General features: G+C 39.9%; 4 protein-coding genes, 1 non-coding gene and 1 pseudogene across 6 annotated transcripts; 4 read left to right on the forward strand and 2 right to left on the reverse strand.

Annotated features, from left to right (window-relative positions):
- Positions 1-46,469: 46,469 nt before the first annotated feature.
- On the forward strand, positions 46,470-115,064 carry DARS1 (aspartyl-tRNA synthetase 1). Of its 2 annotated transcripts, none has more exons than XM_069473158.1 (16): positions 46,470-46,653; positions 48,615-48,672; positions 52,160-52,252; positions 63,528-63,630; positions 84,306-84,408; positions 87,789-87,869; positions 88,888-88,947; positions 95,924-96,035; positions 97,203-97,337; positions 99,221-99,368; positions 103,565-103,711; positions 104,965-105,007; positions 106,412-106,492; positions 107,576-107,687; positions 107,868-107,939; positions 114,270-115,064. In XM_069473158.1, the coding sequence occupies exons 1-16, from the start codon at positions 46,588-46,590 to the stop codon at positions 114,359-114,361; spliced, it is 1,506 nt and encodes a 501-aa protein (XP_069329259.1). In that variant the 5' UTR covers positions 46,470-46,587; the 3' UTR covers positions 114,362-115,064. The 2 variants fall into 2 exon arrangements, with proteins under 2 accessions (XP_069329259.1, XP_069329267.1); XM_069473166.1 differs by lacking the exon at positions 46,470-46,653 and adding an exon at positions 46,654-46,717.
- LOC138386623 (nucleophosmin-like) lies at positions 59,266-60,115 on the reverse strand (annotated as a pseudogene).
- Positions 115,065-131,589: 16,525 nt separating the features above from the next.
- Positions 131,590-160,284, forward strand: MCM6 (minichromosome maintenance complex component 6). Its single transcript, XM_069473177.1, has 17 exons — positions 131,590-131,736; positions 134,755-134,901; positions 136,585-136,695; positions 137,793-138,042; positions 139,492-139,657; positions 139,908-140,053; positions 140,805-140,955; positions 143,500-143,641; positions 145,494-145,635; positions 146,305-146,412; positions 147,413-147,568; positions 148,183-148,311; positions 149,876-150,037; positions 154,677-154,812; positions 155,530-155,685; positions 157,215-157,354; positions 159,871-160,284. The coding sequence occupies exons 1-17, from the start codon at positions 131,630-131,632 to the stop codon at positions 159,985-159,987; spliced, it is 2,466 nt and encodes an 821-aa protein (XP_069329278.1). The 5' UTR covers positions 131,590-131,629; the 3' UTR covers positions 159,988-160,284.
- A 4,796-nt stretch (positions 160,285-165,080) lies between these two features.
- LCT (lactase) lies at positions 165,081-209,999 on the forward strand. The gene is made up of 17 exons (XM_069473190.1): positions 165,081-165,723; positions 171,233-171,312; positions 176,649-176,732; positions 180,857-180,959; positions 183,202-183,280; positions 186,439-187,165; positions 190,442-191,087; positions 193,907-195,457; positions 196,153-196,421; positions 198,331-198,621; positions 199,297-199,495; positions 201,307-201,509; positions 203,424-203,533; positions 205,695-205,829; positions 207,609-207,832; positions 208,686-208,916; positions 209,782-209,999. Exons 1-17 carry the CDS (start codon positions 165,081-165,083, stop codon positions 209,997-209,999), a joined length of 5,793 nt encoding a protein of 1,930 aa, XP_069329291.1.
- Positions 186,165-186,226, forward strand: LOC138387976 (U7 small nuclear RNA). The gene has a single exon (XR_011234023.1). It is a non-coding gene; the product is annotated as a U7 small nuclear RNA (small nuclear RNA).
- A 3,028-nt stretch (positions 210,000-213,027) lies between the features above and the next one.
- UBXN4 (UBX domain protein 4) lies at positions 213,028-250,623 on the reverse strand. Its single transcript, XM_069473203.1, has 13 exons — positions 250,439-250,623; positions 243,104-243,206; positions 239,117-239,145; positions 238,476-238,594; positions 237,655-237,832; positions 232,027-232,120; positions 227,269-227,323; positions 226,330-226,494; positions 225,147-225,274; positions 221,287-221,389; positions 219,111-219,242; positions 217,937-218,139; positions 213,028-215,343 (listed from the first exon to the last, which is right to left on the reverse strand). Exons 1-13 carry the CDS (start codon positions 250,518-250,520, stop codon positions 215,205-215,207), a joined length of 1,530 nt encoding a protein of 509 aa, XP_069329304.1. The 5' UTR covers positions 250,521-250,623; the 3' UTR covers positions 213,028-215,204.
- Positions 250,624-265,762: the final 15,139 nt, after the last annotated feature.

The raw sequence follows: 265,762 nt of genomic DNA on the forward strand, positions 1-265,762 counted from the left end.
ATTATAAGTGATAAACTAACTCGTGCAGCTCATCTAATTCTGTTTTGTTCCATGAATTGTTCTTTTGGCAAATTTGTGTTTGGTTAGGAGGGTAACAGAGTGAGAGTACGTGGAGAGAAAAGAGCCTCAAAATAAATGAAGTAGGTCATTTAACGTTATCTTCTTATAAAAAAGACAGCACACTGTATTTCTACAAAAAATGTATTTTACATCTACACTTTTACTGAGCATCTCCTTGCAAATATCAGCTCCTAGAGATGGAAATCACATTATTTATGAGTGCTTCACAAGAGCAACTGGGGCTTAAACATACTATTTGATGAGAATGAGCATATTCCAACCAAATCTTAATCTTGCTCTAAAATTCTATTTAGTTATTTTGCAGCCACGAAAATAAGTGTGGCCTTTTAGGGCTCTAAAAAAAGCTCTAAAATGAGCAAATATAACCGGTTATTTTAGACACCATTTGAATCTCATGAGGTTCACTTTGTATAGCTATGTTTCAGATTCCAGGCATGTGGGCCTTTATTTATCTTCATGGCAGACTAGGTACTCTCCCCTCCGTAGGCTTTTCCTGGAGATCTGCTGATGACCATTTCAGTTATGGGTTTCTCAACCAAAGGGTATTTTACCTACAATTTAACTTGCTTCAGCCTGTCACCTCTAGATATCATTAACTTAATCATATTTTAAGCCTATTCCACTACATTGAAAGGAAGAGATGAAGATTAATATATTTTATAAACAGTAAGTTAGGTGAATATATTCAATAGAGCAATACTTCAAAAGGTTTCCACTTTTACAGGTAACGTGAAGAGCTTTTCTCCAATGAACCAGCTTCTTCATTTCCCTCTTCCATGAATTGGTTTTTCCTTCCTGACTCCTTTGAAATGACCACCCATTGAGAGGTACAATTGGAGGGTTGCAAACTCTATCTAGGACAGTAAATACTCCTCACTCTGAACATGGATTTAACATATCATCTGAACCTCTTCATTGTTACTTTTAAAACTCTTCTTCAGAGGCAAGATATGAAAGGGCAGAAGAATTTGAGAAGTTTACATCATCTTGAATCAACACATACAGGGCACTACCCTTGGTGCCTACTGCAGTACTAGACCTGTAGGAAATACAAGAATATGCCAAGTTACCACAGAAATCCAGTGAGATCAGATTGAAGATAATCCCCTGTGCAAGGCCAAGGAGTTTGGGCAGGATAGGGAGCCACGAAAGGTCTTTAAGCAGGGGAAGGACAAGATGAAAGACAGTTTTTAGGAAGATTCATCTGATGGAATATATAGGATGGATAAACTGAGGGCAAACTACAGGCAAAACGTAGAGTAGTTAAGGATTGAGATTGTTAAAATTAACACAGAGAAGGCAGTGGAAGCCATTCAGGGAGAAAGGAAGACAACAATGGGTAGAAGACTTGATACTGGAAGTACATCAATTAGATGAGTTCCTAGTATTTTTCTCCATTATTTTTATTCTTTACACTTTCTCTCTCTCTCTCTCTCTCTATATATATATACACACACACACATGTATACATGCACGCGCACACACACACACACACGCAGTTGTCCCTCAGTCTATGCAGAGGATTGGTTCCAGGACCCCCCTATATATACCAAAACCCCATATATTCAAATTCCAAAGTCAGCCCTGCAGAACTCACACATACAAAAACTCAACCCTCCTTATACACGAGTTTGGGCCTGTTAATACTAAATTTTCCATCTGCATTTGGTTGAAAAAAGTCTACATATAAGTGGACACAGCAGTTCAAACCCATGTTCAAGGGCCAACTGTGTGTGTGTGTGTGTGTGTGTGTGCATGTATGTGTATATATACATATGTATGTAAAGTCCCTCTTCCAAAATAGAATTTCAGGAAGTTTACAAAAATTCATACAGGATAAAATAAAATTTAAGATAAGTTGGTCACAAAATTGGAACAAAGGAATAATTATAGAAGAAAATAAGATGAAGCCTCACATGCGCTTTTTTTTTTTTTTTTTTTTTTTTTTTTTTTGAGACAGAGTCTCACTCTGTTGCCCAGGCTAGAGTGAGTGCCGTGGCGTCAGCCTAGCTCACAGCAACCTCAAACTCCTGAGCTCAAGCGATCCTCCTGTCTCAGCCTCCCGAGTAGCTGGGACTACAGGCATGAGCCACCATGCCCGGCTAATTTTTTCTATATATTTTTAGCTGTCCATATAATTTCTTTCTATTTTTAGTAGAGATGGGGTCTCGCTCTTGCTCAGGCTGGTCTCGAACTCCTGAGCTCAAACGATCCGCCCACCTCGGCCTCCCAGAGTGCTAGGATTACAGGCGTGAGCCACCGCGCCCGGCCCCTCACATGCGCTTGTTACACAAAATTCATGCTGTGAGGAGTATACGATCTGATATGTGAATCATTGCATAAATAAGGTAAAACTAAACCAATTTCTCAGGATAAGTCCAATAGTTTCCAGTATTAAGAACAGAGAGAAATTTCTTTCCAAGATCTTCAAGTGGAGGACATTGTGTTCTTTGATAAACAATAAGTGTCTTCAACAATATTCTTAGATTAAATACATCCAGTAATATAGGCAGTTGGTATAATACCAGGAAAAAAAGTCAAAATTAGAGAGGATAATGGAAATGAGAGGCTACAAAGCAACAAGATCAGTTTTTGGCTGGTCTGGCTTAATTTGGGGATGGATTTTTTAAAAATCTCTAGGTACCATATTTCTCAAAATGTGATCTATAGACTATTGATAGAAACTAGGGCACTTGATTTAAAACATGTAGGTTCCTGGGCCTCCCCTACAATGTAACAAATCATCCTCTTGGGGGGAGGGGCCTCAGGAATCCAGCCTTTAAAAAATTTCCCAAGTATTTCTGATGCACACTGATATGGGACTAGAGCTAAATTTTTCGGTTTATGGGGAGACCCATTATGGAATGTGAAATCAAATCTTTGAATCATCATGAGCATTTTTTAAATGATACACAAAAATAGACTAGAATATATCAAAATGCACCCCAGTTATGAAGATATGGAATCAGGGCAAATATTCTTTAGGGTAAATTTTGTGAATACGTGCATATTATTATATAAAATACATATAATTTAACATAAAGTATGTTTGCATGTGTGTGCACATATATAGCACATAGTGATTATGATATATGTGAGACATCAGGACATTATATATATATTTCTTATAGTCAGTGTGTATTCTTTTCCCATGAAAACCACTAGCTAGAGGAATTCTGCAGACGACCTTCCCTTTGGACTGCTTTCTCCACTCAGTTTTTATTAAGCTCCGAGCAACAGTGAGTCTGAAGTCATACGCATGAGAACTCTGTACCAAGGTAGGGGTCATAGATCCTAAACTGCCAGCCTAGCTGGGGCAGGAACGAGTCACATTTGTGAGGAGCTGCAGAGTCAGGCAAAAATCAGAAACTGAACATAAAGCCAGAGACCTCAACAAACTCCCTGAAGACTAGGCCAAAAGTCCCCTCAGGACAGAATTTGGGATCCACCTAACACAGAGGTGGAATGAGCAAGTCTGGGTTCACCTCTGAGGCTGAAAAGCTCCTCTCCTGTCTAACCACTCGCACGCTCTCTCTTCCTAAGTACTACCTCTCCTGCTCAGGAAAGATCTGATCTCTGTGAGGGCGGGGCCTGAGAGCTGTTGCATCTGTTCCCTGCCTTCTCCACCTGAGAAAGATCCATGTTTCAAGGCCATGCTTAATTTCCACCTCCTCAGTAAGACTTCCCGAACCACAGTCAAGGTTCTCTTCTCTGAATTTCTGCATTTTTTTCATTCATTATTATAGTTTATCTTCTATGCATTCATGTGTTTATGCATTCATTTGTTTATGCAAAACAAATATTTATTAAACATCTGTCACATGTCAGATACTGTGAGGGTAGGAAATTCTGATGGCTTTGAACTCCCCACACTATTGGAGCAAATGACTTACATTGTTTGACTCTATAAGCCAAACAGAAATTGTTAACTAATTAATTATTGATATATACTTTTGCATCCTACATGTTTTTCTTTTTTTCTATTTCTTTTTTTTTTGACTGGGAAATAATAGATGTAGTAAAAGAACATGAAAGTTCAGAGCAAATTGAGTGGCAGGCAGCTGTGCTCATTTTCTTGTAGCTTATAATACAAGGCCGTTCTTGTGTAGATGTGACCTTCTTAAGTCATATTTAATCAAATTAAAAACACTTATCAGGACTGAATCTGAATACATTTCAAGTATCATTTATCCTAAAAAAGCAAGTCCCTTGATTGCATAATAAACTTTTTCATTTGTTTCAATTTCATCAACCTGAGATGCTTAAATGAATACTTAATATACTCATATCTCCCCGGGAATATTCTAAACTAAAAGCTAAGAATGACTTGCTCCTTTCTTTGCTAAACAAGCTTTAAGAGTGAAAATATTGCCTTTATGCATTTTTAAACAATGAAATAAAAATAAATATGTTGATATTTTGAAAAAAGTGAGATAAAAAATTTACACTGGATGTCTGTGATTGAGTAGTTTGAAACAACTAGGAAGCTGGACTCACTAACCCTCTTAACAATAAAGCTTTTGAAATACACAGTAATATATATTAGTTGCAGAAAATTTTGAAAACAGATAAGCACAGAGAAAAAAATTTTTTAATCACCTGTAATTCTACCACCTATGAAATAACACTTGGAATATATCCTAGGTTTGACTTAAGAAGTCTCTAGTTTATTAATTATGTATGTGAAATCTTTGGATTTACTAAGGATAGGACTTTGTCATCCAGCCTTTAAAATAATGTCAAATCAGATAGAAGAAAATAATAGGGAACAGGCAGTCTGTTCAGAGAAAATTCATTAGGCACCTTTCTTAATGCAGCTATTCAAGTGGGGGAGAAAAACTGTTAACAAACGGTAACTTTATCACCAGGACAAGATATGCTATTATTTCCTTAATAACCAAATTACTCTGAGATATTACTTTCACTCAAGAATGTTATATGCTTAATAAGAAGTGCCAGTATGGGATGTGCTTGGCATTTTCATACTCATTTATTGCAATACCTTAGAGCATTATAGAACGTTCAGTTGAAATGTAATTTTCCAGCTAAGTTACAGCTCTACAAAGGGTTAGGGAAACTCAAACCTTACATTTTTGTCCTAGAGATTTTGAAGTTTAATGTTATGACTGTCTCACATGCCAAGGTAAATCCAACAGTATTAAGTTACACTCATGAGAATAGAGGGAAACTATTATACAATCACCAACTTACAACTGACTTACAACAAAAAAAAACCTCACAGCCTTAAACTGCTGCTTCAAAGGAAACATAACTAATGTCACTATTGGACAGATGAAAGAAACTTAATTCCCACATATTAATGTCAATATGTCAATGCCTATCTGACTATAATGACAATATAAAAATGGAAAGAGGTCAGGATATCTAAGCATGATGTTAAAGTCCAGACCAAATTAAATTTGATCGAAGACCAAAGAAATGGTAACTACCAATCTTAACTGCATTCTGTTAAGTTTAATTCAAAGTGTACCCATAATTTATTTCTGAGATCTCCAAGACATCCTGACTAACACTCTGGAATTTTTTACCTAACAGTTCAGAAATTGAGATAGTTTAAGACTCTAAGCCTACAATAGCATATTTATAGATAATTATACGCTGTGGGATGTAGAACATGATTCCCTGATCTTTTGATAATGCTAGGAGGCGTTGAATGAGAGCCCGAGTGAAAGCAATAATTCAAAATTTCCTTCCTTTGTGAGTTTTTGCTCTAAATCTCACCATTGCTTTTTCATTGTTTGGGCCTTATTGTATTAAAGGGCAGGGCAAGTCTGATAAGAGCAAAAGAAAGGCTTACCACAGTTTGGAGAAGGCAGTGTGGACTTCCTCCAAAATCAGCACAGAGACCCACCCTGGGGGCCTGGAACCATGGGAATTTCCTACTGAAGGATGTACCAGCCTGTAACTTAATTTTCACCATAAGATTAATGGACTTCCAGTATGGAACATTGTCTGACTCTGGGTAAAATCAAATACCACAAGTTAGAAGTTCAGGTGAATTTCTTTTATATGGATACTAGCATGTTGTCAAGGAGACCCCCAGACTCCAAGAAGGGAGAAAAAGAATTTCTCCCGAAACTGCTATGAACTGTGAAGAATTGAAATTCTATGCTTGAGAACAGCAACTACACAAAGCCTCAGAAGAAAAAAAAATTTAAAGCCACTTCTGAAAACCGATGAATGTCACACATTATGCTCACAGGATATCTTATCCAAAAGGATTTGCTTCTTTCCACTGTCAACTCCCAGCTGTGACTGTCACATTCTTTGGGTAAAACTATGCTCCATGTCCACTTAAGCCTGATCTGCCCATAAGAGCTACGAACCACAAATATGCAGCCATTGGAGCATCCTGGCCTCCCATCTCTACCAGAAACACTTTGGATATTGCTTGATTTATTAACATGGTAAGTGATTCTACTACAACGGGGGTTCTCAATATGGGGTGATTTTGCCCCCAGGGGACATTTGGCAATGCATGGAAACATTTTCGATTGTCACAACTGGGCCTGGGTGGTGGCTGCTACTGGCATCAGTGGGTAGAGGCCAGAGATGTTGCTAAATATCCTACAAGGCATAGAAGAGCCCCCCACAGCAAAGAACTCTCACGCCCAACATGTTAATAGTGCCAAGGTTGACATGACCGAACTAGAATGCTGTTCTTTTTATAACTGCCCCATGGAAATGGGCATATGTGTGGGTGTGTATGGATGGGATAGGAATGTATTTATTTGCTCCCATATTTTTCCGCCGCTCAATACCCTCCCCTCTACTTTTATATAACTGGTCACCATTCTGCTTTCACCTAAATCTATGGCTTCCTACTGAAAGACACAAAGGGGCACTTTTAGCACAAAACAAATGTTTCTCTCTTCCGGGAGCCAAATGGTAAGTGCTAACTTTTCAAGTGACTTCAACCATTTTGATGAATTGAGCTGCTTCTCTAGCTGGTGATGAAAAACGACCTAGATAATAGTCTCTGCAGCTGTTGGGAGGTTTGTGTGGTGTGTGTGTGTGTGTGTGTATTTGGTCTAGATTAGCTGCCCTGGCTACATCAATTCATGCACTTGACCAAGCAAAATGTCTCATGCCTAAAATAGGGTTGTCAAAGAAACCAGATCAAACTGGAAGGAAACATGAAACCATGGGAAAGAAGATAAGGCTGACCACATAATCATCTTGTTTTCAGAAGAATCAAAGTCTTCCAATGCCAAGGCCACCTGCTGAAGTCCAGGAAAAGAAACACTGGAAGAAGACAAAAAATGCCAATCAGGATACAATGATAGGCCACACTAGAAATAAAGGTTGGAGGACAGGGGAGGCCATATTCTTTTCCCATAACTACCTCATAACCATTCCCCAGAATACAGGCATTGCTTGCCTTCTTTTAAACATGTCAAAGGACATGTTTACCTTGGTTACCTATCACGGAGCTCGCAGCCCTATTCTGATCAAAGGTAGGTAGCTCTGTTTCCAGAGATGTCTGAGTCTGGAAGCGGAGTGGCCTAAATGACCCGATAAGCCCTTATCTGATATCATCCTTTGACACAGAGCACATTTTCATTCCACGTGTCTGGGTTGCAGAGAGTATAATGTGAAGGAAAAGGCCAAACCCTTACCAAAAACTATAGCCCCTTATTTGGGGAGAGGACTTGAATTTATAGCAAGACAGAGTGCCATAAAGGAGAGTCCCTTGCTCCAAAATAAGTTTTCCACTATCACATGCTTGAAAGTCCACCACCAGAGTTAGCGCCTCTTGCTCCTCACGCTCCAGCTACAGAAGGAAGTGTAGGTTTTCACACTTCAGGATTCTGTTTCCTGCTCCCATTTCCTTTGTCATGCTGTTCCCTGAGTGGAAAACACTGTCCCCACCCTCATCCCCATTCTTGTCTGCCTTTCACTACGATTAGGCTCAGGTGTCATTTGTAGGGAACTTCCCTTTGGACCCATCTCCACTCTGCTTCTCTGCCTCCACAGTAACCAGATTATAACATCCTCATTACACCTAAGGCATTTTCACACCCATTCACATTTCCAGTGGATCTCAAATGTTTAGTGAGCAGAATATTCACTTGAGGAATTTCCTCAAAATACAGAATTTGATTCGGTAATTGTAAGGTAGGCCCGGAAAACTGCATTTGTAAATAAAATCTTCCCTAATGATTCTCTTTTTAAATAATCTTTCAGCTTTATTGAGGTATAATTGACAAATTAAAAATTATGTATATTTAAGGTGTTCAATGTGGTGTTTTGATTTAAGTACACCTTGTATTATGATTCCCACAATCAAGCTTAGAAACATAATCATCACCTCACATAGTTACCTTTTTTGTGTGTGTAGTGAAAACACTTAAGATCTACTCCCTTAGCAAATTTCCAATATAACAATACATTATTATTAACCATAGCTACCATGTTGTACATTAGGTCTCCAGATCTCATTCATCTTATAACTGAAATTTTGTGCCCTTTGACCAACATCTCCCATTTCCCCCAGCCCCCTGGCCCTGGCAATTGCTATTCTGCTTTCTGTTTCTCTAAATTCAACTTTTTAGACTCTACATATCAGTAATACCACACAAAATTTGTCTTTCTGTGATTCTGATGCTGGTGTCCACCAACCAAATGGAAGAACTTGGCCTTGTTTACACTCCAAGCCCCCTGATGCCCAAGGCTAGAAGCCATCCTTAATTCATCTTCATGTCCCCTGCCCAGTCCAGGACTAGCACAGGGAAACTCCATGCTTAATAACAGTTGTTGAAGGAATGAGTCCTGAAACATCTGCAGTTGAAAATGCCAATTAAGATGTCAAAGTCTTAATGTGGAGCAGTTGAGAATGTGAGAGAAGAAAAAGAAATCAGAAGGCAGAGGTGATGGAAAAATCCTTGAAGTCAAATTTCCAGTTGCTCCACATTTTACCAAGGAACACTATGCCAGTGCCTCCTTCTCTTTCAGCATCGACCCCCGCTACTGAGCCTCCCTCTGCCCACCATGCCCGGGGTTACACCAGTGCTACCTGTGGGCTCTTATATCATCTTTTTACTGCAGCTCACACCCTTTTATTATTGCAGTCAGTCAGGAAGAAGGTGTGCTTTATGTTGAGTGCCCTCCTTTACTTTCTCATTATCCATTCTTTTTCTTATTTTAGCTTGATTGAAGTATAATTGATACACCAAAACATACACACATTCAATGTATATATCTCAATGAGTTTGGACATATGCATATACCCATGATACCATCACCACAACAAAGGTGCTAAATATATCCATCATATCTCTAAAAATTTCCTTATTTTTTTTTTTTTTTTTTTTGGTAAGAACACCTTAACATGAGACCTATCCTATTAACATATTTTAAAGTGCACAATATAGCATTGTTAGCTATAGGTATTACTACGTTGTATAGCAGATCTCTAGAACTTAGTCATCATCCATTCTTAATAATTAGTAGTGCCTAGCCTAAGATAGAATGTTTTAGAGTCCAATCTGAAAGAAGGCAAGGAGAGGATCTCTTAATATCATACTACTTTTGGACAAATATAAAGGAAAGTCTGAATTCACACAACTAGTAAAATCAGGAAAGGAGTACAGACCCTGGTTTGTAAAGCAAATCTTGTCTGTGCTCTGTTTGGTATTGTTGCTAGCCAGATTAGAAAAGAAAAAAAGAAGAGGGTATGTGTGTTTGTGTGTGTGTGTGTGTGCGCGCACGCGCGTGCACACACACATGTGTGGGTGTGTGGTTAAAAATGAGTAATTGAGCTAGCCAAGAATTTTCTAGTTTCCTGCTGGAGCAAAATGAGTTTGATTCTTTGTCCTGGTGTTTCCCATCCTGGTTCAGTGGGAGCTGAAAATATTGTTTGCCCAACCCTCAGGGTCAGAATTCTGTGTAATTGGAATGCTATTTTGTTTTCAGGCCGTTTGATGTTAATGGCTTGATTACCAATATAGTGGTGTTTCATTTTGGGAGGTCTTAGTACCAGATGTCAACAAACACTGAGAAAAACATTCCTTCATGTCTCCAACACACACATACACACACATACACACACACACACACACACCAAACTCTGATTTACTCCCCTTCCCACATCAGATCCCTTTCCAAACATTCCATCTAAAAAGATTTCCACTTAAAAACTTTTTTTAAATAAATTATTTTATTTTGGAACAATCTTAGATTTACAGAAAAGTTGCAAAGAGTGTACGGAGTTCTCATGTACCCTTCCTCAATCTCTCCTAACGTTAACATCTTACATAACTTTGGTGCATTTGTCCTAACTAGGGGGTGACAAACTGTAGCAGCCTGTAGGCCAAATCCAGCCTGCTGTCTGTTTATGGAGAGCCTGCAAGCAAAAGTCATTTATATTTTTAAATGGTTGGAAAAAATCAAAAGAAGACTAATATTTCATGACATGTGAAAATTATATGGCATTCAAATTTCAGTGTCCATAAATAAAGTTTTATTGAAACACAGCCATGCCCATTCCTTTACATACCATCTGGTTGCTTTAGCACTGCTATGGCAGAGTTGAATAGTTGAGGCAGAAATCATCTGGCTCACAAAACCCGAAATCTATAGTTTGCTGACTCCTGGTCTAAACTAAGAAATTAACATTATTACATTACTATTAGCTAAACTACAGGTGTTATAGCTCTAGTTTTTCCACTGTTTTGCGATGCAATCCCGGAACCGCACTGCCTTTAGCAAACACTTCTGCATGGTGAGCCTCGGTCTGTTTACCCACCAGGTGCACGGTAGGTCCTACTTTGGAAAATATTCCTGCCTAACAAATAAATTTCAGCTGGCCACTTGAACAGGGTTTGTTTTTGTTGTTTGTTTGGGGTTGTTTGCGTGCTTTACACAATAGGCGGACAATTGAATACAACATCTGGGCTAGGAAGGCTGTGAACTTGAAGATGGAGGAAGAGCTATATTTGTTCAAGCAGTTCACGCGCTGGGCCAAGTCAGGGCACTAACTCAGGCCCTTGAGAAAAGGGGGCTCCCCGTGTGCCCCCTCGTAGGGTGTGGGGCCTCTCCCTGGTCCCACACAGTCCCTGCCCCGGCTCCCAGGCCTTTGTCTCCTCCTCCCCAGCCGGGCCTGTGAAAGTCGCGGCTCTGCCATTCACCCAGCCCCGGCAGCTTTCAGCCGCGGGCGGGCGGCGTCCGGTTGCCGAGCAACGGCCTGACAGGCAGCTCGCGTCGCCGCCAGGGCCGAGACACATCCGCACCAGCCAGTCTGCGCCGCGAGCCTGTGGCCTGATTTCTCCCCCTCTTTTGTTGTAGCTAACACAAAAGGCTACAACTCCAGTGTGGTCACCGGGCCTGCGTTGAATTACACGCCAGGCCATTCTTTGGGCCGGAGCCTTTGGGGGCTGGGATGCGTCCCCTCCCAGGACCAGAACTCCGGGCCTCGCCAGTGTCTGAGACGTGTCTCCGTCCCTCCGCCACATCCACCCACCTACCGCTTTGTTCCTTTCAGCTGGCAGCCAGGCCCGCGCTTGCCTTTTGGCTGGTCTGAGATCACTCTGGCGGCGGTCGTGGGCATCCTCCCCGCCCCCTCCCTTCGCTCTCAGAGTGAGCGCTGCACGGAAAATCCCAGGCCTATTCAGTCATCTGTTCTTATCTCTTCCGCAGCCGTCCCTCTCCGTCCCTCTCTCTCCGGTTTCCAAGGCTGCCGTTGCCATGGAACGCACACAACTTGAGGACTGAAGGAAGGTTTTCTGTGGTGTCTGCCAAACTCTCAAAACTCAGAGGGTGAAGGCAGCTCAAAGTCCTTGGGATTCCCCCAGCGCTGAGGACAGTGACATTTAACTCACCACCCTCTACTCAGTGACCCAGTGTTCAACATCGTGTTCGGATTCTGGGAAATTCAGCGCTGAATTGGGAAGATAATTTAAGTCACCCTTAGGAGCAGTTGCCTGTAAAAACTGGAAGGGGTCCCCCTCCAAATGAAATACATCCCAAGGTATGAGTTTATTTTTCTTTAATATGGTGTAACATGGACGTCAGCTATTTAGTACCAATCCTTACTTAAAGAGGGGGAAGTGCATGGAGGTAACAATATGCTACCTGACTTTTTAAACACCGTTATCAATGTGAAATGCGTGTTCATTAGGGTTCCCAAGTGTGGTCCCACCCACAGCGCCTTCCTCAGGCCAGGGGTGGGAGCGCAGGCGCTTGCCCCGCGTCTCAGCACGCTGGCTGGCGGGAATCCAGGTGCACCTTGTACCTGCCGGTCCTGCCATCTCTTCGTGTTTCTCTCATTATTCCCACTACAGTCCGCATAATATTCTGTTAAAATTTAGGCACAATGAAGTAAGGTAGGCCATGAGAGGGAGTTAAAGTACATAGCTGTAACTTTGTTTTTGTTTTTTGAGATAGGGTCTTACTCTGCAGCCCAGGCTAGAGTGCAGTGGCATCATCACAACTCACTGCAACCTCAAACTCCTGGGCTCAAGGGATCCTCCTGCCTCAGCTTCCCGGTAGCTGGGATTACAGGCCCACACCACCACACCCTGCCAATTTTTCTGTGTTTTGTAGAGAGGTGGCCTTGCTCTTGTTCAGGCTGGTCTCCAACTCCTAGCCTGAAGCAAGCAATCCTCCCGACTCTGACTCCCAAAGTGCTCGGATTATAGGTGTGAGTCACCCTACCTGGACTGTAACCAATTTTATGGGGATGGCAGGGAGGCAGCAAAAGCCTGTATGACTTTCATGTATCTTAACTTTTTCAGTTGGTTCATGTTAAACTCCAGTTACCATACATCAGCCAAGTAGGGGGCATGTGCAAATATTTGTCAACCAATGTGGCACAAGCACTGACCCATCAGAACAGACACCCTGCTGATGGGCATGGACCCCGGCAAGTAGCCCGCATGAGGGTGAACTCACTGAACACTACTCCTGATGCCCCCTGGAGTCACAGCCCCATGCTAAGCAGTTGGTGGACTTTGAAGGGAGGCCCGAAAGGCAAAACATTGTCTTTTCCTCAAGATATTTACTATGTGGTTAAAAACAAATAAAACTAGCATACACAAAATGATACCAAGTATTAGCAGACAATAAAATTAACTATTCATAGCTTGGATTTTTTATTAATGATAACTAAACTTGTACAACAACCCTATGAAATTATTGATATTATTATTACCTTCATTTTACATATATGGAAACTGAAAGAATCACTAGAGACTTCTTCCTCCAGCTTTTGTCTACGTAGGATAAACAGAAAAAGAAGAGGGAGAACTTTATTAACTGCCTGCAATGTTTAAGGTGCAGTTCAGGCAAAATGGGTCATGTATACAAATGACCACACTTTAGAAACATGGATTTAGATTACAGGAGGAAACTAGAGGAATGGTATTAATACTAAACTAATTTCAGTTACTTAGCAAACCGAGAGGAGCAAAAACAATGTCAGTGTTACTGGGGATCCCTGGGAGGAAGAGCCCCAAGCCTCAACCACAGATCAGAGGTGGCAGTTGGGTAACAGGGCCTTCCTTCAAGACAAGCAGATGAAGAAAGGATAGAAGTGATGTAAGAGGCATTTAGGAAAGAATCTTAGCCACTGATTTATGTGGGGGATGAGACAGAAGAGTAAAAAGTGGTGGAGGTTTCAGTGTGGGAAAATTTATTATCATAAGTACTCAAGTGGGCTATAAGAATTCACTGAGCTCGCAACTCCTGATGCCCCCTGAAAAGTGCCTATCTCACCTCTGAGTAGTTTACTGTTAGAAAATCTGAACAAATAAATAATATTAAATTACTTTATGTTATGTAAAACAGAGCTAGGCACTTAGTAGAAGCTAATTGAGTATTTATTGATTGCTTAAGTAAATTGAGGAACAAAGATATGTGCAAATCCTAAACTTTTCTTCAAATCAATGTATTTTCAGCTTCTGCCCTGTGACTATCTGAAGGCATCCAAGGCATGGAGGTGCAATGAGAAGGAGCAGGAGACTTGGGTTTTTGTCCTGGTTCTGGCTCTAACTTTCAAGTGACACATTAAGAAGGTCATTTAATTCCTCTCTGTACTTGGGTATCCTTGCCTGTTAAATGCTGAGGTTGGACTAAATAAACTATGAAAATCCAAATTTTACAAATGTATGTCTACTCAAAGTACTTGAAGAAAACTAAATGAAGCATTTTGCACTCAGCAGAGTTTGACCATTTTTCTCTAAAGGTAATAGAAATGCATCTTGGTAAATGGCAAAGGAGGTGATCGTAGTATTTCTAGGCTCTTTTCCTATAAGAATCCTGGCAACATTCACAAGTTTGTGAGGGACTTTCCCATCAATTTTAAGTCCCATGATTTCACACTCATGGAAATTTCCTCAGAGAAGCGGTTTCTTTGGCAACTTCATGCTCATGATCGTCTTAGCATCAATTGGAATTACGCAGACATGTCAGCAGGAGAATAGGCCTCTTCTGGGCAGTGGGAAAAAGGAGCCGTCTGCTTTTATGACCAAAAAATAAATACAGAAGACACAAAAGATTTTTACCACACTTGTCACATATGGTGGAGTAAGCTGAAGATGAAACTAAAATTGCCTCCATAAAACAAAAGGCTTTGTGTGTGTTTCAAAGGCATTTTATGTTGCATAACATGGAATTAGCTCCAGCTCCAGCCCTTTGAGCATTACGTGTATAAATATATTGTAAAATGAAAGTATGTTGAATTCCTCCTTATGCTTCTCCTCCCGGGAAAATAGAACACTATTTAAAAAAAAAAAAAAAAAAAAAGGCTGAAAGGAAACATTGTTTAAGGAGAGCTTATCTATGAACAACGAAATGCCCTAAATAGTAAACAGTTCCAGCAAGTTGTCCCAGTGGTCAAACTCATTGTATACTTCAGCTTAGGATTTGCTGTATTTCTAAAATCTAGACTTAGTTTTATTATTGTCTGTTCAGTCCCATGCTCTTTCAAGTGTGGTCCATGGATCAGCAGCAACGGCATCACCTGGGAGTTTGGTAGAAATGCAGAATCTACAGTCCCATCCAGACCTGCTGCACCAGGATCTGCATTTTAACAAGATCCCCCAGGTGATTTTTATTACCACCAGCGAGGACTGCTCTAGTCTACGGCATGCATCCAGTAGAGATGATATTCAAAAGTGGTTTGTTTTGAAATGGCAGTTTTCCTTTCTGGGGAAAAAATTGTGGAAATTATTGACTACATAAGTCAAAAATGGTACTGGACCCTCCCTAGTGACAGAGAACGAAAAAATACAGCATACTATCATTAGTATAAGAGAATGCCAGCAGAGGCGTATGATCAATGAGGCTTGAGTTTGGGGTAATTTGGGGACTCCTCCATCCACATTCTCTTGACCCAGGCTTTATGTGACCAAACACTTACTTTTGCAAGATGGCTGAGGTTAAAAGTGCAATCTGGCCACAGAAAGGAGAAAAGCTCACTGACCCATGCTGACCTCTGACCTTGACCTCATTAGCTAACCAAATGAGCTAACCAGCCATGGACATCAGAGAGCATTATATGTTGATTAAGCCAGAACATGAGAAGAACCAGCAGAAGATCAGTTATACAGATGTTTTTACCTCGATCACACATATTTATTAACATAAATATGAGGAGCACATATACAAATTCCCTTCCATGTTCCAGTATCTTTTCCCCATTGTATTGCAGATCAAGGACTGGAAGGCAACAAAAGGTTCTTCTCTTTCATAGCTCTCTAGTCTTTCCCTTCTAAGTACTTAAGACACATTGTAATTATAGATTTATTTTTGTTTTTATTCTTTTACAATAGTCTCCACCACTAAACTCCCTAAAGGCAGAGATCTTCTTCCTCTGATTTGCCGTCTATACCCAGCACTTAGCAAGAACCTCTGTGCCCAGCAAGAGTTCAAGAAACATTTGTTGAGTGATGGACTAAATGAATAAGTATGTGAATAGTGAGTCAGAGCTCTAAAAGCAAACCTACTTAAACTATTCTGTAATATTCAATAAACATTGAATATCCTATTATGCTAAGGATTGGATATACAAATTTGCCTTGCCTTTTAGAATTTCACATTCTTGTAGCAAAGATATAATAGATATATAATAATATTAACAGCTAACATTTTAGTCACTGTTCTAGAATACTTACACATATTAACTCATTGATTCCAACAGGTGCTTTGGACATTATATTAATAGACATTATATTAATAATTATCTCCATTCTGCAGATGTGAAAACTGAGGCACAGAAAGGTTAAGTGACTTGCCCAAGGCCATACATCTAGTAGTAGGTGGAACTGTGCATAAACACAGGCAGTCCCACTCCAGAAGCTATGCTCTGAATAAGGCACTTTGGTAACTTGCCTTCCGTAAGCCATCAGGGACTCCATACCATGAGAAGTGATCAGGGAGGTATACACAGGATCTAAGGAGGCAGAGAAAGGACAACTGGTTCCAAACCCAGCCTGCCCTCTTCAAACAAATAAACAAAAGTGAGCACTTGCTGCCAGTGAAGAATCCCCTGGCAAAGTCCCTGTGGTGGGTGCAGAATGCAGCATGGTGTTCCCTGGGAGTAGGAGTCAGCCTGCCCAAGGGTCAGCCTCATCTTTCCTCAGCTTACTCTTCTCAGCCTTGGCAGCAACAGAAATCCCAGTCCAATAAAAACACGTATTAACCTGCACTGTGAGCTTGGTGCAGGAATCAAGCTCTGGCTTCAACGATTTAATAGATTCAGAGAAAGTTGGAACAGGATATCAATGACATCCAGATTCAGAATTTAGGACACAACACGATAATCACATACCCAGGCACAATGAATATAGCTGTTTTCCCTCTTGGGCCTCCTCTCTACCTGTATTCTCCCTTTCTCTCCTCTGACAGGGAGGGACCTGTCTCCTCCAGTCTTGACATACATTAGGGTCTTTCAAGTGGAATCACTTCCTTTAATTCCTCATAGGTTATGAGTGTGACCTCTGGTTCCGCTTCATGTGTTTCAAGCTGAGATACCATCAGAACTCACGTTTCCCTTCCAGGCTTCAAAAATTACTCTGGTGTGCAGATTACATAAAAATGTATTCTCAGTTCCTGGAAATATTTTAACAGAACTTGGAATTTGGGGGAAATTATACACTGGCACAGTTTTTAAATAAGTTAATTAGACCAGTTAAGTTTGAGAAAGGAAGATGTCGTTAAATTTAAGTCTTCTCAAAGGCAGCTATCTTTAATTAGCTCCTTGGTCAATGAATGGATAAAGCTGGGACCTTTTTCTAAGGAACAAGTTATAAAAAGTAAAATAAAAGAAATCTTCCACCAAATTAAAAGTTACTGGATATAGTCTTTGTCCATTTTGCCTCTTTCTACCTTCTGCCTCCCTTTTTGGATAACTTTACCTTTCAATATGCTTTCTTCTATTTCTTTTCTTATTCCTTTTATACTTAGAAGGTAGCTAGCTGCATTTTTTATTCAAAACAAAATCTCTTCTTGCAGTGATTCCATTTACCCCTTGGAGTCTGGTTGCACTCCTTCCTTCCCCACTGTTTTTCACCGGCCCCTCCAAAATTCTTTGCCCTCTCCAGTTCTCTTTGCTTGTTCTCCCATCGCCACAATTTATCTTGTTCCCCTCCCTCTTACATACCTGGATAGAACAAAAGGAGCAGTGTGAGATGAGGGTATTTTTCTACGTGCCATTACATTTATCTGTATTCTTTCCTGTCTGTGGATACGTTATCACAGAACTTGGTCATTCCTTGGAAAACACTACCAATCTCCACGATCCCCATTGTTTTAGAAATATACTAATTTGTAGCCATACCAAGTGGAACCGATGGCCAGTGTGAACGTGAGATAGTGGTGAGCGTTATCTCCTTCCCGTTCAGCACCCTTCCCTGCAGCGGCCTGGGTGAAGGGGACCACTGAAGTAAGGGCACACTGAGTGGCAATGGGGTAGGGTGCCGTGGTAGCAAGTGTTCTCGTTAGAAACCACTCTGTTGATCTCGTGGCCCCTGTATGGACTGATAGCAGAACCTGAGAGCTTTAAATTTGACATGAATAACTACCTGTGATTTTCTAGCCATGTCCACTTTCTGTGTAACTGAAATACCTTTCTGTTCCTGATTTCAGACATGCAGTACTTTCAGTGTGCCACTGCCTAAGGCACAAAAAAATGAATATGAAAACTCAATAAAATTTGGAAGAAATATAAATGCAGTCATACAGTGTTTTAGTATTAAACTTATGCAGCATGGTATGGTTCAAATGCTTTTTATACTTGGGTAACCACTTCCTATTAACTAATGCTTGCTCAGAAGAATAATCCTAAGCTAACTGAAGTTTTCATTACCTTTCTAACAGAGTTGTGACCATTCAGCCCACCAAAGGCATAAGCAAGAATAGCTAGCAATTTTACTTCCATTGTGAAATATCAATTTCATTTACATCCAAAGAAAGTATGGATTAAGTACAGTTGAATGCTTGGACTGAGGTGGTGTGTAGCACTGTGTAATATATCAAGTTTTCTGCTAATAGTATTTTTAAATCTATTACCTTATTAATATAAAATGTAATTAATGATTTGCTATGCATGCAAATAGAAATCAAGTTGGAAGCTTGTCTCTTCCATAGGTCTTCTGCACTGTCACTGTTCAAAACAAAGTCTCTTTCAACAAAATGCCCACATCCGACAAGTGATGTTGAAATGTTAAGTGATTTGTAATTCCTAATAATAACTTTCATTTTGTTAAGTCCTTTTTTTTCTGCCCAATAGCATCCTTCATAGCTTTAATGATCCATGTAATTAAATTACAATTCAGAATGAGAACTTGCTGGAAACAAATAATACTAGAAATATAGATTTTGTTTAAAATCAAAGCAATGTAATCTAAAGACAAATGGCTAGATGTGGTTGCAATTGGAGGAGGCTGGGCCTGAAACAAGTGCTTCTGATAAAGAAGTGAGTTGAAGATGTGTGAGAGGGCAGAGACCCACACCCCAGAGGCCAAGGTCAAGATTAATTCACTCTCTAACTAAGACAGATGAGAATCATTGCACAGGAGCCCACAGAGATGAGGGTCATGCATCAAGCCCTGATGCCTATGGATCTCAAATGCTGCAAATGGCCACTGAAAACTCATCAATTCCGTTTCAAAGGGGCAGTCTTAATGAACTAGGAACAGGGCTCATGCAATCACATAGTTCAGACTTGGGGGAGTTTCTGCCCATGGACTTTCATCATCATAGGAGAACATTTTGCTGTTTTGTCGCCTGAAAAGACATAACAGCACAACTTCACAGCTGGTGCCTTTGAATGAGGTCCTACTGTCTTCAGAGAAAAGGGAATGTCTTGACTGAAAAGCATGGCAAGATTCTCAATCTCGATTCCACTGTTTTCATGTTTTTAAAAAGGTGAAAAAAATGTTAAGGTATGAAGTGAGTGTGAGTGTATGTATGTGTGGGCATGCATGCACTCAACCTCACTGCTAAATATATTGTGAGATTTCTTTTTGCTAGACAAAGCAAATTAGCCATGCTGTTCCAGGTGGTCAGAGGACAAAGGAAAGAGCTCATCCTCCGCTCCCCCCACCCCACCCCTCATACGGTCTGGGAGAAAATGTCTTCCAGCTATTGTCGTGCACTTTAGAGGATGATTAGCCTGGTCAGGCCCAATTCTAGCATAGCATTTGAGTAGAGCACATCTGTTAGAATTTCTAGACTGATGCTTCCACGTCTGCTCCCGAGACACTTAATTTAACACATCTACCAGACAGAGATTAGAATCTCTTGATATCACATGTTATCTACAGATCAAAATAGTAGGCCACATAACAGCTTTAGCTCCATCTAGCAGTTTCCACAATAGCTCAGGTCTGACCCATTATCTACAATGCCCAGAACTCATTTCACCTTGGAACTGTAAAGAAATAGCCAAAATTCAGATTAGACAGAAACTTCCCTATAGGTTTCTCTTTCTACCCCTTGGGGACTTTTACAGTATATTTCTTACATCCTTTTAATCCACTTTTTGAAATTACAACAGTTCATAGTTTTATGATACTTTCAAAATACTAGAGAAGAGGTTTTCCTAAACTTAACCTTTGCCCAACATGGAGAATCCATATGGAGAGATAAGTAACAATTCAGAAATGCCAACTCAATTTTGTTTGGTTTATGCTACCTTTTATTATCTACATTTAAGCCAATGAGGTTATTTCTCTTTGACTCAAAGCCCAGTCTAAATTATATGGTGGTTTTTTTTTAAATGACAGTGCTGCTCCCAAACGGTCTCTCAAGATGGGTTATATATCGGACTATCTAAGAATTCCTGAAAGCCAGGACACTGAAATTCCAGACCTGTCTGTTGTCCAATCCTTTGGCATCCAAATCTTGTTAATGCCTTTCCCATACCTCCCAGCTAGTCTTCCCTCCCCTCGATAGGGAGACACTCAAAAAGAAGGGCTGGGGAACAACGCGGTGGGGAAGTAGAGGAAGCCCAATGGAATGTGCCCGAAGGAGCCTGAAAAGGAGAAAAAATCTTTTGGGGAGGCAGAATACCAGAGAACAGCTGTGTTCGGAATATGAACTAAATAGGGTGCTAAAGAGAAGGGTTTTTAAAATAATGTCTTTGTATTTAGGTAACCACCATGACACTTACAGTAGGGAAAAGTCAAGTGAAAGGCAAATATTCCATATGTTCCACATACTCCAATTAAAAATTCCCACTGTAATTTGTTTGTCCTATATTTTATACACAGGAATTTAGGACAATATAATGCCTTCCTTTAAAAACAAGCAGTTTTCCCTTCTGGCCACAGTGCCGTAATATAAGACAATTGTAATCCTGGTGGGCCTGGATGGGCCTGTCGAGCCTGCAGCCTCTCCTTCCTCGCAGCTCTGGGAGCTTCCTCCACACACCGTGCCTGCTCTTAGGGCCTGCTTGGACTGTGCCTGTTTATAGCACTGGGGGAGGAAGAAACAAAGCAATTGTGAAGCTTGTTAAGAGGCAGTTCAGACGATATTAAAGGTGACCTTGCCATTTCCAGTTCTATTTATTCCACTTCCTTCCAAACCGGGGCAAATCCTTCCTTTCAGGGTAAGAGCACCACTCTGTGGATACAGTCTGTGGGAACAGAGAAAAGTTCAAGACCTCAGAGGTTATTCATTGCCCAAGTCTGGAATTAGAGTATTTCCCATTTACTCCCATGTTGGGTCTGTAAATCACTGCTACTTGGCAGAAGTAGAACTTTGGTGAAAAGCAGTTTTTGTTGTTGTTTACGGCAAAAAAAAAAAAAAAAAAAAAAAAAACATTCACTTCAGTGAAGTTTAATTTTATCACACTAGGGAACTTTTTCAAAAAAAGTAATGATCCCTTCCTTCCCTGAAATTATGTATACATGCAAGGATTCATGAATACATACACTGAAGAATCTATACTATGTGGATTCTCCATGTATTTACATATATAAATGAATTTCTTTTTTGAACTGGGCCATAGGACAGCCTGCAAATATTAATCACTCAAATAACTAATGCTGTGAGAAAGGGAACCAGAGTTCACAGTTCGATCTCAGCTGGTTGTGGTGGTGGTTTGTGTTGTTTATTGCATTCCTCAGGAAGTAAAGGCATTTCCTGAGGCCCCTGCGAAAGGCAGCAGGTGTAATGCTAAGTGTAATAGCACATGTAGGTATGGGTCAGATTAGGTGGGACAGAAAATGCAAGATCAGGCTTGACTATTTTGAACAGTAGTTCAGCTGTTCAGCTTAATAACTTCCTCATGGACAGTGTCAAGGCATTTGCACCAGCAACATAAATGGAGATTTTGCTGTATATTGAATCTGGGAAGGTATAAATCAATGTATATCATTAAAACTCTTTCAAAATCCTTTTTTCTCCACTGAGAACATTCTATTTTTATTTTCCCCCTCAACTGTATGGATAGTCCTAATCTCTTCATTTTGTGGACAAATGTGCTGTTTTTTGGACAGATATTGTTGATATGGTAAAAAGAACGGGTAACTTACCAGAAGTGCTTACTTCTTTGCAAGGTCCTCACGCAGTTCCCCCTCTTGGTTAAAATTCCAATCTGCCCTCTTCCACTAAATGTTGGGGTGATGAGGGTTGAAAGTGGGAAAGACTGCAGTTTGGTTTACTATCCTGTTCTCCCCTCTCAGTCTTGGTCTTTCCTGTTCTCATCTCCATGGCTCATATGGAAGGTTTCAGCCTGAGTTCTCACGCCACATAAAAATCAAGAGCATCTTTAGCACTTTTCAAGTCCGTTCCACATCTGCAGAGGACATTAGCATCTGGCTCCTAGTACGCTCCCTCTGCGTTCATTTACTCGCTCATTCAGTCAGCCAACAACCATTTACCCAGCATGCTGCATCACTATAGGGGATAAAACTCTGAACAAGACTGGTCCCTGCCCTCAAGTTCTTAAAATCTAATAGGGGCAAAACATATATATATATGTGTGTGTGTGTCTGTGTGTATATATATATATTCCAATAATTCTAACATAGGACAGACAGTGAGAAAAATCACAGAAGATAAACAAAATGCTATGAGGGTATGGCTGTGTGTTGAAGGAGAACATCACTATCACATCATGTAAGGTGGTTTACAAAATTGACTCTTCTGGAGGTAAGACCTCAGAGATTGAGGAAGGACATTCAAATTAGGAAAAGCATAGGAAAAGGTGAGGAGGCAAAGAAGTATATAGGGTATATAGAAGTATATAGGGTCAATTCACAAATAGCAAGTGGTCCTATCTGGCAGAAGCACAGATTATCTGAAGAGGAGAAAATAGAAGGGAGAGCATTGACCTTGAATAGAATTACTAACTCACCTAAAACACTTAGGAAGGTTTTTTCCAGGCCACCAGGCATGCTTTCCAGGCATAGTGGATCACCACTGTTCCCTTCCTAGCATAATACCTTTTACATTTATTGGCCTATTATTGGGCATTTAGTTCTTTACTGTTTTTCCCAATAATAAGCAAAGCTCTGATGAATATTTTTGTTTTTTGTTTTTTTTTTTTTGTTTTTGTTTTTTTTTTTGAGACAGAGTCTCACTCTGTTGCCCGGGCTAGAGTGAGTGCCGTGGCTTCAGCCTAGCTCACAGCAACCTCAAACTCCTGGGCTCAAGCGATCCTCCTGCCTCAGCCTCCCGAGTAGCTGGGACTACAGGCATGCGCCACCATGCCCGGCTAATTTTTTGTATATATATATTTTAGTTGTCCATATAATTTCTTTCTATTTTTAGTAGAGACGGGGTCTCACTCTTGCTCAGGCTGGTCTCGAACTCCTGACCTCGAGTGATCCACCCGCCTCGGCCTCCCAGAGTGCTAGGATTACAGGCGTGAGCCACCGCGCCCGGCCCGATGAATATTTTTGTACATGAGTTTTTCCATATATGCATCCTATTCCCTTGGAGTATATTCCTAGAAGGAGACTTGAGGGGCTGTAGGACACGGATTGTCCCCAGCCATGGTGAACCAAGGAGTACTCCACAGGTAGAGGAAGCCTGTTCCTCCGAACCTCCTCAACACTTGGTGGTCATTTTAAATCTTTACCAACTTGATAGACCAAAAACAATGACTGAATTGTTATTTTAATTTTTATTTCTTTGATTACTAATGAGGCTAAACATTTTAATAAAATATTAGTAGCCATATGACCAACATATAAAATCCTTTAAATTGGATTTTATTAGTAAGAAATGAACTAAGAAGAATACCTCAGATTCATTTGCATTTTGCTTTCTGAAATGAGATTGTAAAACTATTGATCACGAAACTGCATCTCCAGGAAAATAGGGGAGGGTGGCCTGATTTTCCCATTGATTGCACCTTTTCTCATCTTCAGTCTTCATTTGACCGGGAACAGCTGGCCTTTGAAAATTGGCCACGCAGTAATGCATTGTACCAGAACCCCAGTCCTATGCCTTATCTTAGGCTCTTTGAACCTTGACCTCTTCTTCCAGCTCTTTGAAGCCTCATTAAAATTTATTCCTCTCTACAGGCATGTATCATATTTTGCTTCAAATAGGTACTTATATTCCCTTCTACTAAGTTATAAGTTTCTTTGAGAGCAACTTCATCATACTCATGTTATCTCCTGTAATGGCTAATGTGATGCCTCCAACATTTCTGAATGGAAATAAATGTCACAGTTCAAAAAGTATTTATTTCCTTTTCTTAAAAACAATTCTCTTTTGCTGTCATTGGGATCTCCTACTCTCGGAAAAACTTCCCCCAACATGAAAACAAAATCTCAAAAAAAGAGATATAACCAAATTAAATAACACGATGAATTAAGTAATGCCCTTAATGTATAAGTAACATCCAAAGAGGGTATTTACTCCTTTCTAGAAACTCTCCCCTCCATGGGCCAGCTGTCATTGAATCATTAAATTATCTTGTATTCTAGTGGATGCAAATAAGAACTTATTTTTAAGGCAAATTAAATATGGTTTGATATTTGAACCCAGTTGGTTTTTTCTTTTGATTCACAAATAATTTCAGGTATTTTTTTCATATTTAAGTAATGTTTATTTAAAAATTCCAGATTGAAGTATTTTCTAAATGTAATTCATGTTGTATTTCTCTGCTGAAAAGGTTCACCTCTACTGAGCGCAGGACTTCTGAAACAGAACCTTAATAGCATACTTAGCAAAGGACTAGTCGCCAGCTGACTAGCTATTGATTTAATGTTCCATCATTTCCATGGCTCAATCACACCTACCATGGTGAATCAGTTGGAGCATCCTCAATGAACCAATAAATGAGCAATTTCCCCCACCAAAGGGATATGTTTCATGTGTGGCAGAGGCATACATAACTTATCACAATGTGAGGATCAAGTGCAGCATTGATTTACCTTGGATCATCTAGCCTTCTGTTTTCAGTAATGGTTTATTCTTCTAATTGGCACTCACCACAGACCAGCTTTTTGTTTAAATATTTGGGCATGTGATCTATCTCTGCTTGAGGTCAGGAACCATTTCTTATATGCTTTATCATTTTCTAGGACGTATATTAGGTGGTCAATATACATTTGTCAAATGAGAATCCTATGTTAACACAGAATAGGGTCAGAGCTTGCTATTAATATATGCTTGTGGTTCTCAGCCCTGGATCCCCATTAGAATCACCTGGGGATCTTTTTAAAAACTACCCAGGTCCCATCTCCAGAGCTGTGGACTTAGCTGGGTCTAAGGTAGGGTCTGAGCATTCCACCCAGACTCTATGTTTTAAAAGCTTCACACGTAATTCTAACGGACAGCTAGGGCTGAGAAACACTGCTATATGGTGACATAAGAAGACAGGCAAGCAGAACAGCAAGTGGTCTAACAAGTACCCCCATTTTGCCTTCTTTTAGAAGAGTGGTCCTCCAAGTGTGTTCCCCAGACCAGCAGCATCAGCATCGTCCAGCCACTTGTTAGAAATGAAAATTTGGGGGCCCGTTCCCAGACCTAGAGAATCAGAAACTCTGTGGGTGAGGTCCAGAAATCTGTGTTCTGACAAGGCCTCCAGATGAATCTGGTGCCTGCTAAAGTTTGGGAACCACTGCAATAGAGAAATCTATGTTGAACTAAAAATGGTGAGGCTGGAAATGTCTTAGAGAAACTGATTTCAAAACTTAAAACTTAAAGCAGGTTATGCTTCATGAAACAACCCTCTGAACCAGAGTTTTTCATAGTATTAGCCTTTGGCAACTGACAGAAAGCAAATTTCAGTATGTATAAGAAATACTCTGCTAAGAGCAGACAGTGGAGATGACCACGGTCAGCCTTTCCTACACGGAGACACTCAGCCTAGAGGAGGGCACCAACTGCATGTCATCAAGTCCTGTCTCCATTGCTCTATGCTTTGTGGTGGCCCTTAACACTTGGGCAAGAGACCTATTACTCAACTTCACTTTCCACTCGTAAAATCAAAGGCAGCAGGAACTTTAAACCATGGACCCAACTTTCTAAGCAGGTTTGCAGGACTTCTTAAGAAGCCAGGGTCAGAAGTAGGTGTTCTTTTGCTCCCAGACATGGGATTGTGAGTGTAGAATGGGAACACCCTCATCCCATCTTTCTCAGGTGCTCAACACTGGATCTGACTGCCTTGGAGACTAAGGAGCAGAGGGGTAGTGGCAGTTGGTGGTGGCAAGGGGGAAGTGACAAAGGGAAACTTGGGGGTTGGTGGCAACAGCAGAAGTGGTGAGTGGCAGCAGACGATGTGGTAAGGGGATGCTACCATGACTGTCACACCCCACCGTGACTGGTGCCTGGTTTGCCACACCTTTATCCAGATCCATTCAAGGGACAGGCAGATGAGGGTTGCTGGTTTAAAGGCGATTAAAGGCCTAACCTAAAGTAAGGTTGGTGATGTGGACCAAAAAATTTCTCCAAGTTCAGCCCCTGTGCTACCTGTGTCAAAATCACCGGGGGTACTTGCTAAGGCTGCAGCCTCCTAGACCCCTGCCTCAAAACTACTGAATCAGCATTTCCGAGGGTGAGAGGTCTGGAAATACGCACACTAAACAAGCTCTTCAGTGGACTCGGGTACAGACGGTTCCTAAGATCTTGCAGAAAGCTGCCCAAACAATATTTTGTTGATTTGAAATTTGAAGTTACATGTTGCTCAATGTTGACTCCATGCAAAGACCTGTAACAGATACATAAGTCTTCAGATACAGTCCCCTACAAAGAGGAATTAGCCATAAGTATTAGTAGGAGGAGGAACAGTAGTAGTGATAAATAAACGCTAAACTGTAACAAGGTAGAAGGAGATAGGAAAAGTAGCAATGAAGACTTGTGGGCATTCAGATGACAAAGATTAAAACTCAGGGTTTGGGAAAGGCATTGGGAAGGAGGTGGCAGTTCATATTTTTAAATAACTTTTTTCCTTAAAACAAGAATACATGTATAACAGAGATTTATCTTCCCTGCAGACATCAGAGATCATTCTGGGAGGAATGGACAGGATTTCAACAAGTGGAGCAGGAAGGGGAAAAAGCAGGATTCCAGGTGGAGGGAACAACGTAAGCAGTGATGTCAATAGACTAGTATTTCTACCATCTCTGGAATTTGTTCTTAGTAAGAATCCTCAAGTGCCTTGGAGTTAGGGTCTGCGGAAGTCGGGTTCTCTGTTAGACTAGCTGATGCCAGTTTACGTTTATGGGGTCCAGTGACTTCTTGTAATTTTTCCTAATTCCATAATGTATATAAAACTGAGGTATTAAATAATATGATGATAAAAAAACTATGCTGCTTTAAGGGAAGGAGTACAGATGTCTGCAGTTCACCTTGAAATGCATCCAAGAAAAAAGGTAGAATGACAGAGGACGGATAGATAAGTGATAAACAAGTTTAATAAAATGTTGACTGTAGAATCCAGGAAATGGGTATAAGGTATTCTGTGTAAAAATCCTTTTAACTTTGCTGTGTGTTTAAATTTTTTCATAATAATATGGGGATGAGGGATTTTCTGCTTCTATACCTTACGTGAATTTGAGTGAGTCCCTACCTATCTCCTCTGGGCTTCCCTTTGCTCAGCCATTAAGGGGGTTGAACTGGTTAATCTCCAAAGTGCTGTTCAGTTCCCAAATTCCCACTCATTCCCTCTCCCTCTCAGAAGGAAACACAAGAGTTACTACCACAGAAAGGCAGTCATCTAACCTACCATGACTAGCTCTGCGAATAAAGATAGTTAATCTTCCTTAGAGCGTGGCAGGGATGACCTAACGTGGACCCAGACAGTGTTACGCTGCTGTCTGTGGTTCTAGAGCAGGTGCCGGGCGAGTCAGACCTTGAAATTTGTTTTGAAACTGACCACCTGTTACTGTGATTGTGTGGCTGTTTTCCTGGCTTATGGGATTTTACTTCAGCTGTTGTTCTCAGGCGAGAGTTTATTTCCTCTAGGAATCACTCAGGTCACTTGCCCTAAACTTAGCATTTGAGTGTAGGGACCTTCCGGAGACTGAGTCAACTATGCAAATCTGAATCTTCCATCAAAAATCCTGAAGTTACCCTACAGACTTGAGTAACAGATTTTAAGGGAAACATGAGAATCCTCTTTCAAGTCTTTTGTTACAGATAATCATCTCTTTGAATTTTGCTTCAGGAAGAAGGAGCTAAAGGATCGGATTTAAAGTTGCTCCTGACTCCTTTTTGTGTCCTGTTTAACAGACAGCATTGTGCTGAGTCAGAAGTTGCCTGGCATTCACTGCCTTGCTTAAAATTCTTGTGCCCATAAAATTTTACTGCAAGTTAAAACTTATCAGAGAAGAAGTCAATTTTCCCTGATAGTTTGAAGGCAATGATACAATTTTGAAACCAATGTGGACCTTAGTGATTAACTAGTCTACCCTTCATTTTAGAATTGAAGCAAGTGGAGTTCAATGACATTATTATAAAGAGACATGATCAAGATCATAAATCTTGTTAAGGGCTGAGAAAGAAATCTCCTTACATTGCAGACTATACTCACATAAAGGGGAAAACAATAAAAGACGCTTGAAAGGCTGTGCTTATGAATATCAGGTTATTTTCTTTAAAAAATAATCATATTCTAGTATCCTATTGCTTGTCTGACAAACCATCACAAAACAGAGTGGCTTCACACAACAATCTGTCCTGGTTCTGTGAGAGAGGATAATATGAGGCTCCTCTAGGCAGTTCTCACTTGGGGTGTCTTATGCAGTTGCAGTCAGATGGTGGCTGGGGCTGCACATTTAGATGGCTTCGTCACTCGCATAACTGGTACCTGAGCTGACATGGCTGGGATGGTGGGTCCCGGCCAGACATCTCTCCACGTGGCCAGCTTAGGCATCCCCACAACATGGAGGTTCTAGGGAGTCAGATATGTCACATGGCAGCTGGCCTCCTCCAGAGCAAGTCCTGGGTGGGCATTGAGAGGCTTCTTCTCACCCCACCATGGAAGCCCGGCAGCACTGCTTCTGCTATTCTACTGGCTACGCAGAACCGGCCTGCACAGAAGGGAGGAGGACCTATAGAAGGGCATAAATACCAGGAGGCTTATTGGGGACCATCTTTGGAGCCCACCAAAGTACACATGATATCACCACTACCTTTAGAGATGAAATATGTTAGCATTTTGCAAACAACGAGTGGGAAATCGTTCTAAAACATATGGCTTGTGCCAGACTAACAGACTAGAGGTCCGCATGGAATGAGCAGAAGAACGTGGAGTTTGGAGTTAGAATATGCTAGAAAACTCTAAGCACTATCATTAACTAACTATAAGACCTCAAGCGGGTAATGTGATTACCTTGAATCTGAGTTTCAACATGTATATAATTGGAATAACATCCATTTCCAAGTATTATCTGTAAAAAATAGATAAATAATGAGTGTTAAACTCTCCATACGTAATAGTTGCTCAATACTTTTTAGTTCCTCTTACCCTCAGCCATTTCTGGAATCCAGACCTCTAGACAGGTAATCACCGAACACATTTGAGTGTCTCTGATGGGCCAGGTTCTTTACCAGAGGGTGGCGATTCAAGCATTAAGATGACATGTTAATTAGAGCATGAGTCAGAAATTCATGTTCTGACAAGGAGAAGAAAATATAAACAAGGCCATGCAGCCTACAGAGCAAGGTACTATAATGAAGGCAGACTACATGCTAGTTTGGGAGCACAAAGGAGGGAACAGTCTACTCTATAGAGCAGTAGTCCCCAACCTTTTTGGCACAGGGAACCGGTTTCATGGAAGACAACTTTTCCACGGTCTGGGGTGGGGTGGGAGGGTGCTATTGAGGTGTCCTCAGACAGAAAATAATACCTGAGTGGAATCATGAAAAACAAGTAGGAGTTTGTCATCCATGGGAGATGGGAAAAGAAAAATCAACAGAGCAGATGTAGCATGTGCAAAGGCACAGGGGGATAAGACATCATTAAGAAGTGAAAGCAGCTTTAGACTGAGAGTGAGGGTACAGTGGCTCCTCCCTCAAAAAGAGCCCAAAATGGAGTTAGTCCTACCTGGGAAAGGAAAGCCATTGAATATTTTAAGGAAAAGCTGAAGGAAAATAATGTTTCTTAATGGGTACCATCTTTGAATGAACTTCCCCTTCATTATTTGAAGCCAGTTAGTTTTGTGAAATTTCATTGTATGATTCAGGATGTGTTTGAGCCTGAGTTTTACGTGAGAGTTTATAAACAGTTAACCAAAACACAAAAGCATGTATTCTTCATTTTGGAAAATACAGAGATGTAGCAGACTGTGGACCTCAACAAAAAGTTGATTTAAGCTCTCCCCAAACCACCATTTTGGAAAGACAAATTGTTCTGTTCCAGTGCCTGAGGAATCTGCATGGGTGAAAGAAGCTGATGTTAACACAAACCAAGCTGAAGTCAGTTTTTCAGCATCCTACACTCCCAGTCGCCCCAAGAGAAGTTATGAAGATGGTGAAGATATGGACCTACAGCCCAATAAACAGAAAGACCATATGCAGGTGCCAGACAACCAGGGAGTGTTGGTGGTCTTCAGTGGTGTGGAGAGCCAAAACCTTCAGAAACTGAAACTTCTTGTGGGTGATAACTGAACTCCCTGAAGCTCTCTTCTTTTGATTTTTCCGCTGCCAGGAGAGAAGTTTCCTGTGTGCCTTGTGAATGTAATAGAACCTTTCAAGACTTGACATTGACACAGATGTGTCATGTGTCTCAGAAATTAAAACGGAAAACTCTTTAAAAAAAAAAAAAAAAAGAAGTGAAAGCAGTTTGATGGCACCAAAGCATATGGTCGGAAGCATGGAAGAGGGGAAATGAAGTCAACTAGAAGCACAGATGAGGGGGCCACTTTGGAAGGCATCATGGCAGCCCAAGCAGGAGATGATGAGGGAGAGCTGAGCTGAGATGAAGAGCAGGGGAGGGATTAGAGACAGAGCTGAGAAGTAAAATGAAAGGCCTGGTTGACTATCCTGAGGGAGGAAGGAAGGAATCCAAAGACAATGCCTAGATTTCTGGCTAAGATGATGCAGTGGATGGGATGTATAATCATTAGCTTATAGAGTGTATCCAGGAGGAAGAATGGATGGGTGAGGGAAGAAGCTAATGAATTTGGTTTGGGACACAGGAAGATTCAGATGCCTGCAGGACATCTACAAGAGAGCTGTTCTATATGCAGTTGAATTTATGGGTCTGGAGTTTGGGGGGAGTTGGTCAGGCAGGAAAAAGATCTGGGAGTTACCTGCCAATGTGAAGCCTTTTTAATTAGCATTTTCCAGACTACTCAGGTAAATTAATGATGTCTGTGGTCATAATGATTGCTTAAACAACCATAGCTGTTGGATTTGAAGACTTTTTTTTCTTTTTCTAAAATTTTCTTCTTAATTAGAAGACGTTAGGAAAAGAAAGTAAGCACAGCCATTGGTAAATAACTGCAGGAGTGCCCCAAACAGGTCCAATACCTTCCAATGATTCTCACAGCAGAAAAGATAAACATTCCTGTATCACACACTAACCAACAAAACCTGCCAAACCTTAGTTGATTCCATAATAATCACAACTAAATTATATACAAAAACAGCCTATTGTCATAGAATTTCATTCTCCTTAGTGACAAGGGTAGCAAACCGGGTTAGGGTCTAATAAAGGTGAAAGAATTACTGAGAGTTTGGTTTAACTATTTTCACTAAGGGTACTAAAGATCAGTATCATTTGTACTTATCCTTCTCAAGATCCTCTAAGAGCATTAGGAATGAGGGGCTATGAGTTCTCATTCCTATTCTACTGTTTCCTGTTGTAATTGGTTCTCAAATTTTAGAAGCTTCACCCTAGGGAGATTTAAAAAAAAATCTAGATTTCAGAGCCCCAGCCCCAGTGATTCTGATTCAGTAGATCTGGGTTAGAGCTCAGGTATCTGCAATTTTAACAAGCATCCCAAGTGATTCTGATGAAACAGTATGACCATAGGCAAACCAAATCAGTTCTTAGGGCTCAATTTCTTCATCTATAAGATGGGAATAATGACACCTGCCTTGCCTATTCTCAGGGCTTTTTTGAAGTCCAGAACAACAGTGATATATGTAAAATGGCTGTGAACACTGTGGGTTCTCTACACAGGTAAGATATTGGTATTGTCTGGGGCAGTGCATCAGAATTACCTAGAAGTCTCATTAAAACACAGATTGCTGAACCCCATTGCCAAGGTTTCTGACTCAGTAGGTCTATGGTGAAGCTGGAGAATTTGCCTTTCTATCAAGTTCCCCAGTGATACGGCTGCAACCAGTCAGGGGACCAGGCTTTGAGCACTACTGCCCTGGGGACTGAAAAGCACTGGTCTTAGGTCAGTTAACTGAAAGCTGTTGGGCTGGCTCAGAAGGTGCCAGATCTTACCTTAGAATTGTCTGGGCCTGTGTTCTCACTGCTCATGATCCTCAAAACTTTATTCATTCATCCTATAAATATTTATTCAGCACCTTCGATGTGCCAGGTACTGCTCTTGGCACCGGAAATAACAACCCTGAACAAAACAGCCCCAAAAATGAATGAATAAAATAACCTCAGATGACAATCAGTGCCATAAAAAAAATATGAAACAGGGTAATGGGATAGAGAGACTGGGTTGGGAGTGGTTCTTCACAGAGTGGTCAGGGAAACGTCTTCTAAGGAAGTAACATTTAAGCTGAAACCACAATGAAATAAAAGCCAGCCATACTAAGATAGGGCAAGAGCATTCCAGGCAGAGGGAACAGCGAGTACAAAGGCTTGGAGGCTAGTGAGTGACAGGTAGAATGATATGGGATGAGACTGGGCAGGGCCAGAGAATGTAGGATCTTGCCAGCCTTGGGGAGTGTGGATTATGAGTCAGGTCTACAGATAAGATCTGTATAGATCAGCCCTTCCCAAACTTTGACGTGTATGCAAATCACCAAGGATCCTGCTAAAATGCTAATTCTGATTCAGTAGTCACAGGATGGGGCCCAAGATTCTGCATTCTCTGCTGCTGTTCCTGCTGCTGGGATCTGTACCACACCTCCAGTAGCGAGAGCCGTAGAAGAAAATGCTAGAAAGCAAATAGATTCTGTCTTCCTTCAATTAGGGAAACATGAGGATGTAAGTTAAAAGGAATGGGGAAAGACAGGGACTGAGGGAAAAATCATGGTGTTGGGGAATCGTGGACATCAAAAATTAATATTCAGGAGGATCTATGTTTCTTTCAGCATATAGCTCAATGGATTAAAAGATTGTCACCAAAATGAGGAATCTAAATAAAATAATAATTCTCTTGATAGTTTATTTAGAAGTGGCTAAGATAGACTTCCAAAGTGAGTTTGTCTGCTCACAGTTTAGAGCTGCTGCTTTATCCTTGCACCCCACCGAGCTGCTTGCAAAAGTAGTGACTAATTTCCACAACCTCTTTAACCCTCCATGGCTCCCTATGGCCATTGTCTCCCCCTCAAACATTCCCTCCAGCCCTGTTAACCAATGTGGCTGACCCTTCTTCCTCCATCTCCTAAATAAGGGCCTGGGACTTGCATGGGGTGAGGGGGGACCCAGAGACCTAAGGATAGCAGGGAGAAGAGGGCATTTCAGAGACTGCCTGTTGCCTCTACTGTACTGCCTGGAGTGCAGCCACGAAAATATAGCCAGAACTTGCTTCCCCTCCTCCGTGCTTCTCTGGGGGTGGGGTGGGAACTGAGCAGTTTTACGTTATAAGCCATATGGCTTTTTCTTTTAAGGAATGATCTTCCTAGAATGCATCCAGAAACCCAGCGCAGTCAAAAAAAAAAAAAAAAAAACCCTTAAAATCGGATGCCTCTTTGTGTAAACTTCTATACCACATGATAGATCCCTTGTTTGTTATCATAGTCATGTGTTTCCCCCAAATTTCCTGTTTTTTAGATGATTTGTGAATTGAAAATTTTGTCTGTGGAAGGAAAGCCACATTATTGAAGCCATAAACAATAGAATGACTACGGCTTTAATCCTTTGAATAAGGCTTTGTTTCCCATTGACCGAAAACTTCCTAAAGGAAGGAAAGCTAGGAACATTCAGGAAGGATTTGTATTTTATTTTATAACAGTTTTGTGAAGTGGGAAAATCATTTGAAAGCCTTAGACTCCCTTTCCTGGTTCATGGGCATCAGAACACGCAGCCGTGCTGGGCGCTAGCTGCAGATGGTGGCTCCCCACCCACCAAAGACTTCCCTCCCCAAAGCCAACTTTGCTTTGTTATTGTTATACTGACACCAACAGACGTTCATCCTGTGCTGGAGTTTCACATATTCCTGGGACATGACTAGGAACAGGTGCACCCACAGCTTATCCAATTTATTTGCATGGATCAAAAATGTTTCCCTAATATATTCCATTAGGCTTATATTGCATACTCCTTAATTTATGAATTTCCTGTTAATTAAAGAGATGTAACAATAACAATTGAAAAATAGTCAGCAACAACTGAACTCTTAAGTTACATTAAATTATACTCTGCCCCGACTGTATTTTCATTTAAATAATAATAATTTTCTTTTACAATAAAGTGAAATCAATGAGCTGCTTCATCATCCTTACAATTTGAGGAAGAGGGCCGGGCGCGGTGGCTCACGCCTGTAATCCTAGCACTCTGGGAGGCCGAGGCGGGTGGATCACTCGAGGTCAGGAGTTCGAGACCAGCCTGAGCAAGAGTGAGACCCCGTCTCTACTAAAAATAGAAAGAAATTATGGACAACTAAAATATATATATATACAAAAAAATTAGCCGGGCATGGTGGCTCATGCCTGTAGTCCCAGCTACTCGGGAGGCTGAGGCAGTAGGATCGCTTAAGCCCAGGAGTTTGAGGTTGCTGTGAGCTAGGCTGACGCCACGGCACTCACTCTAGCCCGGGCAACAGAGTGAGACTCTGTCTCAAAAAAAAAAAAAAAAAAAAAAAAAAAAAAAACAATTTGAGGAAGAGGATCTGTGGGTGAGCAAAGACAGCTTTAAATCCCAATGCTGATGTGGCCATTCCTGCTTTGCACAGATTCTGCGCCAGAGGCATAAATTATGGAGGTCAGTGCACGGGCTGTCAGGCCCCATTGCAGACGTCAAAAGGGCCTCTTGGACACCTGCCCCTTCCAAGATTCTCAGTGATACCATTCTCGTTTATTAATCCCCACTGAATAAAGAATACCACACGCACCCCCTTGTGGGCATCAGCCCTTAGGGTTTTGTCTCAGGTATGTGTCTAGGGACATAATTTATACATTCATCATCCTGAGAATTATGTTTCAGGTAGCAAATCCTAATTATAGGTCTACTCCTTAAGTGACCTCCCAGAGACAGAAGGTGCAGCTGACCTTAGGCTTGGGTCTTTGTTAGCTGTAATTAGAGAAGGCGATACCTCTTCATCCCCGTGGTCCTGTCTTTATGGCATTACCTGTGCCCGTGGGATACGCTAGAAAAAAGAGACCAGTCCTTGGCTAAGAAAAACAGGATCCATTTCCAGTGCTTCGCAAAGCAGCACTTGCTTTGTCTTAAGTCAAAGAAGGCCTTCAACTTACTTTCAATAGAAGATTTAAAAGAAAGTTCTTTATTAGGGCTCTCAGTTTTTTGTCCAAGCATGGACCTCTTTGGGAAATCTGTTGATGATCATAAATCATTTCCCCTCAAAATGCACATACACGTAAACACAAGCAATGTTGCATACAATTTCAAGAGATTCACGAACCACTGGAAACCCCTCAGCCTCAGATTAACAGCATTTGATCAAGACCCAAATACTTCTTAAACTTATAGAAGTCAGTTTCTTTTTCTTTTCTTTTCTTTTTTTATTTTTTGAGACAGAGTCTCACTCTCTTGCCGGGGCTAGAGTGCCGTGGCGTCAGCCTAGCTCACAGCAACCTCAAACTCCTGGGCTCAAGTGATCCTCCTACCTCAGCCTCTCAACTAGCTGGGACTACAGGCGTGTGCCACCACGCCCAGCTAATTTTTTCTATTTTTAGTAGAGACAGCATCTTGCTCTTGCTCAGGCTGGTCTTGAACTCCTAAGCTCAAGCCATCCTCCCGCCTAGGCCTCTCAGAGTGCTAGGAGAAGTCAGTTTCATACCACATATCTCCAAAGCATTTAGAGGACAAAAATAAAATAAGAAGTAAAAAGGGAAGAATATAAAAGATAGCACTTTTCTAAAACAGATTGTGGTGATTATCTTTTCCCTGAGCAAACATTGTATAGTAGAGCACGAAACACCTGCTCTACCCTTTGCAGCTCACACGCTAAGTCCACAGACCATGTACATAAGTAATAGCTACCCTGATGGTTGCTTGGTATACACGAGGCCAAGGGCTTTGACTACAGGGCTGACTTATTCCTCACAACAAGCGCATAAGATACAGATCACTAACCCATTCTACAGCTAAGGACATTGAGGCTCAGAGAAGAAAGCAACTTCCCCAAAGCCACAGAGTAATAAAGCAGCAGAGATGCAGCTCTGCCCCAGGGCTGTCTGTCTCCAAAGGCCTCCTTCTTAATACAGTAGAAGGAGGAGGGCCTACTGAATTTTATAATTAGCCTTTAAAAATTTCCTTCAGAGTCCCTAGGGCAGTTATCAGGTAAATGGGAAGCAGGAGGACTTCAAGGGCTGCTTAAAGCAAAATCACACCCTTTGCCCTGACAGCTCCAGCCGGGGCAGACCGGAAGGCAGGGGACTGTTGAGGCTGCAGTCGCATAAGCAGCACAGAGACTTTCCTCCACTTCACGTCTGACTGGCACGGTTTGGGCTGGTTTTGGCTGCCGTGGCCCTTGTCATTAGAAGCAGCTGTCTCCTTCTGCAGTTGGAGGATGGTGAGGGACTGCGGGCAGCGCTCTCGCCTGGTTCTCAAGGCGCAGGGGACGCGCAAAGAGCTCCCCCCCACCCCGCTCCGCCCCTGCACCGCCTGGGGCCTTCACCAGTTCCGCTTCTCCGTCCCCCTCTCGCCCCCTGGCTGCCTGTCACGCTGCTGCCCTCTGCGGTGGCCGCACAGGGATGCGGAACCTGGGAAAACTGGGCAAACGCTCTATCCTACCCTGAACTGTGAATGGAGGAATAGTCAACTAGTTTAGACTTTCCTACCACTAGACTTCTCCAAATGTAACTGGTAGCATGGGACATAGCCCAGAACCTAAAATCAATAAATGAGGCAATCAAAGCCTTAAAGGACTTTCTGAAATAAAGCAGGAGGACCAAGTAACACAGATTAAAGAAAAAAACACTCCACTCACCTAAGTCATTTTAGGATTAACCTGGTAAGCTTGAAGCATTATTTATGGGAGGCAAGACATCACTGTAGCTAAGCATGTGGCTCTGGGGTCTGATGGTTAGGGTTCTAATGGTGATTTCCACCACTTACTGGTTGACTTTGTACAAGCTTCTTTGCCTTTCTGTGCCTTAGTTTTTCCCATCTGTAAAATGGGTACAATAATAGAACTAGTTTAAAAAGTTGTTCTAAAAATTAAATATATGAATAAATATATTACACTTAAAGCAGTGCCTGGACCATCATAAGCACTGGAAAAGTGTTAATTAGTATTGTGATTATTATTTGGCCATTTTCATAATCACTGAAGGGTTAGCCTCTTTGTCCATAGAGCCAAAATGATAATGAAGACCCAGAAAGTAAGTTGTTTTTCTTTGCAGAGGTCTGAAGGTGATGAGGTGAACAGGTGAAATTGTCAGGTATTACTGCATTACGAACCACCTCAAAATGCAGTAGCTTAAAACAACAGCTATTTATTATTTCCCAAGATGCTATGGTTTGATCAGGCAGTTCTAGCTCATAGAGCGTTGGCTAGTGCTCTAAGTTGGCTGGAATGTTTAAAATGGCCTCATTTGAGCCCAGGAGTTTGAGGTTGCTGTGAGCTAGGCCTACACCACGGCACTCTAGCCTGGGCAAAAGAGTGAGACACTGTCTCAAAAATAAATAAATTAATTAATTAATTAAAATGACCTCATTGACATTCCAGCTGGGAGCTCAGTTGAGGTCGTTGGCCAAGGTCCTCGGTTATTCTCCATGTCTTTTCCTGTGGCTTCTTGAGCTTCCTCACAGCATGGCAGATGGTTCCAAGAAAGAACATTCTAAGACATTAAGGCCCAGCCTTAGAGAGGACATTCTATTAGTCAAAATAGGTCATAAGCCAGTCTAGATTCAAAGGCAGTGAAAATAGACTACTTGTTGATGAGAGAGTGCCACAGTCACATTGCAAAAGAACATATTGAATGAGAAATATTGTTGCAGCCATATTTGGAAACAGGATTTACCACAGCTAAGGGAATAGTGAGGAACTACATTTTCTTAACAATGTGACTCAGTTAGGAAGACCAATTTGAGTCTGGATCACAGAGTTACCTACTAAAATGAAGAAGTAAATGGAACTTGTTTATATATGACTCAAATAGGGGTTATTCTTCAGCATATGGAAATATGTCTAAAATCATGTTCAGAAACTTTTTTTTTTTTTTTTTTGAGACAGAGTCTCACTTTGTTGCCCGGGCTAGAGTGAGTGCCATGGCGTCAGCCTAGCTCACAGCAACCTCAAACTCCTGGGCTCAAGCGATCCTACTGCCTCAGCCTCCCGAGTAGCTGGGACTACAGGCTTGCACCACCATGCCCGGCTCATTTTTTTTTCTATATATATTTTAGTTGTCCATATAATTTCTTTCTATTTTTAGTAGAGACGGGGTCTCGCTCTTGCTCAGGCTGGTCTCGAACTCCTGACCTTGAGCGATCCTCCCGCCTCGGCCTCCCAGAGTGCTAGGATTACAGGCGTGAGCCACCGCGCCCGGCCAGAAACATTAATGAAAACAGAAAAAGGGCCGGGCGCGGTGGCTCACGCCTGTAATCCTAGCACTCTGGGAGGCCGAGGTGGGCGGATCGTTTGAGCTCAGGAGTTCGAGACCAGCCTGAGCAAGAGCGAGACCCCATCTCTACTAAAAATAGAAAGAAATTATATAGACAGCTAAAAAATATATATATATAGAAAAAATTAGCCGGGCATGGTGGCACATGCCTGTAGTCCCAGCTACTTGGGAGGCTGAGGCAGGAGGATCGCCTGAGCCCAGGAGTTTGAGGTTGCTGTGAGCTAGGCTGACGCCACGGCACTCACTCTAGCCTGGGCAACAGAGTGAGACTCTGTCTCAAAAAAAGAAAAAAAAAAAAAAGAAAACAGAAAAAAGACATTAGGTTAGAGAAAATAACTATGCATTTCTGAAAGTAAAAACTTTTCCTTAAAGAAAAGATAAAAAATAAAATCTCATACTCCTTGCTAGTGACAATGGTGAGCTTATAGTGAAAAACTGAAGGGTATTATGTTAAAGTGAGCAAAGCACAAAACAATAAAAGGGAATCTGAATAATGAATAGGAAGAGTCAGACAACAAGGCACCCATGAGAGTCTTGTACTTGCTAACAGCTGAGATTTTGATTTTTTCCCTACCTCCTCACCCAGGTACAATTTTTTTAAAATTTGATATACTTTACATCTGCCTTGTATTTTACATTACAATTTATTGGGGGGGAGGGTTAAAGGCCTTTATAGAATTTCTGGATATGGCTGTAGTCATATACAGATTTACAAAATAAGATTAGGGATAATCTCACCAAATAAATTATTTACCTTGAAACTTCCAGTTCCCCACAATTGTAGAAAGTCTGGTCTTTGAGATAAGTTAGAGATGGATAGTGTTAAAAAGGGAAAAGCAGAAAGACTTTGGTAGATTTTTGAATGTTAGAGAGAAGAGAAGGCAATAAGAAATGACACTAAGATTTGTGGCCCAGATGATAAATGAATGCTTATGTTTTGTAGAGTGATTAAGATGGTGAGTGGAAGGAAAAGAGAATTGCATATTGCAGGGGGAGGATTACAAAAACAACAAGTTTGGGACTAAAAGACTATTTTAAGGGAAAATAGCAGCCATCCAGCACTTTCGTAATATCTTGGTGCCCCTGGCTTACTTCTATTTGGGAGAGGGGCCCACTCATTCTCATTTTATGAGACTATAACTTTTTATTATTCATTTTACTGTTTGTCGTTTATTGAGTTGTTTCTACCCAGTGTGTTTACAACTCACATAAAATACTGAAGACAATCAAATATACAGAAACAAGGCTGGGAATTGCAACTTGCCAGTGAAAATGTCATTAGTATCTAGTGGCAGCTGTATACTGTAAAACAATTGGAATAGCCTCAGATAGAAGGCAGATGAAAAACAAGGGAAATGACTATCTAGATGCCTTGATGGAAAACTGTTTTTAATAGAAGATGGTTTTAAATGGGCTGTCAGGGAAAGGGGATAAGTTGTCCAAGTGAGAAACCAGACTATCCATCAAGAACAGAATGCAAAGAGGAGTAAAAGGTACAGTTCTCATGGGAACAGGATATAAAATTAATGACAATAGGCCTCCATAGAGGATGAAGAGCAACATAACAATGTGTGCTATGTATTATTTGCATAAACTCCAAAGAACTTGGCACGATTTGCATTTTCCTCAACACAATCATAAACCAGGAAATAAGAAAAAAATATAGTGAGTGTCAAGCAGTCAAAATAGGCACTGGAGTGTCCAGCTTTACTCAAGGGAGTTCTCAGGTCCTCACTTTACAAATAATTCCAGTAAACTTGGCTATCTGTTTTTTCAAACTCAACCATTTCAAATGAGATGCGGATTCAACATTTATATCTTATGTACCTTAACAGTAGCTCACACTTGCTGAGCATTAACTATGCACCAAGCACTGTTCTAAATTCTATCTAGACAGCCTTATCATCATAGCAACCTAAGAGGGAGGGACTAGAATTATTCCCATTTTACAGATGAGGAAACTGAAACACAGAGAGATTTTTAAAAGTACCCCAAATCACATAGCTAGTAAGTGGGAGAGTCAGGATGTGAACCCAGGCTAATCAGGTTCCTATATCCTTAACAACTGGGCTAGGCTAGGCCAGTGCATAAGAATCACTAAAAGGGCGTTTAAAACACAGATTGCTGGGTTTTATCCTCAGTCTCTGATTCAGTAGGTCTAGGATAGGGCAGAGACTCTACATTTCTAACAAGTAGTGTATCAGTGTGCTTGGGCTGCCATAACAAAGTACCACATAGTGGGTGGCTTAAATGAAGGAAATTTATTTTCTCACGGCTAGAAGTCTGCGATTAAGATGCTGACAAGGTGGTTTCTTCCAAAGCCTCTCTCCTTGGCTTGTAAATGGCTGTCTTCTCCCTGTGTCTTCACACGGTCTTCCCTCTACGTGTGTCTGTGTCCTAATTTCTTCTTCTAAGGACACCAGTTATATTGGATTAGGACCCACTCTAGTCACCTCGTTTTAACTTAATCTCCTCTTTTAAAAGCTTATCTCCAAATAGAATCACATTCTGAGGTAGGGGGGCTTAGGACTTCAACATGGGAATTGGGGATGGGTAGGGGGTATGTAATTCAGCCCGTAACGCCACACAATGCTGATGCTGATACTATTGGTCCAGGGCCCAGAGTTTGAGAACCACCGAACCAAGCAATAGAATGTGCCACGGACTATCCTGGGTGTTTTATACATGTGTCCTCATTTCGATTATTATGTCATGTAATCCTTACATGAGAAAAATACCATTATCCTTATTTTCTTGAGAAAACTAAGGAACAGAGATGTTAAATGGCTTTCCTCAAATCACACAGCTAATGTCGTGGACACCATTGGCTGGCTGTTCAGCATCCGTTCTCTCCTTTCTCCTTCCTAACGGACTCTGATTTTATTTAGGTGTCCACTGCTCTCTCATGTATCCATGTGCTCCAGTAGAGGCAACACTCCCAACCCACCCACAAAATCCTGGGGCCTGACTGGCCTATTGATCCCATTGCCCTACCAGTAACTGGTTCAAGCATAGACATGTGATCCAATTCTGGCCAATGAGATGTGAGGAATTTTGAAAAGAGCTTTCTATGTTTAAGACAGAAGTACAGGAAGGTACAAGTTCTGTCTCCTTCTCTGATGTTGTCATGACGGATATGATGCTGAATTAGCTGCAACCATCTTGCTGCCAACCTGAGGACGCAGCCTACAGAGCAAGGAAAGAACTGCTCGATCCTTGATGACATTGCTGGATGGCTGGATCAACCAAACCCAGACTCTCCCTTTTTCCACACTTCCTACTGTGTGAGCAATATACTTCTTCACTATTTAAAACAGTCTGAGTCAGGGTTTCTTTTCTTTGCTGCCAAAGGCATCCCATTGAATTCAGCTGGCATATAGGGATGCTAAGATTTGAATTACATGCAAAGAGAAGTAATAACTAAATCCAGCATGACAGCAAGGCTGGAACCCGAATGAATTTGCAATTCAAGAACTCAAAAAGCTTGGCAATTTGCAACAGGATATATACTACACGATTCCATTTATATGTGATATCTAGAGTAGTCAAAATCGTGAAAACACAAAGAATGGTGGTTTCCAGGGACTGGGGGAAGGGAGAAATGGAGAGCTGTTGTTCCATAGATATCAAATTTCAGTTTCTCAGAAAAAGTTCTTGAGATCTGTTACACAACAATGTGAATATAGTTAACATTACTGAACTGTATACTTGAAAAAGGTTAAAAGTGTAAATTTTATATTATGTGTTTTTTACTACAATTTCTTTAAAGAAAAGCTTGGCAAACTGGAGTCATTCAGGATAGACAAAGAACTCTACACACTTCAGAGCCCTTAAAGATGTTACTCTAGATATAGAACACTGGCTTCCTTTTTCCTCCCACCTTAAAGTCTTTGCACTGGCTGTTTTGCTGCCTGGAATGCTCTTCCCCTAGACATGTACACGGGCACATCTCTCACTGCCTTCAAATCTTCAAATGTCTCCTTCTCAATGAGGCCCTACCCTGACCACCATATTTAATATTGCAACCCACCCCACCTCCCTGCCCCCACAGTCTCATTTCCCTTACCTTGCTCTACTTTTCCTTTCTTTTTTATTATCACTTTCTAAAATGTTATGTAATTATTGTGTTTAATATTTATTATCTACCTCCATCCTCTAAAACATAAGATCCCCAAGAACACGGATCTCTATCTAGTTTGCTCTCTGATGTATCCCAAATGTCTACACCTGGCACATAGTCAGCTCTCAATAAATACTTGTTGAAAGAATGTATGAGGTTGGTATTCATTCTGGTAACTACAGTCATCAGCTATAGACCTTGTATACAGTGACGTTATAAAATAAAACATGAAAAGCGACTTCCGTGCTAAGATGGCAGCTCTAATCTTGCTCCTTCCCCTAATCCTACCAAAACTACAATCAAGAGGATGGGAGAACAGGAGAAGAGACAATAGCTCCAAAATGTGGGAAGCTAGAAAGTAGTAATCTACTTAGCAGATATAAAAAAGTTGAATCCTAAAGTACCAGTCAGGAAAGCTGAGAAACAACATATTTTATACCATAGAAACCTCAAAAGACTCAGGAAAAGCAGCACCAAGTACCTCTAGAAATGAAGGTGGGGAGTGGGAGTTATAATAGGGACTATTTTGGGGAAAGCTACATGAGAAGCGTGATCCCCGAATCCCTCCCTACTCTGTTGGCAAGAGTCCTCTCCTACCCTGTGGGTACTTTGACTTCCGGAACTGGGTACTATACCCAAACTAGGGATACAGCACCAAAAGTAGGGGAATTTGGTGACCAAATACATACTGGATAAAAAAATATTCCTAACACTAGCAAACCTTTGGTCTTACAGCAGGAGATTATAAGAAGTTTTTTTTTTTTTTTTCCTGAACAATCTGACCAGCCAAAGGGAAAGATCTAAAGATCCTGACACCCATCAAATGGCCCAACAAGATCATCATATAATAAAACTAAAAATTGACAACCGCCCCCATGCAAATGCTGAGAGCTTCTAATTAGCTTTTTAGTCCCACCTTTGACATAAGCAAGCAATCAAGGATTCACCAGACAGCTGAGGTAAGTCTGTAACATGGAAGATAGAGACCAAAGACAAACAAAAAAGCAACTTGTAAGAAATGGGCTATGTAAAGAGAACATTTTAAAAATTTTACTCAAAAAATCACTTTATTAATATGCTCAGTAAGATGAGAAGATTTTACATACATGTTAAAAGATTAGGATTCTATTCCTTTAAAGGACCACTCAACAAAAAATGTGCTTTAGGAAGCTGTGAACATGATGACAAAAATGAGAAAGCTTCAATTGAAAGATTAGAAGATAAAATTAAAGAAATATCTTAAAAGCAGATCAAAAGGGTAATAAGATGGAAAATGGAGAGAAATGATAAGAAAATTAGAAGATCAGAAAGGCCAATGTGTGAATAATATTAAAGAAAGAAAGACAAGAGGAAATGGAAGGAAAAGAATCATCAAAGAAAATTTTCAAGAAAATGTCCCAGAACTAAACGAGTTTCCAGATCGAAAAGCCCACTGAATCACCAGCACAATCATTAATTTAGACCCACAAGCTATTATACATTATGACATTCCAGAGCATTAGGAACAAAGAGAAGGGCCTTGTGAGCTTCTGTTTTTCCAGGGGTAAAAGAATCATATACAAAGGATCAAGAATCACAATGGTGCTTCAGACCTCTTAACAGCAACACCCAGAATGGGTCCTGTGGGTCCATAGGCCTACCCATAAGTCATTTTCCCAATACCTAAATGTATCATTTGGGATAGATGTATTGGTAGTTGGCAAAGCCCCACATTGATTCCTGTCAATACAGGAAAACACAAGACAACCAAGGCTAAGGTCAAGGCCTGAATGATTCCATCAGTAAAGCTATAACACTCCCCTTTTAGATTTAGACAGTTTATTACTTAGATAGACAGTGAAAGGAAAAGTCAAAAGTTCCAGCTCTCTATGATCCTTGTCCCACACACCAAAAAGGACAATACTGAAACAAAAGGGACCAGATATCTGCAACTTGAGTTGTGGGACACCTTGTTGCTAAAGAGCTACTTCTCAACTCCAGCTAAGCAGTTTTATATTCTGCAGCTCCACTGAGGGAGGAGGACAAGAAGTCCCATACTTCATCAGAACCTGAGAGGTGATGAGAAACTATCCCATGACAGCCTCCGAGGGAAACAGGGAAGTGAATGTGAAATGGCCTCCCTTCCTCTCATATTCCAGGAAGATCACAGAGTGTTCTCCCAATATTCAGATTAGCTGCAGTTCAAGCCCTTGCCTATGTGGCTTATTTAGATATCTGCAAGGTGGCTAGGGTGACACAACAGAGCTGCTCCCCTACAGTTTCTTGGCCTGTGGAATAAGGCTACCATACCACAGAAGCCTAAGAGGAAAACCCTAAAATCGCTTCCCCAGCACCCAACTAAGATAGTAAATCACAAACATCACATCCCCAGGGGAATGGCAGAATTTAGTGCAACCCGTAAAGACCTGATGGTTGGTAGTCTCCGTCATATTCCTTTTGTCACCAGTACGGTTCCTGCAAAAATCAGACAGATTCAGGAGGTTGACATTAGACTACTGCAAATTCAACCAAGTCATAATAGCATCAGTTAACTGCAGCTGTGGTATCTTTACTAGAGCAGATTTATGAGACTTCAGGCATATGATACGCAGACATTGATCTGGCAAACACTTCTTTTCTATCTTTATCAAGAAGGAGGGCCAGAACCAAGAGTATACATTTACAGTCTCACTATAGGGCTATGATCTAAATAAGAATAATCTATCAAGGAAAGGGAGCCGAAGGAAGAAGTGCATGGAGAGACCTCATGGACAGATGGAAAGACAGGATCCCCACCCTAGCAAAGGAGTAACAGATGGGATTTACATTCAGATTTTACAAAAGCCTAATTTGGGGAGATTCATCCACTGAACAACCAACACTATGCACTGCCTCTAACAAGGCAACAGATCCAGGCAATCAGTGCAATTGTGTGGGGTTTGTTGTCGTTGCTGCCATTGTGTTTATACCTCTCTTATCATTTAGATACCTAGCGGTACCCGATCCTGCCTTAGCAAGCCAATTTCACCCCTGTGTCCCAACACGCAGTGCAATGGTTTGCAGAGAGGCCTCCTCTGACCCTAAGCAGCTACATCGCTGTTGGGAAGAGTGAGCTGGGAAAGTTCAAGAGAGGAAAACCGAGGCCTGAGCTGGGGTGGGTATTTTAGTGAATAGTCATTGGTTAAAGCCGGGAGGAGTTGAAAGCGCTGGAAGGAGATGGAACAGAAGTTGAACAGCCATGAGTTGCACCACCCCACGGCGTGGCAACCGGCACCCTAGGGCCCCGCCCCTCAGAGTCAATCTGCGAAACTTTAACAAACTCTCCGGAATTCCCTCCAACTCCGGGAAAACTTCCGTAGGGGGCGTGGCAGGAGGGGGAGGAGACTCGGCAAGCGGCCGCCGGCGCTCCGGGATCTCGAGATAGCCGGGGCTCTCGCGATCTTTCCGAAGCAGCCCCCTCCACGCGGAGTCCGAGCGCGTGTGCTGAGGTCCGGAGGGCCGGGAGGGCGGAGACTGTGCGGGAGGGAGAAAGCCCCTTTGGCCTGCCCTACGGAAGCCTGCGAGGGAGGGTGGTGTTCACTGCCCAGTTCCGTGTCCTGATGCCCAGCGCCAACGCCAGCCGCAAGATTCAGGAGAAGCCGCGGGAGATCATGGACGCGGCGGAAGTGGGTTTCCTCTTTTCCCGGGCTTGGGAGGACAGACCCCTGGGCCGGCCAACGCTGAGGGAGGGTGAGCTGGGGGCTCTGCCTTTGGGATCCTTGTCGGCACTTTCCCTGCGGGCCGCGGGCCTGGCGTCCGGGCGCCCAGAGCCCCCACGGGGCCTCCAGGGCTGTTGCCCTAGCAGCGGGGCCAGACCCACTCCGGACCGCATTTCTCACAGGGTCACCTGGGAGTTCTGGCCCACAATCAGCGTGTCCCAGGGTAGGGTGGACGTGAAGCACCTACTGCCCCGGAAGTAGGAGCCACGGGACCACCCTTTAGCTTCCCTGGGTTCGGCACGTTCTGCACGTAATGCACCGCCCCCCCAGGAAAATCGAATAACCGCTAGTAATTGATACGTCCTCAGCCCTCGTGTTCCCAGTGTTTTGGCAAGTAAAGACACTACTTAGCAAAACCGTCTGCCAATATGTTTAATGATCGTTTTCTATGTGACAGCTTTAGAGAGTACATGTCAATTTTCTTTTCTCCCTCTGAGTGACCCAGTGATGTGGGTAGTGATGGTTGCAGAGAAGGCATTTGAGGTGAAGTGACCCAAAATCACGTGGGATTGGTCCTAACAGCACGCGTTCCTTCAGTGCTTTTCAGAAATCAAAGTTCCAAACCACTCTAAATGTTGTGTGTGCTGTAATACTAAACCTCAATTCCTGCCTGGCTCCTGATTTTTCTGTTGAGGAATTCTTAATTTGTGGTAAACTACTTAAGAAATAGTTCGTCTTGAAATATCAAATGGAATAAGGGTTGCTGAAATAAGAATAGTACTAATTAGAATGGATGACACTTTTTTTTTTTTTTTGTCTTCACACTATTTAACCTGTTTATGCTGCCCTCAGGCTTCATTGTGTGACTGTATCTCTCTGGCTGGGGTTATCTTTGTCCCAATGTGTATTTATTTTATATATTTGGAAGAAAAAAATTGTTCAGTAAGCACCTTAACATATTTGGTTTATCTTGGTATACTAACAAAATCCAGTATCCTCCAGATCTAAAAGAGGGGATTTCAACAGGTAGCTGTAGAGTGACAGAAACTCATTGTTTCATACGGATTTAAGTTACCTTGAAAAAAATCTAAGAATAAACTAGCAGTGCACTCCTGCGATAGCAGAGTAAGGTAAACAGTATGGCAGAGTTAGGTCATTTTATAGCTAAAGAGATATGAAGAGATCATTTTAGAGGTAAAGTAAGATTAAAATAAAAGGCCACATATCTATTTTATAAATATAGTTTGTTAATAGTCTTTACTTTAGGTCTCCTGTTTCCTGTTCCTAACTCTAAATCTGTAACAAGAAATTTGATATAATTATACTGTCAGTGTTGAACCCTTATAACCTGGGATCCTAAAGCTAGTTTTTAGAGACAGGAAGCTGGTGGAGTTTTTGATGATGTTTTACAAAAGGAAAGTTGTAGCTAGCTTTTACCCAGCATCTCCAATTTCTAAAAACTGTGGACATCTGGTGCTCAGAAAGCTTACCCAGAACTTTGGTTCTCTTTGAACATCTCTTCCTGTAATAGGAAGTTAATAAAACTGCGGTACTTCATCCTCCTCCCTTCATAGAGGAAATATATATTTCTGCTTTGAAGTAGTTTCATCCCCATTTTGAAGAAGGCAGTTAAGATGTGTTGTACATGTGTGTAAATTTTATCTGAGAGTGCTGTTAAGTGTGGTATATCCATCTAGGAGTGGTGAGCTTAAAAACAAACTAACCAGAAACTGGGTGCTTTTCTTTTTTCTATAGAGTACATATGTAAATGAACGATAGATTTCCACATTATAAAACTACTGACTTCTCTGGATTAATAAAATGATCCTGAAAATTAAATTCATTTTTGTATCATTATTTGTATTTATGTGTTTACTATGCTATTAGTCTTTACATAAAAAGTCATGATGCAAAACCTTTTTTTATAGGATTATGCTAAAGAGAGATATGGAATATCTTCAATGATACAATCACAAGAAAAACCAGGTTAGTGGCTATATGATAATAAATAAAGCTTTTTTTCTTTCTACTCCAGGAAAGTTCTTCATAAAGTTTTAACGGTTGGCGTAACTAAAGACATAACTCTGAGGGCATAATTCTGGAAAGCTTAAATGACTTTAGTAACCCCAAGTAGATGCTATAACCCTGTGTAAACATTGTCAGTTTAGGGTTCCTAATCTAGAAAAGAAAGAAAATACTTTAAATGAGTATTATAGGTTAAATGGCATATTTTAAATGGTAAATTACATATTAAAAATGTTCCTAAACACTTAGGTAAGATTTAACTGTGGTGTAGGGGATAAAAGAAGAGTAGCTAATAACTGCCTTCATCACATGCAGCCTTTTTGCATGCTCTAATGAAACTACCTCCTTTACTCGACCCCCACCCCCACACCAACTTTTCTGACTGTTTTGGCTATTACTTACTAAACAACTATTCTGCTTGACTCTCCAAACATTTATTTTCTCATTTAATCCCTAAAACATCCTTAAAAACTCAAAGGAACCAAAGTTGAAAGATAAGAAATTTGCCTCACATAGCCGGAATCTGCCAGATACGGGATTAGAACTAAGGCCATCTGACCCTAGAGCCCATGGGTTTTTCCACCCTTTTGTTCCCTTGGCAGTACTGTCATTGGAGTTTTAAAGGCCCTCCTCCACCACCACCCCATTTTGTTTACTCTTAGACGGAGTGGGAATGAAACTAACTATTCTTAGACCCCAGTCTGTCACAGCTTCCTTTTTTGTTAATGTATGTTGACATCTTTATATTTTTTTTTTTTTTTGAAATTGACTTGTCTCATGTTGTTTCTCTCAGACCTGTAGATTTTCTCTTTGTAAATGTTTGCCTTTTTTTTCTATTTTATATGTGTAATTTCAACAGACTTAGTCGGCTATTTAACAGTCCTTTTTCTTTTGGTTGGACACTTCAAATGCTACAGTGAGCATTTCCTTTGAGTGTCATGTCAGTGCTCAAAAAGCTGTGGACTTTGGAGCATTTCAGATTTTTGGATTATGATGTTCGACCTATATAAAATGGACTACGATGCTGTGATTAGGGGATGACATTCCCCTGCTAAGGCAAGCAGTAGGAGACACTGGGACTTTCTTTTCAGCTTGGGTATTACTCACCTGGATTTCCTTGAGATGTAGCACAGAGAAGTTCACTGGAGTTTGAAACTTTTACATAGGCCCCAAGCAGCTGTTGACATAATTGCTGTTCCTATTTGGCCAACAAATCCACAGACTGCCATGTTCTTCCACTTACAAGTTCCCCCCACCAGAGGGAAAGATAACCCATGTATGTAATATGATTATAGTAACATAAGAATAAAATTCTACCTTTGGTTTGTACATCTGTAAAAATCCTAATACTTTGCTCAGCATGGTTTCCTTTCTCATCTGCTTCCATTTCTCCAAATTCCTTCACTCTAGTGCCAGTGACTCTTAAAGGTATGGGATAGGCACTAGTTTTTCAAACTGAAACCCTACTGCCGCTGATCATTGACTCAGCCAGTCATACTGGTGGAAGTATAACATGTGCCTCAAGTATGTTGGGATATAGTAAAGGTTGAGGACCCCTATGCTAATTAATTGGGATGCCACAAGAAAAGAAAGATTGTTACCCTTTTTCTTTTCCAAATTACTATTAAAATTACCCTAATCTTCATGTAAGTTTCTAAGTCCACTCTTTTAGATTTATGCTATCAATTTTGTATGGTTTTGAGTTTTGGTTGCCCAGTTAGTAAACCATTACTTTTTCAGACTTGGCATTTTCAAATATACCTTTTAAACTCTTGTGCTGATTTATTTGTCTTTTGTCTTTTATGCTTTCTTTTGCCTGAGTTTACAGGGCAGACTTGGAAGTTGGCTTAACTCATAAAATCTGTTGGCAGTGTTTTGCAGAAATCGTGCTGCAATGCCAGTGGCTTTAACATTCCCCTTTCATTCTCTTTTCTTTTGGCCATGAGAATCATGGTATTCTATAAAGCAGTTTCTCTATACAACTTCGTCTTCAGGAGACAAATTATAAATACATTTAGTCAAAGCAGGTAAAATATACAGTACTTATTATTTGACTTAATTATAATATCCCAAAAGGCTTTTTTTTTTTTTGAGACAGTCTCACTCTGTTGCCTGGGCTAGAGTGCCGTGGCGTCAGCCTAGCTCACAGCAACTTCAAACTCCTGGGCTCAAGCAATCCTTCTGCCTCAGCCTCCCAAGTAGCTGGGACTACAGGCATGCGCCACCATGCCCGGCTAATTTTTTCTACATATTTTTAGTTGTCCAGATCATTTCTTTCTATTTTTTTAGTAGAGACAGGGTCTCGCTCTTGCTCAGGCTGGTCTCGAACTCCTGAGCTCAAACGATCCTCCTGCCTCAGCCTCTCAGTGTGCTGGGATTACAGGCGTGAGCCACCGCGCCAGGCCTAAAAGGCATTATTCTTAATATTGTAATGCCATGTCTATTGCTATGTTTTTAGCTAATACTTAATTTTTTTCTCTGATAAAATTATCGCATATTTAGAACAATAACAAAATGATTCCTGAATGTTGTATCATATAGCTGACTTTACATAATAGTTGTTTTGTTACTGTTTCTTGTTTGGGGGACTCCAAATGGTTGTAATATTTTGTCTAGTATTCAGAGACATGATAGTTGGGGTTCACATACAGCCAAAAGGCTCATATAACTATAGGAAACAAACTATGAGATGACACCAAGCATGATTGAAGTAGCATCTTCAGGGCTTTCTCCGCCTTTTAGCTCTGCTTCCTAATTAGGATATTGGCCTCATTCTCTCGTGCTGGAAACTCATGGAGTGGGAAAGGTGGTGGGTGCAATCCTGGGTCTATACCGTCTCAGCTCAGTTACCCCAGGAGGAGAGCTTCATCCAGCATCTGTATATTAAGTCCCAGAGAAGGACTTTGATTAGCTCAGTTTGAGTAAAGTGCCCTTCCCTGGATCAGTTACTGTGTCCTGGGGAATGGAGTACTACAACTGTCCTTCCCTGTGGCTTACTGACTTATATACTATGACAGACAAGCAAAAGTGCTCCATGTCTACTTAGGAATAGGGAGGTGAGGACAGGCTGTGGATGGCCTTAAAAGTCACTGAAGTGTTCTATTTACATTTTGAAACTCTTTGACTGCAATGTAGACTAAATTAGAAGGGGACCAGAGGATTGTCAGTTAGGAGGCTATTACTATAGTTTAGGTAGGAGATAATAATAGTTTGGCTTAGTGTTGTGGCAATGAAGATGGTAGAGATTTGGATGGATTTTTGAGATACATGTAGAAAGTACAATTCACAAAACTTGAGGCAAATTGCTTATGGAAGGTGATAAGACATTGTTGTCGAAGATTGAGAATTTAAGATGATGCCAAGTACTTATGCTAGCTGTCAGACAGAAATAATTGTGATCTCTCTTTGTACATTCTGAATTTAAAAATTGTTTCACTATTTTTTGCAGATCGAGTTTTGATTCGGGTTAGAGACTTGACAGCGCAAAGAGCTGATGAAGTTGTTTGGATGCGTGCAAGAGTTCATACGAGCAGAGCTAAAGGTAAGATTGATTTAATGGTTAAAGTCATTTTGGTAAGGACTCTGAATTTTTGGTCTTGTAAATTCTTCACAAAGTAAATCTTTAAAGACAAAACAAAACATATAATTGTTTTCTTTCTTAAATCACTGTAAAGTATTAGCCCATGGTTAATCAGTTTTAGGTTCCTGTAAGACATCATTAAAAATAATTTGTCACTGAAGACTTTGATGAAACCTATGACTTCAAGCTACATTTCTAGCATCTCTCAAAAGTTTAATTATTTAAGGGAGGAGTGTTTTTGAGAAGCTTCTCATGTTTTAATATTCTTACATTTTTAATTACATAGTTGAAGAGAGAGGTGGAATGGAGATAAGGATAAGACTGGGCTATTCAATACAGTATAACCACTGGCCACATGGAGCTATTTAAATTACCTCAGTCACACTGGCTGTATTTCAAGAGTTTGATGGCCACATGTGGCTAGTGGCTCCCATACTGGACAGACAGCACAAATACAGAATATTTTCATTACTGTTGAAAGTTCTTTTGAACAGTGCTGAACTAACAATTTAGCATTAACAACAGACAAGAAAGATTAGAATAATTTAAATAAACCTTGGTTCTTTAGGGAATACTGGCCTATAAGGATAACTGAGGTGAACTGAAACACATCAGATATGTTTAAATTCATAAATTTATAATAATGTTATGGTAAGCAAAAAACCTAGTTGATCACCAGTGGAACCAGTTCGTTTTGAAAACTGGTAAATAAAGGGAAAATATCATTTTTGTATGGATTGTACATCATTGGCTAACCAAATGGTAGATGTGGGGAAGTATCTGTTTAGAGAACTATTCCAGCTAATAAAATGAAAAAGGAATGTTAGAACGTCACCATTTTGCCCCTAGTACATAATCTAGACATTGATCATCAGTGATTGCTAACATCACAAAAGAGAAATAATCAGAAATATTTTAGATATACTCATGGAAGAACACCAGCATCACCTATGAAGTAGTCTTAAACCAAAAATTGTACCTAAATTTCATTAAGTCTTTAGATACAATTATTAATTTACAGGAACACCACAGGACAAAGGAGTATGTTAAATGATAATGGGATGCAATCAGTGAAACTCAAACTATAAGAAACTACTGGGCAAGAACAACCTGTTCTCTTTTAAAAGTAGATTAAAAATGGTTTTGTTCTAGGCCAGGTTTTTTGCTTATCAGAAATAGATGTTGAATTTTACCATACTTTTTTTCCAGCATTTCTTCCGCTCAAAATATAATTGTGTTGTGTGATGTATATATAGAGAGGTTTATTATGCTAGTCACTCTGCTTTTGTGTTTGTTTGAAATTTTTCATATAATAAAAAATTTAAAAATACAGTTGATGGATTTCATGTTCACAAATTCACCTACTGTCTAAAATGTATTGGTAACCCCTAAATCAATTCTTGCAGGGTTTTCTTGTCATTCTCAGTCATGCCAGACATGCACATTTGCAGAGTGACAAAAAATTTGCCTCACCCAGTACACACATTCCAAATTAAAGTCAAACACAATGATACTCTTCCTTCTTGTTTCAGCTCTTGTACTGTAAATAAATGTCCTTTTCACAGGCTATTTAAGGCCACATTTTTGCCTTTTTTTTTTTTTTTTTTTTTTTTTTTTTTTTTGAGACCAGGTCTTGCCTGTGTTGCTTAGGATAAGGTGAAGTGGCTTAATTCACAGGCACTGTGATAACACACTGCAGCCTGGAACTCCTGGCCTCATGGGATCCTCACACCTCAGCCTCCCAAGTAGCTGGGACTACAGGGCACACCACTGCTCCCAGCTTGATTTTTGCCTTTTAAAATGGCCCCCAAGTATCCTCCTAAAGTGTATTCTGATGTTCGTAAACACAAGAATGCTGTGCTGTGCCGTGCCTTTGGAGAAAATACATGTGTTAGATAAGCTTTGTTCAGGCATGAGTTACAGTGCCCTTGGCTGTGAGTTAAATGTTAATGAATCAACAATATCTATTAAATAAGGTATCTTTAAACAGAAACATACACAAAACAAGATTATGTATTGATCAGTTGACAAAACTATTGTGTCTGTAGGCTTGAAGGAACTTAACCTCGTGTTTCCCCTATGAGCAATGATTGAATATTCCCTAATTCAGTGTTGTGGCAACTTTATAGAACATAACTGCCACAAATAACAAGAATCAACTATGTGTAATTGTAGTGATTTACAATAATGGATTTCTTAATGTTGAAACATTTTTGGATTCTTGGCATAAACTCAATTTGGCAAAAGTGTAAATGGTATTTTTTTAGTACAGTGTTATTTAACTTTCAGTTATATGTTTTTATCCATAATATGGTTTTTATCGCTTTTAACTGGAAAATCCTATTTTGTTTTTAAGTTACACTTATGTAAGTTACCCAAGTAATAAATTAATACTATCATATGAATTTTTCAAAGAAAACAGAAATAGTGATATTTCCTTTTCTCTTCTCTATTACCTATCCTCTGCACTAGCCTTTTCCATTCACTCTTACTAATCTGTTCAGTGCCTTTATAAATCTTTGTTTTTAATGTGTATATGCACACACACAGTGTTTTGTTTTGGGTATGTTTTTAGTGTATCTTATTGTACTTTACATATTACTTTTCAACTTTTAAAAATCAATTAACAATGTTTCTTGGAAATGCTTACATGATACTGGTTATAGGTCTACATGGGGCAGTATTTCTCCAAGATAGATATATAAAAGTGAGATTGGTGGGTTAAAGGGTATGTATATGCATATTTAAAATTTCTAATAACAGATTATCCTCCCAAAAGGCTTTAATCAGTTATATTCCCACAAGTATGTGACAGTACCGCTTTCTCTATATCCCTGCTGCTATGGTTTTCATATTTGTCCCCTCTGAAACTAATGTTGAAACATAATCTCCACTGTGGCAGTATTGAAAGGTGGGGCCTTTAAGAGATGGTTGGATCATGGATTAATGGTTATCACGGTCGCAGCATTAGTGGCTTTCTAAGATGAGGAGAGACCTGAGCTAGCATGCTCAGCCCTCTCACCGCCTTAGGACTTTATAGAGAGTCCCCACCAGCAAGAAGGCCCTCACCACATGTGACTTCTCAACCTTAGACTTCCCAGCCTCTAGAACTATAAAAAGTAAATTCTGTTTTCTTATAAATTATCCAGTTTCAGGTATTCTGATATATAAGCAACAGAAAATGTACTGAGAAAATTGGTACCAGGAATAGGGTGTTGCTGGTAACAAATACCTAAAAACGTGGATGCAGCTTTGGAACTGGGTTATGGGCAGAGGCTGGAAGAATTTAGAATAACAAGCTAGAAAAAGCCTAAATTCTGGTGAGGGCTTGGAAGACAAGAAGACTAGGGAAAGTTTAGAACTCCTTAGAGATTGGTTAAGTGGTCACGATGAGAATACTCATAGAAATATGGCCAACAAAAGCCTTTCTGACGAGGTTTCAGATGGAACAGGAACACGGTACTGGACACTGAAGTAAAGGCCATCCTTGTTATAAATTGGCAAAGAACTTGGCTGAACTGTCCATGCCTGAGGGCTTTGTGGAAGGCTGAACTCAAGAGTGATGAACTAAGGTATCTGGTGGAAAAAATAATCCAAGCAGCGAAGCATTCAGGCTGCTGTATGGCTACTTTTAACTGCTTATATTAAGCTGCATGAGGAAAGAAATGACTTGAAGATGGAATTTATAATCAAAAGAGAAGCAAAGCAGAAAATTTGGAAAACTCTCAACCTGGCCAGATAAAAAGTGAAAAGTGTGTTCAGAAGGGGAAACCAAGGGTGTAGCCCAGCAACCATTTCCCAAAGAGATTAGCACAGATAGAAGGGAGTCACTGGACTTCCGGACTTTTGAGTTAGTGCTGTAACAAGTTAAGACTTTGGGGGTATGGGGATGGAATAAATACATTTGTTTGTAAGTTGAGGATGGGGGCAGGGGTGGAATACTATGGTTTGAATGTTTGTCCCCTCAGAAACTCATGTTGAAACTTAATCCCCAATGTGGCAGTATCGAAAGGTAGGGTCTGTAAGAGGTGATTAGGTCCTGAGGGTTCTGCCTTCATGAATGGATTAATACATTAATGGATTATCTTGGAAGTGCCATTAGTGGCTTCATAAGAGGGAAGACCTAAGGTAGCATACTCAGCCCCCTTGCCGTATGATGCTCTACACTACTTCAGGATTCTCCAGAGAGTTCACACCAACAGAAGGCCCTTACCAGTTGCAGCCCCTCCACTTGGGACTTCCCAGCCTCCAGAAATGTAAGAAATAATTTTCTTTCATATAAATTACCCAATTTTAGGTATTCTGTTATAAGCAACAGAAAACGAACTGAGACACTTGCCAGTAGTGATTGTCAATGTTTTTGATTTCTACCAATGTAGATTATCTTTAAAAATAATTAAAATCTTATGTTCTGAATTTACAGAAATCCTGATTGTAACAACTTGTATATCTTACATAAGAAAAATTATATAAATAAATATGACTTACTTAGACTCATTCCTGTGCTTTAACTCCAGAAGTAGTAACATACGAAAAGCTGGACTTGGAGATACAATGTATGCTGGCAATTTGATGTAGAGCAAAACTTTGAGAAACCATGAATAAGGAAATGGCAGTATCAAAGTTACAGTGTCAAAAGTATGACAATTAGAATCCTGTTATGTAAAATAAGTCTATTTATATAACAAAAGTCTGTATGTTTTTTCCTTAAGGACAGTTTTCAACATTTTAAAAATTAAAATCAGATTTCTTACAGTAGCATTATGTATAACCTCCCTAACGTGAAGTGTTCTAGATAGGAGCAAGGAAAAACTTTTAATGATATGCTTTAAATTGATTTCTTTCAAGCATGAAAGTATCTGAGCCTAAGACTGTATATTGAAAGAGTAATTGGAAAGTCTGTGGTTCCTTCTGAATTTTGTACATACCTTGTGGAAGTCATTGACACAAAATAATTCTTTCAATACTATTCTTTCTAAAAACTTATTTATATTTTCAAAATAACTAGGGTTTTTTTGGTAGTCATTTAATACCATGGATGAGAGCTTCAGCTTATATCCATGCAAGAACATTTTAGAGGAAATAATAAATGGAAAATATTTTAAACTGTTTAGGTCTTTGTTGTTTTAGTCCCTGGTTGATTAATATAAATGAAAGAAAATATTAATGTTGAATATTAGGAACTTAAGGTACATTATCTAAATAATGAATTCAAGAGCTTAGCAAGTTAAAAGACAGCAAAAAGAGATGAAAACATAGAATTCGCTCCACGTCTTTGATAACCCAGCTCTCGAAAATGAAGGCCCACTTCACTGCTGAGTCATCACCATAATGGAACTGAGAGTAAGCCCTTTGCCCTCAGTACCTACCGTGTTTGTTCTTCAGCTCAAAAATAAAGACTGCACTATAAAGGAAGATTTCCAACTTTATATTTTTCTAGAACGGTACTCCTGTGCACTGCCTCTTCTAAAAACTTAAACTGCGGCATAAATTTTAAAGCGTTAAATACTTTAAAATATCTAAAAATAGTGAACTTATTCAGCAGTTTTGAACATTGACTTTCTTTTATTTTCTGTAAGCTGTCTTCTGTGTTGGAAAGTTCCAAGAAGAAAGATGAATAATGTGTAACAGTTGATTAATCTGTCCTTTAAAGTTCCTATACTAACTTATGCAGTGAGAACTTTTTACTAAACTGAGAAATTGTATGTTTGCTTCTTAGAATAAAAAATAATATATAGGTATGGTAAAAATCAAAATTCACAGTTGTATCTCCTCCATCCCACCAGTCTCTTCCCCACAAAATAACCAGTTGTTTCTTGTATATCCTTCTAGGAAAAAAAAATACACATTTACAAGCATAATCATATCCTTGTTTTTTTTTTTTTTTTTTTTGAGACAGAGTCTCACTCTGTTGCCCAGGCTAGAGTGAGTGCCATGGCGTCAGCCTAGCTCACAGCAACCTCAAACTCCTGGGCTCAAGCGATCCTCCTGTCTCAGCCTCCCGAGTAGCTGGGACTACAGGCATGCACCACCATGCCTGGCTAATTTTTTCTATATATATTTTTAGCTGTCCATATAATTTCTTTCTATTTTTAGAGGTGGGGTCTCGCTCTTGCTCAGGCTGGTCTCGAACTCCTGAGCTCAAACGATCCGCCCACCTCGGCCTCCCAGAGAGCTAGGATTACAGGCGTGAGCCAACGCGCCCGGCCTGTTTTTTAAATTTATACAAAAAGGATCGTGTACACACTGTACCTCCTTATGTCTCAGTATATTTAAAGTAGTGTCTTGTAAAACATTGAACTAATCTAAATAGTACTGTGTGTCACCAGCCAAAGCCAGAAAAAGAACAATTTTGGTTACTAAACCATGGCAAGAACTTGGTCTCATTGATAGAGGTAGTCTGAGTGGACAGTTCTATTTACCAGTAAACCAGTACTGATTTTTGTTCTGAGCCTTTCAGAAATCTTCTTAAGTGGACCATCAAGTTCTAGTATTTGGAAGTACTTTGAACACAGAAAGCTTGGGGACCATAGCATTAGTCATATGTAGATCTGTTCCAATAATGAAGACTGTATAAATATGAAATAAATGATAATAGAACTTTCATTCTTTTATATAAATAATAATATGAATGTCTTCCATACTTAATTTACTTAACCTATATTCTAAGACGTGCTTACTGAGTCAAAGATAACATTTTTAGGCCTTTTAATGCTTATTGCCAGATTGTTCTCTAGAAGCATGGTGCAAATTTGCCTTGCCATCAGAGAAAGTTTTTTTTTTTTAATTAAAGTACTGAGTTTATTTCACACATATATTTTTGTCTCCCCACCATTTCCATGTCTCACCATGGCTACTATAGTGTCCTATCATAACATTCCATACATACTTAAAACCAAGCAAAGGGTGGAGTTCCATCTTTTTAGAAACTAAACAGGCATTTTGTACATTAACAAACTGTTTAAACTGTTTTCTTAAAGAAACTTCTTCCACTGCCAGAGGTCTTGAATAGCCTCCTGGTCAGTCATCCGGAAGCAATTCTTCACATAATTGATGAATTTGGCTTCCGCTTTGGAAAGAGAACCACCTTTTTCTATACTTGCTTGCATTTTTCCCTTGATGTCTTCTACAGAACTAGATCCTTTTGGTGTTTAGGAGTTTTTTCCTGTTTTTTGAAGGATTTTGATCTTGGTGTTGATGGTTTTTAGTCTTTTCCATTCTGGTTTGATTTTTGTGCATTTTTGGCTGGAGTATCTCATACAGATTTCTTCACTGGAGCTTTTTCTTCAGTTTCCTCGTCATCAAAATCATCATCATCTTCATCGTCATCTTTATCATCTTCATCAGCAGCAGATTTTACTTTCTTCTGTGGAACCTTGCTACCACCTCCAGGGGCAGATCACTTTCCAGATATACTTAAGAGTTTCACATCCTCCTCCTCTTCACCTTCTGACTGCAGCTTCTTCCACAGCTACTAAGTGCTGCCCACTAATAAGCACAGGCCGTGAACCACACTTCAACTGTAAGACCATGGGCGGGGGGTGTTATTTCAAAGCCCCCAAGGGAAACCGTTGGCCATATAGACATTTTCAAAGTTGCTAGTGTTACCTTAATTGGACTGCCTTCAGAATTCATTGCCTCTGCTTCAGCAGTGTGCAATTCATCCTTTGTACCAGCCCCTAAACTGACTGTTCTGAAAGATAACTGGTGCTCATTTTCATCATCCACATTAAAGTGATAATCTTTGTCAGCCTTTAGTTCACAACTGAAAAGATAGTTCTGGGGCCTCAGGGGCCTCATGTCCATGTGCATCAAATCTTCCATGGGATGGTGGTACACACTTAGGGAGGAGAGAAGGCAGACAGAGATACATGACTGCTGCTCCAAAGAACAGCCTAGCAGGATGGAATTACCAGGGCCATCGGAAAGTTTTGAAGGAACATTTTTACTTAATTCTCCCAAGCATTGGATAGTATTAGATTTTTTAAATTCTTTGCTCGTTTGAGAGGTAAATAATGTGTCATCATTATTTGCTTCAACTTATGTTACTTTCATTACCAGTAACATTTTTTTCTTTATACTGTTTTTACTTACTATGGTTTTCTTCTTTTTCCTTCAAATTACCTGTGCTGGTTTATTGCCTGTTTATCTATTGAGTTCTCAGAGATCTTTTCTCATAAATCTTTTAAGATCTTTATGTATAGGTTATGTGCTATTCAGCAAATATTTTTTTCCCAGAGTGTTATTGTTCTTTTGATGTTTTTTTTTAATATAGACATGCTGTCATTTTTAAACATAGAATGTTCTCCCCTCCTCTATAGTGCAGTATAATATTGTTTCATTTTTTACTTGGTTTTTTATTTGTTGGGTTTTTTTTTTAATCTCCTGAATTCCATCTAAAACTAGAATTTCTTTTATCTAATGGAGTCTGTTCTCAATTCTTTCTTAAGCTGCGTTGATCTGACTATTTTTGTGCTGGTACATTTTTATGTACTATGTAGGTTTATAATATAATACGCTCATGGGACTGGTCTCACTACTTTACCCCCTTCTTTCCCATCTGTTGCCTTTTTTTCAATAGGAAGAGATTTAATTTTTAGAATTACGTCTATTAATATTAAACATTTAAAGGGAACAGTGAGCATTCTTTACCCATAACCATTGATTTCATTATTTCTCTCTAACTGGCATGTCAAATCTTAGGAGGTATATTTGCTTCTATGTTTGAGCCTCCTACACCTTCCCAGGTTCTATTTACTGCTTGTGTTTAGTCTTGAACCTAGCCAAGATTTCCTTTCAGCCTTTACCTTTCTTCTAAACTTACCTCTCTGTACAGTTCTCTTAAAAATTTTTTTCTGATTAGAAAAGTAGTATATATTTATTGTAGAAAGTTCAGAAAATACAGGAAAATACAAAGAACAGAATAATTTCCTATAATTTCACCATCCATTGGTAGCCACATTTCGGTGTTTTTCCTGTATGCAATCAATATACTTCTTACACAAACAAAATTGGGATTACACTATACTCAATTGTGTTTTTATCACTTACATCATTTTTATGTGTATGTGGTTTTACCACTTTTTTCCATCTAATCTATTCATGAGTGTCTACCAAATATTTACCTTTGTGTTCCCAGTACCCAGCGTAGTTTTTCTGTATAATCATCTCGCTACAGAATGGAAATGATAATCTTCAAATAAGTAGCCAGTGGTAGTGTTGCTATTAATAATAATTAATAGTTAACATTAATTGGAGTCTGCCACAACTTCAAACATATATAAAATCCTCAAGATTATAGAAGAAAACCCCATAAGTAGTATACTATCATTTTTCCATTTTATAAATGAAGAACTGAGACATAAAATGGTTTAGTAATTTTCCCACAGGCCCCTTCATAGGAAGTGTTAGGATATGATCCCAGGCCTTTTGATTTCAAAGCTTTTATTCTTTTTTTTACTAAACAGTTACACTAAATGTTAACCTCTAGTGCTGACCCGTAGGCATTTTCTTATGCCCACTCTTTGTAAGTCCTTCAGAGCTTTCCCTTCTCTCTCTAGGTCTTTTGTGTAGCATTGGAGTTCATCACGGGCTGACAGCTGGGTCTGTGCTGCCTCTGTCTGCGCTATTAGAGCAGCTAAAATACTCTGACTAAATGGTTGCTTAGCCTAGCGCTATTGTACGCATCTTCCATTTCATGCTAACATTCTATTCTAAGTGGGGTGATGTCTGGCTGTAAGTTAGTAGTAGTTCCTAGGATAATGTCATTTTGATCCATCTGTAAGTTTGTCTTTGGTAACAACCTTTGTCCATCCAATATTTTAAAATCCTTTTGAATTTGTTTAGTTATGTAATACAACTTTCTTTTTTAAGATTTTACTTTGTTTATAGTCTATGTTCTATGGCTTAAAAGAATTAAAAAGAAAGATTTTACTTTGTGACTGGATCACTCAAAAAGAAAAGGGAAAATTAGTGTCTTTTTAGTGATTAAAAACCTGTCAATCATACATGGCTTCGAAGGCAATAGATTATGTCTGTGTCAATACTTTATTTGTAGCCTGGCTTTTTTTGCTCACAATTGCTATCTGACTTGCATTTCAAATCATATATGTATGTTGAAAGTAATAACTGTAAGTCTGCTTGCATTGTTGCTTTCTTTTTTCTTTTTCTTTTTGCAAGGGTAATTCTTAATGTAAAAGATAATTCTCAGTTTAAAAACCAAAATCTTCAGCTAGGCACAGTGGCGGGTTCCTGTAGTTCCCACTACTCAGAAGGCTGAGGCTAGAGGAGGATCACTGGAGGCCAGGAGTTTGACACCAGCCTGGGCAACATAGCGAGAGTCCAGCTCAAAAATATATATATATAAAATCATCTTATGTTTCACAGAACAATCTGATGTGAAAAATGGTCATTTCCCAGAATTTGATCAGAGACTTTAAAAGGGTTTGCATTGGAGGAAAAGGGATGGATGTCACACGGATAGCTAGTAACTAAAATATATTTTGAGTGATATTTTTCAGAAGGTTAAGAATAAGGAATGTCAGTTCTTTATGAAAAGACGGGGAATCAAGAGGCCTAGGATATATAAAAATAAAACTGGTTATGGGTCGTAAAGAAAATGATTTTTTATAGACAAAGTAAGTTATTTGGAGTTTAAAAAAAAGTGGTACTATTGTAAAAAATGAAGGATTAGGAAGATAAAGGAAAATAGAACATGAAAGGAACTAGCCTGTCAATCTAAATGCACTTTGCTGGAAGAACTCTATACATGGACCACCCCCATAGAATACTTGTGTCCTTGTTATTAAGCACTTTATTAGCACTTTTGTGACTACATTATTGAAACATCCATGGTAGTTAGTACAGTGCCTTTGCCTATAGAATATGCTAGCTATTGAATGAATGTTGGAAGTGATCTGAAGTTATTTGAAATTTGTTTATAAATGCAATAACAAAATAATTTTTTATTTAGAATATTTTTTTAAAGTAGTGATTTGCCTGTGTTCTTACAACAAACACATTAAAAGCATTTTTTGTTACTTATAATAGGAACTTGGGTTTCTTGGCAGTTGAATATGAAGGTTTTGGCTTTGGAAGCCAGATGAATACACATGTGTATGTGCCTGATGAGTATAGTAAATTTTGGTCCAATTTTAAAGTAGAGAGCATTTTCCTTCTTTGTAAAACCTGAAGTAGCATGTCCTTAATACACTTGTGTTTTTTCTGTCTTATTCAGGGAAACAGTGCTTCTTAGTCCTACGTCAGCAGCAGTTTAACGTCCAGGCTCTTGTGGCGGTGGGAGACCATGCAAGCAAGCAGATGGTTAAATTTGCTGCCAAGTAAGTAAGCAATTATATCCTGTTGTCAGAATAAACAATGGTGGGAACCAAGACTCCCAGGGGTTTGGACCATTTTCATACATTAACATCAATGCTTCGTTTGTTTAAAAATGTAGTTATTTAAATTGTCAGTTCAGTGTTGCTGAATACATTAAACTTACAAAAGAGAAAATATGGAGCACAGGCTTGAAATTCATTTGGAACTGCTGAAGCAGCACTCTCTATAGACAAGTCACATTTACTTTCAAGTAGAGTAACAAAAAGCCTGGCAGCCTCAACATAGCAGAGCAACTTTATTTTGTTGTGTTTGTTGAGCTTCATTTCCTCCCTCCCTCCCCAGTTTGAGATTTGCATATTGAGCAACAAGTTTTCTAACTGAATTAATAAAATTATATAAAATAAAAGAATGTAGTTTTGCAAATGATTCCCTCCCCAAAGAAGTAAAACAAATGTAACATGTTAACAACTTTTAACTTTGACACCAAAAAGGTTTAGGGAAAAAAAGGTAAAAATGCCTTTTCACCCATCTAAAACTCTTGTCTGGCCTAGAGTTCCTGTAGAAGCACATTGTTTTGTTCATCTTGAAAGAGGCAGGATATGGAGGTAGAAGTGTGGTTGTGCGTGCTGTGGCTGTGAGGTAATAAGAATAGTTTTACTTGGTAGTTGGGGATGTTGCTAGTTTTGTTTCATGCTTTTCTCAATTTAATCCAAATTTTATTTCCATGATAATGATCTAAGAAGACATGGGAAAATTTGATAGTCTTTACATTTTAAGAAATAAAATAATTTCATAGGTATGAAAGAAAATTCAATTGGAGTAAATGTTATATTTTTTCTGTTGATTTTTTTAATTTCTGCTCTTTAGATATGGAGCTAACAATTTTATGGAGAATATATTTTCCCATTAAACTGCATTACAACCTCAGTTACATTCTTAAAGAAAAGAGTCTAGTATAAAAGTCTTTTAGGCCGGGCGCGGTGGCTCTCGCCTGTAATCCTAGCACTCTGGGAGGCCGAGGCGGGTGGATCGCTCAAGGTCAGGAGTTCAAGACCAGCCTGAGCAAGAGCAAGACCCCGTCTCTACTAAAAATAGAAAGAAATTATCTGGCCAACTAAAATATATATATAGAAAAAATTAGCCGGGCATGGTGGCGCATGCCTGTAGTCCCAGCTACTCGGGAGGCTGAGGCAGGAGGATCACTTGAGCCCAGGAGTTTGAGGTTGCTGTGAGCTAGGCTGACGCCACGGCACTCACTCTAGCCCGGGCAACAGAGTGAGACTCTGTCTCAAAAAAAAAAAAAAAAAAAAAAAAGTCTTTTAAAAATCCCACTTATTTATAGTATTCACTGAGAGGCATTTTACTTATAAGTGGACAGTCAATCCATGTGATGTCTTTAGAAGTAGACACATTAAAGTAGTCCACGAATAAGTTATTTTGGATCTTTTCAGAAACGCCTGGGACTTGACTAAGTAACAGAATTGACTATATCAGATGTCAACCAAAGCCTAATAGCTGGAAGAGCTACTTGCAAATGGTCTCCCAAGCAGAACTTAACTCACTAATGCCCCAGTAACATATAAAGAAAGGCTTTCATCTGAACGGAATAGCATAAGGGTGATCTTTCTTTTAGACAAGGAAAGAATTTAGATAATTTAGCCTAGATTCTATAACTCCTAAAGTGGAGCTCAATCAAGACCTAGATGCAATTCAAGATTAACAATTAAGTTGTGACTTGATTTTTTTTTAATAGCAAAGAGCATGTAGCTATCTTTAGTCTCTTAAAAAAAATTGGACTTTATGTAATTAGCAACCTGTGGGAAAAGGTTGAGCTGTTGCAAATTATAAAGCCTTTGGTTATATACAAGTGAATGGAGCCAATTTTATACAATAGGATCAACATGTGGTATGTAGATTATAGTTATTTAACTTTTGGCACTTATTAAACCTGAGTAATTAAGAGTAGGTGTATTAATGGCTTTTGCTACCTTGTAAGAAAGGAAAATTCTTGTGACTAAGACTCCGGTGAAAAATAATGGGTTTTTAATTTTTGTGGTGGATTGATAATTCTCTTAGGAACATGATTTTATGTTCCAGATGGGTCAATCAGCTTGTCTTTTTTATTTGGTTTTAGACTATACTTCTAAGGCAGTTGAGAAATACTGATCATTCTTGATACTTCTAGAAGTCTAGGGCACATTTCCTTTCTAACAGAAACCTAGCAGTGTGATATTTATATTCAAAGTACCAATTTTTAAAGAAGAAAATGAAAAACAGAAAAATTTTGCATTGAAAATTGTTACCTGCTCTATTCATGAATAATAATAAATCCAGTGAAGTAATATAAATCCAGTGAAGTAATATAAATTCTAAAGAACTTTTCTTATTTAGGAAAAAGGTTTATGGGTTTTCTTCATCCTTCAAAGTCATTTTTCTGAAAATTATCCTTACTGGCTAGGCTTAACATGAACAGTATTTTATTTTCAATGGATGTGCATTGATTCCATTGTGAATACAAAGTTTAAGATAGCTTTCAACACATTTCTTTGAGGTCACTTGCTCTGACAGTACTGGTTGATGCACTGACACTTACATAAAACAAGAATCTAAGGTGTATGGTTATTGTTGAATCATAAATAAAAAATAGAAATTCCCCTATTTGATATTAACATGAAGTGAAGAATTTTTGTAACCTGCTGTGGTCTAAATATATTTGCTATTGTTATTATTGTTGTTATTCACTAACTGTATTCATTATTGTTACACCATAATGCAGAAACCCTCAGTTCATATGGACATTTCTATGTTTTTTAAGCATGGAGGGATTATTCAATTTGCCAATGTGGCACCAGAATGAAAGTAATTATTCACTAAAATTTTTTAAACATTTGAGAGTAAAGTCTTCTGTTTGTCTCTCCAACTGAGCTTTTTAAGAAATTTGGCTTCAGAATTTTTTTGTCTCTTTTTAGTGTTGTTATTTATAATTTTTGCCATGTTATTTGAGTTGGGACAAAATAGTCCAATCATTAGTTAAACTAATATTTATTAGGGGGGAAATGCTCTTTTTGCTCCCGCCTTAAGTCCATACCTACTAGAAGTTTCTTTTTCAAAGCTAGTCTCCTACTTCCAACCATGTCCAATATTAATTCTACCTGCTGGTTTCCCACTACAATGTTATTTCCCACTACTTCTCAGTACATACTCTTCAGATGGGGCAGATTCTCCATGCCTGCAATGACTTCTCTTACTTTAATTCTTATTTTAAAGGCATTGGCTTTTTTATTAAATCATCATTCTTTGTCACCTAGCTTAAGCCCATACCCTTCATGATCCTCATTGATTCGTTTCTCTGTTCATTTCTTATGGATCCACGTATATTATATATTCTTAGGCTGCTGGAAATTTTCTCCTTATATATATTTTTAATTTTAATACACATTTTGATGGTAATCTTAAAGTTATATAAGGCTATTATTCCATATCATCTTAAAGACCAATTCACAATGGAAAACTGCAATGTGAATTTAGTGCTTCATCAACATTTACTGTCTCATTTACAGTTGTGTTCATGCCAACTGAAACCAAATGATTTCCATGTTCTGTACGAATGAAGGTTTCACTGTATTTTGAGTAGAGACACATGCTGAACAAGTTGGGTCACCAGGTGATAATTGGTTATTAAGTACTCAAAACTCAAATAAGCCTGTACCATTCAAGCACATGCATTGAATCCTATTTTTGTCTGTTACAGGGGCAGCAGATCACTAATTGTATAATAGTTTCCATGCAAGGAAAAATGTATCTATTTCCAGTTCTAGTAGTTATCGGATTAGATATTTGACAACCCATTTGATATAAATTTCTTTTTCTTTTTTCTTTTTTGAGATAGTCTCACTCTGTTGCCCATGGCGTCAGCCTAGCTCACAGCAACTTCAAACTCCTGGGCTCAAGCAATCCTGCTGCCTCAGCCTCCTGAGTAGCTGGCACTACAGGCATGTGCCACTACTCCCGGCTAATTTTTTCTATTTTTAGTAGAGACAGGGTCTCGCTCTTGCTCAGGCTGGTCTCGAACTCCTGAGCTCAAGCAGTCCTCCCTCCTCGGCCTCCCAGAGTGTTAGGATTACAGGCTTGAGCCACCACGTGCCCAGCCCTGATATAAATTTCAATTAACAATGCTACATTATGAACTTTCACATGGGCAAGATAGTTTTATAAAGTGATCCACGATACTTTATTTAAATTGTCCTTCCTTAATTGCTTTCTGTAGAATTTTGGTTAATTATGAGGCCTAAATATTCTAAACCTTCCTCAAAGTTAATGTTTTATATAACTGAGCAGACATTTTTCACATTACTAATATTCAAGTCAAAATATAGAAACAGATTAAATATAGAACTTGCTGTGAAGCAATAAGCTTTATACAATAAATGTTAGCAATTGTTAGTAAAACTGTAAATAATATTAATTTGAATTTTGTTTTTATTTTCTTTAAAAATTTATTTTGTTTTTAAGTTCAGAGCTATAAGCATTTATGCTAGTTTTATATTTGTGAGTATTTAAGTAACATGATAAAACTAATTTAACTGATTACTGAGGGTCACTAACATTTTTTACTCCACTCCATAGTAGTTTCAGAAGGGTGGGGAACCTGTGACCTCAAGGCCACATGTGGCCCCTCAACCGAATCTAGACTTCACAGAACAAATCCCTTTATTGAGAGGATTTCTTTTGTAAAACTTGGATTCAGTCAAAAGGCTGCACTCAAGGATCCAGAAGGCCACATGTGGCCCCAAGACCTCAGGTTCCCTATCCTGTGAGTAGTGTTATGCAAACTTCTCACCGCACTTGTTTTGGACTCCAAATTCTTGGGGTTTTAGTGAAGAAAAATGAGCTCATAAAATAAGTCATCCTAGAACTGCTAGGATGATTTAAATCTTTAATTTTTGCAAAGCACCAGTGCACTGTTGAGTGTAATAGAGGTCCAGAGAACCCAGAGGCTTGGCTTCCCACCAACTAGGGACAGCGGGTCTCTCATTGACCAAACTCTACTCAGACTCCTTTGAACTCTCTGCTCAACTAAGCTTCTACTTTTTGACTTTTTGTTCATCTCGACATTGTTCAATTTAAGCAAGAATTCTGCTAAGTTACTTTAACCAGACTGACCCCCCTCCGCACCCCATATGTGATCATCCTCCCTATCTAATCAGATTCCTCAACCTCTGCCCTCCTCCTCCCTCTATCCCAGTGATGTCTGATCACAGTGGCCTGCCTTCAGCAAGAATCCTGTTAGGTCTGTTTAGCCAGAATCTCCTCTTACCCCTAATATCTCTTCTTAGTAATTTTCTATCCACTGACCCCCTCCCTACTCCTTGGCTACAAATTCATACTTGCCCATACTATATAAGGAGTTGAGCCCAGTTCTATGCTGAGATCTCTTTTCTCCTATAGCAATAGTCTTTGACTACTACTATCTGTCTCTGCTTTTCTTTGTCACTAGCCATGTGACTTCATAAATTGTTTACTTGTTTGCTTGTCTTAACTTTATTCTTTAGAGCTAAGACTCTTCTTTAAGCATCATTATTTCTGCTTGCCTGGGAAATCTAAAAGTCAGATCTAGTGTGGTACTAATTCACTAGATTTCAATTAGTAATTGAAAGAAGTACTTGACCTATAAACAAAGCTTGTGCTTGCCTCAGAATGGAAACATTTTTATCATCAAAAGGTAGCTTACTGTTTTTTAAAGTACTTGCCTAATTTTTGTTTTTTGGATGCTATTTTGGTTTAACTGGCAAATATGGTTTCTTATGTTTGAATGTTTTGCAATTCTTTGCCTCAGTGAATTGTACATTTGATTTACGACGAATGTTGAAGCATTTTATGTTGGTACATTATTTGAAGAACTGGAGTGTAGCGACGTCGTGGCTTGTCTCTTTTCTAACTGATCTTTTATTATACTCTTGTGAAGATTTAAAAATTATTAATTTGAATGTGGGCAGTTATATAGATCTGTGAGTACATTTCTCATTAAGTATAGTAAGAGTCAACAAATTATTTCTGACAACTAGAAAGCTAACAAATTTGTTGCTGGTTTTGCTGAAAACCTTTAATAGTTAAGTTTCTATAAGTGTTAAAATTTTAATAATTAATTTTGGTTGATATTAGAATATGTAAATATACAAATGGGAAAACTATTAAAGTAAATAGTGTCTCTTTCACCATTATTGATTTTGTTTGTTTGTTTGTTTTGGGGAGGGAGAAATAAATTAACATACTTTAGAAAAATATGAGCTGATAATTACCCAGAATTATAATTTTGATCATCACCTGCCCTCTACTAACTTCCAAGTTTATTTCTGCTGTTAACAAGTAATAAATAGCATATACTAATATATGGATTTTTTTAGGTATTTTAGACCTTTATTGTGACTGGTATAATAAATTACTTCAAGAGGCTTAAATCTGTGGTCCCTAAAGTGATGTGAAACAAAAGCCAAAAACCACTATTCATGTCAAGGTTATGCAGCTCACTTTCCATCATTATCTTGGGTATGTTGAGTAGGTTATGTGAATAATAATGGGATACTCTTCAGTAACATCTGTAGCAGGTGCCATATGTTTTTGAGATGAAAGATCGTGGGAAAAAATTCCCCTCTACCCCCACCCAGGACTTTTATTGTATGTGAAATATTATTTTTAATGTTTAATAGACTTAATCTATAATTAAAATTCAGTATAGGCTGGGCACGGTGGCTCATGCCTGTAATCCTAGCACTCTAGAAGGCTGAGGCTAGAGGATCCCTTGAACTCAGGAGTTTTAGACCAGCCTGGGCAAGAGCGAGACCCGGCTCTACAAAAAATAGAAAAATTAGCAGGGCATGGTGGCACCCACCTGTAGTTCCAGCAACTTGGGAGGCTGAGGCAGGATGATCGCTTGAGCCCAGAAGTTTTGAGATTGCAGTGAGCTATGGTGACACTACTGCTCTCTAGCTAGGATGACAGAGCAATATTCTGTCTCAAAAAAAAAAAAAATTTTTTTTTTTTTTCCAGTATAATGACTGCACTTGCTTTTATCTTGCCAAGTTTTCTGGTGTCTGGCATAATTTTTCTAGCTTTTTGGATTCCTCTTTCTTACTAGTCCTTGTACGAGGCCTGAAAGGTATAGTACAGTGGTTAGCAGCATCTTCCCCTATATACAGAGGAAATAGCAGGTTTGCTTGTAACAATAGCAATAATAGCTGACTGTTACTATATAATAAATATGGAGCTGTGACATGCCATACTTATATTTTCCCCCTAGATCCTTGCAGGAACCTAGGAGGTATAGATACTGTTTTGGCTGTTTCCCCCCCCCCCCCTCCCCGGCCTATTCTTTTTTACAGATGAGGAAATAGAGATGTGAAATATTTAGTGTTTTGACTGAGCTCTCGGGCATTAGGGCTCACACTCCAGCCTCTATGTCATCCTGCCTGAGACAGTGTAATGATGTTAATTCAGAGCCCTCCACGATATAGGTGTACTTAGAATACAACTTTTAAACACTACCCCCAAGTTATTGAGAGTCAAAACTGGAGGGGAAAAAAAAGTTTGATTTAAAAAGTAGAACTGATTTATATCACAACAAAAAAGATTTTTATGTTTGAGTCATAAATTCATGTTAAAAACAATTCCAAAGGAGAAGTTTAAAAAAATTTTAACCATTAGTAACACTAATGAGTTTGCCTCTTCTACTGTAAGGCAGTAGTTGTCTTCCTTAGAAATCACCTCGTTGTTAAAAGCACACTATAAAACTAATAGAGGGGAAGAGCTTTGGAACCTAGAGAATTTCATGTTTGTAGTAACAGTACTTTTTCCTGAATAATTTCAGTGATAAAAAATTAGCTATTTATAAACATGAAATCTAAACATCACTTGACAGATCTAACAATTAATTGCATCTACTTTTGCTTAAGCTTTTTTTGTTTCCCTATCAGCACTGCCATTAACACAATACATCCTACACATTCTTATCACTCTCATTGTTATGAGAAACAAGGCACAAAGTCAGTCAGCAAAGCAGCTATGTGATGTGTGCAACTAATGTGGAAAATAAGGCCACAGCCTCAGAATTTAGAATACGAATTTATCCTTTACTAAGATTCTGGTTTCAGGAAGGAAATGAAAGAGTTTGGCTGGATAGATAACTGATACTGTTCATTAACACATCAAATTGCAGGCTCTTTGTTAGACATTTGTACAAACTAAAATCCTGTCCTAGAATTGCTCTGTCTTTAGCAAAGGAAAAGAGATCCTTTCAGGACATTCAGGTATGGGTATCCTTTTAGATTAGCTTTTTGTAGAGTGATACTAATAGACTATCAATTCTGTTACGTGACATATGCATTCCTAAAACTCACTGTACTATGCAAAATTGTGCAGTAAAAACAGTATGGAGGTTCCTCAAAAAATTAAAAATAGAACTACCATATGATCCAGCAATCCCCCTACAGGGTATATATCCAAAGGAAACGAAATCTATGAGATGTCTGCACTGCCATGTTTGTTGCAGCACTACTTACAATAGCCAAGATCCAGCATCAACCTAAGTGTCCAACAACGGATAAATGGATAAAGAAAATATGATATATCTATACGGTGGAATACCATTCAGCCATAAAAAAGAATGAAATCCTGCCATTTGTGACGACAATACAGATAAACCTGAAGGGCAGTTGTGCTAAGTGAAATAAGCCAGTCACAGAAAGACAAATACTACATGATCTCACTCGGAAACTAAAAAAGTTGATCTCATAGAAGCAGAGTAGAATAGTTACTGGGAGGGGAGAGGGGCAAAAGAAAGATTGGTCAATGGGTACAAAATTACAGATAGATAGGAGGAATAAGTTCTGGAGTTCTCTTGCACAGTAGGGTGACTATGGTTAACAATATTATATGTTTCAAAATAACTAGGAGAGGATTTTGAATGTTTTTACCACAAAGAAATGATAAATGTTTGAGGTAATGAGTATGCTAAACCCTACTTTGAATTTTACGCAATGTATACATGTATTAAAATATCACACCGTACCCCATAAATATGTACAATTATGTGTCAATTAAAAAAACATTTCATCAATGGCACATTTTGTAAAAAGACAGGGACCTAACTTTTTAAAGGTAGGTTGAACAGTTTTACACATGTTGAATGGTTAAAAATACATAAATACTATAATAAATGTAGCACTTTACCTTGAAAAAGATATACAGTTTGCTTGTGGAAGTTAAGTGGATGTCAAAAGAGATGCAATTTGTAAGTTATGGTGAAGTGGTGGAACGAACACTGCAATCAGAGGGAAAGCTGTAGCACCAGTTTTAGATGGATGCAGCTCCTAACATGGGTCCCAGATAGATGTTTGAGGTGTGTGCATTTTGTCTATTCCTGCATGGCTGAGTTCACCTGAGTACTATTGCCTGCATTGACACAGTGTTTCCCACTGATGAAATCTGCTGTAGGCAAATGCAAAATTCTTATTATGTTGCTCACGCTGTTCCCTGAAATATCAATTGTGTTGGAACAAACACACATTTTCAAAACAAGTGGTATAGCCAAACTGACTGTACTCTTGAAAGAGATACTGGTGTTTGCCCAGTGAGCAGATAAAACATGAGCCTTATCTGTTTGCTTGCTGCTTATGTGTGGGGGTGAGGAAAATAATGAAGTGGAAGATGACTTCAGAGTTTCTAGTTTGAGAAATTAAGTGGAAATGACACTGTTAATCTGGAATAAATTGCCAGAAGGGGCTGGCTCTAAACATGACCTTCTCTCTGGAGCTGGGATGGTCTCACTGTCCGTAGAGCACTTAGCCAAATCAAGGCTGGATACTGAAGAGAAATGGGGCTCTGTTAGCGAAGAAGAAAGGCAATCTGTTGGATAGGCAAGCGACGGTATCTCCTGAGTTTATCTGTGCTGAGTAAATGGAAGAGAAGTCCCAGCCTTTTAAGCTCATGAAAAGCCCAAAGACTGAAATAGGTTGTTTTACCCAAAACCCTTTTATTTTTCTGGCTGATAGTATTCTGCTCCTCCCATCCCGAGTCTTCTCTCATTCCAAATGTTTTCAAGTGTCCATGTGGAACACCCTGGCTTTACTTATAATTCCTTACTTTTCCTCCACTTTCTTCACCATGACTCCATTTTAACAGCTCACTCCTGTGGCCACAGCTTGGATTTTTCTCCTCAGAACTTTACCATTTTAAACTCCAGTGGCCATTTTCTCTGACTGTAATTTTCACCAGTCGGCCTCTCCCATGCCTTCTAATCTTCTGTTGGACTTCTTCAAGACTTCTAATCTTTTTGTCAGTCTCCACATTTTCTCCCAGTCTTTTCAGCCTCCTTCTGACCTCATGCAACCCCATGTGTGCATTCCTAGGACTACTCACTGCACCTTTGTCTGCTGCTCCTCATCTCTTAGTTTCTCTTGCCCTGCAAACACCCTACAACCCTGTCCTGATGACCCTAACACAAGGTTAGAGTATATTGTGTATTTGTAATATAACGGATTGATTTCTCTTCCTCAGTTGGGCCCACTGGTATATATTCTATTCTATAATGAAAACAGAGGGTTATAGGCTGCCTGTATTTTTGTTGTTCCACTGGACTCTTCAGGATCTCGTTCCTTTTATCTCTTAGTTTATCAGTCTTCTGTTATAATTAAAAACAGCATATAACCAACAAGATCTAAACCAATCCTAGCGGATTCTATGCTTCAATAAAACAAAAACTCTTACTTAAAGATGGTTTCAGCTTACTTTGGAAACTTGAGGACCAATGAAACATGAGGTAATTCAGAAGAATATTTAGTAACACATTCTCTTTGGGAAGCTACCAGCTCAGTGGGCCAACTAACCATTCTGCCAGAATCTGGTTTGAAAGATAGTATGGATAGAAATATGTCCACGAGAAAAAGGCCATTTCTAATTTAATCAATTTTATATATTAAATGCTTACAATTATCTTTAGTGCTACAGGAGTGCCTAAGGACTGTTCGTTTATTCTCAAGATGTTTCCATTTTGAATGTTACTACCCAAGGAGACTGGACATTAAAACATGTGAACTCATACACAACAAAGTGGGAGCAATAATGGTATTTATATGTTAATAACATGAGGCCCTACATTTAACTCTATTCCCTCTGGCCATATACCAGGTGGGAAAAAGCAAGGACTCCACTATTAAAAATATCAAATCAGATAGTTCCAGCTGGGGTTTCCTAATCATTTAAAAGGCAAAATATGAGGTCACTTTTAATATCTTAAGTAGATAACGATCTTAGCATTTACTTTAGATATTAAATTTGAGGTACTTATCTTTTGCCTTTCTAACTAGATGATACTGCTAGCAGTTTCTAGCTTTTGAGTATTTTCCTTAAAAGAAACATTGGGGTCTAATGTGGAATCAACTGTTTTGCCTCACATTATCTGTCCTAGGAATATCCAATCATCCAATCCATCAATATACTAATCCAAAAAGTTGATTCACTAATTGGATTTAAGTGCCACAGGACTCTTAGATACATTATTTTAATCAATTTGTTGAAAAGATCAATTTTATCATGGCTGAATGCATATAAAAATGAAGCAACTGAATGAGTTACACAGGAAGGTTGGCACATCTAATTCCCTAAAGATTTTAAGAACAGGTTCTTAATTATATGTCTGAAATTGTTCAAACCTCAAGGTCTTTAAATGAAATTTGTCCAGAAGCAGGAAGATGCAATACTTTTCCAGGCCTGTGTTTCTGGATCCCTATCTTATGCTAACATTAATTATCTAGTATTTAGTAGCTGATACGGACGTTGAGGTAAAAAGTTACCCCTTTTTTCTTTTTTTTCCTAATTATTTTTTATTTCATGCCGTTTTAAAGGAATAGAGCAGTAGTTTGTGTTAGTTATGGTTGAGTCTTGTAAAGTTAAATTTTTTTTAAGCAGTCCTAGAGGCCTTTTTGTGTTGACTACTATAGAGGGCAACAATGAATGTAAACACAAGGCTTTAAAGTTTAAAGCTAAAGTTATAGTGACTACTATAAAGGGCTACAATTAATGTGAACACCAGTTTTTAGAGTTAAAATTTATATATTGCTATTTGTGCCTATATAACACTTCCCCCTTCCCCAAACATAGAGATTTTTTATTCTAAAAATAAGGCATATTCAGTGCATTATTTGTGTACATATGTATTTTCTTTTGTTTTTCTCCGTATTAGTCATTGTGGTTAAATGATTTATTGGTAGCTGGTGAGTCACAAGTATGTTTCTCATTCTCTAATGAGTCACCTAGCTACATGCAAGTTTGTTTATTTTCTTTCCTTTCTAGATCTTTCATATGAAAATAGGTATTTTACTAGTTGGTTAAAATTTCAGTTTGCTACAATAACTATTAGATCTAGAAAATACCAAAATAATACTCATAAGACGTCTCATTGACTTAGAAAATTTTTATTTAGCACCTGCTCTGGTCCAGGCACTCTGCTGGGCTTGAGTATAGAGAGATTTATAAATAGTACATGTATCATATAAGAAACTTAATTTGGGGAGAGGAAGAAGATAGATAAGCAACTGTATGCAGAGGCATGTTGTGAGTGCTATGGTAGGAGTGCATATTCTCTACAGGAAGATATCCCAAAGAAAGGTGAGCATGTGGGTACCCTTTGAGCATCCATGTGGATAAGTGGGCAAACATAGGCTAAGACATTATACTGTTGTATATGGCAACTCCTTGAACAATTGTACCTACATGGTTTGTACCTCTTTGTAGGAACAGGGTATTTATCTATTGGAGGAGAAACAATTTCTCTATTCAGCCCTGTCAAGTGTAACATTTGTATCAAAAACTTGGGACAAAGATAAAGATGTGCTTAAAAAATAGGTCTAAAATCTGGTGTCAAAAATTCCCAGATAGTTTATGGGATTGATCTTTCTAGGTTAAATATAACTTTAAATAATACCTTCATATTGTCTTATACAAAGACTGCTGAATTTATACTGAGGCTGACAGCAACAGCAGGATATCAAGAGACATCAGTGTTATGGGGGAAGGTAGCACAATTCTTGGGCATTTGGGAAGCTATTACTAAAGGACCTATTATTTTCGGTTTCTGTCATATAAACTATAAAGGAATCTGGGAGCTCATGAGCTTCTAAGAATGAGAGTGTATTATCTCAAAGTAAGCTGATGATACATTTTGAGATATTTAAATTTAGTGCTAATTTGTGAGTCTGTAACAGATCTGGTATAATAACCAGTAAATGATCATCTTATTAGCTGTGTGATGATAGACTAATTAACCTTTTAGAGTCTCATTTTTCTCATCTGTAAAATGGTGATAATACCTACCTTGTAGGCCTTTGCGAAGTTTAAGTGTGATAGTATATATAAAAAACGCTTCACACAAGAATTGGAACATAAAAGGAAATTGCTAAGTGATAGTAGTAATATTTGTACTTCACGGATTTATATATTGAGATCACTTTCATTTGAGCTATAAAAATAAAAATGTGTCAACTTCGTCAACATTAAAAAAAAGACATACAGGCCTGGTGCAGTGGCTCACGCTTGTAATCTTAGCAGTCTGAGAGGCCAAGGCAGGCGGATTGTTTGAGCTCAGGAGTTCAAGACCAGCCTGAGCAAGAGCAAGACCCCGTCTCTACTAAAAATAAAAAGAAATTATATGGACAGCTAAAAATATATATAGAAAAATTAGCCGGGCATGGTGGCGCATGCCTGTAGTCCCAGCTACTCGGGAGGCTGAGGCAGGAGGATCGCTTGAGCCCAGGAGTTTGAGGTTGCTGTGAGCTAGGCTGACGCCATGGCACTCTAGCCCAGGTAACAGCAAGACTCTGTCTCAAAAAAAAAAAAAAAAAATACCGTAGAAGGATAACACAAAGTTTATGAAACAGTTCATATTTTCTGCAATCGAGAAAAAATATGGAGGAGTATAGACCAAACAGAAAACAGTGATTGTAGAAGAGGAGAATGAATATATGATGGAGACTTAAATTTATGTATTTATTTAACATTTGAATTCTGGATAATAAATAAATACATACCTTTTATAATCAAAATAAGTTTTTAAAACAATGCATTTTAAACATTTTTTTCAAAAATAGCTTAAAAACATGAGAACAAACCCTGTCATTTCCCATCACTCACTGATGAAGGGCAGTCTGGCTTCTTTGTATTCCAAGAGGACTTGCCAAAATCAGCGTCTCATACTGAAATCCAGCAGCAAGAGATAGATGAACTACTTTTTTCCCAGATTTATTTCTCCTCTATTTATATGAAAGATGGTGACTTCTTTGACTAGAATTATATGTTGTTAAATATTTTTTTTCACCAGTTTCCTACACAGAAATGATACCTTCAACAGTGACCTCGAAATCATCTATTCTAGCAATAACTTTTTCTCAGTGTTTATGATTCTTGTTCTATATATACCCTAGTGGTCTCCAAAATGTGATTTGCCCAAGAATACCCATTGGGGGAAAGAAATTAATTAAACTTCCTTCCTTCCTTTATCTAAAAGAATGAGAAAAAGAATTTGAGTTTTCTAATAGTTAACTTATCAATAAACAGTGGGCCTATCACTTGGACTGCATCTCAGAAGGTCATGTCACCTCTACAGCATGTGGGGTTTCTGAAGGAAGATTGCAGGATTCCAGTAACAAAAAGGAGCTAGCTAGCAGTGCTACCCTCACTCTGGTTCACAGTTGGTGTATTGTAACCAATTTCAGTTTACCATTCCTATTAATAGTTAACTGGTTTTAAAAAATTATATTATTATAATAAACTGACCTTCAGAAAATGGACAAGTGGCTCAAAAGTATTTCTATAAAGAAACCATAGATTGAAAATAAAACTAAAAATGTAAGCACAAATAAGAAAATGTTAGAGTAAAATCTTTGTATCAGCTGCATTATGAGGCTTTAAAAAATATTATAGTCTAATCAGATCTGACAAGTTGTCAGTACCCCCCGAATTAGAAGTTATCAGGAAGACTATATTAAGTATTGATTTGTATTCATTCACTACTGCTAACTATGAACCTCACCCAAGTTTATAATTGTCTAAAGGTAATACGTAAGTTTACTAATACATGTATATAATTTATAAATAAATAAAGTATACATATATTGGGCTATGTACCCCCCATTTTTTTTTTACTAATGGTATAAATCAAATTATCAAAAATGTTTGGAGATAGCTAGTCAGTCCTTTGATATGTTAAGTATTCTCTCCTTTTTGAAACATGTTTCTTTATTGGCTTCTGGAACACCATTCTGTTTCAATTTTTTTTTTTTTTTCATTATTTCTTCTTCTTCCTTATCCAGAGTTCTATCATGATGTTCAGCATTTCTGAAGAATAGTAAACAATAGGGATAAATGAGATTGCTCACCAAAAACCTGATTTGTTTGACAAACGAGGAGATAATTTCCGATGAGTAGTTTTAAAATTGTTTTGAGCCCTGGTGGTTTTGAAATGTGTGTTTGTAACCCCTACCTCCTTCCCTTGAACAGTCACTTTGAGGAGAGTAATCATTTAAATGGTTAAATTCTGTTTGATTAAAAATCAACCTTAATATTTCACAGTCAAATTTTAGAGTATATGTTTTTTAGGCTGGGTGCAGTGGCTCAAGATCTCTTTTCATTACATGATACATGTTGTAGGTTCTCAGTGTGTATGTAATGAAATACAAATAAACTTTTACTTTGTTAAAGCCCTTATGTACAGATGATTGCTTTGATCCCAAAGATTTTTTTAAATTTTATAATTTTTTTTAAGTTTAAGATTGTACTAGTCAGCTGTTGGAAAAAAAATGTATAATAAGCCACCTCGGCTGGGCGCGGTGGCTCACGCCTGTAATCCTAGCACTCTGGGAGGCCGAGGTGGGCGGATCGTTTGAGCTCAGGAGTTCGAGACCAGCCTGAGCAAGAGCGAGACCCCACCTCTACTAAAAATAGAAAGAAATTATATGGACAGCTAAAAATATATATAGAAAAAATTAGCCGGGCATGGTGGCGCATGCCTGTAGTCCCAGCTACTCGGGAGGCTGAGACAGGAGGATCGCTTGAGCTCAGGAGTTTGAAGTTGCTGTGAGCTAGGCTGACGCCACGGCACTCACTCTAGCCTGGGCAATAGAGTGAGACTCTGTCTCAAAAAAAAAAAAAAAAAAAAAAATAAGCCACCTCAAAATTCAGTAGCATGACAGTACTGCCCAAATGAATCTACAGATTCAATGCAGTCCCTATCAAAATCCCAATGGCATTTTTTATGGAAACAGAAAAACCTATCCTAAAATTCACATGGAATCTCAAAGGACCCCAAATAGCCAAAACAATCTTGGAAAAGAAGAATAAAGTTGAAGGACTCACAGTTCCTGATTTCAAAACTTGCTATAAGCTAAAGTAATCAAAATTGTGTGGTACTGGCATAAAGACAGTCATATAGACCAATGGCGTAGAATAGAGAGCCCAAAAATAAGCCCTCACTTATATGGTCAGTTCATTTTCTACAAGGATTCAGTAGCCATTCAATGGGAGGTCATATGGCCAAACTCAAAGTCACAAGGCAGAGCAACTTTCTGCCTACCTTGAAGCCATGGCAAGGGGGTGGATGTACACTACTACTACAGGGAAATGAAGACATGAGACCAGTAATTTAGTATACCATAGAGATATGCTAAGAACTTTAAAATTTTTTGGCAACATTAAAGAATAAGGCATTACTCATTAGCAGATTACTTTAAACTATGAAGCATACCTCCTGCACTTACTGAAACTGCTTTGACCATTTTAACAGAATCTTTGAAGTCTATTTTTATGCATTCTTTTTAGTTTTTTTTTTTAATGACAGAAGGCCATTATAATGAACATATGTGGCTCTTTGCTACTCTCCTGTTTGGGTTTGTGTGTGTATGTGTGTGCGTGTGTATATATGTATGTGTATATATATATATACATATATATATGCACACACACATAATCACACATACAATCTTTAGCCGTCAACTGTTACTTAATCCCACTTCTAATAGTTTTATCAGACTTTTTTTTAGCTTCTATGTGATATAGATATGAAAACTGATAATCAAGATTGATAGAACTATAGGTAATGAAACTATCTTTAAAGGTATTGGTGAGACAAGTGTCTGTCACTAGTGTTGGGAAGATAGAATTCTTTTCCTTCAGAAAAAATAGTTAGCTTGCTTTTTTCCCAAGTTGCATGTTTTATAATTGTTTAATCATTTGTTTAAAAAAACATCATAGCCAACTCAAAATATTTTTATAAAATACTTTGCATAAAGAATGGTACTTTCTACAGTTGTATTTCATAAAGACAGTTTTACTCAGCACTAAACTACTAAGTTGATGTTTGACAGTTTCTAATGAATGACATGAAGTCTGTTGTGCCTATTAGCTAGAGCATTTTAATATCAAAGCTGTACGAATTTATCTTATTTGTAGAATGATTAATTACATGGAGGGTCAGAGAGGTGGTTAGAAAATGAAAGAGGTATAAAATACAATGTGGTGATAGTGTGTTTTAGGAGGTAATGGTAGTAATACTTAGCTCTTGAAAAGATGTGTTTAATTTACTTCGTCTATTTCTCCTGCAGTGAAATAATTCCCAGGAGTTCTGCTTTCCACCGTAGATTTTTGTTTTCCTGGCACATCCTCTGTAAAAATCCCAAGGCTTTTAGTTGCCTGTTACTAATAGATACAACACTTGTTCAAAATATGGACATAATGGCATATTAATTTCAAAATGTAAAACTGAATCCTTAATAGTGGCTCTTTATGATACCAAACGGTAGCATATACACTATTAAGTATTGTGCCATCCACATATACAATGTCAGTTAAAATCATATTAGACTGTTTCTACAATCAAAATGGAATTTTATCCTTCTATTGAAGTATTCCTATCCCTCTTGTTTTGAGTCTAATTTTATACACATGCATGAACACACAACCCTCATAGAGATTTTACTCTAGTTCTAGCTAGCAAGTTTTAGTCTGATCCTTTTCCAAAATCTGACCTTTTTTTGTTTTAATGTTTTTTCTTCTGCATTCACTCATGTCTACAAATAGATAGGAATAGATACAGATATGGATGTAGATGTATACAGCTAAATTGTGCAGGGTTTGAAAAACCATGAAATGATTTTATTAACATCTATATGGGCCATTATTTTAATGGCTAAATATAATAAAGGGAAATACTGAGATTGGAAGGGCAAAAAAAATTGTTGGCATTCTCTATGTCTGATTAATCCTGCCGCCTTTCTGATTGATTCACTAGACCAATTTGTAATTTCAGAAATTTAACTTTGGCCCTAGCTTAAGAAATGGGTTGTGTTTTCAGAAGTTATTTTGTAAGTAAGTTGTTTAGGACTAGAGATAATGTTTGAAATGATGGTTGTTTTCTAGTCTAGCTGATCGAATATTTTAGCACTTAATGCTGCAGAATTAAATAAGGTACTAAAAATAGACTTAGGTCCAAGTTTCAAGTCCTAGATAAAAGGAGTTATCTGGTACTTTTGAAGAATAAAGAAGAGAAAATTTTGTTTTCTTGAATTCTACCTATAGCCAGCCCTGAGCAGAGTGTCATTGACCACATTCTAGCTTCTTTCTGGAAGGATACTAGCATGATGCTCAATCTTTAAGAGTAGACCTATTTAACTTGAGTTAGCCTGACAAAGGCTATCTGATAATGGAATGCCTTCTACTAGGGAGTCAAAGGGAGTGAGGTAAGAGAACCAGGGGGGGTTCTGGGACATAGAGGAAAGGTAGCAGAGTGGAGCTCTAGTTGGGGCAGGTCATGTTACTTGATGAAGCAGTACAGTGATCAATAAGGAGGACAAAACCTTCCCCAAGGAGACATGTAAGATAAGCAATAGAATTCTCCCCAGGCCTAAATCATATACCTAGGTATCACATTTACTTATGCAAATAGAGAAAGACAGTTGGTGGGTTGCAGTCACATCAAAGATAGATTCACTGGCACTCAATTGCCCAGTATTAGAAAGCCGTTATAATAGTAAACTGAAGCCTGTTGGTCCTTTCAGATCTCAGAGGAACCTTATCTTAGTTCACCAAAACTTCTTTGCTATAATAAATTCTGAATTTCTTTAGTGTACAACATTTTACCTAGATATTAGCTGATAGCTCTAGTGCAGGAGACTTATGAGAGTGTAAGAGGTATGTATACTGTTGATTTTTTTTAAAGGTAGTTGGCAATAAGATATATAGAATTCTAGTCAGGGTAGCAAAATGAAGTGACAGTTTTTCTTCCCCAATCTCCACCTACTATTCTCATTTTGATCCTTTTCCAACTCTGAACAAAAATGTTCATTGAAATGAATTGTGAGTTAGGCCCGTGGCTCATACCTGTAATCCCACCACTTTGGGAGGCCGAGGTAGGAGGATCACTTGAGGCCAGAAATTCAAGACCAGCCAGGGCAATATAGTGAGACCCCATCACTATAAAAAAAAAAAAAAAAAAAACAACTTAGCTGGGCGTGGTAATGCACATCTATAGTCCTAGCTACTTGGGAAACTGAGGTGAAAGGATCCCTTAAGCCCAGGAGTTCAAGGCTGCAGTGAGCTACGATCACACTACTACACTCCAGCCTGGGCGAAGAATGAGACTCTTTCTCTTAAAAAAAAAAAAGAAAGAAAGAAAGATATGGATTGTGGTGTTCTCTTGTGTAAAATAAGCACTGTCTGGTTTCTGGAATGTCTAATAGCATCACATCTACTAGGAACCCAATTCCTTATCAGAATGAGTAGAATTTTTCCATGACAGTTAAATCTTACCCTCTTCACCAAGAATTTACACAAAAGTAAAACTGGTACATTTTGTATGGAAATCACTATTTTGCATTATACCGTTTCTGCCTTGGTATGTACTAGTGACCAAAAAATAATCAATGTGTTTAATAAACTACTTCATAAATTATTAATATATATTTCAGAATTTGAGTGTCTGGTGTTCAAAATGCAAGTTTGTTACAAAATAAACTGCCCAGAAGGTGCATTTATTGTATACTCATCATGTATTAAGCTTCATATAGAGCAGCATTCTTTTATGTGGGAATATACAATCCAATAGACTTTTTGTCATAAATCCAATGATACAGTATACTGAGAAACTAAAGACATTGAGGATTTAATTGCAGATCAGCACCCTAATGTCCTCTTATTACCTTGAAACCTTTTCAATTGACCTTCTTCTATTATTTAATTCCATTGCATAGTAGTAATTGCATTTATTGAAGCCAATATTTCTCATTATAGGAAATGCTGATCTTAGTGAATCTCAAATATAGGGAGGGAAATGTTCTTTAATAAATAATTTAAAAACTTTTTACTATTTTTCCCAATTCAGTACTGGTCCTATTACTTTTTATGTCCAGAGTATTTTATAAGAGGTAACTAAATTATGGCATCAAAAACATTCTCTTTTCAAGGACTCTCATAACGTATGCTACATAGTAGCTTATTCTAAGTAGGTTAACTAGACTGGCTTTATCTCAAGTGGCTTACTGTATTATAAAGAAGAGTTTAGCATATTCAGTTTTACTGCTGAAACACCAAATAAGTTGTGATGATGAAATGATTAAAGTTGGGAATTTTCTCTTGACAGCATCAACAAAGAGAGCATCGTGGATGTAGAAGGTGTAGTGAGAACAGTTAATCAGAAAATTGGAAGCTGTACACAGCAAGATGTTGAGTTACATGTTCAGAAGGTAACTCTTTTCAAAATATAAAGTACATACAGAGATAGATTTGAGTAGTTTTTACAACTTTCATATCAAGTCTATATGTTCTCAATAATTAGAGTTGACGTAAAATATTGAGATTTATAAGTTGATTATTTAATCAGTTAGCTTTTGTTATATTGATGTAACAAATCTCCCCAATACTTAGTAACTTAAAACAACAAACATTTACTTACAATTCTGTGATGCACCCAGCTGGGATGGCTCATTCACTCCATGTGGCATTGGCTAGGCTCACTGATACATGTGGGGCATCTCTTCCTGTGGCCTCCCCTCATCCAGCAGGCTAGCCCAGACATGTTTATATGGTACCAGAGGCAAGAGAGGGAAGCCCTAGTGTATAAACACTTTTCAGGCTTCTGCTTGTGTCTTGTTTGCTAAATATCCCATTGGTCAAAATCAAATGGCAAAACAGATTTAAGAGGTGGAGAAATAGATTCCAGCTCTTCATGGGAGGAGAGGCAACATCATTGCACAGGAACATACATACAGGAGCAGGAGGAAGTATTGCAGCCATTTTTGCAGTCTACCATAGTCACATAGGGGGAAGTATAAAACACATCTGAAAAGTTTTATTCACTAATAATAGTGAACCTGTATTTCTTTGAATTTTCTTCTGAATATGTACTTTCAGAGGATGATTAATTATACTAATTCTTAATCTTATATCTCATTATAATCATTATATTTGATATTTTTACGGCATAGAGAAATCAAAAGAGACAATACCATATTGGTCTTATATTCCAGTAGTAACTTATTTTTTTATGAGACTTACCCCTCATCTTTTTTTTCCTCAGACATAAAAATTGAAAGTGCTCATTATCAGTGACTTAAAATACCATGAGTGAATTCACACATATTTAGTACTACTAAAATAACCCTAGCTGGAGGCTGTGGACATCTGTAATCCCAGCACTTTGGGAGGCGGAGGCAGGAGGATCACTTGAGGCCAGGAGTTTAAGACCAGCCTGGGTAACATAGCAAGAACCCGTCTCTAAAAATAATTAACCAGTCATGGTGGCGTGCACCTGTAGTCCTAGCTATTTGGGAGGCTAAAGCGGGAGGATCACTTGAGCCCAGGAGTTTGAGGTTACAGTGAGCTATTTCACACCATTGCACTCCAGCCTGGGTGACAGAGCGAGACCCTGTCTCTAAAAATAAATGAATAAATAAAAAGAAATAACCCTGTACATTTGAACCTGCCGTTCTCAGATTCAGGTCTAGATTTTGTCTATGATATGCATGGCTACATTTCTCTTAAGGAGGAGTCTTCAAGACAAGCTGGCTTCTTTCCACCCTCACCCCTGTGTGTGTACACTTGCATGAACATGTATGTAACAAAGTCAAGCAGACTGACAGGAAGACAGGTTCACAGAAATAGACCCATATGTACTCACTAATTTGGGAGTAAGTTTGTATTTAACTGGAATTGATTGTCTTAGAACCCTTCAAGACTTAGAAAAATCTTACATATTTTTTTTGATTGGGCGCCATGGCTCATACCTATAATCCCAGCACTCTGGAAGGCCAAGGCGGGCGGATTGCTTGAACTCAGGAGTTCGAGACCAGCCTGAACAAGAGGCGAGACTCCATCTCTACTAAAAATAGAAAAATTAGCAGGGCATCATAGAGCACACCTATAGTCCCAGCTACTCGGGAGGCTGAGGCAGGAGGATCACTGGAGCCTAGTAGTTTGAGGTTGCAGTGAGCTACAATCATGCCACTGCACTCTACCTGGGGTGGCAGAGCAAGACTCTGTCTCAAAAAAAAAAAAAAAAAAAAAAAAATATTTTTTACTGACCTAACTTGACAAATTACTTCTTTTCTTTCTGTAAGTCTCATTTTCAAGCAACCCCACCAGGAAATCTACAACCTAGTAAAGACAGACTAACCAAAGCATAAGAATAGAGATAAATGAATAAATCCATTTAGGCTAACCAAGAAAGGCAATCCCCCCCATATCTTTTACTTTAATAAAAAAAATTTCAGTGACTACAGCAAGCAAATGTACTGTGATATCTTATTACCTAGTATACAGTATAACCTTAATAAATGTTAATAATAAATTTTAAGCCTAAGGAGCTTATAGACAAATTTTGCCTTAATAAAAATAATTATAAAGTACTTCACAAAGCATAAAGTATTGTATTCTAAATAGAATCTTTCATAAGTAATGACTTTCTCTTATCATTTATTTATTTATTCAACCAGCACTTACTGATTATATATCCTTTATGCCAAGCACTATGTGAAGTTCTGGTAGTTGTGAAGTTCTTGACAATTTAGTGTTGAGAGTCACAACCTAATGAAGGAGAAAATGAAATTCCACTAGTTATAAAAGTAGGAGGGGTAAGCTCTTCAGTTCTTCAATTTGGATTAGAGATCAAGTTTCTGTTAACTCATCAACAGGGAACCCTGCCACTTGGATATAGGGAGTGGTGACAAATATTTCTGTTTTATTATGAGGAAAACTGGACTATCCTTCTACACTTTTTCTTGAAATGTATATTAAATATGATCTGCCACCTTTAAGAATATAATTCCTTTTCCTGAATAAATCAAGTCTATTTCCCTTTAGTGCTTTGGCAGGTTTTCGAGGCGTAGTTAGGGATAACTAATACAGTAATGTGTTTTTTAAGCCAAAAAACTCTAGCTCAGTCTTCATGACCTAATTGTTTTTTACCACTAAAACGTGAAATGAGCGTGAGTGAATACAACAACGTAAAGGAACATCCCCTAGGGCAGCTCCCAACCAGAAGAGCAGCAGGAAATGAAACGTAACATGTTTCATGAGAAAGGGCAATGAAGGGGTCTTTGGGAAAAGAAAGAATGAGAAAAGTGTAGCAGAGCTGGACTGGTCCTGGTCATTGTACTGGCCAAATGCTGTTAACAAAAATAACAAGTCATATGCTAATGGCCCCTTCACAAGAGTAAAGTATTTTCACATTCATTACTTTATTTGATTCTTACAGCAGACCTCATTTTAATTGAAACTGAGATTGATTTGCCTAAAAACAGCTTTATATGACAAAGCTAGGCCTTCAACCCAGTGACCTCCACTCTAGTCCTTGCTTATTACATTGGTAGCCACCTTAAAGTTTATAGAATATTTGTATATGTGTTATCTCATTTGTTCCAGCAACCCATAGAAATAGGCAAAAAATATTATCCTCATTTTTTAGGTGAGAAACGTATATCATCTTGTTTGATTTCAGCAAATAGTTTCAGTTAAAGATGTATGCAAATGCTGCTTCATTTTTAAGTCAACTGTAGATTATTTTTTTAAGCAAAAGATAAAAGGTTTTGTGTGCTTTCAGCTATTTTTGGCAATCTCTCACTTTCAGATTTATGTGATCAGTTTGGCCGAACCTCGCCTGCCCCTGCAGCTGGATGATGCCATTCGGCCTGAGGCGGAAGGAGAAGAGGTAAAAATTGTACTTATGAAATATTATGCTTCCTCTATGTATTTAGTTTGCAAAACATTGAAAACCTAATGCCCTACTTTTCTCCTAAGGATGCCTGTGAATTGATTTGAGCTCTATTTTTGTTTAAATTTACTATTACATCAGCAGTTCTCAAACTTTAGTCTCAAGATCCCGTTTACATTCTTAAAAATAATTATTTTTAAGCTTTTGGTTTTGTTGATATATCTATGAATATTTATAGAATTAGAAGTTAAAGCAGATAAATTTTTAAATATTTATGAATTCAATTTATAAATATATTACATGTTTACATATATAATATTCTTATATAAATAATAAAAATAACAATAAGTAACATATTTTATGAAAAATCACCATTTTCCAAAACAAAAAACAATTTAGTGTCAACACTGACATTGTATTATGTATCTACAAATCTTTGTAATGTCTGGCTTACTAGATGATAACTATTAATGGATTCTCGTATTGACTCTGCATTCATCCTATTGTGATAGTACATACATAGCCTTTAGAGAACTCCTCAGTATATTCATGAAGAATAAGGGAGAAAAAGTATTGAAAAATATTATTATGAAAAAATAGGTTTGACTTCATGGACTCCCCAAAAGTCTCAGGGATCCTCACTGCTCCCCAGACCACATTTTGAGAACCACTACTGTGTGTCAGCTTTTATCTATTCGTTCAACCTGGGGCTAGCAGGTTAAATCCAGGAATCAATGAAGATATAGATGGTTAATTCTTCTGACATCCCAGTAATAAGGCATGGCTTTTGTAGGTGGAGGAGGGAAAGAAAGCAGTAACATCTGTTAATTCTTTCTCTTCTTTCCATCTCTTTCTTTTTCTCGCCCTGCTTCTAGTTTTTACCATTATTTTGGATCCCTGATTGGGGGCATAATATTAACAGAATCATTCACTAAAAGGTAAACATGGCTTCTAAAGGTGTTTTTTGCATTCTTCAAAAAATTTGTAACATTTGTTTTTTCATCCTTTTTCTTAGGAAGGAAGAGCTACAGTTAATCAGGATACAAGATTAGACAACAGAGTCATTGATCTTAGGGTATGCCTTGTTGATTTATTAAGTGATGTGATTATGCTGAAGTCAAGATGGGCGGGGATACTATACCTGTCTCAGGCTTATAAAGCTAATTGGCATTTGCCTGTATGTAAGTATGATCATACAAGAAACAATTTACCTTTCTGACTCTTCCCCTAAAAAGAACTACATGCAACAGAAACAGTTGATACTGTCAGGATATGGACTCACTTCGTGTTAAATGACAAATAAACTTGAAGCCAGTAAATGAGCTGGCTTCCAGGTGATACCTGTTTTGGACAAGTTAGTCATCCGGTAGAAACATAACTATTAACATCACTACAAAATTGTGAAAAAATTTATATGCACATTTTAGAACAACCAGGTAGAGATGAGTAATTAATTCCTCAATTCTTTGAATTTGATCTGAACACAGAATTAATAATATAGAAGCAGTTTGCCCTGGTGGTTTATGCAGTAATCTCATGGGTATCCTGTTTCCCTTTCTGGTTTGGTTGCAAGTGAAAGAGAGTTCAGTGGTTTCATTATTATGACATTGTAGTAAAACCAATGTCATCTTTCTTTCTTAATATTTTGACCACATCTTCCTCCTTTACTTAAATATTCTACCTAAAGCACAAATTCTTTGTCACCTTAAGAGTTCCTTCCAGCTCTTCTGCAATCGTGTGTCTGCCCTTATCCTATACTCATTTGTTACTCCTGATTATTTGCTTTTTATCTGCCTTTACCTTTCCATTTTAATTTGTATAGGAAAAGTGAGCAGTAATCAAAAGTCCTCTTGATACTGCCTAGAAACCTCAATTTTTCATACATATTGGCCACAGCAGTTAGACATCATTCTATATTCGTCCATGCTATTTGTTCACACAAGTTATTATCAATTTGTGCCTCTAGAATATGGCCTGAAGAGTTTTTGGTTTGGGGTTTGTTTGTTTTTAAATTTAAATTCATTGCCACCATTGAAAAATGGGAGTTTTCACATTAAAATATGAATGGCCTCTCTTAAAAAGTTGGAGGAGAATCTGGCTCGTGAGCTAGGATGCTAGATGGGACTAGATGCCCTGCACCACCCAGGAAGCATCATTCATTTGTTTCTTTCATATTATTTGTCTAGCCCAAGTAAGTGTTCACATTTTTTAAATCTTACTTTGACTTTACCTTTTGATAAGTATTGTGTACATTAGCAACTTTAAATCTTTAAGTTCTTTAGTTTATGTCTAAACTACTATCTAATTTAACCCCAAACCAGCTCTTTTATTATAGACTCTGAGCAAAGTCAAGAGTTGAAGAAGTTGAAAAGGCAAAATTGCTGTTCTCCTTCTATAATATGAACATTCCAATGTATAGCCTCATATTGGCTCTAGTGTAACCTAACTTTTCTCTCATATAATGCATTGTTTTCTGTATGAACTTTCCAGGCAGGTGACCTAATTAAAAATACTCCATTTCCCAGTCCCCAAAAATGTTAAAATAATTTTCATTCCTGGAAAAGTCTGAATTAAAATGTCTTTGGCACCCTTTTTATACACAGCCTTCACCTAGCTCATATTCTGGATTGCTGTAGCAAATTAGCTTCATTCTTAGAGAGCAGCAGGTTTTTAGGAGGGTTTCCTGGGAACCTGTTAGGAGAATTCCATTCCGTTTAGATCAGAATTATTCTCTTTATTCCTCCTCACTCTTAGGTACAGGGGAAAGTTGTCAAAGTAATAGATGTTTAGTCTTCCTCCGGAAATCATTCTTTAAGTACTTTTCCCAAAAAGTAAGATAAAAAAATTTTTTAAAAAAAAAAAGAAGTACCTTTCCCAAATATGAACGTATTACTTTAGTTGGTTCAAAACTACAGTCTGTTTCTTTTTCTAAACCCCCTGTACTAAAGCTGTTTAATTTACAAAATAGTATATATTGATTACCTTCAAAGAACTCACCATTTTGGGGGGAGATAAGACTATTAGTGTGAGATTGTCTTAGTATAGGTGTGTTCTCCCTTGAGTTGCCAGCATACAGATTGAGCTTTTTTTTTTTTTTTTTTTTTTTTTTAGCAAGGTCTTACTCTGTTGCCCAGGCTGGAGTTCAGTGGAGTGATCACAGCTCACTGCAACTTCCAACTCCCAGGCTCAGTGATCCTCCTGCCTCAGCCTCCTGAGTAGATGGGACTACAGGCATGTGCCGCCACGCCCAACTAATTTTTAAATTTTTTTTGTAGAGACTGTGTCTCACTATGTTACCCAGACTGGTCTCATACCCCCAGCCTCAAGCAATCCTCCCGCCTCAGCCGCCTCCCAAAGTGCTGAGATTATACGCGTGAACCACCATGGCTCGATAGACTGAGCCATTTTTGAAGGTGTATCATGTTAGTTCTTTTTTGCCACTTGGGTTGACATGGCCAAGGGAGTAAGGCAACGTAGGATTCACAGGCAGCCTAACCCTTAAGAGACCCGACGGCTATCCCAAAGTTCTCTTCCTTTACCAGTATACTACATTACCCTCTGTGCTACCTCTGAGACCACACTATCAAAATAGCCCATACTGTGTACTTCCATAGCATATTCCTTTCTTTATGTTCAGTTATATTTTGGGGTGAGGAGGTAAAGAAGCTAGCTATTTGAGCATCTGTACTACATTGCTCAGTAATGAACCCCACTTTGACCCTATGGATTAATGAATGGACAATATCTGCTGTTATGGTTATGTTTTCTTCTTATTATGTATTTCTTTTGCTTTGCAATTGGTCATCTTTGTCTTCATCCATGCCTTCCTCCACCCTTCTTTTCTCTTAGACAGACTGTTAGCCCCTTAAATCAAGGCAGGTACATGCATCCATGACAAATGCCCCCAGTCAATCACAACATACTACATACATACTATTCCTGATGAGCTTAGAGTAGCCTCACAGCACTCTATGTTGCCTCCACTAATTGATTAAAAATAAGCCTATTTGCCATCTCTCTCTGAAAGTATCTAATAACAAAGCCATAAAATGTGGAAACAATTGAAGAACAATTGGATAATTTATAATTAAGTGCCTATCTTCTAACTGAATGCCTAGCTAATTACTTTCAATAAATTTTTTCCAAGCTAAAAATCAAAATCTACACTCCTGAAAGAATTTTTGTGCTCTTGCAGTATGAGAGATTATCTTGGCAGTATAGCTTTGATGCCAATATATTAAAATTTATATGACATTTCAGTGGTTTTGCAGTGTTTTTCCAAGTATGGTACCCTTACCACTGGCAGAACACAATGATTCCTAGGTGTTACACAGATGCACATTTTTTAATTTTTTTTTTTAATTTTTACTCTTCATTCTACGCATTTTTTATTTTAATAGCTATGTAATGTAACCAGCAAATAAAATCCATGTTTTCATGGATATTATTGCTTTTAAAATGTGATTTAAAGAAAAGTATTAAATAATAGTAAAAGTGGTACCCAGTATGACAGAAATGATAATAGAAGGCAGAAGACAAGTTTAAGAAATGCTGGCTTGTGTCAGCAGTGGATAGAATATTGGGAACTTGAGTCTACCATGAAAGTAACAGGTGTATGATCACCACAGCTATAGGAGTTCTACGAAAGGAGATCTGGATAGTCTGAAATAGTCAAAGGGAGGTGTTCTCAGGGATGTTATTACTGTTGCCTCAGCACCAACGCTTCAGTCAGAAAAGTCTTTTAGGGATGATGCTCAGCACTGCTGTGTTTATCACAGGGTCCATCCGTACCACATCTGTACTTGATCTGCCAGCATTAGCATATGTTGGAATGTCCTGGCACGGAGTTAACCTGAACACTGCTGAAATCCCTTCATGACGGTAACATGGTAGAAACTGTAGACAATTCAGATTCTTTCTCACAAAGATTACCTTTGCTTGATTACAAATTCCACATCAACCTGATTTTTTAAATAATATTTCCTTTTAGAATTAAGTCTGATGTCATTTTAGAAATGTCTTTGTACCCCCTTTTCTACTATCTCTCTTGGTCCTTTTCCACCTTCACAATAGCATCTTTATAACCTGAGCTTATAAGCCATAAGTGACCCTCTAATAGAATACATTTCACTGTAGTGAAATACAACTCTGTATGTGTGTCAGTAACTTGAAGTAGGTTTTTGGAAGCAGAAGATTATGCAATTTGTTTTGATTGGATGAACTGAATGTTTCACTAAACCACATAATATAAAAAGCCACAAGTCTTTCTCTCTAGTTTAAATGTGTAGACATCTTAAAAATGAATAAGTAAACAAATTATAAAGATCTTTTAAATTATCTTCATTGTTTTATGAGAAATTGATTTGTATCTTTGAGTGTGAATTATAAAATAATGTTACTTAAATATGACCCAGTTTACATGAATTTTTTCAGCCCTGATCTGCTGAAATTCAGGGTTATTTAAATAGCATTCTTTACAGTGAAAGAAATGTAGAGTAGCCATCCCATCATTAACAGTATTTTCATAGGGTGCTACTGTTTTACTAAATACTCATCTAGTCATAGGATAACTATTTTTTTAATGTCATAAGCAAGACCTAAAGGTCAGGTGTAAGGTAAGGGCTTGCTTATTTTGACCAGAGAAATGGACAAAAGTTACTATAAAGCAGAGATAATTATCTGTAGAGCTTTCTGGTCACCGTCAGAAGTGATTGAGCCTGAAAGTATTTAGGTCATTAAATATGAAATGTTCAATTTCGAATCAGAAGTTTAGTTTATTATATCCAAAACAAGAAGCAGTACAGGGCTGGGCGCAGTGGCTCACGCCTGTAATCCTAGCACTCTGGGAGGCCGAGGCGGGTGGATCGCTCAAGGTCAGGAGTTCGAGACCAGCCTGAGCAAGAATGAGACCCCGTCTCTACTAAAAATAGAAAGAAATTATCTGGCCAACTAAAATATATATAGAAAAAATTAGCCAGGCATGGTGGCACATGCCTGTAGTCCCAGCTACCCAGGAGGCTGAGGCAGGAGGATTGCTTAAGCCCAGGAGTTTGAGGTTGCTGTGAGCTAGGCTGATGCCACGGCATTCTAGCCCGGGCAACAGAGTGAGACTCTGTCTCAAAAAAAAGAAGCAGTACAATTAATCAAAGTATGCACCTAAACTATCAACACAGTTTTGCCCTCTTAACAATAGCTTGTTTATGCCAGCAGCAAAAAAGCCTGGAGAGTGAGTGGTGATAAAATTGCAAAAGGCGTTTTCCACAGCTTGTTGAAAATTGAATATTTTTCCTTGCAAGAAGTGGTCCAAAGCCTGGAAGAAGTGGTAGTCAGTTGGTGCAATATCTGGTGATTACAGTGAATGACGAGTTTCCAAGTCCAGCCTCTGTAGTTTGAGCAGCATTGTTTGTTGGACAGGTGGTCGAGCGTTATCTTGCAAGGGGATTGGCCTATCTCTGTAGATCAATCTCAGCTGCTTCATCTCAAGCATCCTCATCATTTCATCCTATTGGTTGCAGTAGACATCTGCTGTAATCAGCTGACCAGGTTTCATGAAGCTGTAGTGGATAACACAAGCTCCTGACCACCAAACAGACACCATTAGCTTTTTTAGATGAATATTTGGTTTTGGACTGTGTTTTGGCACTTCATCTTTATCCAACCATTGTGCCAAACTCTTGTGATTGTCAGAAAGAATCCATTTTTCATCACAGGCAATAATACGGTGTAGAAATGGTTTGCCTTTATGTCGTGACAGCAAAAAAGGGCAAGCTTTCAGACGGTTTCTCCTATGACACTCATTTAATTCATGCAGTACCCATCTATCTAGCTTCTTTACCTTGGTGATTTGTTCTGAGTGGTCCAATATTGTTGGAATAGTAACATCAGTGCTTGCTGCTAATTCACATGTTGTTGAGATGGGTTCGCTTCCACTACAGCTTCAGCTCATCATTATCCACCTTGGTCTCAGGTGGCCCACGTGGCTCGTTTTCAAGAGTAAAATCACCAGAACAGAACTTCTCAAACCGTACTGTGCGTTCATTAGCCACATCCTTCCCAAACACTTGGTATTTCGAGCTGTCTGTGCTGCATTGGTTCCAGGACAGGACTCATATTCAAAAATAACATGAATGTTTGACTGATCCATGGTTTCACAAAAGTTGCTCTAAAAAAAATTTGAAAGATAATTACAAGCCAAAGCGTGTATTTGAAAGAATGGATGTCCCTTCACAATGAGAATAAAAGAAGAATTGTCAAAGTGAAATGTCAGAGATATCAACTGCCGAACTTTGTATTTAAAGAAATCAGACATTTCATACTTAATAACCTAATAAAATTAGGAGAACTAGAGAAATAGGAAGGAAAGGGAGAGAAAATAGAAAGAGAAGGTGACTGTGGTAGACAGTTAGAATACTGGTATTAATTGCTTTGTGTGCCATTCTGGCACTGATTTCCATTCTGGGAAATCAGTATCATGGGGGATGCCTGTCTGTTTTATTGTTTTTTTCCCTTAATTTCTTAATTGTAACAAACACATGACTATCTGCAATTAATGTATTGTTGTGATGTAATGATTAAGATAAAAGTACATTGTGGCTTTATTCATTTGTTATCAAATGCTAAAATCTTGCTTACGGGAACATTAGTGTGCTGCACAAACATTAATACATCTCACTTAATGGTTGCCTTTAAAAAAACAAAAAACGCTAAGAATTCGGAAGAAAGGTGTTTAATTATTAAGAAATATTTTTCTTTTATGGAATTCCTACAGATTAACACATCTGCTTACTAAGCATTTCTTGTAAAAATAGCTTTATGTGATCATATATAGTCATTACATTTCAGCATGCCTTTCTGCCTTGTATTGTATGATGTTGATTCGTGTACTTTTGTCTTCTCCCCACCTATTAGGATTTTAAAATGTTGAGAGCAAGAATAATTTTATTCACTTTTAGGTTTCCACAGTTCTAGCACACACAGTGAATGCTCAGTAAATATGAGTGCTTAGTAATTAAATGTGTTGATTTAATTAGGATTGTGTTATTGTTTTGTAGACATCAACTAGTCAGGCAGTCTTCCGTCTCCAGTCTGGCATCTGCCATCTCTTCCGAGAAACTTTAATTAACAAAGGTTTTGTGGAAATCCAAACTCCTAAAATTATTTCAGGTATGCTTCAAAATATTTCCCTTAATTTTTAAAAATAAATTTACTTTGCCCAAAGTTGCTTAAGTTAATTTTTTTAAATTTGAGAATTCCATCTGTCCCTTAAGGTTTGTTGCCATTAGACTGCTTATTTTGAAGACCATGCTGTATAACAACAGTCACATATCACCAACATCAGTAATACTACATCTCCTTGTTCCAGGAATCATTTTGTGATAATGATTATAAAATGAGGCAATAACACACGAAGCAAGATTCTTGCTACATAAATTAAACCAGGAAGCACTTTCATTATATAGGTTTCTTTTGAAATTGGTATTGCAATTTTCTTTTGTATAAACTGCATTGTAAAATCACTAAATAGTACTGATGGGAAAAATCTCATTAATCCTCCATCTTTTTGTTTTGGTTTGGTTTGGTTTGGTTTTGGTTTTACTTTTTGAGACAGGGTCTCATTTTGGTGCCTGGGCATGAGGGCAGTATGGTGATCATAGCTTGCTGCAACCTCAAACTCCTGGGCTCAAGTGATCCTCCTGCCTCAGCCTCCCAAGTAGCTGGGACTATAGGCGTGCACTGCCATGCCCAGCTAATTTTTCTATTTTTTGTAGCGACGGGGTCTTACTATGTTGCTCAGGCTAGTCTCAAACTCTTAACCTCAAGCAATCCTCTGTCTTGGCTTCCCAGAGTGCTGGGATTACAGGCATGAGCCACTGTGCCTGGCCAAATCCTCATTCTTATATGAGAATCTTGTCTATCATTTTGCCCTTTCAGAGTTGTTTAAGTAACACTAAAAAGTATATTTGAATGGCATTTAGTTAAAAAAAAAATTGAACATTGCATGCTTAATAATTAAAAAAATAGTAAGAATATCTTCTTTATTTTTTTTTTTAATTTTTACAACTCCAAAGTAGCCTTACTAGATTTGAAATTGATGCAGAAAGACAGCATGTATATCCAAAGAAGTGAAATAAAGGTATATCCAAAGAAGTAAATCTGGCTTAAACATACGCTGTTTAGAATCACATGTAAGAGAACATGTATAGACTACAATTTAGCTGCAGTTTGTGACTTTCCAGCTTTTCTTTCTTTAGAGTAAACTACTGTTTTTAACTAAAAGTTTGCATTGATAAGCTTACAATTGATTCTAATTTATAAATGGTTACATTTCAGCTGCCAGTGAGGGAGGAGCCAATGTATTTACTGTGTCATATTTTAAAAATAATGCATACCTGGCTCAGTCCCCACAACTGTATAAGCAGATGTGCATTTGTGCTGATTTTGAGAAGGTTTTCTGTATTGGGCCAGGTAAGATTTTGCCACTTATGTTTTTTTCCAATTTCATTAATTGTACAGTAGTTATGGCTTTAGAAACACATTTTACATTTATAATGTACAGGCATTTTGAAAGTTTAAATTCTTTTATCTACTGACTACTCAAACACTAAACTTTGAAGTAGAAATGACAATGTGTTTGGATAGACATTTTCTGAAAAAAATAGTACACTTAATAGTTCTTTAAACAGTTAGGCATCATTCATATGAATAGAGTCATGAGCATTATATATTCCTTACAGAAGAATGCTGAAGCAAATTATCTTGGGCATATCTCATTTTAAAAATGTGTGCTTGGAAAATGTACACCATTTGAAATATACCTAAGTATATTATTTCTATACCAAGTGCAATTAGAACAGAATTAGCTCCCATTTGGACTATCCTTTCAACTCTCCATGAACACTAAAGAACAGTTAGTTGCAGTCTTCGAAATCATATATTTTGTCATCCTTTATAACTCTTTACTATTGTAAGTTTACAATATACCTCTGTCTGCTTTGCTACCAATTTTATTCCAGAGCTGTTCTGTTTCACTATTACTGTTTGTACAGTCCTTACCATTGGTGATATGCTAAAGTCCATTAGAAATTACTAATAAATGTTTTATATTTAATGAATTATATTAATGTGGTTTTAAAGATATATTGGCTAAAATTCAAGCACAAGCACATAATCATGTGGCAGATTCTTTTGTGAAGCTAACTATAAGCAAAAAGCCAGCTTTACTTCATTCCTTAAAACTTAACCAAGTTATTTTATATGTTTTTTTGATAATTAAATTAAATACTTGCTAAATAGAGAAACTGGCAAGATCATTGCATCTTAATTTTCTGAATTTATTAAACAGTTATTTGTTGGACACCTGCTACATATATAGCCTTGTCTGTGCTAGGTACCATATACATAAAAGAAGAATCAGACAGCATTTCCCAAATGTTAATGTGCACACAAATCAGCCGGGGATCTGTTAAAATGCAGATTCTGATCAATAGATCTGGGGCAAGACCTGAGATTCTGCAGTTCTCACAAGCTCCCAGGTACTGGAAGTATAGAAAGAGGGATAAAATGGAGTTGATTAGAGTCATCATAAAAGAAAATTCAAACTGAAATGTGCTTTAAGGGCAGAGTATAAGACAGCAGAAATGGCATTCCAGGCAGAGGAAGCAGGATAAGTAAAGAGCATGGACTACAGGAGAAAACAAAAATATGGTGAGTTAGTATTAAGAGGAAATGGGAAATATAGGTTAGAATTGTGAAAGTATAAGGTTTTAGACTTTTTGTCATTTTATGTCTTACTATAGTAGTCATTTGGGAACTATTGTAAGTTACTGAGCAAGAATGTGTTATAGGAATATTAATCTGGCAATGATGTGAAAGATGAGTTGAGCTAGAGTCAAGGAAGACTGGAAAGGAGGAAAATGCACTGAGGATATTAAAGCTGGACTGAGGTAATGGCAAGAATATGTATAATGTTGCGTCATTTGTACAGAGCTTCGTTTAGCTTGAGTCAGGTTTTAATAAAACTGAGAACTCTATATTAGTCATAATTGAATCTATTTTTAATTATTGAGAAGGCATCTCAGGATCTTGTATTCAATCCTCAGTGTTCTCATGAGCCTCATTTATTAATACATGTTTGATACAGCTTTTACTGCGTGACTTATAGGAGTTTGTAATGAACTCACTGTCCAAGAGAATGCTGAAACAGATGGCTTATCAAAGGTCCTTCTGGCCCTGTAATGATATAAAAATAATACTACTGGAGTCCTACTAAATGGAATTTTGTATTTAAATCCCAATTTATCCAAAATTTAAATACTATTTGCAGTTTGTTTCTTTTATTAACTTCTTAGTATTCAGAGCTGAAGACTCTAATACCCACAGACATCTAACTGAATTTGTTGGCTTGGATATTGAAATGGCTTTTAATTACCATTACCATGAAGTCGTAGAAGAAATTGCTGACACTTTGGTACAGATATTCAAAGGACTTCAAGAAAGGTAAAAAATATTTTATATCCCTAGATGGACTTAATTTCAAATCAGTTTGGATTCTTTTTAAAAAAAAAATTCTTTCATTGAACCATGTGAGCTAAGTTTCTATTGGGCATTTCCATATATATATATATATATATATATATATATATATGAATGAATATATAGAGATGCGGATTTCATTAGTTAGAAAAATCTACACTCAAAATAGTGCATCTGGATGCAAGTCAGGGGGCCTCAACTAGTTAGCCTCTTTTTGGTGGTAAGTTACCAGATTGTGAACAGCTCAATTATGTTTGTTTTTTCCTTCATACTGACATTCCGAATGTCTGAAGAAATAGAGCATGTGTTACTTTTATAGCAGTTTATTTTGGGGGCGGTAGTATGAGGTAGTGGTTAAGAACTTTGATTCAGCTACATCCAGATAGCCTGAGTTCAAATCCCAGCTCCACTACTTATCTTTGTGGGCAGGTTATTTAACTCTGCCTCAGTTTCCTCAACTGTTAAGTGGAAATAGTATTATTACTCACCTCAAAGGTAAAAAGTCCCTTCAGTCTACTCATTTCTAATCTTTACTGAATCTGTAATTGAAATTCCTGTAAGAAGATTAGTAAGATAGCTTCTTCACCTAAGTCAGCTGTTCTCAGCTAAATCAGTGGGTTGAGATCAGGGATTTTACTAAACACCCATCTAGTCATAGGATAACTACTTTTTTAATGTAATAAGCAAGACCTAAAGATAAGGTCTTGCTTTTTTTGACCGAAGAAATGGACAAAAAGTTAGTCTAAAGCCAAGATAATTACCTCTAGAGGTTTCTGGTCACCATCAGAACTTACTGAGGCTGAATCTGTGTCAAAGAAGATTAATTTGTAAATCAGTTTGTATTTGCATTGAGTGCTCACTAAAAATTAGAAACTAGTAAACTGAAGGGACTTTATCTATTTGGGTCTGGTGAATTAACAACATTTATAGAAATGGTAGACTTATTCTAGATGTTCAAAAATTTAATTATCCACTTTAGGTACACCCTCTAAACTGGAAAATAGTTTTTCCCTTAAAGGTCATTGAAAGTTGTGTACTTGTGAGGACGTTTAACATGGAGAAAATAGGGAAAGAAAATGGAAGGCAAGTTAAGAAAATCAAGAGAGTCTCTTTTTTTCCTTTCTCTGTACTTATGACTATATTTGAAGTATTAGGTAGCGTATAATAGACTTATCTAACATTTTCATAACTGATGAAGGACCATATTTAAAATTTTTATTTTAAGACCACTGGTTTAACTATTCATTGTTGGTATGTTTCATTGATATTTTAAATGAGTTCAAAAATACGACTTTCATTTATTCCATTGCAAGGCTAATAAGTAAATTTAAGAATATAGAAATTAATCACTGATCTTACATAAAATATTGTAGCATAAGCACCAGTATTTTCCAGGCATTCTCTGCATTGCTTTGTGCCTTTGATGACTAGTTAATTGCACATTGCCTTTTTTCTTTTACTCTTTGTCCTCTGAAACATTTGATACAGTTTATTTTAAGCAATTTTCATTCAAATAGTCCAATGAACAACTAATGTTTCTTTATAAAACTAAATATACTTTGGGACTATGATGGAGGAACACAGCTTTTCTCATTTTCTTTTCACATTTATAATTCAATAAAGTTTTTTGAAACCCACTTATTTTAGATATTGATAGCTTCTCTATTTAATATTGGAGTTTGAAATTTCTACTTTGATTTTTATAACAACAGACCAGCATGAATTCGGGCCCTTGGGATTAATCAGATCTCTCCTTACAAATCAGAGTCAGACACCATTACTGCCAAACTTTTTCAGTAGACTTAAGGTAGCAATTTGAAAATAAAAGCTTGCTTTCTGTGTCATACAATGTAAGTCAGTTAGGAATTTCAAGTTTCTGTGATCTGTGTCGCTTGTATATTGAGTTACCTGGCTTATGTCATGTTCCTCTCATGTTTATCATTAGTATTTATCTCTCATAGGGGGTGGGTGTTCGGAGGTCACTTGTTGAGTACAGTGTGCATTGCTTCAGTGATGGATGCACTGAAGGCCCTGATTCACGACAATGCAGTATATCCGTGTAGCAAAATTGTGCTTGTACTCCATAAATATATACAAATAAATGGGGAAAAAAGTATTTATTTCTCATAGAAGAATAATATACAAGTGAATTTTAAAATGTTGATAGTCATATTTTGGTACTATCATTGATAGACATGAATGGGAGTTGATATCCAAAGCAAGGCTATTTAAAAATCATTTATTAGGGAAAAATTAATTATTGGGGTCTTCTTAACCTTTCTTATACCAAGATTTGAATAAATTAGTGGCTAAGCTTTATCATTCCCGTGAAAGTCTTTAAGACCAATCAAGAAGTGATACACTTGGGAGGCTGAGGCAGAAGGATTGCTTGAGCCCAGGAGTTTGAGGTTGTGGTGAGCAATGATGACGCCACTGCACTATACCCAGGGTGACAGAGCGAGACCCTGTCTCCAAAGAAAAAAAGAAGTGATAGTGTTTTAATTTCTAGAACATAATTTCTAGATAGAGAATTCTATATAGAGAATATAAACATACTTCTTTCTACATGTAGAATATAAACATACATTTTAAAAGTCTATTAATTATGGAAAATTTAAAAAACATGCAAAAGTATGGACACTACCCTAATGAGCCACCATGTACTCATCACCCAGTTTCAACCGTTGCCAACCCATGGCCATTTCTTTTTCTTTTCTTTTTTTTTTTTTTGTTTTTTTTTTTGTTTTGAGTCAGAGTCTTGCTCTGTCGCCCCAGCTAGAGTGCAGTGGTGTGATCATAGCTCACTGCAACCGCAGATTCCCAGGCTCAAGCGATCCATTATCCTCAGCCTCCTGAGTAGCTGGGACTGCAGGCGGGTACCACTACACCCAGCTAATTTTTTCTATTTTTGTTAGAGATGGGTTCTCACTCTTGGCTCGGGCTGGTCTTGAACTCCTGACATTAAGTGATCCTTCCTTTCTTGGCCTCCCAGAGGGCTAGGATTACAGGCGTGAGCCACTGTGCCCACCATGTCCAATTTTGTTTTATTCATTTTCTCCACTCCCTATTATTTTGAAGAAATCCCAGCTATCATTTCATCCATAGTTTAACAAAAATATACTTTTTAAATCTCAATATCGTTTTACATATTCAGTTCAGTGCAGTAAACATTGTCTTATGACTATTATTTATAGAATAGGCCTTATGCTTTAAATTTAGACATGAGACTAGCAACAAAGAAGCAATCAAGGGATGAGCAGCAGGGCAAGGAGTGAAGCTTCATCTGTATTTACAGCTGCTCCCCATTGCTTGGATCATGGCCTGAGCTCCTTCTCTCCCCCCCCCAACCCTTTCCCCATCAGTGGAAAAATTGTCTTCCATGAAACCCATCTCTGGTGCCAAAAACATTGGGGACCACTGCCTTATACTATAGGGATTATCAAAATGGGAAAGAAATTAACACTCCCCTCAACAGACTTAAAAGTATGATGGGAATAGGGGAAGATAGGGCAAATATTAATTTGATCCTCCTCAGTGATAATGAATATTTTTCAGGGATTAAAAAGTCAGTGTTTTGTTTCTATGTTTTTGGAGACAGGGTCTCACTTTGTTGCCCTAGAGTGCAGTGGCATGATCATAGCTCACTGCAACCTCAACCTCCTGGACTCAGGATCCTCCTGCCTCAGCCTCCCAAGTAGCTGGGACTACAGGCACATGGCACTATGCCTGGCTAATATTTTTTATTTTTGTAGAGATGGGGTCTTGGTATGTTACCCCGGGTGGTCTCAAACTCTCCTGGCCTACAGCAGTCCTCCTACCCTGGCCTCCCAAAGTTCTGAGATTACAGGCATGAGCCACTTGCCCCCAACTAGATTTTTTTAATGCTTCATAAAATGGGTATTTTATATTTCAAATAGTGTTACCTGATATGAGTTATAAAGAAAGTTTTTAATACTTTAATGACACTGTGATTATGAAAACTTGAGATTAAAAATGGTATTAAATACTTTTTTAGATTTCATTAAGTTAATAATTTGATAATGCTTTTTCAGGTACGTCTACTGATTAAAAGAATTATTTTATATATTGCCACAGTGACCTCTTGTGGGGGAAACATTTATCTTACACATTTTATTAACTCTAAATCATTGTGCAAATAGGTTTCAGACTGAAATTCAAACAGTGAATAAACAGTTTCCATGTGAACCATTCAAATTTTTGGAGCCCACTTTAAGACTAGAGTATTGTGAAGCATTGGCTATGCTCAGGGAAGCTGGAGTCGAAATGGGAGATGAAGAGGATCTGAGGTTTGTCTTTGTGATTTTTAAAACTTTAGTAATTAGATTTCAGGTATGAAAGAATAAAAAAAATTAATAAATTATTATTTTCTTTACCTAGCTCATAAATTTTAACTTTAGTATATAATATTATGCTGTTCTATATAATGTGTGATCTGAAATAAACATATTATGGTTTAATATATTATTATATATTAAATATACATAATGCCTAAGGTTCAGTAATTTTAAGTACACCGGTTTTTATTTTTCCACCTCATATTTGTAACCCTTTAAAAAGTATGGGGAGTTTTCTCTGTGATTTTTTTCATCTAATATGTTATATGTCTTTCCAAATCAGTGGTGTCAGAGAGGGTCCCCATGCAGGATTAGGGCATAAAACTGTTAACAAAAGTTATAAAACTTACTGTCTAATTTGATATAGTATTATATTATCTAAATTCAGATCATACAACTTACAATTTTGAAACAATTTATATAGTTTAATAAAGATTGAAAATTACTATCTATATTTTATTCAAGGGTTCCTAGTTAAAATATTTAAACTATCACAATAATACATATGTATATAAAAGGGAAAGGGCATGGTTATTATGGGTTTTTTTTAGGGTTTTTTAAAAAACCTATTTCACTTAAAACCCTTTATTTTTATTTAACAAAAAATATGGTTTTAAGCATCTCTTACATTGCTAGATGACATTAAGGCAAACCATAAATTTTATAAAGTTGGGCAATATTTTCATATTTTGGAAATTATTGTTAAATAAGATAGAAGTTAAAGTAGCTATCTCTTGGTTATAGAAATTTAATGGGCTTATGTAAACACTATTACATTTTAAAAACTTGTAAATACTGATTTTTATTTTATAAACCTTTGATAAGGAATACCAAAAAGGGGAGACTATGTAATGGCAAGACTGGCCCATATTGGTATAGTGAGCTTTTATCACATGTAATTATAGGAAATTATTTCATCCATAATATTTCTGAATCAATACAATTGCTAAATTCTGTTTATGGCTTTAATTAAATATTTGAGCAGCACCTGCTAAGCAGAGCACTAAGTCACTGTACTAGGTGCATTCATAAGTGGTTTTCAATAGTACTTGCCTGTTTAAAAAGAAGTGAAATAGACAACTATGTGTTTTGGCCAAATTTTTTAATCCTTTAAGAACTTCAACTAGAAGTGGTGCCTTGTTAACTTAAACTTTTTTAAGTTGCTGTTTGATCTTCAAACACCTGGTTTCATGTTTCTTTTTCAGTACACCAAATGAGAAACTGTTGGGTCGTTTGGTAAAGGAAAAGGTAGGACTCTTTTGCACATGCTGGATTTCTTTTTCTAAATCTGAAATGTATCCTGATATAAAAGAACATTTGCAGAGGAGACTAATCTTCCTAGAATGGTGACTCTAGAATAAATAAAAACCAAGGGAAACGATGTTAAAAAAAAAACAATTCTTGGAAAAATGAAAAATATTCAGACAGGCTCTGCCTAAATGATTTTTCTCTTTCCTAGGCACCTTTGGATTCCATCTACCCAAATGATTTTATTAACTCAATGTTTGATATTTGTACTAATTTGTATTGCGGTGTCTCTAAAAGTGGTATCTATATCAGATTGTTAGATTACTTAGAAATGACCTCAAAATTATTTGAAACTATTTAGAAATGGTTTTCCTTGCATACCTGTACTGTCTCGTGAAACTTGAAGGTAAATGAGCTTCCTTTCTGCCTCTTATGTAAAAGCTACTTTCCTATTTCATTTTCTAAAACTAAAACTCCAAAGAGGATAAAAGCTAAACTTAGTGTGGTCTTTTTTAAAAATTTAAGAGAATGGTATAATAAAATGAGAAAAGTCCTTGAGCGCCTCCTGCTGGTTGCACGTGAAACTGTTAAACTGACTAGAGAACTCCTTTCTGAAACCATGCAGTACTGAGTTTATACCTTTAAAATGCTGTGTCAGCAAGGCTAATTTCCGTTTGTCAACGGTTGGCATTCTCTTCTCTAGTTTTAGCAAAAATTTTTAAAGTCAAAAACTTGAAATTCAATTGATTTCTTTTTAATTAAATCTAGGTCACATAGTAAGTATTCTCTCTACAAAAATGTCATATTTTCACATTACTGTTATTTATTTCAATTGTAGTTTTCATTTGAAGAAAACTACCAAGCTTCATTTATATATCTAAACAAAAGTTTAAATTTTGGGGAAAATAATCCAGATTTTTTAATGATGAATATTGTAAAAGATATCAGTTTTTCCCAAAATAATTTGTAGATGTAACATAGTTTCTGTAAAACCCAAAAAGATTTTGGATACTTTAACAAAACAATTATAAAATGCACCTGAATGACTAGATGAACTAGAATAACAAAGAAAAAAAGAAAATCAAAGATGTTTATTGTAGCATAATTTACATTGAGAGAGAAATTAGAAAGAGATTACATGTCAAAAAAATAGAATATTTAAAAAATGATTGAATATAAATAATTCAATCATAGCTTAAATTTAAAAGTTAGATATTGGAAGAATTTATGACAAAATGCTATAGGTTACAAATGTTACTTGAAAAAAGCAGGATGCTCATTGTATATATGGTGTAATTACAATAATTTTGAAGAGCAAAAATTTATGTACAAAAAAGTTAATTACCAAAATGTTAGTCTTTTACTTTTAAAAAATGTTTTTAATTGCATTTATTCTTTTTATAGTATGATACAGATTTTTATATTCTTGATAAATATCCATTGGCTGTAAGACCTTTCTATACCATGCCTGACCCAAGAAATCCTGTAAGTAATTTGGTTTTAAATAACCTATCTGAGGGGAGAAGAAAAGCTATTGTTACTGTGTCAAATTGTAAAATAGGAATAATGGTTTTCATTAATAATTTGCTGTTTTGATAGACGTGCTGTTATCTGTGTTACCACTGGTATCTGTTACTACAATTAAAAATATTGTAAAATTTGAATATTCTAGCAAATTAATCCTGAAAACCTATATTAAAAATCATTTTCCTTGATCATTTTTCTGAAGATTTATGAGAAAAAAAAGACCGTATAAATGATAAATAGTACTATTAGATTTGCATACTTTAGCAAATCATCTTATCATTGTCCTTGAACTAAGAGTTCATATTATGTCCTGGGAGTTAATAATCTAAATAATGTCTTGTGGCCTTTTACGGTTTTTCCATTGCAGTGGTTTCTAAACTTCAGTGTACGTTAGAATCACCTGAGCTTTTAAAAACACAGATTGCTGGGCCCCATCCCCAGAATTTTTGATTATTTGCTCTGGAGTGAGGCCTGATAATTGGCATTTCTAACAAATTTCAGATAATACTGAAGCTGCTGGTCCAGAAATCATGCTTTGGGAATCATTGGTTTATTAAAAGACAGGGGAAGTAAGTTAAAACTGCTGTTATCAAATACCTGAAAGGGAACAGGTTAAGCTTTGGTAAATTGACTTTCAATTTACTTTTCTTAAAGTAAAAAAAAAAAAAAATGTTTTTGATTAAAAAAGACTAACACCTGTTGATAACTTGAAGTTCCAAAAGTAACCCAAAAATCATAAAACATTTTAGATGATAAAGTGAAATAAAGGTCAGCACTACTTAAAAGTTAGATGTGGTACTGTGATTTGCTATTGGAGGATATGAGAGAAGGAGAGCACAAAATCTGATGTAGACAAGGAAGAAGTTATTAAATGGCCCTCAGCAGTTTAATTCTACTTTACAGAACAAAATTGCATCATTAATTGTAGGAGAAATTGAACTTGCTCTTCATGCTGGAGAGATTTTTTTTCCACTTAATGTGTAATGGAAATAGGATGATAGCCACTGGAAGAGTGATGGTTTTTGTTTGTTTTTCCTGCAGAAACAGTCCAACTCTTATGATATGTTTATGAGAGGAGAAGAAATATTGTCAGGAGCTCAAAGAATACATGATCCTCAGCTGCTGACAGAGAGAGCGTTACATCATGGAATTGGTAAATAACTTAATATATATTTAAGAGAGTACATGTTCTGAAAATAATACATTGTGAACATTTTAAAGACTTTTCAGAAAATCTTTTTTATTTTTTATCTTCATTGAACAGTAATTGTTTTTATAATTTTTTAAGCTAAATAAGATGGTAAATTTTGTTTTGTTTTGGGTCTTTTTGTAGATTTGGAGAAAATTAAGGCTTACATTGATTCCTTCCGTTTTGGAGCCCCTCCTCATGCTGGTGGAGGCATTGGTAATATTCTGTTATTGCTTTCAAATAAGTTCATAAGTGCTAATAAGTATAATAAAAATTTGAATGATAAGAATTGTTTAAAGCAAGTTATGACTTAAGTGAAAATTTGATTTCTAAGGGACAAAATGAACAGCTAATTTGTGTGTTCTAAAATATAAAGTTCTAACCATTCTTTTTCTCATAAGAATTTAGAATCCAATTGTCTTGTAAGTATCCTGTTTTCTCTGTCTTAAATTAGCTCAAGGAGCTACTAAATTTTTTATCGAATTATAACATTTCATTGACTGTAAGACTGCATCTACAGTATATGTAAGAGATTGCTCTGCAATTTAAAATGAGTAAATATTTAAAGCATCTTTGGATGTCCATACCAAACACTCTTAAAAAGAATTTTGAATGTATAGTTTTGTTGAAGTTTTTGTTTGTTGTTTTGGGGATTTTTTGGTGAATAGGTAATATACTTACAAAAATTTCAAATTGAAAGGATATAGGACAGTCTTTATAATGATGGTGCAGAGAAAACCGATACCCACTTGCAAAAGAATTAAATTGCAAAAGAATTAAATACCTAACACCATATACAAAAATTAATTCAAATGGATCAAAGGCCTAAATGTAAAACATAAAACTATAAAACTCTTAGAAGAAAGCATAGGGCAAAAGCTTCACAACATTGGAATGATTTCAAGTTTCAGGTAATACTGAATACAAATGATTTCTTGGATATGACACCAAAGGTACAGACAACAACAACAAAAAAATAGACAAATTGGACTTAATAAAAATTAAAAACTTTTATGTATCAAAAGATAATTATCAACAGAGAAAAGGCAACCCACAGAATTGGAGAAAATATTTGCAAATCACATATCTGATAAGGAATTAATATCCAGAATATATTATGGAGAACTCCTGAAACACAACAACAACAACAAAATTTAGAAGTGGAAAAGCAAAGGTTGGTTACGGGATACAAAAGTAAAGCTAGATAGGAGGAATAAGTTCTAATGTTCTATAGCACTATTGGGTGACATAAAAATAATTTATTGTATATTTTCAAATAGCTAGAAGAGCAAATTTTGAATGTTCCCAACACAAAGGAATGATAAATATTTGAGATGATAGAATATGCTAATTACCCTGATTTGATCATTACACATTGTATACACATATCAAAATATTACACTGTACTCCATAAATATGTATAACTCAATTTAAAATAATAATAAAAGCATAAAAAGAAACTAAAAAGTATTGAAATATTTTTAAATGGGCAAAGAACTTCAATAGACATTTCTCCAAGGAAGGTACAATATACAAATGCCCAATAAGCACATGAGAAGATACTCAACCTCACTAATCGTTAGGGAAAGCAAATTAAATATACAATTTAAAAACCAGAAAATAACAAATGTTGGCAAGGATGTGGATAAATTGGTGCCCTTGTGCACTTTTGGTGGGAATGTAAAATGATACAGCCACTGTAGAAAACTGTATGACAATTCTCAAAAACTTAAAAATAGAATTACCATATGATACAGCAGTTCCACTTCTGGGTATATACCCAAAAGAATTGAAAATGAAGTATTGAAGAAATATTGTACACCCATGTTTACAGCAACATTATTCATAATATCTAAAACATGGTAGCAACCCAAGCATTCATTAACAGATGAATGGAAAACAAAATGTGGCGTATATATACAATAGAATACTATTTAGTCTTGAAAGGAAATTCTGACCTATCCTACAAGAACCCTGAGGATATTATGCCAAGTGAAATAAGCCAATCACAAAGAGGCAAATACTATGTGATTCCACTTATGTGAGGTACTTAGAGTAGTCAGACTCATAGAAACAGAGAGTAGAATGGTGTTGCCACAGCCTAAAGGAAGGAGGAAATGGGAAATTACTATTTAGTAGGCATAGAGTTTGAGTTTTACAAGATGAAAAATGTTCATGGTCCACCAAAAAACTGTTAGAACTAACAAGCAAATATATTAAGTAGTAAAATTACAGGATATGATGTCAACATATAAAAATCAGTCAACATTTTTATACACTAACAACAAACTATCCGAGAAAGAAATGAAAGCAATCCTGTTTACAGTAGCATCAAAAAAAAAACAAACCCCTTAGGAATAAATTTAACCAAGAAAGTGAAAACTCTAAAACATTGATAAAAGAAATTAAAGAGGATAAAAATTAATGGAAAGATATCCTGTGTTCATGGATTAGATAAGTTAATATTGTTAAAGTGTCTATACTGCCCAAAGCAATCTACAGATTCAATGCAGTCCCTATCAAAATTCCTATTACCTTTTTCACAGAAAAAGAAAACAATCCTAAAATTTGTGTAGAACCACAAAAGGCCCCAAAGAGCCAAGGCAATCTTGAGACAAAATAACAAAGTTGGAGGTATCACACTATCAGCTTTCAAAATATACTTGGCACTGATACAAAAAACAGACACGTAGACCAGTGGAACAGAATGGAAAGCCCAGAAATAAATCTACACATTTACAGCCAATTGATCTTCAACAGACGTGCCAATATAACACACAATAGAGAAAGTAGTGTCTCTTCAGTAAATGATATTGGAAAAACTGGGTATCTACATGCAAAAGAATGAAATTGAACCCTTCTTTCATACCACATATACAAATTGACTCAAAGCAGATTAAAAATGTAAACATAAGACCTGAAAATGTAAAACTACTAGAAGATAACATAAGGAAAAAGCTTCTGGACATCTGTCTGGGCAATGATTTTGTTTTTCTTTTTGTTTTGGATATGACCCCCCCAAAGCACAAGCTACTAAAGCAAAAATAGACAAGTGGAATTGCGTGAAACTAAAAACTTCTGCATGGCAAGGGAAACAACAGGGTGAAGAGACAACTTCTGGAATGGTAGATAATATTTGCAAACCATACATCTGTGATGAAGGATTGATATCCAAAGTATATAAGGAACTCATATAACTCAATAGCAAGAAAACAACCCAATTTTAAAATGGGCAAAGGACCTGAATAGATATTTCTCAAAAGAAGATGTACAAATGGCAAATAGGTATATGAAAAAATGCCCAGTATCACTAACCATTAGGTAAATGCAAATTAAAACCACAATGAGAATCACCTCACACCTGTTAGAATAGCTGTTATCAAAAAAAGATAGTGTTGGTGAGGATGTAGAGAGAGGGGAACCCTTGTTTGTAAACAGCTGGTAGGAATGTAAAATTGGTATAGCCATTATGAAAAACAGTATAGACGTTCCTCAAAAAATTAAAAAAATAGAACTCCCATATGATCTAGCAATCTCACTTCCGGTTTATATATCCAAAGGAAATGAAATCAGGCTGGGTGCGGTGGCTCACGCCTGTAATCCTAGCACTCTGGGAGGCTGAGGTGGGAGGATTGCTTAAGGCCTCCTCTCTACAAAAAATAGAAAAACTAGCCAAGCCTGGTAGCGCACGCCTGTAGTCTTGTAGTCCTAGTTACTCACTTGAGCCCTGGAGTTTGAGGTTGCAGTAAGCTGTGATGATGCTACCGCACCCTACCCTGGGCAACAGGGTGAGACTCTGTCTCAAAAAAAAAAGAGATTTGTGCGCTCCCATGTTCATTGCAGCATTATTTACAACAGCCAAGATATAGAAATGACCTTGGTGGCCAACAACAGATGAATGGGTAAAGAAAATGTAGTACAGTTTGAGTGTCCCTTGTGCTTGGGACCAGAAGAGTTTCTGATTGGGGATTTTTCCAGATTTTGGAATATTTGCATTATAATTAGTGGTTGAGCGCCCCAAATCCAGAAATCTGAAATGCTCCAATAAGTATTTCCTATGAGTGTCACGTTGGTGCTCAGAAAGTTTTAGATTTTGGAACATTCCAGGTTTTCTGATTAGGGATATTCAACCTGTGTATATTTACAATGAAAAAGGAAATCCTGTCATTTGCAACAGCATGAATGAACCTGGAAGACATGATGTGAAGCGAACTAAACCAGACACAAAAAGACAGATACCGCATGATCTCACTTGTGTGTGGTATCTTTAAAAAGTTGAACTCATAGAAACAGAAAGTAGAATGGTTGTTGCTGGGCGAGGTAGGGCAGAATGGGGAGATACTCGTCAGAGGGTACAAAGATTCAGTTAGGATGAATAAATTCTAGAGATCTCTTGTATTGTGTGATAACTGCAGTTAATAATGTATACTTGAAAAATTGCTTAAAAAATAGATTTTAAGGCCAGGCGCGGTGGCTCACGCCTGTAATCCTAGCACTCTGGGAGGCCGAGGTGGGCGGATCGTTTGAGCTCAGGAGTTCGAGACCAGCCTGAGCAAGAGCGAGACCCCACCTCTACTAAAAATAGAAAGAAATTATATGGACAGCTAAAAATATATATATATAGAAAAAATTAGCCGGGCATGGTGGCGCATGCCTGTAGTCCCAGCTACTCGGGAGGCTGAGACAGGAGGATCGCTTGAGCTCAGGAGTTTGAGGTTGCTGTGAGCTAGGCTGACGCCACGGCACTCACTCTAGCCTGGGCAACAGAGTGAGACTCTGTCTCAAAAAAAAAAAAAAAAGATTTTAAGTGTTTTTACCCATAAATAAATATGTGAGGTGAGAGAAATATTAATTACTTGATTTAATCATTTCACAACGTGTGCATGTATAATATACATATCAAAATGTCACATGGTATACTGTAAATACATATAATTTATTTGTCAGTTATACCTCTATAAAGCTGGGGAAAATTAAAAAATAAATAGCACTATTAAAGGTCATTACATAGGGTTTTTTTTTTTTTCTGTTAAGAATTAGAGATGGTAGTGATGGTTGCACACTGAATGTATCTAATACCACTGAGCTGTACACTTTAAAATAGTAAAAATGGTAAATTTTATGTTACATGTATTTTAACACAGTTTAATTGGAGGGGGGAAAAGGTAGAAAATGGTTTATATTTACCTCCCTATAGGAAACCATTATTTCTAGTTTTCTGCTTAACTTTGTGAAGATAATCTTCACATATGCAAAAAGACACACATTTTTAAAAAATATTTTTACACAAATTGTAGCATACTATATAAAGCCATTCAGTACTTTGCAGTTTTTACTTAATATAAGTTGTTCCTTACCAATAAAGAGCTTTTTCATTCTTTTTTAATCTCTAGAGGCCACTGAACGGGTACACCGTAATCTTGTTAACTAGCTTCCTATTGATGGATCTATAGGTTGCTAGCAGCCTTTTATTATTACAAACATTGCTACATTGAATATATAGTTTAAATTTTAGTGGGAAGTTTAGGGCTGTTTTTTTCTTGTAGTATTTAGTAATGTGCATTGTACATAAATATTTTTAAAATTTTGTGACTGACAATGTAATATTTTAACCTTAATTATGAAGAAGGAAGCTTACATAGTTATCAAAATACTACCTGTTTTTTGATAATTAACATTTGAGAGGAAGTTGGGATATGGTGGGGTTTTTTTAGATTAGTCTTAGATCACCATAATACAAGTCTCAAATTTTCATCTACAGATGTCTGTTGGTAAAGAATAGCAATAAAAATTTTAGTTTTCTCACTTATATTTACAATATTCCTTTAAAATCTTTAAAATTAAAAATCATTGCTATATAAAAATATTTTTTGACCTTGCCTTCTTTGTGTGACATTTTACTCTTCTAAAACTTTGATAAAGTAAATAAATCAAAATGTACACAAGAAGTTTCATTTGCTAGTTCTGCTCTGCTTCTTAGATGGTACTTGATCTTAATTCTTGTCAGTAATATAATAATATTTAAGCCACATGCCAAAATCAGTCTCTTTTCTACACTCAAAACACTTAGTATAATAATGTACTCTAGAGCATTTTATGCTAGGGGCCACCATGTTAAATATTTTTAGAATTAAAATAATTTTTTTGATACTTCTATTAATAAATATCCTTGAACAAGTTTATGGCTCTCATCCTCATTGCCTGGTCTACATAATCAGAATCTGATATTATTTGAAAACACATAGGCTTATAAAGTCTTTTGGTTTTTTATTGTTTAAATCATAGATTTTGTTCATTTATATAGATTTTTTGGTCTCCATTTCAGGATATCTTATTTAGTCCTTTCCACATACAGCAGCATCTCTGTTTCTGAATCAATACCCAAAACATTCAATTTTAGATAAACTCAAAATTATAGAAGTCGTTTTCCTTCCTAACAAGGAAAAGTATTTAGTAAAACAATGATATTATGTTATTAGTTCTAAGTTAGTAAGACCCTGAGAGGTTTTTAGAAAAGGAATTAATGATTGTTTTGTTTTTCCCCAGGTTTGGAACGAGTGACCATGCTGTTTCTGGGATTGCATAATGTTCGTCAGACCTCCATGTTCCCTCGTGATCCCAAACGACTTACTCCTTAAAGAAAGCCACATTTTTAATTCTTTCCAGTAACCTGCTATTGAACAGGCTTATACCTTAGGTACTTAAAATTTGCACTGGAATAAATGTCTTACCTAAAGTGCTACTCTTATTTTTGGAGTAACTCTGTATAGATTAGTTTAAAAGAGAAGATTTTTATAACTTTGGACATGCTTCAGTAGGAAATGCTTGGACACTCTAGTGAGAAATTCGTATGGTTGTGTTAAAAATTCATACTTCAAGGCCAAGTACGGTGGCTCACGCCTGTAATCCTAGCACTCTGGGAGGCTCAGGTGGGGAGGATTGCTTGAGCTCAGGAGTTCAAAACCAGCCTTAGCAAGAGCAAGACCCCTTCTCTACTAAAAATAGAAAAAATTAGCCAGGCGTCGTGGCAATGTGCCTATAGCCCCAGCTACTCAGGAGAGTGAGGCAAGAGGTTCGCTTGAGCCAGTAGTTTTGAGGTTGCAGTGAGCTACAAGGTTGAGTTTTAAACAGTTAAAATTTTACAAATTTTTTTCTTTTCTATATTATAGTGGCAACAGTATTAATGTCTTAAATTTTCAATATTTGAACTTTTTAAAATTATGACATCGAGGTAAGAATAATTGGGGAAATATTTGAAATTTTAATGAATGTATAATAGGCATATCATGGAAAGTAAGTCAGAAAGTATCAATTCTTAAAAGTTATACCCAGAAATCATGTAAAGCAGGTGAAAATACTGGTTAGAAACTATTCAGTATAATATTATATTAAATTCTTAAATTCTAAAAGTGAATTTCAATAAAATTTTAAAGTTAATTATAGTTTGTCTGTGTGTAACTTTGGAAATCTGATTTAATAACTGGTTCTTGGCATTTATAATTTGGGAAAAGAAAAAATACACAACTAGTTTATGTAAATGCATGAAAAATTGCATATTCTTAATGTATTCATTGCAAGATATAAGTTTAGATGGGTGTAAGGATGGAGCTCTTACAGCTGACAGCTTGGGTTGGTTAACAGAGTCCATTTAACATGGATTAAAAGATATTGCAGGATTGCCGGGCACAGTGGCTCATGTCTGTATCCCAGTGTCTCAGGAGGCAGAAGTGGGAGGATCACTTGAAGCCAGGAGTTTGAAACCAGCCTGAGCAACATAGAGAGAACCTGTCTCTAAAAAAATTGTGAAAATTAACCAGGTGTTTTGGCATGTGCCAGTAGTCCTAGCTACTGAGAAGGCTGAGACAGGAGGATTGCTTGAACCCAGGAGTTCCAGGCTCCAGTGAGCCATGATTGTGCCGCTGCACTCCTGCCTGTGCAACAGAGCAAGACCCAGTCTCTAAAATAAATAAGTAAATAAGTATATGTGCATGTACATATTTATACACACATACATACATATTGCAGAATTTTCCGCTTCAGTATTAACTGGTACTGGTACCTAGTGAATGTCACTAAAATGCATTCCCATGTTACCCACCAAAAAGAAATTTCTGTGTAAGAGTTACAATTAGGAACACTTTCCCTCTAAATTATTACATATGTTGATACTAATGTTTATTTTACAGTGAACCATAAGTAATGGCAAGAACACAACAGTGTAATGCAGATATTTTCCTACAAGAAAAGAAAAAATAATGCAGAAAAATAGGATCAAAAAGGAAGTTACACCTGGACCATAAACATCTGCCCATTATTTTTGAAAGTTAAAGGGGAACATTATTTATTTCACCATCTAGATTGTGAGCTCTTTGAAAGTAGAGACTTAGTTTTTATATTTTTCTTTCATATCCTACCAGAATATCTTGAGTATAGTAGGCACCCTAAAAGTATTTCATAAATACACATCAAGAACAAAACGGACTGCTACCCATCTTTTTCTATATCGTGTAATTGCAGTGACCTAAAACAGTACAATAATATTGGTCCTAGAGCTATCTCAACTTTGTATGATTACAGCTTCTTTCAAAATAATGGTGTGTAAAATGATCATCTTTTTTATTATGAAGTATTTCAAACATGCTGACCAAATTAGAACATGTACTCACCATCCAGCTTTATCAAATCTTAACACTCATTCGTATTTGCTTCAAACATTTTAAGAGATAAGAGTCTTGCTGTGTTACCCAGGCTGGTCTTGAACTCCTGTGCTCAAGTGATCCTCCTGCCTCAGCCATCTGAGTAGCTGGGATTACAGGCACAATTCACTGCACCCAGCTCTCAAATATTTTATTTTTTAAGGGGAGAAGAAATCGTGCATATAGTAAATGCTTCCTATGTACCTTCTTATAGGTAACTATTATATGAATTCATTGTCTTTTATTCTTTTCCATGTTTTTATATTTTAACTAAATATGTTTCTGTAAATGTTTAGTATTGTCTTGCAGATTTATTTGATATGTGCAGAATAATTTGGAAAAACTTGGAATTTCCCTCTTTTTAGTCTTCCAGTGGATAAACATGGTAGTCTCTTCATTTATTGGTATTCTTTTTTTAATTGTAAAATATATTGGTATTCTTTTATATCCTTCAAAACTATTTTGTTTGGTTTTTGTTTGTTTGATGATGTTGTTTACTCCCATAGGGATTTCTTTTTTTTTTTTTTTTTAGAGACAGTCTCGCTCTCTTGCCCAGGCTAGAGTGCCGTGGCATCAGCCTAGCTTACAGTAACCTCAAATTCCTGGGCTCAAGCGATCCTCTTGCCTCAGCCTCCTGAGTAGTTGGGACTACAGGCATGCATCACCATGCCCGGCTAATTTTTTCTATATATTTTTAGTTTTCCAGATAATTTCTTTCTATTTTTAGTAGAGACGGGGGGGGGTCTCGCTCTTGCTCAAGCTGGTCTCGAACTCCTGACCACGAGCAATCCTCCTGCCTCGGCCTCCCAGAGTGCTAGGATTATGGGTGTGAGCCACCACGCCCGGCCTCCCATAGGGATTTCATCAGCATTTTATTCTCAAAATTATCAAAGAATTTAGTACCGTTAATGCTGGAGGCAAGCCACATTCTGTTTTAACTCCATATCCTTGTCCTTTGTAGGTAGACCCAAAGATATTTTAGCTGAATCAGGACAGCCTTGCCAAAGATCTGCTAATCTTGTGGTGAGAGGGAAGGAATTGGCAAAGTATTTAGTGTTTTTTGTGGGCAGGATTTAATGTGTACTCTTGAAAATAGACCGTTCCATGTAACAAAATTTAAAAACGTTTTCTAAAATGGCCTACTTGGCCAGGTGTGGGTGGCTCACACCTATAATCTCAGCACTTTGGGAGACTGAGGCCAGAGGATTACTTGAGGCCAGGAGTTTGAGACCAGCTTGGGCAACATAGCAAGACCCTGTATCTACAAAATATTTTTTAAAAATTAGCCAAGCGTGGTGGCGCACACCTGTATTCCTACCTACTCGGGAGGCTAAGGTGGGAGGATCACTTGAGCCCAGGAGTTGGAGGTTACAATGAGCTGTGACTACATCACTGCACTCCAGTCGGGGTGACAGAGCAAGACCCTGTCTCTTAAGACCTGTCCCTTAAGAAAAAAAAATTAGCCTGGTGTGCAGTGTGCCCCTGTAGTCCCAGCTACTTGGGAGGCTGAGGTGGGAGGATCCCTTGAACACACAGGAGTTCCAGGCTGCAGTGAGCTATGATCATGCCACTGTACTCTAGCCTGGGCAACAGAATGAGACCCCATCTCTTTAAAAAAAACAAAAATAAAAAACTACTTTTTAATTTTTAGTTTATGCTAGAACACCCTACAAAATTTTTTCTATTGGAAATGAGATTTTTTTTCCATTACGTTTTTAAAGTGTTACGGAGTAACGAACACTATCTGTTATCAATTTTTATATGTTGCCTGTTTTTATGCAGCAGTATTCCTGAACTCAGTTCTAATAGTATGTATTGAGTCTTATGTATTTTCAAAGTAGACAGAGAGGTGTGGTGTGAGAAAAGATAGTATAAAAAGTAAAAAGTATGGATTTTGTAGACACCCTGCCTGAGTTCACATCCTGGCTGGTGTTGCCACTTACTAGCTGTGTGACCTTGGGTAACTTGCTTATTCTCAGCTCTCATTTGCATAATTCTACCTCATGGGACTGTCATGGGAATAAAAGAGTGTGAAGTACATAGAATACTGTCTGGCAGATAAAGAGAGTTTAATCTCTCCCTGTCTAATTCTTACATCGTATTTGCTTATTTCTAGACTTTATTCTATTCTGTTGATCTATGTGTCTATCCTACACCAATACCAGTGTTTTGATTTGTGCAGTCTTAAGTCTTGGAATCAGGCAGTGCAAATCTTACAACCATAGCCTTCTTTTTCCAGATTTGTTTTGACTATTCTAAATCTTTTGCCTTTCCATATAAATTTTTAAATTATCTTATCAATTTCTTTAAAAAAGCCAGCTAAGATTTTGATTGGGATTGCATTAAATCTATAAATCGATTTGGGAAGAATTGTCTTCCTTAAGAGTATATTGTCTTCCAGTCCATGAATGTGAAATAATTACTTTTTCTTCAGTCTTTAATTTCCCTTTTCAGTGTTTTCTAGTTTTCAGTGTTCATTGTATAAATTCCTCACATGTCTTACTCTCTTCATTAACTTTTGGAAAGAATGTGTACTCTGCCCTTGTTGAGTGTAGTATTCTATAGGTAGTGTTGTTAGTGTGTTCAGAACTTCTGTGTCCTTGCTGATTCTTGTTGGCTAATTGTTGTATCAGTTGCTGAAATAGGGCTGTTAAAATCAATTTCACAATTTTGAATTGTCTGTCTCCCTTTAATTCTGTAAATTTTTGATTGATATATTTTGAATCTCTTTTATTAAGCACATATGTTATTGTAACTGTTAAGTCTTCCTGATGAATTGGCCCTTTTAGCATAATAAAATGCCCCTTATAACTCTGGTAATGCACTGTCTTGAAATCTTTTTATCTGACAATAGAGCAATTCCGATTTTCTTATACTTATTGTTTGCATGGCATATCTTTTTCCATCTGTTTACCTTCAGCCCATCTGTGTCTTTATATTTTTTTTAATTCTGTTCTTTTTATTTATTTTTTTAGAGACAAGTTCTCACTATAGTGCTCAGGCTAGAGTTCAGTGGCGCCATCATAGCTCCCTGTAGCCTCAAACTCCTGGGCTCTGTGTCTTTATAGTCAAAGTGGGTTTCTAACAGATATCATCTAGTTGAATCTTACTTACCTGCTCTGAAAATCTCTACATTTTAATTGGAGAGTTTATCCTGTAAACGTTTGACGTAATTATTTGTATGGTTGGATTTGTATCTACTGCTTTGTTTCCTACTTGCCTCCTCTGCTTTTTGTTCCTCTATTTTTCCTTTCGTGTCATTATTTAAAATGATTATTTAAATATTTTTTAGAATTGCATTTTAGTTTTCCTATTGATGTTCTAACTAAACATTTTTGTATTTTTTTAGTGATTGCTCTAGAGATTATAATATGCACACCATTAACTTTTTTTTTTTTTGCTTGTTTTGAGACAAGATCTCCCCCTGGCTATAGACTACAATGGTGTTACCTTAGCTCAATGAAGCTCCAACTACTGGGCTGAAGGGATCCTCCACCTCAGTCTCCTGAGTAGCTAGGACTATAGGCGCATGTCACCATGCCCACCCAGCTAATTGTTTTGTTAATTTTTTGTAGAGACAGGGATCTAGCTAAGTTACCTAGGCTGGTCTGGAACTCTTGGCCTCAAGCAATCTTCCTGCCTCAGCCTCCCAAAGTGCTGGATTATAGACTGAGCCACTGTGCCTGGCACCATTGTTTCTTATATCTGCATATTCCATCTGAGTGTCTTTTTATTTTTTATTTTATTTTTTTTTTTTTTTGAGACAGAGTCTCACTCTGTTGCCCAGGCTAGAGTGAGTGCCGTGGCGTCAGCCTAGCTCACAGCAACCTCAAACTCCTGAGCTCAAGTGATCCTACTGCCTCAGCCTCCCGAGTAGCTGGGACTACAGGCATGCACCACCATGTCCGGCTATTTTTTTCTATATATATTTTTAGCTGTCCATATAATTTCTTTCTATTTTTAGTAGAGATGGGGTCTCGCTCTTGCTCAGGCTGGTCTCGAACTCCTGAGCTCAAACGATCCGCCCACCTCGGCCTCCCAGAGTGCTAGGATTACAGGCGTGAGCCACCGCGCCCAGCCCTGAGTGTCTTTTTATTGAAGTACCTCTTTAATATTTCTTTAAGTTAGGGTCTCTTGATTATAAACTCTAAAGTGTGCTGCACTCTTGAACGATAGTTTAGCTTAGTATAAAGTTCCAGGTTAGCAGTTGTTTTTCCTTAGCACTTTGAAATGTTACAGCATTAAATTCTGACATCCGTTGTTACCTATGAGCAGTTTGCTGTCGGTCTGTCTTTCCTTTTGTCTTTTTTCCTTGGTAGCTTTTAAGTTGCCTCTGTATCCTTGATGTTCTACCAGTTCCCTGTGACCAATTTGACAGGTACTCATCTTGCTCAGTATTCAGTGTGCTTTTTGTCTAGGACCCTTGTCTGTTTTCAATTTTGAAAAATTCTCAGCAATTATCTCTTTAAATATTGCTTTTTTTGAAACACCAATTAGATAAATATTGGACCTCTCAACAGTTCTGTCTCATATTTTTCACTTTTGTGTATGTGCTGTGTTCTGGATGAGTTGCTCAGTCCCATCTTGTAATGTGTATAATTCTTCAAATACGCCTAGTCTAAAATTAAGCCAATTTGTTGCATTTTTTATTTCAATGACTATATTTTCCATTTCCAAAATTTCTAATAAGTTTTATCTCCTCTGTGCCTATTTTTGTTCATACATTCTTTGGTAGCAATTATGCCATCATTTATATCTTTCAATAAATGCTTTATGAGACTCTCCTACAAAATACTTTTCCTATGTCTTATTTTGGTTTTATCTGTTCTTGTTGAGTGTTCACGTGAAAGGGTTATCACATGTAAACTCACTGGACCATCTTGAGGTGGATGGCTATAAAATAAAAGAAGAAAATAATATTTAAACAATGAATAGATGGTGTCACCCAGCATAGTGGTTTTTGTACCATACTAAGTTGTTGCCCAGTTCAGATTTGCAGTGACTAAGGCTCCATGGGAAGTTTTCTCTTCAGCTGTCGCGTGGAGCAACAAAAGGTTCTGCTTGGGTATAGTCAAATTTGTACTGAGGCTTTTGTCAGGGACTAGCTCTTGGGTAACTCCCTGTGGTTCCAATTTTTTCTTTTTCTCTTTGATTTACTTACAGGTAGGAGCACTTTGCTAACTCAAGCTAACACCTGTTAATATTTTAACTGATATTTTTAAGTGAATGTTTGTGTATAATACATTATTATATAGATGGTTTAGATAAGAATATATTTTTCAACAAACATAGGCTCCTGCAATTTCTGGAAGTATGTAGACCATTAAAATAGCCTGTTTTCTTTTTTCTAAAGCCATAATTATAGACTTCTAAATGACACTGTCTTTGGCACTAACTGTGGAGACAATACAACATTCTCCTAATTTTTGTTTCAGTTCAATCTGCTGGTGCTGCTTGAGGATTTCTCTAGATTTTGAGTTGTATTTGTTATCTGCTGCCTCAGTTTCTCAAAAGTCATATAGACCTGGATTAAAAGAAACATTTTTATTTTGCCATATTCTGCCAGATGTCGACATCTACACATAAGACTGGTTAACTCACCATTTAGAGTAGCCCTTTGTTCACTGCGTGATATCTTACATTACCTCATCAGTATGACAGAACCACATCACCAGCCCCGATGTTCTGACTGTCTCCAGATGGACAGCTGTCACCTCTTCCCTTTGCTCAGCCATAAAATGTTGTCCTTTATCTCTTGAGACCCTGGCAAAGCTCCTTCAACCCTCCCTTCCCCAGGCCTGCTTCTCCCGACACTTACAGGAATGACTCTTCTCCCAAAGCTGCTCAGGATCTTCCAAGTACTCACCTGTCCAATTGACTGTACTGCAGGCTGTTCAGTCCATAAAACACTTCACTGTTTTACTATCAAGGCCACATGGTTTTGCACCAAATTTTTCTCTAAAATTCCTGTTACTTTGTTTCTTCAACTGGGTTTTAAACAATTTGGTATAGCAATGTGGTATCAGAATACTTTAAGTTGAAATCTTCACCTGACAGCAGGTGTGTAATTCTGAGTACAGAATCTACACCTGTACAGTGGAGTTAACAATGCCTACCTTGTAACATTGTAAGGATTAAATCAGACAGGTGAAAACTCTCCTACAGTTCCTGGCATATAAAACGTATTCACTGAACAGGTATTGTTGCTAATGCTAAGGGGCAGGGACCACATCTTAAACTTTTTATAGTCCCATATTCATAGCATAATAATGAGTACATGGCATGTGCCTAATATAACGTACAAACTGCTTAGTTTTGGGAGTTCAGAGATGAAGCTGTAAATAATAAACCCAAGATAAAATGTATTTACACTAGGAGTTTTATTTTTACATTCACATCTGAGAATGTTTTATGTACCTTTAAATCTGGCAACATGTGTATATATTTAGTTGAAAGACCAAAATATGATCCACAGGCCTTCTTTAAAAATAAGCTGTCTTGCTAAGAGGGGTAACCACCAGTTTGCAAAGTCTTAACATTTTTTCTCTGTACTCTTTCTTCAAATCTTTGTTTGTATCTTGACCTAATTAAAATGAGCCACCAAGCTCTTAGTTGCTGCCCTAAGAGTTAAACTGGTGACTACCACTGTTTCTTATGGATCAAGATATCATCACGTGCCTAGAGCAAGGAAATGGTCTATCTACTTTCAACATCAGTAATCTTTATGGAACTCTTTTTCCAAATAACTTTTTAAAACCTTATCCGTTGAAGATGTTCAACTTCCCAGATAATTGAATTGAAACAACAGTGAGATATCAAATCAGCAATGATGATAAAATATGCTTATTGTTCACCACAGGATGGAGAATCGGAAACTTTGAGCCACTGCTGGTAGAGCCTTTCTGGCAGGCAGTTTAGCAGTATGTATCAAAATGTGAATATGCATATCCTTTGACCCAGTAATCCCGTACTCTTAGAATTTATCCAAAGAATACAGGTGCACAAAGAAAAAATGTGTACGAGGATATTTATTATAGCATTGTTTTTACCAGTAAAAAAAATTGCAAAACAACCTAAAATGTCCATTAGTAGAGGATTAGATAATGCTGTATCCATATTATAGAATGTTAATCAGCCATTAAAAAGCACAGTACAGGCAGTCTTCGCTTTACACAATTGTGTTGAACTTTAATGACCATGAAAACCAAAACCACGCGAAGCAATGTTAACATTGAAAGGGTAAAACAAGATTGTTCCATGATCTTTAAAAAGTTTTTCCAAACATTAAAAATTCCCTTACTGTTGGTTATAAGAGTATAGAGAAATGAAAAAAATAGTAAAACTAATTTAGTGTACTGTAATTTAAAATTTTAGAAACATTGAAAAAGTGGTTTATGTCTTTGTAAAGAAAATTTGCAAGAGTAACGTGAACAGCACTTCCCTTTTGCTGTGTAACTTTCACTATGGAGTAACCATTTCTCCTGTGCTTTGGTGAATTGTCATATTCCATACTAAATTCAGATCAGCTTCCAACATTTTGACCTTTGTACTTTCAAAATCATGAAATATCTCTGAGATATTTTAATGTGAAGCTTTTTGCTCTTGTCACTTCCTCTAGGACATCATCCTTTCCATCACAACCACTTTCCTCATCTATGTCAATAAGTTTGTTTTCATGAGGTTCCTGTGGCTACATATCTGGAGTTTGTCAAAAGGTAGCAGCCTCAGCACTCCCACGGTCAGCTTTTTCTTAACAACATTTACGTTTGATCAGATTTCACTTCTGGAATTATCACTTTGTGTTTCTTTGCTGCACTGTCATCTTTGTTGGCTAATTCCCTCCTTTGAATATCTTTTTTGGTAAAATACCACATGGCTTCCTCAGTGAGAGACAAGGAGGCAACACAACTGTACACGTTGTGAATGAACTAAATGTGTGCAGTGACCAATCACCAACAGATTTTTAAAGAAGTGACGACAGATTTTTAAAGAAGCTGGTCACTGATCATGATACACACCTGTTATTTTTGGAGTGATTTGTGACCTGAAGAGCTAACAGTGAAGTTTGTATTTTATACAGTCACGGTTAATATACCATGGTAACTGAAATTTGAACTGTTGTTGGGGGACTGATGTAATTTAACTAAACAGTATATTCATTGTCATTGAAAGTTCTTCCTTTGAGCTGGACATTCTCCATTTGCCCTTCCCCTTTTGCTCTCACTCCCCCTTTCCACTCTGCTGTGTGCCCCAGGAGGCCAACCTCTATGGATACATAAACCAAGCACCCTTCCCAATGGCTTCTAGTTGGGTTTGGTCTTTTTTTTTTTTTTTTTTTTTTTTTTGAGACAGTCTCGCTCTGTTGCCCGGGCTAGAGTGCCGTGGCATCAGCCTAGCTCACAGCAACCTCAAACTCCTGGGCTCAAGCAATCCTCCTGCCCCAGCCTCCCGAGTAGCTGGGACTACAGGCATGCGCCACCATGCCCGGCTAATTTTATATATATATATATATATATATATATATATATATATATTATTTTTTTTTTTTAGTTGTCCATATAATTTCTTTCTATTTTTTTAGTAGAGACGGGGTCTCGCTCTTGCTCAGGCTGGTCTCAAACTCCTGAGCTCAAACAATCCTCCCACCTTGGCCTCCCAGAGTGCTAGGATTACAGGTGTGAGCCACCGCGCCTGGCCAGGTTTGGTCATTGGAAGGCACTAACCAGACAGATGGAGGGAGAAGAGAAAGGTCAGGATATTTATTATATTTTCTTTCTTTGCTGGACCACATTTTGACCGTGGATGCTTCCCTCTCTTGAAGGTCACAGCTCCCTCTCTACAACTATAGCTTCTTTTCAGCCCCCCATAGCTGCTCTCTTTGCTCCTTTAGGCCTAGAGGTGGTAATAGCTTCTTCCTACAGCTGATGGCTCTAGGGCACTTCTCCCATTCCTTTCTGGTTTCCTTTACAGCTTCCTGAATCTTTGTTTATGACAGCTTCAGAAAACTCTTCAAGCATATTCCCTTTGAGTGTGCTGTATCTTTCCCACCAGGACCCTGACCTAGATAGCTACTGTGTCGCACTGTTTAGGGAAAATTATATATATATATATCCAAATATGTAAATGCACTAAGAGGTCTGAAAGGATATAAACAGTAACATTTTTAAGCAGTTGCCTTTTTCCCATCTGCTTTTAAAGATAAGTAGATCACATATGTTGATGGATTATTTGGGCTTCAAAATAGTTATTCATTTTTCTAATTTAGTCAAATTTATTACAGCAATTTCCAAATTAACTACTCTACTTTTTAACATATTCAGTCAGATATATCTTTAGATGAGTACTCTTATAAATTGTTCTAACGAAGAGTTGATCATGCAGCAATTCATATTAAGAAATTGCTGATCAGAGGCAAGTTTCCGAAATTAAGTAAAATTAGCTGTTGTATTCTTTCTTAAATAGAGTAACTCAGGACCTGCTTTATGTCCTAACAGACTCCTGCATCTGGACTGTCACTGAGTCCCTGGGGATAACTAACATTTCCAGTTTGTAGGAAAGCCGTTGACATTCCTACTCAGCTGTAGTGCTGCTGACTGGTTATTGGCCATAGCCTCCACGTGTCCAACGTGATGTTTCCTTCAGAATCAGACCCAATTGAATTTTCCAGTTGTGAGAAGTAGTAAAATGCTAATTTTAATTTTAAAACTGTCACCAGAATATTTAACAAGGCAACATGATATTGGTGGGGCTAAACATGTATACAAAATGAATTTTAAAAATGTCTGTGTGGCTTTATCGTTTGAAATGCTGAGGATTCTGGGGGATTTTTTCTTTGTATTTTAAGGTGCTAGGAAAGTAAAACCTTTCCTGAATATTTTTAAGGAAATCTGTCATAAAAGGGCACCCTAAAGGAAGATCTGTTCACTGGAATTTTTGGTCTTTGCCTTTCTGTTTCTACAGCAGTACCTGCAGAATGCACTGTGCTGGTTTGATATTTGCATATTAAAGAGAGATTTCTTCAATAAATAACATTTTTATATTGCCCTACTTTTTATAAGACATTCAAAAAGTGTCACAATAATAATAATTTCCTAGTTTCTTTTCACCTTCGAAGTCTAGAATACATGGAACCAATAACTATTGAACAGAACCTTCAAAGAATACTCTTTGATCCATCTACATGGAGTGCTGTCAGGTTAGTGATACCAGAACAGGAGAGGACTCTTAAGCAAGTCCAGGCTGTGGTTCAAGCAACAGACCCTATGCTACTCATAGTATCTGTGGTGGGAAACAATGCCGTATGGAGTTTATAGGAAACCCCACTAGGAGAATCACAACATAAAGCCCTTTGGTTCTGGACCAAGGCTACATCATCTGCAGCAGAGAACTATACACCATTCAGAAAAGACCTTGCCTAGCTACAGGGCCCTGGTGGAGATAGAGCACCTGACCATAGGACATCAAGTGACCCTGCAGCCAGATTTTCCCATTGTGTGCTGGGTTCTGTCAGACCCATCAAGTTATAAGGGCCAAAAGCAATCCATCATGAGATAGTAGTTGCTACACTTAAGATTGGGCATGACTTGGGACTGGGCGTGAGTAGAAAAGGGCCAGTAAGCTTGGTAATCAAGGACTCCCAGAGTTCCATGTCGTCACCACTGTTGCATGTGTTCTCCTCAGCTCAAACTTATGGCCATGTTTTGGGGAGGTGGAGGTGGGAACAAAGGAGGCTCCCTTAAGACCAGGTGACAGAGGAGGAAAAGGGCCATGTTTGGTTCACAGTTGGGCTGACTTGGTAAGTGGCTGCTACTAGAACCACTCAAGAGTGGCCTTGAAGGACTTAAAAAAATCTTCCTAGTGGACAGTGCCTTAAGTTATCTATTTTATATGGAAAGAGAAGTGGCCCAAGATAAGAATACACCTACATTTGTGGATATTGGTGAATAGCCAGGTCAATTAGTCAGAGGCCTGGAAAGAGAAAGATTGAAAGTTTAGGGATAAGGAGGCTTGCCAAAAAAGCATGTGGATGGACCTATGGGAGTAAGAACAAAATGTAAAGATCTTTGTATTATCTGTTAATGACCACCAGAGAATATCCGCCGTGGATGAGGCACTGGTGGTCATCAGTCACTGAAAGGCTGGCACAATAGTCTCATGGAAGTAGGCAGGTGGTAGGCATGGAAGCTATGGGCCCAACTTGAGTTTCCACTCACCGACACTGATCTAGTTATTCTCACTGCCAAATGTCCTATCTGCCAGCAATAGAAATCAATGCTGAGCCCCCAGTATGGTACCATCCCTGGAGGAAACCAGCCATTCACTTAGTAGCAAATTGATGGCATTGGACCCTTCCAACCTGTAACAGCAATTCACCTTGAGCAGACTCAACACATATTCCAGGTTTTCCTTTTCTGCCTGAAAGGCCTCATTTAGCAGCAGTATCCCAGGGCTTACAAAGTTTGATGCACCATCATGGAATCCCACACAACTCAGTAAAGCAATAGGCACAATACCATGGGATATACTGATGGAGGAGGATGGCTCTTGGTTAAACACCTGTCTGTAGTCTTTCACGCCTAACCACAGGCGATAACAAAGACTTTACCTGGCAGGCCTCACAGGGAAAGGTGCTCTCTCCACTCCAGGCTTGGTGTACAGCCAGTGCACTGTGGTTTCTAAGGGAGTTGCAGGCAAGGACTCCGGGTGCCCTGGCCAGCCATGCTCTTCCCATATTTACATTCCTACCCTGGCATCTTGGTTCCTGGGTCTCTATCTGAGGTCCTCTTCATGTGCCTCTGCTAAGGCCTCCTTACAGAGGGAATGAGGGAGAACATTTAAGACACTTTTCTCCACTCTGACTTGGCACCCAGAACTTTTCTACTCCTCCCCTCTCCTGCTTCAGGGTCCATAAAACTGCCAGAGCCTTTTGCTCAAGCCCCCTACATCTGTGCCGATGCACCTGATCCACCACTGTGCCATTACATGGTGGAAATGAAACACAGGAGTCAGCGCTTTTTCCAGCTCTAAACTCTTGCTTTTATCATCACAGTAAGTGATTAAAGGCTTCACTCTTTCATTTTGGGCTTGTTGCTTTAATCAGCTACTCTGACAGCTCTCTCTCCCAGCTCAGCTGAGCTCCTGACACTGATCCTGTTACGTACTGTACCACCCAGGAGCTTCAAGTCTCATAGAGTGATAGAGGAGCATTTTGAAAAGAAACCTAAAATGTTAACAAATAATATTTATGCGTGGTACAATTTGAGGTGTTTCTATTGTCTTTTTGCTTCTATTCCTGCTTGTCTTCAATGAATGTGTATTATTTGCAATTGCTAAAATTTTCCTATAAAATAAGGAATCGATGGTCTTCAGCTCCCACTAGATTATCTCTTTTTAGAGTAAATATTCTAATTAGGATCCTTCATTTGTACTTTTATATTTTGATATCACTTTACACTTTATGTATTTTGGCATAGTTGCATATTACTCTGCAAATTGTAGTTGTATTCATTCGTATCCCGCCTCCATCCTTGAGTTGTATGTTTTTAATCACCTTTCCACAAACATGGCTGTCCACTGCATGACATCCCAACAGAAGGATGGACTGAAGGACAGCAGATGACTGAACGACAGAATGCACACACGTGATGTATCACAGAAGGAACCCATAGCAGCACAACCTCAGCTCTTTGTTCTTGTTTGTTCTCCTTAACCAATCCCCTGCCAAAGAATATAGGTTAGGTTATTTTCTCCCTCCCACCCACCTACACCTCAGTAGAAAGAAGTGCAATTAACATCTTCGTATGTATGTATTTCTGGAGGATAAATTTCTGGAAGGCTACTCCTGAGTGAAAAAGTATGAACATTTTCATAAACTACCAAATTGCTTTTCAGTTAGGTCGTAGCAATTTAATTCTCTTACCGATGTACATAGTGTTTTAATTTTAAGTGAAATAAGAATCTTAAGGCAAATGGATAAAGTTCTGACCTTAGAATTACAGGCTGTAGTCTGTCAGTGGGAAAGGATTATTTGAGCATTAGAAGGTTCCTGATGTCCCTAAAATCTCAACCATCTCCAAACTTTGCTCCATTCATTCATTTATTAAATTTGCTGTACAACAGATATTTACCAAGTACTACTCTGTGTCAGATACTGTGATAGGTACTAGTGATACCACAGTAAATGGAACAGACAAAAGTCCCTGCTTCTCATGGACTCTTACGTTCTAGGGGGCCAGCACACTGGAGTACACTGAAGACTTTGATGTAATTCATTCCTTCTTGACTTTGAGCCTCAACAAGTAAATTATTTCTATTATAATTTAGAGCCAAATAATTACCCACTGTTTCACAAAGAGATAAAACTCATCTCCTGGGCTTGAGATTGAAAATGAAAATTTCATATCCCATTCTTCAAGACATAAGATTCATACTCTTTATGTGCAGTTGTGGCAGGCTGCACAGGCATGTGGGTTGACCACATCTTTCATCAGCCCCAGGAGACATCCTAGAATAAATAGCAGACCGGTTTGTTGACAAGTGGCTCAGAAAAACATGCATTTGCAAACAGTTCAGGTGGAACTAAGTGAAACATTTTTCTGATCTGAATGCAAGTTATTCTGAAGTAATTAAACAAAAGGAAACATGAAACAAAAAAACAAAAACAGCCCATGCTGCTCTTAGCTGCTGCAGAGAGGATTGTATGAATGATGGCAGCTTTTTAGAAAGCATTTAGTTGCACAGTATGTGGCAGGCAAGAAGGAAGGCTAGTCTGATTCCTAGTATGACTTCAACTATTAGAATGTCCAAGGGTAGGGTGTGGGGGGAAGGGTTGTTATATTTGTAATTAACAGGATAGAAGAGGAAAGGAAAAACAGGAAAGAAAAGAGTGAGGCCTTTTGAGAGGATAAGGTAGAAATCTGGTTAGCAAACTGCTCCCAGATACCTTGTTGATCCATTCTTAGTGCACCAGGGTTGTGAATACCCAGGAAGCACTGTTGAGTCAGAGGTTCCTAAAATACAAACAAGTGAAGTCCAGTAGGTAGACAGAGTCTGGAGCTGGTGAAGGGTTGAAGGATACAGGGCCTCAAATGAGGAAATACATACAATTGCGGATACGCTACAGTATACCAGCAATGGACATTTTGGTTAAACCCTGTAAATATTAACATCTCGTGAATACTGTATGTGTACGTGTGTGTTCAAAGAATTATTTGAACTTCTGTCCACCCGGTTTGGCATTAAAAAATCTTTTAATATTCTGGAAGCCTCAAAAAATGGAAGTGGTCCAGGTTTCTTTTAATGTCTTGGAGGCCCAGAAAAAAGTACTGGTTGGTGAAACACTTTCAAAGTCATCAGCTCTCCGGAGTTAATTAAAGCCAGGGGAATATAGGGGGTCGCCCGAGAAAACTACTCAAGCGGGGAAAGAACTCTTGAATTATGACATTTACGGGAGTCGCGAAAGAAGAGGCGCCTAGAAAGGATGCTAAGCAGGGATGGCTGAAGAGATGGGAGAAAAATCAAGTGAAATGAAGTCAGGTAAAGATGGCCGAAGAGGGGGAGAGAACACCGGGAGAACGCAAGCCAATAGTGCGTTTTAAGAGGGGGATTAATCAAAGTGTCAAATATTTCGAAGACTTTCCTTGGTCAACACCACCAGAATAATTCTGCAAACTCGCCCAGGCACTGTTTATACATCTCTTTGACTCTTTTACAGGGTTTTATCCAGTGGTTTACAGTTTATTTCCTCTGACTAGACAGCAAAAGCAGAAAGTTTGAATCTTAATCATTTTTTTCTTCCATAGAGGCTTACTCCTACCGCTCAAATAATATCAGTAGAATGATGTGAAGAACTTTTGAAAAACCACCCGGACAAGGATCCGAGATTTTAACTTGCTCCAGCAGCCAAAAATACCCTCAGGGCACGCCCACACTGCGCAGACGCAAAGGCAGAACCCTAGCCACCTCGGGAAGGGCTTTGCATTTGGCGCGAAATCCCCGCTCAGTGGGCGGGGCTCTGGGAGGAGCCGCCGCTTATTGGGCAGGTTTGGCGCGAAATCCTCGACCTCCTGTGCCACGATTGGCTCCGGCCGCTCTGGTCGGGCGAGGGGCGGGGCGGCAGCGGCAGCGGCGCGCGCAAAGCGGCGGCCTACGGAAAAGAGCGACTCGTGGCACCCGAGCGTGGCGGAGGTGGTCCTTCAGCTCTAGGCAGCTATGGACCTCGCGGCGGCAGCGGAGCCGGGCGCCGGCAGCCAGCACCTGGAGGTCCGCGACGAGGTGGCCGAGAAGTGCCAGAAACTGTTCCTAGATTTCCTGGAGGAGTAAGTCGGCGAGTGCCCCCCCCCAACCCCCGCGCCCTCCCCGCCGCCGCCGCCGCCGCCTCCCGAGCCCGCGGTCTCCAGCAGAGCCGGGCAGTGTGGCCGGCGCGCGTTCGGGAACCGAGGGATCGCGCGCCCGGGAGGGGCGCCCTTCCCCACCCCCAACTTCAGGCTTCCGGCTAGGGGGCCGCGAGGGGCCTGGGGACTTTCGTGAGTGGAAACCATCTTGAGCTCTTCCTCAAACCCTTGTTGTGCCCAGTACCCTGTGGTCAGCGCTTTGCTTCTGTATTTATCGCTCCTGACCCGGTGATGATGAGTAACTGGTCCAGTGGGCCGCTCGGCGCGGCGGGGTGGAGCGGGAGGCGGAACTGGCAGTGAATCCTGGCAAATCCCTGTTGGACCAGACGACCAGGACCCTGGTGCTCGGGCCACCCAGGGCCCGGGCCACCCTTGGAGCTTGTGTTGGTGAAAGTTTTAGCATGAACGTTGTGATTTGATAGCTGCTCCGGGGCCGGGGGGAGCCCTGCCCTGCTAAGCTTACCTGAACATGCCCCCCGTTCTGCGTTCCTTTCTCTCGCTGCATCCTTCCATTCCTTTCCTTCCCCCTCCTCCCCTGTTTTGCCTTCTAGGCTCCTGGCCTCTCAGAACCCCCGTCCCTGGCTTGTTCCACCCACTAGTTACTTTTCTTAGATAGTGCAGATATACCACTGCTCTCCCTTAGAATGTGGACTCTGCTGCCTCCAGGATGAAGTGTGAACACTTTGAAATGTCTTATGAAATTCTTTTTATTATGGCAAACTATACATAACACAAATTTACCATTTTATCCATTTTTAAGTGTACAGTTAAGTGTCATTAAGTGTGTTCACCTTGTTGTGCGGCCATCACCCCCTCTCCATCTCCAAAACACTTTTTGTCTTTCCAAAGTGAAACTCTATGCGTATTAAACACTAATTCCGTTTTCCCTGCCCCCAGCCCCAGGCACCACCATTCTACTTTCTGTCACTATGGGTTTGACTACTCTAGGTGCCTCATATAAGTGGACTCACAGTTATTTGTCCTTTTGTGTTTGGCTTATTTCACTTAACATAATGTCTTCAAGGCTCACCTATGTTGTAGCATGCGTCAGAATTTCCTTTTTAAGGCCATATACTCACATTGTATATACAAGTTGAGTATCCCTTTTCCAAAATGCTTGAGACCAGAAGTGTTTCAGATTTCGGATTTTTTCAGATTTTGGAATATTTGCATTATACTTAACCACTTGCATCCTTAATCCAAAATGCTCCAGTGGGTACTATTTCCTTTGGAAATCATGTTAGCACTCAGAAAGTTTCGGATTTTAGAGCATTTCAGATTTTAGAATTAGGGATCCTCGACCTGTATATATGCTGCATAAATTGCTTATTCATCTGTCAATGGTCAACAGACATAGGTTGCTTCCACCTTTTGGCTATTGTGAATAATGCTGCTGTCTTATGAAATTTTGATATGCTTAAAACCATAATTTAATTTCTATTTCCTTATCTTTGGCAATGTTATTCTTTGCCTGGCAGCTCCTCATCCTTCAAAACCCAGCTCACACCTTTGTGAAACCTACAAACCTTTTAAGGGCAGCACTAATCCTTTTCCTGTTAGGTTTCCAGAGTGCCATTTTGCATACATCTAGGGCAGTGTGACTTATTACAGCTTTACTGTCAGCCACTTCATCTGGAATGTGAATCCCATCCTCAGCCCCACCTAGCCACCACACCACATTACAAAGGTCCTCAATAAATGCTTCACTTCAACAAATAATGTAAGTGCCTTCACTTTACCTTTCAGCTAGACGCTGGGGATAATGATAAACAAGATAAATAATCCCTGTACTTTTTCAGTGCTAACTCCCTCTCACAAAATCAACTTTAGTTTGCCATTGCTTATGAAATAAAGTTCAAATTTGTCACCACTCTTTGCAGTTTCATCTTCCATAACTAGCCCCAGTCATCATCCACACTCCTCCTATACCTTCTCTGACTTGGCTGCCTACTTGCAAACATCTATACCAGTCTCTCTACCACCTGTTTTTCTTTCAAATTTTTAACTCTTTCACAGGCTGAATTCCAGTGCCACCTTTTATATGTATGACTCTTCTAGATGTTCCTATAGGCAGAATTAGTTTATGTTACCCTACCACATTTCTTGTCCTTCTTGTAAGTAGGAACGTCTTTCTTACCGGTCTTGTTTACATTGTCTTTCTCCTTAGACAGGTAGATTGTCAACCCTTAGGACAAGGACAACACTGCCATTTTCAATTTCGGGTACCTTTGTCATAGTGCTTTGTACATAGACAATGTTTAATATTTAAAAGGGTCAGAACATGCTGTTTTTGGAGGAGGAATTGATGTTTTCCTCAAAACTAATCTGTATGTTGTTTAAAAGAACAGAAACTAAGTTTGTATGATATTCTGCTTGGCCTTTTGAAAAAAAAAATGCTAGCTTTATGTAATGTGTATATGTTTCCATTTTCCTGAGGTCTTGGGCAGTGAAGCACCTCATTTCTGTGTATTCTTAATTTTATTCTGCTTTTTAAATCTATGTTTTCAAATTCCCTATGGAAATTGAAACTTTGGATTTTAACCTGGATTTCCTGATTTAACACTTTCCAATCTTAATTACAAATAACAGTAATGAAAGAACAGTTGGTATTTGTTGGTTGGAAAATGTTAGGTCATGAAATTTAGTTTAAAATCCAGAAACCCAATTTTATTCCCAGTGTTGTGCAAATCACTTTACAGGCATTCTCTCATTTAATATTCACAGCAATTTTATGAGATACAGTGATGTCCTAACCTGTTTAATAAAAAGAGAGAGAGAATGTTTAGAGGGGATAAATAATTTGTTCCAAGTTGCAGAACTACTAAACATGGGTCTCTCTGACCCTAAAGCTGACCATCTTTAACCAATATAATGAATTATTGGGCATTCAGATTCTTTTTACTTCCTATTTCCTTGATTAGTCTGACTTGCGTGTATCCACAGGTTCCAGAGCAGTGATGGAGAAATTAAGTACCTGCAGTTAGCAGAGGAGCTAATTCGTCCTGAGAGAAACACTTTGGTTGTGAGTTTTATGGACCTGGAACAATTTAACCAGCAACTTTCCACCACCATTCAAGAAGAGTTCTATAGGTATGGGTGTATGAATCTTCTTTACTTTGAACAGGGTTGGAACTTGAGAAGGGCAGCTGTCGCAGTTACTTCCCTCTGAGAGGCCTTTTGATACTGCCAGTGGTCATTTTAGTCCTGCTCTGAACTTAATGTAGGCCTTTGTGAAGCTGAATTTTTTTTTCATATGCAACTGTTTAAAATCGGCTTTCTGTATAGTTTTCCCAAGAGGAAAACTGTACTTATTTTTGACAGACACTTAGTGCTATTTTATGTCGTTTGATTAATCCTTTTCCCCCCAGGAATAGGTGTTTGTGTGGGTCCTATGCTTGCACCAGGGATATCTTTACAGCAATAACACTGTTGTTCTTCTTGTTCCTTAAAGTTCAAATTGTTTTTCCAATTGTGAAAGTAATGTGTGTATATTTTAGAAAGTTTAGCAAATAGAGAAAAGTAGAGAGAATTAAGTCATCTGTACACTTGCAATCCCACCACTTACTGATAACCACCATTAGCAAGTCTGCTGCAGCAAGAACCTTCCAAGTTTACAAGTGCAGAGTTTTGTAAGGATCTTCTGTCACATTTTGATGTCCTTCTGTGTGTATGTAATTATTCAGTGTCATATAAAATTTCTTGAAAACATTTTATAGCTCTAATAGTATTTTTTGGTAGAAAAGTGTTTAGAGATTATGTTTAATAACTTAGGCTTTTGTTTTGTTTTTGTTATATACAACAAGAAACATCTTATTACACGAATCTTTGTTTGCATTTGGACTAAATAAATGTGACAATCTGTGGAAATATAATCAGGTTAAAATAAACATTGTGGACAGTCATGAAAGAAAAATGAAGACCCAGGGATAAGGAGACACAGTCCTAGTCTTTTCCTGGTAGACTGGGAGATGGAAGACTTGTCTCCATGTTTCTAGTCCTAGTTGTCCATCGAGAGCAGTTGGAGGGATAAGCAGCAGAGTTTATTTTGAAAGCATGTAGAGGTAAAAGCTGTGTTACTGACAAGTGAGAGATGTAGAAAATCATGCCTGGTGGTAGTAGTGGCTGTGCCCTACCTCATGCACAAGACACACAGCGGTTCTCTCTACTGAAAGTAGCTGTTTTTCAGAGGACTTTCAGATCCCACTGCTTAAACAAGTCAAGCTGCAGCAGCTATTGGGAATACACTTGAGTATAGCCAGTCAAATGGAGCTTTTTGCCAGTTTATTCTCACATTAGTACACAGACTTCTCCCTTGTCCTCATCCATTTCTTATCAATCAAAAATGAAACAAAAAATAAACTAGGACTCAACACCAAACAGGAGGCTGCCTAATTAGGTTGTAAGACCGTCCAGAGAAAACCCAAAGTATTGATCTTAATAGTGACAAGATGATTGTTCAGGTAAAATCTTTTTGGACAAAGGACTCGCCTACAGTGTGTGGGTGTTAAATGATAAAGATAATTGATATTCAAGTATGGTGTTTTATCTTTGGTGTTTCTATTTGTGGTAAGATAGGACAGGATTGAATGAGGCTTCTATACCTAGACTAGATAACAGAGAAGTGTCCTGGACAGTTAGTTCTAAAGCTTGGTTATAACCAGATGAAATTCCTTAGTCTCAGCTGTTGGCAGGCATGAAAAGGGTAGGAGGTTTTGGTAGATCTCTAAGGTGTCAGTTGACTTTTTTTGGTATTTTTATCTGTTTATTTTTCAGAGTTTACCCTTACCTGTGTCGGGCCTTGAAAACCTTCGTCAAAGACCGTAAAGAGATCCCTCTTGCCAAGGATTTTTATGTTGCATTCCAAGACCTGCCTACCAGACACAAGTAAGAAAGCCTTCTTTGGAAGAAAAGGAATTCACCCAATAGTATAAATACCACTTAATTGACAGAAAACTTGGGAGGTTACCTCAATCTGCTACTAGCTGGCTCTTTAACATCACACTTTTATCTCACTGGGCCTCAGTTTTCTCATCTGTAAAATCCTACAGCTTAGGTTTTCTACCTAAATCATGCAACAGGTAGGTTGTTGCTGCAAAATTACTTTTTCATGGTTGGTAGCGACAAGAATTATAAAAAGAGTACTTAAAAAATTGATGCTCTGAAAGAGTTACCAGTTACCCAGAAAGTTTAGTTTTGGAGAAACATGTTTTCTATGGAGATGGGATTGGAAGTAAGTGAAGTGAAGCAGATTCTTAGGATTGTCACCTTTTAGGGCACCTTTAGGGGAGTTTGGGGGAAAAAATTTGTCAAATGAGAAAATATGAAAAATGACAACAGTTGCAGAAATTCATGAATCCTAACCTGTTTAAAAAAAAGAGAGAGAAAAAATGTTTAGAGGGGATAAATAATTTGCTCTTTGGAAGTTTTTGTCAGCTTAAATGCATAATTTTCAAACACCCCTTTAGCAGTTATTTCAAGATAAATTTACCCGAAGAAATTGAAGCAATATTTTGAAAATTTAAACTACTAAAAGTACTTTATAAAATTACCTGATTATTTCATATATAATGGATTTATAAGTAATGAAGTGTTTCTGAACTTCTGAGTATAAAATTTTTTTCCATGATAACTTTATTATTAAAGTAACACATGCTTTTTTAGAAATGGTAGGTAAGCAAAAATGTACTTGCATTTAAAACCAAACTGGGATCATTCTGTTTTATAATTTTAATTTTTGTTTCTTTGGTGTCCTTTATTTAGTTTATATTTACCCATTTATATATTTTGTGGTGAATGCATGTACATTGTATAATTTAGGAATGGGCATGTTGACTAAATTGTTCTTACAGGAGAATCCAGAGAATACCTTGGCTCTTAATTTTTCGTAAGCATAAACTATTATTGAATATCCCCTTGTTATGATGGAATGATCTCTTATTGGGAAATGAATATTTCCTGATGGGACATTTGTCTTTAAACAGGATTCGAGAGCTCACCTCATCCAGAATTGGTTTGCTTACTCGCATCAGTGGGCAGGTGGTGCGGACTCACCCAGTTCACCCAGAGCTTGTGAGTGGAACTTTTCTGTGCTTGGACTGTCAGACAGTGATCAAGGATGTAGAACAGCAGTTCAAATACACACAGCCAAACATCTGCCGAAATCCAGTTTGTGCGAACAGGAGGAGATTCTTGCTGGATACAAATAAATCAAGATTTGTTGATTTCCAGAAGGTTTGTATTTACTTCTGTTTAGATCAGATTCAGCCTATGCTACTCATTGACTCCTTGGCCCTTGCAATAGCTTATTTAATGGTAAACTCAATTTTTATGTAAATTAAACATTATCAAAAGTGACCACTAACTTTAAGCTTACACTAAAACTTTTAATGTAAATTTCAACTGTCAGTATATACATGTATTTTGACCTTTAATAACTTGGATTGGAAGGTCCTTCAGACTGACAAGATGTATTTATCAAAGAACAAACAATAACTATATTATTATTATTATGAACTGGAGTTAAGAAAATTTTGAAGAAATAGCAACTTCTTAATGTAAGACTTCAATTTGGTGGAAAGGAAGGAGGAAGACATGAATAAAAAGATAGTCTAGGATGGAAGCAGTGAGGATTATCATGATTGAAGTAAAGGAACCAAATTGGAATTATTTGAGAGATCATTTGATATGAAACTTGAAGGTACCTAGACCCTTAAACCTCAGGCTGAGAAGTTCAATCTTTAATAAATAGTGGGGTAGGTGGAGATGGGGTGGGTTTCTTTCTTTTCTTTTTCTTTTTTTTTTAGGAAACCTAATAGGACAGTGGTATATAGTATTTAACAGAAACTATTGGCACTTGTAGTTACGTGCGTGAGAGGTGATAGGTGGAAGCAGAAAGAATGTAATAACTTTATGGGGTGTGCAAAGAGGAAAGAAAAGTTGCAGCAGCTTAAGTATGGAAAATAAATAATATTAAATTCAGTCTTTAGTCCTTACTTAGCTTTCTTATATTAACCTTGTAAGTTTTAAGAACCTTGTAAGAAGCACATATTCTACCAATAGCTTTAGGTGAGAGATGCTTTATATTTTTAAAAGAACATGATATAACAACCAAATATAAAGTATGAATTTAGATTGGGTCTTGGTTTGGGAGAAAAAGCACAACTGTAACAAAGGACGTTCTTGACAATTGAGACATTTGAAAATGGATTAGATAATAGAAAATAAGTAATTTTATGGAATTAAATAGTTTGATTCTCTTGGTTGTGATGACGGTATCATAGTTACATAGGAGATTGTCTTTATTCTTAGCGATGAGTGCTAAAGTATTTAGGTGTGATGTTTCTTGATGTTTACAACTTCTTTAAAATACAAAATTTAGGAGAAGATGAACACAACAGAATTTACAGAGTCATTTTGAACAGAGAGGGAAAAAAAAATATTTTTTAATGAGTAAGAGTGAAGTTTTTTAATACATGTAATCTCTTACCAAATTGAACTGTTTTGATTAAAAGAAGTTTTAGGGTAGGTGATTTTTAGGGTGAATTTTGATACATGTGAAAAGTCTGCTAACGGGTTAAGATAGTTTAGAATATGTCAGTATTTGTGGCATTTAATTTAGATAGTATGACATGTGAAAGGGATCTCTTCTCATTCTTGGCTGTTTATTTGCCTTTGTTACAGGTTCGTATTCAAGAGACTCAAGCTGAGCTTCCTCGAGGGAGTATTCCCCGAAGTTTAGAAGTAATCTTGAGGGCTGAAGCTGTGGAGTCAGCTCAAGCTGGTGACAAGTGTGATTTTACAGGGACACTGATTGTTGTGCCCGATGTCTCCAAGCTTAGCACACCAGGTCAGTAATCTGTAGCACAGATTTAACAAATTCTCAGTTACCTGAACTGCACGGTATCTAGTGTGTCTCATCTCCCATGTCTTCTTTTTGTCTACCAGTCAGAAAGTGAGCAAGGAAGTGTGGTGAGAATAAAAACAAATTGATTTTGCTACAAAAGGTGCTATTCTGAAAGTTTTGAAAGCTTAAGCAATTTAGGTTCTCGGCGCCCTAATACTTGAGCTGCAAAACAGCCTGTCATTCACTCTTGCAGGAGCACGTGCAGAAACTAATTCCCGTGTCAGTGGTGTTGATGGATATGAGACAGAAGGCATTCGAGGACTCCGAGCCCTTGGTGTCAGGGACCTTTCTTACAGGCTGGTCTTTCTTGCCTGCTGTGTTGCACCAACCAACCCAAGGGTGAGTCTTAATTGAATGGCAAAGCTTAAGAAAGACCTCCCCTGCAGCTGCCACAGAGTTGCGGCCTTCTGAAGACATCTGAGTTTAAAGGTGTTAAAAGTAGTGAATTAGGTTGAGAATTTGCTCCTTTGGTTTTAAAACTAAATCCTTTCATGTCTTTCTGACTTTGAAGAAGTCTTGTTTTCATACATAAGAGGTTGCACTGCCTTAAGTGCAGTGGTACAAATTATCCATGTTGTTTTTTAAGTATCATACTTCTTCTGTTACACTCCTGGAGGAAAGTACAAATAAAATGACAGTAATCTGGGAAGTAAATTGCTATTTCTAAGAGTGATGGATTCCTCACAAGATTGTTGCTAACTTGATTCTTTGTTCTATATGGGAAAGAGTTTGGGAAATGATGGAGTATTGGGAAAAGAAGGGGGTGAACATAATATTCTGTTACTTTATTTGCATCTTCATATCAGTGATTAACATTTACTACGGCTCATCTCTTGAGTATTCATATTCATTTAAATAGTGATATAAAAACAGTGATGGTAGCTTTTTTTATTTTTAACTCATTGGACAAACCCTTAAGCATCTTCATTAACTAACAGTTTACTAGTTGGGGAGTTTTTAAAAAACCTTTATAGTCAACAAATTGTGAAGTTAACCTCCCAGACTATGTTTTATTTGTAATGAACTTTTTTCTGTACCCTATTTTAGCTGCTTCTATACTAGTAATTCTTCCTTTGTTTTCCACCCTCAGTTTGGAGGGAAAGAGCTCAGAGATGAGGAACAGACAGCTGAGAGCATTAAGAACCAAATGACTGTGAAGGAGTGGGAGAAAGTGTTTGAAATGAGTCAAGATAAAAATCTATACCACAATCTTTGTACCAGCCTCTTCCCTACTATACATGGTAAGAGGTCTAGCCATTGGTGGCATAAACTTGAAATCAAAATTGATTATTAATGGCAAAAACTGATTTCTCAAAGCACAGAAATCAGATCATGAAAGTTTTTTAGTGGATTTAGAAGGAAGGGATCATTTACAAAAGGACAACCATGATATTCCACTTACATGAGGTACCTAGAATAAGCAGAGTCATAGAGACAGAGTAGAATAGAGGTTATCAGTGGCTAGGGGAATTAAGGGAAATGGAGAGTTACTGCTTAATGGATAAAGTTACTGTTTGGGATAATGAAAAAGTTTTGGAAAGGGGTAGTTGTCACAGTTATACATCATAATGTACTCAATGCCATTGAACTATACATTTAAAATGGTTACATGGTAAATTTTGTTATGTATATTTTACCACAGGTTTTTCAAAAGGGAAAAAGAATTTAGTCTTCTTTTTCTGGTCTTGGGATCTTTTTGAGAGACAGGGTATTGCTGTGTTGTCCAGACTGTACTCCAACTCCTGGGTTCAAACAATCCTCCTGCCTCAGCCTCCCTAGTAGCTGGGATCAGAGGCACACACCACTGTACCCGACTCTTGTTTTTCTTTTTAATTTACAGAGTTAGAGATTTCATGATATTTCTTGGTTATCTATACTTTAGCAGTTCCTTTCACATTTTCCTGACTCTTGGTTGCTAGGTGTTCACTATCAGTCATTAAATGCCCTTTGTGTATTGAAGGATATGACTAAACTTTTGGGCCTAATGCTTTATCCTTGAATTCTTCCATCCTTGTCCTTCATACTCAATTGAGGTTATGTTAAGAACTCATAAGATTTTTGGGTATTTCTTTTAGGTATATACTTTCAATCATTTAAAATTAATTTTTTTTCTATCTCAATATTTTAGTCAATGAAATAACTGAAACCCTTTACGTTAATATTTTATGGATTTTAGAGCATCTCTCCTTATAAGGAGCAGGTGTTATATTTTTATGCTGCTTTCCTCCTCCCGTAAATTATTGCTGCATAACCCCAAAATTTAGTGGCTTATAAGAACAAACGCTATCTCAACAGTCAGTGAGTCAGGAATTTGTGAGAGGCTTAGCTGAGTGGTTCTGGCTTAGTCTTTCATGAGGTCGCAGGTCAGACATCAGCGGGAGCTGAGGTCATCTGATTGCTTGACAGGGGCTCATTCAGGTAGCTTACCATAGTACTAGTTGTTAACTGGAAGCTTCTTCCCTTGCCACATGAATCTCTCCTATAGGGCTGTTTGGGTATCTTCTTCACAACACGGCAGATGCTTCCTCCAGAGCATGTGGTCCAAGAGAGCAAGTAAAATGCCTCTCATGACCTAGTGTCAGAAATTACAGACCTCACTTTCACCATATGCTATTTATTAAGCAAGTCACTACGTCCAGCCCACACTTAACAGGAGAATTAAGTTCCATCGCTTAAAGTGAGGAGTGTCAAAGAATTTATGGACTATTTCAACACCACCATGCCCCTAACACATTTTGTTTCATTAGTCATAAGTCAGAGAAGTTTTGTTTGTGGAATGGATTTTTAATTTTCTACTTTTAAGGAATGCTTTGTATAAATTTGCCTAGCACTTTATTGATGGAGTTCACAAAGAGTCGATAATTCCACAGAAAAATGTTTAATAGCACAGTGTTCTTTTTTTAAGAAAATTGTATGTTTCCTTCTTACATTAGATTTACGAACAGCTCGTAGAGACAGCTCTAAATTTCATTTAGCATCTTATTTAACCCATACTAATTCAATTAGCATGTATTTTTGCAGTGCTGTTCACATAGGTGATACAAAAGAAGTGTCGTGGGCCATTTCCTCATACTCTCGATGAAACTATAAGAGCTGCCATTAGAAAAAACTAACAAGGCCAGGCCAGTGGTTCATGCCTATAATCACAGCACTTCAGGAGGCCAAGGCAGGAGAATTACTTGAGGCCAGGAGTTTGAAACCAGCCTGGGTAACATAGCAAGACCCCGTCTCACAAAAAATTTAAAACTAGGCCGAGAGTGGTGGCACATGCCTGTAGTCTGAGCTACTTGAGAGGCTGAGGCAGGAGGATCACTTGAGCCCAGGAGTTTGAGGTTGCAATGAGCTATGGCAATGCCTCTGTGCTCCAGCCCTGGTGACAGAGCAAGATCCTGTCTCTAAACAAAAAAGAAGAAAGGACTAGCAAATGTGGTAGGCTGTGGTGGACATAGCTATAGTTTATGGGGAGAGATCTTTGAGGGCTAAGGCATTAGTAAAGGCTTTCTGTAGGAAGTAGGACTTACAGACAAGGAGTGGCTCTTAGGATGGTGAGCACCAGCATCTGTGACATCTGTGGTGCGGGAGAAAACACTGGAATAGTGATTAGGTGACTAAGTCCACAGAGCAAGAACCAAGATCAGAAGCCAGGTGTTCTTACTCCAGTTTTATGTTTTGTTTTCAATGTCTCTGCCTTTTGGTTGTTAAACATGTCTTTGTAGTTTCTTCTGGAATTAATTAACTTCATGTTGAAAGATGGGTTTTTTATCTGTAGCTTCTTTTCATTTCAGGCAATGATGAAGTAAAACGGGGTGTCCTGCTGATGCTCTTTGGTGGTGTTCCAAAGACAACAGGGGAAGGGACCTCTCTTCGAGGGGACATAAATGTTTGTATTGTTGGTGACCCAAGTACAGCAAAGAGCCAGTTTCTAAAGTAAGTGTTTGCCTGAGGTGGTAGAACCAAAAAAAACAACGTACGTAGTTCCCAAGCTTGCTGTACTACCAGGAATGCCTTTACTACAGTGGGAGGAGTGTAAATGATGTGTTGAATATATAACTCATAGATTAAATACTGTTAATTTTTTAATAGGGAAAAATTTCCTATAATCCCACTCTCATATTGAACTCTTTTATCTTTGTATAAGCCTTTGAATACATGAATTTGTATTTTCATTATTGTAAATCACAGTATCCATATTTTTAATTTTAATTTACCCTAAACATTTTTCCATGTTTCTTTATTTTCAGTTATCTTTTTGTTGGTGTACTATAACTTACAAAATTATTTCTCTAGCCCTATTACACAATTAACAGGGTAGTTTTCTATAGTGATTGGAGCTATTCATACAGTGAACATCATAATGTATATACATCTTTTTTGTTCCCTTTGGGTAAATTCCTAGGCATAGGATTGCTGTTACAAAGAATACCAATATCTATAAGGTTTTTAGATAAGACACACTGTCCAAAAGCAATGCTACGAGATATTTTGTGCTAACTTTATCAGCATGAGCACTATTTTTGCTTATTTTTAGAAGCTATAAGTACTTTCAAATTTGTAAGAAAATTAGGTCTCAAAAGCAACCAGTTTCTGAGCACTTGCTATGTTGTTAGTGCTTATATATATGTATGTTATGTCTTATCCTAGCAGCACCCAGACAGGCATGTGTTATTATCCCCTTGACTAGTGCCATCAGTATAATGTTCAATAGATGTGACAAGAGCAGACATCCATGTCTTCTTCCTGATCATAGGGGGCAAAGCATTCAGCCTTTCATCTGATGTTAGCTGTTGGTTTTCACAGATGCCCTTATCAGGTTAAAGAAAACTCTTTATCGAGTTTGTGAAAGTCTCTTCTGTTCCTAGTTTGTTTAGTTCTTATCATAAAAAGGTGTTGGTTTTGTCAAATGCTTTTTCTTTAAATCTATTTAGATGATCATGTAGTTCTTATCCATTATTAATATGACATATTGATTGCTTTTCACATGTTAAGCCAGTCTTGCATTTCTGGAATAAATCCATATCTAGTTTTGTCTCTCTCTCTCTCTTTTTTTTTTTAATTGCAAGACTTTCTAATAGATCATTGTTGCTAAACTGTTTATTATTAAACTTCTTTTAAAATTGATACTTTTGTCACATATTAGCTTCATTTTCCATTTTATAGGCATGGATTTTATTTTTTAGTGATAGGGTCTTGCTCTGTCGCCCAGGCTGGAATGCAGTGACGTGATCATAGCTCACTGCAACCTCAAACTCCTAGGCTCAAGCTATCCTCTAGCTGCAGCCTCCAAGTAGCTTGGGACTATAGGCTCATGCCATGATGCCCAGCTAATTTTTCTATTTTTAGTAGAGTTGGAGGTCTCCCTCTTGCTCAGGCTGGTCTCAAACTCCTGAGCTCAAGCAATCCTCCCACCTCGGCCTCCCAGAGTGCTAGGATTACAGGCATGAATCACCATGCCCAGCTGATTAATTTTTTAAATTTTTTTAGAGACCGAGGTCTTGCTGTGTTGCCCAAGCTGGTCTGCCTTCCAAAGTGTTGGGATTATAGGCTATAGCCACTGTGCCTACCTGGGAGTGGATTTAAATCCATTTAAAAAGCCAAAGGAGATAGATTTCCGATTCAGTCTGGCCTGTTTCTTTATGAATTGCTTATGCTTAATGCCACTCTTAGATGTTCTTTCAGAAATTTAAAGTCTTCATTGACATAACCCCTGTCAGCTGATATTCTTTGGAAGGGCACTTTGTAGTCACATATTAATGAGTGTTTATATGATAACCTTGAACAGGCATGTGGAGGAGTTCAGCCCCAGAGCCGTCTATACCAGTGGCAAAGCATCCAGTGCTGCTGGCTTAACAGCAGCCGTTGTGAGAGATGAAGAATCTCATGAGTTTGTCATTGAGGCTGGAGCTTTGATGTTGGCTGATAATGTAAGAACATTTTACAGTCTTGGATATAAAGAAGTCAGAATACCCCCTACCCTATCAGTGAAGGTGTATAAGTTTCTGTTAAAAAGATGTCCTTGTAAAAAGAGCATTCTTTAGTAAATAATTTATAATTTTGTTAACCTAGAATTTGAGACTATCATCATTGGTCAGCATTTTCTGAGCTTCTCTAGAATGTCTTACCTACCTTGAACATGTGTGGTTGCTGTGACTAGTACTTCCAGCATTTTTTCCTTTCCAGAACATGACACCTTTCCGAGTAGGTGTAGGCATGGACACGTGCTGCATTTTATGTGTATTTGACATAGATGGATTTGATCTGTGGATACGTATAAATTGTAGATGTAAAATCAATCCTGAGGTGACCCAGAATGTCTTGACACTGGGGTTTACACAAGGTTTTGATGTTAAGTAATAGTGTAGTAAGTATATATTTTTAGTTCTGCTCTTAATTTTAAAGTCAGTCGTGTGGTTCCTCCTAGGCCTGGGATCTATTGAATTATCTTGCTTAGAAAAAGGAATAAAGAATGCTTACTTACCTATCTTCTACTTGTGTAGAGAATAGAAAGGTCTCTGTGGTAGCAAACTTTGTGAGTTTACTTGTGATTTTACATCTGAAAGGTAGTTTCTTAGGCTAGGTTTGTTTGTTTACAGGGTGTGTGTTGTATTGACGAATTTGATAAGATGGACGTGCGGGATCAAGTTGCTATTCATGAAGCCATGGAGCAGCAGACCATTTCCATCACTAAAGCAGGAGTGAAGGTAGGTGCGTCCACTTATGTTCCACGGCATCGTGCCCTCGCCTTGTAGACTAATGTGGTGTATTAGAGAAGTTTACCTGCATAAAATTCATTATTTCAACATGTAATGCTGTTCATTAAAATGGAAAATACAGCCTTGAGAATTATTAATTCAAACTATAGGTATTGCTTAGGGTACTATGTAAATGTGTTGCTATGATAGAAAGTAGAGGAAGTACTGGTGACATTTTTAGCATTTTCACGTCTCAAAATTTCCATGAACAAAGCTTATATTTCTTTAGATAAAGCATGCTTCCAATTATAACAAAAATAACCAAAGATCAATAGATTATGTATTTATTTATCTATTTTGGTCAACGGATTACTTAAATGAAAGTAATTAAGTACAGTATTATAATCAATGTGAGGGAGAATTAAACTTTTTAAAATAAAAGCAACAGATTCAAGTACTTAAGAAAAACTTAAGCAGTACACAAAGTATAAATTAAAAGAAATCTTTCCCTGCAACTCCCAGCACCAGTAGATAACTAAAACGTTATCTATTGAGTTTGTGCCCCTTTTAGGAATAAAATAAGCATAATATGTATAGTTTCATTCCTTGCTCATTTAATGCCATAATTTTATTTTGACAATCTTTCCATACCAGCCCGTATTAGATTAACTTGGGATTTTTATTACTCCATGGTATTACATGTTCCACAGTTTGGTTCTTTAGACTCTTGTAGAGTGACATTTGGGTCATTTTCAGTCTTTGGAATTACAATCAGTATTGTAGTAAACATCCTTGAATACAACATCTTCCTGTACCTAGCTGCGAGATAAATTCTAACAAATTGATGGCCTAAAGGGGAGTTGCTATTTATTAATACATGAAAAAGGATATCTAGTTATTTTGGTTTGCATTTAGTGAATTATGGGTAAAATTGAACATTTTGTCATGTGTTTATTGGCTAGTCCTGATGTCTTTTTAAATCTGTCACAATTATTTCATTTGTGGTCAGGCTACTCTGAATGCCAGAACGTCTATTTTGGCAGCAGCAAACCCAATCAGTGGACACTATGACAGATCAAAATCATTGAAACAGAATATAAACTTGTCGGCTCCCATCATGTCCCGATTTGATCTCTTCTTTATCCTTGTGGATGAATGTAATGAGGTAACCACATGAGCTGTCCCTCAGCTTCCTTTTTTATTTCCAATTTGAGTTATTGAGTGAGACGGGGCTGGAGGATACACTGCTCAACAGCTGGTACGTGTGTGTGCACTAACCTTTCATTTCCCTCCAGGTGGCATGGGATTGGGCAAAGTGTTTAATAAGCAACTCAAAATAAAGTCATTTGAATTGCTGGCTCCACTTGAGTGTGTGGAGGAATATTAAAGTTTTTGTTTTTGTTACTCTTTTTTAATTCTCAAAAAAGAAGGAAACAAATTACACTTAACACCCAACCACGCACTTCAGGATTTTTTATAACATTTTTTGTTTTGCTGGTTAGTGTTTTGTTGAGTGGAAAATTATAGTTTACTTGGATTCTAACATGTTAGTTTATTAGAGTTATTTGTATTTAGACTTAAAAATTTTTAACAACATGGTAAGTTTGGTTTTAATCAGTCTGTTCCCACACCTTCCTCAGAAACTTAGTAGGTATTAATACTTCTTTCAGTGGCACATTGGAGCTTATTTTTAGCTGTAAGTCATTTGCCTATTGCCTGGGCTAGTCCAGAGTAGATATTTCTGTGACTGATTGAAGCTATTTTCTTGTTCTGAATTAGGTTACAGATTATGCTATTGCCAGGCGCATAGTAGACTTGCATTCAAGAATTGAGGAATCAATTGATCGTGTCTATTCCCTTGACGATATCAGGAGGTATCTTCTCTTTGCAAGACAGTTTAAACCCAAGGTAACCAGCCCTTTTGTACTGGAATAAGTCATAATGGTTATATTAAAGTAGAATTTAAACAAATGTGTTATGTAGAAATTAACTGAACCTGTAATCTACCTAATGTGTTGTTTTTTTTTAAAAAAAAATAGCAATTTGTTGCTTTAAAGAGGGTTGAAATAACTTTTTATTTTTATTATTAATAAATATTAGTTGGGTTTTTTTGTTTGTTTGTTTGTTTGTTTTTTGAGACAGAGTTTCACTCTGTTGCCCAGGCTGGAGTGCTGTGCCATAATCATAGCTTACTGTAACCTCAAACTCCTAGGCTCAAGTGACCCTCCCACCTCAGCCTCCCAATAAGCTAGGACTACACGTGTGCACCACCACACAGGCTAATTTTTTTTATTTTTTGTAGAGATAAGGTTTCGCTATGTTGAGCAGGCTGATGTTGAACTCTTGGCCTCAAGCGTTCCCAAAAGTGCTAGGATTACAGGCTTGAGCCACCATGCCCAGGCTTTGTTTTTTTTTTTTATCTGACCTTTAAAAAATCTGAATAATTCCATATATTTTATTTGTTAGTTGCTAATAAAAAGATTTTTATGGGGGAAGAGTTTTAGACAACTGAATAAAGCTAGGGCATGCTTTTATTTCAACCATTACTAAGAATCTTAAAATTGTTCATGTGCCTAAATCTATAATCTACTGAATGTTATTGAATTTTCCTTTGAAGGAAACATTGTATTGTTCTAGGTTATTGTGATGACTATAGATTACTATTTTACAGGAATTGAAATTGATATAGTGTATTGAACTAAATTTGTACTGGACACAGGATACTTACCTGGACATTTATTTTTAAAAATAAACTTCCATAGTGTGCATCTGTTTTGTTGCTTGGTGCTTTCCTAAAATAAGATATGAAAAGGGAAAAAATTGTTTCGTTTTGGTTGAGGTTTTTACAATATTGTCTGACTTGACTTTTGGGAGTTATCCTTAGCTATTAATTATCCATCATCTTCACTTATTTGTGAATTGAAGTTGGCTCTCACTGTCCCAGAAGAAATTTAGTTATATAAAATTAGGACTGTGGGTGACTTTTGTGTAAAAAGGCATATGTTCTCTATGACTACTGGTCCCTCTGTGACCTTGGCATGCTTCCTTAATATGCTGAGTTCCTTGCTCTGAAAAACTGATGATCCTTTGGATATAAGGTTTACTAAAACAGATGAGAGACATACAAGGGCTGTCCAGAAAGTATCCAGCCTTGTAATCATTCTTGTTGTATTAACAATGTCTGGATACTTTCTGGACAGCCTGTGTGTGTGTATGTTGGTCTCTCTTTTTTTCCCCAAGACAGCATGAGTTAATTATTGAGCTACAAGGAAAGTCAGAGCATTAATTTGTTTAATAAGCTTAGTTTCTTTTGAAGGGTATTTCAGTAGTAATTTATCGTTACTGGCTTTTCAAAAGTTTCAACCCTCTCATTCCCCAAAATGTTTCTACCTGGAAGGCTCTTAAACTTAAGTTTGATACAGCTGTCATCAAGGAGAAATGTTTCTCTAACTTTACTAATGTTCTGAAACAGATTTCCAAAGAGTCAGAGGACTTCATTGTGGAACAGTATAAACGTCTCCGCCAGAGGGATGGTTCTGGAGTAACCAAGTCTTCATGGAGGATTACAGTGCGACAGCTTGAGAGCATGATCCGTCTCTCTGAAGCTATGGCTCGGATGCACTGCTGTGATGAGGTATCAGGGTCACTTTGACGCAATGAGGGCAAAGAGAAATTGATTTGTTGCCTTGTAGGCATATTTTTATCTTTGGTATGGGACATACTAGAATTTGCCACGGATTTATTTTTATAACTGTTGAGTGTTCATAGGATCTATGACCCTGGGATTTTTCCTTTTAAGGAGGTTGCTATCAAGCATTTAATGAATATAGTCCATTCATTCAGGAAAAATGTACTTAGATCCCACAGTGTACTGGGCCTCTGGATTGGGGATACAGATAAGATAATGTAGCCCCTGGCCTCAAAGGAACCCTCCTCCCTAGGTTTCTGTAATGTATATGGTTTTTAAACTGTTCTTTGAGCCCAAGGTTCCACGAGTATAGATCAGTGGATATTAAGGGGTAAAAGAACAGTACGGAAGGGCATTCAAGCCTTCCGTCTCTGCTTCAATCAAAACAGCCTTGCTTTTCCCTGGTTTTATACATTTGATTTCATGTAAGGTTTTCTTTGAAAAGGGAATTAGCTTTTTTTTTTTTAATGATTGAGCTATAATTTTATATGGAGAAAAATGTACAGCTTGGTGGGGTTTTTTTTTTTTTTTTTTTACACATATGTACATGTGACTACCCAGTTCAAAATACAAAACATTTCCATCGGCCGGCGCGGTGGCTCACGCCTGTAATCCTAGCACTCTGGGAGGCCGAGGCAGGTGGATCGCTCAAGGTCAGGAGTTCAAGACCAGCCTGAGCAAGAGCGAGACCCCGTCTCTACTAAAAATAGAAAGAAATTATCTGGCCAACTAAAATATATATGGAAAAAATTAGCCGGGCATAGTGGCGCATGCCTGTAGTCCCAGCTACTCGGGAGGCTGAGGCGGTAGGATCGCTTAAGCCCAGGAGTTTGAGGTTGCTGTGAGCTAGGCTGATGCCACGGCACGCACTCTAGCCCGGGCAACAAAGCGAGACTCTGTCTCAAAAAAAAAACAAAACATTTCCATCATTTCAGAGAATTTCCTTGTGCTTACGCCAGACGTGGTAGCTCTTGCCTATAATCCTAGCAGTCTGGGAGGCCGAAGCAGGCGGATCATTTGAGCTCAGGGGTTCGAGACCAGCCTGAACAAGAGCGAGACCCTGTCTCTACTGAAAAAAATAGAAAGAAATTAGCTGGACAACTAAAAATATATGTATAAAAAATCAGCCAGGCATGGTGGCACATGCCTGTAGTCCCAGCTACTCAGGAGGCTGAGGCAGAAGGATTGCTTGAGCCCAGGAGTTTGAGATTACTGTGAGCTAGACTGATGCACGCCATGGCACTCTAGCCTGGGCAACAGAGTGAGACTCTGTCTCCAAAAGAAAAAAAGAAAAATTTCCTTGTGCCTCTTGTCAATCTTAACCCTCTTCCCCAGAAGTAACCATCGTATGACTTCATAGATAAAAAAGACTTTTTTTTCCCCCCTTTTTAGGTTTCCAAATTCTTTAATATGGGTTTCCAAATTCTTTAATATGGTGTTTTACTATCAACAAAGTACTTTCACACTAACTTATTTGATATTCTTTGATTCACCTAACATTTAAACGACACATTCAGGGAACAAAAGATAAATAAGATAGCCCCTGCCTTCCTTGCTGCTAATCTGGTGGGAGTGAAACATGTATTTAATTAAGCATGTAAAAAATGAGAGAAGGGCCAGGCACAGTGGCTGACACCTGTAATCCCAGCACCTTGGGAGGCGAAGGTCAGAGGATGGCTTGAGGCCAATAATTGAAGACCAGCCTGAGCAACAGTACAAGACCATATCTTTACAAAAAAGAAAAAAAATTTTTTTTTTTTTAATGACAGGGTCTCACTTTGTTGCCCAGGCTAGAGTACATTGGCATCATCGTAGCTCACTGCGATCTCAAACTCCTGGGCTCAAGCAATCCTCCTGCCTGCCTCAGCCTCCCAAGTAGCTTGGACTACAGGCACACGCCACCATACCTGGCTAAATTTTTTATGTGTTGGGTCTCACTCTTGCTCGGACTGGTCTGGAACTCCTGGCCTCAAGCAGTCCTCCCACCGTGGCCTCTCAAAGTGCTAGGATTACAAGTTTGAGCCACTGCACCCAGCCAAAAATATTTTTAAAAATTAGCCAGATGAGGTAGTGTGCACCTGTAGTCTTGGCTACTCTAAGGCTGAGGCAGGAGGATCCCTTGAGCCCAGGAGTGTAAAGTTGCAGTGAGCTATGATATGCCACTGCACTCTAGCCCGGGCAACAGAGCGAGACCTTGTCTCAAAAAAAAAAAAAATAGGGAAAATATGATGATAGAACATCACAAGCAAAGAGTACAGAGATCAATTACTTTATTCCTAAAGAAGGGGGAGGGTTTATGGATGTGCCGACATTTAAACCTGATTGCTGAAGGGTGTGTAGAATTTTGATAGGCAAAAGACCTTGGGGAAAGGGCATTCTAAAACCATGCTAACATTTGTACTTTTTTTCCACTGTGATATTTCCTGAAATGAGTTTCATAAAACTGATAGGCGTCTTAGGGCAAATTCAAATAGATTTTTTTTTGTTATTTTTTAAAAATTGGTCTTTTAAATAGGTAGCGAATTCATATAATATTAAAATATATGCACATATATTATACACAAATATATTTTCTGAATGAAATGAATATATTTGCATATATTTAAGAACTGTTTCTGTCTCCTTATGTGTTCACATTATTTCTCCATTTTTAATTTTGTTAGAAAGGCCTTCCTCCTCTAAGATTATAAAAAATTTTCTTGTGACTTCCTGTAGCACTTAGATGATTTTATTGTTTGCATTTAAATCATCTAAACATTTGGTATTTATTCAGTAACATGTGAGGTATGAATCACTTGATTCTTTTTCAGCTAATTTTCTATTAATAGTTGTTCCAACACCATCTATTGAATAATCATCTTTTTCATGCTGGTTTGGTATGCCTTTATTAAATATTGTGTTTTATGTTAATATCTGTTTCTGGACTTTCTATTTTCCATTGAGTCTATCAGTTCCTCTTACATTGGTACCATGATATTTTAATCAATGGAGCTTTATATTTTAAATATAGAGCTAGTTCCAATGCATTGTTCTCTTTCAGCTGTTAGGAACACGGAAATCAGCTTGCTTAGTTTGTTTTAAAAAAACTTGATATTGTTATTAGTATAAGATTAAATTATATACTGAAGAATTAAAAACATCTTGATGATTTTTTTCCATTCAAGAACATTATAGCAGTTAGAATATGTTAGGTTGTGCTACTGTAAAAATCTCAGCTGCTTAAAAGAGATACTTTTTAGCGTGCTACACATCCATTAAGTCAGCAAGGGATGCTCCTCCTCATGTTGCTCAGATTCAGGCTGATGTAAAGGCTCAATCTTGACATATACTTCCATGGTGACAGAAGGCAGGGAAGAGAAAAAAAGGTGAGCCATGTACCGTCTCTACCTTCTATCCAGAAATGACACTTATACTCACATTTCACTAGCCACAGAAATTAACGTGGCCATCCCTAAGTTCAAGTGTTTAGAGAAAGTACCTTCCTACCAGGTGCCAGAATGAGAAAGGCAAACATTTGTGAACAGTTCTGATGACTACCACAAATACAGAATCTTTCCACTTAAATATTTTGTGATCCTCAGTAATGTTTTAAACTTTTCTTCATATAGTTTTTACATATTTTTTATTTCTTGATATTTTGCCATTTTTCTTGGTACTAAAGGTAGAATCTTTTTCCATTTCACTTTTTGTCTGGTTTCATTGCTATCTAATATTCTATTGATGAATGTACTACAGTTTATTCACGCATTCTTCTGTTAATGAATATTTGGATAGTTTCCAGTTTCGGTTCTTATGGGATGTATGTGTCTTTGGGTCCATATGAGAGAGAGAGAGAGATATTTTTTTTTTTTTTTTTTTACATTTCTATGCATACATACCTAGGGGTGGAATTGTTGGGTCATAGGTTATGCATGTGTTTAGTAAAAACTGCCAAACTGTTGTATCAATTTCTATTTTTACCTGCAGTAAATGAGAGTAGTTCTACATTCTTTTTTTTTTTTTTTTTTTTTTTTTTTTGTTGAGACAGAGTCTCACTTTGTTGCCCAGGCTAGAGTGAGTGCCGTGGCGTCAGCTTAGCTCACAGCAACCTCAGACTCCTCGGCTTAAGCGATCCTACTGCCTCAGCCTCCCGAGTAGCTGGGACTACAGGCATGCGCCACTATGCCCGGCTAATTTTTTTTTTTTTCTATATAGATTTTTAGTTGTCCATATAATGTCTTTCTATTTTTAGTAGAGATGGGGTCTCGCTCAGGCTGGTCTCGAACTCCTGACCTTGAGCAATCCACCCGCCTCGGCCTCCCAGAGTGCTAGGATTACAGGCGTGAGCCACCGCGCCCGGCCAGTTCTACATTCTTGCCACCACTTGATATTGTCAGTCAATTGTAGCCATTGTGAATTTATGGTGCTGTCTCATAGCATGTGAGTGTGTGAGAGAGAGAAAGAACATTTATGAGAAAACCCGAGTAGCACTGAGAAGAGAATGTGTTTGTGGGAAAACCAGAATACCACTGTGATTTTGTCTGGAGAAACTGTGTTTAGTATATCAAGAAGACTTAACTGAATCGCCTCATTTTTATTGGTTTAGGTCCAACCTAAACATGTGAAGGAAGCTTTCCGATTACTGAATAAATCAATCATCCGTGTAGAAACGCCTGATGTCAATCTAGATCAAGAGGAAGAGGTCCAGATGGAGGTAGATGAGGGTCCAGGTGGCATCAATGGTGAGATGTTTATTCATATGACTGTTCTGTCTGGAGTTAGGCACCAAAAAGTTTTCTGAGATGTCATGTGGTAAAAGTACCCTTGTTGATGATTATGAAGTCTATGTAGCAAAAAAAGAAATAGATATTGGGTTATATTAACTGTTGACCAGTTAAAGTACAATTAAATAGTTGATTTAAAAGTTATATACTTAGCCAGGTATGGTGGCGCACACCTATAGTCCCAGCTCCACGGGAGGCCGGGGTGGGATGATCCCTTGAGCCCAGGAGTTTGAAGCCAGCCTGGACAACATAGCGAGACTCTGTCTCAAAAAAAAAAAAAAAAAAAAAAAAAAAAAAGTATGTATATAAGCTTGAAAGACTAAAAGAAAATGCACCAAACTGGTGATAGTAGACTTAAATCCCCTGGCCTCTCCACCCTTATTTGTATTGTTATTTTGCTTTTGAACAAATATCAGAATTTTTTATCTTTGCATGATAACTACAAATGAACTTTTAGATCATGAAACTTATATCTGCTATTCCTCATATTCCTCCCAAGTTAGTTTTTGTCTTCACTACAGAGTTTATAAATTTATTTGTAAAATTATATGCTGTGTATAACTATATGCTTGTTTTGAAGTTAGTATTCAATATAAGTAGTATATTCATAAACATTTGACAAGGGAATGTTGGAGGCACAAAAACAAAATTCATATGTTAACTTTTTTACTTTAGGTCATGCTGACAGCCCTGCACCTGTGAATGGAAGCAACGGCTACAGTGAAGACATAAATCAAGATTCTGTTCCCAAAGCCTCCTTAAGGCTGGGCTTCTCTGAGTATTGCCGAATCTCTAACCTTATTGTGCTTCACCTAAGAAAGATGGAAGAAGGTGAGGCTAAACCTAGTCATTTACATAAGCTGTATTCGCATAGGCCACTTCTGATTGCTAAACATTGTATTGTTCTGTCAGAAGAGATGACTAATTGCTAGGCAAGCTCACTTTAGCAAAGTAAATCTATGGAGTATCAGCGTACCTGCCAACCTGAACATTTCCCCACAAGTGCTTGGTCAGACAAAGGTTTATGGGTCATTCTTGTTAACGTTCTTAGCCTATGTTAATAATTTGGAAGTGGAATTTGTGATCTGATAACACATAAGCACATACAAATGTTTTTACAAATGCAAAATTACTACTCCTTACGATGAGTTTATTTAAAACATGTGTACTCCTAGGGTATTTATAATTCATTGGCCAGTAATTGAGCTCAGAAATCTATACTGCCAAAAGGCTAGAAATGGAGTGAAATCCTCATCTATCCATCAATAAAGTGTGGTATCTGGACGTTAGTGCACCTCCTGTCCTCAACTGCTCTAACATGCTATTCCAAGTTTTATCACCCTAGTTAGCCATATGGCAGCAGGAAAAACAATGAATTCAAAGGGTAGAACTTGAAATTCTATTTGATAGTTACACCTCAATTCTTACTTAAAAGCTCCCAGGACTCTGTGCTGACTTCCAGGCATAGTTTGTCATCACAGTGTCCAATCTGCAATGGAGGAAGAGAACAGCAGAGATCATCTTGGCTTACTAAAGACTTGAGCCCTATAGTTTCTGCCCTTGTTCCCTCGGGAACTGTGGACTGTGGGAGAAAAGGCAAAGTGTGGCTATGTGTCAGGTTTATCCCCGCTCTATTCCCACATAAAATGTTTTGGGAGCTTGCATGTTCTTGTATTCATGTTATTCATTATTCTCTTTCTCCCTCATGCAACTAAGTTTTAAACATAGCAAAAGAAGAGTTTTAGTTTCCTTTTATTACATTGTATTTCTGTGATAGTTGCAATGTTCTCCAGGTCTCAACTCTTTCGAGTTGAGAGTTTTGCCTTGGACTTTTTTAAAGCAGATGGTATAGGTTGTCCTTGTTAAAATAAACTGATAATTTTTTAATTTTGAGTGAATGCCCATGAATTTCTCTTCTAAGTAGACTCAAGTTCTGTAAAGTCTTCCCCTTTCCAAAGAGGAAAAGCTATATTTAAGAAGTTTTGCTTGCTGTTGCGTTATTTCTAATTTATGCTTTCAGCTGCCGTTGGCAAACATTCTCTTAGGTGGTGAAGCGGAAGAAGATGAAGAAAAGACCTTCGTACTTTGAAATCTTAATAGCTTTAAGAAACTTGTTTCTTATAATCTCTATTTTATTAGGTTTTTCTCCTATTATGGGTAAAGGTAAGACATGCTTTAATACAAGTAATACAACAGGTTATTTTGGGCTTATGCTGGAACATTACTTCAGCAGATGTACTTTGTGACAGGTTGATGGTATCTAATCTGTATATTATCTTGTATGTGCAAACCCTAAGGACTGGCAATACAGTTTGCTAGAAGAATAATTTAATCCTTTTAAAATGTATTTTTTGTTGCAGAGGAGGATGAATCAGCATTAAAGAGGAGCGAGCTCGTTAACTGGTACTTGAAGGAAATCGAATCGGAAATAGACTCTGAAGAAGAACTTATAAATAAAAAGAGAATCATAGAGAAAGTCATTCATCGACTCACACGCTATGTATGTACATAACTTTGCTTGCTCTAGTATTAATGAAGAAGGGAGTTCATGTCTTATCTGTGTAAGTCCATTAGTGAAATGGTTTTTGATGTTCGTTTATTTTGAATCATTGGAGTGTAGTCAGAATTATGAGTTGTAAAGCAAGAGAGAATTAACAACGAGTAAATGACTTACTCTGCTGAAACAAGCAGAATTCAGGTTAAGTCTAGGAAGGAGGCTATGAGGTCTCACTGTGTGGGTGTTTTTTAACCTCTGTTTTCCACCCCCACCAGCACCCTTGGTCATAGAGTAAACCTTCCAGCATCCTGACCACTGACACCTATTTTCTATGTTTTATTTCCTTCATATCCCACCTTACTCAGCCCAATAGTTGTTCTTTTCTTACACTTTCACCTTTTTTGTTTCTTTGTCTTACTTGCTTGGCAAAACCTCAGCCTTGGTTAAATTGAATTCTTTTTTTTTTTTTTTTTTAACTGTCGTCTAAGCAGCTAAAAATACCTGAGAAGAGCATACAACCACGTGTCCAGCCTTATTTATTGATGACCACAAATCTCAAGTGGACAATTCTTAAATTTGTCTTAACCTCACAATAGCACTGCCCCATGCAGTTACTTTTCCCTGGTCAGTTCTTTCTTTCACTCTGTTATGGGACCGTTACATACCTTCTCTCTACTCACATGAACTGGTCATTCTCCATCAGGCTCCCCCAGTCAGCAGCACTTGTAACAGTTGATCGCTCCTTCCAAAAATACTTTCTTCACTTGCCTTATGAGTCACCATGACACAGGAATGTGGAACCCAAACTGGGACCCATCCTGAAGGCCAAGAGGGTTCTTGGCTTCATGCAGGAAAGAATTCAAGTGCAAGCCCTAAGTTGGAAACAAAAGCAAAATTTATTGAACAGCAGGCAGGCTACTACATAGAGCAGCCCCTATACATTGCTGGTGAGCTATTTATGGCTGTCTCTTGATTATATGCTAAGTACGGAGTGGATTATTCATGAGTTTTCTGGGAAAGGGGTGGAGACTTCCAGGAATTGGGTCTCTTTTTCGTCCCATATAAGGTAACTTCTGGGGGTTGTCATGGTGCTGGTGGAGGTTTCTTTTTGTATGCTAATACATTATAAACAGGGTATAATGAGCAGCAAGAGCTAGCAGAGGTCGTTTTTGTTGTCGTCTTGGCTCTAACTGGTCTTAACCAGGTTCTTCGCCTCATCCTGGTTTTCTCAGAGACCTTGGTTCATGTCTTGTGACTCCTTAATGAGCAGGGCCTGCTAGTTTCCTGTCTGAACCGTGTTCTCCTGAGTGTTGTGTCTCCCTGGTTATTTCCTCTTAGTCCCTTTTCCTGAATCTTTCTGTCCTTAATCCACTCTCATATTATTTACATTCATTACCTAAGTGATCTCATTTGTCTTTATGAATTTTACCCATCTGCTGATGACTCACAAATTTATATCGCCAGTTCCCACCTTTCCTCTAAACACCAGATGTATGTGGCTGGTTTCCTACTAATGAACTAACAGGCATCTCACATTTGATGTGTCCAAACACAGAGTTCTTCTTCCCCCATTACTTTTATAGTATGGTCCCATTCACTCGATTGCTATAGGCCAGGCACCTTGGGATCATCTTTGATGCCTTGATTCTACTCCCTCACAACAACTCCTCTTGAATCAACAGTGAATCCTGTGAACCCTACCTTCAATGTGTGTATATTTTCTATTCTCTTTTCACCACTTCACCAGCCCACCCAAGCCCCCATTCCTGGACTCTGGGGAGCCTCCTAACTGTCTCCTTTTGTGCTGGCTGTCTGCTCAGCAGCCAGATAGGTCTTTTGAAAACATAAGTCAAGGTGTTTTACTGCCCTGCCTTGCAATGCTTCTTCCACATTAGAATAAAATCCAGTCTCCTCGTCATGGCCTGCAGAACCCTACACAGTCTAGGCCCTGTCTGCCTCATTCACCTCATTTCATAGCACTCTTCCCCTCGCCCATTCCACCCTAGGGACGCTGGCCTTGTTCCCTAGACTCACAAACACAAGGGCCTTTGCACTCATCCTTTGTCTCGAGACCCCAGATACCCTCCTCCTTTCTGGTGTCTGCTTAAATGTCTCCTCTTCAAAGAAGCCTGTGTTGCCTAGCCTGTCAATAGAGCAGCCTTCTACTCTTGCTGTCGCCCTACTTTGTGTTTCTTCATGGTGCTTCCTGTCTTTTTTGAAGTTATATTTACAAGCATTTGATATCATATGCCGAGAAGCCTTATAAAAAATCACGTCGTCTGTTTAGCTTACATACATATTTCTGAACTTTCCAAAAGGGGTTTGTGGTATGAAAAAGTCAGTATCCTAATGGAAAGGGGTTTAACAGAACACTGATAGTGATTTTAAGGTATCGGCCTTTGGTGGGGAAGTGAAAGGAAATGTCAGTAGCAAACATTCAGAGCAAGGGTCCAGTCCGTGTATCTGGACATGTTTCTGATGCTGCTGGAGACCTGAGGGCAAATATTTGTGTTTCGCAGGATCATGTTCTAATTGAGCTCACACAAGCTGGACTGAAAGGCTCCACAGAGGGAAGTGAGAGCTATGAAGAAGATCCCTACCTGGTAGTTAACCCTAACTACTTGCTGGAAGATTGAGATACTGAAAGCAGCCAGCCAGAGCTGAGGAATTGTGGCACACCACCTCCTGACCTGGAGCCTGGACACAGCTCTGCTAGGGACAGAAATGTTCCTGGGCGTGATGCTGCAGGATTTGAGAAACAAATAACTAAGTTGATGGTCCTGTGTGTCATATTCCTGTCACGCGCTTTTATACCCGTGCAGGCTTCGGCACTTCCTTTAGTGTGCTTCTCGTCCTGATGAAATTGGAACTCAGCAATGTGTGGTTTTATCAATGTGTGGTTTCTATAACTAAGACCTCTGTTTTTATGCGTAGGAAAAGACCCCTTACTTTTATGGTGTTGTGATATCTTATTGAGGAAATAACTTTCTCAGTTGCCAACTACTACTTTTAATCGTCAAAATAAAACAACTTGTTCTGAAGTTATCTTTCTTTTTTGCTTAATCTGGGGTGAACAGGTGGAGGTATGGCATTATGAATCTAGGATTAGGTTCCTGTGGGTAAGAGTCATTAGAGAATTAGTATGCTAGAGGCCTTGGAGATGACTTTCCAAGGTTAATTCCAGTTCTTTTTTTAGGGTAGCTTATAAAAATAAAAAGTTTATTGTACTTTTTTTCTTCATTACTCTAATAATTTCTTTTACTTCTGCATCCTAAGGGTAATTTCTCAGGATTGTTTTCAGATTGCTTTTTTAGGGGAAGTAGGTCATTTGCTGTATTACAAGCTGTCCCCAAATTCTATGGCCTTCTTCCAGGAAAAGTTATTGGTGTTTATGATACTAACAGTTCCTGAGACTTAGCTGTGATCAGTATGTTCATGATATAGCAGTTCCTATTGTAGCTTTTAACAACAGGTGGCGTTCTGAGGCCTACAGGGTCAGTTAGGGAGAGCGTTTTTATGTGATACGGTTATAAAGTAACTTCACTCTACCCTGACTTGAAGAGGTTGGGGTGAGGTGGGCTGGACACAGATAGAGAAGTTACACAGCACATGCATGGTGTAAAGGTTCCTGTCAAGTATGTTTCTAATTCACAAGAGTAAGAGAGGCCTTGACATGTGGGATCTCAGACTTCCTGCAGAGGAGGGACATTCTAGTGAAAACCCAAAAGACAGCAAAAAAGAGCATCTCCCTTCACTGACTCCAGCTTTAGGAAAATGGGGTATGGAGATCCTGAAACGAAACAATCTGACTAGAATTTGACGTTTAATTTGACCAGATATTTACCCAAAGGAAAATTTTAAGGGCAGGAAGAACGCATTCCTTTTTGGTGAATTTGTCTTCTCCCTAGTCCTGCCATTAATGAGAGTGGGGGCTCTAAAGCAAAATGAGGTTATTACTGCAAATAAAGCCCATTTTTGCACATCTGAGTATGTGTGCTTACATTTCCACACATTTATTTCCTCCATGTGCTACTTGTCAGGAAGGTGAAGTGGTTAGTGTATAATGGCTAATATATGAGATCTTTATGAAGAAAATTAGACAAATATTTAAGGTAAGTAGATAGCATTCCAGAATGGGAAGATTTGAATATCATAAGTTGTCAACTGATCAATTAATTTAATGCATTTTTAACCAAATCCCAACAGATGTCTATCAGTAAGGAAATTAATTCATAAGTTGTGACACAGCTATGCTGTGGGATAGCCACAAACTAAAATGAGGTAGACCTAGATGTTCTGGAAAGAAAATATCTCTAAGACGTGGAAAAGAAAATGTGCAAATATAGCCAAGAAGATTCTGAGAGGAGGGGGAATGATAGGAGAGGTCTTGTCCTATCAGAAAGCAAAAAGTACTACACAGGTGTAGAAATTAAAATAGCGTGGGATTGGCACAGGAATAGGTAAGTCAGTCTTAACAGTAGAAAGTCCAGAAACATCTACATATGTACAGATTTTTCATTTCTGATAAGGTGACATTTCACCTTAGTGGAGGAAGAATGGCATATTCAATAACATGTTAGAAGTTGGGGCCAGGCACAGTGGCTCATGTCCATAACCCTAGCATTCTGGGAGGCTGAGGCGGGAGGATTGCTCGAGGCCAGGAGTTCAAGACCAGCCTGAGCAAGAGCAAGATCCCCATCTCTGCAAAAAATTGAAAAATTAGCTGGGCGTGATGGTCGGTGCCAGTAGTCCCAGCTGCTTGGGAGGCTGAGGCAAGAGGATGGCTTGAGCCCAGGAGTTGGAGGGTGGAGTGAGCTATGATGCCACTACACTGTAGCCCAGGTAACAGAGCCAGAGTGAGACTCTGCCAAAAAAAAAAAAAGCCTGCCAACAAACACAAAGTTAAAATTCAAGGCAGGTTAAAGATCTAAAGATTAAAAGCAAATGGGTACATACAAACATACAGTTAGAAGGTGTAAGTTCTAATGTTTGATAGCAGAGTAGGATTACTACATCTGTTAGTAACAATGTATTGTATATTTCAAAGTAGCTAGAAGAGAATCTGAAATGTTCCCAACACAAAGAAATGATAAACGCTAGATGATGGATACGCCAAATACCCTGACTTGATCATAACACATTCTATGCAGGCAACCAAAGATCACATGCACCTCATAAGTAAAATATATATCAATTTAAAAAAGGAATTTGCAAAAAACCTACAGGAAGTCAATTACGGCTTCCATGAACCTCCTCCCAGTTGTCCTTTGCCACTCCAAAGATGCGTGGTCCTACTGTGAACTGGACTTAATCCTACCCTGTCAAATACAAAATAGCATATTTGTTAAAATATAATTTTGATAAGTTGTTGGAAACATTTATAGTGTCAGGAGCTGTTGTTTTTTAGATTAATGTGCATGTGATGAAGATCCATTAAATCTTGGATCTTCATCTAAAATATGTAAAAGGTCATGAAGCAAAATATTGTCAAAGTCTAAGTAAGGTCCACGTGGAACAGTCTAATACCAGTGAGTACTTGATGACTTGCCTTGATCTCTGACCAGTGTAGTGCAGTGTGAATTCGAGCGGCCACAAATCTATTATTAGATAACAAGACAAATTAGTATATGTCAAAACAATGATTTAAACATATTTCTCCTAACAATTTTCTTTCACTGTGACCAACTTGTATGAAACCTTGTCAAATGTACCCCATAAATATGTACAATTATTTATCAATGAAAGATAAAAGTAAATGACAAAAATAAAAACAGTAAGTACTGAAGTAGATTTGACTTGGGATTTTTTTTAAAACTATGGTACCAGGTAATATATCTTAAAAGAAGATACTATAAACCAAATTAAAAGATAAGAGGCCAGGTTTAATGGCTCACACCTGTAATCCCAACACTTTTGAAGCCTGGGGCAGGAAAATCGCTTGAGGCCAGGTGTGGGCAAGATAGCAAGACCTCATCTCTACAAAAAAATAAGAAAAATTAGCCAGGCACAGTGGGTGGTATGTTCCTGAAGTCCCCGTTCCTCAGGAGGCTGAGACAGGAGGATCAATTGAGCCCAAGAGTTCATGGCTGCTAAGATCTCATCACTGCACTCCAGCCTGGGCAACAGAACAAGACCCAGTCTCTAAAAAAAAAAAAAAAAGGAAAGTGATTTTTTTCTATCATTTTTTTTTCTTTTTTAAAAGTTTATTCTTTGTGGGAGGATGGGGGGGTGTCATTTTCTGTTTGTTTTTTTGTTTTTTTGCTAGTGTGAAATGAAGTTTATAGAGGAAGGACAAGATAGATTTACAGAGCAAGAGCAAGATGTTTGCCACAGAATGGCGAACAGACCCCTCTGTCGTAACAAAAGGGCCCTTTGTGGTTTTTTATCGCTTTATTCTTATTATCATTTCTTTATAAAGACCAGATATCAAACTCTATTGAGTGTATATATCAGTAATAAGATAAAAATGGAGAAAGGATATGAACATAAATCTCAGAAGAAAAATAAACAAATGGCTAGTCAACATGAAGAGCCTCACCTCTATGTAATCAGAAAAGTGAGAAAAACAAGGAGATAATATTTTCATTCTTCAAAGTGTCAAAAATGTAAAGTTTTATAATAGGTGCTAGCAAGGCAGAGAGATTTAGGCACACTTCTAACTGTAGGTAGGATTTAAACTTGAAAAGACCATTTTGGAACACTATTTGCATTTCACTCAAAATTTTAAATGGGTATGCCTGTTGAGTCAGCAACTTAATTTCTAAGAATCTATATTTTTTAAAAATGGTTACATGTGGACAAATATATATATATATATATATATATAAGGATATTTATTTGTTTGCAGCATTGTGTGCAACACAAAACTTTAAAACCAAAATGTTCATCATGCAAGAGGTAATTTATAGTACATCCTTACTGGGGAATGCTGTGCATCTATTAAAAAGTGTTAGGTCTCTGTTCTGATAAAGACAGAGCTCCAAGAGCTATTAAGTGAAAAACTGAAAACTAAGAAACAATACATATGGCACAATCCCATAAATGCTAAATTGTATATTTTAAATGCTGAACACATATATTGCATTTGTATATATGTAATAATTGTCACTGAGTTGCATTGTCCTAAACATGCTACAAAAATGACCCATAACCCCCACTAATTATCCCCATTCTACAGGTGAGGAAACAGAGGCACAAAGTTAAGTAACTTTTGCCAGATGAGATTCAAACCCAGGCAGTCTGACTCCTGAATAACCATTAAGCTCCACAGAGAAAGAAAACTGGAAGGATGCGAATTGTTGAAGGTACTTATCCTAGGAAAGGCAATTTGCAAGTTTTTCATAGATGTTTCTATATTGCTTGACTCTTTTACAAAATGTGTTTATTGTTTACATACATATTTTTAGAGGGGAAAAAAGTTTGGTGAGGGACTTATTTTGGTCCATTATGTAAACAAATTTTAAAATAATTCGTAAGGCCAAAAAAATGGAGAACTTTTTTTCTTCAGACATTTTCCAGGTTCCTCTCCTTAAATTGTGTAAGAAGTTTGAGGTTTCTGTGTTATCTCTTATCTTTACATTTTAAAATATTACATGGGTGAGCCATGTACTGATATTGTGGTCCTAGATAACCTAGTTAAATATTAAATGTCAATAATCACTTAGTAATTTACAATCTCGGCTGTTGTTATAAAGTAAGGACCCACATACCTCCTAACAGTTCCTTGAAAATGGAGCTGTCTTGGAATGTAGTCTTTTCTGTGCTCCTCCTAAGTTTTCCATGCTGGGGGGCAGACTGGGAATCTGATAGAAATTTCATTTCCGCCGCGGGTCCTCTCACCAATGACTTACTGCACAACCTGAGCAGTCCGCTGGGAAACCAGGGTTCTGATTTTGTAGCAGGGGACAAGGGCATTTATGTATGTCGCCAGCCACTGCCCACTGTCCTGCCAGAGTACTTCAGCAGTCTTCGTGACAGTGAGATCACCCACTATAAAGTATTTCTGTCATGGGCACAGCTTCTCCCAGCGGGAAGCGCCAAGAACCCAGACGAGACAACAGTGCAGTGCTACCGGCGACTCCTTGAGGCCCTGCAGAGCGCGGGGCTCCAGCCCATGGTCGTGCTGCACCACCAGCGCCTCCCTGCCAGCGCGGCCGGGAGGAGCGACGTCTTCGCTGATCTCTTCGCAGACTACGCCACATTCGCCTTCCACTCCTTTGGGGACCTAGCTGGCATCTGGTTCACCTTTAGTGACTTGGAGGGCGTGATCATGGAGCTTCCCCACCAGGAATCAAGAGCTTCACGTCTCCAGACCCTCACTGATGCCCACAGAAAAGCCTACGAGATTTACCACGAAAAATACGCTTCTCAGGGTGAGTACACGTGGGCCCTGGTGGCTGACGCACCGGCAGCCTTCATCACCCACCTGCCCCGCCCCGCTCCTGAAAGCAGGATTCGGCGTTTCTTCCCGCTCACCACCAGAGGTCCTCTCGTATCTATGCATCACCGAGAAACTGGTACTGTAGTGATTTCCCCGCCGAGATGGGAAGGGGTAGCTTATACTGCATAATGCTCGGCCTCTCCTTTGCCCATCCTTGAGTTGTGCAACCCCTGATGGCCTTTCTGTCCTTCCCTTCCACTGTCCTGCCTCCCTGACTCTGCCGAGGGTTCAAGGCTGCAGGTGCTTCTCCCTCAGCTGCCCTTGCCTTAGGAAGAGCAGCAACCGTTCCAGTTGGAGCTCACGTTCCAGCAAGATAATATAATGATACACGGATGGGTGGTGAGACAAGCGTAACCGTTCGTATTCCTGCTTCATAGGTGACTTGAGACTCTGATTCAGTAGGTCTAGGCAGAACCGGGATATTTGTGATTTTAATTAATCCCCTAAGTGAATGTTAGGTACACCCATTTCAAGAACCAATTTTGGATTATATATGCTTTCTTATTTTTATTATATACTGTATATATATTTGTATATATATTTGTATATATAGTTTATAATATATATGCACACTTGTATGTTCTGCCTTTTAAACTTAACATATTTTATAAGTATATTCTCATTTAATTAAAAACTCTTTGAAAGCATGATCTTCAGTGGTCTTATAGGTTCCCATCATATGAATGGATCATAAAGTTTAAAATATTTCTCTCATTCTTATATGTTTATCCTAATTTTCACTATTATAATTATTATGTTGCAATGAACATTCCTATATATAAATTCTTGACCACCTTCTGATAAATTCTTTCTGATAGGTTCTTAGAATTGAAATTACTGGGTGCAAAGATCTGCATTCTTTAAGACTTTAAAGCATGATGCTAAATGATTTCCAAAAAATATATAATAATTTGTACCAATAATTATAAAATTAGTCTTCTGACCCCATTCTGCCAGTTTTAAATGCTATAATTATTTTTATTATTACTAATTTGACAGCTGGAAACTTATCTCCTTGTATTGTTAATTTGCATGTATTTTATTATAGAGAGGTTAAACATTTTTTGTGTTAAAAAAAAAAATGGCATCATAGCAGCATTATTCACAATAGCCAAAAGGTGGAAGTCTACTAACAGATGACAGGATAAACAAAATGTGGCATATACATATAATGGACTATCATTCAGCCTTTAAAAAGAAGGGAATTCTGACACATGCTACAACATGTATGAACCTTGAGGATGTTATGCTACGTGAAATGAGCCAGTCACAAAAAGACAAAAACTGTTCCACTTATATGAGGAACCAAGAGGAGTTCAATTCATGGAGACAGAAAGGAGAATGGCCGTTGCCAGGGGCTGGGGTAGGGGGAAAGTGAAGAGTTGTTTAGTGGGTACAGAGGTTCTATGTTGCAAGATAAAGAAGTTCTGGAGATTGGTTGCACAATGTGAATATACTTTAACACTACTGAACTGTATACTTAAAAATAGTTAACATGTATACATAATTTAATACGATGTGTATTTTACTACAATTTCTTTTTTTAAAGGCAGGGTAAGAGAAGAGAGAGTGAGGGTGATGGAGGTGTTTAGACAGTCACCAGGACGGCTGTTCTCCGGGCACCATTTGAGCAGATTGGAGGGAGTGAGGAAGCAAGCTGGGAGGTTTGGAGAAGAGGGAACTGAGGAGCAGAGAGGAGGAGTTACTGAATTCTTGGGAAAGACTACCTTGGGGCAGGTAAACAAATAAATGTAGAGAGATGTCTGTGGGCTGCAATTCTACTGAAAAACTCCTATTTTACTTTTCTTCTGCTCATTCCTCCTAGCTCTCATTTTGTGTTTCACCAATATCACCTGACTATCTGCCCCTGACATCATGCAAGACACAAAATAAATTCCCTTTTCAATCTTCTTACTGTTCTAAAAGGGGATTTTCTTCTCCCTCTCTCTCTCTCTTCATTCTCTCCTCCCTTTTAAGTCCAATCTTATAGATTTGTTGTTCTTTTAAAAAGATATTATATATTATACACCAAAAAGGTTATATAGTATGTTGGTTAAAAGCAAAATACTATGACAAATACCAATAAACCAACTACTCAATCCAACAACTAAAATATAACAGGATACTGGCTTCACCCAAGGAGAATGGCTGTAATAGAAAGGCCAGACAGTAAAAAATGTTGACAACAATGTGGAGCAATTGGAACCTCTATACACTGCTGGTGGGAGCCAACAATGGTGCAGCTGCTTTGGAAAACAGTCTGGCCGCTCCTCACAAAGTGCAACTTCAGAGTCACCATACAGCTTAACAATTCCTCTTCTAGGTATCTGCCCAAAAGAAATGGAAGCAGATGTCCAGACAAAAATTGATACACAAACATTCATAGCAGCATTACTCATAAAAACCAAAAGTGGAAACAACCCTCATGTCCATCAGCTGACGGATCAGTAAAGCGTGATATATCCATATGGTGAAATAGAATTCAGCCATGAAAAGGAATGGAGTGCTCATACATGCTACACGCTATGACACGGATGAGCCTTGAAAACTTGCTAGTAAAAGCAGCCAGTCACAAAAGACCACATACTATATGATTCCGTTTACATTAAATGTCCAGATAGGCAAAATTACAGAGACACTAAAGTAGATTAGCAGTTGTCCAGGGCGTGGGGAGCAACTGCTAGTGGGTATGGATTTCTTTGGGGGTGAAGAAAATGTCCTGGAATTAGGTAGTGAACATGGTTGCACAGCTTCATGAATATAACTAAAAACCACTGAACTGTACACTTTAAAAGAGGTGAATTTTATGGTATGTAAATTATACCTCAACAACAATAACAAAAGTAGGTGGGGGGGTGAAGGTTTATAAAACAAAACAAAACAAACTATATCACTGTTCGCCCCATCCCATCTCCCACTCCCCGCCCCAGGTTACCATTGTGCTAAATATACTGTTTGTTATTTGTCTGTCCATGACTTTCCTCCCTTGTAGTGTCCACAATTACCTATTGGGTCAGACACAGTGGCTCATGCCTGTAACCCCAGCACTTTGAGAGGCCAAGGTGGGAAGATTGCTTGAGGTCAGGAGTTTGAGACCAGCCTGGGCAATATAGCAAGACCTCATCTCTACAAGGAGTAGAAAAATAAGCTGGGTGATGTCACGTACCTGTAGTTCCCGCTACATGGGAGGCTGAGACAGGAGGATCGCTTAAGCCCAGGAGTTTGAGGCTGCAGTGAGCTGTGACCATGCCACTGCACTCCAGCCTGGACAACAGAGCAAGACCATGTCTCAAAAAAAAAAAAAAAAAAAAGCCTATTGGTACAAAGCCAACTATTTCAAATAAAAATTTCTTTCAATTACAGAAAAGGTGGCATTTTAAGAAATAAAGCACATTCACCCTCTTTTTTTAAAAAATATATGTTAAAGAAATAAATTTACATTTACTGCCAATTAGAAAATAAACAGGCTAGGCGTGGTGGCTCACGCCTGTAATCCTAGCACTCTGAGAGGGTGGATTGCTTGAGCTCAGGAGTTCAAGACCAGCCTGAGCAAGAGCGAGACCCCCATCTCTACTAAAAATACAAAGAAATTATCTGGACAACTAAAAATATATAGAGAAAAAAAATAGCCGGGCATGGTGGCACATGCCTGTAGTCCCAGCTACTCGGGAGGCTGAGGCAGAAGGATTGCTTGAGCCCAGGAGTCTGAGGTTGCTGTGAGCTAGGCTGACGCCATGGCACTCTAGCCCGGGCAACAGAGTGAGATTCTATCACACACACACACACACACACACAAAAACAGCTTGCAAAATCACATACAAATGATTTGTGGGTTAATGGTGCTTAGGGATTGACTATACCTGTGTTCGCTTCCTTGGTCCACAAATGATACTATGTTGCACATACTGAAACGTTAAGCACAGGCTGAGAACATGTGTTCTATGTGCACTGGTGTGACGATGGGCTGAAGTGTGCGACTCTATGGACTATGAAATGATGTTGCGTGCAATCATTAAATAACTAGCAAACAACATTATCTTATCAGAATGAAGACTAAATGTCTTCACGTGATATTCCTTCCTTGCCCAGAGGATTTCACGGTTTCACTACGCTTATCGAAATAAGCACTGCGGTAGTTGATAGTGGTTGTTAGTTGTGGTTGCGTTGGCCAGGGATATCTTCCTCCTGTAGAGGATTTCAATGAAAGGGAAGTCAGTCCTGTAGTCCTATAGTTTGTCTCAAACTCTGGTTTTATTCAGTTTTTGTTTTGTGTTTCCAAATTGCAGGTCTGAGCACTTTCCATGCACCCAGTCCTAAGCTTGATACTTGGAGTGATTAAAGTGATGTTCAAGTGTTGCTCTCAAGGAACATCCGGTGTGGGTTGAAGGTTTATGTGGGTGGAAGAGTTAGACAGCAATACAAAGCACCTGAGGAATCCCAACCCCGCCACAGTGTTTCTCGAATGGTGGTCTGAGGACCACGGTACCAGGATCACCCTGGAAGCGTGTTAAAATGCATTTTCCTGGGCCCAGTCCAATCTTCTGACTCCAGATCTCTGAGGGCAGGACCTGGAAATGGGTATTTTAACAATCACAGTGTGGCCGGGCGCGGTGGCTCATGCCTGTAATCCTAGCACTCTGGGAGGCCGAGGCGGGTGGATCGCTCAAGGTCAGGAGTTCGAGACCAGCCTGAGCGAGAGCGAGACCCCGTCTCTACTAAAAATAGAAAGAAATTATATGGACAACTAAAAATATATATATAGAAAAATTAGCCGGGCATAGTGGCGCATGCCTGTAGTCCCAGCTACTCGGGAGGCTGAGGCAGGAGGATCGCTTGAGCCCAGGAGTTTGAGGTTGCTGTGAGCTAGGCTGACGCCACGGCACTCACTCTAGCCTGGGCAACAAAGTGAGACTCTGTCTCTAAAAAAAAAAAAAAAACAATCACAGTGAGTCTAACATGCACAAAAGTTTGAGAACCACATATCATGTAATGTCAAAGCAGCTGTGTACAAGCTGCACATGCTTACATTTCTCTGTTTCCCGCCTCAGCACACAGTGGGGGCTCTCCTACCAGCAGTTTCCTGAAAGCATCCCACCTTCAAAAAGAAATTTAGGAAGGAGTTCTGTCTTTGCCTCCTTTCCCTCACTGGTGGCAGGGCAGGGTGATCGTTTTTACTCTGAAGGACTTTTCCAAGTGCTCTGCATTTGCATTTAGTAGTCCTGATTGATATAAAACATTCTCAAACAGGACATTGTTTTTTTAAACCACCTTGTTTTCTAAAATGTTCCAGCTGAAGTAAAATCGGGTAATTTCTTCCAAAATCCTTTTTAAAGTTGGTGAACACCCAATAGAAAGGTCCATAGGAAATGAATCCCCCGTGGCTTCCATGGTCAGAGCCTCCTGCCCACGCTCACCTCTGTGGGTGTCTCTGTCGGTTTCAGGCGGAAAGCTCTCTGCTGTCCTGCGAGCTGAAGAGATCTCGGAGTTCCTGTTGGAGCCAACAACATCTGCCCTTGTCCAGGTGAGGACAGCCCAGAGATATAACTGCAACATTTGAGGAGAATTGCAATTTTAATTTTTAGAAACAAGAGAAGTTTTTGTCTATTGGTGTGGTATTTTTATAACAGCCTCAGAATGAGTGGCATTTGTCCTGTAGATTTATTAATTACTTTAAAAACAAAACCTTGTAGCCCCAGCTCTTGCTTGGTCAAGCGTCAACTTACCTACAGAAAGAAGCCAAATGCCTCTGCTTGCCCTGATTTTTTCTTAAGAATCCGAAATATTAATAACTGACAAGAGATCAGATTATAGCAAAACAGATACAAGGGTAGATGAGTTTTTCAAATGTGCTCCCCAGAGTGCTCATCCTGGTTCCTATATCCTCTGTCACTTTTCACTGTAATTTTTAAAAGAAAAATTAAAACATCTGAGACATCAACAGCTTTGGCCCCCTTTTGGCTACTGGGCGGTGTGAAAAGCCATCAGAAAAGAGCAGGTTTCTGCAGTTCTGTGGCATCAACAAGGTGCTGTAGAGACACTATGCTGCTCACTGGCATCTCCGCTGTGGTGGAGCCTCACGTCTCAGGGTCCAGTCTTCAGATTTACCAGTTCAGGTATGATAAAACTCTGAATCTTATTCAGAGATAAGATTCTGAATAGACAACTCCCAGGCTAATTGCATGGCCAGAATGCCACCTAAATTAGTTTACAAAGGGCGATACTGCTGTCCGGAATGAACTCAGGAGACCAAAGTGCTGATCAGAAAAATGCTTGTAGAGCAATAGCCTTTGAACTGGTCTCTCTGCCCCCAGTCCATGCTATGCAGTGCTTCTGGGTGGTCTTCTAAAAGCACAGTTCTGACCAATTCCATTCTGGGAAGCCACACTCCCCTGAATTGGTACAAATGCCTCGGGGCCTTCCAAAGTGTCTAGGTGTGTGTGTGTCTTTTGCTCTGTCCTCATCTTCTGTGTTACCCAGTGTGTATGTTAAGCTTGCTTCCTATTCTCCTGCATTCCCTACTTGATGTCCTTTCTGTCCTCCTACCTTCCTCAAACCTTCTTCCAGCAAACTTCTACCTGTTCTTTTTTTTTTTTTTTTTTTTTTTTTGAGACAGAGTCTCACTCTGTTGCCCAGGCTAGAGTGAGTGCCGTGGCATCAGCCTAGCTCACAGCAATCTCAAACTCCTGGGCTTAAGCGATCCTACCGCCTCAGCCTCCCGAGTAGCTGGGACTACAGGCATGCGCCACCATGCCTGGCTAATTTTTTCTATATATATTTTAGTTGGCCAGATAATTTCTTTCTAATTTTTAGTAGAGACGAGGTCTCGCTGTTGGTCAGGCTGGTCTCGAACTCCTGACCTCGAGCGATCCACCCGCCTCGGCCTCCCAGAGTGCTAGGATTACAGGCGTGAGCCACCGCGCCCGGCCCTACCTGTTCTTAATATCCATGTTATAGCCTCTTGCTGGATTGATTCCTTTATCATTATATAATGACCATCTTTATCTTTTTTTCTTACTGTTTTTGATTTAAAGTCTGTTTTATCTGATATAAGTATAGCTACTCCCACTTGCTTTTGGTTTCTGAGTGCATGGAATATCTTTTTCCACTCCTTTACTTTCAATCTATATGTGTCTTTATGGGTAAGGTGAGTTTCTTGTAAGCAACATATAGTTAATCATTTAAAAAATCCATTCTGGGCCGGGCGCGGTGGCTCACGCCTGTAATCCTAGCACTCTGGGAGGCCGAGGTGGGCGGATCGTTTGAGCTCAGGAGTTCGAGACCAGCCTGAGCAAGAGCGAGACCCTGTCTCTACTAAAAATAGAAAGAAATTATATAGACAGCTAAATATATATATAGAAAAAATTAGCCGGGCATGGTGGCGCATGCCTGTAGTCCCAGCTACTCGGGAGGCTGAGGCAGGAGGATTGCTTGAGCCCAGGAGTTTGAGGTTGCTGTGAGCTAGGCTGACCCACGGCACTCACGCTAGCCTGGGCAACAGAGTGAGACTCTGTCTCAGAAAAAAAAAAAAAAAAATCCATTCTGCCAGTCTGTATCTTTTAAGTGGAACATTTTATCCATTTACATTCAAGGTTAATATTGATATGTTAGGCTTTGTTCTTGTTATATTGTTAGTTGATTTCTAGTTGTTTTAGAATTTCTTTTTCTCTGTTTTTGTCTTTGTGATTTGCTGAACTTCTGTTATGTTGCCATTTAATTTTTTTCTCTTCCTCCTTTGTGTGACTATTTTATAAGACCTGTGAGTTTTATATTTTAGTGTGTTTTCATGGTGGTGAATATTGTCCTTTTGTTTCCATGTTTAATATTCCTTTGAACATTTTCTGTAGGGCCAATCTACTGGTGACAAATTCTCTCAGTGTTTGCTTGTCTGGGAAAGACTTTTTTTCTCCTTCATTTATGAAGTTTAGTCTGGCAGGATATAAAATTTTGGCTGGCAGGTTTTTTCTTTCAGCACTTTGAAAATGCCATCCCATTCTTTTCTGGCCTATAAGGCTTCTGCTGAGAAATCTGCTGTTAGTCTGATGGGGTTTCCTTTATGGGTGACTAAATGCTTTTCTCTTTCTAATTTAAAAATTCTCTCTTTCATCTCTCCTTTAGTCATTCTGATTATAATATGCCATGGTGAAGGCCTTTTTGCAATGTATTAATATTTTCCTGGGGATTCTGAATGTCTAACTCTCTTGGTAGTCCTAGGAATTTTTCATCAATTGTTTTCTTAAATAGATATCCTAAATTTTTTGATCTCTCTTTCCCCTTAGGAATACCTATAATTTGTAAGTCTAGTTGCTTTATGTAGCCCCAGACATCTTAAAGGCTTTGCTCACTCTTTTTTATTCTTTTTTCCTTATTTTTGTTTGGATTGTTTCAAAAGGCCCATCTTCAAGTCCTGAGAGTCTTTCTTCTGCTTGTCCTAGTCTATTCTTAAAGCTTTTGAATGTGTTTTGTATTTCCTTCATTGACTTTTTCAGCTCCAGAATTTGTTTTTTTTAATGATATCTATCTCCTTAGTAAATTTCTCATTCATGTCCTGAATTGATTTTCTGATTTCTTGGCATTGGTTTTCAGATTTCTCTTCCATCTCATTGAACTTCTTCAGAATCACTATTTAGAATTCTTTATCTGGAATTATGAGGAATACTTTTTGATTGGGATCTTTTGCTGGACAATTGTTATGGTCCTTTGATGTTGTCATATTTCCTTGCTTTTTCCATGTTTCCTGTGTCCTTTTGTTGATATGTGCACATCTGATGTAGCAGTCGCTTGTTCTGATTTTTTTAAATTGCTTTCAAAGGGGAGAATTTTTTCCTGAAGGTGTATGTATGTTTTTGGTTGAGTAGGACACTTTGGCTTTGATTTTGGCTTTCTCTTGTAGTGTGATCTTTGTATGATTTCTTAGGCAGTACACAGGGTGGTACCTGTGTACCACACAAGTGGTGTTTGTAATTTCCTTGGTGATTTAGGGAACAGTTATTAGGTGAGCCTGCAATGAAGTTTTGCCGGGCACTTGAATGGCAGCTGAGCCAGTCTTTGGGCCCCAGTGGTGGAAGCAGTGGAATGAGTATGCCTGATTTTAGGCCCCAGAGCAGCTGATGCTGGCAGCAGTGTTAGTGTGTCCTGGAGGCCAAATTCTTGGGCCTTCAGGTGGCTTGCTCAGAAGGTAGAAGTGGGAGCAGAGGGCTGGGGATGTGGGCAGGGTCTCAGTTCCCTGAGCAGCTAGTGTGATGTGAGATGTGGCAGTAGCGGTGGTAGAATCACCCAGTAGGGCCCAAATGGTCCATACTGGTGTTACTGGTAGCTACCAGTGGATTGGGCAGGCTGGTCCCCAGTCCCACAGCTGCCAGACATTGCTCTCTGGAGCAACGTCTCTGTGCAATCTCCTAGTAGCTCCCTGTGTTAGGTCGGAGACCTGCATGGGTCGAGGGGTTCTCTTGTAGCCAAGATCATAAAAGCTCATCTAGGTGAATGGAGCCCTGGGGGCTTCTCTTTTACTGTTTCCCCATATCCAGGAGCTTCTTTCAGCGGTTAGCCAGTCCCCAGTCAAGCAAGTTGTCCTGAACCCTCTCCTCACCCACTTTTGGTGCTTCCCTAGTGAATCCTAGCATTCTCTCCTAGACAATCTGTTCAAAATGTGAGAATTCTAACTGCACTGGTTTCTCTCCATGGAGGAGGCACATACTACCTGGCCTAGTCGGCTGTCATGATCCTGTCACCTGGTATGGGCTTTTCTTATGACACTCCCACCGTTCTGCCTTTTCTTCATGTAATCACCTCCCTACTAAATTATAAGTCTCTGTGGATCTTATTCATCTTTAAATGAGAATCTCCATCCCCGGCACCCGGCACAGTGGTTTCAGAAGTAGGAACTCAATGATTATGTGTTGTATGGAACGGACGAGCAGAAGCAAGAGCTGCAAGGAAATTGGAAAATTGGAATGATACTTGCCGGCAGGGAGCAAGTGTGTGGCGTCTTTAGTAAACACAGGATAGCTTGATTGGGAAAGCACCAGGGCCCCAGTGGTGGGCCAGTTATCACAGGTCTGCAGAGCACTCGGTTCTGAGCAGATGCCATCACCCACGGTCCTTATCCGTAGGTAAGGAACAGGTGATCTATGAGAGGAAGAGGACAGGCAATGATCTAATCACGACAAGGATAGAGACGGACAGCCAGCCAGGCTCACTGAGGGAGGTAGTGGAGGAAGAGGGGAAAGAATCACAGCGGCGTGTTCGTGTGTTTAGACTCTGTGAATCTGAAGTCGTTCGAGCACGTGCAGACCAGAGGCAGGGCACAAGGTATTGCAAGTGTGGGGAGGGGTGTCAGCAACCAGGACCGTGAGGGCTGTGCTGTCAGCTGACAGAGTGGGCCAGGGTGGGGCTAACTGGGTTGGACTTCAAACTGTGTCCTGAAATTAAAACAAAACCCCAAAACCCAGTGGGGTCCACAGAGATCAGTGTGTAGCCCAATGGCTGGCTGGGCTCCACCGCCTCCAGCCTGGCCAGCTGTGAGGGCCGTGTGGAGGAGGCTGCGGGGCAGTGCCGGTCTCCACTCCGTCCCCGGGAGCTCCCCTGCACTGGTGGGAGCCCACCACCACCTACCATGCACACAGCGTGTGCTTCCTGTGTGCCGGACACTGGGCTGGGCACACAGATGATGGATTCCCAACAACACGCAGACACAGGCACACCCTACGCACATTCTCACCCGTCCCACCTGTGCCCTTAGAAAACCCCACTTTGGAGTGTTCAGTTCAGCGATGAGGGGAGAAGCAGAAAAGAGCCCTCAGAGCAGCCCTCTGTCTTGGAAAGGCTCAGGCTCCGATGACCCTGTTTGCTTATTTCTAGGACGCGGTCGATTTCCTCTCTCTTGATTTGTCTTACGAGTGCCAAAATGAGGCGAGTCTGCCACAGAAGCTCAGTGAATTGCAGGTAAGTGGAGCCCTTTTCCACACTGATGTGCATGGCGAGGTTCCCGAGAGCGCGTGAGACGTTTGATGCTCTGGCTGCTGCGTACGCTGACCTTCCGTCAGCAGTTAGAGACTTGCTGATGGCACCTGGGGACAGGTCCACTGACAGTGTCCCTAGAGAGCGTCAGGTGTTGGGCAGTCTCTCCTAGAAAGCGTAACGGGGGTTAGAATGTTAAGGTAAACACTGACATGGATCTTCCACTCTCGCGTGTAGAAATCTACTAGGAAGCGAAATTCCAGTGTTCACTCTGAGTTTTAAACAGACGATTCAGTGGTGGTGATGGCTGCCCATACTGTGAATCTGCTTAGCGCCACTGAACTGTACACTTTCAAATGGTTAAGATTTTACGTTTATGTCTATTTTGCCACAGTTTCTTTAAAAAAGAAACATTTCACAGGCAGGTCTATTAAGTCAGATCCCAGCCATTGGGACCTCCCAGTGAGCACAGGACTCTCCTTCCAGTACCCGGTATTGTTTTTCTCAAGTCTAACCATTCTGGCTCGTTACGGAAAGTACAGAAAGTATGTTAGGAGCCTCCTATCCAAGTATCAGGTTTCTCTCTTATGCTTGGTCACTGCTGTGCAACTTGCTTGCTTCATTCCCTGGAGTTGCAGCTAGTCCCCCGTCTCCTGGCAAGGTTTACCTGGTGACGCCCAGTGGTTTCTCCGGGACCTTCCGAGTCCTAGCAGTATCCCCATACTCACCCTGAAGAGCTGCCTTCTCTGGGCCTCTCGAGTGACGTCTGACCTCTGGAATTCACCCATGTCTGACCTCTTGCCTCTGCGGGTTTGGGCACAAAGCCACTCCCCTGTGCTTTCAGCCCTGTGCCTCGGAGGCAGGCCTGCAGCCCCATGGCCTCTGATTTAGAATCCTGCCACCTCCACCTCCACGAAGGATGGTTTACCTGAGGAATTATCTGTTTAAAGGCCCAGTTCAGTCATGTCAAATGCTCAGCACTTCAGCTATGTGGAACCTCCATTTTGCAGAGCTGCTTTTGTTATTTAGATCAATAAGATGATCTAATCAAAGACAGTAGATGCATCCAGGAGACATTTGAGAAATAGCTGTGTGGTTTTAGTGCTCGGCAGACACCCTGTGAGGCGCTCTATCCTCACATTATCTCCAACCGTCACAACACACCCTAAGGTTTAGGAAATTAACCCAGGACAGACACTGGGTAGTGGGCCTCAGAGATGGGACTTTTTTTTGAGACAAGGGTCTCACTATGTTGTCCAGGCTGGTCTCAAACTCTTGGGCTCATGTGATGCTCCCACCTTGGCCTCCTGAGTAGCTGGGATAACAGGCACCAGCCACGGTGCCTGGTTCCGGAGGTAGGATTTAAATCAGGACTTTCTCTTTCACCTCTTGACCTAAATGGGAAATAAAATAAAATAAAATTATCAGAACTTTCTCATTCTAAGACATCACACTGCCTTTCCAAACAAAAATAAGTCCAAGGTATAGGGACTATTATAATCAGGGTGGTATAATATTTTTAAAACATCACATATGATCAATTTTTGTTATTTTTATAAACACTTTCTCACCTGAACCTGAACTTCCTTGAGACCCTGAGCCTGCACTTGTGGGCTTGCTGACGAGATTTCTGGGCCCTAAACAACTTTGCGGTGTCTTCCAGGTCTGCTGTGTCTGTGATGGCTAGATCTGTCTTTTGTCCTCCTTGAGGAATTAACCAGAGCTTGTTGCTAAGCTAACAGGTTCACATTTTAAAGCCATCTCCACTATGCAGGGGCAGCACAGCCTCTGAGAGACAGTCAGCAGGAGCACCGGCACTGTCTGGGCTTGAGGATGTGGTGTACCGGGCTTCCCCAAGACCCCCTCCTACCCATGTCTGGATAAAGCTGTGAAACTTCAGTCTGTGGCCGGCCAGCCAAACAGTAAAACTCAAACCAACGTAGCAGCCATTCGCTGCCCCCTGCAGCAGGTCTTCATTCCTTTTATTTCCTTGGGCAGGAATTCAAATCCAGATGCTGCACTTGACAGCCCAGATGCAGCCTCCAAGATTCAGAATGACAGCTGACGACAGCTGGGCCGGGGAGGGGACCGTCCCTCTCTGGGATGCTCGCTGCAGGTCCCCGGCATTTCCCATGCCCGGTTACCACACCCAGGCCGGGAAGGACAGCTGAGCGCTCCCTGGGGAGAGGGGCTGAGTTGTGTCCCCAGGAGCCTGAATCACGATGCCCATGGCTTCCTTCCCCACACACCTTCCCTGCTCTTGAAGGGGCCTCTTCCCTGGGCTGCGAGGGAAGAGGGCGGAGGCAGTGCAGGGAGAGGCAGGCACCTGCTCCCTCCCTCCCTCTCCCAGGGCACCTGCACGGCCCTCCCTGAGCCTCCCCAACAGGCTCCCAGCTGTCTCAGGTTGTCCTTGGGCTGTCTTCAGACCCAGCGCCCCGATGAAGAGCCAGGGTGCACCCCCAGGTTCTGAATTCTGCAGGAGGCACACAAGGGGGGCCCACATCCACTTATCAGAAAAGGTCCTGCTCACCCAGGGAATTCTCCACTTGGCAGGAGGCAGGACGGGGGCTTCCAAGGCTCCTCTAGCTCCCCAGTCCTGGGATGGCACAGGCTGCCCCCTCTGCATATTGATCGTTCAGGAAGGAAAACCCCTGGGCTCCCTGTGCATGCCACCCTCGGTCTTCTGGCTCCCCTGCGTTGACCCCACACAGGGAAGGATGAGGGCTGCGTGGAGTCGCAGTCCCTGTAACTGTGCGGCACGGACACCTCACTCAGCCTCTTGGAGCTTCAGTCACCTCACCTGTAAAGAAGGGACATTGTCCCAGGTGGCTATGAGAAAACAAAGCATGTGCCTGGCTCCTTTCAAAGTACTTGCTATTGGTGTCTCTTGGTAGCTTCTAATGGCTCAGAGGAGGAAAAAGATAGTGTGGGAAAAATGACCAAACCCTGACCTCCCAGAAAAGGTAAGTTAAAGTGAAGTCAGGTGGGGCGCCGTGGCTCACACCTGTAATCCTAGCACTTTGGGAGGCCGAGGCAGGAGGATCTCTGAGGCCAGGAGTTCAAGACCAGCCTGGGCAATAGCGAGACCCCATCTCTACAAAAAATAAGAAAAATTAGCCAGGCGTCATGGAGCATGCCTGTAGTGCCAGCTACTTGGGAGGCTGAGGCAGGAGCATCGTGTGAACCTAGGAGTTGGAGGTTGCAGTGAGCTACGATGACGCCACTGCACTCTAGCCCAGGCAAAAGACAGAGACCCTGTCTCAATAAAATAAAAAATAATAAAATTAAATAATAAAATTAAATTAAATTAAAAAGTCAGACAACATAGCAGCCTAGAGATATTTCCCTTGATACTGAAATGGCTAAAAAACGGGAGAAAGAGGTATTACACTTGCTCCAATTTTAAGGACAGCTCTTTTGACTTCTTTCAAAAAGTCAAAGTCATATTTTTGTTATAGAACATTTCAAACATCCGAAAGTAGAGAGAATGATGAACCCCAATAAAGCCATCGCCAGCTTCAAAAGCTATTGATTCATGGCTAACCTTGTTTCACCTATACCCGTAACTTCTCCCTCCCAAACTGGATTATCTGACGCAAACTCCAGACATCCATAAACATGGCGATGGTGGCCTTTTATTTAGTTAGGTTTTTTTAAATTTTTTTTTTTTTTTTTTTTGAGACAGAGTCTCACTCTGTTGCCCAGGCTAGAGTGCTGTGGTGTCAGCCTAGCTCACAGCAACCTCAAACTCCTGGGCTCAAGCGATTCTTCTGCCTCAGCCTCCCGAATAGCTGGGGCTACAGGCATGTGCTCCTGATGTGAGTGTATGGCCTTGTTCCCGACCCTAGCACAGTGCCTGGCTCTAAGAAGAGCCTCGTCAGCATGAGATGAAGGAGCAGGTGGAAGTGGGTGTTGTTGGGGAGGGGGCCTATGTTATTGAAAAGCATAGATCTTTCTCTTTCAGCTTCCTTAATTAACTGAGGCGGCTAGAGGTCATGTCCAAAGCCAGAGTATGTTTTCATAGCTTCTTATCTTAAAACCCTGCCCCTGTTATCAAAAGATACTTTCCAAACAGCTTTGGTTCACTTGCTTATCTTTTTCTTTTCCAGACAATTGAACCAAAAGTGAAAGTTTTCATCTTTAACCTAAAAATCCAGGACTGCCCCTCCAGCAGGAAGAGCCCAGACACATTACTCTTCAGCCTTCTTGAAGGTGAGTGGGCCATCGCTGGAGAGCTTTTATGTGACATTTGGTGCACTGGTTTGGTGGGTAGCAGTCTTGAAATCTGGGGTTCCAATGGGAGGAGAGCACAGGAGGAAGGCGGGTCTGAGAGCCCTCTCCAGATGGGGTTAGTGTATCCTTCCTTCCTATGGAGGGTCCTTTGCAACCGGCCCCATTGACCCAAGAAAGAGGGAAGGTTCCGCATGCCTCTTACAGAAATAAAGACTGTCGGCCGGGCGCGGTGGCTCACACCTGTAATCCTAGCACTCTGGGAGGCCGAGGTGGGCGGATCGTTTGAGCTCAGGAGTTTGAGACCAGCCTGAGCAAGATCGAGACCCCATCTCTACTAAAAATAGAAAGAAATTATATAGACAGCTAAATATATATATAGAAAAAATTAGCCGGGCATGGTGGCACATGCCTGTAGTCCCAGCTACTCGGGAGGCTGAGGCAGGAGGATTGCTTAAGCCCAGGAGTTTGAGGTTGCTGTGAGCTAGGCTGACGCCACGGCACTCACTCTAGCCTGGGCAACAGAGTGAGACTCTGTCTCAAAAAAAAAAAAGAAAAAAAAAGAAATAAAGACTGTCAGGGCAAAGACGTGAGTTGTAAGCTTGGAAACTGATCTTGCCTGTCTGTCTCCTTCCATTACCTCTCCCTGGAAAGCTTCTCATCAGCAAGGCCCTCTCGTGCCTCTCTCTCCTACCAGCCCTCTCTGCTTACCCTTATTCCATGCCCCCATTATCTCAGATTGCATGTGGCCCTGGTGGGTACTGGGCCAAGATGCTGGGAACTTTCAGGTCTAGGACTCACAGCTCAAGGACTATCCTCTTGGAGTCTCTTAGTTCCAGTTCTTGAGAGTGGATCTGATTGGTTGGCTGTGGATCAGAAGGCTGCTCCTGGTCCAATCAAGTCAAGGGCAAGGTGGGGGCTGTTAAGGCGTGGAGGCTGGTGGTCACTGGAGACTCTGCAGGAAGGGAGGAACGGGCAGAGGGGCACATGCCCAAGAGTTCTGATATTCAGTCCTGTCACCCTTATCCACAGGCCAGAGGATGGGAGAAGTCAGTAGTGCCCTTTCCACCCCTTTGTCTTAGTCTGTTTCGTGTTACTATAACAAAATACCCAAGACTGGGTCATTTATAAGGAAAAGAAGTTTATTTAGCTCACAGTTCTGGTGGCTGGGAAGTTCAAGGTTGGGCGGCCGCATCTGGTCATCTTCTAGCGAGGGCCTCATAACATGGTGGAGAGGTGGAACGGGAAGCGAACACCTGCAGACAGGTGAAACACGAGAGGCAGCCTTGCTTCATACCCTCTCTCCTGGAAGCTAATCCAGTCCTACAAGAGCAGGAACTCCCTCCCTGCGTTAATCCCTTCATGAAGGTGGCTCGCTCATGGCCCAAACACCTCTTAAGGCCCCACCTCCTCTCAGTGCCGTTACATTGGCAATTAAATTTCCCCATGATTTTGGGGAGACACAAACCACATCCAAACCACAGCACACCTGTAACCCCTCCCAGCACTGGGCTGGCTCCACAGGCCCCTGAAGCTCGTCCATTCTGTAGATGCCTTTAATAACTCTTACCTTAACATTTTTTTTTTTTTTTTTTTTGGAGACAGGGTCTCACTATGTTGCCCAGGCTGGTCTTGAACTCCTGGCCTCAAGCGATGCTCCCGCCTTGGCCTCCTAAAGTGCTAGGATTACAGGTGTGAGCCACCACACCTGGCCCCTAACTCACCTTTGATGGCATAATGATTTCTGTTCTTAAATCTCACTCCTTTCTAAATGGTCAAAATGGCAACTTTTATGTTTATATATATTTTACCACAATTTAAAAACAACTCCACCTCTTTCTGATGTTGGAGTTCTTCTAAATCAGTTGTTCTCAAAGTCGCAGTCCCCAGATCAGCAGCATCACATGAGCCTCACCCGAGAACTTGTTGACACGTGTATTCTCTGCTGGACCAGACACTCTGGGAATGGGCCTAGCAACTTGTGTTTTAACAAGCTCTGCTGGTGATTTTGATTCATGCTGAAGTTTGAGAACCACGTTTTTAGTCATAAGTAAATAGAAATCACTTCTGATCTCCTTAAATCCTTGGCCTCTGGTATTTTCCAGAGGTGCTTGGAACCATTGCTTGGAGTTTGGGTATGTTGTCTAAGTGAGGAAAACTCACCTATACATGCATGTTCTTGCTTGGGCTTCACACAGAGTAAATTCAACTTCTTCTCTTACAGCCATAAATAAAGACCAAGTGCTCACTGTTGGGTTTGACATTGAGGAGTTCCTGAGTTGTTCATCAAATTCCAAGAAAAGGTAATGTCAGATTGCCTATTGAACCACCCATAACTGATATGTGTAGACTATGTTTTCTTTCACATGTGCGACCTTATGGGACTACTGTCATTGCCCCTTGGGCCAGTGAGTTTATTATGGCCATTCAATCAACAGACGAGAGAAAAAGGCTCAGAGGGAAAGCGGGAGGACCCGTCTGTCATGGAGCCTTACTCCGGGGGCCAAACGGGTCTGTGTCTCACCTGTCCACTCACCCAACCGTGCATGACTAGCAGAGCTGGGATCTGAGTCCCTACCTTCCAACTTAAGGTCTTGTTGGAGCAGGTGTGAGCTTGAGGAAGAGCAGCCGGGTCAAAGATCGAGCTGACCATCCCCCACAACTGAGGGGACACGTCAGGACATCTGAGTAGGAGAGGGGCCTTCTCTGCTCTCGTTTCCTCAAGGTGAAGTGTCTCCAGGAGGAGACAGCGTGGGTAGGAAAGCCAGCTGCAGGGAAGAAGCCTAACTCAACAGTGTTCCCAGGACAGGGTTTTAATCTGGTGGGGTTGCAAACGAATTTCTTACTGAATGACTCAAGTACCAAAGATTGCGAATGATACACTTGAACAAAATTAGGGCAGACTTGAGGTTTTATGCCCGCAATTACATCGCTCCCATGCAATGTATCCCAGTATGCTTCCCAAGTGAGCGAGGAAAGAATGGCATGGAAACCAGCACTGGGTGCTCCCCAGCACCTCAGCATCCATCGGGGGGCTGCACGCATGACCGTCATGCACTGTGCCTTAACAAGGGACAGAGGCTGGAAACGATCGTTTGGCTTCCAGACCTTCAGCTAGAGCTCTCCTCGTCACTTACCTCTGACATTTCATGAACTGCAGTGCCACCACCTCTTTGTACTTTTCCTCTCCCAGCACTGGGCTGTCCTTAGCCCCAGCCTCCTTCTATCTGTCCCTCCTCTCAACCCACTTCAGATCAGCAGTTCAGATCAACAGACCCCACGCAGCGGCTGCACAGCAGGCTTTGTCTGGCTGTGCAAACGGCAATGAACAGGCGCGGGTCAGAATTGCCCCCTGACCACACTTGGAGTCAGCCAAGGAGGGCCGGCCTACCTCTCTGGGAAAGAAAGCTCAAGAGGCTGCGATAAAGTGGGTTCCCCGAGAGGCCAGTGATTACAAAACAGCAGTCAATGATTACAAAACGCTAATAACACCAGCTCCAAGGTTCCCCAACACCCAACTTTGTAGTATTGCACCTGGAAGAAAGGTCCAACAAGGCTTCTCTGAAACTGACAGGGCCCTTCTCAGGCCGACGTGGACAGAGAGCCCGCGGGGTGCGGGGCAGGTGGAGGGAGATTGCAGAGAGGACTGACACGGTTTTCTCCCTCGAGAATTTCAGACCTCGCAGGCCAGGCAGAGAGGCCCCCGCGGGACTCTCATATCCGTGTAGCAGGAGACACGCAGCACTGCACCCCAGGGGAGGGACAAAAGAGCATTATCTGGGCTGTTGTGAGGCGTGTCGCCTGAAGGTGGGGTACTCGGAAGCACTAGGCGTGTGGCCTGGGTCCTCGTGGGGTGCTAAATCTCTAAGTTAGGCCAACCCAGCACTGCCAGCCCCAAGGCCTGGATGGCAAGTTCTGTTTGGTCGCGGGGTGGTTTGTTTCCTGAGGCCTCTTCATCCAAGCCAGGAGCACAGACTGGAGTGAGAAGGGCCGGGTCAGGGCGAGGTTGCGATGCTGGGGCTGAGAACAGAGTGGCCGCGCCCCCCGCGTCCCTGGTCGTGCTCCGGAGTCGAGCTCACGTCTTGGAGAATCTACAGCTGTAGTAATCGTTTCCCTCACTGCTGCTCTGGCACGTGAGGGGCCGACGCTGAGCGACACTGGAGGTGCCCAGCTCTGGAAGACCCTGCCCCACCCCCACCGTGGAGCGACTCAGGCCCAGGCTTTACCCCTTGGGAGGGAGACCCCTCTGCAGTGTCCCTGTCACTTTTACCAGGTAAAAGCATCATCCCCTGTCCACACGATGCCCTCTGACCTCTGACCCGGGGAGGTTCTTGTACTCCGCCTCCTTCTCCCCACGTGCTGCCCTTCTGCAGACCCACGGACCGACTGCCAGCCCGTCCCCAGCGCTGCCCTCTGCTGGGTGTCATTTGCAGCACGCTGTGGGGCTGTGGACACGGTACAATGGCTGTGAAATCAATTTAGAGGCTGGCAGCCAAAATTTTTTTAAAAAAGGAAAGAAGGAATGAGCGAGAAAGACACAGCCTAGAATAAAATAGAAAATACCAGACTACATTGCATATAAGGATAGCACTTTTACGGATGTTTTATTTTAGATATGTTATCTATGTATACATACATGTACATAAACATAAATATATACACACATAATAGTACAGTGGTTAAAAGCACAGACTCTGCTCCACCGCTTGCAAGCTATGTGGTCAAGGAGAAATTATTCATAATCATCAGCGATCCAGACTTCTAGCTTGTCACCCCTAACAAGGCTTCTGCCTCATGGTCCAGGATGGATGCTTGAGCTCCTGCCGTTATGTCTGTATTCCACCCTGAAGTCCTGAAGTTACTCATTTCCGCAAGTCCCAGTTTCCTCCTCTATAGGATGAGGATAAGTAATTGTAGTACCTAATCTCATAAATGTGTTGTGAAAATTAAATGAGGTAATACACATACATTCTTATCACAGTGGCCAGCACAGAATCGAGGCTCAATAAATAGAAGTCATCATTATTAAGAGCTGTGTTTTATAAGCAACTATAAGGAGAATCAAGCATGACCAGGCAGTATTCAAGGGCAACCTACGTCAGAGAACAGGGGCACCTCCACTGTCTTCACTCAGGGAAGACCAAGGATGACTCACCTAGGACGGGTAGTAACAATGATTTTTTTTTCTAGTGTTACAGCTCTTTTAGAATTTGTCTAGCAGGTTTTCTGGTCCTCACCAGAAGACACACACACACACATACACACAAACTAAAAAAGGTAAAAATAAAAAATAACAATTTTCTCACCTGCTAATCACTTCCCGCCCGTGGCTCTGTGGATATGGCTTTGGACTCAGTGTTTCTGGAATCTTTACTGATTAAACACATTGCCTCTGTTCATCAGCAGGGGCATTTGTAATTCACAGTCATTCGTCACTATTTATGTCATTTCAATCCCACAGCGAGTGGTGTTCTCTGACGGACAGCCTGACCCTTCGGAGGGACCAGCAGCAGGACCAGGAGGTGGAAGTCGGCTCCTCTTCCCCGGGCTCTGCCTATCAGACAGTCTGGGGAAGGTTTGCCAACCAGTCCAGGGCGGAAAGGGACGCCTTCCTGGAGGATGTCTTCCCCGAAGGCTTCCTCTGGGGCGTCTCCACGGGAGCCTTTAGCGTGGAAGGCGGCTGGGCAGAGGGTGGGAGAGGGCCAAGCGTCTGGGACCAATTTGGGCTCCTGAACGCCGCCAAGGGCCAAGCGACACCAGAGGTGGCCAGTGACAGTTACCACAAGGTAACCTCTGACGTGGCCCTGCTTCGCGGCCTCCGGGCTCAGGTGTACAAGTTCTCCATCTCCTGGTCCCGGATCTTCCCCACGGGGCAGGGGGCCAGCCCCAGCCCCGCAGGCGTCGCCTACTACAACAAGCTGATCGACAGCCTGCTGGACTCGCACATCCAGCCCATGGCCACGCTGTTCCACTGGGACCTGCCGCAGGCCCTGCAGGATCGCGGCGGGTGGCAGAATGAGAGCGTGGTGGATGCCTTCCTGGACTACGCAGCCTTCTGCTTCTCCACTTTTGGGGACCGCGTGAAGCTGTGGGTGACCTTCCACGAGCCGTGGGTGATGAGCTACGCAGGCTACGGCACCGGCCAGCACGCTCCGGGCATCTCTGACCCTGGGGTGGCCTCTTTTAAGGTACTTCCCATCCCTGCCTCCCCTACTAATTGGAGAAGGAAGGACATTGGCTGGAAGAAAGTCATTTTATCTGTCTTCTGCCATCAGCAAGTCTTTGATTTTTGTTTTTTCAAGCAAATCAGAGGGAGGGAAGGAATCATGTCTAGATGCTGTGCAGACACTTTAAGAATAGTTATTCCACCCTCAGCACTGAGGGGCGAGGGAAGTGGGGCTTGGAGAGGACGGACAACCTGGTCATGATGCCAGCACGAGTAGGTTGCCAGGACTTGAGCCCAAGCCTTCCTGACTTCAAAGCAAGTTCCCCACGTGACCTGGGACTCTTAGTGGCAAGTGACAGAAAACCCAACCCCAACTGACTTAAGCAAGGAGAAAACATATGCGTTCAGGAAGCTGAAAATTCTTGGTTTTAGCTCGATCAGGGTGGAGATTGATCAGGCCACAAATGATGTCACCAGAGCCCAGTTCTCCCTCCCTGGCTCCCCTTGTCAGTTTCATTCTTGGGCTACTTGGCAGCCGATGGCAGCAGCCCTGCTTCTGTTCTTTCAAGACGCGCAGGAAAGAAAGCTCGCCTCTGTTCTGCCATTGCCAGCAAAAGTGTCCCTGTGTCTCGTGGCCTCTGAGTGGGCCACATGCCCATCCCTGTACCCCTCACTGGGTCCCGGCTAGGGGCTGTGGGGACTGACTGGCGTGGGGCCATGTCCCAGGCTGCACCCTCAACACGCTGGCTGAGGGGTGAGGAGGAGGGAGGGGCCGGCCTTCCACAAGGCAGTCAGGGCACCATTTCCACAAGCAGGGAATGCATATGATGGGGACAGGTTTAAACTGGCTTATTAGGGGTCCTTGCCGTCATCTCCCTTTTCTTCAGAGTCTCCCAGAAGACCCACCAGCTTCCCTGGCAACACCCTTCAGGACAGACGTGTCAGGCTGGCTGTCCCCTGTCCCTCTTTTGGTTCTGTCCTTAAAGATGAGTATTTCCTGTGCCCTGTGCTAGGTCTTAGGAGGGATACACATCCATGCCCTTGGCATGTTACAAACTTTTGGGGGAGATGATACTAGCACAGAAGATAAAATTAGAGACTGATTCAAGAAGTCCACAATGAGGGTGAACTGGAACACCATGAGTAAATGACACAGTGAAATGCCAGAGTTACAGCACAGAAGTCAAAGCTTCCATTCTGCTCTTGTACAGCGAATGATGGCACCTATGGAGAGACAACCCTTCTGGAATTGGAAGGTTTCAAACTTCCTGCTTATCTCCTTGTTGTAAAACTTATCCAAACCTTTTCTTCTCAGGCTTTTCTTATCCTTTGAACTGTGGCTTCTGAGATATTTTTAGAGAATTTGATGAGAAAGTCTCCTTCAATTCTTGCCTTTATTTATTAGTTAAAATGTTATAATGTCATTGTCATAGTGAGTTTGGACTGCTATAACAAAATACCATGGACTGGCGGCTTAAACAACAGATATTTATTTCTCATAGTTCTGGAGTCAGGGAAGTCCAAGATCAAGGTGCCAGCATAGTTGGAGTCTGGTGAGGGCTCTCTTCCTGGCTTGCAGACAGCCACCTTCTTGCTATGTCCTCAGATGGTAGAGAGAGCTCTGACGTGTCTTCCTGAGGTCTCCACCCATATGACCTCCTCTAAACCCAACTACCTCCCAAAGGCCCCATCTCCAAAGACCATCACATTAGGGTTTAGGGCTTCAATCTATGAATTTTGAGGTGGGACCCAACTGAGTCCACAGGCACACAGTTTGGTGTTGGAGTTTCGGACACATTAACATTTGGGACATGAGAAGCAGCCAGGAGTTCCAGTTACTAGGGCATATTTTGATATGAAATTCTTCAAAAGTAAGTGTCATCCACTTCAGATGACTAAAAGGCAAGAGGAGAGCAAGCTAAGATGTAGCGGGCTCACTTCTGCACTCCACGTTTCTGCTTGGTGCTTTATATACGCTTATTCAACCCTCCCAAGTGGACCCATAACTAACCCACTTCTCACAGACAAGGAAGCTGGAGTTGAGAGAGCAGATTGTCCAAGTTCACAGAACAAGTCAGTGGCAGAGTCAAGATTTAAATCTAGACTTAAATCCACCACCTCCTCTTCCCCTATTTCCGCATGATGCTACACAAAGAAAAGCTGTTGACTTTTTTGTAAGACCATGAGTTCAATCTACAAAGGGATTCCTAGTGGTAATTTTTCTTCCTAGATTTCATTAAGTAGAAAGGAGAACAAAGTGGCTAGGAAGACGGTCCTCTCCCTCCTGTGTTAATTAAAATACTCCTGGTGGACTAATTGGTCAATAAGTACTTATTAAGGACAGAGGCAGGACAGCATTTGTGGGTAACAATAGGAGGTCAGGAGCCAGATTGCCAGGGTTTTATATTCTCACTTTATTCTTGACTGTGGGAGTTGTGGAGTTATTACCCATCTCTGGGTTTTGTTTTCCCCATCTGAAAAGTGGTAATAATAATTGTGCTTGCCACATGAAGTTGTTCTGAGGATTACATGAGAGAAGTCATTGAGCAGTAGGTGCTCAACACGTGTTTGTCATTGTTAATGTGGTTGTGGATGTTATTACTCTGTCACCCAGGCTGGAGTGCAGTCGTGTGATCATAGCTCACTGCAGTCTCAAACTCCTGGGCTCAAGTGATCCTCCCACCTCAGCCTCATGAGTAGCTAGGACTGCAGGTACACGTCACCACATCCAGCTAATTTTTTAATGTTTTGTGGAGATAGGGTCACCCTATGTTGCCCAGCTGGTCTCAAACTCCTGGCCTTAAGTGATCCTCCTGCTTTGGCCTCCCAAAGTGTTGGAATTATAGGCATGAGCCTTCATGCCTGGATGGATGCTGTTGTTACTTTGTTGATAATGTAGAATTATTGTTGATGGTTGACTTTGTTGATGATATTGGTGTTGACTTATTGACATTGTTGTCGGCATTTTTGTTGACTTGATGTTGACATTGGTGTTGACTTGACATTCTTGACAGTTATTGTTGACTTGATGTTATTGACATTATTGATGTTGACATCAACATTGCTGATGCTGACTTGTTGATATCAGTGTTAACTTCTTGACATTGTTGTTGACATGTTGACATTCTTAGCAACAGTCTTGTTGTTGACGTTGTTGACTTGTTAGCATTATTGACTTGTTGACATTGATGTTAACTTGTTAACATTCTGGCTGTTGACTTGTCACTGGCTCCTTAGTCCTGTTGTTGCCATTGTCGTTGCTCCTAAGCACTGTGTTTCCTTCTTTCTTCCTCACAAGGTGGCTCACTTGGTCCTCAAGGCTCATGCCAGGACTTGGCACCACTACAATAACCACCATCGCCCGCAGCAGCAGGGGCTTGTGGGCATTGTGCTGAACTCAGACTGGGCAGAACCCCTGTCTCCAGAGAAGCCTGAGGACCTGAGAGCCTCTGAGCGCTTCCTGCACTTCATGCTGGGCTGGTTTGCACACCCCATCTTTGTGGATGGAGACTACCCCGCCATCCTGAGGGCCCAGATCCAGCAGATGAACAAACAGTGCCCCAGTCCCGTGGCCCAGCTCCCTGAGTTCACTGAGGCAGAGAAGCAGCTCCTAAAAGGCTCAGCTGATTTCCTAGGTCTGTCTCATTACACCTCCCGCCTCATCAGCAAGGCCGAGCAAGACAACTGCACCCCTGGCTATGATGCCATCGGAGGCTTCTCCCAACACGTGGACCCTGCGTGGCCCCAGACCTCATCCTCTTGGATTCGTGTGGTGCCCTGGGGTATAAGGAGGCTGCTGCAGTTTGTATCCTTGGAATACACAAGAGGAAAAGTACCAATATACCTGGCTGGTAATGGCATGCCCATAGGGGAAGATGAAGACCTCCTTGACGATTCCTTGAGAATCGACTACTTCAACCAGTACATCAATGAAGTGCTCAAGGGTAAGAATAGTGGATGTGCTGGCGATGGGAAGGTGGGTGGTACTTCTCCATGTCGTCAGAGTTTTGTTTAATGGGACAAAGACAGACTCCTAGGAAAATGAAGCTCAAAAAACAATATTAGTAGTAATAGTGGGAAGTCCTTCACATAGGCCTCCTAACTCTTTTTCCCAGGCTCATGTCTTTGCTCCTGTGTTCTTATTCCCTAGAATGCCTCCCTCCTACCTTCGGCCTCCCTGAGGCCTAGCCAGTCATCAAGCTTCATCATCTTTCCATGTACTTATTTAGCATACATTTCTTGACCGCCTGGTATGTGCCAGACATCGTGCAAGACAGTGAGGGTACAATACTGAACAAACAGCATCCTTTCCACAGGGAACTCGCAGGCCACAGAGGGCTGCAGACAGAGAATTGCAATACAGTGATGAGGACATGGCAGGATGGCATGAGGACACATAGGATGGGACTCCAGCCCATTGCATCTTCCCTCATTGCTGTGACCACACTGGTCTTCATTTCCGTTAACTGACTACAAAATCTACCTTCCACATCATTCATTCTGATCCAATTGATCCATTTCTACAGTCTCAGTTTTTTTTTGTTTTTTTTTTTTGAGACAGAGTCTCACTCTGTTGCCTGGGCTAGAGTGCTGTGGCGTCAGCCTAGCTCACAGCAACCTCAAATTCCTGGGCTCAAGTGATCCTCCTGCCTCAGCCTCCCGAGTAGCTGGGACTACAGGCATGTGCCACCATGCCCAGCTAATTTTTTCTATATATATATTTAGCTGTCCATATAATTTCTTTCTATTTTTAGTAGAGACGGGGTCTTGCTCTTGCTCAGGCTGGTCTCAAATTCCTGAGCTCAAACAATCTGCCCGACTCGGCGTCCCAGAGTGCTAGGATTACAGGCGTGAGCCACTGTGCCTGGCTACAGTCTCAGTCTTAACATACTGTATCATAGTCTTTTTATTTCAAGTGAAAAGGGATGGCACATGGGTCCATCTCACAGGTGAGTCCCAATCACTTGCCAGGGGCCGGCCATCTGCCCTGAGGGCTCTGTGGAGAAGGTTTCAAGGTCTTGTCTAAATTTAGAGAGAAAGAGTCGATTGATGATGCCTGCCTGCCCTGGGTGCTGCCATGAGGAACGGAGAGTCACATCCCATGAGAGGGTGAGGTCAGACACCCTCTCTGTGCTTCCCCTGGACTCTTCTCACATCAGCTACAAGTCTGTAATCTTCAAAATCTTGGACACTCTTTAAGACATTATCTCGAGTGGTCACTGACGCAGCCTAGTGCAGTAAATAGGGGCAGATATTGTCCTCATAGGACACCTGCAACAGCTGATGCCCTGAGAGAAGAGATGCCCCAATGGCCAGTGAGTGAACCGGAGGCCTCCTGCTTCTGGCCCAGCTTTTTACCCACTAAGCTACAATGATCTTATTCATCTTTTTGTGCCCAGAGCCTAGCACGGGCCTTGGACAAAATAGGTGCTCATCACCTTATTTATTGAGTAGAGGAGCAGCTTTACCACCTCTTACACAACCAACACGTTTGCTGTCTGATAAAAACAAGGCCTAAGCCTTTGCTGGGCCCCCATTGGAGACACAGCTGTTGCCTTGTTGCTTTGCCACTGGTTCTTGGTTGACTCACGAGGCTGTTTGGAAAGTTAGCGGTGGCCAGATGTGTTCACTTCTGTGGTGCCATAACAAAGTACCATAGACTTGGAGGCTTAAAGCAACAGAAATTTATTCTCTCACAGTTTTGGAGGCCAAAAGTCCAAAACCAAGGTAGGGCCACTGTCCCTCCGAAGGCTCTAGGGGAGCAGCCTTCCTTGCCTTCTCCAGCCTGCGATGCCTCAGGCCTTCCTTGGCCTGTGGCTGCGTCACTGCAATCTCTGTCTCCATCTTCAAATGACCTTCCCTCTGTGTCTCTTCCAAGGACATCTGGCACTGGACGTAGGGCTGACTTGGTGAATCCAGGATGGTCTCGTCTTGAGAGCGTTAACTTAATGACATCTACAAAGACCTTTATTCCAAATAAGTTTATATTCACTGGCAACGGGGATCAGGACTTGGACATGTCTTTTGAAGGGGCCACCGTTCAACCCACTAAACCAGGGAATAGTTTTTTAGGCTTTATTGATTTTTATAAATATGGAATGTGTCATCATTTTATGTCAATATTGCTAAATGTAAACAAGGAAAAGCAAAAGCACATTTTTTAAAGATTAAATGATTTATGGATTCTATATAAAACCAAGGCATCCTGATGCTAATGAATGGGGATAATTTAAGACAGGGATGCTCCTTTTGGGTTGAGATTTATGGCCGTAGAAGTGGCCTGATGTTTTGTGAGGGTCTCATGGATTTTCCTCTTATCTGTTCTAAGGAGAAAAAAGGGTTAACTTTGGGGGTGGGGGGTAACCTAAGTCACCTCCAAACTTTCATGTCAAAAGGAAAACTTTTTAAAAGCAACATTAGTAACAGAGACTTTACTTATAATTTTTCAATAAAAATTATTTTATTTAAAGATAATCCTGGTTGGTCTGAAGGTAGTACATTATCTCAACTGATTATACAGCCAGAGATAAAACTCTTGTTGTCCTCTTTCCGCCTTCTCACTACTGCATTTGACTTGTCTTAAAGGACAAATAAATAAAATAGTGATGCCGTGGCACACGCCTGCAGTCCCAGCTACTCAGGAGGCTGAGGCGGAGGACTGCTTGGGACCAGGAGTTCGAGACTAGCCTGAGCAACATAGCAAGACCCCCATCTCAATAAAACAAATAAGTAAATAATTCTAACTTTTGTTTTTTCTTCCAAGCTATCAAGGAGGACTCCGTGGATGTTCGCTCTTACATTGCTCGTTCCCTCATCGACGGCTTTGAAGGCCCCTCTGGTTACAGCCAGAGGTTTGGGCTGCACCATGTCAACTTCAACGACAGCAGCAAGCCGAGGACTCCCAGGAACTCTGCCTACTTTTTCACCAGCATCATTGAAAAGAATAGTTTTGTCACCAAGGTAGTAAAAACGCCATCAGCACCGAACACAGCAAACTTTCCCTCCAAAATCAAAGCCTTCACTTTTCCATCTGAGGTGCCCTCCAAGGCTAAAATCGTTTGGGAAAAGTTCTCCAACCAACCCAAGTTTGAAAGAGATCTGTTCTATCACGGCACCTTCCGGGATGACTTTCTGTGGGGCGTGTCCTCGTCAGCCTATCAGATCGAGGGAGCTTGGGACGCTGACGGCAAAGGCCCCAGCATTTGGGATAACTTTACCCACAGCCCAGGGAGCAATGTGAAAGAAAACGCCACCGGAGACGTAGCCTGTGACAGCTATAACCAACTGGATGCCGACCTGAACATGCTCCGCGCTTTGAAGGTCAAGGCCTATCGCTTCTCTCTCTCCTGGTCTCGGATTTTCCCAACTGGGAGGAACAGTTCCGTCAACAGTCACGGTGTTGATTACTACAACAGGCTGATCAATGGCTTGGTGGCCAGCAACATCACTCCCATGGTGACTCTGTTCCACTGGGACCTGCCCCAGGCCCTCCAGGATATCGGCGGCTGGGAGAACCCTTCCTTGATCGAGCTGTTTGACAGCTATGCAGACTTCTGTTTCCAGACCTTTGGTGACAGGGTCCAGTTCTGGATGACGTTTAATGAGCCCGTGTACCTGGCTTGGCTGGGTTACGGCTCAGGGGAGTTTCCCCCGGGTGTGCAGGACCCCGGCTGGGCGCCCTACAGGGTTGCCCACGCGGTCATCAAAGCTCACGCCAGAGTCTATCACACTTACGATGAGAAATACAGGCAGAAGCAGAACGGGGTCATCTCGCTGAGCCTCAACGCACATTGGGCAGAGCCCAAGTCGCCGGGGGTCCCGAGAGACGTGGAGGCGGCCGATCGAATGCTGCAGTTCTCCCTGGGCTGGTTTGCCCACCCCATTTTTAGAAACGGAGACTACCCCGATGCCATGAAGTGGAAAGTGGGGAACAGGAGTGAACTACAACGTTTAGCCACCTCCCGCCTGCCGAGCTTCACTGAGGAAGAGAAGACATACATTAGTGCCACAGCTGACGTCTTCTGCCTCAACACCTACTACTCCAAAATCGTGCAGCACAAAACACCCTCGCTGAACCCACCCTCCTATGAAGATGACCAGGAGATGACCGAGGAGGAGGACCCTTCCTGGCCCTCCACGGCCTTGGGCGGAGCTGTGCCCTGGGGGATGCGAAGGGTGCTGAACTGGATCAAGGAAGAGTACGGTGACATCCCCATCTACGTCACCGAAAACGGGGTGGGGCTGACAGATTCGGAACTGGAGGATACCGACAGGATATTCTACCACAAGACCTACATCAATGAAGCTTTGAAAGGTACGTGAGGGTTCGGTTCCCCTTTAAAAACCGTAGGTCGTGTGCTAAAATGGTTTGCCAAGGTGGTTTATGAACCATCAGCAAATCTCTCTCTTATGCCCTAATCCATAATTCTTTATTTGTTTGGGGGTCATATATCTCTTGAGAAGCTGGGGGGGAAAAGCTACAGTCATCTCCCCAGAGAAAAAACACAACTGTACACACATAGAATTCCCACAAGATTGTTTTCATTGGCCCATTCATTCATTACTGAGCAACTACTATGTGACAAGCTCTATGGTAGATGTTGGGGATACAGCAGTGAACAAAACATAAATTTCTGCCCTCATGGAGCTTATATGCTGGTGGGTTCCAGACGATGAGAACAAGAAACTCATCTGTAAATTCACACTTCCATGCTTATCTTCTAAAATGGGCTGAGGCTCTTGACTGTGAGACATGCCCATTTACCCCCAACAAAAGAATTTAATTTTGGGAGGATCAGTCATTAATACTTGTTGTGGGGTCATCAGTGCTGACAAAAATGTAAGACCAACCAGATGGTCTGTCTGCCTCTCAGGGCGCACGTCACTCTGTGTACAAGTTGACGGTTTAGGGCCACAGTCTCAAGTTGAGGAGCCAGCACTTGGCTGGCTTCCCGGAGGTCCTGCCTGCTGCTGTAAAGCTCTCCTCTGCTCCCTTTGGAATGTTTCCAGCCTACAGGCTCGACGGTGTAGACCTTCGGGGGTACTCCACCTGGTCTCTGATGGACAACTTTGAGTGGCTCAATGGCTACACGGTCAAGTCTGGACTGCACCATGTTGACTTTGATAACGTGAACAGGCCTCGCACAGCAAGAGCCTCCGCCAGCTACTACACAGAGGTCATTACCAACAACGGCATGCCGCTGCCCGAGGAGGATGAGTTTCTGTATGGGAAGTTTCCCCAGGGCTTCATCTGGAGTGCGGCTTCTGCTGCCTATCAGGTGAGGCGTTCTGGGCGGTCGGACACCACTGACTGCACACCTACTACGCACACCTACTATGCACCAGGCTCCGGTTTGATACTGGAGAGGACAGGTGCGTGAGCAGCAGATTCCAGCCGGCGTGTGGACAGCAGCGCTTGCTCTGGGAAGTCCTCTTCTGGACAGCCAGGCTTCTGCACAGCCCCAAATTGGCCCAGACCAGCATGGTGAGATGAACTGTGCCGAGATGGGTGTTTACAGGGCCGGCTGGAGCACGTGGAGCCTAGGCAGAAACACTTGGGCAGAGACATGCAAATACAGCCATGCTCACCTAACCACAGAAACATTCTGAGAGCTGCTTCCATTAGGCGATTTTGTCCTTGTACGAGCATCATAGTGCACTCACACAAACCTAGACGGCATAGCCGACTGCACACCGAGGCTCCCAGGCTGCAAACGTACAGCATGTTTCTGTGCGGAGTACTGCAGGCAACTGTAACACAACAAGAAGTATCTGTGTATCTAAATATATCTAAACATAGCAAAGGTACAGTAAAAACACTGAGTAATGGATAAAAAATGGTGCACCTGATAGCGCACTCACTGTGAATGGAGTTTGCGGGACTGGAGGGTGCTCTGGGTGGGCGAGTGAGCGGTGAGTGAACGTGAGGGGACGTTACTGTGCACTGCTGTGGACTTTATCAACGCTGGACACTCAGGCTACGATAAATTAATTTTTAAAAATTCTTTTTTCAATAATAAATTAACCTTAACCTACCTATAATGTTTTTACTTTATAAGCTTTTTGATTTTTGGCTTTTGTGGTAACACTTAGCTTAAAACACAAATGCATTGTACAACTGTACAAAAATATTTTCTTTCTTTGTGTTCTTAGTCTATAAACTTTTTTCTAGTTTTAAATTTTTAAATTTTTTTTTTTTTTTTGCTTGTTAAACTTTTTTTGTTAAAAACGAAGACACAAACACACACGTTGGCTAGGCCTACACAGGGTCAGGGCCATCCACCTCCACCTCTTGTCCCACTGGAAGGTCTTGGGGCAGTAACGCCCACGGAGCTGTCATCTCCGTGAATAACAACACCGTCTTCTGGGACACCTCCTGAAGGGCCTGCCTGCGGCTGTTTCACAGCTAACTTTTTTGCTACTAAGTAGGAGGAAAACACTCTAAGATAGCGGTACGTACAGTGTAGTAAATAAGTGAACCGGTGACACCGTTGTTTGTCATCACTGTCAAGTGTCACACACTGTACACAGTTGTCTGTGCTGTGTGGCGTTTCGCCTGGCAGTGCAGTGGATGTGTTCCCACCAGCGTCACCACACATGTGATAGCGTGTGCTATGATGTCACTAGGCGGTGGGAATTTTGCAGCTGCATTGTAATCTTAGGAGACCACCATCCTGTGTGCTGTTCGTTGCTAACCGCGACGTTGTTACGCGGCAGGTGACTGTACGGAGAGTCTCTGCTGGCGCCTTCTCCCTCAGCTGGGTCCTTCCAAGCAGGCGGTTCGCCCAGATCGGCTCTAAACGTGGGCCTGAGCCCTTTCCGATGCCCTGACAACATCCTGCTGTCACCTCATTCATGCCAAATGAAGCTCACTAAGGCAGAAAATAGGATGGTTTTATTTTTTCCTGGAAAAATGAAGTACTTCATGTAAAAAGGCAAGAGTGCCTTGCCGGGCAGTCGGCGCGGGCTCTGCTTTCCAAGTCCCGCCTCGTCTGTCTTCTCTGAGGCCGGGGTGGGCTGCGCCACGTGGGTAAAAAAAGCTGCCGGAAGTCAGGCCCCGGAGGGGGTGGCCAGACTCCCAGAGGAGGTGAGGCTGACAAAGGTGACTTGGGACTCACCCAGTGACAGAAAGGAACTTGTGAGCGTTTGACGGAATGACTTAATCAGGCCATGTCTTCTTGTCTTGAGATCGAAGGTGCGTGGAGAGCAGATGGCAAAGGACTCAGCATTTGGGACACGTTTTCTCACACGCCACTGAAGGTCGAGAACGATGACATCGGAGACGTGGCCTGCGACAGTTACCACAAGATCGACGAGGACTTGGTGGTCCTGCAGAACCTGGGCGTCTCCCACTATCGCTTTTCCATCTCCTGGACGCGCATCCTCCCGGACGGAACCACGCAGTCTGTCAGTGAGGAGGGCCTCGGCCACTACTCGCGGTTCATCGACAGGCTGCTGGCCGCCAACATCCAGCCCCAGGTAGGGCGCCCCGGCAGGCCCCAGCTAAGAGCACCTGCAGGAGTCGGCTGGGTGGGGCAGCACATGCATTGGTAAACAAAATGCTGTTTTCAAATTTAATTTTGGAACTATCAATAAATTCACGGGGGGGGGGGGGGGTGCAGAATTTAAAAGCATAGAACAGTTTCCTTCCCAACCTCGACCCACAGTCATCCAGTTCCCCTCCCTGGAGGCAATTTACTCCGCCCCCAAAGGAAAAACTTTTGGACCTTTTTGTCTCTCTCTTTTTTTTTTTTTTTAGACAGTCTCACTGTGTTGCCTGGGCTAGAGTGCCGTGGCGTCAGCCTAGCTCACAGCAACCTCAAACTCCTGGGCTCAAGCAAGCCTCCTGCCTCAGCCTCCCGAGTAGCTGGGCTACAGGCGTGTGCCACCACATGTGGCTAATTTTTTCTATTTTGAATAGAGACGGGGTCTTGCTTTTGCTCAGGCTGAGCCTCAAACTCCTGAGCTCAAGTGATCCTCTGGCCTCGGCCTCCCAGAGTGCCAGGATTACAGGCATGAGCCACTGCGCCCAGCCTTTTTGTTTCATCATTCACTCTCAAGTTTAGCAGCAGACATTTGTGCCAGCACATCTAACATCAAGGGCTTCCCATGGAAAGCTCGACTGATGGAATTGCTGATCTGCCTTTGTCACAGGTGACCATTTACCACTGGGACCTACCCCAGGCGCTCCAGGATGTGGGAGGCTGGGAGAATGAGACCATCGTGCAGCGATTTACGGAGTATGCAGATGTGCTCTTCCAGAGGCTGGGAGACAAGGTGAAGTTTTGGATCACACTGAATGAGCCCTACGTCATTGCCAACCAGGGCTATGGCTACGGGACAGCTGCTCCAGGTAAAGGTCCCAGGCCTGACTTGTCTCTTTGGAATGTGGCACCCTTAGCACATCAGGACATGAGATCCAGGGGGCAGTGGGAGGAGGCTGCCAAGAATGCCCCGTGGCAGTGCCCCAGAAACCCTGCTCCTGCTCGGGGCTACAGAGGTCTCCCTTCAGACACCTTGGCGCCAAACAGCCGTACCTCAAGATGGTGGCATTTCCTTGCTCTTTGACTCTGACCTGCCTCGGGTGGGAGGCTCTCTGAGGTCAGGGACATGGGCAGATGGATACAGGGAAGGACAATTGTCAGGCCGCACAGTAGGACCACAGTCTGTTTCCTGCAAGGTTCTGATCATCCATCTGTCTGGGCTGAGGTCACATAGTAATAGTGAAACCTGACTTGACCCAACACGAGGCTGCTTGTGGTCTTTATCCCACTTAGTCTGAACATTCCTAAGTCCCACCGCTTTTCCTTTTATGTCTAGTTGACATGTAATAATTATACATATTTATGGAGGACAGAGCGATATTGTGATATGTAATGATCAAATCAGGGTAATTAGCACATCTATCATTTCTTTAGGGTGTGAATATTCAAATTCCTCTCTTCTAGCTTTTTGCAAATATACTCTAAATTATTCACTACAGTCACCTCCAGTGCTACAGAACACTGGAACTTACTCTTCTCATCCAGCTGTAAGTTCGTATCAATGACCAACCTCTCACCACGCTCTCTCCCCCTCCCCTTCCCAGCTTCTAAAAACCACAATTCTACTTCTCTACTTCTATGAGCTCTTTTTTTTCCAGCTCCCACATATGAGCGAAAACATGTGATATTCATCTTTCTGTGCCTCACTTACTTCACTTAACATAACGTCCTCCGGGCTCACCCATGGTGCTGCAAATGACGAGATTTCATTCTTTTTTATGGCCAAATAGTATTCCATTGTGTGTGTACCCCACCTTTTCTTTATCCATTCACCCACTGATGGACCCTCAGGCTGATTCCATATCTTTGCTATCGTGACTAGTGCTGCGATAAACACGGGGTGCAGGCACCCATTTGATGTACTGATTTCCTTTCCTTTAGATAAATACCCAGTAGTGGGATTGTTGGATCCCTAAGGGTTTCGAACAAGGGATTGTGGACCTGTCTTTGCACCTTGAGAACCACCCAATTTCCCTTTTCTCCAGTTCTGAGCTTATGAGAGTAAATTTGTATTCATTGATGTGATTCCCCAAAATCACATATAAAAGCTAGAAGAGCCACAGGAGATGTGCCTCGAGTCGGTATCAGATGCATCTCCCATTGGCCTTGGCTGACGCTTTGGTTTACCACCCCCTCAGCACCGGAGAGGCGGCTCTCTGGTAGCCTCTGCTCTCAAGGAATCTGTGTCAGCTGCCTGCATGAGCTATATTCTTAACACTAACTTTCACAGTGGGTCCCCAAAGAGCTCCAGGCTGTCATCTCCTGAGGCACACTCAATTAGGGATATTTGGCCTGAGACATACGAGCCATTCTTTCAGAAAAGGAGGACACAAGCAACATTTATCAAGTGCCTTCTCTCTGCCAGACACAGTGCTGCCGGGAGCTTCACATGCACCATTTCATCTCCCTCTCACGAGTACTCTCTGCTGCCCACATCACTGAGGAGAAAACTGAATGGGTGAATTACTGGCCCAAAGTAAGAGGTCCAAGTTTGAATTCCAGTCTTCTGAATGCCAAAATCCACATTCTTTTTCCCAAACACAATGGGGAAATCTGTAGGCAGGGAGTAACACTCTTGGCCACATACATCTTCTGTTGACATCCATGTGTGTGTTTCCAGGAATCTCCTCGAGGCCTGGCACTGCACCCTACGTTGCTGGCCACAACCTAATCAAGGCTCATGCTGAGGTCTGGCATCTGTACAATGACGTGTACCGTGCCAGTCAAGGTGGCGTGATTTCCATCACCATCAGCAGTGACTGGGCTGAACCCAGAGACCCCTCCAACCAGGAGGATGTGGACGCAGCCAGGAGATACGTTCAGGTCTGTTTTTCCTCTGGTCACTGTTCTTACTCTTGTCTGTTTTTCCCTCCTGTCATGCTCTAATAGAAATAGAATTAGATTGTGAATCAAAGATTCGGAATCTAGGCCCAGTTTTGCTATTACCAGATGTTGTGAGCTTGGGAAAATCACCTAATCTTTTTGTACCTTAGTTTTCTCATGTTGGAACTAGAGATGCCCTATGCACCCCATAGGTTTGCTGTGATGAAAGTGATAAGTTCTTTGGGGTTGAGTTGTCTTTTAAGTCTGAAAAAATTATTTTCACATGTAGTCCTGTCTGCATGTAGCATTGGTTTGAAGCTAACTCATAAAGATATTCCGTCTCTTCAATCTCTCTGGTTTGACTATAGTGGCTAATAGAGCTGGGCTGCAATGTCACACTTCACCTCTAGGTGTCACTATCTAATTTTATTAAATATTTGCTGCAGCCTAAGCATTCCTTAAATTGAAGGCCTTCATTCTGTGAAACTCATTAGTGCCCCTAATTTGCCAATTCTATGAGTTTAAAATAAGGACCCATATCTTTTGGTCATGGAATTGCACCCCAAAGAAGCAGAGACACTGGAAGTAAGCAGGTGCCAACAGTGTCTACCTTTATTTCAATCTGGCCCCTGACAAGAGAGAGAGGGCAAGAATGGCCCTCATTCAAGCACAGTTTTTCCTGGCCCCTGCTAGTCTCTCTGAAGGGGTTGGAAGGCGCTTTCTCCCCTGTTTCAGTGTCAGGAAAGAAAGGCAAGGCCCTCTCCCCTCTCTCTTCCTCTCTCCAGATTGGTTTCCACTTTTGGTCCTGTAGGGGAGTCTGCAGACTGTGGCACTCTGACTCTCTTGGGGGGCACCAAGGGCCTTGGTTTGCTGAACTTTTCATGAGACCTTGACAAAGGTGGTCAAGTTTATAACTAAGGGCTTAATTTTCTGGTTTGCTAGCCAGCTGGGGAAACAGTTTGGGGGCAAAATAAATGCTTCTCTCATTTAACACTCACAGAACTGGTGAATTAGCACAATATTTTTTTTTCCTGAAATCAAAACCCCAAACCTCAGGAAGTGTTAGGCTGTCACATCGTTACATTGAGCCACTTCCTGGTAAACTGTGATACTGCAGCCCAGGACTGTGATGGACACATCTCCTGTTACAATCGGTTCCCACAGAAAGATCTGGTTGGTTACCTTACAGAGTGCCTTTAAGCCTCCTTTACCAGGGTGTGTTTCCCAAGCCTCATTTCTGATGTGGGCAGAAGCTGCCCTCACCCCGCATTTCAGGCATCAGCCAGCAGGTGCGGGGCATTTGGAGAGACTGAAGAAGTCTCCGGAGCCTCCCAGCATCACGCTGTTTGGGGGCCACGTGTCCCCCCACAATAAGGATGGCCTAGACCTCCTTACAGAAAACAGGTCCCGCAGTTCCCCCCGCCAGGGCTGTCAATTGAAAGCCCATGAAGAGTTTTGCTTTGCCTGGGCTGCCAGAAAAGGCTTGCAACTCAGCCGTTCCAGAAGGTTCTGGTTGATCCACAGGTGCTTTGATGAGGAGGTTCAGCTGCCCTGTGGTGAGAGAGGGAATCGGGGCCCTGGCGGCTTCTGGTCTCTCCCTCCTCTCTGCGGGACCCTTCCAAGGGCAGCCGGGAGGCGTCTGTCAAGTGCCCGGGCCAGGCTGGGTTCAGGTCCTTCACGTCGCGCTGTAGTTATCAAGAACATGGCCCTGGCCTCAGATGGCAGCCAAGCCAACACAGACGTGGCCGGACAGACCTGTGGGTGCTGAAGTCGCAACGTGCGCAGAGCCACAGGGGAGAGGCAGGCTCAGATCTGGGTGCCGGGGAGGAAGCGGGAGCTTCTGAGGCCAGAGAGTCCAGGAGGGGCGTCGCTGTCTCTCGCTGTGCTCGACTGACCCCCCCACCCCGCCCGCAGTTTATGGGAGGCTGGTTTGCACACCCTATTTTCAAGAATGGAGACTACAACGAGGTGATGAAGACACGAATCCTTGACAGGAGCCTGGCCGAAGGCCTCAACAAGTCCCGGTAAGATCCTGGCACCCACAGCGCCCAGAGCATGGGCGTTGGGGTCAGAGGCGCGTCTCAGGTACGTTACCATGTCTCTGGGCTTCTCGGTTACACGCGATTGTGTCTGCAGAGCTCTTAGCCCAGCACCTGGCACTGCTGTGTGCTTGACAAAAGGCAGTTGTTATCATGCTTATTATATTTCAGGAAATAGAATAGAACAGCCTGGAAACCTGTCCCAAGGGCATCCATCTCTTAGCAACTCCACTACTGCACTCCAAGGACAACCCCTCCCCCCCCACCCCCCAGCTCCTCCAGTCCCAGTTCGTTGCCTTACAGTGAATGTGGACACAGCAGGCGATGCCTGGCATGTGCTTTCCACTGTTGGCCAGTAGGTGGCGACACTTGGCACCAAAGCAACCTTGCTTCCTGTCAACAGCCAACATTTAATGATCTGTTGTTACTTTTATTCCTATTTAAAGATAAGTAAACCGAGGCACAAAGATTAGGCAAGATCACCCGCTATGAAGTGATGGAGCTGGGCTTTGAAACCAAGCCATCTGCCTCCAGGGCCCATTCTGGGAGCTTAAGGTCCATGCAGCTGGGATTGGAGGTGTGGTGTGTGGAAGGGCACAAAGTGATGGTCACTGGCCTTAGGGGGCAAACCCACAGCGCCAGGGTGGCTCATGGGACCCAAGCAGGGGAGGGTGAAGGGAATGCAGAAGACACGCATTCCTAACACAGCCTTTGAGTCTTTCCCCCTGACTTCCCGACACGGCCCAGCTCTGAGGATTAAAACATCCAGTTCCCACCTTGCAATGCACATCCCGGCCTGGCTGGGGCCAGCCCTGCAGGGCAGGCTGTGCCTACAGGTCTGATCTGCCAACTCTGATCTCCAACCAGCAAATGAGACACTCCCGTCCACCCGTGTGACTTTTCCCAGTACCAGCACGTGCCTGAGTCAAGGCCAGGCCCCGCGGTCCACGTGAGGGGAGGGTTCCCAGTCTGGCTCCTCGGGCTGCTGACAGACCAGCAGGGAAGACAGTATTCCATGGAATTCCATCCCCCAATCTCTTCAGCACAAAGAAAAGTCAGAAGATGAGCGAGATCAGGGTGGGCCGAGCAGACCCAGGAGACTCATGGACAATGCAGGACATCAGTTGAGTTGGGCCTTGGCAACGGATAGAATCTGGGAGGTCAGAGGTCATTCCATCCAGGGGATGGGGGGTGTGAGTGCAGGCCTAGAGGTAAGAAAGAGGGGGGCACGTGAAGCTAAGAGTGGGGAGACCTGCCCGGTGGCAGGGAAGGGGCCGAGGCCACGTGGTGGAGAGCCTGGAAGCCAGGGACAGGGCCTTGGCCTTGGTGCCACAGGCCATAAGGTGTCACTGCTGGCGCCTGAGGGGCGTGAGGAGGCTGGGTTTTAGTTCTCTCCAGCGTTTCAGAAACTCCAGGGAGGTAAGGTTTTGATCCCTCAGGTTAATGATAGCAGAAAGGTCAAGTTGAAGGTGTCAGAGGCCTAAGCCGGGCACCTCTGGGCAACGCCACCAGGGTCTCCCTGTCGGCATGTGTGTGTGTGTGTGTGTTTGTGTGTGTGTGTGCAGTCAGGGTTTGGCCGAAAGGAACCTGTACGTGCCGCACCCAGTGCACGCTAGCCAAGAGTTACAGAACGGTCTCCTCACTCAGAGCAGGTGGGACATGCGCTAACTTGTGCGAGTGCTGGGAAGTTAAAAAGAAAAGAAAATGCTCCAACCACGTGTTAGGAAAACAAAGTTCAGTGAAATCATGAGAGCAGAGAAGTCCAAACATCAAATACTCAATCTGCAAAAAATTCCCCCATTAATAAGGATAGCCTGGAGAAGAGAGGCACACCTAAACACACAAACGCAACAGCCGAGGGACGCATAAAGGGCAGACGTGGAAATAGGAATTATCAAAGATCCTATAACTTTATGAATATAAAGGAGTAGTCTCAAGGTATGCACCTCAGACATGCTCTTGATTTCGAAATCTATCGTGGATGCTATATACTAGATATTCGCACGTGTTAATGTTAGAAGGAAATAAAAAATAATGTGTGAGGCGGCCCCTGGCCGCCGCCGGTGCGCCCCCCTGCCCCTGCCGAGACATCTCTTAACGCGTGGCTCTTCCGCAAGGCCCACCCTTAACGGCTCCTTCCACCCAGGCTGCCGGAATTTACGGAGAGTGAGAAGAGGAGGATCAACGGTACCTATGACTTTTTTGGGTTCAATCACTACACCACTGTCCTGGCCTACAACCTCGACTATCCTTCCAACACCTCTTCCTATGATGCAGACAGGTGAGTCTGCCCACAGGGCGCTGGAGCTCTCTGGAAAGGGCAGAAAGTGCCGCTCCGGCCTGCACGGCCTCAGCCCAGGGCCTCCCCGCTGTAGGCCGGGGTGTCAGGATGGGGCCGGCGCCCGAGTCCCACGGGAAAGCTCTGGCAGCTGACAGCAGTACCACGCCGGGGATTCCAGGGGCCTCGCATCGAGACACACGTGCTTGGCTTTTTAGAAGCGTTTTCAAGAAAACTGTTTTTATTTCCTCGGTTTTCTTTTATTGCCAAATTTGTTTCACTTCTCAGATGTATTTCGGTCAAAATAGTAGTATTTTTTTTCCTTTTCAAGGAAAAGTTCAAACCATTTTTCTTTTTTTCTTTCTTTTTTTGAGTCAGTCTCACTCTGTACTCAGGCTGGAGAGCAGTGGCATGATCGTAGCTCATACAACAACCTCACACTCCTGGGCTCAAGCAATCCTCCTGCCTCGGCCTCCCGAGTAGCTGGGACTACGGGCATGCGCCACTACACGTGGCTATTTTTCTTATTTTTCTGTAGAGATGAGGTCTCTCCATGTTGCTCAGGCTGGTTTCAAACTTCTGGCCTCAAGCAATCTTCCTGCCTCAGCCTCCCAAAATGCTGGGATTACAGGTGTGAGCCACTGTGCCCGGCCCAAACTGTTATTTCTGTATGACACAAATAATATATATCCATGGTGGAAACATTAGCAAACAAGATTGGAAAGTTCTTATGTGTGTCATTTCAGAAGTTTTATTCGTGTGCATGGGCATACTGTTGATCTCTCTATATATAATATTATATAATTCATATTTATATATATTTATATCACGTATTATATAAATATATTCATTCACCTATTTATTACAAAAAACAGGATTATGTGTGTATACATTATTTTGTTCCTTTTCTAACAAAGCATCTTTCCACGTCAGTAGCTGTGATTCTGTCCAGGTTCTTTCTTTGAAAACAACCCCTCACCCCCACTGCATCCTGACAGCCCCCAAGTTGGGCTCTCCGAGGGGGGCTGAGAAGACTCCAGAGCACCCCTCTACTTGTCCTGATTGTCCTCCCCCACTTCATCACGCTGGGACTGTCTCCCCAGTGACCGCCACTTGAGCTTATTAAATGGCCCACATTCAGTTCAGCTGAGTAAGATAAACTCAGGTGCTGATAAAACAAAACATTTTTTTCCAAAGGATTTGGGTGTAAAAAGTGTCTAAAGGTTGGTCCATATTTGACACGTGTGCCCCTCAAGATGATGGAGCTCCCTGGACCCTTCGGGCAGGCCCCAGCCCGTCTGCTCTCTGTCGTCACACAAATGAACGCCCCAAATTTTGGTGCCTGTGGCTGCACCCGTGGTCTGTGTGTGGCGTGGACGAAACATAGGTGACTTGAGGGAGCCCCTTCTCTGAAGACACAGCACTGGCATCCACGGGGAGCCCGGAGCGGGGAACATGGGGAGCCTTTCACGTCCAGCGTGGGTGCCCTCTGCTAACAGAGAGCCCGGGAGGAGGGTCGGGCTTCACTCTGCCCAGGGACAGGACCTGGAGAAGCGAGAGCAGTGCGTGGCTTGTCCAAAGCTGCACCGGCATTGCGTGGGCAACTAGAACTAGCGAAAAGAGGAGAATTTGAGGCACTTTGATTCTTCTGGGTTTAGTATGACTCCTAAGTCTAGACAAAACCTAAGGCTTTTCCTGGCATAAATCCTGTTTTGTGTCTTGGGTAAAGGGCCACTTGGGAGTTATAAAAGGAGACCTAATGTTTAGTTTTTGAACTTGTAGGGGAGTTGCCTCCATCGCAGATCGCTCTTGGCCGGACTCTGGCTCCTCCTGGCTGAAGGTGACACCTTTTGGCTTCAGGAGGATCCTGAACTGGCTAAAGGAGGAGTACAACAACCCTCCGATCTATGTAACCGAGAATGGGTTTTCCCACCGGGGGGAAACAGACCTCAACGACACTGCAAGGGTCTACTACCTCCGCACTTACATCAATGAGGCCCTCAAAGGTATGAGGGGCCCGCCCCTTCCTCAGCGTGCCTTTCCCTGTGGGGAACACCCGCCAACACCCAGGTGCCCTGCATCCTGGAGCCGCAGTAAGAAGAGAAAGATGAGGCTTCTCACTCTGTTGGGTTTAAGCTTTTCTTTAGGGCCGCGCTCTGAGCTTTTTCCTTCCTAGAGCTAAGCCCAGCAAGCAAACCCAGTGGCTTGACACCAGCTAGACCTCGGTTCCTGGCCTGAGTCACCTGCTCCCCTGGATCCCTCCTGATGTCTGATGTCCCCCGAGGACGGTCTGGGCAGGGGCTGGGAGCAGCAGGCTGGGTGCTTGTAGGGTCTTTTGTTCCCCAAGCAAAAGTTTGAGACCGTTGGCTCAGCCCTAACAACTTGGGATGGGACTATGAAAATAAGGGAATGGAAAGCAGTGCTGAGTGAAAGAAAGAGCAATGCGCTGGCCAAAGGAAACGGGTAGACAATCCTTCCCAGCTAAAATCTTATTTTCTGTAGGGAAGAGTATTAACATTTTAAGGCACTGACCAAGACCAATATCCTGAGATACAGAGAGAGGAGTGTAGATGGCCCAGTATCATTAGCTTAGTCCACTGGTGTTCCCGGCTCCCATTCAGGGCTGAGCCTTTCTAGAAAGATGCTGGTGGTTCGGCAGCTCCATTCGCAGGGGACCTGCTAACAATCACAGCATCCAAAGGAGGGGCAACTCTCTCAAAGGGCTAAAGCCAAGCTCACCCCGATCAGTAAGTTGGGGTGGTGGGGAGAGCTGTGGGCAGCCCTGGCTTCCGTGGGCCTGGCAGGAAGGTGTCTTCTGAGACGAGGAAAGCTCATGCCCGGGCCTCTGTGTTTGGGCAGCTGTGCAGGATGAGGTGGACCTTCGAGGATACACGGTTTGGAGTATGATGGACAACTTCGAGTGGGCCACAGGCTTCTCAGAGAGATTTGGTCTGCATTTTGTGAACTACACTGACCTTTCTCTGCCAAGGGTCCCCAGAGCATCAGCCAAGTTCTATGCCTCTGTAGTCCGGTGCAATGGCTTCCCTGACCCCGCTGCAGGGGCTGACCCCTGTCTCCAACAGCCGGAAGGTGAGATGTGGCTCTGGGAGGGACTGAAACCAAAAGGTGAGGGGAGAGGGGAGGGCCTCTTTCAGTCTGTTTTTCTTCTCGTTTATTACCCTCCTCTCTGCCTCACCATCCACTTCATTCAACCAATATTTATTTTCTTTGAATGCTCCAGACATTCTTGCACTGGAACAAAGGACACTTTGCACGATGCGGTGCCCAATATTTGTTGAATGGCTGAAAGAGTATAAATTACTGTACATATGTAAATGACAGTTTTCCAGTTTAGATTATTCAGGTTGAGTATCCCTGATCTGAAAATTCAAAATCCCAAATGCTCCAAAATCTGAAACATTTTGAGTGCCAACATGACAACACAAATGGAAAACTCCACACCTGAAGGCATGTGATAGGTGGCAGTCAAAACATAGTTAAAACTGTTCCATGCACAAAATTATTAAAAACATTGTATAAATTACCTTTAGACTATGTGGATAAGGTATATGTGAAATATAAATGAATGTTGTTTAAAATTAGGTCCTATTCTCAAGATACCTCATTATGTATATGCAAATATTCCAAAATCTGAAAAATTCCCAAATCCAAAACCCTTCTGGTCCTGAGCATTTTGGATAAGGGGTACTCAACCTGTATTCTAATTGCTGCTAGAGATGCTTAAAAAATAAAACTGCTTCATTTCAATCGGAGGCTGTTAGCACGCAGTGAAAGGGGATGGGCACCACCTGGGCAATGCGCTCGCTCTGGCTGTGCAGACTCGGGGTCCTGTGTAGCCTCTGGACTCCAAGGATCCAGCATGGGCCTAATCTGGGTCACACAGATCTGATCACCCAGCCAGCACTGGAGCACAAACCACTCTGTTCTTTCCTAGATGCCGAACCCACCCTCAGCCCCGCGAGAGGGGAGGTTCAGTTCCTGGGGCTGACGCTCGGCACCACCGCGGCAGAGATGGCTTTGTATGTTCTCTTTTCTCTTGTGCTTCTGGGAACCTGTAGCTTGGCATTTCTGTCCTACATGCACTGCAAGAGCTCCAAGCAAAGGAAAACACAGCCAAGCCAACCGGAATTGAGCCCTGTTTCTTCATTCTGACAAGTTACTGCCTCCTCAAGTTTTGTGAGGCAGGCCTGGTTCCTTCACGTACCTTTGCTGGCCACAAAACTCCTAGGGTCTTGGATTCTGCCTGTACTCAACTTCTCCATAAAGGCCTGCTGCACTATTATAGATGCCTTTAATCTCCAAGGATTTCGAGTTCCTGATTAAAATGAAAATATCTGCATTTTGCCCCAGTATCAGAGTTCACTTGGGCATTTGAGGAGACGGCAGGTGGCTCTTCTGGAAATGTGCAGATATAGGACTGATCTAGTGGGGTCTGTGAGCCACTTAATTAACTGGGCTGCTGTAAGTGTCAGCCTTGTTAAAGGTGGAATTGTGAGTAAAAACCATAGAAATCCTTTCTGTAAGAAATCAACTCCTTTGCGTAGACGGACTGCAATATCATCTCCTGCCCTTCGTCAGTCTTCCCCTTGCCCCCCATCTCATACCTTGTGTTTCTCAGAAAATAAAAACAGTTCTGTGATGGTGTCCCATCTCCCATGGTTGCTTCTTCTTGAGAAAGTAGGCTCAACAGCAGTTAAGTCACACGAGACATCCGGGGCTCCTACCAAGCTTTCCCACCAGACCAAGACTTTCTGCTTACATTGTATTCCCTGGGGCACATACCACAATATGCAGAAAGAGGTGGCCTTCATACAATCCTTTGTTCTCCATCCCTCAAACACCCCCACTGCCACCTTTGATGCTGTCCCCAGCTCTCCCATCTATCAGATGAATTCTAAGGACCTGAGCATGGCTCACAAGGCCCGTGTGATCAGACCGTGGTTCATTCAGCCCCTTTCCCTTCCTCGTTTCCCAACCTGTGGTAGTTCTGAACTGCCTGTAGGTCCTTGACTATCTCACACTCCCTTGTGTCTTCCCAAGTGCTACTCCTTCTATCCAGGATGCCTTTTCTTCTGAAAGTGCCTTCAATCATGAATTTCCTCCTCTGGATGGCTTCCCTGAATTCCCCAGGAAGATATTCCTACCTCTACTTGGCTTGTAACCATCCCGTTACAGCCTGGCTGCTTTATACCACAACTGCACATTTCTCTGTCAGCTTCTTAAGGCCAAGGACCACGTCTGTCTTTGGCACGCACAATTTAGAGACAGGAATGAAAAGCACACCTCCTCCTTTTGTTTATTCATTCGTGAACATGTCCAGAGCAGTGGTGGGAGAGGGAAAACATGGCCTTTATCAACCCCCCAAATGTGCTAGTGACACAATCTGTGTGAAACACTTAAAAACTTGATTATGTGCCTCTAGATAGCTGGGAAATTTTTTTAAAAAATAAAGAGTAATTTTTGCCTGATTTAAAAAGAGTCATCTTGAAATTTTGTTTCTTGTAAGCATTCCTTACCTGAATTTTTATATCTATGAAAATTCCTATCAAAACATTCTACAGGCCGGGCGCGGTGGCTCACGCCTGTAATCCTGGCACTCTGGGAGGCCGAGGCGGGTGGATCGTTTGAGCTCAGGAGTTCGAGACCAGCCTGAGCAAGAGCGAGAGCCTGTCTCTACTAAAGATAGAAAGAAATTAGCTGGACAACTGAAAATGTATACAGAAAAAAAAATTAGTTGGGCATGGTGGCGCATGCCTGTAGTCCCAGCTACTTGGAAGGCTGAGGCAGGAGGATTGCTTGAGCCCAGAAGTTTGAGGTTGCTGTGAGCTAGGCTGATGCCACAGCACTCTAGCCTGGACAACAGAGTGAGACTATGCTCAAAAAAAAAAAAAAAAAAAAAATTCTACCGTCATGAGTCCCAACCTGGCAGTCAGGAACTTGTAGTGCATGAGCATTTTTCTCCATCAATAGACAAGCAGAATTTGTCAGATAGGAGTGAGGGTGGTTCTAAAACTGATCTTAAAGACATTTCTTGGGCAGAAACTCTCAGTATCATAAGCTGTTAATTATACCTAATCTCAAAATCCAATATAACTTTTTTGGGGGGTGACACTAACAATAAAGTTTCACATATTAATGAACTTGGAAGAAGAGCCGGGCTAAATGTGGGGGGAAAAGAATATTAAAACATATTATAAAGCTAGCTGTTAAAGTAGCCTGGTAACAGACAGCAAACGGGTCAATAAAGGAAAACAGAGCCTAGACACACAACCAACTACACATGAGAACAAGAGGGTGAGACGAAGGCGGCGGCAGGGAGGTAAGATGGAACTTCCCATAAATGGGGTGGGTCAACAGGTCACCCCTTGAGGACACTAGCCACAGGTATGAGAGGGAGGCAGATCCTTCCCTTGGATACCAGATTTAAACACATAAAAAAGGAAACCATGAAAATTCAAGGATACACAAAAATTAATTTTTAAAGTGGGAAAGGTATTTATGAGCAAGACTCAAGACCCAGAGGCCATAAAGAAAAACATTCAAAATACTGTGGCAAAAGATTACCAAATGTACTCATCAAAAGAGAGGGAGAAAATACTTAACAGCACCTGCTAGCAAAGGGCGAATTTTCTTAGTATCCGTGGAATTCTAAGAAAAGTATGAAAAATAAAAATTGGCAAAGTTCTCAAAATAAGTCAAAATGATCAACATTAAAAGATGCTCAACTTCATTCATGACAAATACAGTGCACATAAATGCTTATAGATTTTTCATCTATCCCATTGACAAAGATGAAAAAGTATAATACAGTGTTGGCACGGGTGTGGGGAAATGGACATTTTCATACACTGTTGGTGGGGGGTCAAATTCACATGGCCTTTAGAGGAGGCAATTTGACAGCATCTTTCATAATCCAAACTGCGAACACCCTTTGACTTAGTAAGTTATGTAACATTTCTTACAGGTGTATTTTCACAATAAGAATAACCCCTCTCCCAAGGCTGTAGCGATGTTTGTAATAGAAACAAACAAAAAAATTGTAGTAACCACTGAATGCCACCAGAGCATGGGGTACATTCATCAAGCAGAATGCTACGCAGCCATTAACAAGAATGAAACAGCTACGTATTGACAGAGATCAAGATTATGCAAGTAAAAAAGCAAGATGCAGGGTAGTATATACAATATGATCCCATTTATTTAAAAAATAAAGATTACATATTTGCTTATATATGCATAAAAATTTTCTGAAAATTACATGAGAAACTTACTAGATTATCTTTGGAGAATAGTATTGGGAGTTAAGATGTGAAGAGGGGACTGCATTTTCATTTTATAGCCTTATATACTGTTTTAAAGTTTTTACCACGTGTACTTCAAAATACAAAATTGAGGAGAGATCTTGCTACTCAAAAATTATGAAGGATTCTTTCAGGTACATTTCTCTAGGATTTGAATTTGATTTTTTTCAAGGCAAACTGACTTGAGGTACTTGACGTTTTTTCAAATGTTTTTCTAATAGTTATTAGTGGGGTCACACCCATTGACAGGTTTTTTTAAAATACATATTGCTGCATTTTTTTTTAAGATGACAAACACTTAAATGGGATGCTTGCTAGAGAGATTTTTTTCCTCAAACTCAACTTTTTAAGTTATGGAAATAGTATGGTCACTAAAGAAAACTGGGAAAACATGAGGGTGCAAGAAAATTCACTAAAGCCACATATAACCACTCTAACCACTATTAATGTTTTGGTGTGTTTTCTTCTTTCTTTACATATATATTAATACCTAGTACTATCTATATAGAACATGTGTTTACAAAGCTGAGGACACCCTCTATAGCCCTGGATCCTGCTTCTTTTCCCCCAACACGTAACAAGTGCTCAATAAACATACAGTAAATTGAGTTGCTAATTAGGGTACCATTCATTTCTCCTCATCAAAAATTAATTACTTTTGCAAAAGGAATTCAGTTGGTTTCCAGTTCTTGAGTAAAATAAATAATACTTAATGTGTATGTTTATACCTAAACACTGCATTTATGATCATTCTTTAGAACAAATTATTAGATCAAAGAATATGAAATATTTAAAGTTTCTGATGAATGTTTTTTAGAAAGATTACACTGGTTTTCATTCCTACCAACAGCATAGCCTGTTTCCTTGCCAAAAATGACTATTACCATTTTTTAAAGTCAGTGCTATTTCATAAGTGAAAAAGTTTGCTCTGAGAAAATTTCTTCCTCCCATTACAAAATAAAGTCAGAGTCTTTCCGTATGTTTGCTCAAGAGCGCTATCTTCCAATCTAAAACAGAGTAACTATTTTCAGAAATTGTTAGTTTAGTCGTCTTCACTACCAAAAACAAGTAGCATGTAAGTAAGCTTCAGAATCTCCTTCAACTTCTTAAGAATAACCAAATGAATAAAGGCATGTCTCCTATACTTCTTGTCCTACAGGTACTTTAGGTCCTTGAAGTGTGATTATTGAGGACAAAGCTTCAGTATAAAAATGAGAGAGAAAACTAGGTTGTGGACTAGCAGCTGTTTTGCACCTGATGAAAACAAAGACCTTAACAAACCGTAACTTTACGCAAAGTGATGCCTCACTGACTTAGGAGAGACAGTGACACGGCATCAGTATGTGTCAGAAAATTTCTTTCTTCAGTGATATGTAAGGAAAGGTGGCCAGCTACCCTCCTGGCATAGCTCCAGGGCAGTACTGGGGAAAAAAAAGAAAAAATCAGAGACACATGACCTCACCAGAGCCCTGTGCAAGAAAAAGATCCTAGGATAACAAAACTTAAAGCAAAAATAAGATCATTCCGATTTTTGAAAAAGATTTTTTTATTCAATGTTTAAGATTAAAAACTACAAGATTTTGCTTGCAGCTGATGAGCAAAAAGAAAAGTTAAACATAAATCATCATCTGATTGGCTAGTTAAAATGCTCTGACTCAAGAGTCAAATTACCCAGTGACATACCAGTTACTTTGTGTGGGCTTAAGAGTCTTGGAGCAAAATAGCTCTAAACAAAATATGTAATCTGAGAGCACAGAGCTAATGAGTATATGAAATACTAAGTGAGAAGCGGATGGAGGCAGCCTGTGGCAAGCCTTTTGATTCTTCTAGGCTTCTAGCAGTGGTTACCATATGCAAGGACCAAGCAGCCAGTTATCTTATGTTTTGACTTTTCTGAGTTAAACAACTTTAACCCACACCACTAAGCAGGGATAGATAAAGAGACACTTTATAAATCAGTTGGAAAACATAAAGCAGTCCCACTTTTCCAGTAGAATTTTAGTTGAATTCAATCATAAGAGAAACAATGATTATTGCACATATTGTACTTGTCGCACTACATCTGTTGAGTAGAATTTCCATTCCAAGTGTTGTTTTCATCTTCACCATCATCTTGAGTCCTCAATCTATATATCTTCCCCTCCTTTTTAAAGTCTTCCCCACGTTTTTCCAGGACTCTTTTTCTGACTGGTTCCCTGATGTAACAAAAGGAGAAAAGGAAAGATGACATAAAATAAAAACAATAGTAATACAAAGCTATTTCCTTCCAACTTGCATTAGTAAAGGCAACTATACTTTACTTGTAACACCATCTAAGGTAAGAAAAGTCCACAGGAGATAACTGTATCTAATACTGCATTATATTAATGCAGTATTAAACTTTATTAGTCTTTGGCAGTTTAACTTCATCTGTTCTCTAAGCCAAACCAGCCAAATCACACTTTCCATTTCCATGTGTTTCCTGATGACTTAACTAAGCTTTAGAAGAGCATGAGCACTTGCACAGCACCCTAGAGGTCATCCAAAGCTCTAGTTACAACTTAATTGACAGATACGGCTAATTAGCATTTTTTTCATTTTTTGTTGCTATAACAAAATTAGCGATTTTTAATCCTCTCAAAATCTTTAATAATGACCTATTTATAAATAATTAAGAACAAAGAGGAAGGCTGGGCATGGTGGCTCACGCCTGTAACCCTAGCACACTCTGGGAGGCCAAGGAAGGAGGGTCTCTGGAGCTCAGGAGTTTAAGACCAGCCTGAGCAAGATCAAAACCCCATCTCTACTAAAAATAGAAACAATTAGCTGGATGTGGTGGTGCAAGCCTATAGTTTCAGATATAGGGGTGTAGTGGGGGGCGGCTGAGGCAGGAGGATTACTTAAGCCCAGGAGTTTGAGGTTGCTATAAGTAGCCCAGGTGACAGAGTGAGATTCTGTCTCAAAAAAAAAAAAAAAAAAAAAAAAAAAATAGAACAAAGAAGACTTTCTCATCTGAAAATAAGAAGCAAATAAGGGTAAAATTTAAGCTAATAGAATTTTATAACACTAGAGGGGAGACAGAAAAAGAGGAAAAACAATAGCAGAACACAAAGTTTCACATTCTTAGACACATATTCGTCTCATCCTTTGCCCCAACCCAAGACCTTTTCTCTTATTTGAAAAAAGTTTTAAAAATCCACACAATAAGCTATCCCATATTACAATAATTCAGGATTAAATGCTTCCACCCATTGCTCAGTAAGAGTTCTAAAATTCGGTACAAATAGGACCTACTTTGAATGCTATTCTACCACTAGAGAAAAGAATTTCTCTGTATGTTCACTTGAGTAATGTACTAAAGAGTTGATTGGTCTTCCTAACAGTTAAGAGATAAATCAAGATAAAGGCTAAATCGGCCGGGCGCGGTGGCTCACGCCTGTAATCCTAGCACTCTGGGAGGCCGAGGCGGGTGGATCGCTCGAGGTCAGGAGTTCGAGACCAGCCTGAGCAAGAGTGAGACCCCGTCTCTACTAAAAATAGAAAGACATTATATGAACAACTAAAAATCTATATAGAAAAAAATTAGCCGGGCATAGTGGCGCATGCCTGTAGTCCCAGCTACACAAGAGGCTGAGGCAGTAGGATCGCTTAAGCCGAGGAGTCTGAGGTTGCTGTGAGCTAAGCTGACGCCACGGCACTCACCCTAGCCTGGGCAACAAAGTGAGACTCTGTCTCAACAAAAAAAAAAAAAAAAAAAAAAAAAGATAAAGGCTAAATCAACCCAATCACAGTATTTATATAAATCACCTACAGAATAAATAAAACACATGACTAGGGATCTCCATACTGAGGGCAGAGACAAGGATTTTTCACTACTTATTACATAGGATTGGTGTGAGGATTTGCTACAATGCTTATTGAAGGCCTAACAGAGTGTTTAACAGAAGTATATAATAAATATATAAATACATTATAATAAATATTTATTTAATTATTAGAAGGGGCATAATCTCACTTTCTAGGAAAATACTTCCTATTATACTGTTTCAAATATGCACAATCTTTTTTTATCTGAATATTATTTTTATTAATACTTTCTTAATAGTATATAATTTGTTTTTATTTCCTCATTGATTCACTTATTATAGTCAAGGATTTTTTTTCAAATATGCACAGTCTCAACAAACAACAGGTTTATGAGCTAAAAAGGTCAGAGTTGTCCGTATTACCACTCTAACCTTTGCTTTCTGCTATAAAAGCTGGGCCTTTTGGTTGAGGGATTAGTTCAAAATATCTCTGAAGGAGGCACCATTTTCAAGGGAGTAACTAAGTTTCCTCAATCTGGTCACTCTGACTGACTAAGACTGTCAACCAGTAAATCAGAGAACCACCAGGGTTAAAATTATCAAAGCACAATGATTCTTCTAAAGAAATTATGTAAGATGACCATAAGCAATTAATGGAATGAAATATTTTGTCAGGCAAAACATGGTTAGCAAGAAAGATATTATATACCTGGGAAAAAAAATCTGCCTTGACAGTGATGGGATAAAGAAAATTCAATGAATGAAAAAATAAAGCCAGCAGAGGTGAAGTTGCTTTCCATGGACTAGGTTTTAGAAAGCTTGCTGAGAAAACTCAGGTAGTGAGCTTCCCAGGAGAAAGAATAAAGTTTCAGAACATTTGGATTTTTTCCCTGGGGAAGACATATACAGAAAGAAGGCAAAGTACTCGTAACAGAAATTTTTTATTTTGAAAAAGATATTGGGACTTATTTATTTTGCAAATGGGGAAAACATAAACAGATACCTTTTTTCTGATTTGCTAGATGATGCAGGGTTTAGGGGTTCCAACGATGTTGCTCTCACTGAAGTCTGTGCAGGAGGAGGATTACTAAATAAGAAATTGCTAATCAATCTCCAGATGGCAAGGAATGGGTAAAGTACTGTCCCCAACAATGTCCAAATGTCTCCGCTGGAAGAGTGTACAATGGATGTAGTTGGTCTTCCTGCCTAGAAATTGAGAAATAAACAAGCCCAGATAAAAATTACATCAGCACAATCACCTCACACCCAAGGTTCTGGATAAACCTTTTATCAGGAAAAGGAGGTCTGATTGATTTTAATTTACTGCAAGAAGATAAAATTACCATCTTTAGCTGCTTTTCATGTGTACATAAAGTTTCTGGGAATTCCTGGAGCTCTGTTTTTTGAGTAATTACAATATACAAAGTACAAAGTAGTTTTTGGTGAAATGAACCAACTATTTTTAAGGAAATTAAACTTTTATCATAAAATTAACTTTGATAAAAGTCTTTCTTGCTGATAAAAAAAACCAAAAAACGAAGGAGTATAAACCTCAGTGAATACAATGACATGAAATCCTGATTATTGGAGTGCTCACTGTTTTAGGTGAGGAGCTCTAGTATAGAGCAGGGAAACTACACTAACCAGGACAGAAGAGACCCAGGCACTTATCTCAGCTCTGGAACTTAAGGTGGGACCCTGGCAATCATTTAAGCTTTCTGAGCCTCTTTTCTTTATCAGAGATGAAAATATTGTTGTGAGGATCAAATGGGATTATCTGTTTGAAAATTAATGTTATATTGTTATTTTCATGTTAAAATAACATCTTTTTTAAAAACTTGGTGAACAGTAGATATTAAGAACAAGTAGATGTTAAGTCTGTGGATTATTAGAAAATCTGCATTTCTGATTTTCCTCTCCTACTGGTCATTTTTTATATACAAAAATAGGTGAGAAGGAAGTTGAAAATTAAACTATGTAGTGCCTCACAAGCAACATTAGCAATACAAATAATATAAAGCACAGGATAATGGAATAATAAATTGATCTAATTTTTGGATAATTTGGATTTTAATTACTCACTGTACACCTCTGCCGTTCCTTTCTGCTAATTATAAAAAATGATAAGTAGAATAGAAAACGGTAAGAATAGAAAAATTATGTATGTATATACATACTGGCAACAGTACCACTGAAGCACTTGGGGCAAGTTCCAAATCCAATAATTTCTTTTTATAATCTTCTTTGGTAAATTCCCTCCTGGGAAACATGGTTGCTAATGAAAAATTACCGTAAGTGTTGCCAACAGTCTGTAACACAACATAAGTTTTTTAAAAGCTTACAATAGTGCCTTTTAAAATTAAGATATTATATTACCAACATGCATCCAAAATAACTCCTTTATTAAAATTGCCTTAATCCTTAAAGTTTATTTAAATGTAAACTCAAAGGCCCCTTATAAAAACTGCACTTCCAAAAGTAGCTGAAAAGCTATCAAATCCTAATAGTTTTTAAAAGTTTCTATAACTCAGAGATGACTACAAAATAGCAAGAATATAGTTCCTAAAAACATATAAATAAATGGAATAAAAATGAGCAATTATGTATGTCCTTTAAGTATGCCTGCAGTTCTTCATTAGAGATTTCACTATCCTTTGGAAAACTTATATTACTGTCTCACAAACACCCATTTAGATTACAGGTACTCCCTATTTTCTGGACTAGACCAGTATTTCCCTCATATATATAACTTCAGGAGCTTTAGCCTCTTCCTTGTCTCAAGGCACAAATGGTCCATAATTAGCCTACACTACACATACAATTCCAGATCCAGGAATTTACACTGGGCAGCACCACAATCATCTTCACAATTTTAAGTCACCTCTACTTATAAAATCTTACACAACTGCATATCTTTCCCTACAAGATTCCAAAGAAATAGCCCAACTCATTTTTTTGTAACTTTTTTTTTTTTAGCCAAAAGTCACACACATACTCCTTACTGTTCTCACTCTAACCTAAGGACATACAAAAATAAAACGTTTGTTCACTGTACTGAGGCAGTTTCACAGATGCAATCAAAGATCTCTCTTTTTACCTTGTTAGGCCCCCTCCATTTACCTGTTGCAGAAGCAGTAAAACTCAGGACAAGGGGACACCTTGTAGGAGGTCCCAAAACAAAAGAACAAAACAGCCTATTTGGAATTAGTTCTGCTATAAAGCTTAGGGGAAGCTTTTCTTTCTTTTTCTTTTTTTTTTTTTTGAGACAGAGTCTTGCTCCATCACCCTGGCTAGAGTGCAGTGATGACATCTTAGCTCACCTCAACCTCAAACTCCTGGGCTCCACAGATCCTCCTGCCTCAGCCTCCCAACTAGCTGGGAATATAAGCACACATCACCACGCCTGGCTAATTTTTAAATTTCTTGTAGAGACAGGGTCTCACTCTTGCTCAGGCTAACCTCAAACTCCTGACCTTAAGCAATCCTCCCACATCAACCTATCAGAGTGCTAGGATTACAGGCGTAAGCCACCGCGCCCAGCCAGGGGAAGCTTTAACATTGTCTAGCCTATCTCACCAGTGCAGGAAGGCAGACAGCTTTTGAGGTGCCCTCCTTTTGGGACCCGTAAGTGAAGGAGAAAAGATTTGGCAGAAAGACCTGAACCAAATCCCCAATTTTAACCTTGAAGCTATACATATATATGAGAAAAATACTGGTACATAATGAGCCTAGAACCCAAAGGACATCGGATGCCCAGAATCCATTTTGAATAAGGAACAAATCAGGAAATAAAAACAAATTGGAAATAACTCATATCTTATTTTCTAAGATATAAAATCTCATATCCCACTTAGATTTTGAGTAAGGCTATATTTTGGATGTAAATTCCTGAAGAAGATACTTGTCAAATAAAGATTACTCCTCTTTTAGTTTGGCCAACAGGTAAATGGTAGGAAAATGGTCAGCCCCTAGGCAACCTGCAGAAAATGGAGAGAGAGGACCAAGAAAAACTACTTCCATTTCCAGCAAGTAGGACAACTCCTTCAGATTAGACCGTTGGGAAACCACTTGTTTTTCACTCCTCCAGTTGAGTATACTAACCAGTGAGAAGGGTTTCCAGAGCCTATTATACAGTATTAGCAAATTCCTACTTCTGCATAACAAGCAGATATGCTGTTCCCTATACACTAATACACAACAGAAGTCCCACAATGTCTCAGAGGTATCTTGTGCCTCCATCTTGGGGGTAAGTCATGATTCACTCACAGTCTTCAGTTCTGCTTTGAAACTTTCCATTCCTACAATTTAATACCTATACATCTCTCTCTACTATGACTCAAGACATAAATTTACCTGTGCAGCAAACTGCCTTGCTTCCTCTAGAGGAGCATCAGAAGGGAACTGATTTGTAAAGGAAGAACCATCAGGAAGACGGAATTGAATTCTTGCAATAGTGCTATGAAAAAAGAAAATTAAAGCAGGCATCTTTACCTCTACACATTCTCAAACAATGAAATTAAAAGTTAGAGAAAATGGAAGTGGAATGTGCAATGGCAATAGATTTTTTCCACAATATCAGATCTTTTATTATTTTTTAACAATAGCTTTATTGACATATTCACATAAAATTAACCTTTTTAAAGTATACAATTCAGTGTTTTTTTTATATATTCAAAGTTGTGCAACCACCACCACTATGTAATTCCAGGACATTTTCATCACCCTAAAAAGGAACTCTGAATCCACTAGCAGTCACTCCCCCCTATTCCTTCTCCCCCAGACCCTGGCAACTACTTAGTCTACCGTCTCTATGGATTTGCCTATTTTGGGCATTTCATATAATGGAATCATACACTATGTGACATTTTGTAACTGGCTTCTTTCATGGAATATTATATTTTCAAGGTTCAACCATGTTGATGCATGTATCAGTTCTTCCTTTTACTGAATAATATTCTACTATATGGGATATAAATTTTCTTTATGCATTCTTTAGTTGATGGACATGTGGATTATTACATTTTGACTATTATGAATACTATTATGAATGGTCACATACAGGTTTTTGTGTGCACAGTGTTTTTTGTTTTCAGTTCTCTTAGATATATACTTAAGAGTAGAACTCCTGTGCAAGGAGTGAATGTGGTGGATGACAGAGTTCCCAAGTCCAGCCTCTATGGTTTGAGCAGCGTTGTTTGTGTGACGTGATTGAGGGTTGTCTTGCAAGAGAATTGGCCTGTCTCTATTGATCAATCTCAGCTGCTTCATTGCAAGCATCCTCATCATTTCGTCCAATTGGTTGCAGTAGACATCTGCTATAATCAACTGACCAGATTTTATCAAGCTGTAGTAGATGATACCTAACAGACACCGTTAGCTTTTTTTGATGAATATTTGGTTTTGGACTGTGTTTTGGCACTTCATCTTTATCCAACCATTGTGCCAAATGCTTGCAATTATCAAAAAGAATCCATTTTTCATCACACATTAACAATATAGTGTAGAAATGGTTCATCTTTATGTCATGACAGCAAAAAGGGGCAAGCTTTCAGACAATTTCTCTTCTGACGCTCGTTTAATTCACGTAGAACCCATCTATCCAGCTTCTTTACCTTGCCTATTTGTTTCAAATGGCCCAATATTGCTGGAATTGTGACGTCAAACCTTGCTAATTCATGCGTAGGTTGAGCTGGATGCGCTTCCACTACAGCTTTTAGCTCATCATTATCCACCTTGGTCTCAGGTCACCCACATGGCTCATTTTCAAGATTAAAATCACCAGAATGGAACTTCTCAAACCATCGACGTCCTGTGCGTTCATTAGCCACATCCTTTCCAAACATTTTGCTGATATTTTGAGCTGTCTGCACAGCTTTGGCTCCATAACAGAACTCATATTCAAAAATACACAAATTTTTGACTTATCTATGATTTCACAAAAATTGCTCCAAAAAAAACTTTGAAAGATAATCACAAGCCAAACTGTGCATTAGAAAGAATGAGGATGTATTAATATCTTCACAATAACAAGTGTCAAAGTGAAATGTCAGAGATACCAACTGTCAAACTTAGTACTTAATGAAATCAGACATTTCATACTTAATAACCTAATATTATTTTTTTTCCTCCTTTTGTTGCTTGTGCTTCTCCAGTCATGTCTCTGAATCCACTGTCTACTCCTAGATCACAAGGACTTATGTCTTTTTTTTTTCCTAAAAATTATACTCTATGTAGTTTTACTTTTAGGTAGATGATCAACTCGGTGTGAATTTTTTACATGGTGTGAGGTAAGGGTCAAAATTCATTCTTTGCCATGTGGATATCCAGTTGTCCAAGCACCATCTGTTGAAAAACTATTCTTTCCCACTGAATGGTCTTGGTACCCTTTTCAAAAATAAATTGATCATAAATGCAAGGGTTTATTTCTGAAGACTCAATTCTATTATGTTGACCCATATGTCCATCCTTATGCCAGTACAACATGGTATTGGTTAGTGTAGCTTTGCAGTAAGTTTGAAAATCAGGAAGTATGAATCTTCCATCATTGTTTTCCAGATTATTTCACTATTCAGGGTGTCTTGCATTTCCATATGAATTTTAAGATTAAAATTTCTGCAAAACAAAGCCAGCTGGAATTTTGAGAGGGGTCATGTTGAATCTATATATCAGTTTGAGGAGTACTGCCATCTTAAAAATATTAAGTCTCCTGATCTATGAATGTAGGGTATCTTTTCATGTATTTTGTATCTTAATTCTTTCAACATTTTGTAGTTTTTAGTGTACAAGTATTACCCTTTTGTTAAATTATTTCATTTTGCATTCATTCATTTATTTTTTGAGATGGAGCTCACTTTGTCACCCAGGCTGGAGTACAGTGGACTGATTATAGCTCACTGCAACCTTGTATTTCATTATTTTTGGAAAATTGTTTTAAAAATTTTTTCTGATTACAAAACTACTATTAATACTTGTTAATTGTCCAATATGAAAATACAGAAAAGCACAGAGAAGAAAATAAATATTAACCATAATCCAACTAGCAAGATGTACTTTTTTTGTTTTCTCAACATATTTTTGTTTTGAGAACCGCCTTTCCCCTGCTACATGCCATTCGTTCTGGCAGGATAATCAGTAACATTTCCCCCACCTCCTTCACCACAGGGTGGGCATGTCACCTCCCACCATAAAGCCCATGCAAGTGGACACTGTGATTGGTCTGGAGGTGGCCACATGTCCCAGGCAAGGCCAATCACAATTCTCCTAAGTGACTGATACAGGCATTGAGCGAAAGGATTAATCTCTTCTCTCTGGGATCATAAACTCAAGATCCTGAGAGTGCCAGGGGCTGGGTGGGCTCTCCTAACATCATTTGGAGAGTTTCTTTGAGAATGAAGCTAAACAGAAGAAACTAAGATTAAAAAGAGAGAAAAAAATCTGTACGATATCCTTTAGATCCCAGAATCTAGCTATGCCTAATCAAATCCACCCTTGGATTTCTGAATTGCAGAGCCAATATATTCCCTCTTTTGCTTAATCCTATCTGATTTGGGATTCTGGCAACTAAAGAATCCTAATATACATGAGATAATCACTATAATCATTTTGATGTATGAGCATTCTGTCTTTAGAAAATAGATTTCTTGGGTCTTCTGTTAAAAGTTATGTATTTAAGGCCGGGCGCGGTGGCTCACGCCTGTAATCCTAGCACTCTGGGAGGCCGAGGTGGGCGGATCGTTTGAGCTCAGGAGTTCGAGACCAGCCTGAGCAAGAGCGAGACCCCCATCTCTACTAAAAATAGAAAGAAATTATATGGACAGCTAAAACTATATATAGAAAAAAAAAATTAGCCGGGCATGGTGGTGCATGCCTGTAGTCCCAGCTACTCGGGAGGCTGAGACAGGAGGATTGCTTGAGCTCAGGAGTTTGAGGTTGCTGTGAGCTAGGCTGATGCCACGGCACTCATTCTAGCCTGGGCAACAGAGTGAGACTCTGTCTCAAAAAAAAAAAAAAAAAAAAAAGTTATGTATTTAGTACATTTATAGTATACACTCACATTCAGTGACAGGTATCACTGGGAACTGCCAAACTGGTCAAAATATGTCTCTCTGGAATTGACTACTTACAACCACAGCACATAAGTTTTGAAAACCAGCCCACGAAGATTCTCCTTAGCCCCTATGTGTACAGAGATGTTTCAGCATGAAATATAGTACCTTTTTTCTCTTGTGTAAGATTCCCTCTTAGCTTCCATTTCCGCCTGTTTGGCCAGCAAGGCAGCTGCTTTGGCAGCCTCTACTTCTTCCTTTGTCTTAGCAAAACGAGCAGCTCTCTCTGCACGGTCCTTTAAAACATCATTAGGTATTTCATTACTTTTCACTGCCAGAATGATTTATTCACATACTTCCAAACATAAGGAACAAATACAAATATGTATGAAATTCTTTATAGCTATATGTGAACTTTATAATTTTGGATTTGATAATATTTATTTTTATCAACTGTCAGAGACCAGAATTATGGTTAAAGAAACAAGGACATGAATTTGCTCACTGGTGTATCTTCAGAGCCTGGAAGAAGGTCTGGAACAAAGTAGATGCTCAATAAATATTGGTTGAATGACCAATGAATAAACGTTATTAAGGTAGGGGTAGTTTTCATATGCATTAAAACTGCTTAATTCTAAAAGCAATTATTGCAAACTAAGCTTTATGATGTGCCTAAATCCTTTGAATACTGCAAAAAAAGAGTTTATGACTAGAAAAGACTACTAGGTAATCAATTCTTAGCTTATTTCCTAGGGAATCTTTGAAAGCTGCCTTTTGACTACTGATAAAATTCATAACATAACAAAGTATGGAAAAAAATCACTTTGGAAAAAACTCTTAATTTTAATCTTAACTATTTTAAGTCAATACATAATTTATAATAAAGGGAAGCTCAGGATTGATACTCTTTTGAGTCACTAAAATATATCTACTATTTTTGTGTGCACTGTGTGGTGGTAATCCAAAGCCATTGTGCATAGAAAAATAATTTCACAAATGCCCTGAGTCAAGCATTAAAAAATAAACTTGGCCAGACAGTGGGTCATGCCTGTAATCCCAGAACTTTGGAAGGCTGAGGCACTGCTCGAGGTCAGGAGTCCAAAACCAGACAGGGCAACATAGCAAGATCCTGTCTCTAAAAAAAAAAAAAAAAAAAAAGTTTGCAAGGTATGGAGCTAAAGCTCCTGTAGTCCCAGCTATTTGGGAGGCTGAGGTGTGGGGATCACGTGAGCTCAGGAGTTTGAGGCTGCAGTGAGCTTTGATTGCATCACTGAACTCCAGCCTGGGTGATAGGACAAGACCCTGTCTCTAAAAAAATTAAATAAATAAATAAAATAAACGTAAGACTTACCAGTGCAATCTGCTGTTTTATACGCTCTCGGGCTGCCCTATCTTCTGCCTTTTCTCTGTTTCTTTCCTCTAACATTCTTTTTGTTAATTCTTCTTCTTGTTTTCTTTTATAATCCAACATTTCTTTTCCAGTTTTTCTCCTCTCAATTTCCTTCTTAATCTCTCTCTGAATTAAAGAAAAAGTTTTATGAGCCAAAAACATAATTTTACAGTCTGCCCTAGCTATTATTTTCAATGTAGGGAAAGCTGGTTGCAGAGTGCAGTTAAAATTATAAACTTCATAAAATGTAAGGGTCTGGAAGAATTTATTAACAACATGGTTAACAGTCAAATGTCTGTAACTTTGTAAATCATTGCCAGTGGTCTGTTAAGAGCATAATGTAGTCAGTGTAATTTGAAAGCAAGCAGAATTAAGTCTTTGGTTTTGAGAGAAAACATGTTACCCTACAGGGACAACGTGGCTGTCATTTATTTGGCTTGAAGGAAATGATAATCATCCTATATTTGAATCCCAAAGAGATGATGCACAGTTAGGTATAACTGGTGAGGAAAATGAATGATGCACTAGAACGCGCAACATGGCAGGAAAAGTTCAGCAGAATTTTTCAAATGTCCACAGATTTCTTTTTCACAAAAAGGAATTAAAAATTTCATCTTTTGCCTCAAGCAAACAATTTTAGCTCAAGTCCCTTTATTCTTAGTGTAAAAGACTCGATGCAGAGGGAAAAAGCATGGACTAATTTATTGCTAGTGATTACAAAAAGAACACACAAAAGTATACACTATGATCCGACAAGAGAAAACAGATCATTCCCTTCACGGTGCTGCAACACTGAACTATAACTAGGAAGCCATCCTAGGTCTGCCAAATTGAATAGAATAATCAAACATTCCCTCACTTAATGGAACAGTAAAACGATGCTAAGTGCATGAACTTTACCTGTTCTTCCTCTTTCCTTTTCTCTTCTCTCCTTTCTTCAAGTTTTTTTGTTAGTCTGTGTTTAATAAAAAAATGCACTGAGACACATCATATTAATGTAAAATACATTTAGATTTGTTTAGCAAAAAAAACTGGGAAAATATAGAAACCAGAAAGAAAAGCTCCTGAAGGCACTAGCAACAATTTATCCGCCTGGCCTCTGGACCTTTCAGAAATTGCTGAGTCGATGGGAGCCCAGCAGAGGCCTACCTCCAGCTCTGAGTGCCTTATTTACCAGTAACTATTGGTTACTTTTTTTCTTCTGATTTATCTGACATTGATTTTAAAATATACAAATAAAATTTGAAATATAAATGACTTATAAATACTCTACCCCTTACACAGAAGTAAATGGCAATACGGCACAAAATTGGTAAAAGAAAGAACAAAAAACTTAAGATCAGCATTTATAAAAACTAGTAATACCAAATTGATTCTCAGTTGTAAGAAGTTTATCAATCAAAAACAAATGGCCAGATGTGGTGGTGTGTGCCTACAGTCCCAGCTACAGAAGGGTGAGGCAAGAGGATCCCTCAGGCCCAGTCCAGCCTGGGCAACACAGCGAGACCTCATCTCAAAAATTGAAATTAAATTAAATTTTTAAAAAGAATGATTCTGAAATTAGACAGTGGTAATAAAATAGTTGTACAACCTTGTGAATATACTAAAACTCACTGAACTGCACAATTAGAATTTCATGGTATTTTTACAAACAAATAATACTTCCTCTGAAAGGGATTTGGGTTACACAGTGTTGGCATTCATTAACACTCGGCTAAACAACTTGTGCCAGCAATCAAGGGAGTGCTCAAAGAATGATGGGGGCATGTCAAGAGCCCAGAAGACACCACATGAAGGGGATTCCACAAGTCAAATTTGGGGCAATTTGTATACCAAAAAGAACAGTAGGAGAAGTGGATTATAACACATTAGAGAAAAAAAAAAAGGATCCATGAAATGTCTTAACTGCTGGATGGGGTTATAAATTAGCCTAACAATTTTGGAAAGTTGGTCATTATCTGTAACCCAGAAATTCCCACTCCTTTATATATATGTTCTCATATATGTGAAGAAATGTGTACATACATTCACTAAGACATGTGTAATATTCTTTATAGCAGCCCTATTCACAATAACCCCAAACTGAAAACAATTCAAATACCTATCAATAGTAGAATGGATAAATGATGATATGTATAATCGATACTATACAGCAATGAAAATGCACCAACTATTGTTACATGCAACAACAAAGATGAGCCTCACAAATACAATGCTGAACAAAGGAGATCAAGCACAAAAAGAATACATGCAGTATAATTCCATTACAAAGTTCACAAACAGGCAAAATTAATCCATGGTGCTAGATCGAGGACAGTGATTATCTTACGGAGAGATGCTATAATCAAGAAGGGGCATTAGGAAAGCTTGTTGGGCACTGGGTAATTTTCTATTTGTTCACCTGAATTCTGGTGTACAATAAGTTCACTGGAAAAAAAGGGAAGGGGAGGGAATAGATGGAAAGTAGAAGGGTTGGAGCAAAGCACTTCTCTACAAAAAACTGCCAGCTAGTAAACATAGAATAGAATTAGAAAAAAAATTACCATTTTTGATTGTGAATGAAGTAACGAATTCTAGCAAAAATCAGTGAATGCCAAAACCACTGGGTGAAAATTTTTGAGGAACAGATATTCACTGTTTCAAAGAATCACTCCACTGATAACTTAATTAGAAAGGGAAAAAAAGTACCTTTATAATAACGGAGATACCCTGCAGATAACCATCCTAGCCAAATGATTAAACTTATCATCACCAACAATGTACACATCTGATATTACCTGTCTCCTGATGTGAGTAATGGGAAGGACAAAACATTACCTCCATAATGTTCTTATCAAAGTTTAACTTGAATCTAATGATGATGGAACAGGGGACTGGATCAAGGGACATTCTAGAAACAATCAGCCTAGACTCTTCAAAAATGTCTAACTCATGAAAAATGCAAGCAAAAATAAGAGAAATGTTTTGGATTCAAAGAAACTAAACTAAATCCAACTGATTGGATCCTGAATCAGAGAAAAAAAGTTATAAGGACATTAGTGTGATAACTGGGGAAACTTGAATATGGACCACATATTAGATAATCTTACTGTATCAATTTAGAATTTCTTGAGTGTGATAATGGTATTGTGCTAATATCTGAAAATATCTTTATTCTTTAATTACATACAATTTGTATACTTTTCTTCTAAGAAAAACAGATGCAATTTTCTTCTAATCTGGCTGAAAAGCTACATGGCATCTAACTTAATAACAAATTGACTGTTTCCTCAATTCTGCATCTGGGTATCTATTTCTTAATGGTCATTTTGCCTGTCTGGGCACCAGGAAAGAGCAGGCAGGGCATGAGTCTGTGGACACAGATTCCACCAATCCTGGCTTAGGCTGAATGAAGCCCTGCTCAGAGCCCACAGAGCCTCAACCAATGTCTTTATTTTCAGGAGATGCATGTTGACGTATTCAGGGGTGAAGCGAAATAATGTCTGCAAATTTCAAATGAATTAGGAAAAAAAGAAAAAGAAAAAAAAAGGTAGTCATTATACTATTATTTCAACTTTGAGGTCTGAAACTTTTCCAAATAAAAAAAATTGGAATTGATGGTACCATATATGATCTTTCCCCGGTAATCCTGCCCATTTTAAGCATGATATAAAAACAAAATAATGCATTGCAACTAAAGATACACTAAAAGATTCATATTCCAGGCTGGACTGTAGTGGTGCAATCACAGCTCGCTATAACCTCAAACTCCTGGGCTCACGTGATCCTCACACCGTAGCCTCCCAAGTAGCTGGGACTACAGGTATGCACCACCATGTCCAGATAATTTTTAAAAATGTTTTGTAGAGATGGGGTCTCACTATTGTTGCTCAGTCTGGTCTTCAACTCCTGGCCTCAAGCAATCCTCCTGCCTCAGCTTCCCAAAGTGTTAGGATTAAAGGCATGAGCCACTGCATAAGATTTTAATTACCACATGACCTAGATTTTTCAAAAGTTGTCTAAACAGTGAAAAGTTACTTCTCAATAAAAACTATTTTGTTACCAAGAGCGTGTCAACATCTCATCCTATTTCAATATTAGTATCCTTTTGTAAAAGGCCCCCCAAACAACATATATTTCATGTAATAGTTCTAATAACATGTGCTTTAAAAAAAATTATATATGTCTATATCTCAAGGACAATTTACAATTATTTGCAGTTAAAGAATCTCAAACAATAGTAGACCCACATTGTCCTGACATGCTAATTATAAAGTAACATTCAATGGAGAAAATTTAACAACTTCATAATAGAACAAAAAAAACCAATCCATAATTCCTAGATATTAGTATAAATATTTTGGTATATGTCCTAAAGTGTCTTTTTTTGGTCTCATTATACCAAATACAACATATAAACAACAGTGTATGTACATATAAAATACAAATTTTTAATTAAAAATGATATATCCTATTTGCAGAACCACAAAGGCAGACACTAGTTAATATTCCCTTACCTGGGAATGGAGGCTATTAAGAAACAGTAACAACAGAAACTCCTCTTTTCCACTCTAACTAAATAAGCACCTATCCTACCCCACAATACTGGGCTACCTGACATGCTTCTTCCCCCCTTTCTCCAAGTCTCCAAACTCTTTTCTAGATTTTTGATTTTCCAAGTCTCCCAAGTCTCCAAGTCTCCAAACCCTTTTCCAGATTTTTGATTTTCACTTCATCCTAGCATAGTGCAAATAAGGGTGCACAGTAGTGGGTTTGGTGTCAGCAAATCAGAAAAAAACAAGAGGATGAGCCCTGGGAAGTTAGGTTTCCTGCTGCTGTTCTTCCGGCCTTACATCATTTCTTCACCACTGTGAATCTATCCTGCTTTTCACCTCAAGGTCCTGGCCCTGCCCTAACTCCTACAAAGAACAATCAGAACCTAGGTTTTGCTGAAAAGAAGCTCAACTTTACTGAGTCATGAATGAACCCAAAGACCCAATATCAGCAATCATTTTGAACTCTGTTTCCCCAAAGCATCGATGTGAACAAGAAAATATTAATATCAAGTCTCTCTAAGGAATTTTAACTTCCACATAACTAACACTAAATGATTTTAAGCCAGGACTGAAAATATTCCTGCTTACCCATTAACTCATATTAACTTTTAAGAATCACAACATAAAAAAATATGATTTGATAATTACTGCATCATTAAAAATAAATACTGAAGTAGAAACTATAAGTCAGAAATGTGTACCTGATTATTAGGCCAACTAATAAAAAATGACATTTAGTTGACACCCACTTATGCAGAAGCCAAGCTCAGTGTGTAGTCATAAAATGAGCTGAAGTTCTTGCCCATCTGGAACTTAATGTTCTTATAGCACAGAAGATAAAAGCAGAAGTGACAGATGGAAACACACATGTACCAAAATACCAGTAAAACAGGAATTCTTAGAATGATTAGACCTAAAGCTGACTGATGACTTCAGAGATACAGAAAAGCTTTACCTCTAGAGTATAATTTTTATGGCTATAAATTAGTCAGGTTGATCAAAAATTTCAACCCAGAATTCTTAAACTTCATTTGTGTAATTTTAGCTTTTATTCAAATTAATGAAATAACTGAAAACCACTGTCTTTTTAAACAAAATGCTATTTGTAAAAATAAGAGCAAACCTTTCCACTTGGACAGTGAGGTCCTCTGCAGGTCTCTGATTTGAACATCCACTAGGCTCCTGAGAGGAAGTGGCATGGCCTGAACTTTCTCCTCCTTAATTATTAAATAAAAAGAAAGAATACCATATTTAATGTAATTTTTTAAAGGCATAAAACTTCTAGATTATAACATCTATTAAATAATCTTGTTTCTTAAACATTACATATATTTCCCCGAACAATGGAGTAGGAGATAAGAAATGAGCTATTACTAATCCTGAAGTTTGGATCTGGATAAAATAGCATACAAACAGAAATAAGGCAGTTACCCAAGTGAATATCACACCAAGGTAGAGGTCAGAAGCAAAACATAAAATACCAATCCGGCAGGAGGCATGCCTGGCTATGGGTAGGTTTCACTCTAGAGTAGCGCTGTCCCATATTTATGCTGTCCAATACAGTAGCCACTAGCCACATGTAGTACCTAAACACTTAAAATAAGGCTACTTTGAGTGAGGGGCTACATTTTTTTTTTTTTTTTTTGAGAAAGGGTCTTGCTCTGTCGCCCAAGCTGGAGTGTAGCGGTGTGATCATAGCTCACTGCAACTTCTAACTCCTGAGCCCAAGCGATCCTCTTGCCTCAGCCTCCTGAGTAGCTGGGACTATAGGCACGTGCCATGCCTGGCTAACTTTATTTTTGTAGACAGGGTCTTACTAGGTTGCCCAGGCTGGTTTCAAACTCCTGGCTTAAGTGATACTCCTGCCTCAGCCTCCCAAAGGGCTGGGATTACAGGTACGCGCCACCGTGCCCAGCCAGTGAGGGACTAAACTTTTTTTTAAAAAAAAGGGGAGGGGGTGTGAGAAGGGGGGTTCAATTTCCTTTTTTTTTTTTTTTTTTTTGAGATAGAGTCTCACTCTGTCACCCTGGGTAGAGTGCAGTGGCGTCATTGTAGCTCACTGCAACCTCTAAGTCTTGGGCTAAAGCGATTCTCCTGACTCAGCCTCCCAAGTAGCTGGGACTACAGGCACGTGCCACCACACCCAGCTAATTTTTCTATTTTTATTAGAGACAGGGTCTGACTCTTGCTCAGGCTGGTCTTGAACTCCCAACCTCAAGCAATTCTCCTGCCTCGGCCTCCCAGAGTGCTAGGATTACAGGCTTGAGCCACTGTGCCAGGCCCGAGGGACTAAATTTTTAATTGTAATTGATTTTAATTAAAGTAGCCACATGTGGCTGTGGCTATAATATTGAACAGTGAGCTCTAGAGTCCTGGTTTAATCCTGCGTATGGTTCCTAGACTTACATTGGTCCAACGGATCTGCTTAGGTTGACCAAAGTGATTCCTCAGAGAGTCTCTTTATATCTATACTAGTATTCTTTTAAGGATTTCTTGAAGGATAGAAACTTGCCCTGGCCTGTTCTAGGGGACAGTTATGGCCCAGTACTTCCTTGTAGAACCTCTATCATTTCTTTCCTTGCCACTTGCCACCAACCTGATTCTCCTTTATAGTTATAATCTCTGGAGAAACAGGAACTATGGAGCCACAAAGCCTGCGTCCAAGTCTTTTTCTGTCATTTCAGTAAGTTACTTAAACTCTCTGTGCCTCATCTGTATAACGGGGATAGTAACCTCATAGGGTTATTACGAGAAATATGTGATAATACAAGTAAAATGCTTAGAACTTTACCTAGACAGGCACATAGTGCTTTAGTTACTACAGCAGTAGTAAAAATAATTAGCATGGCTAAGTAGAGCTGATGGTACACATCTCTTCCTACCTCTGCATTCAGTGGCATTACCTGGGTAGCTTGAAATCAGCCATAGTGGGACTAGTTAAACCTTGGAAATTAGCCAAATACTACAGACAGGGCCCTTCAGCTTCCATGGAGCCTCTGTTAAACATTTATCAGCACACCACTGAATACAACCCTTGAATAAGTGATAACCACTAGCAGTCAGTATGCGTTTAGTAGGAAATTAACCACCTTTTCTTTAGTAAATAAGATGAATGCCAAGAACATAATAAACGTTGATATCAGCAACAAATGTAACAAAACTTTCGTAGATAACTTGTGGACAAGCTGGGGGAGAAAAGTGCTAGATAACAGTATAGATAAGTGGATCTAAGACCCGTAATCAAAGAGAAATGGATAGGTGTCATACAGAGGAATATTTCTAATGGTATGCCACAGAGTTCTCTGTCTTTGGCATTTTATAAACGACTTGAAGATGCAGAATGTACATTTGTAACTTTATGGGTGACCTGAAACTGGATGAAATCACTTATTAGCACTCACATTTAACTGCTAATTCCTAAATGAAAGTTCTAGATTGGAAAAAAAAAAACCTAAATAAGCTAAAACAACTGATAAAATGCAAACATAATGAAAATTTATTAGGGAAATTTCTGCCTTTAGTTTTAAAAAGTCAACTGGATTATCAGGCATAATATATCTCCTGATAGAAATATGTATTATCACCTATAAAGTAGTCTTGTCAATAAAAAATAAAAAATGAACCTGAATCTGACAAGCCTACAGCTTTACCAATTTAGAGGAAATAAAGGGGACAAAGGAACACTTACCTAATACCATAGGGATGTAGCAAAATTCACACCATAGGAAACTATAGGAAAAACTATCGGTGAGAGTGGGAATCTATTAAATTTAAAAACTCATCAACCAATAGAATATATTGGACTCTCAGGCAAACTAAAAACTAAAATAGTGTCATATAAATATTGCCCAGATAATTGATGATAAAAATGAATCACCATTAAACATTCTAGCTTTAAAAATGGGTAATGGTATTATGTTTTCTTCCCCAAAGTTCTTATATTTTAGATACTGACATTTCAAAAGATGCAATCATACAATGCCTGAGATTTGCTTCAAAATAATATGGAAGGGGTAGTGATGTAGGGATGCAGATAACAAAAAGTAGGCAAATATTGAGAATTATTGAAGCTGCATGATGGGTACACTGGGCTCACTATTCTGTTCTACTTTCGAATGTGCTTACAAATTTCCATAATAAAATTTTTGTGAAAGGCAACTACTTATCTTAAAAGAATTCTTTGTTTTATTTTAGAGACATGTATCAAAATATGAATAAAATGATGTTAATATCTGAGATTTGTTCTAAATAGTAAGTGGCAAGAAGAACAGGAGTGGAGGGCACAGATGAAAACAACAGTGAGTGGCCTTGAAGATCGGCAATGGATTCATGGGACTTCTTATACTATTTTCTCTACTTTTGTATTTGTTTGAAATTTTCCAAAATGAATAGTACTTTTAAAAGCTATAAAAAAACTGATTAGAGCTCCTACTCATCTCAGGTAATACAGAACTTACAGTTTGAGTCTAACCAGGTTAAATGCTTAATAAAACAAAAACATCAACAGTCCTTGCAGGACTATAATGGAATCCAAAGTGTCTACAATAATGTGCAAGATATAATCCAATTTTTTGGACATATGAACAAACAGGAAAATATGATGCATTCTCAAGGGAAAAGGAAATCAACAGAAGCTAACTCTAAAATGAGCTTGATTTTAATACTGAAATTATCAAAGACTTTAAAGCAGCCATTGTAACTCAATGAGGTAAAGGGAAATATGCTTGAAATGAATCCTAGAACTAAAAAATGTATTACCTGATTTCATCTAAAATAAAAAATTCACTGACGGGTTTAACAGCATATACACATGATAAAAAGAGTCAGTGAACTTGTAGATCAACAGAATTATCCAATCCAAAGAAGAAAAAAAGACTGAAAAAATGAACCTCTGGGACAATATTATGAAGCCTAATATACATGTAATTAGTTCCAGCAGGATAAATATACCAAAACTTCCCAAATCTGGTTAAGTTACATATTTACAGATTCAAGAAGCTCAGCAAACCTCAAACATGATAAATACAAAGAAAAACACATCTAGGTATATCAACGTCAAATTACTGAAAAGCAAAGAAAGAGAAAATCTTGAATGCAGCCAGAGAAAAACAACACATTCCACACAGGGGGAAACAATTCGAATTTATGGAGACTTCTCATCAGAAAACTATGGAGACCAGAAGACAGTGGAACAACACCTTTAGACTGTTGTAAAAAACAAAAAACAAACAAATAAAAAAAATCCTGTAAACTCAAAATTTTATATCTAGCAAAAATCCTTCCAGAATGAATATAAAACAAAGATATTTTCAGATAAAACAAAACTACAGGCTGGGCGCGGTGGCTCACGCCTGTGTCCTAGCACTCTGGGAGGCCAAGGCGGGAGGATTGCTCGAGGTCAGGAGCTCGAGACCAGCCTGAGCAAGAGTGAGACCCTGTCTCTACTAAAAATAGAAAGAAATGATGTGGACAGCTAAAAATATATATATAGAGAGAAAAAATTAGCCGGGCATGGTGGCACATGCCTGTAGTCCCTGCTACTCGGGAGGCTGAGGCAGTAGGATCACTTGAGCCCAGGAGTTTGAGGTTGCTGTGAGCTAGGCAGACTCTGTCTCAAAATAAATAAATAAATAAATAAACAAACAAACAAAACTACAGCCTTATTACAATAAGAAAATGCTAAAGGGATATTTTCAGGCTAAAGTGAAATTACACCAGAGGGAAACACACATCTTCAAAAAGGAATGACGAACTTTGGAAATGGTTAATATTCAGGTAAATATAAAAGGTAATTTTTCTGTTGTAGATCTAAATGAACTACATCCTTAATAGAGATCCCCAGTTCTGTATGCATCCAGAATTTGAATGATCTGTGGACTTAAAATTTCAAAATGAGAATGATAGCTATTCTTCTAATATTTAAAACTTGTCATGTATAACTCCATAAAGCAAGCATTAAAGTTAATACGAAGATATAGAGCATCAAATTTCAGTTCAATATTAGGAAGAGTCTTTCTAAAAACCAGAGCTATTCAACTAAATAGGCTTCCTACCAAGGTAACGAACTTCCTATTATTGAATGTATTCAAATACAGGCTTAATGATTATCTGTTTGGGATGCTGCAGTAGGATCACCTTTTAGGATATTAACATTCTGAATTCTTATCTACCCCTTTGTTGCCTAATAAAAAGTTGTATTACACCAAACAATTCTGACCACAATCCCAAACATACAGTATAAAATTTCTCTTTTGTCTTTTCTGTCAACCCCTTTTCAGTCATACCTCTCATTTCTGCAAGCTCTATTTCATAATTATCTAATTAAAAAAAAAAGATACTAGTCTCTTAAATGTATACAGCATTTTAGATGTTATAAAAACAATTCCAAATATATTAGTTCATTTGAACCTTTCAAAATCCTCTAGAACAGTAAGAGATTTATAAAACTGCTAAGTGTCATGACATTCCTTGAACCATAGCATAATAGCAGAAATTACAAATCAACTGTTCTGGATGGTTGACTATTTGGGAATGAAGGGGACATTTACTGACTTCATCCTCTTCTGCCACTAAATGATACACACATACTTGTATTTAAGGCAACTCTTAAATTTTAACTTAAATTTTAAGTTAAATGAATGTGAAGAAAAAAACATACAATATATTTATTTTTAAAAATATTAATCTCTGGCCTTTAAAATGAAGTGAAGGAGTCCACCTATTGTGCCCAAAAAGGTACATTAAAAGTTACCTGTTGCGGTATCTGCCTTTGTTTCAGGAGAAGTGGGTGATGTCTCACAAAGCTTTTCATTTCCGGACTGAGAGTTTTCAGAAGTGTTGTTAGGTTCAAATGAGGCAGATGGAGTAGACACTGAACTTTCTGACTGGCTGCCATTTGCCACTGATGTTTCACCTTTTAGTGAGTGCATCTAGGGAAAAAGCAAATTGGAATTTAACTAACAGATAAAAATCTAAATTTACCACCACAGCAGTAGAGACCAAAATATGAATTAAATCAATTGGTACTTATAAACAAAAGAAGTACTAAACTCTAATAGATAAATCTAAAAAATAGAAAACTAAACATGATATAATATCATGGAATTTAATTGCAAGCTGGCAAGAGCATAAAAAGATTTGTTAAAGCAAAGTACTGCCCTCCCTTCAAATTAGAATTCAAAGAAAAAAGTTACAAGCTGCTCTTAACCATTTGCCCAAAGTAGACAGAAATGAAAAATTGAATATAAAGTCCTCAAAATATGTCAAGCAATATACATTGCTTGTGACAGCAATTCTTTCTTTCAACAAAGTAATGGTGATATTCATTATATGCAGGCGTTGGGGGTAAAAGACAAAAGTGAACAAGAAATCACTCAAGTATTAGGTATAGACACCTCTAACTTCATAATGCTATTTTCAGAATCAGTCCAGGAAGAGTGTTTACTACCATTTAAGTTTAATGGCATAGCAGGATCCTGAATATACAGAGGAGTTCTAAAAATATTCCAGTGTCAAATTCCTGGCATATCATTTTCCCCCTATTTATGGAAAGAATATTTTGTTCCTTCTTACCTGTCGGACTTTGTGAATTCTCGTAACAAGTTCATCTGCAGAAACACTCCCTGCTATCACTTCCAAGGGAATTCCACTGTCTCCAATAAAGAAACTGGATGGAACACACACTACAGGATCTGTACAGTTTAATTAAGTCTAACAATTAATGTGAAACAAAAGGATAATTTTATGACTATTGATAACAAAGTAAATTATCTTTGTGAGTTCCACAAAATAACCTGCTAACACGTTTATAAAATGATTTCAACTACTATATCATTATACCTGTAGTACATGTGATAAGTAAAATGATTTCTGATTTATCTGTATATGTGAGTGAAGATCATCTACTACATTCTTCTCTATCCCAGCTTTTTCTTACATCCATCTTGCTACCAGCTGACTCTCGCCAGCTACTAATATTCCAACCAAATTGCTCCGTATTGCTTTTCAGATATCCACATTTTAAAAATTCCCTATTCTCCCACTAGCTACAATGTATCATCTCAGAGGACACTTCGTAATAAGTTTCCATAAACAAGAATGCAAGGTTTCCTAAATAGAAATGAATAATATCTAAATTTCATGAATTAACCAAAAGAAAGGTAAATATGCAAGCAAATATATATATAAAAAGCAATTTTTCATTGAAAGGATACAGATTTGTGAAAATTGTAAGCAGGCTTCACTGTAAAACAAAATTAAAAAGAAAATCACTAGATGAGTCCAACTGCTTTCCAAATACTGAGTTGTTTTTATAAAATTTACCACACCAATCACAAGTATTTTTCTGAAATTATCATTTTCTTTCACAACAATCAGCTGGGGGAGTTCTTATTTCACAAGACTTTTTTTGGTTTGTTTTATAATTTTCAGATTAAATAACTATTTGCTCTTATAACCCACAAGCTGGTGATTAAAAATGGAGTTAGTATGTGTCATGTTGCTTCCTCAGCAGCAAGTATACCGAATACACTATCTTAACCTGGAACAAGAAGATATGTCTATGACTGACTGACTTACACATGTGATAATGTAATACTCTGTAATAACAAAAAATTCAAAAACGGTGAGGTGCAGTGACTCAAATCTATAATCCTAGCACTCTGGGAGGCTGGAGGATCACTTGAGCCCAAAAGTTTGAGACCAGCCTGGGCAACATAGCAAGATCCTTTCTCTACAAAAAAATAGAAAAGTTAGCTGGGACCTACAGTCCCAGCTACTTGGGAGGTTGAGGCAAGAGGATCACTTAAGTCCAGGAGTTTGAGATTGCAGTGAGCTCTGATGATGCCACTGTACTCTAGCCCATGCAACAGAGTGAGACTCTGTCTCAAAACAACAAAAGGATTCAAAACAATCTAAATATCCACGAATAGGGGCCAGGCGCGGTGGCTCATGCCTGTAATCCTAGCACTCTGGGAGGACGAGGCGGGTGGATTGTTTGAGCTCAGGAGTTCGAGACCAGTCTGAGCAAGAGCGAGACCCCACCTCTACTAAAAATAGAAAGAAATTGTATGGGCAACTAAAAATATATGTAGAAAAAATTAGCTGGGCATGGTGGCACATGCCTGTAGTCCCAGCTATTTGGACGGCTGAGGCAGGAGGATCGCTTGAGCCCAGGAGTTTGAGGTTGCTGTGAGCTAGGCTGACGCCACGGCACTCTAGCCCGGGCAACAGAGTGAGACTCTGTCTCAACAACAAAAATAAATAAATAAATAAAAATAAATAAATAAATATCCACCAATAAAAACTGAAACATTACGCGATCATAGTAAGGAAAAACACACAGAAAAATGTATCAAAATGTTTTGTAAAAAATGGGAGGAAAACAAATGTAAATATATTATCTTGATTTGGTTGCCTCCAGAGAAAAGAACTGGGTGGTCAGGGATGGAAGAGAGACTTTATAACACCAGTAAGAGATACTGATCAAGGTAGATGAATAATTCCAAGAATCAAACCAATACTTCTAAAAACTAGCATTTGTTTAAATTTTTTCTAAATATAAAGCATGATTATCATGAAAACATTTGAAAATATAGGACAGTATAAAGAAAAAAATACTAAAAATCCTACTATCTCAGAAATAACTACTGTTAACTTTTGATACATTTCCTACCAATCTATTTTCAGTGCATGCTATCTCTAAAAATACAAATACACTAAAATGTTCCCAGAACACTGGGTAACTTAATTATTATAAATAAAATATACTTTTTGTAATTTAAAGGTACACCTGATTCTGTTAGCATGCAGTCTATAATGAAACAAACATCAACCATCACTATACACAGGTATCCCTGCATCTGCTAATAGAAATTTCTGTTTTTGGCCAAGCACGGTGGCTCACACCTGTAATCCTAGCACTCTGGGAAGACGAGGCAGGAGGATCATTTGAGCTCAGGAGTTCGAGACCCTGTCTCTACTAAAAATAGAAAGAAATTATATGGACAACTAAAAATATATATAGAAAAAATTAGCCGGGCATAGTGGCGCATGCCTGTAATCCCAGCTACTCAGAGGCTGAGGCAGTAGGATTGCTTGAGCCCAGGAGTTTGAGGTTGCTGTGAGCTAGGTTGACACCACGGCACTCTAGCCTGGGCAACAGAGTAAGACTCTGTCTCAAAAAAAAAAAAAAAAGGAAATTTCTGTTTTTAAAAATGTTAGATAAATCAGTCTGTATATAATCTCAAGAGTTCTGAAATTTGCATGTCTTCCACATTCCCAGCAAACCCCTATATTCTTCCTGCCATTGCCAACTCTACAAGGTGCTTCTGGAAGATAATGGACATACTTAAATTGACAGATTCTGTTTTTTAAAAACTACTACAGCTCAATAAATATATAGTTCAGTAACTATCGTTGTGAAGCAGGGTATACTATGATTTGCTTTATGACATTCTTGTTAATATGGAAATTTTTTAAATAAAAAAAGTTTACGAACTTACAGGTAAATTTCTGAACATTTTAATATTGACGGCGAGTTTCAAACACATTATTCAGATATTATCAATATCAAAAAGGAATACCAATTTGCCATTGCTAATGAATTAATGTTTTTAAGCACTGATCACCAAGGCTGGTAACATCATAAAGAGAGACAACAGGGTATTACATGCCTTCTGATGGAAGACATATCGCCATTTATAAAATAGTCCTGAGGGGAGGAAAAAAAACTCAAACCTGAATCCATCTATCAATTTACAGTAAACAGAGGACAGAAGAACAAACTAAATGACACTAACAGGCTGCAATCAAAATCCAGATTGTAGGAAACTACAGAACAAGTAGGTAGAACAAATGATCTGGTTTCTTTAAAAAATAAATTACAAAGTCAGAAGGAACGATCTCTAACTGAAAAATAAATTGGGTGGGGGCGGGGAGGAAAGAGAAAGAGAGAAAGAATGAGAGAGATAGACATGGAAGAGAAACCTACAGAATAGGACAGCGGTCCCCAAGCTTCCTGGCACAGATTTGGGGCAGGGGGCATGGGCAATCATTTTGGGATGATTCAAGTGCATTATATTTATTACATTTGCAGCCGCTCCCCAGCACTGCAAATGTCTGCAAATGTCAGCATCACCATCTCAGCTCCACCTCAGATCATCAGGCATTAGATTCTCATAAGGAGCATGCACCCTTGATCCCTCAAATGCACAGTTTACAGTAGGGTTTGCGTGCCTATGAGAATCTAACGCTGCTGCTGATCTGACAGAAGCCAGAGCTCAGGCAGTATGTGAGCAATGGGGAGTAGCTGTAAATACAGATGAAATTTCCCTTGCTTGCCCTCCGCTCACCTCCTGCTGTGTGGCCCAGTTCCTCAGGCCATGGACCCAACCAGTACCAGACCAACCAGTACTGGTCTACAGCCCAGGGGTTGGGGACCGCGGGAATAAAAGACTTGAGAGAGATCAATACATCACAATGTGTGGATCTTGAACAATCCTGAATTTAAAAAACTGCTAAAAATTAAATTAATAAAACTATGATTTTGATGAGACAACTGAAAATCTGAACACTACTTGGTGATATCATGACTATGATTTGTTTCAAAATTATATGGGATGAGTGGACATGGGTGGGGGTATAGATGAAACAAGACTAACCATGACTTAATAATTATCAAAGCTAGTTGACAAGTACATGGGGTTCATTCCACTATTCAGCTACTTTCTTATATGTTTGAAATTTCCTGTAACAACATTTTTTGTTAACAAGTGGGGAGGAGGAATAGAGAAACTAATGTAACAGACTGGTCAATATCAGGTACTATGAGAAACCTATAAATGTCCTTATTCCTATTGAATTAAATGGCTCCATTCGTAAAACTAGGATTCAAAAAAGGTCAACCTTTCAGAGATATTCAATGTATAATTTACAGTTGCTCCCAAGTTCATGGAAGCTGGAGATCATAATTCTCTTTGCATTCCTAGTACATGTCATGTAGTTGCTTGGTAGACTAGGAAAACTTGAAATTTTTTCAGCAAGACATAATGATGAATTTGGAAAATGACAGTCAGAATTTAAATTCCCAATATCCTTAGCAAAAAATATTACATTAACATTTTTATAGTTCAAGAGTATCACCATAAATCACAACTAAAGATCATAATTATAAAAAGGGAAATATTAACATATAAGCAAACCTTTTGGTATCGATTTTAATAGCAACAAAACTGTTTGAAGATGCTTCCATCACTTTCTCATCTTCCCAACTTGCAGCCATCTGCGTAGACTGCTCATCATCACCTGTAAAACATTTCAAGAATTTTTATAACATAAGGCCAAGATCTGCTGGTTGCAAATTCTTTTCCCTGGAAAACTGGAACTTCAAATAAAATATCTTACAAATATTATTTCCTACCTAATATGACAACTGAATTTTCCATAACATGAAAAGTGTGACAATGAAAACAAACTACATGCACTGCTATTTAGGTGATATAGTAAGTCATGGAAAGAAATGTGCTGTGCCTATTTGTCTTTTGTACATATGATTTTAGAAAATAAAACTATAATGCCCTTCCTTTATGTAGAACCTTTCTGTTGAATTCAACATCTCCACATCACAATATTTATTCTCCAGAATTCCTTTAAGGTAGAAAAAAGCAGGTATAATTCTGTTTGCAGTTTTGGACTTGCCTTTTACTATAGGTATGCTAATTATAAAATGATCCAAAACTAATCTGTGGTGATAGAATTCAGCACAGTGGCTACCTTAATGGAGTAGGCAGGTACTACTGACTGGAAAAGAGTATGAGGGAGTCTTTTGCAGTGCTGAAAATGTTCTGTATCTTGATCTGGTAACAGATACACAGGTGTATTCCTATGTAAAAATTCATCAGGCTGTTCATTTAATATACTATAATTATACCAAACCAAAAAAATGTTTTAAAAGTTATACCTATCAAGAAATTGTTTCAAGTTTAGACCTATAATGTCTAGATGTCGGCATAACCACTTACTGGTGAACAGAGAGAAACTTAGCAGTAAGTCACTGAAAAATACCTGAGGTTAGCAGAGCTAAGTGCTTTCTCAAAAGTGAGCAATCTTTGCCAATTTACAGATTTAAAAAAATGTTTACAGGTGGAGGCATCACACTACCTGACTTCAAAATTTACTACAAAGCTATAGTAACCTAAACAGCATGATACTAGTGTTAAAACAGACACATAGACCAACGGAAACTGAAAGAGAATCCAGATATAAATCCATGAATTTACACCCAACACATCTTTGACAAAGGCGCCAAGAAAATACAATGGGGAAAGGACAGTTTTTTCAATAAACGGTGGTGGGGAAACTGGGTAACTACATGCAGCAGAATGAAACTGGACCCCCATCTCTCACCGTACACAAAAATCAAATCAAGATAGATTAAAGACTTAAATCTAAAACCTGAAACTATGAAACTACTGTAAGAAAACATTGGGGAAATGCTTCAGGACATTAATGTGAGCAAAGAACTTAGGGGTAAGACTTCAAAAGCAGAATCGATGAAAGCAAAAATAGACAACTGAAATTATGTTAAACTAAAAATCTTCTGCACAGCAAAAGAAACAATTAGCAAAGTCAAGAGACAACCTACAGAATGGGAGAAAATATTTGCAAACTATCAATCTGACAAGGAATTAAAACCCAGCATATATTATTTAAGGAGCTCAAACAACAGAACAAAATAATCTGATTAAAAAAATGGGCAAAAGATCTAAACAGACATTTCTCAAAAGACGACATACAAATGGCTAAATGGAAAAATGTTCAACATCACTAATCATTGGAGAAATACGATTCAAAACCACAATTCAGTATCACCTCACCCTAGTTAAAATGGCTTGTATCAAAATGACAGGGAATAGGCCTGGTGCAATGGCTCACACCTGTAATCCTTGCACTTCAGGAGGCCGAGGCAGGAGGACTGCTTGAGTCCAGGAATTTGAGGTTGCAGTGAGCTATGATGATGCCACTGCACCCTAGCCCAGGCAACAGAGCAAGAGACTATCTCAAAAAAATAAATTTTTAAAGAGAGGGAATAACAGATGCTGGAGAGGATGTGGAGAAAGGGGAACCCTTGTATACCGTTAGTGGGAATGTTAAATTAGTACAGCCACTATGGAGAACAGTATGGAGGTTCCTCAAAGCACTAACAATAGAACTTCTATGTGATCCAGCAATTCCACTACTGGGCATATGTCCAAAAGAAATCAATGTATCAAACAGCATCTGTATTCCCATGTTTATTGCAGCACTATTCACAATAGCCAATATATGGAATCAACCTAAGTGCCCATCAACAGATGAATGGATAAAGAAAATGTAGTGTGTCTGTATATATATAATGGAATATTATTTGGCCATAAAAAACGAAATCCTGTTACTTGCACCAGGATGGATGGAACTGGAGGCCATTATGTTACATGAAATAAGCCAAGCACAGAAAGACAAATATCACATGTTCTTACTCATATGTGGGAGCTAAAAGTGCTGGAATTACAGGTATGAGTCAGCATGGCAGGCTACCTACTCTTTTGTAAGCTGCTTTCTTCCAGGATACACCCTCCTTCTCCAATTTAATCTACCCTTAGCCTTCTCCATCTCAGTTATCTGTTTATGGTAACATCATCCTTTCAGTTCTCAGGCCAAAAACCTTAGTTATCCTTTACTTCAGTTGACTCTATTGCCAAAATATATCTAGAATGTAACTATTTCTTACCACTTTCACTGCTACCACAGTGATCCAAGCTACCACATCTCACCTAGATGATTACAATAGCCTCCTAATTCATCTCCCTGCTAAGTCTATCCTTAACACAGCAACTATCTTTAAAAAGAAAGATCACATCAACCCTCTGTTCAAAATCATACAATGATAGCTCGCCATTCTCCTCAAAGTGAAAGTCCTCATAAGGGCCCACAAGGTTCCACACATCAGGCTTCCAGTTACTTCTGTGACCTCATTTACCTTCTTGCTATTCCTTTTCTATTCTCAACTATGAAAGACACTCAAGTTTTAAGGTCTTTGTACTAGTTGTTTCCTTTGCCTGGAATATTCTTCCTGCCCCCCCCCCCAACATGGTTAACCATTAACTACCTTAAATCTTTGCTCAAATATCACCTTCTCAAAAAACCTCTCCCTAATCACCCACTTTAAAATTACACCCTAAGGTCATTACAAAGGCCCCTTATCTCCTGTTCTTTTTTCTGTATTACTTATTACTTTCTAACATAGTATGTGTTTTAGTTATGTTTACTGTTTATTATCTGTATTCCCCAACTAGAATGAAGGTTCCATGAGGGCAAAGATTGTTTTTCATTTTATATAAGACTCAAATCCCTACAACAGAACCTCACATCTAATAGGCACTCAGTAAGTACTTTGTGGAATGAATAGTTAAATGTCTAGTAGCTAAGTATCTTGTCATACCTGTAATACTTGACTCTAATGCTGTATATTTGAATATATTTTGTGTGAGATGAGATCCAGGAATATCAGAAAATAGGAGTTTGAGAAATTTGGCCATGGAAAAGTAAACAGGGACTACTAACAGAATGCATCTATAGACCAAGACCAAAAAGAATGTCCCATTAGCAGACTCCCAGATGTTGAAGATGGAGAATGAGGAAAAATTACCATTTGCAAGTGAGATCATTCCGAATGCATCTTCAGAGACCATTGGGTGAAGAGAGACGTAAGATTCCAAATAAACGACTCAACTACTAACCCAGAAAATAGCTATATGGGAACATTCTTACTACAAACACTTCTCAGAGAAAGCCATGAAGAAAAATCCTTATCATTCATTCTTTCAAACATTCACTGTTTCACATTTGCTTTGTTCTAGGCATTGGGCTATATACTCAATACAAAACAAATGAGACATTGCCCTCAACAGAGCTTAAAATCTAACAAGGAAAATTTTAAACAAATAGACAACTATAATTATGGTAATAAATACTATGAAAAACACTATAAGAGAAAATAACAAGAGACTTCTTTTTTTTTATTTTTTTAGAGAGTTCTTTATAATGGTCAGAGAAGCCCTCTCTGAGGTTAAAGAGCTGAGCTACGCCAAGAGCCAGAAGAGTTCACCAAGCAGGGGGAATATGTATGTTGGGAAAGGCCTCTGTGATTGGAAATATCATGAACAATCGGGAACAGGACACAGATGAGGAGGAGGAGTTAAGAAGAGTCAAAGATGACTCCCACACTTAGGGTTTATCCAGCTGGATGTACGGTATGCCACTTACTTAGATGTAGAACACTGGAGGAAAAAAACAGGTTTAGGCAACAAATATACTTTAGGCTTGACAATCCATGAGGACTTAAATGGGGATGTCATGCTAGGTAGCTCGAAGTACAAATCTGCTTCTTGTGAGGCTGGTGCTTTCCACTCTCTCACCTGTACTGTACCATGTAGTTAAGGTCCCAAATGTCTCCTCCCCACTGGCAGTGTCTGTCCAAGACTCAGCCTAGTGGCAGCAGCAGCTTCTTGACCAGGAGCGGTGTAAAGATGAATGTAATTACTCAACGAGAGCTTTCTTAATACTACTGAGTGTGATTATTATTAATTGCTAATTTTAGTATGTTTTCTTATTTTTAGTCAAATTATCAACTATGCTATGAAGTTAAGTGGGCCTAAGATTTCACGAGAAAACACTGTATCCTTGGTGGTATCAGCAGTACCCAAAGTGAAGGCACTTAAAGAGAACAGCACAAACTCTGAAGCAAAGAGTCGTAGACCCTTGTACAGCCAGCCCTTCCAATCTAAAACAATCTCAACTGCTCAAAACCTAAAGGCTTTTGTGGTCTTACATTAACCAAAAAAGGCAGTAAATGATGTCTGTCAACAAATTTTAGCCTACCTAGCAACACCAGTTAGTGAACAGATACCTTTACTTTAGACTCCTTGTCAGATTATTCTTCCTTCCCAAGAATAAAATCAAAATCATTTTCAGCTTCACATCTTTCAATTTGCACAGCTGCAATACTTTGAAAATCCTTGTTAATTTGTTGGCTGAGGTAGTAGTCATCTCTCCAGTCTCCTAAAATCAACTCTATGATATTCTTTAATTCATCGATGAAAATTTCACTAAATAAAGACAACTTTCCTAAAATGTTTCCCACTTGAATAGTTCTATGAACCAAAGCGTACCCGAGTACACTCCAGTAACTTTTAAATTGTGTTTTTCACCAAAAATCTCAGATGATCCTTGGACTAGGTAGAGCAAGTTTTAATTGTAGCTTTCAGTTACGAAGATACCTTTTAAACTTTCCATTGAGTTGGTCTATTATTGCTGAGGTCTCAGATCTGAGAAAAATCATGAGTTCTAGCTATATTCTTCAAAGTTAGGAACAAAACTCTAAGCAATCTCCAAGTGTTGCAGTTTTATGAGACCAGTATCTACATTTTCCTAGAGTGACACTAATCCTACTTAGTCTTAGAGATTAACTGGCTAAAACTCTAGAAAAGCTAACTGTATTTTGGAACAGGCCAAGGGACAAAAAGACTCCTTTGTGAGATTGCTAAATCTTCCTACAAACATTCACGAGTCATTAATATTCTAAATACATGTAATACACGCTAATCAGTAAAACGTTAATTGAAGAATGTATACACACAAACCCCTCAAGTACAAGACCCATAACTTTATTGACTATTTGAATAATTTGCACTAGAGTTTACAAATGTTTCCAAATATTTGTTAATAAAATCTAGTATTTCTTCTGTCAAATTAACTGATTATCTCTAGAGTGACTTCTAGGAATGTCTGGGCTCAGTCAATTATGGTTTTTATTTAAAAACATGACCACCACAGTCCTAGATTTCCACACCAATTTAAGTCACTGCATAAACAGCCTACATTATTCAGTCTTTTTCCTCAAGAAACAAAGCAGCTTTTTTTGAAGCTGCTAAAAATTTGACTAAGATGTAAATCCTTTTTGTGACCCTAATCAAAGTCACTTTATGACTACAGACCTAAATTCTTCATCTATAAAATGGGGATATAAAACTTGCTCTACCTAGCACAAGGATCAACTGAGATTTTAGGTGAAAAACACAATTTAAAATTTCATAAACCTATTACTGTACTCTTAATAAGTACAGCGTCATTTAATTTTCCTTTCATTTTTAAGCCACTTTTTCCTTACAGGATTACAGCAGTAATTTCTTTATGTAATGTTAATACAACCCCAAAATAGCATAACAGAATCAAACTATCAAGCTCTTCTAATAAACAGCACTGAGCTAAAAATTTAGCATAACAAAACAACTCCAAATTTAATGCTAAATGAAATTTACGTTTCAGCCATTCATTCTTCACTGCAGTGCATAAAGTTATAGAGGGATCAAAACACGTGAAGTAATCATGAGTAAACCGTTATTAAACACAAATAGTTGAAGAAATACACCTCAAATTGAGAGGAACCACAAATATTGATTTGGTCCACGCAATAAGAATGAGCACAACCACAGGGGCAGAAATCTACAAGATCTCAGCAATAAAACAGGAGAACATGGAGCAAAACAAGCCAGAGCAACATAAATGAGTACACGTTCTCGAAATATGTGGATTTTACTCTAGGAAAACTACAAAACAAAGAACCAAGAGTTGAACGTCTACTTCCTTTAAACCACTGATTAAAAAAAAAATCAATTTGCAACAAAGTAATTATTTCAAATCAGACTCCCTCCCAAGGCTGTCATTTAAAAAATGACAAAAGTTTACGTTTCGGAAACGTACTGACAGCAGTAACCGTGAACATCAGGTGGTTTCTCTTTGTTGCTTATCGATGACACAGCTTTCTTCCTGACAGTCCACAACTAATTACAAAGCCAACTGCTTGCCCAATGGCCCGTTCCTACCCGCACGCAAATGTTTGTAACTAAATGGACGTTAGAGCACCTCGAAGAGGGGTGCTCTTGGGGACCGAGAGGGGCGCCGGGGAGAGGGTTGTGGGGCGTCTGCCTGCGCCAACTCCTCAGGTGAGCAGGTGCGCGGCTCGGCGGGGTCTGGCGGGGCTGGCTAGGGCCTGCTCGCCGCGTCCCCGTGCAGGGAAGTGTCGGCGGGGCTCAGCGCGCCTGGGAGACCAGGGCCAGGCAGCGCCCCCAGGAGAAGCGGAGAAGCGGGCGGTAGGGAGAAGCGGGCGGTAGGGGCCAGGCCCGCTGTACCCCAAAGGGACTGGGGAGCTGGGAAGCCACGGGCAGGCAGTCCGGGCCTATGGGTGCACAGAGGAAAGGCTGGGGGCGCCTGGGGCCTCAAAGAGCTGGGCGCTGAGGGACAACATGACTCCTCTAGGGGATTTGGCGGAATGGTGGCAGCTGTCCCTGGGACACAGGATATTAAGGGCAGGCCTGGCTGTGTGAGCCGAGAGATGCCCGCGTCTCGGGGAGGCCAGACGCTGAGGTATACAAGAGGACAGAGGTAGGCCGGGGGGTGGGGGGTGTCCTGGCCGCATCTCGGGCCTCTGCTCCCTTCACCTGCCACAAACACCACGAAGACCGCGCCGCTCCTCTTGGCCGTCGCGATGGCGGTCGGAATGGCGCCCTGGAACCACAACATCGCTTCCCTCGGGCCCAGGCGCTCGCTAGGTGTGTGGCAACCGCGGTCCCGGAGATGGCCCCGCCCTTCGTCTTCGTCGGGCCCCGCAGCCCGGGCTAGTCTGGCCCCCGCCTCGGGCTCCGCACAAGCGCGCTAGCACTCAACGTCACGTGACGCCACGCGTCGCTGTAGGTTCAGCGCCCCGGTGCCCTCTCTCGTTGGCAAGTCGGTGCGCGCGCGCGCCCGCTAGGCCCAAGGCCTCGTCGTCCAGGAAGTGGAAGGAGGCAGTGGGAAGCATGACTCACCGCTACGGCACGTCGGCAGCGCCTGCAATGAGGCATGACGGGAATTGTAGTCTTCTTAGGTTCGTTCGCCTCCATAGTGTGGAAAATGTAACTTAGTTTCCGGGGCACCGCGACAGGGGACAGTAATGAGAGCCACTGCGCGGGAGGAAGGGAAGCGTCACTCTCTGACCGGGATATCCTAGTCTCCGCCTCATTGAGACCTTAAATGTGGAGGAAATCGTCCCTACACGAAACCAATGGGCTTTGTAGGGATTTACACCAAGCCTTTGATTGCTATTGAATTTATCAGCCCAACTTTGTAGAAAAGACGGGATAAAAACCGCAACAATCACCTTCTGTAATAACATATAGCCCACGAGCCTGAGGAAGGAATTGGTAGAATGCAGACCTTCAGCTTCCTAGACACTGGCTAGAGATCTTTCCAAAACCTCAAAACAAAAGTTATGCTATTGCCGCAGCTACTTTCTAAAGTAACACAAAAGCAGAGGATAGATGATTTATTTTCCAGCTACTTTCCATGGTAACATAAAAGAGAATAGATAATGATTGCATTTCCAATTTTATGGGAGAAAGTCCTATAACCAAGATATGGCACTCAGTGGTTGGTTATCATGAAAATGAAAACTGACCCGTGTTTAATACTTTTTAATAAAATTACATATTCTCTAGTAACTATTAGCTAAAGGCTTGCATGGTTTATTTAAAGTTGATATGCTATGTATGCTGTTATATTATAAATTCTACATCAATTAAATTTCTCTTCCAGCAGTGCAACCATTTGCCAGTCTTTGCAGAATAAAGGAGCTAACAAATTGCACTCTGATTTTTGTAGTTTTTTTAAATCAGGCATCTCATATAGTGTCATCATAAACTGAAACATAATGCTGATTATGGACAGTTGCTTACGTAGGACACCATTCCTCGGGAAAAATTGGAGCTGATCTTTAACATCAACTTTAAATGGCCTTCTTAAAATTTGATTAACCTAGAAATTCTTCCAGTAGAGCTGTCTTTAATTACTCCTAATGTTAGAATTAAATATTATAAGAATCATTCATAGTTTTTCATTCATTCATCATGTTTGTTGCTCATCTACTAGGAGCTGAGCATTGTACCTGGCATTGATAAGGAGGTGAGGCAGTCAGAAAAAGGCCCTGCCTTTGTGACCATACAGTCTAGCGAGGAAGGCAGACACTGAATAAGTTATGAGTGAAGATGGGACCAAACGTGGACTAATGGGGTCAGAAAAAGTCTTCACGAGGACATGACAGGGGAAATCTAGGTAGGTGAAGAAGACCATTCCAGGCAGAGGAAGGAGCATGATGAGGCGCTGAAGCAAGCAAAGACAGTGCACTAGAAGAACTGAAAAACACCCAGTGTGGCTAGAATGTAGAAAGGAAAATGTGGTGCAAATGAGGCTGGAAAGGTAGGCAAGGATCAGATCATACAGGGCCTGGGAAGTCATGTGAAGGACTGTGGAGATTTTTCTAAGCATTGTAGAAAGCCATTGAAGAATTTTAAACAGAGCAGTTACCTATAAGACTTGTGTTTTTAAATTGTAGCATGGCAATGAAATGGGTTGAATTAGAAGTGGAATGTGTAAATGTGAAGAGACCCATTAAGAGGCTCTTGTTTATGTACGAGGGAGATGGAGAAGTGGATACTTTTGATATTTTGGAGGCAGACCCAATGGATTTTGTTGATTGATTAGATGTGGAGTTGAGGAATAAGGAGTCAAGAAGGGATTTTAGGTTTCTGTCTTGAGAAATTATAAAGGAGGTGAGGTACTGAGATAGGCAACACTGAAGGAAGAGCAGGACGGTGGGGAGGTTGTGGGTGAAGGTGTGAGTTCAATATTAGGCATGTGTTTGGAGTGCTAGAGAGACGTTCACATGGAGATGTTAAGGAGACAGATGGATATTAGATTCGGAGCTCAGGTAACAATTCTTAACTGGATAGGAATTTGAGATTTCTCTATGTGCAAGGGGTAAAGTGACACAGTGGAGGATACTATCACTTAGGAAGATGCTATCACTTAGGGAGATTGTGCAAGGTCAGGTGAGACAAGAGTATGGCTGAGGTCTTAAGACCTCATTTATACAGCATTTACAGAATTGTATAAACCAGTAAAGGTGACTCCGAAGGAAAGGTTGGGGGGTTGTGTAGAGAAAAATGGAAGAATGCGTGATACCAAAGAAGCCAAGGGTAGGGACAGTTTTGAGAAGGGAGTGAGAAGAAGCTATATTGAATGCTGCTATTTGGGTCAATTAAGATGAGACTAAAAAATGTCCATTGTTTTTAGAAACATAGCAGTAATTAAACATCTAGCAAAAAGCAATTCTCATTCTTCTTTATGGAAACCAAATGGCAGTGGGTTAAAGAGCAAGGGGAGGAAAGGAAGGGGAGTCAGGGAGAATGAAGGGAAGGAGGAAGAAAGGACATTGGGGGAACAGGAATTCAGATTGGGAAAGACAGCCTTTCTAAAGATGAGTGAGGTTCACACAAGATTAAATATTGATAGAAAGGAGCTAGTCTTGGAGAGATTGAATACAGGAAAGAGGGAGGTTTCTATGAAGACAGGAAGGAAAATGGGATATATGGTAAATTCTGTTGATAGCCCATCCAACCATCATTCTTCTACCATGTCTTCCATTATTTCTTCTGGGCAGAGCTCACTTTCCACTGGGAGCCAAAAATGCCAGATACTTGCTTTCAACCTCCCTTTCCAGCCTGTAGGACCTTGTGGGAAGTGGGTTGCGGAGGTTGGGGGGGGGGGGACTTCTAGGAAAAGTTTTTCTAATAAAAAGACACATAGAGGAAAGCACAACCCTCCTTTGCTGGATGTGGTTGTATGCAGATGATGCCTGGTACTGCTGCAGCAGCCATTTTGTGGCCATGAGGAAAGACATTGCTTATGTTCTAAGAATGGCACAATGGAATAGAGAAAGCATGTGTCTATGATGACATCACAGAGCTCCTCAACCAACCCTGGGACTACTCGGCCTCCATAATTCTTGTTTGGTGAGATAATAACTGTCCTCATTGTTTAGGCTACTGGCAGTTGGGCATTGCTTCTTGTAATCACTATTCCATACATTCTGGGGTGGGATCCAGTATAGAGACAGATAGAAGAGATTCCTTTCCATTTGTACAGAAAAAGGAAAGGAAAACTAACTAACTTTGAACATAAATAACTTTGTAAGTTTCAAAACAATAATCTGAAGACGTTTTCATCTGAAAGCTTTAACTTTTTTTCTATGAAGGAGAGGCCATTTGCTGAAAGTGAGTAGGGGTGGGTAAGGAAATTGCTACCTTGAAGATAGGGAAACAAGGTTTGAAATGATGTTAAGTGATGGAGGGCAAGTGAACGAGGAAAACAGAGAGGGCCAGACAGGGCTGAGGGCAGGTGAAATTGGTGGTCCTGAATTTGGCCAATTGTGTGATTTTTTTCCAGTGGTCATTCAATCCCTGGGTATAGACACTAAGAACGTGGACTCTTGGATTTATCCAGGGTTGTGGGTGCTAGGAGGCTTGAGACAGAACAAAAGAAAAGGGAATTTAGGAGATTAGCAATGAAATGAGCAAGGTGATAGAACATGGAGTCTAAACTGGGTGGGGATGGAAGTGAGAGCAGAAAGGAGACAAAAACAAACATGGTGGAGGGGAGGCAATGCCCTCAAGGGCTCAGGGTGGTGGGAGACTGGTCAGCAATATGGGACCTTAAAATGTTAAATTCGGAGTGGGGTTGGGTGGGGAGCCAGTTAGGAATTATTAAAAAGATTCTTGGGTTTTGAAGTCTGGTATTGTCCAACTCAATTAGAACATGCCCCTTCAACACACGGAAAGCTAGAATCCTCCCTTGTATGAAACCGGTCACAGCAATCTTTCAGTTCTTTTGTGTTAATCTTAAATTCTTTTAATTTCTACCATAATGGATACTGTGGTGCTCATCTAGACCCCTGCTTCAGAACCTGGGCGCACTCTTTCTCCCAGCAGCTGAAAGAATCCAGAGCTGTGTCCTTCTCAGGAGCTGTCCTCAGCAGAGGACACAAAGGCCTGGGCTCCTTTCTTCATTATGGCTTCTGTGGGGCCTCCCATCTCCAGCCCTCCCTGTCTCACCAATGTTGCTACCAATGCACTGCACTCCCTAATAAACCTCCTGTGGGCAGATCTTTCAGTCTGTTTCTGTGAACTCAACTGAGACAGACCCTGATGCCTGAAAGATCCACACAATTTCCCTAACTGCTCTTTCTGCCATCTCACATGATGTCATATCCATCTTCCCTGCCCCCTCCCCAAAATATTTTCAGCATGTTAGTTCCTGCTTAAAGATCTTTAGTGCTTCTGTAGTGCCTCCAAAAATAAAGTACAAATTCTATAGCCATTCAAAATCCTCTACAATTTGGCTTTAACCTACTTTTCCAACATTCATTTCTTCTCCTTCCCCGCTTGGGCTCCCTAGGCCGATTATTCACTGTTCAGAGTATACTCCTTGCCATCTTTGTTTTTGTTCACACCATGGCTCTTGCATGGAGTGTAGGAGTCTCTTGTCTCTTGGCAGGAAATTAGTTTTTGTCTAGAGTTAGTAAAATTGGACGTGTTTTTTGAGGCTAGAGATTAATAGGTCTTATATATGGTCTGTTGATGATTAATAGGTCTATATATGGCCTAATAATTATATAATTTGTTTTCTATGACTGATAGTCGAAAGTCTATGGTCTTATAAATAAATTAAGGTGTTTTATTGTCTGTATACAGTGATGAGGTCAAGAGGTTGAGATATAAACATTTATTTTTTTTAGGTAATTAGTCTTAACAAATGAAACAGGTTACATCAAGACATCAAAAAAAGTCACACACCAGAAAGTAGCTGCGGGCTGAAAGTATAAAAATAAAACGACTGGCACCTTACGGTGCTACAGCCTTAAACCGTCTTCGCGCGTCTGTGTCTGTTTGTTTCTTTATGTTTATGTGTTCATCCCCCGTTCTATAATCCGGGCCACGACATGGAGTCCTCTCCCTTCTCTCATTTAAAAAATATTTGGGCCAGGTGAGGTGGCTCACGCCTGTAATCCTAGCACTCTGGGAGGCCGAGGCAGGAAGATCGCTCAAGGTCCGGAGTTCGAGACCAGCCTGAGCAAGAGCGAGACCCCCGTCTCTACTAAAATATAGAAAGAAATTAACCGGACAACTAAAAATATATAGAAAAAAAATTAGCCAGGCATGGTGGCACATGCCTGCAGTCTCAGCTACTCGGGAGGCTGAGGCAGTAGGATCACTTGAGTTCAGGAGTTTGAGATTGCTGTGAACTAGGCTGACGCCACGGCACTCTAGCTCGGGCAACAGAGTGAGACTCTGTCTCAAAAATAAAATAAAATAAAAAATATTTGAATGCCAATTATGGGACAGGCAGTAGACAAGGTGCTGGGATAGAACTGTTTGTTAGTTGATTGATAGACACTATTTTTGTCCTCAAAAAGCTGCTTGTAGTCAGTCAGTGGGAAAGACTACTATATAAATAGGTGACTATATACTTTAGTTTGGATGAAATGAAAAAGCCATGGACTGGTTACTGTTGAGCAGAAGGGAGGGTCAGCAATGACCTCTTGGGGGAAGTGGCATCAACGCTATTTTTTAAATAAACCTGAATCACAAACTTAAGCTCCTTTTTATACTCAGGCCCTCAAAACAGAAGTTTGTTGGGGTGCGGCAGGCAAACTATGACATGGGTTATACTCTGTTATTTTCCTCCCCCCCCCCCCAGATCTGGAGATAAAATATTTCCCTTGAGCTGAGTCCCAAGGTTTCATGCATTTCTTTGGTACAAAAGGAGGGGTTTCATTGCAATGAGCTCTTCTTTGAGGGATCTTAGTGCTCAGGCCTATTACCGGGTCTAGAGCCACTGAAGAGGAAGGTCAGGTTTCAATTGGTGTCTCTGTGACCTTTGGAAGAGCCCCAGCCACCACAGCCCTAACCCACCTGCTTCACCCCAGTGTGCGTTCTTAAAGCTTGGCTTCTTGTCTTCCAAGCCAGAGAGGGGTTTGTCCATGGAGGTCCTGGGCCAAGATGGCTAACCATCCCATTTGGCTTACCACAAATCCTCTGGCCTTCCACCTCTTGAAATCCACCCATTTTCTTCCATGACCGATCACTACGCACGTCCTCTGGTTTGCTCGACAGAGGCCCTGCTAGCTGTTTACCTGACACAAGACCTCTAATGCTCTTCATACCTTGGCAGTGTGGGGTCTTTGGGGTTTTTTTTGTTTGTTTTTGTTGTTTGTTAGTTTGTAAATGGAGTCTTGCTTTGTTACCCAGGCTGCTGGAGTGCAGTGGTGCAATCATGGCTCACTACAACCTCCAACTCCTGGCCTCATGCAATCCTCCCACCTTGGCCTCCCAAAGTGCTAGGCTTACAGGCGTGAGCCACTTGTGCCCCCTGATGTTCTTATTGGGCCTGCACAAGGTTTTAGAAAGCCTGTGTTCACTACACTTGGCCACAGCCCCTCCCACTACTAAGCTCCATTCATTTACTTGTATTAATACCTCAGCTATAGCAAGGATTTGAGTTTGCCATCCCTGTGCTGTACACGTGCAGCTGGCATCAGGCAGGCCTAAGTGTACGAACAGAGTTGGCCAGTATTTCCCTAACCTCAGTGCCAGCCTCTATCGCGTCTGGAGGAAGAATGCAGTTTCTCATGGTCATTTATATCCTGTGCGAATTTTATTTTATATAGTTAATTTAAATTTCTGGGTTTGTATCTTCTCTCCTCCGCTCATTTAGAAGCAAAGACTCTACTTAATTTTCTTTCTATCCCCAAGTGCCTTGTGTCATTTGTCGAATGAATGAGTTGATAGCGTGACTGAGGCCGAAGTTTCCCCACCGCTAAGTTCTATTTCAGTTTGCACAGAGAACTCACCACAAATTGAATTCTTAATTCTAGTCACACAAATATATTCCAATATTCAAAGAAGGTGAATGGTTCAGTATCAGCCTATTACCATTGTTTGAAAAAGAAATCAAAGTGCATTTCTTAAGTCCCACACCATGCTTTTTTTAAAAGAAAACATTTTTTTGTCTCACAGAAGCCTGCACCTGTTTACCACCAGAGAAGGCTCTAGGACTTAAATATTGCAAAACTCGTTATATAAAAACATATAAAGGAAAAATATTTTTCTCTGTTTTTGTTTTTTCTTGAGTGAAAGTGAGAGGTGTAAAAAAAAAGAGTAAGCAGATTATATAGAGCAAAATCACTCACTGGTAGACCAGTAGAATAGTTTAGATACTCTATAAAGTTTATGGATACATATAAAATAATAAAATAGATAAGGAACATTTGAATGTGTTCCAAGCTTCATTCACAACAATTGAATTTTCACGTGTAAGATAGGATGGCATTCCTCTCTGGCTTCTCATGTAGATCCAGGTGAATAAGACAAATAAAAAATGTCAATCCCTACATTAGCAAGGCTAGAGGCAGTAACATTAAATATTATAGTGTCTGACCTCTGAATCAGCCTGCCTAGTTCATGACTACCATGGTCACTTATTAGCTGAGTGCCCACGGGCCAATTTCCTCACCTCTCTGACACTTGAGTTGCCTCCTCAATAAACTGGGTAAATAGAATTTACCCTTTAGGGCTATTGTGATGATCACAAAGAAACCCTTGTAAGTGCTTAGGAAATACTTGGCACATAGTAATTAACTGCTTTACAAATGTTAACTATTATTTCTGACTACCTGCCAAAATCATACTTTAAAAAAAAACAAACCTTTTCAGGATTCAAAGCTTTTGCTTCCATCAGATCATTTCTTCATTTAATCACTGGACAAATATTTACTGAGAAAGGCACTGGTGCTACCATTGCCAGGGATGTGTTAGTAATAAAAGCAGTAGGCATTTTCCCTGTCCTGAAGATTACATTCTGATGAGTAGAAAAACGTTTAGCATCTAACAGGACAATTACTCATGTAATTACCATTGTGTAAATGCTTTGAAGAGGAAGTACGAATATTATTAGTGTTTATTACTGGCAGAAATGACCGAGTCTGGAGGACCGAAGTAGGGGCGCCCTGGAGGAAGAGCAGACTAGCTGAAGGAAGTGAGTGATATTTGAGCTGAGATCTGAAGTATGAGTTAACCAAATTAACCCGGAGAAGCTGGAGGGCAGGGTGGGAAGATAAGTGTGCCAGGAAAAGGAACAACTCTCACATTTCAGTGGTTTAACACAACAAAGGTTTATTTCTCCTTCACTTCACAGACTAAAGCCAATCAGAGGTGTAAGGGGGCACTGGTGCAAAGGGCACTGTTCCATACAGTCATTCCAGAACCTTTCCTTGGCCAGGTGAGGTGGCTCACGCCTGTAATCCTAGCACTCTGGGAGGCCGAGGCGGGTGGATCGCTCGAGATCAGGAGTTCGAGACCAGCCTGAGCAAGAGGGGGAACCCTCCCCCCCCACCCCGTCTCTACTAAAAATAGAAAGAAATTATCTGGCCAACTAAAAATATATAGAAAAAAAAAATTAGCCAGGTATGTGGCACATACCTGTAGTCCCAGCTACTCGGGATGCTGAGACAGGAGGATTGCTTAAGCCCAGGAGTTTGAGGTTGCTGTGAGCTAGGCTGATGCCACCGCACTCACTCTAGCCCGGGCAACAAAGCAAGGCTCTGTCTCAAAAAAAAAAAAAAAAAAAAAGAATCTTTCCTTAGCATCCTAGCGATCTCCATTAGATCTAAGTGCAGCCAACAAGCACATTTCAGTATATCTACAGATCACCTGGGGCCTTGTGAACAACGCTGATGACTTTGATTCAGTAGGTCTGGGGTGGCGCCTGAGCTTCTGCATTTGTGTCAAACACTTTGGTGATACTGATAACTGCTGGTTATCTCTCAGGAGGTTTTAGGGGCCAGGCATGGGAAGGTACACATCATTTCTGTTCACATTTCAATGGCTAAATCTCAGATACATGGTCCACGTAGGTTCAGGGGGCTCAAAAACCTAGTCTGGCAATGTGCTGGGAAAGAGATCTTCCTACCTCACAGTTTGGTGAAAAAATGAACCAATCTCTGCCACAGATTGGGACATTCTAGTTTCAAGCAGAAGCTCCCACTATATAGATTCCAGAGACAAGAGAACATGACATGTTTGAGGAATTGAGGAAGGTCCAGTTTGACCAGAACTTAGGCAGGGAGAGGGCAAGTGCCAGATAAGCCTGGAGAGTTAGAAGGGCCAGAGCCCCAGACCTGGGAGGGTTTTGGACAGACAATGGGAAGTCATTGCAGGGTGTTAAAAAGGAAAGTGCCATGATCAGATTCGTGTTTTTGAAAGTTCACCCTGACTACAGCGTGGAGAGCGGATGGTGAGCGGAATGAGGGTGAGTGGAAGAGCACTCAGGACTTACTGCCGTTGTCCAGGTGAGAAGTGACAGTACTTTAGACACTACACAGTTCTCTTGTGCTACCAAAGGTAGGTGAGATGACAAGCTGACTGCTCTGGCTCATTTCTCTGTATCTTTTTGAACTTCTACTCTTACATCATACAATCCACACTTGATCTTCACTATATTTGTAGTCTTTGATCAATCAACATTTATTCAGCATCTACTGTACAGAAGACTCTACTAGACATCAAAGATACAGGCCCTTATCCCAGTTTTCTAGGACAGTGCTGTCTGATAGAAGTTTCTGCAGTGAAGGGACTGTTCTGTGTCTGTTCTGTTCAATATGATGGCCACTAGTCATGTGTGGCTTTTGAGCACTTGAAATGTGGCTAGTGCGACTGAGAAACTGAATTCTTATTTTATTAATTTAGCTACATGTGGTTAGTGGCTGCCATTTTGGATAGCATAGCTTCAGGAACTGAGATAAAATATTGACATGAAAGACAACTGACTGTACTAGGCACACATGGTCAAATCCAAATAAGTCACATAGTATAGTAAAAACTGTGTTATATAAAATTAAGAAAGGGATAGAGAGTTGAGGGCAGTCTCTGGAGTTCTAAAACCTGACGAAATGATTTATTATCTTGTTATTTAATAAGCAGTGTAGATATCTAGTATTTCTGCCTGTCCGGTGTTCCTTTTTCCACCTTGTGATCACAGCATTTCAATCTTCCTTCGAGTAGTCACTCAGTCTATGTGGTCTGTGTGGGGCTGCCCTCATCCCTGTCCTCCAGAAGTAAGCTCATGACCCAGGTTGGCAAACCCATTTTTTTCTGACCACCGTGATGGGTTCAGTGAGGGCCTTTGACCCAAGCCAGACCAGTGACACTTAATTTCAGGAATTTCGTAGGAATTTTTGGAAGAGGGCCATTCTCTTTCACTGGGATTGCTAAAAGAATAGGATAGAAGCTGGGTCTGCTGGTGGCTATCTTGTTCCCTAATAGTCTGTCTATTTAAAGCCAATACAGAGGACAGAAGACCCTGCAGATGAAGACACAGAGTATCCTGATGATATTGAGTATCTCCTGGGTCCAGCCATACCTGAAGCCTCTCTCCCTGGTCTTTTCAATTACAGTGAACTAAAAAATTCCCTTGGTTGCTTTAGCCTCTTTGAGCTGGGTTTTTGTAACTTTAAGCATCATAAATAAAATGCTTAGTACAATGCCTAGCACATCAATGTTCAATAAGCATTAGATATTATGGCTTTTATTTCAGTAGACTTGAGTAATCAGATAAGTTTTCATGGATGAAGCATGCACAGGATTTAGATAGGTGAAGTGGAGAGAGGGAAGGGGAAATTGCAGGCAAGTAAACCAGTTAGGAGGCTACTGAAGTAATCAAGGTGTGAATACTAAGGGGTTAGACTGGAGGAGTGGCAGTTAGGATGAAAAGGAATGTGTTAAGAAATTCAGAGGTCATGGCATAATGCACTGGTACTTCATTCATTTATTCAATCAGTAAACATTTGCTGAGCATGTACTATGTGTTGGACACCACACTAAGCACTGGAGGTAAAGAAGTGATTGCTTACCTTACAGCCACCTACCCTTCCTTCTTCTTTGCTAACAACTTTGTTTTTATTGGTCTTCTTCAAGTGGCCTTGTCCTTCATAAGAAGCTCCTAAGTCCCTCCTGACCTAAATAGGCAAATCTTGATAGTGCTTCCATTCCCCTTACCAAATACTCTCCTAAGATAGAGGCATATGATATGATTCTAGTCAATGAGAGGTGAAGAGTAATCTGCCGGGAACTGTGAAAGCCATAAAGGCAGAGTTGTTCCCATTTGTTTCTGAATGGTGCCACCTGCAGGTGACATCCAGCACTGCAGTAACTATGAGAGAAATCAGCCCAAAAGGACAAGCCTATACGTCCAAGATGGCAGAGTAGAAAGCTGTAAGGAACCTGGGTCCTTGGTGGCGTATTTGAACTGCTGCATTAACCAATCCTGGAAGGGCCCCACCTTAGACATTGTGTTATATAGAATAATAAATGTCATTATTTAAGGCTTCTTTCCCCCTCATCCCTCTGGTTATTTGCAGGTAAAATCTTCCTCATTGGAAGCTCCCACTGTAGTGCCAGAAAAGCATGTGGTTAAACTGTCCAGCCAAAAGGATGGATTTGACATCATGGTGTAGGAACTGTGCCATCCTCAAGATCTTAGTCCAGAGACTTATCTATATTTATAACACACTGCTAATTACAGAGTGTGGCTATTGGTTAGGCACACAGGACAGTAAATGTGTACATATTGTACATAATGTGTACAAAACCTTCCTCATTGCCTGACTAATACAGCCCCTTGGAGACAGATGCATGAACAGGTAAGTATAATTAAAAGAAACAAATCAACAGGTCCTGGAATCCATGGTCATACGGAGTGTCATGAAAGGGGGATGAGTTCTGCAGGAGGCTGGGAAGCCAGAAAGGCTGTGCAGAGGCAGGGTCATTCAAGCTAGGTCTTGAAGGTCCTGTAGACATTTTCTAAGCAGAAAAGGGATGGGCCTTCATTTGGCATCAGTGAAGGCACTGAGTAATAGGCATGAGAGGATGCGGTGTGGTTGAGAAACAAGAAGTGTGATTTAGTCAGAATACACAGTAGAGATGGAGGAAGTGGCAGAATGTGGGACATGAGACCAAAAGAGTCATATTATATGGGATTTGAGCTTCGTCTTATGGAAAATAGGAACTATTAAAGGTTTGTAAGCAAGGAAGTTCAAGTTCTAAGTTGCTCTACTTGACAAAAAGTTGTTGCAGTGGTTTGGATGAGAAAAAATAAGGGCTATAGATGATGGTGAGGAGAGGATTCAAGGCAACCAGAACCTTGGACCTGACCCCAGACATGTGGGATACCAGTCATGTGAGTGAGGCCATTTTGGAACTTCCAGCCCAGCCCAGCCCAGCCCAGCCTCAGCAAAGCGTAGCCGATACCAGGTCAGGGAAGAGCCAAGCCATCCTCTTTGAGCCCTGCCCAAAGTCCTGTTTTAAACCATAAATTCTGGGTGGTCGATTAAGCAACAAGAGATAACTGAAACAGTATAGTCATCCCATGGTATTGTGGGGGATTGGTTCCAGGACACCGGCAGATATCAAAATCCATGGATGCCCAAGTCCCTTATACAAATGCTATCGTGTTTGCACATAACCTACACACATCCTCTTGTATACTTTAAACCATCTCTAGATACTTATAATACTTAATACAATGTACATGCTATGTAAATAGTTGTTATACTGTATTATTGTTTAGGGAATAATGAAAAAAATCTGTACATGTTCAGTACAGATGCAACTAAAAAATACTTCTGATCCATGGTTTGTGGAATCCATGGAGGGCTGACAGTACTTAAAAAAAAAAAAAAAATCTAATCATCTGTTGGGAGGCAGTGGGCTGGGATTGCAAGATCCGGCCTCTGCAGAAGTTTTTATTTTTTTTTCAGAGACAGGGTCTTGCTCTGTTGTGGAGACTAGAGTGCAGGCCACAACCATAGCTCACTGCAACCTTGCACTCTTGGGCTCAAGCAATCTTTTTGCCTCAGTCTCCCAAGTAGCTGGGACTATAGGTGTACACTACCACGTCCAGCTAATTTTTAAATTTTTTGTCACAACAGGGCCTCACTATGTTGCTCCAATTGGCCTCGAACTCCTGGGCTCAAGTGATCCTCCCTCCTCAGCCTCCCAAAGTGTTGGGATTATAAGCCTGAGACACAGCAGTGTCTGGCCTGGCCTCTGCAGAAGCTTTATATTTGCATTTTTTGTTGCTGACAACACGTGGAGAATCCAACCCAGCTGTTTCCGGAGGTAGCTGCAGATGTGCTACTTTGACCCTTCCCAAGCCACTCAGGAATTGTGGGTTCAATTCAGACACTTCTGTTTCCACACTATTCACAGGCTACAGGTCCCTCCTTAGTGCGAGCAGGAAAACATTTTTCTAGCTTGGAGGAGGGTTCAGATCCTTCTGTTGTTGTCAGCTCTGATGCCAAGCTAATTATTTTTAATGACTTTTGGTACCATGGCAAACACAATTTGTACTTTCGATCCACAAACATGAACTCAGTATACCTATGTTCTTTGTGAACCAAGGGCTTAAAAAAACATAAGCTGTGGCCGGTGCAGAGGCTCACACCTGTAATTCTAGCACTCCGGGAGGCCTGGCGGGTGGATTGTTTGAGCTCAAGAGTTGGAGACCAGGCTGAGCAAGAGACTCCCATCTCTGCTAAAAATAGAAAAATTAGCTGGGTGTGGTGGAGTGTGCCTGTAGTCTCATCTACTCAGGAGGCTGAGGCAGGAGGATTGCTTGAGCCCAGAAATTTGAGGCTGCAGGGAGCTACAATGATGCCACTGCTCTCAACCCTGGGTGAGGGAGTGAAACTCTGTCTCAAAAAAAAAAGAAAAAGAAAAAGAAAATAAACTGAACCTCTCTCCTCACTCCCTCCCCTTTCATAGAAAAAATTGAAAAAAAAATCCATAAGCTGTATTCTCAGTTTTCTAATACATACAGTAACAAAAATGGACAGAAAGTTACAAAGTAACCTCTCTCATGCACAGAGAAAGGGCTTCTAGACCTGTGAATATTAGCACAGAAAGAACAGCACAGCACACTTTATTGGTAAACGTAACATCTGTCCCTAACTAAATATGGTCAGTGCTCTCTCTGGGAAAACCCATGATAAGGATTATTGCCAGCGCTGTGGCTGTCCTTAGAAACATTTCAAGTATGAGGCAAATGACATCTAAAATGCCTTTGTGTGCTTCTACCTCCCACTATTTTTATATTAATATATACATTTCACTTTGTTTAATCTTGGAAGTGACATAACACTTATTTCTTAAACTTTAAATTTTTATTTTTTATAGAGAATGGGTCTCATTATGTTGCTCAGGCTGGCCTCAAGCAATCCTCCTGCCTCAGCCTCCTAAGTAGCTGGGACCCTACCACTTTTATATAGGTGAAATCAGATTCTAAAAGATCAAAATGAACAGGGAAACAGACAATGGAATGTGTGCGTATTTTTCTAATGGTGGGGGGATTGCCAACTTTATTATTCCCATGTGATTGTCAGGGAATAAGGTGGTGGTGGCTAAGAGCTGACTCTACAATAGCCTTTGATTTTTTTTTTAGCTCTAGCATATCACCTATTTCCTTTCCACAGTATTCAACTCCTACAGGGTGAACCAAGAGTCTAAAGCAAAAACTTGGGTTTACCAGAATTCCTACTGCAGGAGTTAAAGAGAATATTCAGAGAAATTATTTTGAAGAAACCACGAGGTTGTGGTTTTTTTGTTTCCATCCCCATATATGATTATCTGTTGCTGCATTGCTGGCCCTAATGAGTGTCCTCTCCATCTTTGACTCTTCTGTAGGTCAAAAGTAATAAAAATTCACCAGGCCTTGGAAGTGAGTGATTTTCATAGTCCTCACTCTTACTCCTTCCCCTGGGTATGATTCCTTAATCTGACATAATTCTAAGTTGGCTCCAACTTCTGATCCCGGGAGTACAATATTCATAATTGGGACAT

The sequence above is a fragment of the Eulemur rufifrons genome, chromosome 1, assembly GCF_041146395.1.
Source record: "Eulemur rufifrons isolate Redbay chromosome 1, OSU_ERuf_1, whole genome shotgun sequence".
Classification (NCBI taxonomy): domain Eukaryota; kingdom Metazoa; phylum Chordata; class Mammalia; order Primates; family Lemuridae; genus Eulemur; species Eulemur rufifrons.

What these genes read in the sequence shown, in the direction of transcription:
- DARS1 (XM_069473158.1), top strand. Translation starts at nt 46,588, where the DNA reads ATGCCCAGCGCCAACGCCAGCCGCAAGATTCAGGAGAAGCCGCGGGAG. An exon ending in TTCAAAGGACTTCAAGAAAG is followed by an intron (nt 99,369 to 103,564) that starts GTAAAAAATATT and finishes TTGTGCAAATAG; the next exon opens with GTTTCAGACTGAAATTCAAA. An exon ending in TCATGCTGGTGGAGGCATTG is followed by an intron (nt 107,940 to 114,269) that starts GTAATATTCTGT and finishes GTTTTTCCCCAG; the next exon opens with GTTTGGAACGAGTGACCATG.
- MCM6 (XM_069473177.1), top strand. Translation starts at nt 131,630, where the DNA reads ATGGACCTCGCGGCGGCAGCGGAGCCGGGCGCCGGCAGCCAGCACCTG. An exon ending in GATTTGTTGATTTCCAGAAG is followed by an intron (nt 138,043 to 139,491) that starts GTTTGTATTTAC and finishes CCTTTGTTACAG; the next exon opens with GTTCGTATTCAAGAGACTCA. An exon ending in CAAGACAGTTTAAACCCAAG is followed by an intron (nt 148,312 to 149,875) that starts GTAACCAGCCCT and finishes GTTCTGAAACAG; the next exon opens with ATTTCCAAAGAGTCAGAGGA.
- LCT (XM_069473190.1), top strand. Translation starts at nt 165,081, where the DNA reads ATGGAGCTGTCTTGGAATGTAGTCTTTTCTGTGCTCCTCCTAAGTTTT. An exon ending in CAACATCTGCCCTTGTCCAG is followed by an intron (nt 171,313 to 176,648) that starts GTGAGGACAGCC and finishes GCTTATTTCTAG; the next exon opens with GACGCGGTCGATTTCCTCTC. An exon ending in AGAAGCTCAGTGAATTGCAG is followed by an intron (nt 176,733 to 180,856) that starts GTAAGTGGAGCC and finishes TTTCTTTTCCAG; the next exon opens with ACAATTGAACCAAAAGTGAA.
- UBXN4 (XM_069473203.1), bottom strand. Translation starts at nt 250,520, where the DNA reads ATGTTGTGGTTCCAGGGCGCCATTCCGACCGCCATCGCGACGGCCAAG. An exon ending in ATTAAAATCGATACCAAAAG is followed by an intron (nt 239,146 to 243,103) that starts GTTTGCTTATAT and finishes TTTGTTTTACAG; the next exon opens with TGAAGCCTGCTTACAATTTT. An exon ending in AAAGGAAAGAGGAAGAACAG is followed by an intron (nt 226,495 to 227,268) that starts GTAAAGTTCATG and finishes TCTTTAATTCAG; the next exon opens with AGAGAGATTAAGAAGGAAAT.